A 281,860-nucleotide genomic window follows, 5' to 3' on the forward strand; every position below is an offset into this window, starting at 1 on the left:
AGAGTTGAGACCCCTTCCCCGCCCCCCCCTGCCCCCCCCCCATCCGCTACTCCCTAGGCCACGCTTATCCTTCCCCAACTGGGGCAGATCTTGTCAGCCTGGAGGGGAGCCAGGGAAAGTGTGGATTCTAGAAGAGAGAACTGGACTGTGGCCAGGGCAGAAGAGCTGGTACCTTACTTGCCAGACGCTGCGGGCATCATGAGGTCAGGCTGTTGGTTTCGCGTCTCCCTGGAAGGTCCTGCCATATGGGTGGATCTTCCCCAGTCCCCTGAGGGAGGCCAGTGCTCACAGATGTGCAAAATGCCCAGCTCTCTCACATCAGAGGCCACATTCAGCATCCGGGGAGAGGAAGAGTCATACAGATGGGCCAGGCCTAGAGGCAGAGGGACAGACAATGGCTCAGAGACAGGGAAAGTGGGGTGTGTGTATGTGTGTGTGTGTGTGTGTGTGTGTGCGTGTTTGCTAACACCAGGCTCCCGTGGTGACGTGTCCCTGCTTGCCAAGATAGGATCAAAGGGAGAAAGACTGCAAGGAAATGCGAATGACGATCTGATGTTTGGGCGGGGGGCCGAGCGGGATCGTCCAAAATGCGTGGACCCCGTCTGGCAGCAGGAGCCCCGGGAGAACGGAGGGCACGGCCCACAAGGCTGCAGGCCGAGACGCAGCCCGTAGGTGCTAGAGTCCCCCTCTTTAGTATTGGCTGTCCACCTACAGAGTAGCAATCTTTGGGAACATCTTCTGCCTTAAAGCACAGGTGATATGACACAGAAGGTTAGACCAGGGAAGTTGGAGCCGAGAAGACAGTCAACAGAGCTCTGGTGGCCTCCACACGCTCTCAGATCCTCAGTGCCTCCCAGAGTCGGCCAACCAGCCAAGCATTCCTTTACGGAGTGTTAGTTGAGCAGCTACTATGGGCAAGGCACTCTGCTTCGATTGGCTGTAGATGCATAAGACATAGCCCCCTGTCCTCAGAAAGCTCTCTCTGGAGAAAGTCAGATCTTGCCTTTGGGGCTTCCCTCCCACTCCACGCGAGACAACACCAGATTCCCAAGGCGTCTTCTTCCTCCCCGGGGCCATTTTTGGCCATGACTGCACTGGCCCCTGCCTCTGCTCCAACCGCCACACCTTCTCTGAGTTCGCCCAGGAGCAGCGTCCATCTTTGACAGCCACCCGTCGGAACCGTTCAGCCTTCAGCCACAGGAGTCATCCCTTGAGTTTGCCACGGTGACCAGGCCCCTCCAAGACGCACTGCTCTTTGGTGCCCCTACCCTCTTCCGGATCAAATGCGGCCTGGTAAGCCTCCCACCGCTTGCCTTCTCCTATCGGTGACCCGAAGAGCCCCCAGTGGGTTTCCCTGTTGTTCACCAGATACAACTGGAACTTTAGGGCTGTTTTCCGGGGGGCGCCCACGTGCTTCTAGCTCTTATCGTCACCCAACGGTGTCCCTTCCCGTCCCCCAGCACACCAGGGTTTGTAACGTTACTCTACATCCGAACCGGAGCGAGGAGCGCTTTAAGGGAATCGCCTCCAAGTTTACAGTTGAGTTTTTTTCCGCAAACATTTATCAAGCGGCGGCTGTGTGCCAGGCACGGTGACAGGTACTGGGGACGGCTCTGGCGGCGACTAGGACAGACGTGCCTCCTGCCCGGGGGGAGCCCATGAACTCGCAGGGAAGACGGACACCGATGACCACCCGGGTCCCGAGAGTCTGGGCTCTACTTCTACTGTGGCTTTCGTCGATCTCCTTGACTTCCTGCCCGGTTCCTTCACAGAGCAGAGTGTATCTTGCTAAGGAGGGGGGGGGCGGGGAATGTTCCAAAAGGATGTCCCCCACTCTTCACCCCCACCCCCCGAGGTGAGGTCCCTCCCTTCCCGAATTCAGTCTCCTAGGGAAGTGATGCAGGAAGCAGGGACAGAATCAAGAGCCTGAGAATTCCACATGCAAACAAACTCATTGAGCAGCGGCACTGAGAAGGCCCTTCAGGATTTCACCGCGCCAGGAACTGTCAGATCCCTCCAGAAAGCAGCCGCCCCACCGCGTGTGAGATCCACTCGCCTCTATTCTCTGCATTGCCCGTGACAGGTTGTGCTGTCGTGTCTTGTTGTGAAACTTGTCCGGGAATGACGGCTCTGACGCCTCACCGAGTTGTTGGATGTTGAGTCAGTGTTTAACCACTGTTACTGGTAGAAACGTCCTCCTACTGTCTAATCCAGATGAGACAGACGCTGTAAATGTCACCCTTCGTGCTCAGCGGCCGCCCTCTGTGGAATGGAGAAGGCAAGGAAGTTACGGAGTGTTCCCTCCTCCGAATGCTCCCGAGAAACTTCAGCAAAGCTGACATAAGTAAAGGGCCGTTGGATCTGATGACCCCCTTTCTCTCTAAGTGTGAATATCCCAGAAGGAATTGTTTTAGAGGGTATCGACGGCCCGAGAGGGGGTCGGTGCTTGCCAGGGGGCGCTCTCCCAGGCGCCATTCTCTCCCCAGTTGGCGCTTCTGTCACACGGGGTGACCATGCATGGTCAAGGAACCGAAATGGACCCCAAGAATGCGGGGGGGGGGGGGATGGGACTGTGAATGTGAATTGCAGTGGTAGAGAATTCTTTCTTAGGTGCGCCTGGTGGAAGTGAAAGTGTCCGGAGCTCTAAAACAAGAAAAGCGTTAGAGAAATACAATTTTCAAAGGCTGCTGCGCTAAGTCTGCGGGAGTTTCCTAAATGGAGGAACAACTCACTATACTGGAAAGAGTTTCCTTCCCTTCCCTTTCCTTCCTTCCCTTCCTTCCTTCTCTTGCTCCCTCCCTCCTTCCTTCCTTCCTTCTTTCCTTCCTTCCTTCCCTCCCTCCCTCCCTCCTTCCTTCCCTTCTTCTTTCCCTCCCTCCCTCCTTCCTTCCCTCCTTCCTTCCTTCCTTCCTTCCTTCCTTCCTTCCTTCCCTCCTTCCTTCCTTCCCCCTCCCTCCCTCCTTCCTTCCTTCTTTCCTTCCTTCCTTCCCTCCCTCCCTCCCTCCTTCCTTCCCTTCTTCTTTCCCTCCCTCCCTCCTTCCTTCCCTCCTTCCTTCCTTCCTTCCTTCCTTCCTTCCTTCCTTCCCTCCTTCCTTCCTTCCCCCTCCCTCCCTCCTTCCTTCCTTCCTTCTTTCCTTCCTTCCTTCCCTCCCTCCCTCCCTCCTTCCTTCCCTTCTTCTTTCCCTCCCTCCCTCCTTCCTTCCTCCCTCCTTTCCTTCCTTCCCTCCTTCCTTCCTTCCCTCCTTCTTTCCCTCCCTCCTTCCTTCCTTCCCTCCTTCCTTCCTTCCCTCCTTCCTCCCTTCCTTCCTTCCTTCCTTCCTTCCTCCCTCCCTCCCTCTTTCCTTCCTTACTCCTTCCCTCCCTCCCTCCTTCCTTCCTTCCCTCCCTTCCTCCTTCCTTGCTTCCTTCCTTCCTTCCTCCTCCCTCCCTCCTTCCCTCCCTCCCTCCTTCCCTCCTTCCTTCCTTCCTTCCCTCCCTCCCTCCTTCCTTCCTTCCCCCCTGCCTCCTTCCTTCCTTCCCTCCTTCCTCCCTCCCTCCCTTCTTCCTTCCTCCTTCCTCCCTCCCTCCCTTCCTTCCTTCCCTCCCTCCCTCCCTCCCTCCTTCCTTCCTTCCCTCCTTCCTCCCTTCCTTCCTTCCTTCCTTCCTTCCTTCCTTCTTCCTTCCCTCCTCCCTTCCTTTCCCCTCCCTTCCCTCCTTCCTTCCTCCCTTCCCTTCCTTCCTTCCCTCCTTCCTTCCTTCCCTTCCTCTTTCCCTCCCTCCTTCCTTCCTTCCCTCCTTCCTTCCTTCCCTCCTTCCTCCCTCCCTTCCTTCCTTCCTTCCTCCCTCCCTCCTCCCTCTTTCCTTCCTTCCTCCCTCCCTCCCTCCTTCCTTCCTTCCTCCCCTCCCTTCCTCCTTCCTTGCTTCCTTCCTTCCTTCCTTCCTCCCTCCCTCCTTCCCTCCTTCCTTCCTTCCTTCCCTCCCTCCCTCCTTCCTTCCTTCCCTTCCTGCCTCCTTCCTTCCTTCCTTCCTTCCTCCTCCTTCCTTCCTTCTCTTCCTCCTCCCTTCCTTCCTTCCTTCCTCCTTCCTTCCTCCTTCCTTCCTTCCCTCCTTCCTCCTTCCTTCCTTTCTCTTCCTTCCTTCCTTCCTTCCTTCCTCCTTCCTTCTTCCTCCTTCCTTCTTCCTCCTTCCTTCCTCCTTCCTTCCTTCCCTTCTTCTTTCCCTCCCTCCTTCCTTCCTTCCCTCCTTCCTTCCTTCCTCCTTCCTTCTCCTTCCTTCCTCCTTCCTTCCTTCCTTCCTCCCTCCTCTCCTCCTTCTCCTCCCTTCCTCCTTCCTTCCTTCCTCCCTCCCTCCCTCCTTCCCTCCCTCCCTTCCTCCCTCCTTCCTTCCCTCTCCTTCCTCCCTCCCTCCTTCCCTCCCTCCTCCTTCCTCCTTCCTTCCTTCCCTCCCTCCTCCTTCCTTCCTCCTCCTCCTTCCTTCCTTCCTTCCTTCCCCTCCCTCCCCTTCCTTCCCTCCCTCCCTCCTTCCTTCCTTCCCTCCTTCCTTCCTTCCTCCCTCCCTCCCTTCCTCCCTTCCTTCCTTCCCTCCCTCCCTTTCCTTCCTTCCTCCTCCTTCTCCTTCCTCCTCCTCCCTTCCCTCCCTCCCTCCCTTCTTCCCTCCTTCCTTCCTTCCCTCCCTCCCTCCCTTCCCTCCTCCCTCCCTTCCTTCCCTCCTTCCTTCCTCCCTCCCTTCTTCCCTCCCTCCTTCCTTCCTTCCTTCCCTTCTTCCCCCACTCCCCCTCTCTCCTCCAGAATCTAAACCAGTGAGTTCCTCTACAAGGGCGTCTTTATCCCTCTGCAGCCACATCCTGAACACCTTCCTCTCCTGTCTTCCGGCCTCAGCCCTACCATCCTTTCAGGTTCTCCAGAATCTAAACCAGTGAGTTCCTCTACAAGGGCGTCTTTATCCCTCTGCAGCCACATCCTGAACACCTTCCTCTCCTGTCTTCCGGCCTCAGCCCTACCATCCTTTCAGGTTGAGCCAAAGCCTGGCAGCCTTCCCGTCACCTTTCCCATCTAGTTAATCTCTGGTTGAATGCCTCTTTCTCTGAATTCTCACTTAATGCCATTGAACTATGCAGCTTGGTGTGATTACACAACGTCTCATGCTCCCCCACCGTTTCACGTCCACGACTCTTGTCTCTGTAACCAGGTTGTAAACTTCTAGAGGGCAGAGGCTGTTCCTTACATTTTGGGCTCCCTCCGAACACTGAGTACTGGGCACGTAATAAGCCTTTACTGAGAGCTCCAGTGGCCTTTCGCTTCTCATTAAACATCAGAGAATTCACACAGGGGACAAAATTCATATGTGCAATGAATGTGAATAAGCCTTTATTTGGGTGGGGTAACCATCTTCTACAACATCAGAAAATTCCTACTGGAAAGAAACTCTGTATCTGATGTGTCCATGGGAGAGCCCTCAGGTGAGTTTGGAGTCTCCAAAGGCACAGCTGACATCTGACTCAGTATTCTGGAACTCAGTTACATGAATGCAACGACTGTGGGGAAACCTTTGCTCAAGACGATACCTAGCATCGGTGTGCCTATTAGAAGACATGAATCCGAAGACTATGGGAAAGTCTCCCCCAAGATCTTCGGCAACTAACACCCAGGAATTCACTTAAGAGGAAAGAGCGCTGCTAGGCATGAGGGGATATAACGGGGTTCGAAGCCACCACAGCTCCTGTTTCTGTGTAGCTTGTCTCTAGACCCATTTCCCAGCTGAAGAAACCAAGACCTGAAGAATATTGTACACTGTAGGGAGGGGCGCCTGGGTGGCTCAGTCGGTTAAGCGCCCAATTTCAGCTCAGGTCGTGATCTCATGGTTTGTGAGTTCGAGCCCCGCGTCGGGCTCTGTGCTGACAGCTCGGAGCCTGGAGCCCGCTTTGGATTCTGTGTTTTCCTCTCTCCCTGCCCCTCCCCCACTCATGCTCGCACTCTCTCTCTCTCTCTCTCAAAACTCATGCTCGCACTCTCTCTCTCTCTCAAAACTGAATAAACGGTAAAAAAAAAAAAAAAAGAATATTGTACACTGTGGACATAACTGCACTGTTACAAAACTTTGATTTGTGCCTTTTTCTCCTTTTTTTAAAAAGCTTATTTTGAGAGAGAGAAAGCACGAGTGGGGGAGGGGCAGAGAGAGAGAATCCCAAGCAGGCTCCGTAGGATCAGTGTGGAGCCCCGTGCGGGGCTCGAACCCACAAGCCGTGAGATCAGGACCTGATCTGAAGTCAGCAGCTGGCTTGACCGACTGAGCCACCCAGGGCGCCCCCACCATTTTCTTCTTTGAACTTGAAACACTGCCTGATTTCCTTTGTCTTCGTCTCTCACTAGGGAAGGGAAGGGAAGGGAAGGGAAGGGAAGGGAAAAGATGATTCCTCCCTTCCCCGTGTTTGTTATCGAAGGGGAGGTGGGGCCAGAAGGGCTGTATCACATCCAGGGCACAAGTCAGGACAAGAGCTCTAGTCTCTGGAGACCTTTATTTCACGAGTCGAGTCAGGGACTATGCTGGGGGCACAGGGAGATCAAAGAGACGTCCCACGCCCTCAAGCAGCTTATAGTCCAGAGAGGGAACAGACAGGTCCTTTAACAGGAGCGCACATGAGATGCAGGAAAGGAACCCTAGGTCAGGCTTCACAGACCAAGTATTGTTTGAGCTGAGACGGAAAGGATGAGGACTTTGCCAGGCAAACAGGTGAGGAGACGGTGTTCCGGGGAGAAGAAAGAGCATGTGCAAATGCACGGGAGTAAGAGAGGGCACGGCCCATTGAGGATCCTGGAGAAGTTCAGTATGCAAAGCATGGCAGGCAGGGGGGGCCGCCGGGCAGATACCCCCAAGCCCTCGAATGCCCTGCAGAGCAGTTCAGTTTTCCCTTTAAGTAAAGGGGAGCTGAATTTGGGGTTTTTTTTTACTGCCTCCATAACAAGTTACCACCAGTTGAGTGGCTTAAAACCACCCGGATTTATTATCCTACAGTTCTGGAGGTCAGGGGTTTCGCTGGGCCAAAAATCAAAGGGTTGGCAGGTTACGTATGTTCCTTCTGGAGGCTCTCAGGGAGATCAGTTCTTTGCCTACTCATTTCTGGAGGCTGCCCACGCTCCTTGGTTCCCGTCTCTCTCCCATCTCCAGAGCTAGCGCTCACATCATTCTGGCCCTTGTTCCACATCGCATCTCCCTCTCTGACACTAAAGCCCCTGTGTCTCTCTTCTAAGGACCTTCGTGATAACACTGGTCCCACCAGATAATCCAGGATAAAATCTGCATCTCAGGATCCTTAACTTAATCCCATCTGCCGAGTTCCCTTTGCCAGGTAGGGCAATATAGTCACAGGCTCCAGGAATCAGGGTGTGGACATCTTGAGAATATGAACATCTCTGGGTGGGTGGGGGGGGGGGGGGGGGCATTGTGCTGCTTACCATAGAAACCATGGAAGAATTCTGAGTAGAAAGTTGGTGTGACCGAATTAAGGTGTTGGTTAAAGCAGCAGGCTTAGGAGTCTAGCTACCTGGGTTCAACCCTGAGTCCACCATTTTCTACTTCAAGTCTCTCTGCCTTGGTTTTCTCATCTGTACAATGGGACTAGCCACCCCAAAGGGTAGTTGGAAGGGCTTTATGGGATTGTAGAAGCGGAACACTCAGGACCGTGGAAAGCACTCAATACCTTGGGAACATCTTGGTGCTTAGTAACTGCTAAAAATAGCAACCTGGTCAAGAAAAGGCCAGTCACAGTTGATGCCATGAAGGACAAAACCTAGCTTCCCAGGAGACCCATTTCCCCCACGACCATCAGTATGATAGGGAAGGAGGTATCCAAGCACCAGGGGGTTCTCTGGCCCAGAGGAAACATGCATGTGCCTCTGAATGGCACGTTGCTCCGTAAGCATTTGCCTGCCTCCTCTCTGTTGGCATAAAGACATGACGGATTGGGGCACCTGGGTGGCTCAGTCAGTTAAGCGTCTGACTCTTGATTGTGGCTCAGGTCACGATCTCGTGGTTCATGAGTTCAAGCCCCGCATCAGGCTCCTCGCACTGACAGCGCAGAGCCTGCTTGGGATTCTCTTTCCTTCTCTCTCTGCCCCTCTCCCTCTCTCTGCCCCTCCCATGCACACACACTCTCTCAACATGAATAAACTTAAAAAAAAAAAAAAAGGAAATGAGGGATGGAGGTTAAGCTTGATTCTCTGAGATCCCTGAAATAGGCAGTTAGTTTGATGTGGGGCCAAAGGCTTGGTGACATTTTACCCATGTACCCAGTATGACGATGAGTGTGTTCCTCAGTATCCCCTATGATTCCTTAACACATCTTCGGCCATCTTCTCTGTCCCCATTTCCTTGTACCAATAAACCTGAAGTGATCTCAAAGTATCTCTCTCCTTGTTTTCTTCTCTAAGGAACTCCAGAAGAGTGCATATGAATCTCCTAGTAGTTTACCTACAAGTAGCGTTGCCAGGCAAAAGAGAAGACAAGCAGCTAATCTGAATTTCAGATAAACAGTGAAGAATTTTAGTATTCAGTACTATATATTTAGTACTACTCTGTTAACCAGATTACCTTATTAACCAGAACATTCTGTTCCCAAGGTCACCACAGAACACTTTACTGTATGTTCTTTGATACAATCTACAAGATGGATTGGTATTTAAGTCCTGAAAGTTCTAGTATCTTCTTACCGGTGACTTTTTCTGTAGTGACACAGGGAAGGGAAGGAAGGCTGTGGTTCTGGAGGGCTGGCAAGGGTCAGAATCGTGAGGTCTGGTGCCTCTCATTTCACTGTCATGAACTGTGACACAAATTCTTCTGCCGCTCGATGCTGAGATTCAGACAAGCTCAGCACCTGCTCGGGATCTCATGTGTCGCCTTTATTAATAATTAGTGGGGAGAATCATCCTACCACTCCATGACGGAAGGACCCCCAGGATACCTTGCTTAAATAACTTGAGATTTTTTGTGTTTAAAACGTGCTTCTGTGTCCTGCTCACACTCTGTCTCTCTCTCTCAAAAATAAACATTAAATTTTTTGTTTAAAAAGGTGGGGGCGCCTGGGTGGCTCAGTTGGTTAAGCGTCGGACTTCAGCTTAAGTCATGATCTCATGGTACGTGAGTTCGAGCCCCATGTTGGGTCTGTGCTGATGGCTCAGAGCCTGGAGCCTGCTTTGGATTCTGTGTCTCCCTCTCTCTCTCTGCCCCTCCCCTGCTCGCACTGTGTGTGTCTCTCCCTAAAAAATAAACATTAAAAAAAGTGTTTTGTTTTTTTTTTTTAATTTTTTTTTCAACGTTTTTTATTTATTTTTGGGACAGAGAGAGACAGAGCATGAACGGGGGAGGGGCAGAGAGAGAGGGAGACACAGAAACGGAAACAGGCTCCAGGCTCCGAGCCATCAGCCCAGAGCCTGACGCGGGGCTCGAACTCACGGACCGCGAGATCGTGACCTGGCTGAAGTCGGACGCTTAACCGACTGCGCCACCCAGGCGCCCCAAAAAAAAAAGTTTTTTTTAATGTGCCATACATTGCATGCTCTATATCCTTATCTTTGATCTTGACTAGGATAACCACGAGGACTCTCACCATTTATGGGATGCGATCGAAAGCTTGTCATTGCATTGGGTGCATAAAATCTGTGGTGCTCACTGTTATGGGAAACACACAAACAACGTGAAACAACAGTTGAAATCTACAAAGCTGGTCACGGATGGCACTCAGGTTTGCTCAAGGCTTTTGGCGCCCAGGCTCCATCCCACGTGATTTCCGCAACGTAGAATAATCCTCCTCCTCTTACTTGCCTTGAGTCTTCACTCTAAATTCCCCTCCTCGGTCTGAAGTCCTTCGATTTACCTCGTTTGCAGCAGACGCTCAGCCTTGCCACTAGCTAGGGCTTCACAGATGGTCGCTGTTCACTTCCAAGTCACTTCCGGGTCACCCCCAGGTCACTCTCCACTGTAGCACATTGTTCAACCTGGTGCTCTTTTGGTGGGGGGGGGGGGGGACTGGAGCTTCCGCATCAAAGTTGTTCAGGCATCTGTGGTGACCGATTTCTACATTCCCCTACTCATCCCGTTTAAACATCACTTGTAAAGAAATGCAACAGCGTAAAACAGTTTATGAAACCTTAAAGAACCTTGCGTGTTCTCCCTCCGTAAATGAACCAACCCTCCCAGCCACCAGCAGCGGGCCTAACTGCCCGAGGATCGTCTGCGTCCTCTTGCACCCGCGTTACTTCCAGAAAAAGGTGGCCCGAGGGGCCGGGGGAATTAATGACTTAATGCCTACAAAGCTCTAGGAACAACTTGCTGCAGATAAGGTCTCATTATCCGTTAATTGTTATTATTATTGTTATTATTGTTATTAGCTCGACTCCTATGAAAAGCTGCCCTGGCTTTGCTCACCACCTCAGGTCAGGGGTTTAATTAATACCTCCTCTGAATGCCAGAGGCCCCAGGCGCCCTGCTCCCGCCCCCACATCCGGGCTCCACCTCCTGTGAGCTCCACCCACAGGGTCCTCTCCACCCCCAATCTCCGTGGTCCTTACCTGAGCAGGTCTGTCTTGCTTGGTTCCTGCCAACAGTTCCCCCTCACATCCCCCCCCCCCCCAGCCCCAAGCATCCTCTTGCCCCTTGACTGCCGCGCCCCCAAATCTCACATACCTCCTTGGACCTTGCCTTCCCTTTCCTGCAATTTCCTAGCGCCCAACACACTTCTATGGTACCCAACAGTTCTCAAGAGCCAAGATTCTGGGGTGTTAGGAAAGTTAAGAGAGCGTCCCCTGACCACCCCCCCCTCCCAACTTCCCCGTTGCAGCCCTCCCTTTCTGCTTCTGCACTGAGTCCTGGGTCTCCCAACCCACCTCCGTGAGAACCTCAGGATTGTTCCTCAGGTGGTGAGGCCGGTTGGGTGGGTTGGCTGGTTTAGGGTTACGGAGTTTGGCACTAACTCACAGCCCAGGACAGCTGCCTTCTTTAATTAATTAATTCCAATTTAAACAAACAAACAAACAAAAAAAACCCCCATCACTTTCAGTTGGACCTCAGTGTGTGCCTCCAAGGCATATGTCACATCAATTACAGACAACAATTAAGCGTGCTGCCTAAAAGAATCTGTGAGCCTCTTTAAAGACTCTAACACAATTTGGACCTAACTGCCTTAGATCACTCTGCTGGAGATAGTCCTCCAGGCAGAACCCCCAGGGGAGGAAGCGGGCTGCTACTAACTGTTGGAGATAGGAGGACGTTCTCCTGCTGGATCCCTGCCCTGTCCCTGCTGGATCCCAAAGCTGTCCACGTTGTTCCCTAACGCTAGGGTCGCCTCTGCCTTTGCTCAGGATACACAGGAACTGAGCTGTTGTAGGTGGGGCCTGGCCTCGCTTCTCTGATACCAATGTCCCTCAAATTCCAAGCCCACTGCTGCACTGTCCTAACTGGCCGTCTTGCGTGGATAAGGATGAATCTCAGGCCCTGTGACAATAGGACGGCCACGGAGTTGATCTGTCCTTTTCCTCTCAGCAGAGATGGTGGAGGCGGGGTGCATCGAAGCTTGGACAGCAGTTAGCTTTAGGAAAATGGTTGAAGACGTTGCTCAAGGGCAGACGTGATTTCCTGATGGTTCTTGATTCCCACCTTGGGTGACACTTGGTAGATGTTCACAGAAAGTTGATACAATGTTGACGACAAAGAGGGGAAACAGTGTGGAAACACCCACAGTATTTTTCCATATACAAAGCAAGTAGGCAAAGAGGGGACTGGCTAAGACCTTAGCCTCATTAACAATGAATGTCCTCTTTACCTTCTCTACCAATAAATGGGGAGGGGGGGAACCAACAATATTTTTTTTTTAACGTTTATTTATTTTTGAGACAGGGAGAGACACAGCATGAACAGGGGTGGGTCAGAGAGAGGGAGACACAGAATCTGAAGCAGGCTCCAGGCTCCGAGCTGTCAGCACAGAGCCCAACGCGGGGCTCGAACTCACGGACCGCGCGATCATGACCTGAGCTGAAGTCGCCCGCTTAACCGACTGAGCCACCCAGGCGCCCCCCACCAATATTAATAGAGCAGGTAAACATGGCTTTCCTTATCGATTTAACTCATTTATTTATTGGCAGATGCGGGTTGACTGTAATCACTTTGTCCTTTTATGTTTGCCAGAATTGTCCACCTGAGTCCAAACTTCCAGAGAGCAGAGACCACATCTGTCCATTTTGCTTTGTAGGGTATCCAGCAAAGGGCTGCAGCGCAGTATCACAGAGAAGTCCCGGACTTGAATCCTGGAGACCCACATTGTAGCTCTGGCCGTGTGGCCCTTCAAATCCAGGCCTCGTTTGTATTTGCTGTTGGAAAAAAAAAAAAAATGAAAACTGCATTTTCTGCCCTTCCTACCTGCCAACGACGAGGGAAGGATGAAACGATGTGATGTAGACTACAGATTTGTAGAAATTGTCACATGAACATGAACATGAACATGAACACATGTCACATTTTTTAAAAAATTATAAAATGCATTTTCATGTACAGAGACCATGGCTTCGGGGGGTGGGGGGACTGTAAGCCAGATGATGACCCAAGGCCATGTTGCAGCCGGAAACCAAGCTTTGACCGAAGGGACACTGACCATCCCCATAGCTTCCCTCATCTCTGCCCCCAACGCAAAACAAATGTATTCGTGGGTCTGGCCTTTGAGGGTATCCTCTCTTCTTCTTCTAGGACACCCTGGCATTTAGCTTACCTTTTTTTTTTTTAATAATTTTTTTAAAATTTATTTTTGAAGGAGAGAGAGACAGAGCATGAACCGGGGAGGAGCAGAGAGAGAGAGGGAGACACAGAATTTGAACCAGGCTCCAGGCTCTAAGCTGTCAGCACAGAGCCCGATGCGGGGCTCGAACTCACGAACTGAGAGATCATGACCTGAGCCGAAGTCGGACACTTAACCGACTGAGCCCCCCAGGTGCCCCTAGCTTACCTTTTTAAAACAAGTAGGGGTGGGGGGAGGTGAGGGGGCACCAAGTGAAAGTGCCCTTGGCTCACATCCCTGTAAGATTGGACATAAACACAGACCTGTGCGCGACACCTCATACACACGCAAGCCTTATGGCAGAAACGCAAAAGCCCAGCTTTCTGACTTGTCTCTAAACACCGTCACTTGGAGATACGAGAAAAAGTGAGTAAAAAAAGGAGAGCCCGGGCCAGCTTTATCCATTCTGCAAAGGGGGCAGCTTCTTGTACCGAGGGCTTCGAGATAGGAATTGGATAGTGCTTCTTAGCAAAGGAAGGGCATTGTAAGATATTAACGAACAAAGTCAACTTTCTCGAATAGAATTCCGGGCATCACATCTGGAAGACTCGTAAGAACCGGGTAACGCCGGCTGTTACAAAGCCTATTTGTAGGCTTTTACAAAGTCTAATAGGTGAAAGGATTGAGCGAGGGTTGCGGCACCACGAGAATGAGAATCTAAGGGACTATGACCAGGCCCCCGGTTCCAAGTCTGGTAGAACCGTCAAAGTGTGCAGAACTTCATACTAAAACTTTTTATTGTTTATTTATCGTCGGAGTAGAGTCGACATGCAACGCCACGTTCCTTTCAATGCCACGACAGGGATTCAGCCTCTACCGTATGCTGGGCTCACCTCCAGCGTGGTCACCACCCGCCACCATATAATGCTATTACCGTATCATTAACTACACGATTCTCTATGCTGCGCCTTTCATTCCTGCGATATATTCATCCCGGGACAGGAAACCTGCATCTCCCACTCCCCTCCTTCCCTTTCGCCCAACCCCACACTTTTTTCCGCTCTGGCCACCACCACTGTGTTCTGTGCCTTCGTAGGTCTGATTCTGCTTTTGCTTGGTCAGTTCATTGTTTTGCTTTGTAGATTCCACTTCTAAGTGACAGCATATGGTATTTGTCTTTCTCTTAGTTCACTTAGCATAGTGCCCTCCAGATCCATCCCTGTTTATTCTAAGTGGCAAGATCTCATCTGCTTTCATGGCTAATATTCCTGTGTGTGTGTGTGTGTGTGTGTGTGTACTAAACTTTTTTTTGTTTTTGTTTTTTTAGTGGCTTGTACTGGGTTTTGTCCACTCTCCCACTCTCTCTTTTTTTTTTATTCCTAATTTATTTTATTATGGAAGTATAATTGGTATACAATGTTATGTTAGTTTCAGGTATACAGGATTGATTCGATACTTCTTTTGTTTAAGATGAAATTTATTGTCACGTTGGTTTCCATACAACACCCAGTGCTCATCTGCACAGGTGCCCTCCTCAAGGCCCATCACCCACTTTCCCCTCCCTCTCACCCCCCATCAGCCCTCAGTTTACTTTCAGTTTTTAAGAGTCTCTTACGGTTTGCCTTTGTCCACTCTCTTAATGAAGAAATTAGTGAAGGACTATCCAAGGCCAGGAAACCAGGGTGAAAGAAGCCTGATCTTCCAGTAAGGCCAGATGTAGGTGCTAAATGTTGTCTGTAATGCCTGCTGAGCTATAATGCCAGCAGCTGAAGAAGGGAGGCATGGAATGAGGGAGTCTGGCTGAGAGCAAATGCTCCTTCTTGTGACATGTTGAGCGAGGACACTGGCCGGTAGCCCTCTTCTGTGGGTCGATGCATGAAAGGGAAAAGTTAAGGGACAGCAGAGAAACCGGGATCTCCTTGCTAGCCCAAGACCCAACTCCTTCCAAAGTACCAGTCACCAAGGCCTCGAATACACGGGGACGAGTCCTAGGGTCCTGGATTGAAAAAAGGGGGGTGGGGGAAGGAAACGTGAAATAAAGGAGATGCAAATGTAGAAATGAATATTAAAATTATTCTCTCTCACTTGCCAAGGCTACCTGTTTTTACTCCACAGGAACATGTAGCAGTTTTTCGGAGTCAAACCCTCCATTGTTTTCTGGGGTGAGTGATTGACTGAGCCATTAAACATTCCTTGGCCCAAATTTCCTTCACTGGGAATAATTCCTGTCTTGCCTGCCTCACAGGATTGTTGGAAGATCTGATGAGATAATGGACGTAACCTCTCTGCAGAAACCATAAAGCACTCCTCAAATAGAAAGTAATAATATGACTATTCTAACTACTAGGAGCCCTTCAGAGGGTTGGCCTGTGAGTGGAGAGTCATAGAAGCTTGGAAGGTTACCTCTCTAGCCTTTGCTCTGCACTTCCCTCTTCCAAGCTGGATTGCCCTGATCGGCAGAGTAGGGCATTGATCAAATGTCCTAGAAGGCAAAACTAGACATCCTAGTCAGATATTCTGGGCTCACCACCCCCCATGGATGCCAAGTTCTTTTTTACATTAAATCTGAGTCTTCCCTTTTTTTTTTTTTTTTTAATGTTTAATGTTTATTTATTTCTGAGACAGTGCATGAGTGGGGGAGGGGCAGAGTGAGAGGGAGACACAGAATCAGAAGCAGGCTCCGGGCTCTGAGCTGTCAGCACAGAGCCCGACGTGGGGCTTGAACTCACAAACCGCGAGATCATGACCCGAGCTGAAGTCAGTTGCTCAACCGACTGAGCTACACAGGCGCCCCTTCCCTTTTTTTTTTTTTTAAGTTTTCTTTTTTTAAGTAATCTCCACACCCAGCACGGGGCTTGAACTGACAACCCGAGATCAAGAGTCGCACGCTCCACCAACTAAGCCAACCAGGTGCCCCTAAGTCTAACGCATGGTTATTTCCTCCTGCTCTGCCCTGAAGATTTTCTCTCTACCTGCTGAATTAGGACATCATTTTTTCGTGTTTATCCACTGAAGACACTCACTACTGAGGAACACGACCCAAAGGTGCCAAATTACACTCTCTGGAGTGTGGAGTCCAAGTGTAATAAAAAAAACCTGTTTTCAGAAGGGCCCAAGGACAGAGCTAGGCCTTGTGTATCAAGTTTCAATCTCTTCCCTAACCCTATGCCAGATTCGGGTCCTTTCACTTGCTGTAGGACTAGTTTTGAGGGGCGCGGGTGGCTATTTTGGCGCGAAGTAGCTGCACCATGTTGAAAATGTATAGAGAGGTAGGTCTTAATGCCAGGACATTTGTTAAGCGTGCTTTTAATAACGGAAGGAGGAGGAGGAGTTCCAATGGAGGTAAGATTTGGGAAACGTCAGGGGGGTTTGGTTTATGGTGGGGAAAGGTCAACCTCCCCCTCCAAGCTGCCCTCTTGGGTCCTCTCCTCCTTAGGCCTTCGCCTCACCTGCTTTACTCCCCCTCTCTGTACTCCAAGCACTTGTAATTATGATCACCCGCTCTTGGCTCTGAACTTGGATAAATGCTACCTTGTTAGCTAATAGTACCATTAATTATATTAATGATTAATAGCTAATTAGTCATAATGCTGTAATCCTTTCAATGGAGGGCTCCTTTCTTATAGCAGTTCTATGCCTCAAGCACACGTGCATCCCCTTCCCTATTCCTGGCCGCAGAACAAACGTGGCTCTAAGTTGGTGTTTCTGACCACTCCGGCAATCTCTAAATTTCTCCAGTGTTTACTAGCTGTCCCATCTATCTAGTGAACGACCACTACTGCTTATATTTTTACCTGCTTTATTTCTGTCCTCTGTCACTCACACTACCCTCCAGCAACAGAGGCCGCAGTCAAGATTTTTTTTTTTTTTTTTTTAATTTCATAAGCCAAGGGCTCTCTTACTTCCGAGTCTCCCTTGGGCCCGCTTTCCTACTTTGGTCCCCCTTCTTCACTTTACCTTCCCCTGAATCCTCGCCCGCCCCTACTTCAGGGAGGCTCCCACCCTCTGCCCCAAGCTCCCTCCCACTCTGCGACTTGGCTTCCTTTCAGCAACCACGCCCCCAGACCCCGGGAGGGCGGCGCGCACGCGCAGTCCACGCCTTTACCTGGGCGCTCGGCAGTGGGCGGAGTGGGGGAGGGCGGGGGTGGAGCGGGAGCCGGCGGTTATCTGGGCGGCGGGGCGCTCACATTGTGGCAGCGGGGAGAAAAGGTGCGCCGGGGCCGGCCCGAGGGGGCTGCGCATGCGCGCCGCCGCGCCCAGCGGCCGGGATGCCAGGGGGGCGGGCGGAGGGAGGTGTCGGCTCCCCTTTGGGCGGGGGGGCGGGCGAGGGACGGGGCCGCGGGCGCGCGCGCGCTCTCGCCGCCGCTCGCCCTCCCTCCCTGCCCCCGGCTCCGCACACACAACCACACACGCACACCCCCTCCCCTGCCTCCCTCCCCGCGCGCCGCCCGCCCCGCCGGCCCCGCTCGCCCTCGCGCGCTCGGAAGGGAGTCGCGAGACGTCGGAGCGGCGGCCACGTAGCGCTGCGGCGGCGGCGGCGGCGGCGGCGGCGGCGGCCGAGGCCGGGTCTGCGGAGCGGCCCTGAGGACAGACGTTGGGCGGGGGGGAGGGGCCGGCCCGGCCGGCGGTTGTTACTCGAGCGCCGCGGCTACAGGCCCCCCGCCGCAGGATGGACCGCCGAGGCGGCGGTCGGGGCGGCGGAGGCGGAGGCGGCCGGCCAGGGTGAGTAGGGGCCCCTGCCCCCCACGCACACGCCACAGTCGCGGCTGCGCCCCTTGCAGCAGCCCTTCCTCTCCGCCGCCCGCCGGGCCGGCCGTGGCTCGGGCGCCGGGTTAACCCTTCGCCGAGGCAGCTGCGTGCGCTAGGCCGGAGCAGCCCCCATCCGGCGGGGAGGCCCGGGGCGCTGCGCTCCTCCGGCCGCGAGCTCGGGCCGGGGGCGCCCGCTCCTGCTCCTTCGCCCCCTCGCTCCCGGACCCGGGCCGGGCTCCAGTTTTGCAGAGAGCCCGCTCGCCCCGAGGCCCGAGGGGAGGCTGGGGTTGCCTGGGTTAGCGGGCCGAGGGAGGTTTGCACCGGTCCTCCTGCGAGCCTTCCCCTGCCCTGCAGCTGGTGGCTTGCACCCACTGCCTCCCCGGCCCTGCGGCTGCGCCCAAACCTCCAACCCCCGGAGTATTGTGCCGCCTGAGATAAAATGCATCCAGTGTATACCCGCCCAGCACTCACCCCAGAGGGTAATGCAGACCTTTCTCCTCCCCCACCTCCTCCACCCCTCCAATCAGGCTCTACTTAAGATTCTTAGATGGGAGACAGTAAAGGTAGTGACACCCCCGTTACATCTGCGCCGAACATGTTCATTGTCGAGGGATGTCTCCTGTAGAAATGATAAATGCCCCTGCCTCACCCTCGAAGTCTGTCTTCACGATTTGAGATCCCATATGCTGTTCTTTGAAGAGGGCCAGTCTTTGATCACATCTAGTACATCCCTCCCCCACAACACACACACACACACACACACACACACGCACACACACACACTTCCTGATTGCCAGAGCAGCCCCTGTCATCGCGGATCCATTGTCAGGAATGGCTTGTGCCAATCAAAGGAATGTGCTCTTGCCTTTGGAAAAGGATTCTTTCCACAACCATGTCCTCAGGATGTTCCTGCGTGAGTCTGTCTCTGATTGTCCCCATGTTCAAGCGTCGTTATCAGAGTGTTTTGCTGATAGGCATCTCCTGTGTACCCTCAGTAATCACTGAGTGGTGCTTTTTTCCTCAGTTGATGAGATACATAGGGTGTGTGGGTATTTCGTTTATTTTGTGATGAGGTTTAACATCAGTCGTCAAGGTGCAGTAAATAAATAGGGTAATAATTTGGGGAAGAATGTGTATTTTTTTCCAGAGATGGCCAGGCCTGTATTGTTCTGGGAATGGCAACTAGCACATGCTTTGTTGACAACATGTGTATGCGTAAGGAATGAGGGGCTGGCGTGTGTGTGTGTGTGTGTGTGTGTGTGTGTGTGTGTTGAATGCAGGTGATGTTCCCGCCTCGGGCTGATTTGAGAGTGGTCAACTGAACCGTGATGGTCGGGACTGGCAGGGCATCTTGGTTGTCTGTATCAGGACTGTGCACATGTATTCAGATAGATACTACCTTTAGTATACTTTTGTTTAAAATGTGCACCTCTGAGTTGTAGGGATTCTGGAAATGTCTGCTTCAGCGGTTCTTAACCTTTCTGTGGGGTCACCGAAGCCTTTAGGGGCTGTCTTCTTAGTGAAAGAGACACACACAATTTTGTATGCAATTACAGTCCCCTTGAAGCTAGTCCTGGGACCTCAGGTTAAGATCTATATTATGCAAAAGTGAAAGGAACTTGAGTTCTGTGTTTTGTTTCCCAAGGTTTGGCATTACAGTACTTTGGTTCTGAGCAGCAAGCTCAGATAACAAAGTGGATTATATATGTATCCTTGTGTTTTGTTCCTTGATTACAGTGGGTCACATATTTGTAAGGCATCATTCCCTGTCTTCCTGTAAGAAGGAGATGTGCGAATTTCAGAAAAAGTTAAAACTGGACTCAAAACAATTTGTCCCAATTTGACCAATGGATGATGCATGCTCCTTGCACCGTATTCTAAATGCAGCACATTTCAGCATCGAAGTCGGTGGTCTGTTTCATGATGACTATCCGGAATGTTTATGTGTTGATTGAGGTTGATTTGGTTTCTTAAAAGAAGGCTTTATCATTCCCATAATAGAACACCTTCTCCGTGCAGAGTTTTTCCACCTTTATTAAATATGATTTCATGTCTTCATTCAGGGTGGCACTGCCATCAGAATCATCTTCTTTTAAAGTTTTGTTTTAATGGAAAGATTTGAACTGCAGTTAGGGAATTCGGTCTCCATGTTTAGAACTTAGAACTGGACAGTAACGTTGCACCATCCTGGGATAAATATCAGCTATTCTTGTTTAAATCACTCTGCATCCAGCTTTTGCCTTCTGATTATATTTCAACCAAGAGAGAGATTTATTCCAGCTTGTGATGGTGCTGTTATGGGCAGTGACATTAAAGAAACACAGGCCCTGGCTTTCTGGGAGCTTACATTTCCAACAATATTTTTTCCATAAAGAATCCTTTGAGACCTTCATATTTTTTGCGTTTTTTTGGGGGGTTCTGAGAGGCCGAGGAATTCATGGTATTAACAGCTTTTTGGAAGGCAAGGGAGCCTTGGAATCTTGCAAAGAACCTGTTCCACACACCTGAAGAATAGCATTTATTCTAATAATTATGCCGTGTACCCTATGAAGTTTGAAAGCATGCTGAGATTGCAAATATTGCACTTTTTATTATCTCATAAACATGCTTGAAGTGGCTTGTATTACAGGCTTGTTTTATATTTTTTTGTTCATGTCATGCCTGAAGTTTTACTGTCGGAAATTATTTGCCTATCCTAAGCCCAGACCATCTCAGAGTTGCAAATATGTTACTTTTCTTTGTCAGCCTAGTGTGGTGCCAGATCGTTAAAATCTCAGGGGGGCAGTGTGCTTCCTTGATTGAATATTGCTGCACCGCTTCTAACTAGTCGCTTACCTAGTTAAACACCCACACACCGCAGAGCAGCTGATCCTGTAACACCTATGGCTGTGAGACCAGAGTTCTGACTGCCAGATTCAGAGCTTGGAAGGGTGGAAAACAGTCGCCTAGCAGTGGAACACTTAAGGAGTAGTAGCGCCAGCAGGTCACTCATTAATACAAACAGCTTGCTTTAGCTTCTTTAACACCCTTCTTCAGACACCCTTCCCTTAGGACGTTTCAGATCAGCAGCTCCTACTCAAGGGAGACAGCACCTACTTTCCGCAACTGTGGCCTCAAGATCCGAGTCGCGACGCCCAGAGCTGTTTCCATTTCTGCTCTGAGTATGGGAAGTAATCTTGTAGTGTGGTAAGACGATACTTTTCAAGTCTGTAGAAAAAAGTTGATCAGCAGCGCTACTGATGGGATTTTCCTTTGAATTGTCTGGAGCCTATCGAAGAAGTAAACTGTGAAAGCGAACGGTTTAAAAAAAAAAAATCACCCTTCACTCCAGGGTTTTAGCAGTTACTGGCTGTATGGCAACGGGCGTATCACCTTGATCTCTCTGGCCTCAGTTACCTCACCAGGAGAATGGGATTTGTTATGAAGATTAGAGATGCTGTGTGCAAGCTTCTGGCAGTTCCTGGCACATGTACCTGTTAAGGAGGCAGTAAATGGCAGGAATGGCTGATGAGGGAAAATGCAGATCATTCTGGTTTGCAAGAGGTCTGGTGTTTCACTTGTGCAGATTTGGGAGGAAAAAATTGCAAATATTTGACTTGGAGCGCACCGAAGTCTTGCAGGTGCAGTGTGCTTATTGGAACTTTGATTTGTTGCTCTATGGCTGGCTGAATGTGGTGGAGACCGTAAGACTTAGCTCCAGTTTCTACAGCGCTTACCCGCAGGCTGTGCTTGTTTTAAGCGTGTTCAGAGCTTCTGTGGTGAAAGGGGTGTTTCGGGACGTTAACGTATCTCGGTGCGTTCTGTGTCCAGAGCTGAATCATGTGCAAAGCCTTGTGTAAATTGTCACGGCTAACGTAAGCCATAAAGTGCTCGGTAGAATCAGTGAAGACATCAGACGCTTATTTTAGTTAATCTGTTTGTTTATAGAGCAGTTAGGTTTGATTTTAAGAAACACTTAGGGACATTCTCGCCTAAAGAATTCCCACTGCTCATCTGAGGTTTTGATCATAAACTGTCATTAGGGTTATAAGTCTGACTGCCTTAGGCATTTTTGCTTCGGTGGGTGAAGGAAAGAACAGTCAAGTCGCCTTACCTGTCAGATTTTATCAACTCTCTACTTTTGGCCTGTACCTACAGATTATGTGTGTGTATCCCTAGCCTTGTTTTTAGCCCAAAGGTGGTTTTGTAAAAATATGACATTTTTTTTCCTCTTTAAAACATAGGGTAAGAGATTGATTACTTCGAAAAGTAGATTCGAGGGCATGTGTACGGTTCTATTCAGTGCATGGAGCTTTTAAAATAGAATTTCTTGGGTTCCATAGAATTAAAATATTCTGTCATTTTTGCCGGATATCGTTGTGATAAGCCAGCGAACCCGCAAGAGTTACGTAGAGACTTTTCAGATAAGGTAGACACATCAGTAATGCATTAGGATTTACCTCAAGGGAATCTGTTAATCCCTGTTTTCTTGTATTATTGAGCCACCTAGGGGCTTTCCCATCAATGGAAATCAGTCACTAGTATTGGATTGCTGATAAAGAGGGATTGGCAAATAATGGCCTTAGATTTGACTTAGGTTTTGCAGAACACTTGAAAAAATTTAATCTTGGCCAGATGTATCATAATAAGAGGACTTGAGCCAGGTGAGCCCAGACTGACTAAACAAATAAAATTGGGATGATTGAGCTACGTGTTTTTTTCTCAACCAGACTACATTTTGCTAAGTAAACTTTCTCTGGGGACGAGGGTGCTATTTTTCTTTTTTTCTTTTTAGTTGTTTTAAATGTTCTATTTGATTTTTTAAGAGACAGAGAGGGACAGTTCATGAGCAGGGGAGGGGCAGAGAGAGAGAGAGAGGGAGACACAGAATCGGAAGCAGGCTCCAGGCCCTGAGCTGTCAGCACAGAGCCCGACGCGGGGCTCGAACTCGTGAACTGGGAGATCGTGACCTGAGCTGAAGTCGGACGCTCGACCGACTGAGCCACCCCAGGCGTGCCTGTTTTTCTTTTAACTGTTATTTTTTCTGGTGTACTGGCGTCACGGGGCCTAGTGGAGAGCGAGGTGCTTCTGAACGTTTCTTGGTAAACCAGTCCGTGTGGTGAGAAGGGATTGTTGGAACAGAAATAGAAACGAGGCAGGGTGCGGCTCCATTGCCTGACTTCGGGGCCTTGCTCTGCATGTGGCATCCGAGGGTCAGTACTCTCGGCCGGATTTGTTTCATAAGGGTAAACCGTGTTGGGTGATTCCCTTTTGTCTTGGATGCTAGTCGTGGATATAGTCGTGAAGAGCTTTGGCATTTAGACTTTTTCAGCTTTGGAATTTTGATTCGGTTTTGGGGATTCAGTGGCATATAACTTCTTAATTACCCTGTGTGGCCTACGAAATGAGTATAAGTAGGCCCTCATGAATTGTTTTCGTCCTTTCAAATGTGCCATTTTAACGTGTCTCAAGTCACATCAGTGGCCTGTGGACATTGACACATATGATAAAGTGTTGGGTTTTTGGAGGGGGTGAGGAGTGTGTGTGTGTGTGTGTGAGTGTGAGATGTTTCAGTTGTACGGATAAATCTGTGTTTTTTTTTACCCAGTTCCTCCTAAGAGGAGGGGATTTGAAGTTCCCTTGCCTGAAAGATCCTTATTAGAGAGCCAGGCAGTTTTCTTTGTAGCCTCCAGAGCAGACAGAGTCCTCCAGATAAACTCAACAAAAGTTTGGAAAAAACCTAAATGTCCATCTGTATAGAAATTGGGTAAATAAACTAGGGTATGTTCACGCAGCAGGATAAATTTTATAGCCGTAAAAAAGAATGAGAAAGCCACGTATGGCTGTGGAAAATCTCTAAGCGGTGTATAAGTGGAGTATAGGATTGCTCATTTGATTTGTGTGTGGTGTCTTTCACTCAAAATTATGTTTATAACATTCACTCTTACTTTCGCGTGTAATAACTCATTTTGCCTCACGTAATATTCAGTTGCATATGCTGTAATAATTTATTTGTCCATTCTCCCATTGATGGGCATTTGGGTTATTTCTGGTCTTGGCTTTCGTGAGTAGTGGTGTTCTATCCGCTATACTTTCTTCTTAAAATGTTTGATCCATGTGGATGTATACCTAATAATAATTTTTTTTTTTTTAATTTAGAAAAGTGTCCCTCACCTCTCCGGAGGGAAATGATAATGCCCTATTTTAAATTACATTTTGAAATATTTAGTGGGAATGATTTCAAACCATTTTTTAAATGGTTTGAAATTTTCAAACCTAGCTTGGAGTTGTACCATATTAAGAGAATTCTGAAGTCAATCTACAAGCAAACCCTATGTATTTTCATCCCAAAAGAGGGGCTTAATGTGACAGAATAGGTCTTAAAAATAGTTACATCTCTTGAAAGGTTTGTCTTTGTAACTGCTAAATATTTCTTTTACTGCTTCATTTCAGAATATTCATATAATAATCCTTCTTGCATTGCTAGTTATTAAAAGTGTTTAGTTAATATTTTTATAACCGTGGTATAATTAAACTTTTTGGAAACTCGGGGTTTTAAACACATAGCAACAGGAGAAATTTACGGCAACACAGTCAACCTGGTGTTGAATATTTTGAAATTTGGTCGCCCTGCCGGGTTGGTCGGTGGAATGTAATTGTATGTGCCCACGAACCATAATAACTGCTGAGGCGTCGTCATTTCCATTGAAAACTGCATTTGATCACATTTTTTTTTTTTTGCTGTAATTGCAGTATTGTCATTTTCTCCCTCTTACTGCCCAAACGTGGAAATCGCGATTAAAATACAAATTTATAAAGCAGTAGTTCAACCAAGGGCGATTTTACCTCCGGGAGATAGTCGGCAAGGTCTGGAGATAGCTCTGATTTGACACAAGGAGGCCCTGGGCCAGGAGGGGCAGGGGGGTGTGGTGGGGCTACCGGCCAGAGATGTGGCTAAACATGCTACAGGGCCCAGGACGGCCCCTCATAACAAAGAATGATCTCTCTGCTCTAACACGTCAGCCGCGCTGAAGTTGAGAAACACTGCTATGAGGCACCTCACTGGGCTGATGCTACGAGGCAGGTAGCAATTGTAGCATTGACTTTGTTGGATTTAGCACACTGAAGTCACATTTAGTTTATTTAGTCTACAGAAGAAATAAGCTAGGTAGTTTTCTAAACTGTAATAAGGTTTTATTATTTATTTATTTATTTATTTATTTATTTATTTTTAGTTTATTATTTTGAGAGACCGTGCACGCGCACATGAGCAGGGGAGAGGCAGAGAGAAAATCCCAAGCAGGCTCCGAGCTGTCAGCCTGGAGTCCAGTGCAGGGCTTGAACTTAGGAGCCTTGAGATCATTGACCTGAGCCGAAATCCAAGAGTGCCACGCGTCACCAATTGAACCACCCAGGCGCCCCCAAGGCAGACACATTTTAACTTTTCTGATCCTAATGGGCATCTCCTTCTGCTCCAAAAGAAAGTATTTGCTTGTTTGACATAAGGTATTTAAAAAAAATTTTTTTTCAATGTTTATTTATTTTGGAGAGAGAGTGAGAGCGTGAGAGAGGGAGACCCAGAATCCACAGCAGGCTCCAGGCTCTGAGCTGTCAGCGCAGAGCCCGACGCGGGGCTTGAACTCACAGACCGCGAGATCACGACCTGAGCCGAAGTCGGACGCCTAACAGACTGGGCCACCCAGGCGCCCCTACATAAAATATATTTAAATCTTGTAAGTTAAACTTAATGTTGCTCAGTGACAACAATGTTCAAATTAAATTTGGAAAATACATGCATAGTATAAAAATTTTCTACTTCCATGTGGCTGGTTTCTTCCTGTCAGGTCGTGGTAAAGGACATATACACTCGTGCCCCTGTTCCACCTTGTCGGGTATTGTAACGATGTCCAAGAGGTAGTTTGTTCTGCCTCCCATTCTCTCTCTGACCTTTTCATCAGCTCCAGTGGAAAGTTAGATTTTTTTCTTTGAGGATGACTTCTAAGGTCAGGTGGTGAACAGGTTTTAGTGAACACTAAAAAGATTTGTCCACAAAGGCCAGATGTTGCAGAATGGGACCGTTCTCCGTCTAAAACTGTTTATTGAGTTCTCCATAGCGCTCTTTCTCAAACTTTCTGACCGTGACCCACAGTAAAAAGCAGCGCGTGTGTGGTCATGGGTGTTCTCTCACATCGAGTACCCCTACCCGCAGCTGAAGCAAGACTTCATGAAACAGTGCTCACCTTGCCCTTACCATTTGTGAAGCATTCTGTTGTGTTTTGTTTTTTTTTAATTCTATTTCATTTAAAAAAATTGGGTTGGGTCGGGCAGTTTGAAAATCACCTCCCTATATCGTCCTTAACAAAAAGCATTTTTTTTTTAATGTTTACTTATTATTGACAGACCGAGCATGAGCAGGGGAGGGGCAGAGAGAGGGGGAGACACAGAATCAGAGGAAGCAGGCTCCAGGCTCGAACTGTCTGCACAGAGCCCGACGCAGGGCTCGAATCCCCTAACTGCGAGATCGTGACCTGAGCCGAAGTCAGACACTTGACCCACTGAGCCCCTCCGGGCACCCCATATAGAAAGATATTTTTAGCTGTATAGTATAACTTTCTTTAACACACAGCCTGGTTTAGACAATCATTTGCTTATGTAGAATGGGTACAGAATAAACGTATAGCAAGGACTCAGTGGTGAATGTTTACTTCTGTGTGAAAATCAGACTCCAGGGTGGAACTGTGTTTCAGAGACCGCCCTATCAGAAAAGCACTTATCAGAACCTCGTTCTCCAGAAGGATAAAAACTTAAAAGTTACATGGTTGGCATTGTCTTTCATTTCTGTACCCAAAGTTATATATAGTGTCTGTATTTTTGCTACTTATCAACCTTTACAAAGCACTTGCCATTTAATCCTCATATAACCCTTTGAGGTAGTGTATTATTACCCCATTTTACCAGCAGGGAAATTGAGACAAAGTGAGGTTATGTAACTTGCCAAGTTAAATATGTTCTTTTCTTGGCAATGAGATTTTATAAGAAAGGACCCATTAAATCATTTTATTTTGCTAATTAAAAACTGAAGTTTAAAAAAACCGAATTTAAAAGCCCAGAAATATTTCTGACTTTCAGAACCCAGAGACTGCGTAAGGCATTCGTTTTAATTTTTAAGTTAATGTACAGTGAAATTGACACTTTGGTACGTGTGCAGTTCTGTGAACATCAGTACATGTTACGGACTCGTGTGACCGCCGCCACAGTCAGGAGACAGAACGGTTCCGTTGTCTGGAAACACTCCTGCCACAGTGCACTCCCCCACCCTCCGAACCTGGCAGCCGTTGATCCGTTGTTCATCATGAGTGTTTTCTCTTGTGGAGAATGTTACCTAAATGGGATCATACCGCGTGTAACCCTTTGAGACTGCTTTCAGCATAATACCTTTGAGATTCGTCCTAGTTTTTGTAGGTATCAACATTTTGCTCCTTTTTATTGCCAAGTAATATTCTGTCCTATTCTGTGGATGGATCGCACTGTTTTTCCATTCACCTGTTGAAGGACATTTGGATTGTTTCCAGTTTTTGGTGATTCTAAGCAAAGCCTCTGTAAACGCTCACGGACGGCTTTCAGAGCGACTGTAAGTTTTCATTTCTCTAGAGTGCATACCTAGGAACAGGGTTGCTGGGTCATGTAGTGTGTATGTCAGGTGTGTTTTCCAGGGTCAACGTGCTCCTTTGCATCCCCACCAGAAACCTGAGAGTTCCAGTTCTGCATCTCTGTCAGCACCTAATAATGGTCAACATTTTTTTGATTTTAGTCATCATTTGGAGCCTTATGACCAGAATCTGGGTGGTAGGCCCAGCTCTACCGTCAACCAGCTGTTGACCTTTAAAGGAGCCATTTAACTTTTCTGAGCCTCTGTTTCCTTGTCTCTCTTATAACCAAGAATATCGAATGTGTTGTAAGTTCTCCTGCAGTTCCCAAATCCATTGATTTGGAATGAGAAGTCCTTGACAAGAGGACAGATTTGTGTTTGCTTGTGCAGAAAAAGCCTACTGACCCGTCTTCTGAGCTAAAGTAAGAACACTGTAAGCAGTATACATATTTATAAATAGAATCCATATGAAATTACTTGATATTTATAACTATAGTTAGTCGTTTGGAGCTAAACGTGACATTGTGATGGTGTGTGTCACATCTATAAGCAACAGTCATGTAGCTAATGTTACAGTTAACGTTGGCAGCCTATAATCTTTTGGCTAATGTTGGATATTTTTATATTGTAATTATTCCTTAGCTCTCTAGGGTTACAGTTTGCGAAATTTAATAGCAAATACTTTGCCATTTTCTTTTTCTTTTCTTTTCTTTTTTTTTTTTTTTTTTGAGAGAGCATGTGAGTGTGAGCAGGGCTGGGGCAGAGGGAGAGGAAGAGAGGCAGGGAAGGAGAGAATCTTAAGCAGGCCCCATGCCCAGCGCAGAGCCCAACTCGGGGCTCGATCCCAGGAAGATGAGATCATGACTTGAGCTGAAATCAAGAGTCAGGCACTTAACCAGCTGAGCCACCCAGGTGCCCAGAGGATCACATTTTAAAAAAGATTACGTATTTAGCTACTTGTCCTTAATGACTTTTTTTGAGTAGCAGACAAGTTGCCTCAATATAGCATTAAAAAAATAGCTTTATTATTTTTCTAAAGAATTATACATGCTTATTTAAAACTAGGTAAGGATTTCCGAAAAATACAAAGAAAAGAAGTATCTCCTTCCCCATCCTTACTCTATCCTGAGACATCTCTCGGTATGACTGTACAAGACATACTTGTAAGGACATGGTTTTTACATTAATGAGATGACATGAGCTGGCTCTTTAGTCTTTTTTTTTTTTTTTTTTTTTCTGATGTGGACATACTTCAGTGTTAAATAATATAAATCCATATCACATCTGGATGGCTACGTAGTATGCTGGTGTCTGTGTGTACCATTATTTATGTTTCAAGTTTTTTGTTATAATAAATAATGCTACAGTGAATGCCCTTGTATACACATCTTTTTATGCTTGTGGCATTATCTTCTCCTGGTGAATTCCTTGATGGCTAGGTCCAAAAGAATGCACACGTCACACTTAGGAAAATAGCACTGAACCCCTCTAAGGAAGGTTACTCCCTACTTAGATAATCTGCTGTGCCAGGCAATGTCATACATCAGGCTATTTTGGCATTAGCCAGTTTGGGATTAAAGCCATAAAACATATGTACACATGTTTGTACATGGGTCCTGCTGAAAAAAACCAGCCCATTCGCTAATTGATAGTCTTTGCCAAGTAAACCCGAGAATGTGTAAAAACATCAAAGCCTTAAAAAACAAAGTTTAAAAATTACTTTGGAGAAAAGTTAACTGATAAAGCAACCTGCTTTTTTAATTCAAAGGGAATCTTTTAATTAAAGTGATTATAAATAACTCAATTTGTGTTATTCCAATAAGTTCTGTTAAACATTTTTTTTAAATAATTTTTAAATTTTGGAATAATTTTAGGCTTTCAGAAAAATTGTAGAAAGAGTATTTGTCTACTCCTCATCCAGTTCCCCTTACTGTTAAGTTCTTACATAACCTTGTTAAAGTCTTACATAAACTAAGGAAACAACATTGGTATATTACTATCAACTCCATATTTAACCCAGAGTTCACTAGTTCATCAACAACTATCCTTTCTCTATTTGGAAACATCCTAAATCAGGCTTTTAAACTCCGTGCTTAAATGAACTTGAATATCTGTTCATAGATTAATTTTAGTCATACATTGTATGTACCATACGTAATGTGTCTGGGTCTGTATTTAGACAAATATAACTCGTCTTTAGCACTAGTATCTCTGAAAGTTATCTTTTGACATTTACAGACAGTTTTGCCCAAGGCCATTTTAGGGTAAACTTGAAGATTTTTTTCTCTACCCGTCTGTGTTCCATATAGAAATACGGGGTGTCTGGGTGGCTCAGTTGGTTAAGCGTCTGACTCTTGATTTCGGCTCAGGTCATGATCATGCGGTTCGTGAGTTCGAGCCCCACTTCGGGCTTGCACTAACGGTGTGGATCCTGTTGGGGATTCTCTCTCTCCCTCTCTGCTCTTACCCCACTCATGCTCTCTCTGTCTCTCTGTCTCTCTGTCTCTCTCTCTCTCTCTCTCAAACTTTTAAAATAAAAGTAAGAAAAATACGATCTATAACATGGATGAGTGTAACTTGCACAGGGGTACCCTTTCCCATACAGTTACGAGTTGCTGTCTCCAGGAGCACGTGAAAAATAGCCATCTTTTGTTTACTGGGAAATTAACTTGTCTCTTAATCACAGGTAGTGGTCACCAGTCTACTCTGCCTATAACGTCTGTAATGACTGGCTCTGAGAGAATTTTAAGTATTAGGTGGTTCTTTAAAAGTTTTTTTTTTTAATGTTGATTTATTTTTTAGAGAGACAGAGACAGAATGTGAGTGGGGTAGGGGCAGAGAGAGAGGGAGACACGGACACAGAAGCAGGCTCCAGGCTCTGAGCTGTCAGTACAGAGCCCGACGCAGGGCTCGAACTCGAGGACTGTGAGATCATGACCTGAGCCAAAGTCGGACGCTCAACTGACTGAGGCACCCAGGCACTCCAAGTATTAGGTGGTTCTTGAGGGAGAAACAGGTGCTGGCCTTGAGAAATAACACCATTATACTTGGGTATCTTTGACTCTACGCTTTCTAATGCAGAGAATCCTTCCCGAGGTAAACCATGGCATCTAAACTCATATTAATTTGAATCACTCCTGGAAACTGTTTGGTTTATGGGAGAGGAGGAAGGAATTGGGAACATTAAAATAGATGTGGATTTATTTATTTTTTTAATATGTATTTATTTTTGAGAGAGAGAGACAGAGTGCGAGCAGGAGAGGGGCAGAGAGAGGGGGAGACAGAATCTGAAGTGAGCTCCAGGCTCTGAGCTGTCAGCGCAGAGCCCGACGTGGGGCTTGAACTCACAAACCACGAGATCATGACCTGAGCCGCAGTCGGTCGCTTAACCGACTGAGCCACCCAGGCACCCCAAAATAGATGTGGATTTTAAAAAAATCACTTTTCTTCCTGAATAAGTGGGACTCCTTGAGTGTTCCCTCCATCAACACGCCACATTTTTTTTTTTAATGAAAAAAAAATCCTCTTAAGCATTCTAGGAAACAAAAATGTGATCCAGAAAAGCTTCAAGAAGAAGGTGCATTTGAGCTAGGTCTTAAGAGATGGCTAGGATTTTATAATTGAATGATGGGGGAGCAGCCATGTTTTAGGTAGATGGAAAAAATGGCATAGTCAAAGATTTCGAGGTAGAAACAGTCAAGGTGTGTTTGAGAGAGGGCACAAGGATGTTAGACGGGAGAGGAGGCCCTTGGGAGCTAAAACTGAAAACGTCAGTTTGGCTCAAAACTTTTGGAATGCTCTGCTGAGGAGTGGTAGCTTATTCCAAGGCTTTAGAAACCAATAAAGATTTTGTAGCTGGGGAGTTACATGATCCACATTCTTTAGGAAACTGGGGTTTAGAAGATCTGTGTGTAATGTGGTTTGAAAGAGGGAGTCAGACAGACCGTTACAACCTGTGTACGAGGTGATTAGGGCCTGAACCGGGAGGTCGTGTTAGCAGTCGGAACAGAGAGGACAAGGCACTTGGTTAAACGAGTACTTGCCGGCTCATGAGAGAGAGGAGTGAGGCGGAGGGAAGAGCCAAAAAGGAACACGAGGTTTGGAGCCTCGGTCAGAGGCTGCAGCTGATTCACTGGGACCTTCGGCGGACTTGACCGTAAAATAAAAACCGAGAGGCAATAGCGTCCTGGAATCGGGGTCAGACACGTAGCGTTGTGCTTTTCGAAACAGAAAACAACATGCCGTGTAGACTTGAGGACACGTGGTATTTGCTGACCTAGGACGGAGGGAGCACACCAGGAATGGAAGGAGGTAGGTTTTTATGTAATGGCTGAGAGCCGCGGTTCGCTCCCGACCGGCTTTTGTGCAGTGAAATGCTTCAGACCGTTGTGCCCGCGGTAACCCCGCCACCGCCACGTTGACTGAACAAGAAGAGAATCCTGGTCCCCTCACAGGACAGCAAGTTTTACGCAACGGTCTTTCCGTTGGACCCGTGTATGCAAAGTGACAGACCCTGCTATGTCGTGTATCAGCCAGAGAATGCGCAGGAGACCGTTTGAACGCCAGTCCCTACGGAAACCTCGGCTGTGGCCTTGAGCAGTGTAGGTCTGAAACCTTACCTGCAGCCAGATGTACATAGTTCCACGTAAAGGCAAAAGAAGGTTGTGGTGTTACCGTTCTGTCCTTGAAAACTTAAAAAGCAAAACCCAGCAGCGGCTGCTGCCTAGAGGGTTGGATTCCAGTCTTGACCGAGCGGTGACCTTCCCAGGCAGTTGTTTTACTCCTATCACGTTTAATTTTTCCTTTATTTTTGATCATTGTGTGTGAACGTATTCGGGATTATAGTCTTATTAAGGCAGAAATACACCGTATTGCCCACATTATAGTTTTTAGAGATAACGAGTTTTGAGTTGGATAAAGAGAAAATGAAGTAGTGGTCCTAATGTGAAGGAATTTTCACACAATATTTTATTTTCTCTTTAATTCCATAGATCAGAATGTCAATTTAGATTTAATTGTAGTTGTTGTTATATTTTTTTCTACATTGTCAGATTATGGTTCTGTATGTTTCTAAGTTATGATCCTGGTTTTTGGTCTTTAAAAGGAGGTAAGGGGGCGCCTGGGTGGCTCAGTCGGTTGGGCGGCCGACTTCAGCTCAGGTCATTATCTCGCTGTCCGTGAGTTCGAGCCCCGCGTCGGGCTCTGTGCTGACAGCTCGGAGCCTGGAGCCTGTTTCGGATTCTGTGTCTCCCTCTCTCTCTGACCCTCCCCCGTTCAAGCTCTGTCTCTCTCTGTCTCAAAAATAAATAAACGTTAAAAAAAAAAATTAAAAAGAAATAAATAAAAGGAGGTAAGGCTGCTTTTGAATAAAGCTTTTTTATGGTCCAGAAATTCTCCAATATAGGGACACCTGAGTGGTTCAGTCGGTTGAGCGTCCGACTTCGGCTCAGGTCATGATCTCACAGTTCGTGGGTTTGAGCCCCACGTCGGGCTCTGTGCTGACAGCTCAGAGCCTGGAGTCTGCTTTGGATTCTGTGTCTCCCTCCCCTGCTCTCTCGCTCTCTCTCTCTCTGTCTCTCAAAAATAAATAAAAAATTTAAAAAAAAAAGAAACTCTCAAATATAAAAAAGAGAAAAGAGAGAAATGTGATAAATCTAATATGTCCATCTCCCAGCTTCAACAGTTATCTCTACATGGCCAATTTTGTTTCATGCATATATATATTTGCCCTCACTATACTCCCTTTTCCAGTTCCTTTGAAGCAACTCTAGGGGCATCTGGCTGACTCAGTTGGCAGAGCATCTAACTCTTGATCTCTAGTTTGTGAGTTCGAGCCCCATGTTGGGTACGGAGATTACTTTAAAAAAATTCTAGACATCATATCTTATTATTTATAAATCTAAGAATTCTTTCTGAAAAAGACAACTGCAATACCATTATTACATTTAAAAACTTCCTGAACATCATTAAGTATTCAATCGGCGTTTATATTTTTCAATGAACTCATAATTGTTTTTCCAATTTGTTTTTTCAACAGACATAGGCTAGAATGTTGAATTAGGGTCCAAAGAAGAGTGATTAGTTAATTATGTCTGTTAAGTCTCTTTAATCTATAGGTGTGATCCTTCCTTCCTTTCTTTTTTTTTTTTTTTTTTTTTTCTTTTTTTTCTTTTTCTTTTTTTTCTTTGCAGTTTTAGTTGAAGGATCTGGATCATTTGTTGTGTAGTTTCTCATAGTCTGGATTTTGCTGATTGCATCCATGTGGTGTCATTTAACATGTTCCTCAGTCCCTTTTACCTTTTATAAATTTGTTCTTAGATCTACAAGCTTTCTTTTTCCTTTTCTTTTTTTATTAAGACATTTTTTCATGTTTATTTACTTTTGAAGGAGAGAGAGAAGGAGTGTGAGCGGGGGAGGGGCAGAGAGAGAGGGAGACACAGAATCTGAAGCAGGCTCCAGGCTCTGAGCTGTCAGCACAGAGCCCAACATGGGGCTTGAACTCACGGACTGCGAGATCACGACCTTAGCTGAAGTCGGACACCCAACGGACTGAGCCACCCAGGCGCCCCTCACCTACCAGTTTTCAAAAGAATGAGTTGGTTCTCTTAGCAAGCTCTAAATGTGACTTTAAATGGATTTAAGCATATTTGATGTGTGTCAGTCCACTAATGTTGTCAATCCTCGTTGATACTGAATCGCCTCTGTCTTTGTCCATTAGGTGCTTATCAGGCTGGCTCCTGAGTCTTTTGACCCAGCCCTGGTAGCCTTTGATAGTTTCCTTGCTTTTCATTATGACAAGAAGTTCCAGATTTATGCATTTCCTGTCCTCTTTCCTTTTAGTAGGAAATACCTCAAAACCACAGTGGCTTCTTAGTACTGAGTTCAACACAGGTTAGAATGTTGAAGTAGTGTTTCGAGAAGAACTGCCTGCCCTCAAGGGGTTTATAGTCTTTAAAGTTGTTTTTTTTTTTCATTTTACTTACTTACATACATTTTTTGAGGTGATAAAATCAGATTTTGATTTCTTCTTACTTGATTAAAGCAAGTTGTGGATTTCATTGTATACCAAGTGAAATCATACAGCGAAGCGAGATGAATGTCTAAAACAAGTTACATTTTATCATTTAAGAAAAGCCGAACTAAAAAGGAATGAAATGAATTTAAAAAGAAAGCGAAAACCTTGAAATGATCTACATTTTACAGACCTGTTGCCCTGTAGGAAGAATCGTTTTGTTTTTGCATAAATAGGCAACCGTATAATTTATTGGCCAGCCTGGGAGATGTGTGAGAGGGGCATTATTAACAATTACTTTGAGAGAAACAAGTAAACCAGGGCTTTGCCCAGGGAAGTAGAATATAAACAAATTGACAGTATCCATAAGCCTCCTGAGATCAGGGAACATACCTGTTATGTTCACAGTTATGTCTGTGGCACCTGACACGTAGTTGGCGCTCAGTAAGTATTTGTTGACTGTTAGTAAAAGCCTGCTCATATTTGGAGGGTTGGTGTAGATTTTAAGTGTTTGTTAGGCTTAGTTAAATCATGATTGCGCCCTTTCCCCAACTTTCTCTCATTAACACTTGCATCTGAATGATCTGACACGTTGAATCTGAATGGGTGTGGTGAATTCATTCATTTATTTGTTAAAATTTTTTTTAAATGTTTGTTTATTTTTGAGAGAGAGCGAGAGCGGGGGAGACACAGAATCTGAAGCAGGCTCCAGGCTCCAAGCAGTCTGCACAGAGCCGGTCTTGGAGCTCGAACTCACAAATCGTGAGCTCATGACCTGAACCGAAGCCGGACGCTCAACAGACTGAGCCCCCCAGGAGCCCCAAATTCATTTATTTTTTTTAAGTTTGGAATTAGTTGTTTTGTTTATTATAGAATTAATCCATGTTCGTTATAAAAATATCAGAAAATCTAGATAATCTGCTTACCACCACCCCTCGCCTCTTAAAAAAAAAAAAAAAAAAAAGTCATCTGGCTTCTGGTTGGATTTTAAAGGGAGAAGAGAGCCTAGCAGTTATATATTCAACTAGTTCTTGCTCTTTCAGAATCCCTCGGACTCACCTTTTAGCCACTGGGCCTTAGTTTTTTCCATTTATGAGAGACGAGTAATTATCTGACAGGAACTTTGTCGAGGATTAGATAAATGTGGTTTTTAGTGGGGAGGAGCTGAGGAAGGAGGGAGTGATTACTTGAACAACGTTTCTGTGATCAGAACTATCTTGGGTCTCTCTAGCCACATGTCTTACAGATATTGCCAAAAGCAGTGCCAGAAAATTTGCATTGATGTGAACTTCTGTGAAAATTCTTTGATGGTGGTAAAGGAAGTCTATGTGCAGTCAAAGTCCACGTTACTAAGATCTTTTCCTTCCACATAAACAGATGAAGGGGAATTACATGCAGTCCTGTGTCCTCAGGCCTCTGACTGGGCACCCTGCTCGGTCCCGTTGGCTTGGTTATCTTGACCACTCAAGACAAAAGTTATTTAAAAAAACCAAAGAAGCAGGCAAATACAGATTTATTCAGTTTTTTATTAACATCTATTTATAGTACACGTGTTGTGAAGAGCTGCGGTTTTCTTTAGGTTAAGAAACATTGTATAAAAAAAAAATCACTTGAATGTTCCCTCCACCTACTCATTTGTCTGCAAAGCCAGGAGTCTGTTCACTTCCTCTTGAGCTCGGGGCCTTTGCTCATAGGCTCATGTTTTTAAGACATTCCAGTGCAGTTAAAATATAAATCTCGAAAGTGTGTATTGTTACTAATTAATTTATTTTATACCTTAAAAGTAACTTCTCTGGAGCTCCAGAGCAAATCGTGTCTTAAAATAGGCTGTTCATTCAGAAACTTGGACATTTGGGATTTTTGTCCTCCTGAAACATGTGTAGTCATTACCAGTTCAATGTGGAGAATCCTATTCTGGGAAAAGGTAATTAAGACTTCCATGTGGAAAAATAACTTTTGTATTTGAACATCTCCCATCTGCTTTCCCTGCTCAGGTTGTTACTGACCAGTTGTTGGGCCAGGGAGCAAAGAGCTGAGAGCAATTTTGTGTGTTGCTGAGGGCTCCCCCCCCCCCCCCCCAAGTAGATTGTTAAATTACTAGCTGTTCTATAGCTTAGCCTAGAGTTAAAATCTTAGTGTTATGTCACCAGTAACTAACAGAGGTTTGTCAATTGTGTGTGTGTGTGTGTGTGTGTGTGCGCGCGCATAACGATTGGGTCTTTCTTTCCTTAACCTGAAGAGTTGAGATGTGTTGAAGCCTGAAGATGTGTTGAAAAAATTCCCCCTACACTTTACCTTTTATCTGGCATTTAATGAAAAAATCTTGCTCGAAAGTTGCAGGTCCCTTGAGGGCAGCAAACGCTACACTCAAAATGAAACTAGGTTACTGTTTCTGTAACATGCAGTGGTTTGTATCAAAAGCTGTTTTGGTCTTAACTTTGAGATTATCCCTTCTTCTTTGAAGTGGTCCTATTTTAACTTGGAGTGGTTTTAAATTTTCGAAATCTCCTGAAGTGAACATAAAAATGTTTTAATATTTTCTTATGTGGTTGTTGTACACAAGCTTATAGAAAGCTTATCTCGAGACGACGTATTTCTTCAGTAAGACCAAAAGAAAAAAAAATACTTAGGATTTGAGAAAGGATGGCAGACGGACAGCGTTTTAGGTGGGTATTCCAAACGGGTTTTTGGTAGCTCTGTTACAGGTGTCCTTAGCTTTTAGCTGTCTGGACTTTCATGGTTTAGTATTTTGAGTTTGGGTTTCAGGGTGCGGACCGTCTTTATGGCGGGAACCAAGAGAACTGAGCACTTTTCATGTGCTGTTTACTCTTACTGCTTTTTATAAGGCGCCATCTTTTTTCTTTTGTTGACACGTTCTGAAGGGAGGCGGAGCTCAGCGCTCGAGGCTTTATCCTATTTTTCTCCTGTGTCTAATGTTTGAAAGCTTAAGGAACTAACCTCCCACTGTAATGAATTGCAAGATGGTTTCTTGTAATGGATCCTTTGCGGTGAGAGGTGTTCCTTCCCACTGGCGTTCGGACACAGTCAGGTCTCCCCCACCCTTAAAAACCCAACTCAGGCCTTCTCCCCGGGCCGACTCCCACCCCCAGCTTCCGTTCCTCAGCCCCCATGCCCCCCGCATCACACCTTAGCCAGCTGGTTGAGGAGGCCCCACGGCCAGGGGGTGAGAGCTCCAGAACCCAGCCCAAGCCTCAGCCCTGAGCCAGTATACTCATTAACTCAACACTGCTGTTTGTCCAGGGAGGAGGGGGGAGGCTCGCGGAAGGAGAGGGGGCCCTTCGGCTTAGGGAATGACTTCAGCCCCTAAATTCGGTGGTCAGTTTTCTCTCCTACTCCGTGCTTTAGCCGCACTTGATACAGCTAACCAGTCCTTTCTTGAGGAAAATGTGTTTATCTCGTGGCTTCGGTGCTCTGCACTTTTTAGTGTTTCCTTTCACCTCCGCGTGAGTTTTTCCTCTCCTCTTGGTTGGCTCTTTCTCCTCTGCCCTGAGGTACCGCGGTGTTTTCTTTTCTCTGTTTATCCCGTCTTCCCAGCCCCCAAATTTAAATTCTTTCTGTGTGCTGATGTCTCCCAAATATTCAACCCCAGGCCTGACACCACCCCGCCCCCCGCCGCCCATCCCCACACTCTTTTGGCCAGGTGGCCACTTGACTTGTGTCCTTAGTTGTCTCGTTTGCATCTTAAACATGACTGTGTCAGGTAGGGTGCTTTGGGTTTCAACTGATAGAAAATCTAATTCAAAGTGATTTTAAAATAGGGAAAATGCATCATTACAAGTAACAAGATGCCTCAGCCTCGGATCGGTTTAGGACTGTGGTTCAGAGACATCATCAAGGACCCACATTCTTTCCATCTTTCTGCTCTGCCATCTCGGAAATGTCTTTGTCCCTCATCCATCTCCCACCATGGGTGCAAGATGGGCACCTCCGCTCCAGGCATCATATCCAGACAAGAGAACATCGAGCAAGGGGTGGTTAATACTTTCGCTTTTTAAGAGCTTGGCAGTCTTTCTCAGAAGCCGCCCAGCTGGCCCTTCACTCACAGCTCACTAACCAAAACTTGGCCATGGGCCCGCCCCTAAACCAGCCACTGGCAATGGGAATGTGGACATATAAGCAATTTTTGGACAAAATAGAATGAATAAGTATGTTAGAAGTGGTAGTGGTAGAGTATAGATACAGGGGAAGTGATGGGGCTGGGGAATTTCAGGAAGAGTAAGTGGTGTCTGAACCGAATACTAACAAATTCGCAAGATTCGGTTGTTAGGGAGGGAGATAAGGCGCTCTTGGCTGAGGCGGCAGGATACACTGATGCCTGGCCTGGAGAAATTCTGCGATGCTCAGGGAACGTTGGACCCTGAAGCTGATGCATAGGTTTGTGGAGGGACGTGGAGGGAAGTGAGAGTCGCGCAGTAAGGTGAGGGGTCTGATCTGGAGGGAAGTTTGGACGTAATTTTTTGGCAGTGGTTGTCACCGTAAAAGAATTTTAGCGATATGCCACGAACGACTTCTCTAGTTACTGTGTGAGAGAGATGCCCTCTCTGAATTTGAGGCTGATGATCTTACTTACATTTTTTATTTTGCCTCTCCCACCTGTGTTTTCCTGTTAGCTGTAAAGGATGGACATTCACACTGTCTGAATCATCTTTGATCGTGTTCTTTCTTTATCCATCACGCCTGATCAGCATATTCTGTTGATTTCTCCCTTTTCAGCCCTCTCTGCTACCTTTGGTCATGCATGTATTTCCCAGCTCTGCAATCAGAACCCTCCGTGTTCTGTCCCTGCTCTGTATTTATTAACCCGATCGCCTCTTGGTTCCCAGCAAGACTCCTTTGGCTAGGTCTGTGTCTTCATCGCCTCTGGAATATACTGTTCTTATTCCCGATGGCAGCTTCACTTGCATAGCCCTCTCCTCCACCTGTCTTTTCATTTCCTCTCTGCCTTTTGACGCCCCTCCCATTTGTCAGGACCTGGCTCAGATCTCATGGTCTGCACAGGGCCCTCCATAGCCCGTGCATTCTACATCTTTCTTGCCCTTTTAAATAATTGTATGGCACCTCTAAAAGAAATACCATCGGGACACCTGGGTGGCTCAGTCAGTTAAGCATCCGACTCTTGATTTGGGTTCAGGGTATGATCTCACGGTTTGTGGGTTCGAGCTCCACCCTGGGTTCTGTGCTGACGGCTCGGAGCCTGCTTGGGATTCTCTTTGTCTCCCTCTCTCCCTACCCCCCCCCCCCCCATGCTCATGTTCTCTCTCTCTATCTCAAAGTAAATAAACTAAAAAAAAGAAAATACCATTTGTTTTCTTTGGCAATTGTGACTTATTTTTTGTGTATAGTTCTTGCTCTCAAACAAATTTTAAGCTTGTGATGGTTAGGGCCAACACAGTAATTATTTGAAGGAATGAGTAAAAAACATATCTTCACCTTATATTAGGCTCTTCGCGCTTTGCATGTAGATGATAGTCACAGCTTGTAAACAGAGTAGAGTGAGAATTGCACAGAAAATGCTTAGTGTGTAAACCCTTTTGAACTATAAACGTCACCTTTTTAATCAGAAAAAAAATCAAAAAGCTATTTCTCTCTTTGGAGGAAAAAAGGAGATCTGGGCACCTATAAATAAACCTGTGTTTGAGTAACAGTTGTAGTAAACAGAGTCCCATCTCTTCCAAGCCTGTGATATGCTGGGTACGCTGTCTTGTGAAGATTCAAAACCATAACTCAGTGTGGCGAGGGTAGAAACCCGAATCGAACCCTAGTCATCCACTTGTCTGTGTTCAGCCGTGCTTCCCCAGAGGGAGGGAAGATCTCTTGAGTCAGTGTGCCAGCCTCCAATGTAGAAACACCTCTACCAAGTCAAGTTGTACTGTCCTTTACCTCTGGAGTGGTTGGGCCCTTTTGCCTTTAATTTTGACATAGTCGTGGCATTGTTATCTGGTTTTGTTTCACTCAGCCTACAACTTACGTTGAAAAACAAACACCGGGGCGCCTGGGTGGCTCAGTCGGTTGAGGGTCCGACTTCAGCTCAGGTCACGATCTCACGGTTCGTGAGTTCGAGCCCCGCGTCAGACTCTGGGCTGACGGCTCAGAGCCTGGAGCCTGCTTCCGATTCTGTGTTTCCCTCTCTCCCTGCCCCTCCCCCATTCATGCTGTGTCTCTCTCTGTCTCAAAAATAAATAAACATTAAAGAAAAAAATTTAAAAAAAAGAAAAACAAATACCAACAAAAGGGACCATTAACATAAAGGAAAAAGGCTTCTGAATTTCTGAGGTATCTGAGGCTTCCTGGATTCCTTCCACAACCTGTTTGGCATACTGCCTTAAATGCTTTCTTACCAAGGCAGAGGACTGAATAGAATAATCCAAGGAAGGGTGTTAAGTGTGGTCGTGACTGTCTCCACACTGAGAAAGCGTGGTGGACCCAGTTTTGGAAAAACCTAACCTATACCACAGGCCAGCTTGTGGGCTTGATCTCATTTAGTATCATACTTATTTCAAGACCATAGATAATATATTCCCTTAACAGGTGTCCCCAACCTGAGATTCGTAAGCCAATTTTAACGTTCAAAACTCAAATGGAAATTACGGTAAAGCTGGACAGTCCGACCGAGAAATTATGATAGGCTCTTTTTTTATATTTGGTTGTTAAGACATTTTTTAAAAAGTACGATCTAAATGCAGATTCTGAGACACAGTATTTAAAAAGCAGTGCTCTGTGGGAACGTGGCTGGGGAACTGGGGGTGGAGAGAGGAGCGTACGACAGCCCTTCGTGTTCAAACGGTTGGGAGTGACGTGGCAGTGGGCGACCAGAGGAATTAGGCAAAAGAATGGAAACACGTGATCAACACAATGTGAGTGAATGTGAGTGTTGGAAGGGAATCCCTTATTTTCATGGTTGAGGAAACTGAGGGCTGGAAAGGCAGAGTAGCCTGCCCAGCGGTACGGAAGAGCCCGGCAGAGCCCTGCCTTAATTTCCCCAGTCTCACTGCACTCTGCTGTCCGAGCCCGGCTCTTAGCTGATGGCCCAGCCACTCATCCAGCAGTGTCATTTTTATGTAAGCTGTCATAATTTTCAGGTAATCTTATTTTCTCAGACCACCTTTGGACTATTCGTGTCCAGGTAGCCTGTTCCATTTTATTTATTTTTATGGAGATAATAATTCGTCCACCATGTATAACTCGCCGTTTAAACATGTACAGCCTCAGTGGTTTCCGGTATATTCACAAGGTTGTGCAGCCGTCACTAGTATCGGACTCCCGAACATTTGCATCACCCGAAAAGAAACCTGGAACCCGTGCGCAGTCCTCCCTGCTCCTCCCTACTCCCAAGCTCCTGTCAGTCACTCATTTACTTTCCGTCTCCCTGGATTTGCTTACTCTGACCACTTCATGTAAACGGAATCCTATGGTGATTCCCTTTTGTGTGAGGCGTCTTTCGCTTAGCGTAACCTTTTCAGGATTCGTCCATGTTCCACTGTGTCTCAGTATTCCATTCCTTGCTTTGATAATAGTCCACCGTGCGGATGTGCATTTTCTTCGTGCATTCATCAGTTCATATATCTGCGGATGGTTTGCGCTTTGGGGCTACTCGGAGTAATGCCGTGAACATTTATGTGCAAGTTTTTATATGAACATTCATTTTCAGTTCTCTCGAGCATATACCTAAGAGTGAAATTGCCGGGTCATACGGTAACTCTGGTGTTCAGCTTTCTGAGGAACCGTCCAACTGTTTTCCAAAGTGGCTGCTGCACTTTGTATTCCCGTCAACAGCACATGAGGGTTCTTTTCACTCCACACCCTCACCGACCCTTGTTGCTGCCGGTGGGTTTTGGTTTTGTTTTTTGTTTTTAGTTTTTTTGTTTGTTTGTTTTTGTTTGCTTTTTGCTTGTTTTTTAAGATTACAGATTTTATTCTAAATTTGCCACTTTGTAAATTTTTTGCATTTTCAAAATTATACAGTGCTACACATAAATATTATATTGTATTCTGTTATTATATTTAACACCAAAACATCATAGTTTTTGACTTTAGTCCTTTTGACAGGTGTGAGATGGGAGCTCATTGTAGTTTTGATTTGCCTTTTTCTGATGATGAGTATCTTTTCTTTCATGGGTCTGCTTAGCCCATTTCGTTTTTTGGTTTTTGTTGAGTTTATTTATTTATAACATTTTAGTCAGTTAACATACAGCGCAATATTGGTTTCAGGAGTAGAATTCAGTGGTTCATCACTTACATTCAAAACCCAGGGCTCATCACAACAGGTGCATCACCCATCTAGGCCATCCCCCGCCCACCTCCCTCCATCAACCCGTAGTTTGTTCTCTGTCATTAAGAGTCTCTTGTGGTTTGTTTCCCTTCTCTCCCCACCCCCTTCCATATGTTCATTTGTTTTGTTTCTTAAATTCCACGTATGAGTGAAATCCTATAGTATTTTTCTTTCTGATTGACTTATTTCACTTAGCATAATACATTCTAGCTCCATCCACATCATTGCAAATGGTAAGGTTTCATTTTTCTTGATAGCTAATATTCCATTGTGTGTGGGGGGGGGGTCTGTGTGTGTGTGTGTGTGTGTGTGTGTATAATATATATATGTTATATATATATACCACATTCTTTATCCATTCATCAGTCGGTGGACATTTGAACTCTATCCATAGTTTGGTTATTGTTGATAATTAGCCCATTTCGTTTTTGAACCTTACTTTCCCTTCCCTATCTTTTGCATTTTTTTTCATCTTCATTACCTCACGTTCACTATGGAAAAATGTGTGCAACAAACTCTAAAATTACATAAATCTCTACTCTGTCACCTATAGTTTATAACTTCTTTGAGAAAGAGTTTCTCAACTGAGAAGGAGAAAGGAGCCAGCACTGAAAGCCCCCCATGTACTGGGAACTTTGCCTGTGTTACCAGATTATGTAGGTGTGGGCGCTCTTATTCTAGTCTTACAGGGGGATGCAGTGAGATTGAGTGACATCAGTTGCCTCGTCCAAAGTCACATGCCTGGTTAAGTAGTATATCGGTGTTCATACAAGATCTTTTATTCTATACTTAATGATGTCACTCATCAGTGTTCTTTCGTTCAGCTGTTAATTCACTTCTGATCGTGGATACACTGTAGAGATGGAGAGAAAGGGTAGGAAGAGGAGAAAACATTAATTTATAAACCTCACTACATATATGTTACAAAATCAGGAAAAGTAAAATCTGCTTATGATACGAGGTCTCTGCTTGGGGGTTTTGGACCTCTGAGGGTTCTGTGGATGGGTTTCTGGAAATGGGCAAACTCCTTGAAATGGCATGTGAAATTTTGTGTGTTCATTTTTCTCGGGGAGAAGATTTTTAATTTTCCAAAGATTCTCAGAAGTGTAAAAATTGCTGTGCCAACTAGAGCAACATACAGACCTTATGGGAGGGAAAAAGCAGGCAGTGTGAGAGCAGTTGTCTCTTCCCATTGGCCATGTTTTGGGTATGTTAGGGTTGGGTTAAACCTTCCCATCTGTCATCAGATATCTTTGTGTGAGACTGTTTATACCTGTTGGTTTAAGACTATTTCAGTTCAACTTTTTTTCCAAGTGTTAACTTTTTGAAGTGTGAACAGTTAATGAGAAAACAGTAAGAGTCATTTGTCTTTTGGTAAATTCCAGCATTTCCTTATTTACACGTCTGGAATATCTGCGATTTTTATTTCTGTGAAATATAGGAATGTAATGAGGGCCTTTCTCCATTATTTTCACTTTCTGAGTGAGTTTTTCATTCAAGTTCACAATGGTCTAGTCAGTTGACATACGTATAGGCCTCTCATAATGGCTTACATTACAGGCAGCCACAGTGAGAACAAGAAAGATTTATAAGACCTTCTAAGTCTCTGAATTTTATATTGATCAGTGTACCGGGGCAACTGCGTGATTCAGTCAGTTAAGCGTCCAACTGTTGATTTTGGCTCAGGTAATCATCTCACAGTTCATGAGATTGAGCCCCGTGTAGGGCTCTCGGATGACAGCACAGAACCCGCTTAGGATTCTCTCCCCCTCTCTCTCTGCACCACCCCCTCAAAAATGAGAGAAATAAACTTTTAAAAAAATGATCAGGTCCTCACACAGATGGCCATTTTGAAAATGGACCAGTGCATTAAGTAGCTTCATTCCATAAAGCAATTTGGGTCAAGGCTAGCCTGAGACTTTCCAAGATTCTGTATCTCGTGGATACGTTCTGGTTGTTTTTAAGGGCACAGAATTTTACTTGAGTATTCCTGCAGCCGGGACTTGGTCGGGTTTTAACGGAAGAGATAGCAGGAATACAAAAACTCTTACTCTTCTTTTTGAAAGAGCTCCTTCGTGGGGCACCTGGGTGGCTCAGTCGGTTAAGTGTCCGACTTCAGCTCAGGTCATGATCTCGTGGTTTGTGGGTTTGAGTCCTGCGTCGGGCTCTGTGCTGACAGCTCGGAGCCTGGAGCCTGTTTCAGATTCTGTGTCTCCCTCTCTCTGCCCCTCCCCCGCCCCGACCCCCACTCACACTCTGTCTCTCTCTCCTTCAAAAATAAATAAACTTTAAAAATTTTTTTAAAAAGAGCTCCTTTGTTTAAATTATATTCTCCTGTCTGTAGATGATGTTTGGGAGTTGAATAATGGAAAGATGTTTTGAATATAACTGTGATCATCCAGGCCCTGCAGCGTAGCCTGCTTAGTATTTGATTTCTCCTTTGGCCCTCAGGGGTTATTGGTAAAAGTTAAGGTTGCCTAAGCCACCGTGATGAGTAATGCACATCAGTTTTTATTGTCTTGAATGGAAATGTGGAGACTGTGGACGTTTCGAAGGTAATTAGGGAGTCCCTTAGGAGGAGTACCTCCTCTTTGTCCTCTTTTTCCTAGCTTCTGCTGTGTGTTATTGAGGAAGCACAGTGGCAGTCTCATTTAAATGTAGGTGTAAAAAACTTCAGTGAAGTTTTATTTTTTGCAAAAGCTTTGTCTACAACTAAAGGTGACAAGCATTTCTCAATTCCGTTTCTTACGGACAACGGATTAGACGGACTGCTTAAAAAAGAATTGACATATGAAATCTTATTAGGTGAGATTACATTAAAATTAGTTGTAGGGACACCTGGGTGGCTCAGTTAAGCGTCCGACCCTTGGTTTCAGCTCAGGTCATAGTCTCACGGTTCGTGAGTTCAAACCTCCACCTCAGGCTCTGCTCTGACAGTGGGGAGCCTGCTTGGGATTCGCTGTCTCTCTCTCTCTCTCTCTCTCTCCATGCCTGTCTCTGCCCTTTCTCTGTTTGCTCTCATGTGTTCTCTCTCAAAATAAATAAACAGTAAAAAAATTTTAAATTAGTTGTATTTTTCACCTATATGAAATACAGGCATCTGAGAACACTTTATAATATTGATCTAAAATATGGCCCAGTAATCTATGTCATTTGAGGTTTTGCTTATTGTAAAGCTGATTTTTACATGTTGTGTCGGTAGCTTTTCTAGTGCGTCCCGGGTTTGTTCTGTGCCTACCCTTGGAAATGAAGGACATTTACAACGTGCTACTGATCTCGTGACTCAGAACGTTTTTTACTGTCAGTTTTGTATCTGTAACTCCCACTTTACACACCCAAGTTTAAAGTCTACAAATTTCTTAAGGTTTCATCTGCTGAAAACTTAACAGTATTGTTGCGAGAGAACGAACTGAACCACATTAAATTTTTACCTTGTCAGATTGGTCCCTGTGGAACACCCAGTGCAGGCGAGGCGTGCTGAGACCTGAGATGTGTCCCTGGGAAGTGACCCAACACTCGGGGCCTCGGGCAGGGAGGTGGGCATTCACTAGCGAAGGTTCACACTTGGACCCTTGAATAACATTTTATTTCTTTTACTTTGTCTCATTAGAGACATTTTTGTTGTTGTTCAAGGCCTAAATACATCATTTGGAATAATTGTCATAGCGCAACGAGAGGCCGTTGGTAAACGGGACTAGGAGTTAGAACACCAGAATTCCAGCCCTTGTTCCATCACGTATCCGGCAACCATAATGGGAAAGTTATCAAACTGAGCCTCAGCTGTGAAATAGGAACTTGCAGTCCAAGCCACTGCAGGGCAAGGCTGCTTAACTAAGACAAACAAAACCCTGTGTGGTTTCATTCCTGTCTTTTTCATGTGAGTTTCTTGCCTGTAACTTTGCCTACTTCCCTTCTCGATCTCTCTGACTTCTGCTTGTCCTTCAGAACCAGCTCCAGCTTTATCTCATCTCTGAAACTTCCCCTAACAGGTGACCCCCCCCCCCCCCCGCCTTTACACCAGTCAGTCACCTCCTTTTCCTGCACTGCCTCTGTACATTATAGGTATAGGTGAGTGTGTTTATTCAGGAAACACTTATAATAGTGCTTACTGTGGCTAAGTCCTCTCGTAAGCGTTTATATTTATTAACTCATTTAATCCCAGTAACATACCATGAGGTACACACAATAATTGTCTTCATTCTGCAGATGCAAAAACTGAGGCATAGAGAGGTTAAGTAATTTGACCAAAGCCACTTAGCTCTGGAATGTGTCAGGGCCAGATTTCTAATGCCTCGGAGTATGTGCTCTTAACCACTGGGCTGTGCTGTCTTTTGCAATTGTCCTTATCACGCTGTACTGCGATGACTGGTTTTCACGTCCGTCTCCCTGGTTAGACCTTTGCACACCTTGATGGCTCCAACGCCTGCAGCGCCTGACACATAGTAGGCACTTAATAAATGTGTAGCAAATGTATGATAAATATGCTATGTGCACATTGTAAAACATCGTATAAATGCAAATTATCACCACTCCCGTATGCGTTTTGTAAATCAGGGAGTAGACCTTACCGAGCTTTCCAGGTTTGCAGCTTGTTCTTGGTTCCCACTTTACAGGTCGACAGACTGAGGTACATAGACTGATCAAGTTTTAGACAGTATCAAAACTTGGGTTAAAAATGAACTGTAGTTATTGGTCCCATCATCAACCCTGTTGGGTCACGCATTCTTTGCCATAATAGTATAGCTTGTTTTGTATAAAAGAACAAGATCAGAGAGGTCTCAATGACTCTTACCGCACTTGTTAAAATTACTTGGCAATTTAGGATCTGAAGTAGTCAGACTTCCAGTGTCCACCACAGGTATCTTGAAAGTTGTCTTACTCTTAGAGATTATTTTTAAGAAAAAAACAAGGACAGGAGCACCTGGCTGGCTCAGTCAGTTAAGTGTCTGACTCTTGATTTCGGCTCAGGTCACGATGTCACGGTTTGTGAGATCGAGCCTCACGTCAGGCTCTGTGCTGACAGTGTGGAGGCAGCTTGGGATGGCCTCTCTCCCTCTCTGTCTCTGCCCACCCCACCCCCTTCTCTCTCTCAAAAAGTAAATAAACATTAAAAAGAAAGAAAAAGACAAGGACTTGGTGAGATTTCTTTCATTTCAGACGAGTAGAACCTACTGTATTAAAAAAAAATCAGCTTTTAGTGTGGACATGAATTTTAAACTCTACTTAATTACCAGGTAGAGAGATTAAATAATTATTTCATAAGGAACACATTCTTGTAAAACAGTATTTTGAATTGCAATTCAGATATTTAAATTTTTATTTTTGTCAATACTGATAATTAGTATAAGGCGGTTTTTGCTTTTATTTTATCCTAATTCCAGGTATTATCTTTCCTACTTTTATTTTTTTCTACTTCAACTTTTTAACTTTTTTAAAAACTTACTTTATCTTGCTTAACTGTGTGTTTGTTTTGTTATATGTAATATATAATAGAATATGCATATATATACCTGCCATTCAAACTTTTCCGAAACATATTATCCTTCACAGACTTTTTCAATTTCTCCAACTTGGAGAAATTTTTCTCTCTTCTAAACTTTCAGATTTCTGCTTTTTTTTTTTTAAACTCCAGTGTATATAGTAGTTGTTAAATAATTACTTGACTGTCCAGAGACTTTGAGATTAGTTGTTACTTGGCAAATGCATCACTAACATACTTTCCTAATAAGAAAGAAGTGAATGGCCTTCTGCAAAATCCACAGGGCTTTGAATAAACTATCAGACAGTTATTGTCACAGACCCAGTTGTCATCCTGTCCCTTCTTCCTGGTGGACATTTATTTATTTGTTTGTTTGTTTGTTTGTTTGGAAGGATTTTGCCAATACACATTTCTCTTTCCCTCCTTGTTCCTTTCCGTTTCTTGGTTGTTGTGGTCTTGGCCTTCTCCTCAATCGGTGTAGGTTCTGGAAACCTCCATCCAGCGGGACCACGGTTGGGCACCAGGTAGTTTGGCCTTGGAAACAGGCTGGAGGAAGCGGTTCCGCAAGAGGAGTCAGGACGGGTGGCAGAATGATACGCTTTACAAAGTTGCCCTTTCAACTTGCAGCGACTCGCCCCAAGTACACGAGGAGGATGTATAGTTGCGTATTTTAATAGGAAAAAAAAAAAAAACCTGTTGGGTTTGTCAAAAATTAACTATTAAAACTTTTCAGGGGACAAAGTGGTTTTTCTTTTAAAACTACATATAAATAAACACTCTCGAAGACTACGTAAGTGTGTTTTGTAATCCACTTGGGGGGAACATGGCATTGAGAAGCGTGCATTCTGGAAGTTGTACTTTGCTGTTTATAATAGGCTATCGCGTTCTCTAGTTTTTCTTTTAAAATTGTGTTTTCTTCCCAGTGGCTGGTCAAGCTCATAGAGTGCCAGGACTGCTTGCTTCTCAGTTTGTTTACCCCTTAGCGTACGTACCACATTTTTGCCCAAGTTGTGTACGTTAATTATGGCAGGACACGAAGGAATGACCTGCTTTAGTTTGGAATCTAAGAAGCAGTAGAAAACGATGTCTAAGAACTTGTGTTGTTGTAACACCAAAGAGAGATGAACTTAAACGGCTTTAAATATCAATGAGAGTTACTTCTTCGTTGCTGTTTCTGTCTACTTTCAGGTTCTTAGAGCTCCGTGTATTCACCTCGAGACCCTTCTAAAAAATGAAGCTAAGATGATTTGTAATAAGTGAGTTAGAACTGAGGATACACAGTAAGAGTTGGATAACGAAACATGGAATGTTCCGTTTCCCTCGTGTGCTTCTGGTCTTGCAAAGGTTACTCAGTTGTGCTCTCAGGAGATAGTTTAAGTCTTCTGGAAAGAGAATAAAGGAAGATTATTACCAAAATTGAGTGAAGGGTAAAGGTGCCAAAATCAAATGAAGCAAGTAAAATGCGGGCAGAGAGCCCGTGTGTGTTTCAAAGCGAACAGTTAGACTGCATCTTCCGTTGCGACCGTGTGGTTTGTTGATGTTTCTGTGAGTGTCCCTGATTTTACGTAATAGTGGTGAGATGCCCCTCTCAGGTTCACGTGGGAAGGCGTTTATGCGTGTGTCATTTAAAATAGAATAAAGCGCTCTAACTCTAATTTTTTTTTTTTTTAAGAAAGAATAGTCTCATTTTCTAACCTACTAAGTAAAGAATTCCCCTGTGTATTAAGCCCTTTGTCTTTCGGATTTAACTTTTCACTTAGTAATTCTACTGTCTGTGCTGTCTAGCTGAGGACTGAGATAGCTGATCCGTGTGATATGTATAAGCATACATATAAAGAACTACATTAGCTGGGTTATGCTGCCATAACAGATCACTGCCCACCCTTGGCTGAAATCAGTGAAGGGCTTCGCTCTCGCTGCGTGGCCATGGTAAATGAGCAGGGAAGCTCCGCTCACATCACTCAGGGATGCAGATTGATGGAGCAACCATCTTCTTGTGCATTACTGGTCACCATGCCTAAGAGGGAAAAGCGGTCTGGAGGGCCTCTTCTTGGCAATGAACTACAGTAGCTCAGAAGTGATGCACAGGTCTTATTTCACACGATGCCCACAACTAGTCAGGTAGTCCCCGCATGGCTATGGTAGGGGCAGGAATTCAGCCCTGCCAGGGAGCCAGCTGAAAATACTTCATAAACAGCACCATGCTTTTGCTCATCAGATACTGTCTGGTCTCTCTCATAGGCAAATACACTCACTTCCTCTGCAAGGTAGGGAACCCCAAGGTCTAGCCAGTCATGGTGATGTGGTTTTGAAGTGGTGGGGGGGAGGTCTGGGGCCAATGGCCAAGAAAGAATTCTTGTGCAAAAAAGGTGATTGACTTGTTAAAGTGCGGGGAGAGGACCCGCGGGCAGAAAAAGCTGCACTGGGTTGTGAGGAGTGGATTATATACTAGGGAGTTGGGGGGTGGGTGGGTAAGGAAGAATGGACATTTCCAAAAGGACTTTTATTGGCCAAAGAGGACTCATAAGATACTGGAGGCCTTGCTATTGTTGAGCTAAAGTTCTTTTTCCCTCCAGCAAAGCACTAACACTAAGACGGTAGGGGCTTCCTAGAGGACTATTATTCTCTGTATTTGCCTCAAGTATTTGTCAATGGGCTGCAGGTTATAAAGAATTTTAATTTTATCTACATTTTCTTCTTGCCGTTGTGCCCCGCATCACTGTGGAGGGGAGTGCCACACTCTAGGGCTCCAGGAAATTGAGTCTGTGCGTTTCTGGAGGCTAGGCTATTGATAAGATTGCCTTTTTCTTGCAATTTGCTGAGACATTTGTAAACTGATGGAGACTCACGTCCTGCATGACTGTGATCTCTATCAGTTAACCATTTGTTTTTCCCTTTCCTTTGTTCCGGGGCAGCCAGGAGTGCCTGAGGAATGTCACACGTATCCCATGGGGAGAAGGGGGGGGGAGCACTTGGGGAGGGAGGGCTGCAGGGTGTTAGCTTGTGCTTTGTCCTGAGCTTGCCTTTGGCCCCCTCGTCAAGGGCATCAAGCTTCAAGTCCAGGACCTCAGAGTGACTCAAGGGTATGATGATTGGTGGTCTCTTTGTGAGGAGATGACGCACAGTAGTCTCTACATTGGATCTAGATGTTGCCTTTCTTGATCTAGAGACTTGTGTGAAAGAAACTGACAGATGGTCACTGCCCCGACATACAAAGTGCAGCCATGACTATCTACTGGTCTCCCATTTGAAAGGGGGCAAGAATAGAACTGTAGCAGTCAGTGCACTATAGCAGATTCTAAAATCTCGGAGCAGTCATGGAGCGGGCCTCCTCCGGATGGGAGAATGTTCTTGAATAGACTCTGATTGGCTCCTTAGGAGTAACTCGAAGGTCTGTTTTCTCCTTGCTCCCTCGCTTCATCCTCTTTTTTTTTTTTTTTTAATTGTTAATTTTTATTTTTTTACATTTTGTTTATCTTTGAGAGAGAGGGAGAAGGAGACACAGAATCCAAAGCTGGCTCCAGGCTCTGAGCTGTTAGCACAGAGCCTGACGCAGGGCTCGAACCCACAAACCTGAGATCATGACCTGAGCTGAAGTCGGATGCTTAATCGACCGGGCCACCCAGGTGCCCCTTCTTTTCCTGTAGTCTTCTTTTTTTTTTTTTTTTTTTTTTTTTTTTTTTTTAATTTTTTTTTTTTCAACGTTTTTTATTTATTTTTGGGACAGAGAGAGACAGAGCATGAACGGGGGAGGGGCAGAGAGAGAGGGAGACACAGAAGCGGAAACAGGCTCCAGGCTCCGAGCCATCAGCCCAGAGCCTGACGCGGGGCTCGAACTCACGGACCGCGAGATCGTGACCTGGCTGAAGTCGGACGCTTAACCGACTGCGCCACCCAGGCGCCCCTCCTGTAGTCTTCTTAATTGTGTGTGGAGTGGACTCATGAAGAAGATGCCCCCTTAGGGGAATGATCAGCTTTCTTGGCCTGCCTCCTCCCATAGACGCCTGAGGACCCAGAGAGCATTTTAAGTCTTGAACAGTCATGGTCTCTTTTAATCCAGTCTGGAGGTTCTTTTGGCCGTATAACTCTTAAAAACTTAATTGGCTTTTTTAAAAAAGTTTATTTCTAGTCAGCCCTGTGGGCCTTAGCCACATCCACAGTTCTTTTCTAATCCTACTTAAATTTGCTACAGAGCTCTGTCTTATTGGTCCCATACTTCTTCCTGGACTTAATTTTGAGGATAGGTATTTCTGCTATAATGCCATATATGTCTTCCTGGATTTTGCAGAATCATACATTAAAATGAATGAGGCTTATGGGAGAAATCAGTTCGGGGCAGACCACTCAAAATCTGTGAAACACTGTAACCGGTGTACCAATAAAAACAATAATTAAATGTATTATAATAAATATATTAAAAGATATGTTCCAAATGTAACTATACTAAATCGCCATAGGCATGTGCATCCAGCATCAGTCAGTCGAACCTCTACAAGACTTAATCCCCTGGGTAGTGGTTTCTTCCCCGGAGACTGGGGTCTTGAAGACATTCGCTTACGGTAGAGACCAGTTTCATTACAATTAAAATTTTGGTGTATGAGATGGGGTAGGCTTTGGCGCTCCAAAAAAATTTTGTAACCCGGGAGGGGAACACATGCCTCAACTTGACGAGACATAAAGTGGAAAGTGTGGTGGTTCATGAAGCAGCTGAACCAGCCGCTCCTAGCATTCAAGGAAGGCACGGAAGTCGGATGCCCAGCTTTTTTCTTAAGGTCTTCGTAGGTTGCTAAGGCTCTGTCTTTAATTGTGAGAAAGCTTTCTCTTGATCACTTGAAACAGGAACTCGCAGGGGAACATCTCATAGAAACCAACAGAAGAACCTGGGTGTTACACTGACATCATTTCCCCCATTTACTAATAGCATTTCAACTGATTCGCATTAGAGAACTAGGCTTTGTAGCTACGTACCCTAAGAAACTGCTTTCCTCATTAGTCTCTTTTTTTTTTTTGCTGGGCCCCGCCTTAATCCAGTGGGAGGTTTTATCAGTAAGTAGTTCTTGATCCCGCCTCAGGACTGAATTCTTTTTTTTTTTTTTTTTTTTTTAATTTTTTTTTTCAACGTTTTTTATTTATTTTTGGGACAGAGAGAGACAGAGCATGAACGGGGGAGGGGCAGAGAGAGAGGGAGACACAGAATCGGAAACAGGCTCCAGGCTCCGAGCCATCAGCCCAGAGCCCGACGCGGGGCTCGAACTCACGGACCGCGAGATCGTGACCTGGCTGAAGTCGGACGCTTAACCGACTGCGCCACCCAGGCGCCCCAAGACTGAATTCTAATCAGCGTCTGTGGCTCGAAGACTTTCCCTGTTTTTATTAAGCATCTGCTTCTTCTAACCTATAAACCGCTGGCTTTCTGGACTCCTTTAATCCTGACTGCAAACCGATCAATGCTTTTCTGCGTTCATCCTTTTCATGTCATGATTTGTCACGGACAGCCGATAGTAAGCAGCACACTCTCTGGACAGTCCCATTCTCCTGGTGGAGCGGTGAGTGCTCTCTCTTCGGAGACAAATCGGTGATAAGCCTCACCAGTAATTTCACCACTGCGTAATAAGAGTTGCTGTCCTTGTCGCCTCCCATAACCTCCCGTGCCCCCTTTCACCCGCTCCTGAGCCTTTGCCCTACGTGTTCGTTTTTATGGATGAGGCAGTACCCCGCTTGCGGATTCCGTCTGTAGCAGCTAGGCCAGGCCAGATGATGCGTGCAATAGTACTAAACAACACAAGATCTCAGAGGTCTTAAAAAACCCACCCTGTGTAAAAGTAAATGAAAAATGAAAGTAAAATCCCCTGCGCCGCGCCTATCCTGTAGGTCATTCTAGTCACTTGGGGTCCCAGGTTGATACCAGTGATGGCAGTTGCCATCTTGAAGGTTGGTGGTCCCTGAGGCAGAGAGAAAAGGGGTGTGTGTGTGGGGGGGGGGGGATGTCTCATTGGTCAGAAAATGCCCCATCCTGCATGTCACCTGTGCTCACGATGTGCGGTCCAGAAGTAGTCACAGTACCGCACCCACCGACAGAGGAGGGGGGGGCGGTTAGAACACGTGGTCCTGCCACACGCCTCCAAGGTTGAGGACCCACAGGTCTTTGGGAAGAACACCTTAACGATGACCGCAGAGGATTTCCCTGCAATTATTGTTCTTTGTCTTCCCGGTTATTGTTCAATTCTTAGCGTTTGCTGGTTAACTGAATTTTACTGTCTCTCCTCCCTTGCTAAATTTGAGATAATTAGCATAAGTTTAACGTGATTTGTAGTAGCTTACATTATTTCCCTGGGTCAGAAGTTTTGGCACATGCAAAATAAAGCTAAGTAGAATTAAAAGCTACTGGGATCTTCCTGCTTACCTTATGAGGTATGAAATTTTGAAATGGGCAAAAGGTACGCGGTTTTATAGGGACAACTGAGTTGAAATTATTTTGGAGCGTCATTTGTCCATGAGCCGTGGGGTCAGGCAGGCCTGGGTCAAACACTGCTTCTCTAATGTAATGGGTATGTGATCTTAGATTACTTAGCCTCTCACAGGCATAACTTCCTCATTTATAACTATAAAAACGTACAAATATATCTGTTCAGATGTCAAGTAAAACATTAGTGGTGTTTATCGCCAGGCGTTTCTGAAATTCCACTGAAATGAAAGTAAAATCACTTTTTTTAAAAGAATACATCCATAAGGTCAAAGAAGACAGAAGATAGTCACAGAAGAATGACAGTAGTAGTTATGAGCCGCATATTATAGTCGTAATAACGTAAGAACAAATACTGATTTAACAAGCGGTGATCCAACTATTATTGGGAAGATGGAGGGAAGGTTGGGAGCAATAAGGTAAGAAAACTATAGTGAGAGACAAATAGTAATGTCTCAAACTGAAAAAAATCAAAGAAATAGAAATCCAGTCATATTTACAAATACGGAAGCACATCCTGGGGGGAGGGAGGGGCTAATAAAGTAGTTGAATGGTTTCGTCTGTGGGGGATGGGTTTCAGAGAGGACAGAGTAGGCAGAGGGCTGCTCTTTCCATCATAAACCTTGCCGTGCATTTGACTTGGGCAGCTGTGCGTGCTTTTCCTTTTTTAGTGATTTGATTTAAAAAAAAAAAAAAATTAAAAGCGAGTTTCAAAACCAGCCCCAAAGTCTTGTGGTGGCTTTCAAATAGAAATAATAACAAGCACCTTTACCTGCCGGCGCACAGAGGAGGCGTTCAGCAAAGGCTAGTTTCCTTCCTTGTGTCGACTGGACAGGGTATGTGTTTGCAGTAATATTCATGATTCAGAGATTAGGTGGTTGACTAAACAGCAATGTGAGGTATGTCACAAAGCAAATTCTGTGCCCTTCTAATTTTTTTTTTTTTTTTAATGGACGGTTTTATTTCTCTTGGAACCATATCAACCTGATGGTTACTGTCTCTTAGAATTTAGACCTCCGTGCAACTGACACATGAAAAATTACCCAGCTCTTGAGCGCATCTAGTCCGTTCACCTAGAGGAGACTTAAAAATACGTAGCGACTTGGAAATGGCTCCAGCAAACCTGAATCCAGTAACGTCTGTGCCTAGATTAGACCGTATTGAAGGCTGAGGACATTTTCTGTCTCTTCTGGAGTTATGTCACTTAGCTGTTCTATCCTCCTAGCTCACTGCCAGCTTTGTTCTTTGAGCCCTCGCCGTGGTGGATGGTGGTGACCGAGGTTGTAAAGAAAGCCAGCCAGCATAAAGCTCTTGTGTGTTTCGCGTATGACACGTATTCTATAACAAGACTAAACGCCCTGTGGACAGAGACCGTATGTTCTGCCGTACCGTTATGTGCCGTAGCACCTAGCATAATGAACGCCATGCAAGCGTAGACACCCAGTTCGTCGTCCAACGTATACCCAACACCTACTAAGCGCTGGGCCCTGTGCGAAGCTCTAAAAATATCTCCGTGTACCGGACAGATGATGCCTCCCGCTGTCGTGGACTTTCCACTCTGACAAAATACGTGTCGGATTTAGTAAACCAGTAGCCCAGTAAAATAATGGCGCACGCGGAACCACTTAAGCAGGGTAAAGAATTGTATATATAAAGAGTCTAATCCTTTTCAGCTGTGTTTGTGGTATGATGTAAGCTCATGCTGTAAGAAGGAAATAGTGGTATCTGACCTTTTTTCCTCTTTGCTTTTCTTTGTAGATAAGATGCGCCAAGTCACTTGCAGCTGTCTGCAGAAGAAAATCCCTAGTGCTCTGCTCTTGCCATAATACCAAACCTTTCGACTTCTGCTTTGGTGCTGCGACACTGGAAGAATTGCACACGGGTCCCAGGAATACCCTTTTTCCATTTGAGTGGTTCTTCGTGGATGGAAAATTATTTGAGGCTTAACAGTTACCCTGTTTGAGCGCTCTCTCTCTCTCTAGTCTGAACTGCGTAATAAATCGGGCCACGTACCCATGAGCCACACAGCCAGTTCTGGTCAGGAGCTGGCTGAAAACTGTGCTGCGCGTGTAGCAGGAATGGCACAAGAAGAGAGCCGTCGTGGTCAAGCGCCATCTACCTTCTATCACGGTGCCAACCAAGAACTTGACCTGTCCACCAAAGTGTACAAAAGGGAAACAGGAAGTCCTTATTCTGTGTTAGTGGACACCAAGATGAGCAAACCACATCTCCACGAAACAGAGGAACAGCCGTATTTCAGGGAGACAAGGGCAGTGTCTGACGTGCATGCTGTTAAAGAAGACCGGGAGAATTCTGATGACACAGACGAGGAGGAGGAGGAGGAGGAAGTCTCTTACAAAAGGGAGCAGATCATAGTGGAGGTAAACCTTAATAATCAAACATTAAATGTGTCTAAAGGGGAAAAGGGTGTCTCTTCCCAGTCCAAAGAGACTCCTGTTCTGAAGACAAGCAGTGAGGAGGAAGAGGAAGAGAGCGAGGAGGAGGCCACCGATGACAGCAATGACTACGGAGAGAACGGAAGGCAGAAGAAGAAGGAGAAGACGGTGGAGAAGGCCAGCGTCACACAAAGGAGAACCAGGAGGGCCGGCTCCGTGGCCGCAGCTACCGCTTCCCCGACCCCCAGGACTACCAGAGGGCGTAGGAAGAGTGGAGAGCCACCTAAGCGGAAGAAGCGGGCCGCGAGGGAGCCCAAAGCCCCAGTCCAGAAAGCTAAGTGCGAGGAGAAAGAGACTCTGACCTGTGAGAAGTGCCCCAGGGTGTTTAATACTCGCTGGTACCTGGAGAAGCACATGAACGTTACTCACAGGCGCATGCAGATCTGTGATAAGTGTGGCAAGAAGTTTGTCCTGGAAAGTGAGCTGTCCCTTCACCAGCAAACAGACTGTGAAAAAAATATTCAGGTAGGTTTCATCACCGAGAGGGCAAACCTTTCAGGATACAACCTGGCTGTTCAGACTCACCTGGTATCTGCCCAAGAGAATAAATACAGTAGAGGCTGAAGGGACAGTTGTCACCGATTTCTCTTTTTAAAAGCTCCTTCCTGCTTTGGTCTTTTCAAAACCCAGGCTTAACGTTTTCTTTCAAAAGCATTGCATTTAACTGACGCTGGACTAGTGGGAAGCCAGGTACGTGGAAGGGGGATCTGTTGTAGGTGATTGCCCAGGAGGTAGAGTCAACACCGACTTGGCACTGAGATTCGCTGTTGTAAGACATACGTAATGTGTCATTCGTTCTGGCATCTTCTCGGTCAAGGTGGGAGACACTGAGTCAAGGTCAGGAATAGAGAGAGGTCCCCTTCTGGGTTTGAAAGGATGCCAGATTCTAGTGCAGCTGATGGGGACAAAAACCGTAATGACTCAGACCGGTGAAAATGGAAGATCTCCAGGAGTGAGTTTGCTTTTACCAGTGGAGAGATGACAACATTAAATTTATCAAGAGGCTGAGCCCATGGGAATATGCAAACTTTAAACAGAGGCTGAGCTGGTTGAAAGTGTCGCCCGCCTGGCCGTAGGGTTACATAATGCTCCCGTACGGTGTCATTAAGGTAACAGAGTGTGGTATCCAAACCAGGCTGGTGTCCTGAAAGGACGGTATTGTGACAGGTTAAGAGGTATGCTGATTATATTATGTTGAGCCGTATATTGGTTTGTACATGTGAATGCATATCGATGAATATTCATAAAAGGTAAGTCTGTTAACGTCTCCGCAAGATATGTAAAATACACATAAGTGCTGTGCTGCATTCAAGCTAAACTTCTTTTGAAAAGTGAAATTGTTCTGTTTTGGTTTGTTTCTTGGAGCGTGCTTGATCTGGAGCCCTCCTTCGTCTTCACTTTCCCGCTTGCTTTTGATCAACAGTTGAGATCATTGCTTTACTCTCAACAGGTTTTTAAAATATAAGTTACATTTGCTAGACATTCACTGCTTTTGATTCGTCGGCTGTGATGTCACCTGTTTCGCGCTTGCGCTTGGTAATGAAAGAAGGCTGAGTGGTGGCGCCCCTGCCCTCCCGTAGCTACCGTTGCCGTTGCCCTTGCTGGGTTGTCAACTGGTTCAGACCAAAAGGGAGCGCGACGCGATGCTGCACCCTAGGGGTCGGACTTCGGCTCTGTGATGACCCTTGCTGAAAGGTGTATCTTGATGTTTATGCAGTTGTGGTTTTTTTGTTGCTACTCAAATTTTCTCTACGAAGTTACAGAAAGAACGCATTTAGTACATCCTCCTTCTGTGACTTTCCTCGCTGTTGCTGACCATAAGGCATTTAAACTTGTGTTCAGGTTTTCTGGAATCCGCCGGAAGAGTTCTATTCACATTCCTGAAGGACACTGCTTCGTTCATACGTGTAGATCCTAATAATCCTGGCGACCCAGGAAGAAGTAAAAATCGAAACCCTGCCCTGCATGATGGCTTGGGGGTGGGGGTGGGGTCTGCCCTTTTCTCAAGCAGGTCCAAGCACAGGCTTATTTTTTACACTCAGAGTCCTTGTTTCCCGAAGTGATCGTGATGCTCAAGATCTTCATTTACAGTGAATAACTACTTGTTCCCTTAAATATCCCAGAGTCTGGTGGTTACCTAGAACATTCTAGGATTGTTTTGCTTTAACCAGAAATATTTTATTTTGATACGCTTTATGCGTGGTATTCTAGACTATCCATGATTCGTAATACGAGGAACTGAGCACTGTCGGCGTGTGTGTTTCCTATAGATGCGTGTACGAGAGATCTGGAGCTGGCCCTAAGGGGGAAGGAGGTTTAGGAGTTACAGAAAATTCTGCCAGAGGGAAACGTTTAGTAGAGTAAATGAGATAATGGGAAGATACAATAAAATCTCAATAAATTGTGTGAAGGGAGGCTCCAAATGCATTCTTTAAGGTACAGAAACATTGTTACGCTTCCACAGATCTATAACCTTTAATGTGTGTTTTATCTTGCTTTTATCTGTGCTGCTTTAAAATTAGTTTGTAATCTCTGGGAAGCACCTGTTACCTGCATGCTGACTTACGTGTAGGAGACAGATGCTCTTCGTAATTCATTTATTTTTAAAAACTTGGTTCTTCTCGTTGGTACTGTACTAATTTGCTAAAAGCAGTCGAGTCTTCTGTATGAGTGGAACTTCCCATTTCTTTCCGTCTTCCTTTTTGCCATTGTTTTTGTACTCCCGACGTGTGTCTAAAAGATGCGTCTTGGAGAATAGGACATACAGAGGTTGGTGTTGGCATCCGGACTCCTCGGAGGACTGGCTTCGGTTTGGACTCGGGCCCTGTGCCCCGAGTCTAAGGCACGGCCGTTTCGCGGGCCGGTAGGCAGCTATGGCTTTCTGCAGGCCCCCGTAAATAAAGATTATTTCTATTTATCCTGCTCAGTGTGTTTCCTGTAACAAGTCCTTCAAGAAACTCTGGTCCCTTCATGAACACATCAAGATCGTCCATGGGTATGCAGAAAAGAAGTTTTCCTGTGAAATTTGCGAGAAGAAATTCTACACCATGGCTCACGTGCGGAAACACATGGTTGGTAAGTTCTTCCTGCTGCTTTTCTCGCCACCCCGGTCATTTTCCCTCGTTCTTTGGTGTGTTTGACGCGTCGGATTGGGCAGGATCTGAGGAACGGCCTTGCCGTAATCGAAATCGGTTCTGACTGGCTGAAACTAAACGCGCCGTGTCCCCCATGAGCCCCCGCGGCGCAGCGTGCGCGGGGTAGGTAGCCTTCCGCACCCGGGCTTCTTTCCAACGTCGTGGCCTCTTCCTCTCTTGAGAACGTTGCTGCGAAGGCCTCACTAATTAAAGCGTGGAAGGTTAAGATGGCACGATTACCTCGCAGTAGGAGCGGGGCCTGGGCCACTTTGAGCGGCTTGGCGAGCCCGTCGTGAGTCCGGCGCCTTCTGTGTTCCAGCACACACGAAAGACATGCCGTTTACATGCGAAACCTGTGGAAAGTCGTTCAAACGCAGCATGTCCCTCAAGGTGCACTCCTTGCAGCATTCTGGAGAGAAGCCCTTCAGATGCGAGGTAAGGGCTGTGCTGGGCCCCGGCCCTGGGGCGGGGCGGGGGCGGGGGGGAGGGGGGGGCGCGGTGAGGGAGGGGAGCGGGGGCCGCGGGCGCCAGGTGCCGCTTCTGACACCCCCGTAGCTCTCCCAGACTAGGGCAGCCCCGGGACTGACACAGAGCGAGTTGTTTCTCTTTCCTCAGTCATCCCGACAAGTCGGGTGTGCTTCGGGGATCATTCTGCAGAAGCCCTCCCTCTTGCTAATAACCGAGCTGCAGACATATAGCAGCGCCGCAGAGGGAGCCTCAGCGACCTCGTGGGCTGGGCCCCAGCGAGGCCAGCGAGCGCGGCTCTCACGCGTCTCCCCGTGTCCGCTGCAGAACTGTGACGAGAGGTTCCAGTACAAGTACCAGCTGCGCTCGCACATGAGCATCCACATCGGGCACAAGCAGTTCATGTGCCAGTGGTGCGGCAAGGACTTCAACATGAAGCAGTACTTTGACGAGCACATGAAAACACACACTGGTAAGAGTTCCCGGGGACCGGTTGGTCACCACCTGGGCGTCTGTGCACGTAAAACCCGAGAGCACACGTTCGCGTTCTGAGTGCAGATCCTCCTTGAGATAAGCCCGGCACGTGGAAACACAGACGTGTCGTCCTGGGAGACTGGGCTCTCGTTAACTCCGTTCGTTTAAAAAGGGAGTGTCTGCCAGTGCCTTTTACCCGTGGGTCCCTCCAAGGCATCGACGCTTAGGGCACAGGATTCCTGAAATTGTACGCCACTTATTTTGTGTACGTGCGTTTGTGCTTTTTTAAGGAAAGGGTTCCGGACCCTTAAAACACGAAGGCCGCCGACTGCTTTAGATCGAATACTCTCTCAGCTCGCTTAAAGTCTGATTGGATTGGATTTCCCGAAACTGACCGCTTTTCAGGAACCTCTCCTGTCAAATGAGCTTAAGTCTTACTTTAACCATTCCGTGTTTCTAGGGGTGTATGCTTCCTAGCACGGATGTGAATCTTATAAGCACTTGACCACCCAGCCCGCAGGGACGCATGGCATCAGTGTATCTCAGCCTTGACCGGGTATTCTGGGGTTAGCAGTCTTTGCACCGATTGAACAGTGTGAACCACTTTCCGGGTTTCTAAATAGAATCTAGTCACAGGTTTCTCTGTTCTGTTAGTACAAAGTGACAGAGCTAGAAGGAACCACGGGATTAACTTGCTTAGCGCCCTGCTCGTTTGGCTCGGCCAGTGGTGAGGAAACTGTCCTGGCCGGATCACTGTAGTGCGCATTTTTCTGTCAAAGTCCGGAGAAGAGGGGCGCCTGGGTGGCGCAGTCGGTTAAGTGTCCGACTTCAGCCAGGTCACGATCTCGCGGTCTGTGAGTTCGAGCCCCGCGTCAGGCTCTGGGCTGATGGCTCGGAGCCTGGAGCCTGTTTCCGATTCTGTGTCTCCCTCTCTCTCTGCCCCTCCCCAATTCATGCTCTGTCTCTCTCTGTCCCAAAAATAAATAAAAAACGTTGAAAAAAAAAAATTAAAAAAAAAAAAAAAAAAAAACCGGAGAAGAACGCCTGCCTGGCTTCTTTCCCATTCAGAGCGACGCACCCTGCGATTTTAAGGATTAGTCTAGATGAAGAGTCACGAGAGGATTTTCATGAAATAAGTTACATCCCAAAGAGTAACTTTGAAGCCCAAGCGAATGGGTGGCAGGATATATCAGAGTAGTTAACAAATTCTCCTCTTCTAATTTGGTGGCTCTCAGATAGGCTCCTAGTTGTAACTGAGTCAGTTTTAGGATTCAGTTTTTTGTTGGAAAGCAGGAAACTGTGGAACTACGTGGAAAATAAGCTCTTGGGAAGGCAGAAGCTGTGTCACATTCACACACGATGCCTGGGACATAGCGGGGGCCCCATAAATGTCCCACGATTGGAAGGAACCTGGAGCCACCAGTGCCCTCTGCCTCGCGCCCCTGCTCTTCTCTTCGTGTCTTCTGGGCCCCTCTGTCCCGGTTCCGGACTCACTCCTCCTTCTGCGGTTCTTCCTCTTTCTTCCTTCCCCTCCGTCCTTCCTCCTCTAGGCCCTTAAATGTCCGCAACACGAAACAGAGTGTGTATTTTGTGATTAACTTATTTGTTGAATAAAATTTTGTGTTGAATGTTCTTTGACCAAATAGGCAAGTTCAGCATTTCCTGTTTCTTCTAAAAAAAAAAAAAAAAAAAATACAGCCACCTAAATTCACTTAAATTTTTATCCCTCTCATTAAAAGAGTAGTACATACTTCTTAAAGTGTATTAGAAAATGTGAAAGTTGAAAACAAAACAAAAATGATCATCACTGAAAGACCATGACTGTTAACATTTTGGCATACATTTAAAAAAATTCTTTACTTTCTTAACACACGTATAGATAGATCCTGCGCATAAGTATTTATGTGTTCGTGTGTATAGTCATAAAACAAAAGTTGGGTCTTTATTGTAACCTACTTTGCCTTTTTACTGTGTTATGTCGTTACCAGTCATACCGTTTTAATGGTTGTGTAATATTCCTCCTGGTAAATTTGCTGTAATAATAGCCATCATTTGCTATGCACATATATGTCAGGCACCGTCTAAAGTGCTTTACATACGTTACCTCATACAATAAATACAACTTTTAACAATAGTCCCATAAAGTAAAAGATGTTGTTTTCTGTTTTTTTTAGCCAGTTCCCTATTGGACATTTAGATGATTTCTGTTTCCAACTTTTCTACTCTTCTAAATAATACGGTGATAAACAACTTTGTGGTTAACACATCCATGATTATTCACTTAGGGTAAATTCCCGGAAATGGGATTATCAGGGCAAAGAGACGTGCACGGTCTTAAGACGTGGTATGTGTTGGAAAATAGCCATCCACATACACTGTCACTGGCTGCGCCTGAAAACACCCATTTCCCCAACGCTTTCCAACGCTAAATAAAATCATCACTGATTTGATAGGTGGAAAATGGTTTCTTATTGTAATAATTTGCGTGTAATTAATTGCTAAGTAAGAGTGGACATTTTTTCATGCACTTGTTGAGAGTCAGTTTATTTTCTTTCCTGAATTGCTTGTGCCTCTTCTGTATTCACCTTTCCATTGCAGAGTTTGACTTTTTTTTTTAATTGTTTATAATAGCCCTTTATATATATTTACATATACTGGACCTCGTTTAACACTAATATTAAAATACTCTTCCCTGGTTTGTCATCTGCCTTTTAATGTTGTTCGTGATACCTGAGCTGGGAGAGTAGCTGGTTGGTGGGGTGGGACAAACCTGGCTGTGCCGTTCACTCCCGTGGGGCCTTCCATGAATTATGCAACCTCAGTGGGTCTCTGCTTCCTTGGTATTAAGTAAGGATGACAGGAGTACCTGGAAAATACAAGGAGAAGGGTTAGCGCTCAAGAAGAAAAGGGAGGGGCGCCTGGGTGGCGTAGTCGGTTAAGCGTCCGACTTCAGCCAGGTCACGATCTCGCGGTCCGTGAGTTCGAGCCCCGCGTCGGGCTCTGGGCTGATGGCTCGGAGCCTGGAGCCTGTTTCCGATTCTGTGTCTCCCTCTCTCTCTGCCCCTCCCCCGTTCATGCTCTGTCTCTCTCTGTCCCAAAAATAAATAAAAAACGTTGAAAAAAAAAAAAAAAAGAAGAAAAGGGATAGCTCTTTTAAGGCTGGGCAAAACCACATTTAGAGTGTGTTTTATCGGGGATTAAGGCCATTGCAGGCACGGACATTGCTTGGGCTGTTTCTTTGCAGTTAAAGAGACTTGAGGCAGATCTTATCTAGGGAAGCTGGCCAGCCCTCAGGCAGGGTTTCCTAGGGTGGTGTGGACATGGGGTGAGTTCAACATGGAATAATTGCTGATTCTCCTCGTACCAGGCGCAGCACTAAGTGCCTGACGACACAGGGATGAGTTGAGACCCGGTTTGTGCCCTCAAGGAACTGCCAGTCCAGGGACAGTGCTGATGATTGTGGTGTAGTAGTAATAGTCGTAATAACAATATAATAGTAATAATAACAGTCCTAATGTGGCACTAAAACGCGTGGAGCATCTGCTACGTGCTGGAGACTGTTCTAAGCTCTTTCCTTGTATTTCCAACTTATCTCAGTAACCTACTATTGTTACCTTCAGTTTTCAGATGAGGAAACTGAGGCTCGGAGATCACATAACTTGTCCAAGGCAGTCTGACTCCAGAGCCACATATTTAACGGTTCCGATATAATTTAACGTAGCAAGTAATCAAATGGGGGGGGTGTGCAGGGCCTCGTGAGGGCAGACAGCACCATCCCAGAGTCTGGTTCTCAGCTTCCAGAATGTGCCCGTGTACTCCAGCAGATCAGGATCAGAGGAACTGATAGGTGCTAAATAGTGTTAATGATCTATAAACAAAACCGCTGATTTATTAATTCACAGTGAAAAAGCTGAGCGGCAGGTGGCTCAGAGCTCTTATTTCTTTGGCCGTCATGTTCTTTGCCTAAATAAAAATCTATATCGGAAGCTAAATTATCAGAAGATTGGTAGGGATGGGGAATTATAGGAGAGGAAGGTAATTGAAAGATCTTAATAGTGAGTAGCATATGTCATTGAACCTGATTGCAGCCATCCCTCGTAAGACAGACTTCATTTGCACACTGCTAAGAAAATGTTGCCAAGTAAAAATGCCACACCGTTGATTGTCGGGTGTGTGTCCGTTTCTGAGATGCTGACATGCCAGGGCACGCATGTCTTAATGTCTTAAAGTAACACATAGTTGTTCATAAACATCAGTCAAGAACCAACCAGGGGCGCCTGGGGGGCTCAGTCGGTTAAGCGTCCGACTTCAGCTCAGGTCATGATCTCACGGTCTGTGAGTTCGAGCCCCACGTCGGGCTCTGTGCTGACAGCTCGGAGCCTGGAGCCTGCTTTGGATTCTGTATCTCATTCTCTCTCTGCCCCTCCCCCACTTGTGCTCTGCCTCTCTCTGTCTCTCAAAAATAAATAAATATACAAAAAATTAAAAAAAAGAACCAACCGAATTGTGGGGGGGCACCTGGGTGGCCCAGTCAGTTAAGTATCCAACTCTTGATCTCAGTTCAGGTCTTGATCTCAAGGTCCTGAGTTCAAGCCCCGCGTTGGGCTCTGTGCTGGGCATGAAGCCTACTTAAAAAGAAATAAATAAAAATTAAAAAAAAAAAAAAAGAACCTACCAAATTGGGCTCCTGTAGTGAACAGGACTGAAACATCCCTGGGTTCACAGGGCTTGCAGTGAGTCTAGGGGGCAGACACACGAGGCACCACACTGGTTCGCTGATGAGAGCACAGCAAGTACGCGGAACTAAATGAGGTTGGCTAGAGTTTGGGGGACAGGCACGGCCTGGTGTGGAGTGTGATGAGACGTGTTATTGGAGACCAGGTGCCAGGTCTCACTCACACACACACACACACACACACACACACACAAACACACACCCATAAGACGTGTAAAAACGTTTGGACTTTATTCTAACGACAGTGGGAAGTTCTTGAATGGCTTTGAGCAGATTGTGACACAGCTCTTGAAAGTTCTCTCTGGCCGCCTGTGGAGATTGGGCTGGAGGGCGGGGAGTGAGAAAAGGGATGGCGAAACCAGTCAGGTGGCTATTGCAGATAATCTAGGGGAATGAGGGTGAGGATACGGACTGTGGTAATGGCAGTAGGTGAAATGAAAGTGATGCACCAGGGAGGTGAACTTGGTGACTGATTGGATAAAGGTGGTGTGCGAGGGAAGAATCAAGGGGTAGTCCCAGGTTTGGGTCTTGAATGCCATTTGTCAAGATAGAGAACGGTGGATGGAGGGGCACGTTTGCTAGGCAAGATAATGAATTTAATTTTGCACTTGTTAGGTTGTTTTGTTTTTTTTTTTTTTTAGCCTTTATTTATTTTTGAGAGAGACAGAGCACATGAGCGAGGGAGGAACAGAGGGAGAAATAGAACTTGAAGCAGGCTCCAGGCTCTGAGCTGGCAGCACGGAGCCCAACATGGGGCTCGAACCCACGAGTCGTGAGATTATGACCCGAGCCGAAGTCAGACGCTTAACCGACTGAGCCACCTAGGCATCCCTTGCACCTGTTAGTTGTGAGACCTCCGTGGGACGTGCAAGTGGAAATACCCAGTAGGCAGTCTGTAAAAAAATGGGTTTAAAGCTGAAGAGAGAGATTTTAGGCCACACACATCGATCTGCGGGTTTCTGCTGCTGCTCAAGGGTATTCATACTAAGCAGACTGGAAACCAGATCGCTTATCCCTTTGAACAGTGCAAAAGGCAACCAGCTAGCCAGCCCAATTCTTGTTCTTTCCTATCTTCCATGTAGATTCTCTGCCTTCATTTCTAACGCCCTTCCTTCACACCCATTACAACACTGCTTCCTCCAGTCGGGCTTAGCTTTTTATGTAATAGGCCTTCTGTCTAGATGTATTTGTGTTGAGATACTTTTCTGTTTGCCGTGTTGGACTTCGCTTTAGCGTGTCTTACGGTCACCCATCTACCAGCTCTTCTGCAAAGTGGGACGTTGTGCAGGTGGCCGCGTGCACATAGTACATTTTGATTCTCCCTTATTTCAGTCTCATTTTCATCTTACCCCGAGGTCTTCAGGAGACCTTCCCATCACTCATTAGCACAGTTAGTTGGGGCCAGATGAGTAACGAGAGTTAGAGGCAAGGGGAATTGTAGACTCACGTCTGGAACAACAAATGTGGAAAATGTGGTAGGACTTCAAGAAATGAATAGAAGATTACTAAGCAATGAAAAGGACCCGTTGAAATGTGATCCCATAGATTTGTGGGAGGCGGGTCCTAAGAGTTGTGGGCCCTTTCTATGGCAAACCATTACAGCCTAGAGGACTACACGTGAGAGATGGCTAGAGAGGTCCAGGATTCGATCCGGAATGGAGCACACAACAGAAAGTAAGCTTACAGTGAGGATATGCTGTTTGTGGCGCAGGGTCTAATGTGCCTAAAATGTGGTCCATGAGTCAGGTGGACAGCGTTTGCTCAGAGTAGACTAATAATTCAAAGAGTAAGTCCTTTGGCTTTGTTTCCAACCAGCTTTTGGGAGCGAGGACTAGTTCTGGAGAGTCCAGGAGGGAGGGAGGGGCCCAGGGGGGTTGAAAGGTTATCAAACAGGTGTGCTTTTAAAACATTATATTATGGGGCGCCTGGGTGGCGCAGTCGGTTAAACGTCCGACTTCAGCCAGGTCACGATCTCGCGGCCCGTGAGTTCGAGCCCCGCGTCAGGCTCTGGGCTGATGGCTCGGAGCCTGGAGCCTGTTTCCGATTCTGTGTCTCCCTCTCTCTCTGCCCCTCCCCCATTCATGCTCTGTCTTTCTCTGTCCCAAAAATAAATAAAAAACGTTGAAAAAAAAATAAAACATTATATTATGTAAGTAAGTGGCGTTTATTTAAGAGAAACAGAATGTACACATAAGCATAAAAAACAAAACATCACTCATCAGCCCATCGCCTCCGGGTAATCACCGACATTTGTTGTGGTTCTTTCCATATTTTTTCTACAGATGTTTTTCACCAAAAGAGGGTAATACCGTGTGTGCATTCTCATTTAAGTTGATTGTTTTACTTAATAGAGTGTGGATTCTCACGTTAGGAATTTGAATTCTACAGCTTTATAGTATTTGTTAACGGTGCTGTCCACTCAGATGGGTGCGCCATATTGATGTAATGAACCCCATTTAACAGAGAATTTGAAGTCTTTAAGGTAGTCGGAGGAAATGGGTTAAAATGAAAGAAAACAAGTTGGGCTCCGAACTTACCCAGAAAGTTGAATGTGGATCACAGAGAAGAGCCTAGCAGTGGCAGCCATTGGATAACGAAAAGCTGAAAGATAAGAGGAGTATGACGTCAGAAACTAGTGCTGGTGATTAGAGACAAAACTGATCCCCCCTGACTGCACAGCCCGGTCTCTTGAGGAAGCAAGGAGAGTTCTGGCTTTCACAGAAGGAGGGTAATGGGAGAGGTCAGTTCTCAAAGGCAAAGATAAGAAATAAGGACTACAGGGGCGCCTGGGTGGCTCAGTCGGTTGAGTGTCCGACTTCGGCTCAGGTCGTGATCTCACGGTTGGTGAGTTCGAGCCCCACGTCGGGCTCTGTGCTGACAGCTCAGAGCCTGGAGCCTGCTTCGAGTTCTGTGTCTCCCTCTCTCTCTGCCCCAACCCCGCTCATGCTCTCTCTCAAAAATAAATAAATATTAAAAAAACACTTTTAAAAAAAAAAAAGAAATAAGGACTCCGATACGGGTACAGAGGTGTTCCCTCCTTGTGTACGGAGGGGTCCCCAAGCGGAAAATGGTAGGAAAATAACATTCCTCCGTGTGTGCAGGGATGCCCAAAGCTCCGTCACATGAAGGGCTGTGTTTTATGTGTCGAAAGCACACCCTGGAACCAGACTGCAGGGTTTTAAATCCTGGCTCTCCTCTAGCTGTAGAACCCCGGGCAGCTTTCTTAATTTCCTTATCAGTAAAACAGGGACGATAACATAGCTGCCTCCTACCCAGGTCTGTCCCTGGGAGGATCACCGAAGTTCACAGACGTGAAGTGATGGGAACGGTATCAGGCACACAGGAAGGGTCCGTACACCACAGCTATTGTTTATATTGAGTAGGGCGAGGACGCTGTTGGAAACGAAAGGGAGCCGACCTGAGCTGAGAACAGACTCTTGTAGCAGGAGTTACAGTAAAGGCACAAGCTCTGTACTCTGAGAATTGGTGAAGGAATTAGTAAATACAAGCATATGTCCGCTGAAGGGCACACACACAGGTACTCAGCACGGCGTCCGCATGAAGTGATTGATGGATGTATGCGTTCAAAAACTGTTCTGTTTCCCCCTATGGCTTGGGTAGAAGGGTAGGCTGGCAGCATGGAACTGTGTCGTCATCCAGAGGAAGTGAGGAACCCTAAAAATCAAGCCCTTATTTCTCCCCTAAGTGCCTTGACAGGGAATTTTGTTTCCTTTTTTAAAAATGTTTATTTATTTTTGAGAGAGAGACAGAGTGTGAGAGGTGGAGGGGCAGAGAGAGAAGGAGTCACAGAATCCGAAGCAGGCTCCACGCTCTGAGCTGTCAGCGCAGAGCCCGACGCGGGGCTCGAACCCACGGACTGTGAGATCATGACCCGAGCTGAAGTCAACCCGGTTGAAGCTCAACCGACTGAGCCACCCAGGTGCCCCAATTTTGTTTCCTTTTTGACTCATCGGCCCCATGCTTCTCATCCAGGGCCAGGACCCCCTCTCAGCACCCCCACACACCCACACACACACTCATGGACATTTGGAAATGATGTAGGGACAGTTTTCATAGAATCTCTTGGGAGCATTTAGTGGGCTGGCACCGGGAACGCCGTAGGCTCTTCGGGTGGGCCAGGCGGTCCCACATGATGAAGAAGTTGTCTGCGAAAATGCCAGGAGCTCTCCCCCGGGAGCCACGGCAGCGGGGGTTCCCCAGGGTGGGGCGAGCCACCCAGTATTTTCCAAGTCCAATACCAAAAAGTAAGCCATATGCTAAGGATCCCGCGCGAGTAGACACGAAGCGACTTCTGCGCTCCCCAGGATGTTGTCAGCAGCCTTTCTTCTGGTTGGAATTCAGAAATTGCTAACAGATTAACTTGCCTAAATGTAAGAGGCAGAGACGCGTCCGCGGCCTTAGCTGCTTTGAGCACAGGAAAACGATTTAAACGGTTCTTCACGTCGGATGTGAAGGATCACTACCGTAGATTTTTTTTTGGGGGGGGGGGGGGATTTGTTGTCGTTTTTGTTTTTTTTAACCAAGCCCAGATGGTAGGTTGCATGTAAGTTTTCCTCCTATCCGCTCTTACTTGTGAAGCCCCAACTTTGGGAGACCCTCTTAACGCCTCTTAGGCTATAATAACATGCCGTACGGGAGCGATGTGGTGGTGATCTCCTCGTTGAGTACGAGGACTAGCGTGAGCACGTAATTACCGCCTAGTATGTTAATCATTTTCTTGTGTCTGTGTTCATCTCAGGAGAGAAACCCTTTATCTGTGAAATCTGTGGCAAAAGCTTCACCAGCCGCCCCAACATGAAGAGGCACCGCAGAACGCACACAGGCGAGAAGCCCTATCCGTGTGATGTGTGTGGCCAGCGGTTCCGCTTCTCCAACATGCTTAAGGCCCACAAGGAGAAGTGCTTTCGGGTGACCAGCCCCGTGAACGTGCCGCCTGCTGTCCAGATCCCACTTACGACCTCCCCGGCCACCCCAGTTCCTTGTGTGGCGAACACCCCCACAACGCCCACACCCCCGATCAGTATGAGCCCCGCGAGCACTCTCCCCCCGCGGCCCATCCCGCACCCCTTCTCACACCTCCACATCCACCCGCACCCTCACCACCCGCACCACCTTCCTATCCCTCCGGTCCCGCACCTCCCGCCGCCCCCAGCTCTCTTTAAGAGCGAGCCTTTAAATCACCGAGGCCAGGGTGAGGACAACTTTCTGCGGCACCTGGCAGAAAAGAACAGTTCAGCACAGCATCACTAACATCCGTCTCCTTAAGTGTGTTCTCCACGAGCTGTGTGCCCGTGTGTGAGTTTGCAGAAAGGGAGCTGGTGGGCATTTCTGTAGCTGCCAGACTCTCCTCAGCCTCCACCAAGAGCTGTGTCATTGTCTTGGGGAATCGACACATCCAAGGGAATGAACGAGAAGACCGCCTTGCGCTCCCGGAGGGAACTGTCATCTAAACCAGGGGAACCACCGAACTAAAGCCCAATTCGCTTGCATTTTCTGGTGGACTTTTATAAATTTCGAATACCCAGACTTGTGGAATTTTATAATTTCATATCAGCTGATGAGGTATGCTTGCTTTTCTATCCCGGGCTTCTCCTCAAAGAGGGGACAGGCCCGGCTTCCTTTGTACTAATCGGGAAGGCTGTGAGATTAATCCAGAGCATTAATTGTATCACTGTGTATCGTAACCAATTCTTTTCAGCTTTTGGCGCTGGCCTCCGAATCGAGCCGGCCGCGTTTCACAGTATATCAAGCATTATAGAGAAAGACAGAAATTTTCTTCTTTGTGTAGCTCTCCTAACGCACTCTTTATTTTACTACAGAAATTATTTTAGAGTTTTTGTATAGACTTCTTTAGTAGTCTGTTTCTAAAATGAAATGTATTTCAATAAGCGGTGTAATTTTTTCAGTGTAGCTGGGCCTATGTTGTAAAATAGAAAAAAAATTTTTATAATCATCAAAATGTGATTCTTAAAGACGCATATAACTTCTATAGTTCAAAGTTATTCCTACATCCGTACAACTCAAAGGTGCTTCAGAGACTAGATGCATCCGGGAGGGTCTCCAGACACCAGGTCACTGCAGAATGAGGTCTTGCTTTCAGAACTTGGCGTAAGTCCTTGGCAGTTTTTAAGTCTCTGCTTCACCCTCAAGCATCCGTCTGTCGGGCTCGTTGACACGCTCCTGTCCTCCGTGTTTCGTTTCGTTTGGTTGCCGCGTGAAGTGGGATGATTTCATTTGGTCACTGCGCTAAGTGGGGTGATTTGCAGGGAGCTGGACCCTTTCCAGGGACGTCCCCTCACGCTTGCGTGTTCGAGAAATCGGAGTCCAGCTGTTCACCGTCAGGAGGAGGAAGTGATGGAGAATCATTCTCCCTCACGTCTGCGTCTCACTTTCCCCAGGGCTCGTTTGTGTCCAGCCGATGGCACAACCAAATGGAAGTCTCACGAGACACTGCTCGTTTCAAGGCTGCTGTATTTTTCTATAGAATTGTTAGGAAAATACGAAATAGTACACTAAAATCACAAGCATGAATGATGTTGCTGACAGTAGCTGAGAAGTTTGGATGAGGACAGATTTGACTATGAGTTTTTAAAATGTCTGTTCAGCTATGGATCCAGCCACAACTTTGAGCTGTCCTAACACAGTTTAAATCGTAGCGAGGGAAAGAAAACTGCCTATGTTTTGCTGCCCTGTTCTCTGCAGATAATTATGCGACAGACAGCGGTGTTCCCAGGTGGTGAGGGGAACATCTCTCACCACCTTTAAGATGGGTTACTTTTTCGAGTTTGGGAAGTTTCGAAAGAGCACGTTCATTCAGGAACTTATATAGGAAAGTCTGAATAGAAGGGCTAACATACTGCTCATACTTAACTGATCAAATTTCTTCAGACTCCGTACAGCTAAAACTTTTATATATATATATGTCTATATAGATATATATATATATCTATATAGACATATATATATATCTATCTATCTCAGAGAACTGAGTTCCAAAGCTGGGTCTGCTTTCTTTCTCTCTCTCCCTCTATTTTTTAATCTTGACATTTCTTCAGTTCCTCCCCCACCCCCCCCCCACTGCCTCGGGCTCTTAGATCATTGCCTAAATAAGAACCCTGGCTTTTATTTATTTTTTAACTTTTAATATTAAATGTGCAGATATACTTCAAGCACTTTTCTGGCTGATTAGCTCTGTGGTAGGAAAATTTGGAACTCTTGATGGAGGTCAAGTCCCTCTTTTTAAAATATCACATTCTCTGGTAGCTTTTTGGTTTAAAATTTCCTCATTTTTTTCCTTCTGATTATTGCCTTTTGCCTTCTGTAATGAGCATAGGAAGATTTTGGAACGGGGCAGAAAAGTATCTCAAGACCTACTTTTCTTCCTGTTTTTGGATGTAATTTCTAAAGAATGTTATTTTAAATATTTGCGTGCATTTTTCGGGCACCCAGGTACCCAGACCATTAAGGAAAATTAATTTCTTGTTTGTGATTGTCATTTCTCTCGTGGCTGTGTCCCCTTACTTACTCCACAGTCTCCTTTACCTCCCATGACAAGTTTCTGGGTGGATCTACACCTTTATGTGGACATACCGTTATTTAATGGCCAAGCCTATGATATTAAGATGGTTTTTTAAAAGATGTAAATCGCAGCTTAATTGGTTCTAGTACCTTATTTTATTCTAAACAAATTTACGGCATTCGGTAGCAATTCTGAATTCTAGACTTGAGACCATTAAATCAACCATTTTATGAAGTGTACTATAATGAGACACTGGAAAATTCAGGTCGTCACATTTGATTTTTCATTCAAGTGAATATAGCCATAAGAAAATACCTACTTACATAGGAAAACCAGTATGAAGCAAATAATCACCACCACCCTTAACAGAAGCAAAAAAGGATTTGTTTTTGTTTTGTCTTTTGAATCAGCACTGTCACACGACACCGTTCATAGTGAAATGTATTGTGGAACAATCTGGAAACTTCTGATTGTTTTTCCCCCTAGATGGGTATACCTTCCTTGACTCGGGATTTGTAGTCTTCAGGAAAACTGCTCAGCACATAACGATTCCTTATCAGTGTCATATTACACATAAACAATGAGATGCATTAAATAATATTCACGACGTTAACGCTTCTGAATATGAGAACTGCAGGATTAAGCCTTAAACATATATGTGCGTCAGGTTTAACATGCTTCAGACTCCAACTCAGGGTTGGAAATTTGATTGGGGTCCTTCACTAAGGTAAAAGTTGCATCCTGTGTGTTCCCTCCAGCCTACAGTACAGCACCCCGTGACTTCTTCAGAACTTCATGCCCGTTTGTTATCTGTTTACGAAGAAAAGAACCACGGAGGAGTTTGAGCCCTTAGCCCTCATCCCGTCCTTAGTCTGCTAAGACAACAAAGGCCACCTTTCAGCGTCCTAGCGATACCCAATTGAGGTTGTTTCCCATTACTTAATTTCACTGTCTTCAAAGGCTTGTTTCTTTCTTTGGTAGGGTTAAGGCTTACTTGAAGAAACTTCCCAAGGACTTTCTTGAGTTGACATTGCCTTCCCCCCCCCCCCCATTCTTATCTCATAGATTTATCATTCAGATATAAACTCTTCCTTAGCCTTAATGAAAGGCTGCTTGCTGCTTTCTCAAATGGAGTCAGGGAGACTCAGACTGAGTTAGACGTTTTAATTTGAAGAAAACAAGGGGAGCAGTTTAAAGGCACGTGGCTTCATTTCCACATCTATTTGTGATTTGATTCTTATTTGTAGCGAGCAGGGAGTCTCCATCTAAGACTTTACCGTAGTTCAAAGAAATCTTCGCAAATCAGCCACGTGTCTTTTCACGGTCTATCACTTACATTCATTGTTCTAAATTAATGACGGAGGACGGCATTACCATGGTTGTCTTTTTAAAAACTACATTTGCTGAGGGGCGCCTGGGTGGCTCAGTCGGTTGAGTGACCGACTTCAGCTCAGGTCATGATCTCACGGTTTGTGAGTTCGAGCCTTGCATCGGGCTCTGTGCTGACGGCTCGGAGCCTGGAGCCTGCTTCCGGTTCTGTGTCTCCCTCTCTCTCTGCCCCTTCCCCACTCATGCTCTGTCTCTCTCTGTCTCAGAAATAGACAAACATTTTAAAAAGATTTTTTTTTAAATAAAAATTTTAAAAAAACTACATCTGCTGGAAGCACCTTTTCATTGTGGCCAGAATGCTCCCTGTACCTCGACTGCCCCTAGTGTACTGACCGAAGGCGAAACACGCTAAAGAGATGCTTGTCAACTTCGAATTTTCTACTTCTCGACATTTTTTTCAGTCCTTAACGTTTGTTACGTGGATATGTGCGTTTCGTTTAATTTTTTATCTCCCTGGAAGTTTGAAATTTTGAGAAGATTGAGCAGAAATAACAATCTGTTGCCGATGATATTTATTTACCCTACCTTGTGGATTTCAGTCAGTGAAGCAGAATGGTGGGTCGGATTTTATTGTACCAAAAAAAAAAAAAAAAAGGATTAAAAAGTTAGAGAAACTTCTGTGTGAGCTACTGCCTAGAAGAGACAACTCGTACTACATCGCCGATCCACACGATGCACATTTCCATGCTGTTCTAGACTGTGGGAAGTACTTAGTGGAAAAGGGGATACGTTCCATTTAAGAAGTGTATCAGCTGTTGTACCACGACAAAACCCAGCTCGCTTGGAATTCCTCAGACTATACGATTGAACAAGTAAATACCGGGTTTTAATTGCCCGTTGCCTAAGTCCGGATAGGAAATTCCCCCCAAAAGATCATTTTTTTTCAGGAATGAAAGGTCATTAGCCACTGGAGTTAGTGGCATTCTTATGCAATAGGAACATTACCACCCTGCTTCGGTCATCTGTAGCATTTGTACTAAATGATGATGGCCTTCCAGCCCTGGACGCTACCTCGATAAAGCAAACCAGAGATCCTCTCTCCACTTTCTATGGAAGCCATAAAAGTTGCCATCAGTATGTCCACTTTCATAACACTGTACTTTTATACTCTCCCGACCTTTTATAGACTTTGTGACCGGACCTTTTTGTCCCAGAGGATCGGTTTTGCAAGATTCAAAGGAAAAGCAAACTCCTCGGTCGTCCCAGCTTTGAAGCCTTAGCTTCAGGGAACTCGTTTAAAGAACCAGATCGCGTACCACTTACCGAATTCTTGATCTCGGTCAAAACTGTTCGGCCGAGAGGCAGCTCCAGAAAACAGACTTCTCTCTCTGACTCCTTGTGTAGAAGCTATCTTGTTGTAAGAAACTACTTAACAAAGTGGATCTCTACTACCTTGTTACTCTGTGTGTGACTCGATGGAATACGTATTGTCACAGTGTTCCTGCGGTGGTTTTTATTTCCTTGTGACAGATCAGTGAGTGCACACCTCTCCCGGATCCCCCATTGTCTCTCTGAAGCTTCTTCACGCTCTCTCACTCACTCCGTTCCCGAGTGCCTTCAAAAAAGCCAGCATCCTGGAACATTCTTTTCCTGGTCTGAATCCTACCTCTGAATATCTCCTTCTGCTGAGTGTCGGAAGCCACCCTTGCCCTAGTTGGTTTGGCCCTGCAAACTAGCTGAAACCTTGGATGTGAACTTTGAACCTCTCCCTGTTCTGTTTCCCTAGGTCGCTTTTAGATCCCACTTCACGCTTTCGCTTCTGTCTTACGTCTTGACGCATTAACATCTCTAATGATGGAAGGTTTTACCCTTACCCCTCATTCGCTTTTCCTCTCACCGGAAACTAGATGTTCCTTTAGAAGTAAAGGTCACCGAGCACCTCTTTTGAACAGCTCCTTCTCATCATGGTCTTGCCAAATGGCACCCTCCCCCCCCCCCTTTCTGATTAAGGGACCCCGAGCGCTGCTGTTGCTGCGTCCTGCTCCTGTGTTGCCCTCTCTGTCTTCCAGGAACATTCCGGAAGATCGTACCCATCATTTTAGTGTAGTCCAATTACTTTAAACTTGCTCTCTGGGTTTATCAGCGGCCCTTCATGGATGCCTGTCTCATCCGCCTGTCCCTCAGAAACGTCCAGTTCCTTTCTTTTCCACTGGCTCTCATCTAATTAACTCCTAAAGTATGACTGATGCATAACATATGAAGGATGGAATAAAAAGCGGGTTGCAGTACGTTCTCCGTGTGATCCGAGCACCTTATCGATAAACCGTTGTTAACAACGGGCCGATCTTTCCCAGTCAAAGCTGACGTGCACGGTGTCGTGCGGGTCTCTCGTTCCCTGTTCAGTTCTCCTCCCACACCGAAAACAAATAGAACTCTTTACGACGAGGAAACTCGGTTGCATTTTCTTTTCTCTTTTTGTAAGGGAACGAAATCTGCTAAGTGGAGTTATTTTGGTCTTAGTCAAAACTTTTCCTCTCTGACCTAAGTTGCCATGGCCCTTTCCTGAAAGCTAATCATACTAATAACTCAGGTTTTCAAGACTAAGAGCCACACAAAGTGGGAGTCTGTGAAGGCAGCTGTTAATAAACTCCTCACCCTTTTTTGTCTGGCGACCGTATGTCGTTGGTGAGACGGTGCAAACTTGTGGGGATTGGTTGCGTTTGAAAATGAAGAAATTCAAGACCTCTGAAGGCCTCCCAGGCCGTTTGGAATTGGAAGGCCAGCTCACAGAATGCAAAAAGTAGATTTCTGTGGAATTAAGTATCAAGGGTTTTCTCGTTTCAAGGGCTTTTCGCTTAACGTTTTCCTCGATGGTCCCCACGATTGACCTAGAAGTTGGCCTCTTGTATTGTAACTGGCTCCCTAAAGTAACCACTTCGACATGCGTGGCTTCCCTTGGGAGTCACAGGCCACACATACCACAGGTTGGGGAGAGCCGCGGCGGGTTCCCACGCGGAGCAGCCACATCCCTGAGACGGACCGCCGGCTCGGTCATGTCTTCAGTGTTAGGAGACGTTTGGCGCAAGTTATCGAAGGGCCCTTGTCCCTGAGAAGCGTCCCCTCCACCTTCTGGTCGCAGGTTTTCCTTTCACGCTATTTGAGCTTCTCTGGTGAAATCAGGGATGTTACAAGTTACTTGAAAGCACCCTGGGGTACAAGTGGAAAGTGGGGACGTGGCAAGAAGGGGTAGGGGCGGTGAATTTCGCTTCACGTCGGAAGGAAATGGAGTACTTGCATTTGTTGGTTTTGACCAGCCAGGGAGCCTCTCTCTGACGGGGATGTGCCAAAGAATCAGGTGGTTTCTGAATATCCAGCTCCGCTGAACGAACGCAGCTTCCTCCCTGCCTGTCTTTTTCCAGGTGAAAAGGGACCGTGTGCTCAGAAAGGCAGAGACAGAGACGTCACATCACAGCCTGCGTAGGACTCGAGGCTGTGTGTAATTGCATTTGAAAGTCGGTGGGAAATAGCTGATCCTTTCAGAATCTCTTAACAGTCTTAGAAATAGCCTTTCTGTCCTTGGTTAGCCAACTCACTAGGTCTTTCCAAAAGTGGGAAAGAAAGAGACTGTGTAGCATAATTTTGGTGTTTCCTTCTAATGTTGTATCCCAAAGGATAGGTCTGCAGCCTCTGAAAATCCGACGGATTCTTCTCAATCTCCCATAAGTTCAAATATGCATTGTATTCATGCCTCGGCAAGGGCTGTGTGATTCTACCCCATGAGAGCAGTACCGGCTCTGTCCACAAGGGAGCAACAAAGTACTTCGGCGTCTTTATTCACCTTCGGAAGAAAGAGCGTGCTTTTAAGTCTCTTGCAGAATGTCCTCTCTTGGCTCAGTGCTTATTTATAGATCTTTGTTTTTAAGACATTTTCCCTTATTACAAAGTCCAGTAGTTACGCCTTCAGGATGCAAACCAAGATTGAAGAGTGGGGTCAGGCAGCTTAATTAGCCGCTTCAAACAATGGTGCCCGGAGATTGAAAGCTAGGACCATCCCATGGGGGCCCGGTTGTGCAGAGCAGGAAGGCAGCCCTCCTCACTTCTTCCTTACAAATGCCACCACCAGCACAGGGCCATCACATCTCTGAGAGGCACAAGAGCAGCGGGGTGGGGGTAGGGGGAGACTCCGGAGTACGAACGAGGAAATGCTTCTCTGCTGGGCTCCAGTGGATGTCTGTTACACCAGCGAGCAAGTCCTCGGCCTTGGACCCTGCATCCTGACCCCTGGGAGGTCCCTCTCCAGGTTAGGATTCAGTCCGTGTTCCCTCTGTCAGTGACTTGTCCCAGGGCTGCTGACCCCCTTCCGCTCTCTGACCAGGAGTTTCGTACTCATGGCGGCATCTGCCCCACCGTGGGCGCGTCAGTGACAGCCCAGGGCAAAGCCCCGCACGGCACTGTTTACCCCGTAGAGCTGGGGGCACCTGCGCCTAGAGCCGCCTTCCCTTCTGACCAGATCTCTGCCTGGATCCTGCCCCGAACCCCGGCCCAGGCTGACCCACTCCTACACTTGACAAAAGGCGAAACTGGAGCTGTGATTGATTGGTGTAGGTAACAGGTGGCCAGAAGTAACTTGTTGGGTTTTATTTTTGTTACCCCCCACCCCCGCCCCGCCCCGCCAGTACTGAAATCACTTGCACTTTTCCTCGTTTCTTAAAAGAAAATCCAGTTTGCTTGCCAGGAGTTGTTTAGCATTAGGTTTACAAAGTTGAATGTTGAACATTTGTCCAAAGGAGTTTGACAAAACAGAAGCTGCTTGGTCCCTGTTCCGCCCGCCAGCTCCCGAGGCTCAAGGCCACGCGGCTGGGGTACTTGTGTCAAGTTCAGAAGGGGGCAGTGGCCCTCTCCTACCTCTGCGAAGACGCAATTGAAGGTCAAGTTGGACTCACGTAGGGCAGGTACCTCTCTTGCTGCAAAGAAGTTTAGAGAAGTCTTTCAGTCGGGGTGGTGACAGGTCGGTGGGACAGGATCCCTTCAGATGGGAAAGAGCCTGCAGAGAGGAGGGCTCTTGGCCCCGGGGTGCTGCAGCGAGGCGGAACCCAACTCCCCGGGCCCTGAACCTCCAAGCTAGCCCAGCTTCCCTGAGTCGTCTCCTTTCCGGCATCCTGTCACATCCCTCAATGTACTGATCTCCCACACCCCCTCCCCCCGCCTTGTGTGAACTCTACCAATATTATTTTTTTAGCAATTGAAATGCACTTTTTAATTTCCACTCAATCATGATTTTAAGTATAAAAAATTTATAGACTGTTAAAACTACTTTTTGCGTGTGTATTTTTAACCACTCGATGTAGCATTGTCTATTTTATTCTTTGCGAGACTCTGGTATAAGGTGTGCCACTTCATGATATTTCCGACATGCTGGGCCTTTGGATGTGTACGGTAACAAACTTAATGCTAATGTTCAAAGTAAAAAAAAAAAAAAAAAAAAAAAAAAAGTAGCCACATCCGTTGTGTGTCTTTCATTCCTTCCTCCTCCTCAGTCAGCAACATCCTGAGGTCTCCTTGTCCAGTGAATTCTTTTTTTTTTTTTTTTTTTCTGTGAAATGAACAGCCCTGACCTGCTGTCATCAGTGGTCAGTCCCGCCCAGCTCACAAACTCTACAACTGCCGCCCCCCCCCCCCCCATGAGGGATGATGCGTTTTCAAGGCCCATGGCCAGAGTTAAAGTGATTCATTCTCATCCTCGTCTGCCAGCCCCTCCCCCACCGCCCCGACTCCTTGCTGATCGGTTTCAGTAACACTTACTCTGTCCAGCTGAACAATAATCTGATCGTATCCTCGAACGCAGTTATTTGAGGAAAGAATCGTGGCCAAGATCTGAACCAGTCTGGGGAAAACCAAGCCCGGATGGAAACAGCTTACGAAGTACCTTCAGGGAAAAGCAAGGATTTAAAATATGGCGCTCGGGATGAGGGCCCTCTTCAGGCCCCTCCCCTTCATTCATTCATTCATTCATTCACCCATTTGTTTATCCCGCAGATGTTTATTGAGTGCCTAGTCTGTGCTGGGCGCTAATCTAGCCACTGGGAATTCAAGCAGTGAGCAGGACCGGGTCCCTGCTCTCATGGACCCTGTCCCAAGTGGAGGACACTCAAGAGACCAGTAATTATCGAAGACCATGTCAGGCGGTGAGATGCTGGGTGAGGCTGGTCCTCAGAACTGTTTTCCACTGTCAGCTGGAAGATCACCTGTTTTCTGTCACATTCCTTTCCAGCTCAGGGTCCACCCGGTTTGGTTCCTTTCAAGGACTGCAGCGAGGGAGCTAAGGAGGTAGAAAAGAAATCCCCTTGTTCTGGGGCGCCTGGGTGGCTCAGTCGGTTAAGCGTCCGACTTCAGCTCAGGTCATGATCTCACAGTTCGTGAGTTCAAGCCCCGCGTCTGGCTCTGTGCTGACGGCTCGGAGGCTGGAGCCTGCTTCGGATTCTGTGTCTCCCTCTCTCTCTGCTCCTCCCCTGCTCACACGCGCTCTCTCTCTCTCAAAAATAAGACTAAAAAAAAAATTTTTTTTTTAAATCTCCTTGTTCAAGTCCCCTCTATTTAATACCTCTCAGAATGGAACAAAACTGTCCAAATCATAGAATTACCATACTTGCTTTCTAGCATGTAACTCTGACGAGAGACTGAGGTTAACACACATTTTTTTCATGGATATAGAGTAGCTACTCCCCTGCCTCAATATATACTAACTCAGCAGCTTTCACCCTTTGGGACCCTTAATAAAAAATGTATGTTCTCATTACCTAGCTAATCCAACAGAAGGAAATTAAAAATTCAAGAAAAATATCTTTGTATGTGCTGTACTTTGATGTTTTCTATTTTTTAAATGCCAGTCATAAACAGCTTAATTAACTTTAAGACCCATGAATGAGTCCTACCTGTAGTCCAAAGGATCTTGTTCTAAAGCAGCGTATATGTATATTCTTTTATTCCAACAGCCTGAATTCACTTTCATGTAGAATCAGGTTGTGGTCACTGGAAGTTCCAGCATTTTAAGTCTAACGTGTTTCTATTTCTGACTAGGTCCCAACTCTGATGCTCCCTACACAGATTACTCGTTCCAGTGCCCTGCGGTGGAGATAGTTCACATCACAGGCACATTGCGGTCCTTTCTCATGGGACCTGTAACCCACTGCAAGGACCAGGGCAACTAGAACCCTCAAACAGATGACCCTCAAACAACGTGGGGTTTATGGGTGCTGACCCCCCTGTGCAGTCGAAAATCCAGGTGTAACTCTGGACTCCCCCCAAACTTAGCTACTAACAGCCTTGTGTTTTACTGGAAGCCTTACCAATAACAGAAACAGCCGATTAACACGTATTTTGTATGTTCTGTGTATTTTTTACTGTATTCTTACAATGAAGTAAGCTAGAGGAAAAAATTGATTAGGAAAATCATAAGGAAGAGGAAAATACATGGACAGTCCTGTGCTGTTTCAAAAACACCCACATTATGAGTGGACACCCGCAGTTCAAACCCACGTTCGAGGGTCAACTGTACCTCCCCGCAATTTAAACATAAACTCCCTTTCAAGACCTCCGTTGTCACTGTGAATAATAACGACCCCGGATGCGTCTCACGCCCGTGCGTCCCCCGACCTTCCTCCCAGTAAGCTCCCAGTAAGTGGCGTGGCCATTCCCACCACTCTCCAGTCTGGGCTTGTCACTGCTTCGACCGGTAGAATGGCAAAAAAGGTGTGCGAGTCCCGGAGCCTATGCTTCGAGAAGTCTTGCGGCGTCTGCCTTTATTTTCTTGGAACCCGACCACCCCCATGAGGAAGCTTGGGTTGTACCACCCAGTGGTGGCTGTGTGGAGACAGAGGTCCCAGCCCGCCCTGCCAAGGCTCCAGACCCGCGGGCGGGGACATCGCAGACCCTTCAACTCAGCTGCCCTTCTAGTGAAAGTGAAATGCACGCTTAGGAGTAGGGTAACTGCCCAGCCAACCCAAAGCATCGCTAGAAGTGAATTACTGTTACAATCAGCCACTAAGATTTGGGGTGGTTGGTTACAGAGCAGTCGATAACTTGGAACAGCCCTCAGATTTAGGTCAAGCAGTTACTAAGAGCTTGTTGCTTTGCCTAGTCCCTTATGCAAGAAGCTTAACCTTTTTTGGCCATGGCTGAATAATGGTTTTAGCTCATTTGTTTTTCGATTCCTGCTGTCTCTATTTCCAGTCCATACTTAGCAGCTACGAACCGGGAAGGAAGGAGGGTTTCCTCATGTCCACAACTGATTTCACCAACATTTCAGAATTCCCCTCCGGCCGGTCTTCTGGCCTGCTGCTGGTCTGTGTTCCCAGCTTCATTCTTGAACTCCCCGAGTGAGGGAACGCTCGGCTTTAGAGCCCTGACTGGTACATCTCAGCCTCGGTCCCTGCAACAACTTGGATCCTTCTGGAGATGTTACTGAGGGAGACCTTGTAGTAAAAGGGCCACACAGGCTTGTTCACAGGAGACCCTGGGCTCAATCTTTTCTCGCCCACGCAGTGATCCGTGTGGCCGTGAGCAAGTTATTTAACCACTCTGAGCCCGGTTCCACGTCTGCGAATGAGGACATTCGTAACATCTCCCTTAAGGTGATGGTGAGATTCAATAAAGCGGTGCAGGTAGAAGGCTCAGCTCAGTGCTTGGCAGCTCCGAGGTGGCCCCAGTGACCCCCACCTCCAGGTATTCACGCCCAGTGTAGTCCTCTCCCCTTTGGTGGGGCTGGATTTGGTGACTTACTTCTACAGAGTAGAAGATGAGCACGGGGATATGAGGTCACTTCCAAGATTAGTTACAAAAAGACTGGGCGTGGCCTCTCTCCAACCACCAGCTGCTACGTCGTGAAAACACAGGCAGCCTATGGAGGACGTGGCCAGGAACGGGAAGCTTACTAGCAACCATGTGAATGAACTTGGAAGTGGTCTTCTGGGGCCTGCCAACAGCCACACGAGTGAGCTTAGAAGTGGGCTTGCCAGCCACAGCAATCTCCAGGTGACCGTAGCCCAAGCCAGCAGCCTGATGACCTCATGACAGCCCCTGAGCCAGAGATGCTCATCTAAGCCGAGCTCAGTTTCGTGACCCACAGAGACTACGGGCTGACAAATTGCTGCTTTACGTTACGAAGTTTGGGAGTCGTTTATTATGCAGCAATAGACAATACAAAGCACACATGTTAGCTATGAGGAGATACGGAAGGTAAGAACTGAAGTGGATGCTGTGGTCTGCCACCCAGATGCTCCCCCCTTTCAGGGTTGAGGCTCGAGAGTGTTTGTGCCAACAGTTCTCATCTGAAGGCCTCCCCAGGAACTGTTCTCAACTGAAGAGAGCCACCTCCCCAAAAGTCATTCGTCCTCCCCTTCCCCAAGCGCAGCCCACATCCAGGGACTGGTTGGTTCGGAGGTATGTTAAAGATCCGACCCGGGGCGCCTGGGTGGCTCAGTCGGTTAAGCATCTGACTCTTGATTTCATGGGTCATGACCTCACGATCTCGTGATCTCAGGTCATGGTCTCCTTGAGTTCGTGAGTTCAAGCCCCATGTCAGGCTCTGCACTGACAGTGCGGAGCCTGCTTGGGATTCTCCCTCTCTCTGCCCCTCCCCTGCTCGCCCTCTCTCTGTCTCTCTCGAAATAGTTAAACAACAAAAAATAAAATAAAACAGTGCCGCAATAAATATCTGTTCCTCATTTGTGCTTTTATAGGGGATGGTTTCAAGATCGGGGTGCCAGAGTCCAAGGGTAGGTCTCTAGAGTATAGCTACCACCAGTCCCCATGCAAGGCTCTCGGAATACCGTTCACGATGTTTCCTGGGCTGCACCCTGAAGCCTGGACTTGAAGACACTGCTGGTCAGGACTCAGAAGGAAGTGAGGGACACACGATTGGCACTGGAGGCAGGGCAGAAAAAAGTTCGGTATATGTCTCTGCAATGTTTTTGCTGAGACTTGAGAAAGATCCAGAGTCACAGGAGATCAAGGGTTGTACCAGCTGGCTAGGGTTTCCATCACAAAGTGTTGCAAACTGGATGGCTTATACGGTAAAAATGTACCATCTTGGCTACTAAACCGAGATCAAAGTGTCAGTGAGATTGAAGCCAAGCATCTGTTCCGAGCCTCTCTTCTGGCTTCGGGTGGGTTGCCGGCAGTCTTTGGCATTCCTTGGCTTGTAGAAGCATCACCCACCTCTGTGTCCACACGGTGCTCCCCTGTGTGGGTTTGGGTCCAGCTTTCCCGCTTTTGTGAGGACACCTGGCATGTTGGATTAGCAGTCCACCCTACGCCAGGTTGACCTCATCTTAACTAATCACTTCTGCAGCAACCCCGTTTCCAAATAAAGTCACATTCTGGGGGGCCGGGAGGCAGGATTTCAACATGTGAATTTCAGGGGTGGGAGGACACAATTCAGTCTATATCAGGGGTATTCTTCATAGCCGCAGTCAAACCAGGGGGGCTCTAGGAAGCTTAGGTTGTGTACTGTTCCTTACCCATCCCAGCAGAAGGCAGATATAGAGAAGGGACTGTCCCCGAAAGACCCGTGGGAGAGCCTTTTGGCTAATGGAGTGGATCCCCGTGCATGCCGTGCAAAGCCCACAAGTTCTTGAAAACTTTGTGTCTGGAGAAACCTCACGAGGATGGATTGAAAGAGACGGTAGAAAATGAAAGAAGCTTTTGGGTTCCCCAGGTGTTACTGACAGGAAGCAGGTTGATAGCACTTCTCAGCTGCAAACTTGTGCTATCTTTCACGAGAAAGGCAGAGTGACTCAGAGGGGACATCAGAGTGACTCAGAGAGCCCAGAGGCAGAGTCCAGAGCCTTGGAAGGGTTAATCCCATGGCCTTAAAACCTGTAAGAGTTTGCTCGACTTGATTTTAAAATTCCGTTGGACCGGCGACATTTCCCCGTTTCGAACCAGAACAGAACGGTCTTTTTTTTGCCTGTCTCGCCACGTATGCTGGGAGCGTTGGGGGCACGTAACCTAAATTCCTTAGGTTCACGGGTCCGTAGGCAGAGAGGAATGGCGCCCAGAAGCTGTCCTGAATGAGTTGTACTCGGAGAATCCATGTGTATTTCATTTCGATGATGCAGGTTTGGACTTTGGAGCCGATGATACTTACATGGCATTTTGGACTTTGAACTGATGCTACGATAGGACGAGACTCTTGGAAACCTGGAAGGGGGTGAATGTATTTTGCCTTTGGGAGAGCTGTGAATCTGCAGACCGTGGGTAGGCAGAATTCTAAAACAGCCCCCTGCCCCCGATTCTACACCCTGATCCCTGAAACCGTTAGTATGAGGAATTTCTGCTCCCATGATCATGTTATGTTCCCTGGCACAGTTGACCCTGAGAAGACCCCAGTCCAGCCCTGTCCAGACTCCTAACCTACGGAAGCGAGTGTTAATAAGTGGGTGGTGTTTTAAGCAGCTGCTTGTGGTGTCAGCAGTCGGGCACGAACTGCCTTGGCAACAACATAAGGACCAACTCTCATCTCCTGCAGCCTGAAAGCAGAAAACCTGAAGATCAGGCCCAAGACTTAAGTCTAAAAGTAGCAGAGCTCCAGGGCCACCTGGGTGGCTCAGTCGGTTAAGCGTCAGACTTTGGCTCGGGTCACGATCGCACAGTTTGTGAGTTCGAGCCCCGCGGTGGGCTCTGAGCTGACAGCTTGGGATTCTCTTTCTCCCTCTCTCTCTCTCTCTCTCTCTCTCTCTCTGCTCCTCCCCGCCTGTCTTAAAATAAATAATAAATAAACTTTAAGAAAAGGGCTCCAGATAAAGTTGAATTCTTATCCACTGAGACCATCCTCATCAGGGGCCTGGTTGGGAAGGGGTGGGACCCCTGAGGTTTGTAATGGAGACATCGGGGTCCTATAAGTTCCAGATCCCCTTTAACCCCCTGGGACTGCAGAAGTGCCCCCTGCCTCCCAGTAAGAGGCCAGTGCTCCCCTCTTGCTTAAAGAAGATGCGGAGGCCTCTGCCTCACCCCTCTCTGGGTCTACCCCACCCCTTCTCCTGGCCACCAGGCCGGTCACAGCCTAGCTAAGGAAGTGCCGGCCTTGCTAACGGAAGAAAAGGACGATGCCCGTTGTCACCTTGTGACCTCTTAGCGCCAAATCTGCAGTTCATTCCCCGCTCTGTAAAAATGGATCTGAACCCTTTACACAGCTCACCTTTGCTGGTTGGCGCAAGGTCAAGCTTTGTCACTAGAGGGCCGTGGAGAAACTTTGCAGGGGAAGAGGGGTTCTCCTTCCCAGTTCTACGGTGGAACTTCTGGCAGGTTCCTGCAGCTTCTCCAGCTCTGGCTTCTGGGGCGTGGGCAGCTGGTCCATTGTCTGGTCCTAGGACCCTGCCGTCAGCAGCCCCCGGAGGCCAGCAGCCTTCCCCAGCACTCCCCCCGAGGCACTTTTAGAGTGGACCACCTCCTGTGACATACCTCCTCGTGCACGGATTTCCCAGGCACCCGAGAGGGCAGATTTTGGCGAGTTCTGCCGGACAAATTTCCAGTGAGACCCATTGCCCAGCCCAACGACTTTCCTGCCATCCGATGAGCCATGACTGCGTCCTCTTAATGAGATCTAGGTCCCTGCCGCAGGGAAGCCTCTTGAGGGCCCTGTCTCGGCATTAGGGGTGGCGGCTGGTCCTTACATCTGCTAGTCCCATACACCTCTGAGTTCTCGTTGTGTTTTACCGGCCAACCCTTCGTTACTCCAGTTCCCTGTCATACGTCCTTATTTGCATATTAAACGTGCCCTGTTCAAATCACTGTGTGGCTTCCGTCTCCTGATTGGACCCCGCCTGGTGTGGGCTCTGTATCCTGAAGTTGCATAGACCCGGCCAACATGTACTGATAGGAGCCGGGACGGGGTGATGGGGCTTGGATTGAGGGATGTGGGGTCCCATGGGGTTGGAGGCAACTCCCGAACAGCGATGGGGATGACGGGATCCTTGCATAATAGAGGCCAGATGGTAGTAAACATCAGCAGCAAGTGAGTTCAGTTATCATAATGAGTGGCCGCGTCAGATTTGGGGCCGGAGGTGGGGGGTGGGGGGTGGGGGGTGGGATGGCAGAGCTGTGCAGGTGACTGATTAGCACAACATGCCAGGAGCGGTGATCTCCATTACAGCCCCGTTAAATTCCCCAGTCTGGCCCCTGCGAAAACCAGACAGAGCCTCGGAGACCCGACTGGACCACTACAAACTCAACAAGTCGTAGGTCCACTGAAAGTGCCATGCAGCTGTGGCATCTGGGCGAACGCTGAATGACACGGCCACCGATCTGGCGAATGCTTCCTTTTCCCTCCCTGCCAGGCGAATCAGGAAAAATCCACATCCGTTTAGAGGGGTACAAGTATATACGTCGTGCTCTAATTCCCCCCACCTCCTCCTGTGTCGCCTCCCCCCCCCCAAAGGGACCTTTGTGACATCCCGAAGAGTATCACCGTGTTCCACGACAATAGTGACATCCCGTTCGTCAGACGGCGTGGGCGACAAGTGGCAAGTATTTGGAGGCTTTGCTGAGACACATGTACTTAAGGGGGGGTGGTTGGAAATAACCGTTGAGAAGATTCAAGCACCTGCCACGACCCACCGTGAAACGCGTAGAGGTCCCGTGATCCCGGGCCTCCGAAATAAAGGACGCGTTGTTTCATCCTGCACTTCCCACCCCAAGGAGAGAAGTCCAGTGCCCGGCAGGCCTTTCTGGATTCCGAAGGCATCTTTCCTCGCTTTAGGAATGCTGCTCCGACTCACGTAACTGATGGCACCGAAGGCCGCCAACCTTGGGTGGGGTGCCGAACAGGAAAGCGTTCTTCAGCAGGTCTAGGCCATGGTACAGGCAGGTAAGGGCCAGACAACGATGACATTAGAAGTTTCGATGAAGAAACCGTGTGGAGGTCATGGCAGGCCGCATCGGGAGAATGATGCAGGCCGTGGCCCATGCTATCTGTGTAAGATCATCATAAACCACTTGCAAAACAGCTTCTGGAATGCTGGATCCTGGTAGGCACAGAACACCTGACCATGGCCATCAAGATTCACGCAGCCAGAACTTTCCCTCGTGAGCTCCGTGTGTCATGTCCCGTGGGCCTAAGCAGCACTCTGAGATGCAAAGAATACACCCAGGAGTGCACTTGAGCAAAAGAAAGGGGGCACAAGTAAGACATACGAGGAAGCTGCCCAAACATGTGGCCCGGCCCCCTCTCCGTGCGATTCACCACTCTTACCCTGGTGCCTCTCCTCTGGCTTGCGTGTATGGTGGCCACGAGGGAGCAGGGGTGGGGGGCGCTGGTGGAGGGTCCTTTACGATCATCTGAAGGCAGAGGGGAAAAACGCAGAGCTTGGTTCACAGATGGATCGTCTTGCTGGATGCCAGCTGGGAACAGACTTTGGCTGCACTACAGTCCTACTCTGGGGCAGGGGGGGTCCCGAAAAACAGCCGTGAGGGAAAACCCCCCCAGTGGGCAGAGTTCTGGCAGTGTCCCTGGACATTCGCTACGTGTGGAAAGAAAAGTGGCCCAAGGTAAGAATATACCAGAGACATGGACAGCAGTGAATGGCTTGACTCGTTGGCCAGGGGGTTGAGAAATAAAGTTTGGAAGGTCAGGGACAAGGAGGCATGGTGAAGAGACACGGGGACGGGCCTGTGGCAATGGGCATAAGATGTGAGATGAATTACACATTAATGCCCCCCAGAGGGCATCCGCCATGGAAGATGCCCTTAGGCAACGATGTAGACTGAAAAACGGGGCCGCTTGACATTAACCAGCCTCTGCCATTGGTCAGCCCAGTGCTCGCTCAATGGATGCGCGAGTGGAGATCCATGGGAGTAACTCACGAAAGCTATTAACTGGGTCAAATAGCACGAGCATCCACTCACCAAGATTCATGTAGCGGCTACCAACCAGTCTGCCAGTAAGAGACCGGTGCCATGCCCCTAATACGGCACCACCTCAAAAAGATCAAGGTGATTAGATTGGATCCCTTCCACTCTGGACGAAGCAACAGTTCATCCTGACTGGAATCAACACATATTCCGAGTTTGGGTTTGCCTTTCCTAGAGTTTCTCCTCCTGGTGAGTTTCTCTGGTAGAGCCCTGAATGATACAGGGCCTGTGCCAACATCACTCTCTGAGGGTTGTTTTTTTTTTTTAAGTCTTATTTTTACTTAATTTTTGAGACCGAGAGAGAGCAAACAGGGGAGGGACAGAGAGAGAGGGAGACAGAATCCCAAGCAGGTTCCGGGCCGTCAGCGCAGAAGCTGATGTGGGGCTCGAACTCACAAACCGTGAGATCATGACCTCAGCTGAAATCAAGTCGGAGGCTTAACCGACTGAGCCGCCCAGGCGCCCCACTCCCTGAGGGTTTATTTAAAAAAACAAACCAAAAAAAAGAAAAACGAAAAACAAACAAAAAGGAGTCATGGAGTGGGCAGTAAGCCTCGTCCCAAATCACCAGTTTCCGGGGAACCCAACTTAAGAGCACAGCTAACCTGTCCCAAGCACCTGTTGTGTGCCGTCCGTTAACATGAACTTGACGTCGCAGCTGAGACCAGGCAAGAAGGAAACTATTCAGGGCCACAACTCCGCAGCCTAGCATTCTGTGCTGATGCGCAGGGTTAATCACCACAAATGATGGTAAAGTCACATTTCGTAGTGTCGTCAGTGGATAACAGGAACGGTAACCACGGAGTGTGGCCGACCTGAGTGGGTGGGCACAGATCAAGCCAAAGAAGACTTTTGCTGGGCAGTTCCCCCAGCCCCTGGGGAAACGGGCAGGTGTTGACGCTGGGGGTGGGGGGGGGGGGGTCAGGGGTCCCCAGGGGATGACTGCAGGAGAACAGTCCCCAGCAGCCCCTCGTGTGTGAAGTGACCACACCAAGGGGGTCAGAAGCAGAGGAGTGATAGACTGACCAGTCAGAGTCCCCGGGGTCAGGAATATTGAACCGAGAAATGGAAACAGTGGGTATTCAGCATGTGGAAATCACTTTTCTTGCTCTCCGGTTGTGGCTTTGTGAAAATCAGTTTAGGAAGGCACTGAGCGGCTTTGACCTGTGCGCTGATTTCACGGCTGGGTTCGTGCTTGGTCACCCGCCGGGCCCCGGGTGGGAGGATATGCGTTGCTGGAGGCCAGCGCGGTGGTGGACGAAAGTCTAGTGACCTCATCGGGGAAAATGCCCGCCCGAGGCAGGCCCCGGGGCAGCAGAACTTTTATAAAGAACAGGCATGTAGGCCAGCTGAGGTGAATGATGGTGGCTTGAGTTAGCAAATAATATCCCAGACAATCTTAGACCACAAAATAATGCTCAGCCTGGAAATCTACAAAATTAGAACGTCAAACATTAGCTAGTTACAAATTAAGACTCCTTTATATACCTCCCTCGCCGTGGGGAGCCCCATCTTGCTGCCCAGATCCCTACCACAAGGAGAATGAATGCCATTATGTATTTGGGGATGATGTGACATGTTTGGGTTGGCTCTATCGGGACTCACACCCACTGTCTTGAATGAAAGAACAGGACCCTTTTCAAAGGATTTGGGTTTTTCCACTTCTTTCTGATCCAGGATTTTAGACCCTAGGGACAGGTCAGGGAGGGAGCTGGGGACTTGGGCTCAGGAGACAGTGGATGGAGAATCTGAAACCCCCACGGACCTGGGGGAACCCACTCTGGCGAATCCCAAGATCACGGCCTCGCTGCGGCTCCTTCCCTCAGGAAGTCAGTCCCAGGACCTCCGTCTGGCACCCCTTTCTCGTCCCTTTGCTCGCATAGTAGTGTTTCTCTTATTCCAGTCTTTAAAAATAATACAAAAATCCGAATTTCTGCATATTTTAAAGGAAGGGAAGCAATATACAGACGGACCCCAAAAAAGCAGTAAGTGCCCACCTCATTTTTGTCGGAAAGTTATTCCTCAGTTGCATGTTTAACACAGCAAGTTGCCTTGTATTAAGGCATTTGCCTCCTCCGAGCACCCCATGCCAGATGGCAGGGACCGGGGAGTCTGGGCACCAATTTCTCCACCAGTGGAGAAGCCACACACAGATAATCAAGACCCCAATGCTCGGGTTCGCCAGGCTATACTTCCGGTGCCTACGAGGGGAGAAAGAAATGGAAACTGCCTTTCCTAACTCAGCCTCTATCCCAACCCGCCTGCCTGGGCCAACCATTCATCCCTCAAAACCCAGCTCAAGTATCTCCCCCTCTGCGTATGGGGGTCTTCCCCAAGCTCGTCCCTCCTACGCTCTGCCCACGACTGTCACACTTCTCACATTATTTATAATTAGCGTCTGACCTGTTTGTCTCCTAGTCTGACTGCAAGGCTGAGTGAAGAGAACACTCTCTAGCTGTAACCCATGGCAGGTATTCGATATGCAAAGTAATTACGACGAAATTGCTTCAGGATGAGAAGGATGGGATCTTGAAGGTGGCTTCCCCATTTAAGAGTCTGCGACGACCACAGTCTTACTCCCAAGACTGGGCCCTAATGGCTGAGAGGCATTAGGTGAGAGACCCAGGATTCGTAAACCCTCAAGCTGGTCTCTGGGGCGCAGAACTAGATTTATACATTATACACACAGGTATGACAAGGATTTGGGGGTTCAGGCATGCCTCTCTTCCTTCCGCGAGTATAGATCGGTCATCTGAAAGCATTTTTGAGGTCAGTCATCACACTCTGAGACGAGATGGCGTTTCTCTAACAGGTGAGAAGACGGAGTGGTTCTCCGAGACCGTGGGGATGAAGGCAAAGAATGTCTTAGAAGGGTCGAGTGATTTCCTCAACCACATGCACGTTGAGGGTGATCTAGTTTTTTTTTTTTTTTTAAATGTTTATTTATTTTTGAGACAACGCGAGAGACAGAGTGCAAGCAGCGGAGGGGCAGAGGGAGACACAGAATCCGAAGCAGGCTCCAGGCTCCGAGCTGTCAGCCCAGAGCCCGACGCGGGGCTCGAACTCACCAACCGCAAGATCATGACCTGAGCCGAAGTCGGACGCTTAACCAAATGAGCCACTCAGGCGCCCCGAGGGTGATCTAGATTTTGAGCAGCATTCGCAGTTCCCCCTGTGGGGTTGACCCTTGATCGGGGTTGACCAAGGAAGTCTTGACACGGGCAGCTGTCCATTTCCTCACTGCACTGTCAGGGGGCAGGGCGGGGATCTGGGAGGCGCTAGTTTTGATGTGGGCCTTTTAAGTAGAGGGTCATCCTTGGTGTGGTTTGAAACTGTGCCTTCTGGCTGTGCTTGGACAATAGCTAAATTAGCCCTCTATGAAGACGGGGAAAGAAGGGAGGTCTAAATATAATCATGGGACACAGTTTGAGATTCGCCGTGGGTAGAATGCAAGAGCCCTAAGCTGAGGTATAAGATAGTAGGAGATTCAAATCCATTTCCTATCCCCACTTTCCCAGCCCTGGCCAGTTGTTTTTTTTTTTTAATTTTTTTTTTTTAATGTTTATTTATTTTTGAGACAGAGACAGAGCATGAACGGGGGAGGGGCAGAGAGAGGGAGACACAGAATCTGAAACAGGCTCCGGGCTCCGAGCTGTCAGCCCAGAGCCCGACGCGGGGCTCGAAATCACCAACCGAGAGATCATGACCTGAGCCGAAGTCGGCTGCTTAACCGACCGAGCCACCCAGGCGCCCCCCTGGCCAGTTTTTAAAGGTAGAGAAAAAAAACACGGGCAACACCGGGCAAACCAGGTCACTGCGCATTTCTGCCCTTTCCAGGTACCAGAGAAGAAAATGCCATTGTGTGTGTGTGGCGGGGGGGGGGGGGGGGGGGGGGGGGGGGGGGGGGGGGGGGCTCAAGAAAGGAGGGGGTGCGGTGTGCCTGTTGCTGCCAGGCTACAAATGTCAAACAAGGTTGTGCAGGTGATTTGTGGAACCAGAGGGTGAGCCCCTATAACACTCCTGCCCCGCCGGTGGAGACAGATTTTATTAGAAACCTTCCATTCTGTTTTCCTGGCATTTGACTAATTTAGCCAAACCACACTTTGGCAAAAAGTCTGGCTGTCCTTAGCCCAAGGGTGGATTTGATTTCATTTGAAGTAGGGTACGGGGTGTTGGAGAAAGGGCCCTGGGCTGGGCAACAAAAACGTGGGCTAGGCGCTGACTTACAGTGGGGGGCCTTGAACACGTCGGGGGGGCCCCACTCTGGGCCTGGGTTTTCGCATCCGTCAAACCACAGGGTTGACCCGTACGTAGGCTCGGTCCCCACCTTCCTCTGCCATAGGATGTCATCCTATAGCTCTAGGGCTGGCTCTGGTCCTAGATCAGGGGCAGGGGCAGCGGAACCGAGTGCAGGAGCGGAGGAGGGGACCCAGCTCAGGCGGTTGGCGCCCCCTTCTTCCCCGTTGGCTCTGCTTTCGGGCGCCCGAGTTGCCAGCTCTCCGATGACCAAGCGGCGGGGGCTGTAAAGGAGGCTCCGGGAGGCGCCCCCTCTCTCGCGGGGCGGGGCCGCTGCGGGCGCTGGGCTCCTCTCCCCCCACCCCTGCTCCCCGTCCGCCGTGGGACCGCACCCGCGCCGGGACGTGGCGCCCGCAGAGGCGTGCCCGGGGCTGGGCGGGGGCCGCTGCCCGCCGGACGCCGGGTCCCCGCCGCGGCCGGGCTCGTCCTTCCTGGACGTGACACGCTCCGGGCTCCTGGCCACAAATAGGAAGCGGGGGGGGGGGGGGGGGGGGGGGGGAGGACGCCCGGGGCCGACGCGGCGGCGGGTAGCGTGCATGCGGAGCCCCGGGAGGAGGGGCGTCTGCGGGTGTAGACCGCGGGGAGGGGGCGCGGTGACACGCGCGGTGACACGCGCCGGCCGTCTCCACTTCGCGCGTCTGGGCCGGGTCACCGCCCCCCGCCGCGGTCTCAGTAGCTGTTCTGTGTCGGCGGCGTCGGGGCTGCTGATTGTCTCGCGCCCAGACTGGCTGGCTCTGTGCAACTTCCAGACGCCTCTTTGGGGCAGGTCCGGGGGGAGCGGGGAGGAATGCTGATTGCCAGCAGCCAGGCACACAACCTTGCCTCCGTGCTCCCCTCTTTTGATCCCCTTAGGGCATCCTGGCCGCGCGCACGGTGGGGCAGGGTCGGTGACCCCATTTTACGGAGGGCAAAACTGAGGGGAGAAGCGACTCGGCCAAAGGCATATCTCAAGATACAAGTAACGGAAATGAGAGAACTCCCATCCCTCACTGCCGTCCCCCCCTCCCCCCGGGGTGAGGTCCTGGGCTCAGAAATCTCCCTCTTTGTCTGTCTGCGACCTCTGGTAAGGAACTGGCCATCAGCAAGGATTTCCAAGCCCCGAGGGAGGGAAGACTGAGGGCTCCCATCCTGTGTTGGGCTCCCGGCCTTCCTTTTGTGGGATGACACCACCCTCCCCCTCCTATCTGTCTTCCAGGCTCCACCTTTTACCAGCTTCAGTCCATCAGGACTGGAGGCTGAGAACCAACTCTCCAACTTTCTCATTCATAAATCCGATTAAAGACCACTCGAGTGTTCTAACCTGTGGAACTTAGGCAAGCCCCTAGCCCATTTTGGGCCTCAGTTTTCCCACCTATATAAGAGAGGCTATGTTACCCCCTAAGAAGCCTTCCAGCCCTCATATTCCAGGATACTTGGATACTTTCGCTGCAGGCACCAGCCCGCCGTGAGGAATGAAACTTCCTTCCTTTTCTCTGTATCTTAATTACAGTTGCCTTCCCAGTGCCTGTGCAGGTAAGGGTGTTCCGCAAAGGCGATTGAATAAGTATAAAGGTCTGCCTTTGCCTGTCCCTGTCTCCTAACAATGCCTGACGATGACCAAAGGCAACGAGAGAAAATAGCTGTGCTTAACTGCCCTTCCGAGGAATCTCCGCATCCCCTCGTGGGACAAGGAACAGACGCGGCCACCTCCCGAGGCTGATGGGTCAGCAGTAATACTTTGGTTCAGAAGCCGGTGTGAATTCGATCTTCTCCCCTCGCTTACTGCTTTGGGCCACATCGCCTCTTGGAGCCCCTGCATCCTGAGGTGTTCCCGGGCCCGCGGATAAGTCAGAAACCGTGGCTCCCGTTTTTACAGATGACCAAACCAAAGGAGTGAAGGGACTCAGCCCAGAACGCGCCACAAAACACGAGAGGGTGGGCACAAGACCGTTTCCTCTTTTTTTGGATGGAGATAATAGTAACGCCTGCCCTACAGGATTCTGGGAAACCCAGCTGGAACAGAAGAGGCTGTTAAGCTGTCAGCTGCCGGGTGGCAGGTCCTGTGGCAGCAACGGTGCCCTGATTTCCCGGTGTGGGGCGACGGGGAGCTTTCTCAGCCACGTGCATCCGGGCGTGGGCCCAGGACACACAGGATGAACGAGACGCGGTCTTTGCCTTGGAGGAATTGAGACTGGAGCTAGAGAACAGCCCAGGCCACCGATTCGCACGACACCTCAAGGCAGTTTTTATAAAGCAGACAGCCGTGCGGCACGAGCACCGCCTCCCCGCCGGGTGTACTGGGTTTATTTTGGTGTGTGTGTGTGTGTGTGTGTGTGTGTTTTAAGTGCATTTATTTTGAGAGAGAGAGAGAGGGAGAGAGTCCCAAGCAGGCTCTATGCCCAGCACTGAGCCCCACGCGGGGCTCGATCTCACAACCGTGAGATCGTGACCTGAGCCGAAATCAAGAGGCAGTCACGTCGGCTGGCTGAGCCACCAAGCGCCCCTGTTCTGTTGTTTCAACACCCCTGCCATCATTAGCAGCTCCCTCAAGGGAAACACGCACAGCTCAGGGCTTGCCACGCCTCGCTCACTTCGGGTGCCACACCCGAGGGAGAGCTTGGCTGGGTGACTCCCCCCGTCCCCCTTCTCTCAAGGTCTCTGGGTCACTCTGTCACCCCAAAGGCCTTGGGAACAAGTCTGCTGGCTTTCCCTGCGGTTTCAGCTTCAGTCCGCGGTGGGAACAAGGCAAGGGTTATATTTGGCGTGTTACTTTTTTATTTTTTACCTCGTGCTTGAGTGGTGCTTTAAACGTTTATAATGTCTTTTTCAAATAAACCGACGTTTATTTACGGGGGTATGCGGTTCGGCTACCTACGCGTGCGCTACGAAATTCACAAGGTACAACCGAGAATACAGTGGTGGGTACGTCTCCGTGCCTCCCCTGCCTTCAGGCCTCCCAGCTCTCCTCCCAGGAGGTAACCACCCTTACTAGCTTCTTACATGTCCTTCCTAGAAGGAAATCCCCTTTTGAAACGAAACCATCCCTGGAAACATACGTGTAAAATAAATAAAAGCAAAGCCCCTCCCCTGCTGCAGCATGGGAGGGGGGCAGAGGGAATTTACTGAACCCCCCCCCCCCCGCCTTTTGGCAGCCCCAGTGGCTGCCTCCTTGGAACCCAGGGGTTGAAAGACCACAGTCTCTGGGGCGCCTGGGTGGCTCAGTCGGTTGGGCGGCCGACTTTGGCTCAGGTCATGATCTCGCGGTCCGTGGGTTCGAGCCCCGCGTCAGGCTCTGTGCTGACGGCTCAGAGCCTGGAGCCTGTTTCAGATTCTGTGTCTCCCTCTCTCTGACCCTCCCCCGTTCATGCTTTGTCTCTCTGTCTCAAAAATAAATAAACGTTAATTAAAAAAAAAAAAAAAAAAAGACCACAGTCTCAACTCATCTTCGGGGGCGGGGGGGGGGGGGGGTGGAACATCCTAGTGGCGACAAGAATTTAGCATCCCGATGGTCAAGTTCAAGGTGGGAGAAGGCGTTCCAGCTCAACTCTCCCAGTGGGGGCCCCGGATACCCCCAGTGCTTGGTAAACTCCAGCCGCCCCCGCCCCCATCCCTCAAGTCCGTGGGAAGTCTGCTGTGCACAGAAGTCTGCTTGGAGCCCTTGTGTCCCCTTTGAACATCCGCGTCCTGATCAGTTCGAGCGTATTTATGGAGACCTCTGAGGTGCCCGACGCAAGAAGCTCCAAGCAGTTTAACACTAGTCCCGCCCACCCGTGCTCTCGGTATAGCTGGAGAGAAGAGACACAGAAGAAGCGGTAAGGACATAAGGCAGGCGTGTGCTGGGTGAGGGGTCAAGGCAGGTGGGCAGGCAGGTAGGCCATCCTTGGATGCCAGGGAGCGGGACAGGGCGGGGATGGAGAGACAGAAGGAAGAGCGGATCAGGGAAGGAATTCAGGAGGCACTGCCTTCCAAGGAAGCGCGGCCACGCTCCCTGGAGATTCGACAGGAGGTCAGAGTCTTAGGAGCAGCAAATCAGGCCCTGAACGCCTAAGCCAGCTTCATTAAACCCACTGGCTTGAGGGGCTTGAGTTAGAGTTTAGGAAAATCTTTACAGCACTAAACGTCCCTCCTTCAAACCTAGAGACCCCCCCCCCTCCCTCCCTCCCCAGAGGGAGAATACCTTCTCCCTAGGGAATACCTACCTCCATCCTTCCACCTGCCTCACTCACCTCCAAGCCCACACTGGCTTCCCGCTACTGGAAGGCTCTTCTCCAGATATCCGCACAGCTGAATCCCTCACTGGGCCCCACACCTCATCAGTAAGGCTTCCAACTGCCCTTGATTAAGTATCACCCCTCCCTCCCGCTCAGTACACTTCCCTGCTCTACGTTGCCCATAACACCTACCATCATCTGGCACTCAATATGTTTACTTGTCGGCTGCCTCTCCCATCAGATGTGAGCTACAACAGTCCCAGATACGCAGTAGGTAAGCAGCAAGCAAACGTTGAATGAATGAGTGCATGAACGGTCTGTCTTAGTGAATCTCCAGAGAATCCTCCCTAGGATAGAGCGGGTGCTCCTGTTGGCCAAGAGCTTGGGTTTCGCGGACGGCGGCGGGAGGCAGCTACATCCCGGTGGGATTTCACCGTGTCGTGAGCAGCGGTAACCAGCTCGGTCACACATCCCACCAGGAGGTACAGGTGCCACGTTGAACCAGCTCCTCACGTGGACGGTGAGGCTCCCTGGGGGGGAGGGGAAGACCGGCCCTGGAAAGGCTGGGGATGAGCGAGTGCAAGGCGTGGTTCCCTGCTCCCTGCTGCCTGCACGCTGCCTGGTCACCCCAGACACACACACACACACAGAGAGAGAGAGAGAGAGAGAGAGAGAGAGAGGAGGCAGTCAGGCAGGAGGAGAGTGATGGTGAGGCTGCCTGATGGGTGTCGCCTCCTTTCCCAGGACTCAATGCCCTTAACCTGCCCTTGGCTCCCCTGATGAGTCAGCAAGTTCCGGTCTCTGAGGTTCATTGCAGCACTTCCCCCCCCCCTCCCCGCCGGGGCGGGCCAGAGGATCTTGAACAACATTAAGTAACACACCTAGGAAGGCAGGAGGCTCAGATAGCCAGCGGCACAAGAGTCATCCTGTCCAAACCTATGTCTCTGTACCAAGGCCCCCCCCCCCCCAGCCCAGGAAACAGCTGGTGTTGGGGACGTGGGGATGGGGCAGGGGGTGGTCCTCAGTCTCAGCTGAAAATCAGCACCTTAGGTACAGCAGTTGAAGAAATACAGTTTCAAGGCAGCAAATCCTCACCAAAAAAAAAAAAAAAAAAAAAGAATGTAGATGTGTTTTGCTTTAACTTTACAGGAAAACTGAATATCTACCAAGTATGGTCAAAGGGATGCTTCCTCATTTTATTTTATTTTTTTAATTAAAAAAATTTTTTTTAACATTTATTTATTTTTGGAGAGACTGAGAGAGACAGAGCACGAGCAGGGGAGGGGCAGAGAAAGAGGGAGAGACAGAATCCAAAGCGGGCTCCAGGCTCCGAGCGGTCAGCCCAGAGCCCGACGCGGGGCTCGAACCCACGGACCGCGAGATCGTGACCTGAGCCGAAGTCGGACGCTCAACCGACCGAGCCGCCCAGGCGCCCCTGAAATGTGGCACTTTCTAATTTACAATCTGCCCTCAAAGATGTGAGTACTTTCACACATATATATTCCCATTAGAGTCTCAGAAGACCCTGTGGGTTACCTATGATGATCCCCATTTTCCAGAGGAGGAAACAGAGGCCTACAGTGGGCATGGCACAGACTCCAGCCAAGCCTCCCGCCTTGAAGCTCTTCCCAGCGCACCACACTGTCCCCATGTGATCCCTACAGCTCTGGGAGGCTGACCCGGAGCAAGAGGCCGTGATGCACGTCATAGGTGAGAAAACCGACTCCGGGAGGCGAAGGTTTCGAACGGATTCCCTGGCTCAGAAGCCTGGTCTTTGAAGTCAGACAAACCTGGGCTCACACACCTTCGTTTTTCACTCCCTAGCTCCACTTGGCACATACTGGGCCTCAGTGGGCCTCAGTGTCCTCATCTATAAAATGGGGCCAATGATACCTACGTCACAGGGAGCCGGGAGGGGGAACTGACGCGCATTATTGCTTAGAGCGGTTCCTGGCCCATAGCGGCTATGAGGATGCCCGCCGTTCTCGTTAATTTCGCCGTATCGCACACTTGGGTGAAATATCCACGGAGGGGTGTGACGGTGAGTCTCTTCCAGGGGCAGGCAAGCGGGCGCCTCCCCGCCTCCCCCCTCCCCTCACCACCCTCACTATTCCAGAAGGTCATCCCAGGCTGGTTCTCTCCCAACCCCCAGGAGCCTCCGCGCCACCGCCTGGCTCCACCTCGCGGCCACCGGGCCCGTGGCCACCCCACCTCTGCCTGCGGCAGGGCCCAGAGCCTGGACATGGCTGGCAGGACGCCAGCTCCCTTGGTAGGATGCCCCACCACTCCCTCTGGGCCCCTCTATTCTGGGAGCTGTAATTTAGACGGCCTTCCCCGCCCCAGTTGCTATATCTATGGCAGCAGTCACTGTGCCCGCGGGCCCTGCCCACCCCCTACGACGCTGCCTTTTCATAAACAGCTCCCAGGCTGCCCTGTTATCTTGGGTTCCTTGCCTCTGGGGAGGAGGCCCTGCCACCCTGAAGATACAAATAACCCCTCAATCCTGGGGGAAGCTGGCCTGATGTGGCCAGAGGCGGGATGGAAGCCTCACCCACGGGAGCCCAATATAGCAGATCTCAGAACCTGACCCTGAAGTCGGCCGGGGCGGGGTAGGGGGACAGGAAAGAGAAGAGCCTGCCATCATCCTCCCGACACTCTGAGAACTGGGCTGGCCTGGGCTGTGGTCTCCCCAAAGGCCACCCTGCTCAGCCACAGGGCCATGAAAAGAAGGAGGGGCAGCCAGTAACAGCAACACAAGTGATCTTCCTAAAACACAGATGTGATTGTGTCAGCCCCTCGCTCCAAACCTGCAGCGGTTCCCCATGGCCCTTAGGGAAGAAGCTCACAAGACCCTCTGTCTTCTGCCCTTTCTACCACCTCTCAGACCTCAGGACCTTTGCACGAGCTCTCCCTCTTTAAAGTTTTCCTCTTTATCCAACTCCTATGCATCCTGCAGGTCTTGGCTTAGAAAGCACTTCTCATGGAATCTTCCCCTGACATCACCACACGTATACACGCCTCTGGTCCTCCCCCTTGAACTGGGTTGGATGTCCCTCCCATGTTCACCAGAATCACTAGGCCCCTGCTGATGCGCCTTGTCTGTCTCCCTAGCAGACTGTAAGCACTCCCAGGGCAGGAACTCTGTCTTGCTTATATTGTTCCTCCAGAACCAAGGCCAGTCCTGGTTCATGAAAAATTTGTTGAAAGAATACATGAGTAAGTAAATAAACAATTCCTCTGTCCCCTGGGATGAGTGGGTCTCTTGGAGAAAGACTTGCTACTTTGTGCCCTTGATTGTCCCAGGAAACCCCGTCTTCAGGCTCTGTCCCTTCACCCTCTGTGTGTAACTTCAGGCTTCCTGCACTGATCTGTCCATCCTGATCTGGAAAATACGGTGGCTATGGCCATGGGCCTGCTTGTGGGGAGCCCTGAGGGATTCTGAGGACGCAGAAAGGACATGGCAGGCATCCCTGGGTTGAGGAGGAGGAGGGCACAGAAAGAGGGAGTCCTCAGGCCATGGGTCACTTACAAGCAACATCTGTCACTGAGAAGGAGGGCGAGTGTGCATATCAAATGGGCGGTTTGGGGCACTTTCTGCTATGACACGGAGACGCTTTGTATTTTGCTTGCTTCAAAAAAGGAAAATGGCAAAGAATAACCTACAACTATAGCAGTAGGATTGGAGTTAGATTTTTCTACCAGTCAGCCCCATAAATTAGTGGAGGGCCTCTGAAATTTGAGTATCTGTGTGTCCAAATCGCATTTCCTCCGTCATTTCTCTTGTCCTGCCGTCTCGCTTGGATTTGCCCCGGGTCACCCGCCCTGCCTGGAGGCTGGGAAGATCTGCCTGTGCGGCCACTTCCACGTCCTGAGAACCTGAGACCCACTCCCAGGACCACCGCCATGAAGCCAAGGTCAAGGGAGAGAAGAAGAGAGCAGTGGGGGCTCAGCAGGCCACCTCCCCACTCCTGGAGGCCGCAGGATGAGATGGCCCAAGACAGGCCTGGTGAGGACAATCAATCCAGTGGCAAAATATACGAAGTTGGTGCCCTGGGCGGGTCACGTGATCTAGACATGCTCCCACCCCAGGGCCTTTGCACGTGCTGTTCGTGCTGCCTGATTCTCTTTTCCCCTCAGATTTCTATAGCGCTCACTCTCTCGGGTCTTTGCTTAACTGACCCCTTCTCCGTCAGACTTTTCTTAGGCCCCCTACTTAAATCGAAGCTCCCCCCCCCCCCCCCCCGCCACCATTTCCCTGCTTTATTTTTTTCCATAGCACTTCCTGCTATCTGACATACTGGGTTCTTTCCCTCTCTCCCCCCGCCCTTCCTTCCTTCCTTCCACGGTCTGCCTCCTTTAATAGAATGTGAGAACCATAGCAATTGTGTTTACAGGTGTATTTCTGGTTCTCTATTGCTGAGTCACGGATCACCCCAAAAAGTCAGCAGCTGAAAACCAGCGTTTAGTTCTCCAAGTGCCCCGACGAGATGGCCGAGTCACCTCGAAGCCTGACTGGGGCTGGAAGGGCTACGCCCAAACTCACTCATGGGGTTGTCGCCGGGTCTGCCCTGGCTGCTGGCCCGAGGCTGAATTCAGTTCCTTGCCTTGGGAGCGTCCCCCGTAGGGAAGCCTGGCGGCCGAGCGACGATCCAGAAAGAGGGGAGAGCAAGAGAGTGAGAGAGAGCGCCTAAGATGAAGCATCGTCTGTCCTGACCCGCACCGGCTGAGCCGGGCCTTGGCTTCTGCCCAGCGCCACTGGTCACTCAGACCGACTCTGGTACAGCGTGGGAGGCGCGGGCATGACGGCGTGGACACCAGGGTGTGGGCTCAGCCCCGAAGGATCATGAACACCTGCTGCTCTCCTCGGCCCCCGCACCCCCACCCCCACCTCTCCCCTGACGTGTGACCTTGGGCAAGTTCCTAGACGCGGAGGCCTGCCGTGGGGATGTAAAAAGACGAGGCGCTAGGCATCACAGTGTTTGACACACACACGCCCTCAGTATATGTCACCATCGTGGGCAGCTGTTGCTCATACGGGAGGGAAAAACCAAAGTATCTTCCTGGAGTCAGGAGCCGTTTTAGAGCTGGGGGTGGCGCACGCGCGCATGTGTGTGTGTGTGTGTGTGTGTGTTTCTATACGGTTCTCTTCCCAGAGCGCTGGCTGAGAGCAGCTGTCCCAGGTCGGCAGCGCCTTGGGTGAGTCATGCGGGCCAGACAGCAGGTTTATCACTTGGACCAGACGTGGTCATGTGTTGGGGCCTTCGTCACCCAAACAGGCGGGACGGACTGACGAGCACAGGGGCTGCTGTCCTTTTATACCGAGTTAGCCGGTGATTCTTAAACGTTTTGCAGAGCGGGGAGGGAAGGACGGCTGGAGTCGTGGAAGCTTTTTGAAAGTTTACGTGAAAAATGGACAGTTATACGTAAACACACAAAAATTATCCATGATAAGCTCAGGCCAATCACAGATGGACCCCAGATTCCCAAGGCCAGCACTGGACTATGGCCTTCTCGAAGGCAGTGGTCGACTGGAGCACGTGTCTCCCGAACCGATGAATGAATGCACGCCTACGTGAACGAATAAAAAACCCCAGAAGGAGTCAAATAATGGCCCGAAGGCCAGAATCTTGGAATCTTTGCTGGCTGGCAACGCATCCTCTCCCCTTGTACACTTGGCCTCGGCAAAGCTGGCTGGGTTCAAAAGACCTGCATTCGGGTGTTGCCTTCGCCACCTTGGACTCACCTAACCTCTCCCGGACCCATTTCCGGCATCAGGAGAATAATGTGAATTGCAGAGAGTGTGTTGTAAGTTACACAGCTTGCTGGTAAAACAAGGGGCTCTCGTTTTGGCTGGACCTGATTCTGGACGGTGCCTCTTCTCCAGCACAGACCTGCCTTGAGGGTGGACAGATTCCTCCCTGGAGCCCTTAGCTGCTGGTCCTTCCTTTTGTGAGCACATCCCCCGCCCCTCCCAGTCAGACGACCCAGCCTTGGGTCATTCCAGGCCTGGATTGGGAATCCTGCAGTCATTCAGGCCACAAATATATTTTTTTGAGCAGCTACTCCAGATCAAGGCGTGCACGGGGTGCTCCCCAGCACCTAACCACCATGGGAGCAAACCCATTATGGTGCCTGTCCCCGTGGAGCTGACAGTCTAATGGAAGCAGATATTAACCAGCCAGGAGAGGCCAGGGTGCTGTGGAGGTGTGTGATCAGAGGTCCTTATCTCCGGAGGAGAGGGAGGGTGTCTGGGGAGGCCCAGTTTCCTTTTAGAAGTGACAGATGAGGGGCGCCTGGGTGGCTCAGTCGGTTAAGCATCCGACTTCAGCTCAGGTCACGATCTCGCCATCCGTGAGTTCGAGCCCCGCGTCGGGCTCTGGGCTGATGGCTCAGAGCCTGAAGCCTGCTTCCGATTCTGTGTCTCCCTCTCTCTCTGCCCCTCCCCCGTTCATGCTCTGTCTCTCTCTGTCTCAAAAATAAATAAACGTTAAAAAAAAAATTAAATAAAAAAAAAAAAAAGAAGTGACAGATGAGCTGAGCCCTGAACTCAGTGGGAGCCCATCAATGGGCTAGGAAGTCCTCTGGAAAGAGGCTACAGCAAGTGCAAAGGGCCTGCGGTAGCACATTTGTAAGTCCAAAAGAAGGTTATTACACAGAGGGAGGGGGACAAGGATGCAAGAAGCAACCAAGGACGTGAAGCAGGCAGAGGCGAAATCACCTTGTTCACTTTAATGTGACATTTGCAAAAATGAAGGAATTGGAGTGGCGTATTTCAAGTCTCCGATAGCCGTTACCCCGAGGGAAGGTGTCTTAGAGGCCAAATGAGAGGAAGTGCCCTAGCAGGTGGGATTTGAGTCAGACTGCAAGGACTTCCTGGCCCAGAGGGGACCCTGGGGGGTTACTCTCTCACTCCACCTGCTGTGTGTGTGTCCCAGGTAGCAGAATGGGTGTTTGCACTCTCACTGTCTCCTGATGCCCTATCCTCGCTGCTTACTGAGCGGGGACAGCGAACAGCCCTGTAGGGGTGAGTCTGTTGTGGGAGAGGGACTGCCTGGGGTGGGGAGAAGGTTGCCCTGGAGTGTCTCCAGGCTGCTTGGGGAGGGGGACGTGGGGAAAGACAGGAGGGGAAGCCAGCAGCCACAGCAAGGGCAGGAGTTGGGGTGGGACAGGGAAGGAGAGTGGTCAGAAGGGGGCACCCCTGGGGGAACTGAGCCCTGGATTATGAGTCTCCTCCTTCTCCCGGAGGCACCTCAGGTCCCAGCTGCTGAAGTCCGTGACAGAATCGCCCTGGTGGTCACAGGTAGAACAGATATGTTCTCCGCCACTCTTTCGGGAAGGCCTGTTGGCTGGTCTCCGTCTCCTCTCTCGACTGTAAGCTCCTTGAGGGCAGGGTCCACGTCTCCTCAGTGTCTGATCTCCCAGTGCCTGGTACAGTTAATACTCGCGGAATGAATGCAAGCACCCACGGGGAGCGCCTGGGTGGCTCAGTCGGTTGAGCATTGGACTCAATTTGTTTAGGTCGTGATCTCACTGTTCATGAGACGGAGCCCCGTTCTCACTCTCTCTCTCTCTGCCTTGCCCTCCCCTCTCTAAACAAACAAACAAATTAATTAATTAACTAACTTAAAAAAAAAAAAAAAGGAACCCTGCAGCTGACTGCCTGAGCTCAAATCCTGCTTTCGCCACTGCCTAGCTCTGTGACCTTCGACAAATTACATACCACTCTGTGCCTCATTTGTCTCCGTCTGTAAAATGGCCGGGCTAACAGGTCCTAGGTTGATGCGAGCAGGAAGAGACCTGAGGCTTCTAGAACACCGCTTGGCGCACAGCGAGCGCTCCATCAATGCTAGTGATTGCTGGCTAGGAAGAAGACAAGAGACCTGAAAGAGGATGTATTCGGCTCTGGTCCCTAAGCCCCCCCCCCCCCCCCCCCAGCACAACGCCTTAGACCCAAGGGACCCACAACAGAACTCGCAGAACTGCCTGAAGGGGGCGCTCCCGGGGGCCTCTTGCGCTAAGCCCACCTGCGTCCGGTGCCAGGTCACTGAAGGCCCTCCGCCTTCTACAGAGAAGTGCAGACCTGAACATCTGGGCTGACCGCCACTTGCCACACAGCGTCCTTGGGCAAGGCGCTTTCTTAATGTCCCCAAGCTTCTGCTTTTTCACTTGTATTACGGAGAATATTAAAAACCCATCTTGCCAGGGTTGTTGTGGGGATTGATTACGTGCCCAGCACAAAATCCTCCTTCCCGCAGGTGGAGTGTAGGATCGGCCCCTCCCTCTAGCCCTGGCCCCTCCCCCCACCAGGTCTATTGCAGAGCTGGAGTCCCTGGTCCTGGATTCCTGGCCTCTCTGGCTGTGACACCAAAACCTGAGGCGAGAGTCACGCCCTCTTCAGCTCCCTGGAAGAGACCTATTGCAAGTCAGACACGAGAGTTTGAAAGACACAAGAGTTTGAATTAAGAAAAAAAAAAAAAAAAAAAGAGTCACACCCTCTTTGTGAAGGCCACCTGGAAAGCCCCGTACCTGGACACCTGAATCAGGGTTCACCAGAGTCCCCTGTCCCCACAAGCTCTCTCTGCCAGATTGACTGACCGGAGAGTTCTAAGGTGAATCCCACGGGAGGAGGCTTGTCCAATCGCCCAACGGTGTTCATTGGCACAACGAGGGGGGAAAGTTTAAGAGAGGCAGGATTGTGTCCGAAAAAGTTCCGTGTAGGGGGAACTGGGAGTTTCTAGATTTATTCCACAAAGGCGCCTTGCACGTGGCTCCTGTGAGTTTTGGTGCTCCCGTGGCTGGCAGGCAGAGGTGGGCAGTAAGAACTCGCTTACTGTAAGCACCAGAAAAGTTACCCGCCCACCCCACCCCCAGCCCCAGCCCCAGCCCCAGCAGTGAATCTGGAAATAGCTGAGAGGGCTGTTAATTACATCAGGATCAGGGTTTGAATCGGTACCTCCTTGGGGCATGTGACCCTGGGCAAGCCATTTGACCTCTCTGAGTGTCAATTTCCCCGTTGTGAAATGGGGATGATACTGGAGGGACTTGGTAGCGAGGAGATTCAACAACGGAGCAGACACAAACGAGGCACTAGGTAGAACCAATAATACAAATGTGGTCTCCGCCTTCCTGTTGCTTACAGGCCAGAAGGTGTGGGGTAATGGTTGAGACAACCAGGCTGGAAGACCACCTCCAGCGTTCCCCGGCTGGGTCAGCTCCACTCTTCCTGCCTTGATCTCCCTACAGCGAAAGGAGCGGTTTCACAGAGTGGTGAGGATCACACGAACTGACACATGGAAACATACTGACGGCATTAACCACAAGTTCTGGAAGCACACAAGTCAGTTTCAGGAGGAGCTTCAGGGGGCGCCTGGGTGGCTCAGTCATTTGAGCGCCTGACATGGGTGCAGGTCGTGATCTTACAGTTCGTGAGTTCGAGCCCCGCATCAGGCTGTCTGCTGTCCGCACAGAGCCTGCTTCCCGTCATTCTCTGTCTCCCTCTCTCTCTCTGCCCACCCCCCCCCCCGCCACGCTTTCTCTCACTCTCAAAAATAAACAAACATTAAAAAAAAAAAAAAAGAAGGAGCTCCAGAAGGAGCTCCAGGAGAGGCTGGACTTGCCCAGCAAATGGGGCAGGAGCGTACTTGAGGACAGAGGTCCCCAGGAAAGATCAGGTGTGCCAGAGTGCTGGAAGAAAGGGTGGGCAGTGAGGACAGAGGCATGAGCAGCAAGCCAGGGACAGAGTTGGGACACTAGAAGTCACTGTCGAGGGTTTTAAGCAGCTGTAAAGCATTCGTTCTCCTTTGTGTATGTGGAAACATGGCACACATCTGTCCGCTTCTTTCATGTACCCCCAGCTCCCCCCCCCCCCCCCCCCCCCCGACACAGGGTAATTCCTTGCTGACCCGCATTCCCTCTCTGGTTTCCAGCGCCATCGGATGCCACATCACACAGGGCCTTTGCATCTGCTGGCTCTCTTGGAGGAGTGGAGCAGGGGCGGGGTGGGGGTGGGGGAGGGGGGGCGGTTAGACCCAGGCAGCGCCTAATCTCTGCATCCACACATTTCCTTTGTGACCCCATGAGCCAGGTGTGCCTGGGTCTGAACCGGGGCAAATAATTTCCCCTGTTGTGACTATTCAACCGTAAGTGCAGCGACCTAGTACAGCGTCTGGTTCAGAGCACGTTCTCAGTATATACAAGTTTCAGCTCTCTGCTCTCAAAACAGAATCTTCTCTTCAACCATCCGGCTGCAGGGCAGTCGGGGGTAGGGGAGCAGGGGAGCGTGGCTAGGCACGGACTCTCGAAAGCGGGTTTTTTTATTTACAACATCACTTGCAAAGGGCAAACAGTTGGGTCCTTAAATCAGGGTTTATGGGGTAGGGGGAGTGGAAGAGTCTCTCTCCCGGCCATCCCCCGTAACCTGTAACGGGGGAAGGGTCCCAAGAGGCGAGGTGCTGGGACTCCGCGCGCGGAGGACAGAGCGACGCGCACGTGGGAGAGGAACTGCTTTCCCCGGGCTGGGTCAAGCCGTACCTACCGCCAGGCTTCGGAGAGAAGAAGGGAACGAGGGCTGGGCGTGGGGGTGCATTTCTGCAAAGCTCAGGGCTCAGCGCCCTGGAGGCACAGCCCTGACACTTCTGGGTGTACGGGCGGGGCTGCACGTAGACCCCCGCAGCCGCTCCAGCGAGGGTGTCCCCCACCCACGCTCCTCGGGAGGGACGCGCTCCGTCCCGCCTCCCCTGCCCTCTCCCCTGCCCTCTCCCCGCCCTGCGCGCAATCCCACCTTCGCTCCGGCTCCGGGAGCCTCCCGGGCAGCCGGGAGGCGTGGCCCGCGGGCGGCCCGCCCCTTTGATGTGCGCCGGCACCTCTGTGATTGGACAGTCGCTTGTGACGTGAGGGGACTGCGGTGGGCCCGGGTGCTGCGGCAGCCGCAGCGCCAGCCGCGGCTCGGGCTCCGGCTCCCGGGCATTTAAAGGGGACGCGGCGGCAGCCCGTGGGGGGTGGGGGGGGGAGATGGGGGGCAGGTGGAGGGGACGGCCCAGACGCACATCATCCACGGCCCCTCGGGACTGGAGGGACTCGTGAGCCGGAGCCCAGAAATCCGGGGGTGGACAAGACACCGCGTCCCCTCCAATTCCCGTAAGCACCCCTTAGCCCATCCTGCGCCCAGATACCTCAGCTAGCCCCTCTCCCCCACTCTTTGCACTCCAAACTAAGCCGGGACAGACCTCTGCCGCCGCCGCTCCCCGCGTGAGTCCTGCGCTCCCGGAGGTATAGGGGAGGGCTGGGGTCCCAGTGCGGGGTGGGGGCTGTGTGGAGTTTGAGGGCGCTCCTTCACGCGTGTCAGTGGGGGGAGCCCCTGGAGCGGAGAAATGAGTCCTCCTTCTTCCTGCTACCCCGGGAACCTCGTGCCCGGGTAGCCCTCTGTCCCCTACTCGGGCAAAGCGAAGGAATCTGTGCCCCCCCCCTTGCTCCCCGCCACCCACGAGCCCCCCTGGGCTCCCCGAGCTGCGCACCCCCCCCCCGCCCCGCATTGGAGCGAAGCACCCGCCAGCTGGGGGTGTGCCAGAGTGCCTGCTTTCCAGCCACCTCTAAAAATATCTCTCCCCCCACTCCACCGGCAGCTGCCACCTCCCTGTCCACTGAGGATCCCCTTCCAGCTTGTCCACCCAAGCAGGGTGAGCCCAGAGGAGGCTCCTGGTCTCAGCTTCTGCACCGACACCGGGGCTACAGGTCATCACGCCAGCTAGTCAGAACAGTAAGCTCACAGCTCAAGGGGGTCTCCGGGGCGATAGGGGACGCTCTCTGGCTGCCGCTGTCCCAAGAGCCACCAGGGACTCCTAAGTTCTAATCCTGAATCTGACGCTGTGCGACCTCCAGGATGTTAGCTTGACCTCTCTGGGCCTCGGGTTTTTTCCTATTTGCTGCTGGTGGTAGCGAGAAGGAAGAGACCATGGTGACGTTGGGAATACTGCCCGGGAAAGGGAGAAAACCTCAGCTTAGTTGTGACATCCAATTCCTAGTGATTGATACCAGAAGGTTCGGTCTTGGGCAGGGGGCTTGTCACTATGATATCTCCAGGGTCCTCACTCCCCACCCCCATCCCTCTCCGGCACATTTCCTGGGGGAAACTGTCCCCAAAGCCTGTCCTGTGAGCTCCACCCATTCATTAAGAGGGGACTTTCAAACTTAGGGCCCATGCCAAAGAGGGGCCTGTTTCCCTGCCCCATCTGCCACCCCATTCCCACAAATGTCATCTATAAGCATTTGTTGTAAAAGGCAGGAGGGAGCAAGGAGGAATCCGGCGATCTGATACGGAATCGGGTAGGCAGGCACCGCTTTTCGAGGGGACTAGAATGTGGACCCCCTGCCACCCTTAACAAAACCCCCTCTCTCCTCTCTCTGCTCTAGCCATCTGGAGAAGCTCAGAGACCCCATCTCCCTTTTCTCTGAGGGACTCTTTTTGGTGACCACGAAAGAATTTGGTCACTTAGGACAAAGCTGCCAGAGGTGAGTTCGCTTTTTGAACGTCATGAGAATGAGATCCCAGGAGGGCCTGGGACCCTCTGCTTGCTGTGGGGGTAAGGGTTGGGGGTTGGGGGGTGGCTGCCTGGCCCTGCTCAGCTTCCGGGGGAAGAAACCCAGGATGCCTGGCTTTCTGCTCTGGGGAACGAAAAGAAACAGAGGCAGTTCACCAAACAGTAAATATTCAACTCATTTTCCCTGAATAGATGAAATGTATCGTTTGCTCTGATGCATAAGTTTTGTACACAACTGAAAATCGGTAGAATATTCTACCAAAAAAAATTTTTTTTTTTTGAAGAAAGAGAAACAAGGGGCAACCGACACAAGGAGACCCTTTTCTATGGGATGAAAGTTGCTCTCTGCTTGAGCGGCCTGTGTTCTTTTTGTATCTTTGTATTTCCCGCTCACTTGTCTCCCCGTGCCCAGCGCGGCACGTGTCTGTGTCTGACCCTGCTTGTTTCTACCACGGGAGGGGTATCCCTTGACCTTTCTCCACCAATGCACTAGGCCTGGGGACGGACACGGGATATCAGGCAGGCTTCTGGAAGGTTGGAACTCCCTCCAGATAGGGCCTGGGGACACCCCTCCCATCCTCCAAAACATGCCATTCCAACGTCCCCATGCCTCCCTCCCCTTCCCCCCCCCCATCTTCTTGATCCCTTCCCCCCAACTGCTTCCCTTTTTTGCCCCCTGCCCCATCCGGCTTCGGCTGCCTTTCCCAATTCCTAGATTAAAAGTTCTTAAGGGAAAGGCTGAGACCCACATCCATCCCTGTCATAAGGGCTCAGTGCACGTATGGTTCAGGAATGGGGGGGTGGGATTGGGGTGGCTCGAGGTGATACGGCCTGTCCCTCTGACCTGTGTCCTGTTGCTGGGATGTCCCAGTCTCTGTCTTGGGGGCAAGAGGTTCTCCCTGATGTTCTGGGATGATCTGGGGTGAGTGTCACCTTGACAAAGTCAGGGGTTTCCAGTGTCATCCGCTGTCACCACCAGAGGGCAGCAACCAGCCAGACACTTGTTCTTTTGCGCGGCTAGTCGTGGGTTCTCAATATTTTTCCAGATCTGGCCCAGCTTCTTCTAGTCGCTCATTCAACCCCAGGGGCAGAGCGGAGGGATGGGGCATGGGGAGGCAGTGGGAGCTGTAGGTGGCATCCTCTGTAGCCGAGTTGGTGAAACCCCCACAAAGCTAAACCGTGTCCCCAGAGCCACACAGCAAAGCCCCGCAGAAATTCCAAACTGACTCCCGGCCGATGGCCAAGCTCTGAAGGCACCAGGGAGGCCAGTCTCTGATCACCTGTGATGCCCAGGGGTCCTGTTGCCCCACCCCCGGCCACCTGTGGTACAATGAGCCTGGTCACCTGCCCCTCCCCCTTTAAGGGCAGAGAGCACGCAAGGCTGTGGCCAGCAGTTCGTGAACCAGGCTCCCCGTGGAAACAGCACAGCCTGGGGCACGTTCACCTCAGACGCCAAGTTCTCGTTTCGCGATCTGTCTTTGCCACTTACAGTGAGTGACCTTTATGTCGGTTAACCTCTCTCTGGGTCTCCGATAATGTCACCTTTAACCTCTCGAATGTTGCCGGGGGGGGGGGGGGGGGGGGTTGTGAAGACGATGTCTCGCAAGGGCTTGGCCGCCTGGGAGAACTGTGTCTATTTGAGGGGTTTTTACGGAGCCCCTGGGGGTGGTTCATCCTCAGCAGAGGAGACGGAAGCAGGCCATCATTCATGGTGGAAACAAAGCTAGCTGCGGGCACCCTCCAACAGACCTTGTGTGGTTGTCAGGAGCTCTGGACGACGGCTGGAGGCCCCACAGAGTCCCTGCAGGCGGTGCCCAGGGTGATGTACCAACGATGAGTGGGTGTTTTCCAGTTGCTGGCCTCCGATGCCTGTCTAGGGTAAGTGGGTCCCTCTGGGGATTTCTCAGGATGAGGCCTCAGCCCCCTTCCCCTGCTGCGGTGGAAGCAGCCCTATCCAGCCCCTTTCTGGCCTATCCTCGTCTCTCCTGGGCCTCCACTAATCCCTGGAAATTTCCATCCCAGGTGTGGGGGCCTGAGGCTTTATTTACATCGTCAACTCCAGGGATCCGGGGCCCCTGAGACTCCCAGATGGAAGTCAGTGAGACCAGAGGGTGACCCCAGGGACGAGTTCAAAGGGACAGTTCTATTAGGGAGGCAGAGAGCTAGGTTCACATCCCAGCTCCGAAACTGAGACCTTGGACTTCTGTTTCACAAGGCGGGCCGGGCCAGAAGCATCACAGGAATATCAGAGAGCGACTTAGGAAGAAACCAGAAGGAAGAGTGGGCCCGTCTGGACTAACTGGGGTGGGAGGCCAGGCGGGAGAAAGGCAGCGTGGGGGATATTCTGAAGCTGCACGCGATTTGCTCTCTGCCACCCGGTCATGTACCGCGGCGGGCAGGCAAGGTGGCGGGGACAGGCCTCTGAGGACTTCTGCGGTCTCCATCTGCTTGCCTTTCTTTGTGCCTCACACATGCCCTGTTGTCCCCTATCCTCTCCCATGTCCTCTGGAGGTGGGGGGCGCTGGCCCGAGGCCCCCACTTCCTGGAGCCCCCATCCCCACTCTGTCTCCCTGTCCGGTCCGCCTCTAGGCTCCCCTGGCACGACCTCCTCCTAGCCTTCTCCTTCCCTGCCAGGCGCCCGCCCCCTTCCCCTTCCCCTCTGCCTTTTCAGCCACGCTGCTCTCTTTCCTCTCCCTCACCTGTCTCCCAGGTATGTCTCAGCCTGGCTCGGGAAGCTCCTACCTCCCCAGGCCCCACTGCTTCTCTTGGTGCCCACTTCCTTCGGACTCTGGCAGAAACCCCACCCGCTGACGTGTTCCTCCCAGGGAATTGGCAAGTGATTAGTGACAATGAGCTGTCAGCACAGGGCCCTAGAAACTCCCTGGAGAAGCAGTGTCCCATCCTTGGACCCCCGCTAGCCACAGCGCCCAGAGAGCCGTCCTGGGTCACCTCGCCGGCCTGGTTATTCCAAGAGCTAAACTTCAGTTCTCTGGCAGCCCTTAGCTCCTATGGAGGCTCAAGGACCTGGCATTCGCAATCCACATGCCTTGGATGATACCAACAGTGTTCCCTGGCGCCTGGCTCCTTATTGTCCACAGTCCCATCGAGGGGACACGGCCCAAAAAGGGAAGGAGGAGGCTGCTTCAGTGGGATGAGCGCCCAGCCTCCCTTGCCTGTGTTTGTCAGGGAAGAAGGGTGCGGAGAGGACTCCACACCACCAACCGGGGTCCCTGGGAGCCTCCAGAACGGCCTCGTCCAGAAACCTCCCCAAAGGAGTGACCCGTTGGAAGCTGCTCTTCCCCTCTTTTAAGCTGACCCCGTTAAGTCTCAGTGGCCCCAGATGAGAGTAGCAGAGACAGGTGCCAAGGACGCCCTCCTGGGGTCCGGAGGAGGATGGTCTTCTGAGGCCAGACGCCCGGCACAGTTCGCAGAGAGGTGCCGACGGGGTGGGCAGGGAAGGCTGGGGAGAGGGCGGCGGCGTTGGGGACTCCGCCCAGCTTAACCAGCCTTGGGTCCTCCTCAGGTCTTGGATGTGCCAGCGCCTCTGGCCGTGGCCCGCTAACCAGCCTCTCCCCGGCCGGCTCGCGCCGCGCCCCCTCTCGCTTGCTCCCTCCTCCTCCTCCTCCTGCTCCTCTCCCCCCTGCTCCCAGGACGGCGGGATGGCGGCGCAGGGCGCGCCGCGCTTCCTCCTGACCTTCGACTTCGACGAGACGATCGTGGACGAAAACAGCGACGACTCGATCGTGCGCGCCGCGCCGGGCCAGCGGCTGCCCGAGAGCCTGCGGGCCACCTACCGCGAGGGTTTCTACAACGAATACATGCAGCGCGTCTTCCAGTACCTGGGCGAGCAGGGCGTGCGGCCGCGGGACCTGCGCGCCATCTACGAGGCCCTGCCCCTGTCGCCCGGCATGAGCGACCTGCTGCAATTTGTGGCCAAGCAGGGCTCCTGCTTCGAGGTCATTCTCATCTCGGATGCCAACACCTTCGGCGTGGAGAGCGCGCTGCGCGCCGCCGGCCACCACGGCCTGTTCCGCCGCATCCTCAGCAACCCGTCGGGGCCCGACGCGCGGGGGCTGCTGGCGCTGCGGCCCTTCCACACGCACAGCTGCGCGCGCTGCCCCGCCAACATGTGCAAGCACAAGGTGCTCAGCGACTACCTGCGCGAGCGGGCCCACGACGGCGTGCACTTCGAGCGCCTCTTCTACGTGGGCGACGGCGCCAACGACTTCTGCCCCATGGGGCTGCTGGCGGGCGGCGACGTGGCCTTCCCGCGCCGCGGCTACCCCATGCACCGCCTGATCCAAGAGGCGCAGAAGGCCGAGCCCAGCGCCTTCCGCGCCGGCGTGGTGCCCTGGGAGACGGCCACCGACGTGCGCCTCCACCTCCAACAGGTGCTGAAGACGTGCTGAGGACCGCGGCCTGCAGGGGGCGCCCGGGCGGAGAAGGGGGCGGGGTGGGGGCGGGGAGATCGGGAAGTACAAAACCTAGTTTTCCTACTCCCTTTTCCCTTTCGCCTTGGTATGTCCCTCCGGGAATTTCGGGAACTCCGGGCTCGTCCACCTGGGGGCCGGGGGAGAGAGTTCGGAGCCGTCCCTATCTATGCAGTTAACCCGGCTCGGCCGCCCCCCGCCCCGACCCAGTTCCACTGCAATGTTAAATTCTGGAGTCGGGCCCCCCACCGGGGTGGTGCGCATGCCTGGAAGGCAGCCGTGTTTTCCAAAAAGACCTCGCCCTCCGAACGGAGAGGCAGGGGTTCCCTGGCGGGGTGGGGGAAAGGAACATCTCCCACTGCTTTCACTGCTGCCTTGGGCCGCGAAACCTTCCCTCTCCCCCAGTCTTCTCTCAAGGGGACCCCGGTCCCGAAATCCTCCCGGCCGCGCCGCAGTCCCGGCGGGGAGAGAGGAAGCCCTCTGCCGAGGGCCTCAGGCCTAAATCTCGCTTCACCTATTGCGTCCCCACACTACACCCTTTTTCCTTTTTGCCCCCCTTCCCGCGCCCGCCCTGCCAGCCTCCCCAAAGGGGGAAGGAAAAAAAAAAAAAAAAAAAAAAAGCCGGAGGGAACAGTCGCCTCCTGGTGGTGGAACGAGGTAGCGCACAGTCCGGCTCGGGTCCTTCCAGCCAGGGACCTCGCCGCGCGCGACGGTGTCTCCTCCTCTCACCCCAGCCTCGTCTATGCAGCAAAAGACCAGGGACTTTACCAAAGTCGCCCCGCGGGCTGAGCCCTCTGCGCCCCCCTCCTCCCGTATGGAACAGAAAGCCATGATGTTTTCAAGCAGAGCCAGCGAAAGCCAAGCCCCTCCTCCCTCTTTGGTGTTCTACCGCTATAAAGGAGGTGAAGGGCAAAGAGCTGACTGAGGTCTCTCGCGCCGGTGTCCGGAGGGTGAGGGTGAGGCGACCCCTGCTCCCAGAGAGCCCCACGTCAGCGGGGGAATTGGTCCCCACTCTGGGAAGAGCGCCCGGCTCGGGCAGCCCAACCCGAACAGTAACACAGCGAGCAACGGGCCAAAAAAGGAGATTCAGTCAATGCAGAGGGGGCACCAGGGGGCTGGCGTAGGGGCCACCTCACGAGGACGGAAGAGACGGGGACAGACTGCTGCCAGCGGCAGCAGAGTGGGGGCTCAGTAATGAGCAGGAGCCTTTAACTCCCTCCTCTCTGGGCCCCCAGCCCTGCGGGGCAATCACCAGGAGGTCATCAGAGTTTTATTCAAAGTTGGCACTCAGTGCTGCATGGAGGGGTGGGTCTTCTGTGGACAAGATCACCAAAGTCCTTGGCTTCCGGTTCTTTCCTGTCTGCGGCAGGCCTTCGGATACATCCCTTCTCTCCCCAGGACCCCTTCCCACCACCGAAAGGAGGGGGAAGGGGCGGGCACAGCTCACAGGTGGGCAGGCCGGGTCCCGCCTTGACTCTGGAGCTGACTTTGCACTGGAGCTCAAGAGGCTCGCAGCGCAGTGCTCCGGGCGGGAGCTCAGAAAGCCCCAGGCTGTCAGCAGCTGGGCTCCACGTAGTTCCCTGGGAAGAATCCAGTCCCCTCCGAGCTGACGCCCTCACACCAGCCATCGGAGTAGCGGCGTGTGATGCAGATGACGGTGCCCTTAGAGAAGGAGAGTTCGTTGTCCTTCTGGCGGGTGTATGGGTACAGCGTCACCACTGCAGGGCGGGAGGAGAGGGTGCCGTGAGACGCGCCTCTTGCCTTACCATGGGGGGGTGCAGGGGCCCCTGGACGGGATTCCAGGCAACGTCTAGGGGAGGCGGCTGCAGGGAGTGGGATGGGGGCGGGGGGGGGGGAGTGTCTTCTCCAAAACTCTTGGGACCCCTCCCCAGCCGGATTACTATTCAGTGCCGGGCCAGCTGCCTGTCTGTCCAGCTTGGTTCACCACTCCTGGGTGAACGTTCGGTCAGCTCATCAGAAAATAGGGTGTGTGTGTGTGTGTGTGTGTGTGTGTGTGTGTGTGTAGCAGGCTCACACCCTTGAAGATTCTAGAGTATTAGGGGTGGGGGGATCCCTAGTCCCGGGAGTCAGGTACCTTTCTCCAGGTATGCGGCAGGGACCCAGCTAGGCTCCTCTGGCCCGAAGCCTGGTGGGGGCAGATGTGGCAGTCCCAGCTCATGGACGTCCAGGGGTGGAGGAGGGGGCAGGTCCAGGGGCAGCTCTGGTGCTGGGAGGGGAAAGCAGAAAGCCTGCAAATATGCACCGGGAACCCCCTCCACTGGCCCCAGAAAACTTCACTGTTCGGAAGCAAGGCTCCAGGATCTACCCATCGGAGGTCATCTTTCTGCAGCCTTCCACCACCACGGTCCCCCCCACCGGATCTCTAGAATGCAGTCGGCGCTCAGCAAACACAAAAATACTGAGCAGTGTAGCTCTGCCACTGAGCTGGGTGACCCTGGGGCAAGCGACTTAATTTAACCTGTCAGCCCCGACTGCACCTGTTAAGTCAGAGTGTGAACACCCTCGTAGGGCTGTTAAGGTCAAGCGAGAAAATGGAGGGGGAGCTTGAACACAGAGCCCGGTAGAAAGCAGGCGCTGAGTTGAGGCGAGCCAATTCCAGGCAGAGGGATAGGGGTGGGGTGGGGTGGGGTGTTAGGAGGTGAGAAGAGACCCCCCCCCACCCCGCCCCCGACAGTGGAGCCAGGAGAGAGCGGGGCTCCTTACCCAGCAGGGGCAGGGACACTTCCTCCAGCGGAGGGGGCGGCAGGAAGACTTCCGTGGTGGCCGGTGGAGGAGGCGGAGCCACGGGGCTGGGGAGAGGTGGGGGTGCTGCCTGCCCCTTGGTCGCGGACACCCCACCCACACCTTCGGCGCTGCTGAAGTCCAGAGAAAGCGGGGCTCGGCTAGGTTGGGGGACACCTCCCCTAACAGCATCCCCCAGCTGGCCCCGCCCCTCCAGTCGTTAGCCCCGGGGCCTGTGATGAGAGTCCTCTGGACCCTAGTAGTCCCCCTGACAACCGGTAGGGGGCCCCCTCAACCCCCTCACTGGGACTTGTGGGGCTCACCCTGCAGAGGCCAGGGAAGAGGCAGACGAGGCGGCGGAGAGCTTGCCGTCGGGCACCACAGGGAGCTGCACCGGCTCCGGGATCCGCGGTGGCCTCCTGGCGGCGGAGGGGAGGGGTGCCGTCAGGGGAGCCGGGAAGGCTTCCGGGGCGAGCGGGGGTCGGGTACCGGGAGGAGGAGGGGGGCAGCTGGCGGAGGAGGAAGTTTGAGGATGGCGAGGCCTCACCCCAGGGTGGCGGAGGCGGGCGTCGCAGGCGCCTTGATGCTCTTTCGAGAGAGGGTCCCCGTCCGTGACAGCTGCGTGCTCAGATCCTGCGGGGGGGTGGGGGGGGGAGGAGGGGAGGAGGAAGCAGGGGACAGGGCTGACGTCTATGGGAACCCCTCCCCAGTACCCTCCCTGGTCCCAGAAAGGAAATGAGGGAGAGGCACCGAGAACTGGGAGGGAGAGCGCATTCACAGCAAGTTCCCACTTCCACTTCCCAGCCCCCTCTCCCACCCCCCCCACCCCCGCCCCCCACGCCCGGCTCGCTGTTGCCTGGGCCCCAGGCCTCTAGTCCGGGGCCGCAGGCCCGACGGAAGCCTGAGCAGACGCGGTCTGACGGCCACTTCCTCCACCCAGCCTAGCATCCGCACCTCGCACCTCGCTCCCCAAAGCATCTCCGTGGCCAGCTTGGTGGTCTCTAATTCTGATAGATCCTAACCCGGCAGGCGCGCGCTCGGGGCTCAGGAGGTGGGGTGGGGGCGGAGGGGACCATCACACTTAGCAATGTCCCACCCGTCATTTGGTGGGCCTGCAGAGCTGGCTTTGGGCAGCTCAGGACAGAGAGGGGCAGGGCGTTTAAAGTGCACACAGGGCAAGGGCGAGCCCACACGTTACTGGTGGGGTGTCGCCAAGTCCGCGGACCTGGGGAACGCTGCCCTCTGCTGTACTCCGCGAGGCACGAGACAAAAAGGACCCGAGCTGAGGCGCAAAGAAAGAATCGGAGCTGGACAATGAGGAGAGCTCACTGGTGGGGAGGCCTGGTGGCTGGAGGAGGGAGTGCCCTCTCGAGACCCCTTTTGGGGGAGACGGGCCGTTAAGGGTGTTAAGAGGTCCTTTAGATCCAGGGGAGCCTTAAGCTGGCCTGGCATGTTGACGAAATGGACCGTGTGTGTTCTCCCCCCTCTCAGGAGATGAGCTAAGCAGAAAATGTCAGTGGCCGTGCTCCCCTGGCTTCGCAGGTCCCCTCTGAGTGGCCACATCCCTGCCCCTTCCCACCCCCACAGCAGCCCCCGGGGTGAGTGCTCTGCACGGTGACCTCAAACCTCCAGACAGAGGAAGTTGCTGTTCTCTGTGTGTGGCTGGGGAACGATTCTCATGCACGCCCCTGACATCCTCCCTTCCCCTCTTCCCCTTCACACCCACCCAGCCCCCACGGAAGGGGGTTGCTCGGACCCCACCCTCAGCAGACCATCTGGGGACAGGGTTAAAGGCGGCCATGGAGGGAGGGGCCGGGAAGGAGGGGGAGGGGGCTCGGAGAGTAGGGGTCCATCTAAGGTGATGGCTGCAGAGAGTGAGGGGAAAAAAAGGGCTGCGGGTTGGGACAAGAACATGGTCGTGGAAGAGAACTGGGGGCCCGGGGAGAAGGGAGACACGGAACAGGAGAGGGTGGGTTGTGGGGAAGAGGAGGGGCCCTCTCTCTACCTTGATCCCATGGCCAATGTCATCCAGGCAGCCAAAGTTGAGAGGTCTCCGGTAGTAAGGCGTGAGGGGAGGGAGGCTGTCGGGGGCGATGACTTTCTGGCCAGGGGGCAGCCGCTGGACAGTGGCTAAGGTGCCGATCTCCCTTCGGGCCACCTTCTCCATATGCATACTCACCATCTGCCACGACAGGGGTTGAGGGGACAGAGGGGGGAGGTGGCCTCCGCCCCAGTGCCCTTCCTCTGAAGGGAGGAGGAGGCTAGAGACTTGGGGTGGGGGTGGGGACCATGGGAGGCCGAGAGATCCAGAGAAAGAGTACATTTTCTCCCCCCCCAGGCCACGCAGCATTTGGGAAAAGAGTTGCCAGGGGAGGAAGGAGCCACTTTGGAGAGACTTCCTGCTGGAAGAGCATGAGGGTTATTATTAGCTGGAGCAGGATCCAGCGGAAAAGAGAAAACCCGGCATCCCTGCAGATGCTGGGAGGAGACCGGAGCCCCGGGTTGGCTCGGTAGCGGAGGTGGACGGTGTGGCCCACGTGGAGGGGGCGGAGAATCGAGGCTGTATCAGCTGACTCTCTTGGGGGGACGGATAAGTGAATTCGCTTCCTCTTGGAATGTTCTGTGGGGCAACTCACAGCATCCAGAGGGTGGGAACTCCGGTCCGCGGAGCGGGGGGGGGAGGGGGAGAGGAAAAGACACACCCCGCCGCGAACACGTGGGTGATGGGCAAGCCAGGCTGATGTGCCAGTGGATCTGAGCGTGTTGTTGATGGGGCAATTCCTCCGCCAGGGATCCAGGAAGGAAGGAGGAGGGTGAGTGTGCTAGATGGGCGGGGGGCCACTGTCTCGTGGTGGCATTGTCTTCAGGGCTGAAGACGGCCTTGCCCAGCAAACACTTCGGGTCTAGGACAACTTAGCCCGTTACCACCCCGGGGTCGAGATGCAAACAAGGCCCCTCTTCCTCTTTCTTGTCCTGTACGGCCAACCGGGGTTGGTCAGGCCTGCTGCCTACGGCGCCGGCGAGAATTCAGAGCAGGAAAAGGCTCTGCCTTCAAGGAGTTCCTAGTCTGGGAGGGCGGCAAGGCCCAGCACGGAGACATAACCAGAGAGGAGGAGGCTCAAAATGCTTGGGAAGCGCCAGGCTTCTGTGGTGGAGGAAGGCATTTGGAGGAAGGCGAGAAAAAGTATTCGCCAGAGGAAGTGGCCGAGCAGGGGGCGCTGAAGAATGGGGGGCCGGTGCAAGAGGCCCTCCGAAACGCCCCTTACCTGGCCCAGCGTGTTCACACGGGCTTCGACCTGCCGCAGGGAGGCCGCCTGTAGGTCCAGCATCCGCAGAGTGTGTCCGGCCAGGTTGCCTACTTGATAGGCCACACTGGCCAGAGCCTGGGTGGTGAAGGCCATGGTCTCCTCCAGCGCCCTCCGCTTGTCTGTGGCCTGAAACACACACGGCCCCGGTCTGAGGCCAGCCCAAGGATTCCGCTGGATCCTTGGCTGGGCGGGTAGGGTGGGAGAGGGTGGAGGGAATGTGGGGGCTGAACTGGGAGAAAGCGGGAACGCTGGAGGTTTGCCGTGGTTTCCGTAAGAATGATGGTGTAGGAAGAGGGGCTCGGGGACATTAGGGGAGCGAACGTGCAGCCCTGAGGAATGGGTGCAAGGGGAGGGAAAGATATCCCTCCTGGAAGAGACGGGCTGAAGATGGACCCCACCACCTCCTGAGGACCTTTGGGGATAAAGGGGGAAATGGAGAAAGGAAAGGGGAGGCTAGTACTGGCTGGAAGAGACGGTCTCAAACTTAAGAAGCAACCAACTGACATCAGGCCCCACCCCAGACCTTCCTTTCTTTCTTTTTGAAAGAGAGAGAGAGACAGAATGTGAGAGACAGGGAGGGGCAGAGAGAGAGGGAGACACAGAATCCGAAGCAGGCTCCAGGCTCCGAGCTGTCAGCCCAGAGCCCGACGCGGGGCTCGAACCCACAAACCGTGAGATCATGACCTGAGCTGAAGTGGGAAACTTAACCGACTGAGCCACCCGGGTGCCCCAATCCCAGCCGTTCTAACCAGAAGCCCTGGAAATGCGGTCAATGAGTCTGTGCCTTTAAAAGCTCCCCAGGTGACTCTCGGGTTTCTTGTTTTTCTCCAGTCCGCGGGGTGGTGTTTGGGAACCAGTGACCTAGTCCATTTTATAGACAAGGAAACTGAGGCCCAGAGACGAGTGACTTCATTCATTCATTCCCTCAGAGTATTGGGAACAATACACTGATAATCCGGTAAATCTAGACTTCCAACCATGGCCTATATAGGGCCCCACAGGGTGGGCTCTGCTTTTCTGTCCCCCCTCATCCCTTGCCACCCCCTCTCACGCACCGCCCCCCTCCATGCACATTGGCCATTAGGTTCCTGTTCCTGATCAAGCTAAGATTGTTTCTACCTCAGGGCCTTTGCACTTACTGTACTTATTTCCAGGACCCTTGTTGTTAAGTCTCAGCTCCTTAGAGACATATTTTGTTACCACCTTAAGATTCTCCTAGCCTATTTCTGTATTGGCTCTCTTCCCTGTTTCCCCTGTAGCCTTTTCCTCATAGCACCTAGCACTGTCAGAAATGATTGATCTATTTACTTTATTACCTGGCTCCCCCTCCCATCCGCCCTCCCATACACTAACACGTAAGCACGGTGAAGGCAGAGAGCCTGTCTGTTTTATTCTGTACCCTACCCCGGAATAGTGCCCAACGCACAGACGAGATTTAATAAATACGCGTTTGTGAGTTAAGTAATGAATTGTGACCCCAAACACTTTCTGGGCATCTCCTTAGTGCATGGCAGGCGCTGTGCCAGGTGCTGGCCGGAGTCATACTGCCAGTCAGCCGTGGAACGGTGGGCAGGGAATGGCCGAAGACAGAAGAGGGTTTTGCTTGTTTGTTTGTTTGTTTTGTCTTGCTTGTTTTGTTTTGTTTTCAGTGCCCAGTCAGACCACGGGCACTGGAGCAAAACTTCTCTGGTTACTTGGTTCCCCACGCAGCTTCCTCATCTCAGGTCAGATCATGACACTGCTGTGATTTAGCCTGTCCCCCTCTCTAGGGGGTAGGGGTGAGTCCAGGGCAAGTCTGGGCCAGGCCCGAGCACTGACGGACAAGGACGCACCATGCTGCCCCCTTGCTAAAGGCCCTTGCGTGCTCCTCAGGGCCCGACGGCGGAGAGAAGGCGTAGAACCCATTAGAGCAGGATGCCTCCAGGGTGGCCTGAGCCAGGCTGGAGTCAAAGGGCAGGCCCAGATCCTTGTGGGCGGCCCTTCCCTGCCTTTCTGTTCCAGCAGCTAGATACTCATTTGCCCAGAGTTTATACCTCATCAGCGTATGTAACCAAGAGCCTTGAAAAGGCGAAGAAATCAACCTGAAATCAACCTGGGGTGTTTAAACCAGAAAGGATAGCAGGTCTAGTTTCTAGTTCAAGACCTTTCTTTAACAGGTGAGGACACAAAGGCCCAGAATGGGGCAATGACGACTCCTCCTTGGTCCCCACCCAGATTCCTCCCCCCAGGTCCCCTGCTAGGACCGATGTGTGGAACGGTTAGCCCAGATAGCACAGTGTCTGCTTGGGCCCAGCTCTGGGAGGCTGGGGCCTGGATACCTGCTGACCCCTGGTTTGGGCTTGGCCCACAGTCGGGCCTGGAGGTACGCAGGTGTGAGATCCACCTTCATGGCCCGCTGCTTATTCATGATGCAAATTACCTTGTCTGTAAACTCAGTGGACTCTGACCGAGAACTCTGCAGTTGACCCCAGCCTGCCCTCCCCCATTCCCCACGGGTTTCCTGACACCTGGTTGGGGCCTTGGGGCTGAGGGAGGCCCAAGGGCATGGGAACCAGGCCTGGTTTAAGAGCACTTCTGAGGGGCGCCTGGGTGGCTCAGTCGGTTGAGCGTCCGACTCCAGCTCAGGTCACGATCTCACAGTCCGTGAGTTCGAGCCCCGCGTCGGGCTCTGGGCTGATGGCTCGGAGCCTGGAGCCTGCTTCCGATTCTGTGTCTCCCTCTCTCTCGGCCCCTCCCCCGTTCATGCTCTGTCTCTCTCTGTCTCAAAAATAAATAAATGTTAAAAAAAAAAAAAAAAGAGCAGTTCTGAGAAGTTGCCCAAGCCCCTCATAGGCATTTGCTCCCCAGACGGAGATGCTCAAAGAGGCCGGGTAAGGTAACCGAGGTCAACTAGTTAGTGAAGGAAGCAGGGGTCCGGGGTCTCTGACCTGGGTCAGGGCTCTCGATGCCCTCGGTATTTTTACAAGGGCCGCTTCACCTCGCTGGAATTGACTTTCATTATCTGCCTGTGCCTTTCATCGTTCCGATGAATGATGATGATGGCAGCAATGGTAATCGTTTCCATTTATCACCCCCCGCCCCCACTAAGGGCCAGGTGCCGGGCTACCTGCTTTGACCATGATCACAACTGAACCCGTGTGACCTTCCCGAAGAAAGGAGTGAGAATCAGAGGGTATCTTGCCACGGGTCCTGCCGCTGGTAGGCGGCGGAGTTAGAAACCGGACTCAGGTCGGGGCGCCTGGGTGGCTCAGGCGGTTGAGCGCCCAACTTCAGCTCAGGGCATGATCTCGAGGTTGGTGAGTTCGAGCCCCGCATCGGGCTCTGTGCTGACGGCTCAGAGCCTGGAGCCTGCTTCGGATTCTGTGTCTCCCTCGCTCTCTGCCCCTCCCCCCACTCATGCCCTGTGTCTCTCTGTCTCTCAAAAATGAATAAACACTAAAAAAAGAAAAGAAAAAAATTGGGACTCGGGTCTCGGTGACCCCTAAATCCCCTGTGCGTGTGGTGAATAGAAGCGAGAACCCATCTGAAAGGGCCTGGGGGTGCACAGAGGCTACAGACAGAACTCCTTCTGCCCTCGTCCAGAAGAGAATGCCCTCCAGCACCACGAGAACCCGGCTGCCTTCCGAGCCACACGGTCCGTGTCCTCCACAAACGGGTCACTCAACATCTCTGCAAACCGATTATTTCTCAGGGTCGCACATTCACCTAGAGGTTTGGGGATGGGCTCTGGAGTCAGAGTTCTGGGTTCGCATCCGGATTCGGCCACCGGCTTGGGGACCTCGGGAAAACGAGCTCGGCTTTCTGAGGCTCAGCCTCCTGGCTGTAAAGTGAGAGCCCCTCTCCCCTCTCAGGACGGGGGGGTGAGGACCCACAGAGGCCATGCGGGCCACATGCCTGTGCAAAGGAAGGGTGCAGAGCGTTTTAACTGCTATTATCATCGACCCTCTTTAATCTGCCATTTTCCCCTAAGCACTTGCTACTTTCATTATTTTTTTTTTTTTCCAACACTTCGACCCCGCCGGGAGGTCCCTGGGCCTTCCAGTGCGAATGAGCTGGCTTTGCCTCATAGGGCATGTCAGGGAAGGGGAAAGGGGGAAAGGAGAGAGCCCGGTTTCAGAAGTCGGGAGGCCGAGGCCGAGCTCTGTCACATCCGAGCTGTGTGACCCTGGACAAATCACCTTGCCTCCCTGAGCTGCTGGCTCTTCACCTACGAAAGAGGAATGACACTACTTGTCTCATAAGGTGCCTACGAGCATTAATGAAAACACAGAGGTGCTCAGTCATTGCCAAGTTTCCCTCGGCCCTCTTCCCTCGGTCCACGAATCTACGTTGAGGGTCTCGGAACAACTATACAATGTAGGGAACTGTTCTAAAACGCCACGATGGTCGTCTTTTGCCGGGAGACGGCTCCCAGCCATCACGTTGTCCTTCCCCTGCCTCTGCGTCAGACCCCGTCTCTTTAACCCAGCCTGGTCTTGAGGTCTGTCTCCTCTCACTCAGATACCAGGGAGAGGCTTCTCTCCCCGGTCTCTCTTAAGTTCACTGTTTGGAGAGTTCTGAGGTCTCACCTGGAGACAGCCTGCGAAAGGAAGGATGACGGCAGCATTTGCATGTGGACGCGGCTTTGGGCCTCTGGGTGCGAGCGGGACCCAGGAAGGAGACGAGTGGCCTGTCCCGGGGCGTCTCTGAGGCTCCCGGAGAGAGGAGGGACCTGGGGGGGGGGGGTGGGCACGGGCTGGGTAGCACAGCACCAGGGCTGAAGTTTCGGGGGCCTGGAAAGAAGCCGGGGCCTGGGGTGGAGTATTTCCCAGCCGGGGCCCAGGACGCGCCAGCACCTGTCAGAATGGCTCCCGTGGTCCTGCCTTGGAGTTGGGCTCCGGGCCCCTCGGGGCCTGTGCCCCGTCTGCCTACCTGCACGTAGTTGTCCACGCAGTAATCGGCGACACGCAGCAGGGCGCTGTGGTTGCCCCGCAGGGCCTCCCGGCCTGTGGGGATCTCAAGTTCCTGCAGTTGCTGTAGCTCGGCCATGGCCCCCCAGCCTCTGGCTGGCTCCCCTGGGAGCCGGCCGGTTTTGCGCCTCACCCTGTGCTTGATTGGTCGCTCTCCCTTCCCCCCCCCCCCCCACCGCTTTTGGTTTCCTCTGCGTGAGAGACCCAAACCTGCTTGCAAAGGGCAGGCGGGCTCATTCCGGGACAAGAGGAAGTGAGTCCCTGTTCCCTGGGCCTGAGACTCTCTGCCCCCTGCCCAGAGGAAGGGGGAAGCCAGGGGCCCCTCTGGGAGCCCAGCCCCCCAATCCCTCCCAGCAGAGGAAGCCAAGGTCGGGGCGCTGTGATTGCTCCCTGGGCCTGGAGAGGAAACTGCTAGGCGGGTGGGGGGTGGGGGTGGGGTGGGAGACGGAGGAGGAAGGGGGCTGGCCTGCTCTGGGGGGATTGGGGAGTGGAGGTGGATTTTCCACTCATGGAAGGGGAGGAAAGGGCAGAGGGTGGGGGTTTCCTTGGGAAGCTCAGGGATGAGTCACCAAGGGCCTGGGGAGTGGAGGGTGGTGAGGCTATGGAGACCAGTCGTGCTGGGGGCCGTAGGGTGTTGAGCAACAGTGGAACACAGCCAGCACAAGAGGAGTTGGCTCAGACACGGGGAAGACACAGCCAGAGGCCCCCTGAGCACCGTTCCCAAGCCTCTGAAGGCTTATGTGTGAAGGAGACCTGGGGCCCATGCCCTGTGCCTGATGGAGGTAAGACGAGATGACACGGGAGGGACTCCGATTAGACAACAGGAAGGAGTTGGCTTTGAGAAGCACCAGGTGTAAGATCCAGATTAGCCAGTGGATTTCAGGAAGCATCGGCGGACAGAGCAGCGAGCTGGTCTCAAGAGGTGCGTGCTTTCCATCCTGCGTGGACAGGGTGGTTGGACTGGAGGCCTGCAGGGCCCTGGCCTGCCCTTAAATTCTTAGCACTCGCAGCTGGGGGTGGGGCTCGGCGTCTGGAGCCGGTGGGGGGGGAGTCAGGGTGGACTCCAGCCTCCTCCCAGCCCCTTCCAGTGTCCCTTGTGTCAACCCAGAGGGAGGAGAAGAAGAGGATCCCTTACTGGCCATATTGGTGTCTCCGGCATCTGCTTCTCGACAGGGTCCCTTTGTCGTGGGACAGGTGTCGGCCTGAGCCGGAGCTCAGGATCTACGAAACAGCATAGCCCTTAGGTGGTTCAGGAAGGAGGCCGAGAGAAATATCAGGATGTGGGCCCCGTGCTCAGCGATTGGAGAGGGAGACCCGCACTCAGGGCTCAGAGGGACACGTGAAGGCCAAGAAGCACGGACCCGGACGTTAGAGGTGGCCGTGGCCCCAAGTGCTGGCAGGCACAGCCTCCTAAGTGAGGAGTCTGTTGTTTGCAGTAAGCAAATGAAGGACTGGACGAGCTGCAAGGAACTTGTGAGGTGTCATCGCAGGGCTCCAGGGGGAGACACCACCATTTCTTGGGTGAGGGACATTAGGAGCTGGTCTAGGACTTGCTTCACCGAGAGGAAAAGGCTCAGAGGAGGCTCAGAGGGAGGGGAGGGGAGGGCTTGGGAGAGAAGACACGGGGAGGGGAGTGTGTTGGGCCGGAGGGTGAGGACTGGCTGTAAGCCAGGAGGGTCACTAAGGGACCAGGGTCGGTGCACGGGGCAGGGTATCTGCTCCAGGGGCAGTGAGGGCTTGGAGGCTCAGGCCAGTGGATGGGCTTAGAACCCTGAGCCCCTGATCAGCTTAGGCATCAGAGGTTTTGGCTTCCAGACCATCTGCTTTATCTGAAGACTTCCAGCTGATAAGCGGGGGAAGCTCAAACACCGTCTTGTCTGAGTCAGGGACTTGAAGTGCACATTCTTTCCGGGCAGGTGAGAGGGGCTGAGGTTGCGCTGGGCTGGGCTTTAGTCTTAGAATTATTCAAGTGAGGCACGTGGCAGGCCTTCCCGATGACCCTGTCGTGATGGTGCTGATTGTAGCAACTATCGTCATCATAATAAATGCTTTTACGATTCATTATGCGCCAGCCAGAGTGTTAAAAATATTTGAGATGCGTTTATTTTCCTAGGACGCGCAAAAATCATACAAGGAGGGGGGGGTACCATCATTATACCCATTTTGCAGATGGGGAGGGGGTGGGAGGGAGTCTAGGGTGTGAATACACAGGGCCTGAGGTGAGGGGCAGGGCAGGGCAGGGAAGAGGGCTCACGGGGACTGCGATCCCAGCTGCGAAATCCTTTCCAGGACCCAGGTGTCCCGGGGGGCAGGATGGCCCAGGAGCTCAGCGAGAAGGACCTGTTGAAGATGAACGTTGAACAGCTCAAGAAGGAAGTGAAGAACACAAGAGTTCCGGTAAGCCTCGTCTTCCCTCCCCTGCCCCTCTTCTCTTCTCCACCACAGCCCGGTCCTTTCGGAGCCGGGACCCCAGGAAGAAGGGACAGACGGTGGGGTGGATGGTGCAGGAGAGGTAGGACACAGAGGGAGGCTGGGGGTCAGCCCCATGGGGGTGGCCAGGAGCGAGGCCCGCGGCCTGGCGGGCCTCCCCAGCTCCGGCCAGGGCCCCTCGGAGGCAAGAACTCACCCCCCCCAGCCCCTGCCTGTCCCTTTGGTCTTTTTCCTCTGCAGCCTCTGTCCCCACCCTTCCCAGGACCTGTTTTCTTGGACCGAGCGAATCATGGATCCCGACAGACAAACAAGGGCTCTAGGGCCACACTTTGTTTCCTCACAGATTTCCAAGACGGGAAAGGAAATCAAGGATTTTGTGGAGGCTGAAGCAGGAAATGACCCTCTTCTCAAAGGCGTCCCCGAGGACAAGAATCCCTTCAAGGAGAAAGGGGGTTGTGTGATAAGCTGACGGCCCTGGGGCCCCCTTGCCCTGAACGTCCGTCCCTCCTCAGCCCCACTCTCCACCAGGACGCGAGTGTCCCCGGACGCCCAGGGAGCCAGGCAGTTTTCACCGTCTCTGGGCCACAGCATGAGTAAAGACACCTGGCCGTGCACTTGGGGGTCCGTTCCCCAACCCCTTCGACTCTCTCCTCCTCCACCTGCTGGGTCACTGCTGAGGTCACCCTCTGAGGAGAGCCTCCTTGGCTCAGCAGCTGGCACCTTGTGCGGTGGGGGTCTGAAGAGCATGCGACACCCTGAGACCCGAGACGGGAATCCTTAGAGACATTTACTCCTCCACAGGGCCGTCCTGTCTTCCCCTCCACTGTCTTCCGCAAACCGGCATTCCTATTCAGAGTAGTTTGGGTTGAGGGCCGGAGTAGGGGGTGGGAGGGGGGGGGTCCTTCTTCTGCGTCGTGTGTCCGATCCCTTGGTCCTCCCCCTAGTCACTTTAGATCGCCCCAGAGGGGCCTGAGGACAAAAAGAGCTTGGCAACTCATGATGTCATGATTTCTTTCATATTCCTTTTTTTATGTTTACTTATTTATTTATTTTGGAGAGAGAGAGAACAAGCAAGGGAGGGGCAGAGAGACAGAGACAGAGACCCAGAATCCGAAGCAGGATCCAGGCCCCGAGCTGTCAGCCCAGAGCCTGATGCGGGGCTCGAACTCACGAACCTGTGAGATCACGGCCGGAGCGCAAAGTCGAACACTTAACCGACTTGAGCCACCCAGGCGCCCCTGTAGTTGAGATTCTTTTTTTTTTTTTTAATTTTTTTTTCAACGTTTTTTATTTATTTTTGGGACAGAGAGAGACATAGCATGAACGGGGGAGGGGCAGAGAGAGAGGGAGACACAGAATCAGAAACAGGCTCCAGGCTCTGAGCCATCAGCCCAGAGCCTGACGCGGGGCTCGAACTCATGGACCGTGAGATCGTGACCTGGCTGAAGTCGGACGCTTAACCGACTGCGCCACCCAGGCGCCCCTGTAGTTGAGATTCTTGAGTGTCTCTTCCGTGCTGGGCACGAGGGGGGAAGAATGACGACGCTCACGTGGCTCCTATTTTCACGGAGTTTAGCGGAGAAGGTGTGCAATTAGGTGCACCTGAGCGGGAGGGGACGTCAAGGGGTCAAGGGCGGTGTAGGGAGGAGCACAGCGCAGACACTCAGGCCTGTGGGCAAGGTCAGCGTGAACTGTTGCGGGCCGGTGGGCAGCGGGGTGGAACCGGGCAGACAGAGGCCCAAGAGGGAGAAGGGGGTCAAGCCTTCAAGAACCTTCTGCGAGCGCAGTCAAGAACTTTGTTCTTCACTCTCATTGCAGCAGAAGGCCTGCGAAGGCATTAAGCAGCCAAGGGACAGAAACTGACTCGCAGAAGGGAGGCTGGACCCCACGAAGGAGGATGCTGATTCCTGGGCCTTGTTAGCAAGGAGATTACGGTCTTAGGGAGCCACAGGCGGACTCACGTGATACAGGGCGCTCAGTGCAACGTGTGGGGGCAGCGGGGGGGGGATGGATGAGGGGACCCAGAGGAGGACAGCCTAATCCAGCTGAATGAGTGAGTTGCATCCTGGGAGGGAAAACAAGGAAAGGCCTCTAGAAGGAGGTGATAGCCTCATGATGTCATGGTTTATTTCATATTCTTTTTTTTTTTATGTCTATTTATTTATTTTGGAGAGAGAGAACAAGCAAGAGAGGGGCAGAGAGAGAGAGAGAGAGAGACAGAGACAGAGACAGAGACACAGAATCCGAAGCAGGGTCCAGGGGGGAACAAGAGAGGGGCCTAGAGCTTTGGAGTTCACAGCTAGAGATGTGGGCTTGGAGGTGAGCAGAGGGGTCTTGGTGTAACCCACCTTCGTCTGCCGGGAGCGGGTTGGCGGGTGTTTGCAGTTAGAAGAAAACGTGTTTGGCAAGATTGAAGGCGGGAAAGCACGGAGACAGAGAGACAATGAAGGAGATGATCACTGGATCTGGGGCGTTGGCCGTCGTAGGTCTAGAGCGGGCAGATGGGGGTGAGGAGTTCTTTGGGTAAAATAAGGTTTTCAGGTCCTGACACCTCGCTGAGTGGTGGCCGAGGGAGAGGGAGCTGTCGAGGAGGACGAGTTCCTGGCTTGGGAGACGACCAGATATGACCGAACGGTCACCCACGGGAAAACAAACCCAGCGTGACACAGTGATCCCGCTGGGGCTGCCCGCTCTCTTAGCACCCAGGGCCTGCTGGTGAGGTCATGGCCGCTGGTCAGAATCCGGGACCTCCTGGGAAGGGTCCACTGCTTTCCCCAGGCCATCCTGAAAATTCCCTCCCGACCCCACCTCGCCATTCTGCGATTCAGCCTCGAATAAATTGAGCCACTCGCAACATACCCGGCCTGGGAGAAGGAAAAGAGGGACGAGAAAGGGCAAAGACGTAAATACGAGAATTCTTGGTGGTTTTTTTTTTAATTTTTTAAAAATGTTTACTTGTTTTGAGAGGGAGAGAGAAAGCTCGAGCATGAGGCGGGGGGAGGGGCCGGGGAGGGGGGTGGGTAGAGAATCCCAAACAGACTCTGCACCGTCAGCGCGGCGCCTGATGTGGGGCCTGAACCCACACCTTGAACCCAAACAACCGTGAGAGCACGACTTGAGTCGAAACAAGAGTCAGATGCTTAACCGGCTGAGCCACCCAGGAGCCCCAAGAACTCTTCTTTTTTTAAGGCGGGGGGGAGGGTGAACACTCCAGAAGGTTCTAGCGGTAGGAAAGGAAAAGCAGGTGGGGGCTACGGCAATAGGGCCACAGGCCCCGTGGCTGTGGCTTCCTTCTTCCACCCGCCTGGTCCTTGCTCTGCTACCGCCAGGCGGAATCTCACTGATTGGCGTCTTCGGTCGAGGGAGTGACTCTAACCGTTATTCCTGGGGCGTCTGAACCCCAGACGGGGCTCTGCACAAAGTAGCAGCTTCTCCTGCGCACCTGCTCTCAGGGCACACTGCCCAGGTGCCCCGGGGGTACTCTTGGCTCCTCCCACGCCCGTCCCGTCCACCCCGAGGTGTGGGGGCAACCAGAAGATCCCTAAGCCATCCGCTCCGAGCCCCCCTTCTGTCTGTTTTCCCGGTGCCAGAAGGGGCCTCAAAGGGCCGAGGAGTTATCAGCCTCAAAGGAATTATTAGTTGGTGCCCTGGTGGCCACATTCCTTCCCCGCATGCCCAAACCTTCACGAGGTCAGCGATGAGCATGATGATGAGCTGGGGGGGGGGAGGCCTGGGTGTCATCTAAGCCCCCCCGTCCCCGCCTCAGTCCCGTAGATCCGGGGGGTTCACACCCATGAGAGAAAAGCCCCGTGCGTCGTGACTGGTTCACTTCAGAGCGCAAGAAGCCGTCTTGTGACGGCCCCTCGTCTTTGCCAAGTGTCTCCCAGCTGGCACCAAGCCCGGGCTTCGCCGGGCCCCTCCTTCGCTTTATAAAGCCGGCAGGGTCCAGAGGACGGACAGACGGACACACGGTGAGATCAGCAAATCCTGAGAGCATTCGCCCCTTGCCTGAGATTTACAGAACACTTGCACAGGTGGTACAGAAGGTTCCCGTGTCCCCCTCCCCCAGCTTCGCCTGATGTTAGCATCTTCCAGAGCCACGGCACGTGCAACACAGCCTCTATTCCTGCCTCTCTGGCTGCTTTGTTTCATGAGCCCCCGTCGGCCCAGGGGTCCCCCCGTCTGTGGGGTTATAAAGAGCCTCTTCTGCAGGGGCGGCCTTCTGGTAAATCTCATGCCACTTGAACTCAGTCTAAGTGGACCAACTACACGGCCCTCCCCAGATACCGTTGTCTTCAGTCCCTCCATTGGGCTCTAAGACCTTGATCATCGGACCAGAACCTTGATTGCTCCCCAGGAATCAGAGAGGAAGGAGTTTCCTTTCCCTGCTGATTTTTGGGCCACTCTGAGAAGGGCGGTTCCCAGAGAAAGGGGAACCACGGGGATCCAGGTACGCAGACCTGCTCAGGACCTGAATTGGGGGATCGGAGTAAGAACGGAGAGGAGGTGATGAATTGGAATGACACTCGGGAGGTAACGTTTTCAGGGCTTGGAGGTCGCTCGACTCCCAGCAGGACGGCAAGGTAACTTTCACGGCTGACGTCAAGTTTCTTTCTGGGATGACTGAGCGAGCGAATGGTGGGGTCACCAGTGGGAACGCCCTTCTCACCAAATGATTCTAGGTGATTCCCCTCGGCTTCTCCTCCCTCCCCTCGTACCCTGTTGAGAACCACTGGGAGGTGGCGGCTGATTCTATGGAAAGAGGAGGTGAGTCCGTGCAGGATGGCTGCGTGGGGCAGGATGGGAAGAGGCCAACGATGGAGCTTGGAGAACATCAGCGACTCAGGAGGAGGAAGGGCCATGAAAAGGACCAAGAAGGGAAGGCCAAGGTGCGAGGAGGCCAAGCACAGAGCGGGCCACTGAAGTTCTGATGACCCTGAGCAGTAAAATGACACCAAGTCAAGAAAAGGGAGGCAGAGAGGGACTCGGACTCCTGATTTCCTGCTCATCGAATGTCAAGCTGAAGAATTCTTAAATTCTCTGTCTTCTTCCTTCCATAGTCCACGTTCACCAGAGACTCCCAGGGTGGGATCCCCAGGCCTTAGAAGCAGGGGGGGTGGGGTGGGGAGCAGAGTTTAACATAGGGTTCAAAATAGCACCCTCACCGTCCTCCTCCCTGCCCTCCTCCTCCTCCACCATCTCTGAGGTTAGAAGCTGGGGGAGGGGAGGCGACTCTGAAGTCGTTTCTCAATATCCCCTGGGCCCCTCTGGCTTTCCTATTCCCTGGTTGGATTTCACTGACCTTTGTGTCCACATTTACTCCCCGGCCTGTTCCTTTTCATGTCACACTCTCGTCCTCAGTGTCTCCTCTCAGCTTTCAAGCACCCTGAGGGCAGAAGTCAAGTCTTTGCCTTTTGTATTCCCGGCACCCTGAACATCGCAGGCACACAACAATGGGTGTTAAATGACCGTGTGTGTCCCGGCATTTATAGACTTTCTAGGGGCCAGGCATTGTGAGAAGCGTTGGAGACACATCATGCCACGTGTAAACCAATAGCCAAAGACAGTAATAAACCGATCGCCCTGGGAATCTAGCACAAGGGGGAGGCCAGGCTAGGCACAGGCCTGGCTTCCCTGGTGGCCCTGGTCTCTGCCCGCTCCTGGTCCCTCTGGTCAAGGACAACATACTACAGTCACTACCTTCTGAAAAACGCTGCCTCTGGGGGCCCTTCGTGGGAATAAAATCCTTGCAAAGGGCTCCTCAGACTGTCGGAGCTCTCGAGAGAGAGGCTCCGAGAAGGAAATGGGGAGAGGCTCTCAGAAAATCTGGAAGGACAGAGGGGGCTGGGGCGGGGCTGGGGAGCTAATGTTTTACTAAGCGTAGGTTAAGAGCCATTAGTGAGTTGTGAAATCAAGACCCACTTTTAGAAACCTTCCCACACCTCCAGGTGACAAAGACCTTCGAACGCGCCCGGGAGACTACCACGCATGAGAAGCTCAGAATTTCTCAAGCCTGTTCCGTGGATGAACAGCTCAAATTGTTAGAAACTTCTTCCTCTTGTCCCTCTAACTTCCACCCACACGTTCTCGTTCTCCGCCTCTATTGCTACCCTCCAAGTTTTGTTTTCCTCCCCATACAAGCCTGTGTTCTTTGCTCAAGGATCTGAGCTTCCGGAATCCTCACTATTCTGATAGTCTTTCTAGCAGTTACTATTATAGAGCCTGTCTTGGCTCAGAAGCAGAGAAAAGGGCTTTTGCTTACTATTTTACTAGTTCTTGCCACACTGCTATGCAAAAGGCACCGTCGTCCCTTTTCCTTTACAAGTGAGGCTCCGAATTTTTTTCCCAGATAATTGACACGTAATCGACATCTATGATTGTGTCCGTTTAAGGTGTACAACATCATGATTTGTTATCATTATGGATTGTGAGATGGCTACCTCAGTAAGCTTCATTAACACATCCATCACCTCACAGAGTTACAACTTCAGAGGATTTGAAATGCTTACGCAAATGCACTCAGCCAGTTAGTGGCAGGGGGAAATTCATCAATGTCTTCATGCAATGCCTAGAATTGAACCTGATCCTCTGAATGCCCTTGGGCTGGCTCAGTGGGAAGGATCGCTCTCGTGACTCCCCAAGCTCCCAGTCTGTGGACAGACTTTGGTATTTTTATTTATTTTCAATTTTTTTAACGTTTATTTATTATTGAGAGACAGAGAGACAGAGCATGAGCATGGGGTGGGGGGTGGGGGCAGAGAGAGGAGGAGACGGAATCGGAAGCAGGCTCCAGGCTCTGAGCTGTCAGCCGGCCCAGAGCCCGATGCGGGGCTCGAATCCACAAACCGAGAGATCATGACCCAAGCCGAAGTCTGACGCTTAACGGACTGAGCCACCCAGGCGCCCCTGTGGGCAAACTCTTGATCTCAGATTCCTCATCCGTGACCAGGGCAGAAACACGTCTCTAGATAAGTACTTTTTTGACTTTTTTTTTTTTTAAGTTTGTTTATTTAGTGTGTGTGAGAGTGAAAGTTAGCAGGGGAGGAGCAGAGAGAGAGGGAGAGAATCCCAAGCAGGTGCCATGCTGTGAGCCCAGATCCCTACGCGGGGTTTGAGCTCGCGAACCATGAACTCATAACCTGAGCCGAAATCAAGAGTCAGACACTTTAACCTACTGAGCCACCCAGGTACCCCCTTTTTTTTTTTTTTTACTTTTTAAATGTCAAAATACAATACACATTCAGAATGATGAATAACTTATTGTGCATTTTAACAGATTTTTGTAGCGAACAGGCTGTGTAACCTCCGCCCAGGACAAGAAATAGAATAATACCAGTACCAGGGCACCTGGCTGACTCAGCTGGTAGAGCATGTGACTCTTAATCTTGGGATCATAAGTTCAAGCCCCACACCGGGCATAGAGATTACTTAAAATAATAAAATAATAATAATAATACCAATAGCCCCAGAAGACTGTTGCTGGCCCCTTTTCAATCATGGCCCTCTCTCTTCCCCAGGGGTATCCTCACTTACGGGGGAATTTTTGCTTTGCTTAATCGTTTTCCCATCTAAGTTTGCAACTCTAAACGATATATGGTAGTTGTGTTTTACCTGTTTAGCACCTTTTTTTAATGGAGTCCTACATGACTTATTCTTTTAGATCGGCCTTCTTTCGCTCCATACTTTTTTTTTTTTTTTAAGACTCATCCGTTTTGTTGCTGGATAATATTCCATTGTACGGCCTGTCAATTACTTACCCATTCTACTGCCGGACATTTGCGTTCTTTCCAATTTTTGGCTATCATGTTGCCCAAATGCTCTTATACACGTTTCCAAGTATACAAATGCGCCCATTTCGGTGGAGGTATGTCCCAGACTGAAATTGCTTGATCACAGGATATTGGAGTATCTTCAGTGTCAGTAGCTAATGCCAAGTTAGTTTCTACCAGTTTACATTTCTCTGAGGGTTCACATTCCCTATCCTTACTAATATTCAGCATTGTCATTCGGGTGAGTGCGTAATGGTATCTCGTGGAGCTTTTAATCTGCATTTTCCTGATGATTAATGATGCTTTGCAGCTTTTCATATATATATATTAGTATTTTGTTATTTTTTCATATATTTTTCATATATATATTAGTGAAATTTTTTTGGAAATTTTATATGAAAATTTTTTCATATATATATTAGTGAAATTTTTTTCATATATTTTTCATATATATATGTGTATATATATATATATATATATATATATATTAGTATGTTGTTGCTTTTTTTAAGATTTTATTTTTAAGTAATCTCTACACCCAACTTGGGGCTCCAGCTCACAACCCCAAGGTCAAGAGTTACATGCTTTACCGACTGAGCCAGCCAGGAGGCCCTATAACAGTTATTTTGGCTTTCCTTTTTTTTTTTGTTTTTATTTATTTTTGAAGGAGAGAGAGAGAGAGACAGAGAGACAGGGCATGAGCGGGGGAGGAGCAGAGAGAGAGGGAGACACAGAATCTGAAGCAGGCTCCAGGCTCTGAGCTGTCAGCACAGAGCCCGACGCGGGGCTCGAACCCACGAACCGTGAGACCACGATCTGAGCCGAAGTCGGACACTTTACCAACTGAGCCACCCAGGTGCCCCTGGCTTTCCTTTTTTTGTGATGTGCCAGTTCAAGTATTTTGCTGTTTTTCTATTAGGTTGTTTGTGTTTCTTCTTACCGATTTTTTTAAATTTTAATTTTATGGCCTTATTATGACAAGTTCTTTAAATAATTTAGATACAATTTCCTTGCCAGTTATGCATCACAAAGAGTCATACATGAGGGGGTCCTACAAGATCTCTTCTTATCCTGTGCTTTACCTTTTCAATTTCTTATTGGGGTCTTTTGATAGGGAGAACATAGAGCATCATATTAATATGGTGACATATATTAAGCTTTTAGAAATATTTGTGTCTTAAGAGGACTTTCCCTACCCTAAGGTTATGAAGATAGTCTTTGTTCTCTTCCAAAAGCTTTACTGCTTTTCCTCTCCCGTTAAGGTCTATGAGTCACCTGGAATGTATTGATGTGTCTAGTGTAAGTTGGGAGGAATTTGATTTCATTATTTTTCCATGTGGACGCCCAATTCCCCCGGAATCATTTATTGAAACGTAGATTCTTTTCCCTGCTGCTCTGTTGTCCTACCTTTGTCTTGAATCACTTGTCCAAGTACGTGTGGGGCTGTATCTGGGCCCTTTATTCTGTTCCACTGGGATGCTTGTCTCTCCTGCACCTGTACCACGCTATCTGAATTCCTAGTTTATAGTTGATGATAGTAAGTTTTAATATCTGGTAGAGTAAGCCCTCCCACCTCTCATACCTAGATATTTTTGAGGCCGGGATCGCTCATACACACAAATCCATTCAAACGTTTATGCAGTGTGCGGGAGGGGTGGGGAGGAGAGGTGCTCAGGGCCGCGAGCAGGGCAAGGATCCTCTGTTTCCATGGCACCCTCCCAAGGGGCGGCCGCGGACAGCCACAGTGCCAATCACCCTGTAGGGAGATCACAAATGCGTCATTGGGCTCCGTCGTCTCTCATCCCAGAGGGCCACGCAGCTCTCAAAACCCAGATACAATTCGAAGCAGACAACACTCCAGGCGCGTCTCTTCCCTTCCATCCCGGAGGCACACCCTTTGCTGCAAATCCCGCGCGTCTGGCCGGCGCCCAAAATACCGATCCCGGACAGATTCGCCAATAGACGTGCTCAGTCCTGTTGGTTGAGGTTCTAACCGTCTGAGGGCGAAACACCCCATCCATATGGGGAGAAACCGCCGGCGGAGATCCTCTGACCCGCTGGCACGGCCTGATGAGCAAACACGGACAACTTCACTGCCTGAGTAACAGACAACCAATCAGACCCGCTTCACTCTGTGACCGACTCCCAGGCGGACTGGCCCCAAACACACACCCTACTTCCCAGCCCGTTACTGCTTCCCGCGTCCCTCGCCACCGCCCGGCATTTCATTCCAGGTTTACAAAGCAGTAATTGAGCGCACACTGCACATTAGCCGATAGGAAGAAGGATTCCCAGCAGCTTTGGCTGGGGGGGTGGGGGTGGGGTGTCCCTCTAGACCCACAGGTTGCCGCCCGAAGCAGGCTCCCAGGGTCCCTCGGGTTTCCCCGCCGTCCCCTCCAGGGTAAAGGCACATTCGGTCAACCACCACCACTTTTCCGCCCAGACTCTGACGCATGCGCACTGCGACCCTCAGGCCGGCAGTGAAACGAGAGGGGGAGGGACCCTAAACCGCGATCCCCTAGGTCACGGGGGTAGCGACCCCGCCCGAGGTGGCCGCCGCCGCCAGCAGTCCTCAAAACACAAATTGCAAAACCAAAAGGTTTGGTGAGGTCCCACCGAGATTTGAACTCGGATCGCTGGATTCAAAGTCCAGAGTGCTAACCATTACACCATGGGACCTGCTGGCTGCTTTAGGCGGCCGGGAGGCTTCTCAAGCCACGTGGCGCGCGGAGCTGCCTGCCGGGAGGGACGGCGGACGCCCGCTTCTCCCGGCCTGGGCGCTGGGCTCCGGGCCCGAGACCGCTCGGGCGGGCGGAAGCGGACCAGCAAGGGCTTCCGCGGCCCCCGACGTTGCGAGTCCCGCGGTGTCATCTCTTGCCGCCGCTCTTCCTGCTCCTCGGCTCTCCTCCGGGGGTCCTGACGTGCGCCCCCGGGAAGCCGGAAGAACGGCGGGCTGGGGGGCGGAGAAGGCGGAGCGGGGCGGCTTCGGCCCCTGCCCCGAGCGGAAAGCCTGGCGCACGCTGCCTGGGCTGCGGGCTTGTTTATTTATTTATTTCCACGGGGCGCCCTCTGCCCGGGCCACGGTGGCCAAGCGGGGAGGGAAGCGGCCCGGCACGGGGCGGGACGGCGGTTCAAAGCCCGGGCGCGCACGCGAGCCCGGGGTTCCTACCGGAACTCGGGGGCGACGGCGGAACCCGGGATCAGGCGCTTCCGCGTCCTGCTCGGCGGGACCCCCGTGGGGGCGGCGGTGGTTCCTTTCCCCCTGTGGATCTGGGGTCCGCGGGAGGCAGACTGGCTCCTGGGCTTTTTCGCGTCAACTTTTGAATAGCCTTTTAGAACCTTTGGCTCAGCGGTTTCACTTCTGTTAACTTTATCCTTAAAGGACTACTTTAAGACCGGTGCGGCGGAGTGTTCGGGGGTGTTCTCGGCGGTGATGTTCATCATGGGAAAGAGCAGAAGAGAAATGTCCGTCAGTTGAAAATCGGTTTAGTAGATATTGACAGCTTCTGTACGATGAATGCTGTGCAGGTATTGGGGGGATGCGTTTTTATTGCATTGACATCGTTTTGGTTTGTTGCATTATTTTGATTTGTTGTATTGACATGAAAAGAGCGACAGGCCTCAACAAACCCAACCCAAACAAAAATCTATTTACTAATTCGTGTGTAGAATGCCCACTTACATAGAAGCAGAAAAGCTGTGTCCGTGTGTGTGTGTGACAGACATTTGCCACTGATTGATTTGCCCTGTGTCATCTGACTGCCTGTCTTGAGGGATCCAGCCTTGTGTGGGTCTGGCTGATAGCACGGCTGTGCTCCAAGACAGATACACTTGCTCTCCAGAGTGACAGTGAGTGTGTACTTAGCTTGCTCTGCTGGACTTAGAATCCAAAGGGACGGATGCCCAGAAACGGGGACGTTTTAGAACTTGGCCTGCAGCTGGCAGTTGCTGTGACACCCAGTGCCTCGGGGTCAGTGGTAGCAGCCATGCCCACTGGCCCCAGAAGTGGCGCCCGAGACAGACAGCCCAGGGTCCTGACCTTGGGGCCGTTCCTGGTTGCCTAGTTCCCCTTGGTTCTTGTCCATTTTCCTGAGTTTGCTTCTCTGATGCTAAGAGCTATCTGACTTCCTTCCAGCAAAGTACCTTTCCTGTGTAAGTTACCCAGAATCCTTTTCTGTTGCATTGGGTCAAAAATCTGCTGAGCCCAGATCCAAAAAGGTCTGCTGTTGACAGAGAGCCCTGGGGAATAAATTGATGAGGCTCTTTTCTCCTAGTTTACGATTTTCTGTATTCCTTGAACAAATATAACTCTTGTATATTGTCAGAAGAAACATTAAAGATCTTCCATTTTGAGGAACGAACCAAACTCCCGTTGAGTTTCTATGGTGAGATAAGGGTGTCTCTTTATTAGGCTGGAGCGACAATATCGAATTGACTAAATATCAAAGGACTTTGGCATCTCTGGTTTCCCATCTATTTCCTTCTGTACCGGTGAACGTGTACTGGAATTAATTTTTCAAAAGCTACTATAGAAACCCTAAAGAGTTGCGATTATACCCTTTGGAAGTGGACAGGAGATGGTTCCTTCTGTCCGGCGGGAGGACTTCACCCTCCTCCTATTCCCTACTTCTTTTCCGCTTCCCTCCACCTCCTCAGCTTGAAAACTTTTACCAGCCAGACACCCTCGCTGAAATCCCCACTCGTGAATTCGTCAAGTGGCAGAAAAGCATCATCTCCCTTACAGCTTGTGTCATTACTTGCTGGGATGATAGGTACTTGTGTTCTTTGGCTCAGTCTCTCCCATGTTCCCTCCCCCCCCACCCCCTTCCCCTGGGTTGGACTGTGAACTCTTTGGGGGGCAGGGTCCAGGACTTGCTGGTTTTTAAATGTGGCTAGTGCCATACCAAACACGTTCACAGAACCCCCTCGGGAGGGCCCAGGAGAACTGGGGAGGAAGAAGCTACATTTCCTTTAACATCACATTTGTTCTTTTTGAGACACCAGAGAAAACAGAGACGATATGTAATCTCCCTGCCCCAGCATAACTAGTTTCTTTTAACGTAAATGCATCATGCGTGACCCCCCAAACACGGCATCTCGTGAAGGCTTGGAGAATAGACTCTCTGTGTCCTTGCGCCCAGGATAGGTGACATCTGCCACGAATCCCCTACTTTGCCTTGGGAGCCCCAGCTATGTCAGACAAGCCGTTTAAGTGCCACCTCGTGCAAGGTGACCCGTGATGCCCTGAGTCTCTGAGCCTCCTGCCCAGCCCCCTGCTCTGGGCCTCGCGTTCCTGAGGCTCTGATGGGGCAATCTGGCTGCTTACTTTCTGTGAACAAAGCAGCATCCACATTTTATCCTTTTCTCGAATGTTTTCACTTTCTCTTTTTAAAATAATTACCTTATCATTTCAGATGTTAAAGGTAAAGCATTTCTATGGGGCGCCTGGGTGGCTCCGTCACTTAATCGTCTGACTCTTGGTTTTGGCTCAGGTCATGATCTCATGCTTTCGTGAGTTCGACCCCCATGTTGGACTCTGGGCTGACAGCGCGGAGCCTGCTTGGGATTTTCCCTCTCTCCTTCTCTCTCTGCCCCTCCCCCACTCACGCAGTCTCTGTCTCTGTCAAAATAAAGAAAGAAACTTAAAAAAAGAAAAGGTAGGGGCGCCTGGGTGGCTCAGTCAGTTAAGTGTCCGACTTTGGCTCAGGTCATCGTCGCATGGCTTGTGGGTTCGAGTCCCGCGTCGGGCTCTGTGCCGACATCTTGGAGCCTGGAGCCTGCTTCGGATCTGTGTCTCCCTCTCTCAACGTTCTCTCTCTCTCTCTCTCTCTCTCTCTCAAAAATAAACATTTAAAAACAATTCTTTTAATTTTAAAAAAGGTAAAGCATTTCTAATGGAAACTGTAGAAAAGGCAGTTAAAGTGGAAAGATTTTTAAATGTTTATGTATTTATTTTGAGAGAGAGAAGGCACACGGATGCGAGCGGGGTAGGGGCAGAGAGGGAGAGCGAGAATCCCAAGCAAGATCCGTGCTGTCAGCGCAGAGCCCAACGCGGGGCTGGATCGCAAGAACTGTGAAATCCTGACCTGAGGCGGAATCAAAAGTTTGATGCTTGGGGCGCCTGGGTGGCTCGGTGGGTTGAGCGGCCGACTTCAGCTCAGGTCATGATCTCGCGGTCCATGAGTTCGAGCCCCGCGTCGGGCTCTGTGCTGTCAGCTGTCAGCACAGAGCCCGGAGCCTGTTTCAGATTCTGTGTCTCCCTCTCTATGACCCTCCCCCGTTCATGCTCTGTCTCAAAAATAAATAAACGTTAAAAAAAAAAAATTTAAAAAAAGTTCGATGCTTAACCACCTGAGCCACCCAGGCGCCCCAAGTAGAAAGATATTTATTTATTTATTTATTTATTTATTTATTTATTTATTTATTTAAATTTAAATCCAAGTTAGTTAACATACAGAGTAATAACGATTTCAGCACCCTCTAGTTCCATCCACATTGTTGCAAATGGCAAGATTTCATTCTTTTTATGGCCGAATAATATTCCATTGTATATATACACCACATTTTCTTTTTTTTTTTCTTTTTTTTTTTTTTACATCTTCTTTATCCATTCATCCATCAGTGAACATCTGGGCTCTTTCCATACTTTGGCCATTGTCGATAGCGCTGCTATAAACATGGGGGTGCATGTGTCCCTTCGAATCAGCACTCCTGTATCCTTCGGATAAATACCTCGCAGTGCGATTGCTGAGTCATAGGGTAGTTCTATTGTTGACTTTTTGAGGAGGCTCCATACTGTTTTCCAGAGCGGCTGCCCCAGCTTGCACTCCCACCAACAATGCAAAAGAGATCCTCTTTCTCCGCATCCTCGCCAACATCTGTCGTTGCCTGAGTTGTTAACGTGAGCCATTCTGACAGGTGCGAGGTGGTATCTCATTGTGGTTTTGATTTGTATTTTCCCTGATGATGAGTGATGTTGAGCATCTTTTCATGTGTCTGTTAGTCATCTGGATGTCTTCTTTGGGAAAGTGTCTATTCATGTCTTTTGCCCATCTCTCCACTGGATTATTTGCTTTTTGAGTGTTGAGTTTGATAAATTCTTTATAGATCTTGGATACTAACCCTTGATCTGATATGTCAATTGCCAATATCTTCTCCCATTCTGCCGGTTGCCTTTTCGTTTTGCTGATTGTTTCCTTCGCCGTGCAGAAGCTTTTTATCTTGATGAGGTCCCAATAGTACATTTTTGCTTTTATTTTCCTTGCCTCTGGAGACATGCCAAGTAAGAAGTTGCTGCGGCCACGGTCAAAGAGGTTGTGGCCCGTTTTCTCCTCAAGGATTTTGATGGCTTCCTGCCTCCCCTGTAGGTCTTTCAACCATTTTGAGTTTATTTTTGTGTGTGTTACAAGAAAGTGGTCCGGCTTCGTTCTTCTGCATGTCGCCGTCCAGTTTCCCCAACACCATCTGTTGAAGAGACTGTCTTTTTTCCAGTGGATACTCTTTCCCGCTTTGTCAAAGATTAGTTGACCATACATTTGTGAGTCCATTTCTGGGTTCTCTATTCTTGTTCCATTGATCTGAGTATCTGTTTTTGTGTCAGTACCATACTGTCTTAATGATTACAGCTTTGTAATACAGCTTGAAGTCCGGAATTGTGATGCCTCCGGCTTTGGTTTTCTTTTTTATGATTGCTTTGGCTATTCGGGGTCTTTTCTGGTTCCATACACATTTTAGGATTGTTTGTTCTAGACTCTGTGAAGATTGCGGTTGTTATTTTGATAAGGACGGCGAAAGATTTGAAAATAATTACAATTCCAACAAGCCCTTTTATTTATTTGTTTGTTTGTTTTTTATTTATTTTCTTTAGTAATCTCTCCATCCAATGTGGGGCTCAAACCCATAACCCCGAGATCAAGAGCCCCCACACTCTTCCAGCTGAGCCGACAAGCACCTTTGACATTGGATTTTTTTTCATTTCCTTTTTTAAAATGCATTTCTACATAATCTTCACTGTACAATTTCATGTTCCGCTTTTGCACTTAACATAATAATGACAGGTTACCTAAAAACCTTGTTTCTTCTTTCCTTCAAAAGCTTAAAATATTTACATGGGTAATACACAAGCACAATATAAAATTCAAAAGTAAATGCACAGATAAAACTTCTTCACTATAATTTTCTGCTCTCAGAGGCAACTTCTGATATTCTTCTGGAGACATTTTATTTATTTATTTATTTTCACTTTTATTTATTTTTGGGAGACAGAGCACAAGTGGGGAGGGGCATTGAGAGAGGGAGACACAGAATCCGCAGCGGGCTCCAGGCTCCAAGCGGTCAGCGCAGAGCCCGACGTGGGGCTTGAACTCACAAACCATGAGATCATGACCTGAGCCAAAGTCTGACGCTTAACCGACTGAGCCACCCAGGTGCCCCTAGAGATATTTTATTCTTATACAAATATACGTGAATATGCATACTTCTTTCCTTTTTTTTAAGTAAGTTCTGTGTCCAACGTGGGGCATGAACTCATGTCTCTGAGATCAAGTCATAAACTCTACTGACTGAGCCAGCCAGACACCCCATACTCCTTTTCTTTTCTTTTTTTAAAATTTTTAATGTTTATTTTTGAGAGAGAGAGACAGAATGTGAGCAGGAGAGGGGCAGAGAGAGACAGAAAGACACAGAATCTGAAGAGGCTCCAGGCTCTGAGCCATCAGCACAGAGCCTGACGCGGGGCTCGAACTCACAAGCTGTGAGATCATGACCTGAGCCGAAGTCGGATGCTCAACCGACTGAGCCACCCAGGCGCCCCTCCTTTTCTTTTGAGAAGTGGAAATGCTGTTCTGTACTCTGTTTTACTCATTTAGCACCACATCTTGAGGATTGTTCCATAATAGTATATATGTCTAATTTTTTTAATGATATTTTATTGAGATATTATTTACATAAAGTAAAAGGCACAAACCTTAACTGAAGAGCGGAAGAGAAGGGGTAGAGACGGTGACCTCTGGAAGACTGGTGTGCCTGAAACTTGCTGGTGTCCTCAGCACAGACTATGTGCTTATCAAGAGTGTTGAGAATGGGAACTGGCAGGAAAAATCAGGATGTCAGTATCCGTTAGTGACTTCATGCGGTAGCTTTTAGGATGGCCCTGTAAAGGAAGACAAGTTTCAGGCTGAAGGCGCCCTGTTTTCAAGCAGGTGTAACATGTTTCTTTTAAGGGTGGCATACCATCCAAGCTTACTGGCAATCCTATAATTTGGAGCCTTGCAGGGCGGGGGAAAGCTAAATTCTCGACCCCGAGAGAAAGCACCAACAGAGACCAGAGACTTCGCAGGAGACCCGTTTGAGCAAAAGACCAGCCTAGTACATTGTGATGTTTGAAATATTTTCTGCTCACATGGGGCGCCTGGGTGGCTCAGTCGGTTAAGCATCCGACTTCGGCTCAGGTCATGATCTCGTGGTCCGTGAGTTCACGCCCCGTGTCAGGCTCTGTGCTGACAGCTCAGAGCCTGGAGCCTGTTTCAGATTCTGTGTCTCCCTCTCTCTCTGACCCTCCCCTGTTCATGCTGTCTCTCCCTGTCTCAAAAATAAAATAAACATTAAAAAAATTTTTTTAAATAAAAAAATTTTAAAAAATAAATATTTTCTGCTCACAAAGAGGAAACAGCTGGGGGCAAAGAGCAGATTATAGTCTCTCTGTACCTTAGACAGAAGATTTTGAATAGCCTCAAGGCAGAAGCCATTTAACTGAGTGCCAGAGGATAAACGAAGCATAGAGACCTGTGGTTACCAGAACGAGTTTCCCCGTCTCAAAGACTACATCTAGACAAGATGTCTGGAATCCACTAGAAATGACAGAAAACCTCTTATGTTTTACGGAGTAGCTAACAAGGTTTCACTGGCAATTTCCGTTTCCTTAAAAATCTGACTGATAACTGCTAATGAGTTTTACCTCCTGGGGCCAGTCCCAGGCAGGCGCACACCTGCCTAACAGGGAGTGGGCAGTTAAAGCTTTGACAGGCCACAGAAGGGTCACCCTGCCCAAGGACCTCAGACGGGGATATGGAAGATAATGGAAAAGGGGACTCCTACGAGAGGGAAGAACTTGGAGTTGCCAGATGGTCTGAACAGCCAGGGTTCAGACTCCCTGATCTCCCTCCCGATCATAGGACACCTGTGGTCTGCCCCATCTCTAGGCTTCAAGCTGTATATGAGACCGTTCAAGACAAGTTTCAACTTGGGTCAAGTTTCTGGTGCTTGTCGGTAAAAGCATTCTAATAGATAATCCGGTTTTTTTGTTGTTGTTGTTGTTTTTAAGTAGGATCCACTCCTAGCATGGGGCCCAACGAGAGGCCTGAATGGGGCCCAACACGGGGCTTGAACTCTCAACCCTGAGAACAAGACGTGAGCTGATATCAAGAGTCAGATGCCTGACCAACTGAGCCACCCAGGTGGCCCTCTTAGAGAACCTTTTCGTAGTGGCTTATATATGGTTTTGGTCTATTAAAAATCAAAATCAGTTGGGGAGGGACCTTCCTAAGGGTGGAGGAGAGAGCTCCCAGCCCCATGTCGTTTACCCACGTGAAATGGACACACCCTCACAAACAAGCAAGTACCACGGTTGCCAACAAATTCCTCTTTTCTGAAAGTCATTACTGTAGCAATTTTCCTGAGCAAGGCGCTGGGAATCAGTGGATAGAGGGGAGACGGAGAGAGCAGGCTCGAGCTCCCCCTACAGGCCGACACGATTATTTGCACCGGCTTGCCCTGCCATTTGGTGTCTCGCAGAAGTATCCGGAAGGATTCCTTCACTACCTTTGCCCTCCTTCACCATCACTTCATTGTAAAGGACACTTCACTTTCTTTCACTGCCCTGGAAGGAGACTTGTGTCATTGCTTTGGTCCGGGTTGCTTGCTCGTGTCTGAAATTCAAGGCTCGAGGGAGGCCTGTGTGCCCGTTAGTGTCTGTGACCCGATTTCTGCTTCCAAACCACCCAAGGAGAAGACTTTTCGTTTATGCTTTTCTGGTTTGAGAACAGGATGGTTGTATGATTCAGGACACTGTGGTTATAAGTAACAGGAGCCAACTCAAATTAGGTTAAGCAAAAAGGAAGAATTACAAAATCCCAGGGCAGGACTGTAGCCAGACCTCAGGAAAGAACCAGAAGGCTGGCAGGCGTCTCTCATTTCAGCTTCTCCTTGAGCACACGTTGCATTTTTTTTTTTTTTTTTTTTTTTTCTAGCTGCAGGCCGGCCTTCTCAGCCCCTCAGTCCACGCGGCGGAAGGGGCACGTCCGCAGCTCCTGCGTGCGTGACATCTGACGTCCGGCCACCCGGAGGGCCTTGCTTTGCGGGACCGATTCAAATTCCGAGAGACGCAGCCTGACCGGCCGTGGGTGCAGGAGCCTGACGGTCTTGGTCTGATACGCTTTGACCAGGCTGTGGAGTCCCACACTCTCCGGGTAGTTGATCCGCCTGGAAAGTTGGCTTGCAGTTTAGGCAAATACCCTACAAGAGCTCCGTTTGAACTACTCTTCCCTGCTGGAGTGAACGGTTCCAGATCTTGGGACGGGGGCGGAAAAAATGTGCCCGGCTGGAACATACCCACGACAAGGACAGCATGTCAGAATAGTCCCCGCTGAAGGACGTTGCAGAACGCTCTCATTTCCGTGAAAGCACACAACTGTGTTTTCCTATAGCCTGAATGCAATATTTACTTAGGAAGGCAGACATTTTTCTGGAAGCAGGCCTGGGACAAATTAAATAGCTGTCTCAATATTTAAATATTGTAGGGGCTCCCCGGGTGGCTCAGTCGGTTAAGCATCCGACCCTTAGTTTCGGCTCAGGTCATGCGCTCACGGTTGGTGGGGCTGAGCCCCACGTCGGGCTCTGTGCTGACAGCTCGGAGCCTGGAGCCTGCCTCCGATTCTGTGTCTCCCTCTCTCTCTGGCCATCCCCTGCTCATGCTCTGTCTCACTCTCTCTCTCTCAAAAATAAATAAACATACTCAAAAAATAAATAAGCATTAAAAAAAGAAAAAGTAGGGGCGCCTGGGTGGCGCAGTCGGTTAAGCGTCCGACTTCAGCCAGGTCATGATCTCGCGGTCCGTGAGTTCGAGCCCCGCGTCAGGCTCTGGGCTGATGGCTCAGAGCCTGGAGCCTGTTTCCGATTCTGTGTCTCCCTCTCTCTCTGCCCCTCCCCCGTTCATGCTCTGTCTCTCTCTGTCCCAAAAATAAATAATAAAACGTTGAAAAAAAAAAAAAAATTAAAAAAAAAAAAAAAGAAAAAGTAGATAGATAGTGAATATAATTCATAATTTATCATATATATTTATGCCACATAATGTAACTTTCTTGCTTTTGTTTCCACAAATTATTGGAATTTGTGGAAATTCACTAATTATGTTTTTATAATCGACATTTTTCACGTAATTTGTAGCCAATGGCACTTTGGGCTTTTTGTTTGTTTGTTTTAATTTTTTTAATGTTTATGTTCGAGAGAGACAGAGACAGAGCACGAGCAGGGGAGGGGCAGAGAGAGAGGGAGACACAGAATCGGAAGCAGGCTCCAGGCTCTGAGCCGTCAGCACAGAGTCCGATGCGGGTCTTGAACTCACGAACTGCGAGATCATGACCTGAGCCAAAGCTGGACACGTAACTGACCGAGCCACGCAGGCACCTCGGTTTTTTGTCTTGGTTTGTTTTTTTGCCAATGACAGTGCTAAACTGTCAACAAACTATATCCAATGGACAGAAGACAGCCTATATGGTTTAGTTTTGGCCCCACAGGCTCAGAATTGTTTTTATATTTTAAAGGGTTATGGAAAAAAAAAAAAAGAATATGTGATAGAGACCTTAAGTGGCTCACAAAATCTAAAATAATTATCATCTTGTCCTTTGCAAAAATTTTGTCAACCCTTAATCCAAAGTATGCCCTGAGGTCTGGTCTGCGAGCTCTTTGCTACCTCTCTGCCTTGAGATAAGGAGGTTGCATCAGAATTAAAACCATCTAGATCCTTCGGCCCGTTGCTTTAGATGAGCTGATGCTTTCCGTGGCAAGACTTTCTCAACAAAGGACGCGGTGTGTTGACTACATTTTGACACATGCTCTTTAGGAATCTACAGACGTGCACACTGAGTCGCAATAATCCAAGGAATTGAAAAAATAAAAGATGATTGTGTTCAAACTGCAAGAAATTTACCCTAAGGGTAAACTGAAGCCAATGTTAACAATTTTTAAATTAAAATTATTTTTCATGTTTTGAAAATGAGTTTTCTTCTGAAATACTCAAAATTGGAGCATCTGGCTTGCTCAGTTGCTGGAGCATGTTGACTCGATCCCAGGGTTGTGGGTTTGGGCCCTGGGTGTGGAGATTGCTTTTAAAAAAAAAGAGATCTTAAAAAAAAATTGTAAATGCTCAAAATGATCTATTAAGATTAAAAGGCAAAATCAAAATGATGATGGGCAAAAGCTCATTTAAAAACCCAATTTAGGGGCGCCTGGGTGGCTCAGTCGGTTAAGCGGCCGACTTCAGCTCAGGTCATGATCTCGCGGTCCGTGAGTTCGAGCCCCGCGTCGGGCTCTGTGTTGACAGCTCAGAGCCTGGAGCCTGTTTCAGATTCTGTGTCTCCCTCTCTCTGACCCTCCCCCGTTCATGCTCTGTCTCTCTCTGTCTCACAAATAAATAAACGTTAAAAAAAAAATAAAAGAATTAAAGAGAGGGTGCCTGGGTAGCTCAGTCGGTTAAGCGTCTGACTTCGGCTCAGGTCATGATCTCGCAGTCCGAGGTTCAAGCCCCGCATCAGGCTCCGTGCTGACAGCTCAGAGCCTGGAGTCTGCTTCGGATTCTGTGTCTCCCTCTCTCTCTGCTCCTCCCCTGCTCGCGCGCTCTCTCTCTCTCTCTCTCTCTCTCAAAATAAATAAACATTTAAAAAAAATTTTTTTTAAAAACTAAAGAGTACAAATGGTTTACTCTTTTTAAATGTCCCAGAAGACACTATGTGCAGTTGTGAAAACTACGCTGATTTTTTTAGCGTTTTTAGAACCACGACTCTCCTGCTCTGTGTGGGATCTGAGAGGAAGAATTTAACAAATTAAACCATTCGTCTTTTTCTTTTACCTAAGCATTTTGCAGCTCAAGTCTTACCTGCATCCAAAGAACGGCCTCAGGCTTTCACTGGGCCCCGGATGCAGCCGTCTTTTGAAGACATAAGGTGTGGAGAAGCATTTCCCCGGGGCCTGAATGCTGTTAGTCCCAGGAGTGAATATCGAGAGTAACAGAGCACTTGGTCCCAGTGACAGAGATGCCCAGATGTTCGTCAGCAAACACATGTGATATACAGGATTCTCTAAAGGTTCCAGATAGTGGCTTTTCTTGCCTGGTTTTTTTTTTTTTAATTTTTTTTTCAACGGTTTTTTTTTTTTTTTTTTTTTTTTTTTTTGGGACAGAGAGAGACAGACAGAGCATGAACGGGGGAGGGGCAGAGAGAGGGAGACACAGAATCGGAAACAGGCTCCAGGCTCTGGGCCATCAGCCCAGAGCCCGACGCGGGGCTCGAACTCACGGACCGCGAGATCGTGACCTGGCTGAAGTCGGACGCTTAACCGACTGAGCCACCCAGGCGCCCCTTTTCTTGCCTGGTTTTAAAGGCAGGGCTGGATGGGACAATCCAACATGGTCTTCCTATATAGCTATGTTATTGGAGGTCAAGTGCATGGACCAGCACCGAATGACTGTCCCTGTTAGTTAAAGCTGTCACAGCTTTTGCAGTAGAATCTTTATGACCTACACAACGGGACGAGGTATGCGTTCAATTCTGGGTTTGGGAGAATTAAAAAAAAAAAAAAAAAGATTGCCAGCGTATATCCATACCCAGGCAAGCCCGAATTAAACAAAATTAACCTGCCTTTCTTTATTGCAGGACTTCTCAGAGCCTACGCTAACGTGAATTAGCGAACTGACACGCTAATTCACGTGTGCTAATGTGGATCGCAACTTTCCAAGAGGGAGCTACGTCTTGCAGTATTTTTCAAAATCATCGGACCACCAAAACCTTTTTCATGACGTTTTATTCCCAGCCCACAGCCCCGTTTTCAGAAATCCTGAACCACCCTAGACGATCTTCCGCAGGAAAGAGTGGAAACCCTAACGGCAGGGCACTTGGGGAATCTGCTGACTCCTGAGATAACAGAAAAAGCCTTCCTCAACAACATGTGATGGCTCCTCTCTGCAGACGACGAGGGACTTGAGTGGTCAGCAGTTGGTGTCCAGTGCCCGGAAATGCCATCACACTTACTCTGTTTACCACGGCACCTTGCTTAGCACGGGGTGGGAGTTCAATCCCTGGCGTTCTGGAAATGTGTCCTTGCGGTGGTGAGTCTGATGCCAGGGAAACCTTTGTTCTGGCGGACGGTGGACTCCAGCGCTGTCCCCCGCCCCCCCCCCCCCCCCCCCCGCTGCCTGAATCCCCTCGGCTTCCAGCCTCCCGACAAGCTCACTTCACAGAACCTTCCTCAGCTGCCCGGGCACTGGTCACCCTTCCTCCTCCGCTTCTCCAAACCTGGCTGCACGATTCCGCTTAGCGGACTCGACTGGACCAGGCTGCAGCCTCCTGAAGGCAAGGACCCTGCGTCATTCACATTATCGGAGCCCCCAGGGTGACAACAAATAAACATTTGTGGATGCCGGAAGTGGTGCCATTGACCATGATATAACTTCTACCGAATAACCCTCAAAACCCCAGCAGTCACCCTTTCAACCAAGGATACAACCCACAATGGACTCTTTTGCGTGAGGTCAAATGAGACGATGCGAGATGCTGTGTGTCCCTAACTGGTAACGCGTCCTACAAACAAATAATGACTGTTGTTGATGTGCCTCTATTGCCCTTGTCGGGGGTTGGTCCCTTTCTAACGACCCTTAGGCTCTGACGGGCATTTCTCGTCCCTGAGCCTGACCCATCTGCCTCACCCGCTGGCTTATTCTTTCCAACATCTGTCTTCTCAGGAGTCTATACTTGGGTATCCCCAGCACCAGTCCCGCTGTTCTGGGTCCCACGACGGGTACGTCTAGAGCATTCCTGATGCCCGGGCACCTTTATGTGGAGCACTGGAGATGGTTCTTGAAGTAATGGAGAGCCAGCTTGAACCGGATCTGGTTGTGGGTGTTGGTCCGGAACGTGCTGTACATCTTCAGGTCCGCCGCTGGAGAACGGGCCTGGTGACCTATGATCACTTCTGGGCACGACCCCACAAGCAAGCTCCCGAGCCCATCAATAAAGAACTCTGTGAAGAGAGGGAGAACATCAGCTAGAGAGACCCCAGGGCCATATCCCAGGGTCCGGGCAGGGGGGCGGGGCACAGTTTATACCCCTCAGGAGGTGGAGCCCATGCAAAGCCACCTGCCAGGCTGAAGAGTGCGAAGGAATTCATAAGCACGTTTCTCAGGGATGTGGCCAGAGACACAGAGAGACATAGAGAGACACAGATCAGCTTTCTGGCTGGACAGAACTATGAACGTCCGAACTGAGGGAGCAAGAGGGGAACGAGGGAGGGGACCGGCCTATAGGGGGAGGGCGTCTCACATGGGAGCAGCCGTTGGGGGATAAGAGGCAAAACGAGGGGGGAGAAGGGAGGCAAGAGAGACCTTGTCTGGGGGAAAAGGGAGAGAGGCCCAGCGTGGCAGGCAAGGACCACGATCGGTGGTGCATGTCCCTTGGAAAGAACAGACTCCTGAGGTCAAGTCCAGAGGCCAGAACCTTCCTCACCCTTCCAGCTCTTCCCCACCTGAGTGAGCCACTCGCCGCAGGCGGGGGTCGAAGCCAACTCTCTGCAGTCGCTCTGTGTGGGCCAGGAAGAAGTTGACCACGCCGCTGGTCACCACACAGCGGGGGAAGCCATCCAGGGGTCCAAAAGAGCCTGGCCTCCGGTGAAGACAGTCCCCATTCTGACTCCGCTCCAGCAACAGCTTAAACTGGAACACGTTCCCGAGCACACTGCCACCTACCTGACCCGTGGGCAGAGAGACGCGCGTCAGAGAACACAGACTTGATATTCAGGTTGCCTCTGCCAGGAAGCCTTCCTGGACTGAACCTCAGTCACTGATGAGGGAGCAAAAGGCAGGCTGAGGGCAAAGCAGAAGCTGACACCCTCCACCCCACCCCCCACCCCCACAGCCACGGTGGGATGTGCGCGAGGTTCCTCAGGCACTCCTGCCCAAGAACAAAGGAGAGGCGAAAACAAATGGCTAACCGATAGAGATCACGGTCCTGCGGGACCTGAGTCCCCCTCAGTTTGCAACTCTGTTGATTTACAAGAAAAAAGTAATCTCAGAAACATATAGAGTCGATTTCCTGGGACCCTCCATGTCACCCTCCTCTCCAGAGGACAGAAACTCTCATATAACCAGTCGCTTCTCACACACTTATAACGCCTAAGGGTCCCCTCCTTGTGCTATAATAAAAACACATTTTTGCACCGAAGGTGTCTCAAGAATTCTTTCTTGGCCCATCGGCTCCAAACCCCAACACTCCAAACCACATCAGTTACCAGAATCACGCCTGGGGCGCCTGGCTTAAGCATCTGACTTCCGCTCAGGTCATGATCTCACCGTTACCGCGTTTGAGCCCCGCGTCGGGCTCTGGGCTGACAGCTCCGAGCCTGGAGCCTGTTTCAGATCCTGTGTCTCCCCGTCTCTCTGCCCCTCCCCTGCTTGCGCTCTCTCTCTCTCTCTCTCTCTCTCTCTCTCTCAAAAATAAATAAACATTTTTAGAAATGTAAAAAGATAAAAATAGAAACAAGGATCACACCTGTTCCGTATCTACCCTTCATACTATCCCTTGGATTCACTCTTTTTGCTGTCGCAACATGCCTTTCCACACACCAGCAAGGTCCGTTGATCTTTTCATTCCTTCCTTCTTAAAAAATGTTTATTTCAGGGAGAGAGAGAGAGAGTGAGCAGGGGAGGAGAGAGAGAGAGAGAGAGGGAGACACAGGATCCGAAGCAGGCTCCAGGCTGACAGCAGATGAGCCTGATGTGGGGCTCGAACTCACAAAGCAGGAGATCACGACCTGAGCTGAAGTCGGACGCTTAGCCAAGCGAGCCACCCAGGCGCCCCTGACCTTTTCACCCCTGCTCACCCCAGGAAATCTCGCTGGTGGGAGCAGAAAGCACCATGTCCAAAGGGCAGACAAGTCTGCTCCGCTTACCCTACAGCAAGCTCGCTCTTTCCAGAAGGTAAGTCATTCCCTCCCGCGAGGCGGAGCAGCGCTTGGGTGCAGGCCCGCAGCAGCCTGCGTGCACAAGGGCCCCTTTGTGGAGTCACCACTGCCGGCCCTCTTGCAAGGGGCCTTGGGTCTCGAGCTGCCTCCCTTCCCCTGCTCTGCTCCTGGCCCCCCCACCCACCCACCCCCACCCTGAAAGGAGAGAAGAATCACCACCTCTTTCCTTCTTCCTTCAGCAAATAGACCCTCTGAGCTTTAAGTGGACTAAATTACAATACAGCCAGAGAGAGCAGGGGAGAGGGGCAGAGGGAAAGAGAGAATCCCAAGCAGACTCCACGCTCAGAGCAGCGCCTGACGCACGGCTCGATCTCACAACCCTGGGATCGTGACCTAAGCCAAATCGAGAGTCGGATGCTTAACTGACTAAGCCACCCAGGCGTCCCTTCTTTCTCCTTCTTCTTCCTCTTTTTTTTAACCTCAATAAGGCTACGTACGCTTTTAAAAACGTTGTACCCTTCACATTTTTTTTTTAATCATGTGTGACAGAAGGGCACCTGGGGGGGCTCAGTCGGTGAAGCGGCCGACTTCGGCTCAGGTCGTGATCTCACGACCGTGAGATCCGTGAGATCCGTGAGATCACGGATCTCAGGTCCGTGAGTTCGAGCCCCGTGTCGGGCTCTGTGCGGACAGCTCGGAGCCTGGAGCCTGCTTCCGATTCTGTGTCTCCCCCCTCTCTTTGCCCCTCCTCCGCTCAAGCTCGGACCCTCTCAAAAATAAACAAACAATAAAAGTGTTTACAAATAATAATAATAATAATACAATAAAACAAATCAATGGCGTGTGACAGCAACAGAGAGCACTGCTCTGTTTCCCCTCACACCGGTCCGGGGAGGAAGTTAGAAGTGATCCCATAAACACACCGTTTTAAAGATAGAACAAGGGTTAGGAGCGGAGCAGGGGTGGGGCGGGGGGGTCATGTACTCAAAGAAAAGTAAATATGGAGGCAGAGACGGAGGCCGCACACCTCCTGATCCCCGGTGTGGCGCTCTCAACCCGAGCTGTGCTGGCTTACCCATCTCCTGCATGAGCCCCTCGCCCTCCCGGGAGCCCTCCCTCCCCTGCCCCTACCTCTCTTCCCTCCCCTTCCCCTTCCCTCTCTTGGCTGTCTCTACAGATTGCAGTGGGGGGGGGGGGGCGGGTAAAAAGCGGCATCTCAGCCTTACCACGTCCAGTTCCGTTTTCTCTAGGACATCCACCAGCACCTCAATCTTGGTCTTGTCATTGAAGAGAAAATCATCATCCACCCAGAGAACGTATTTGGTGGTGACCTGAGAGATGGCCAGGTTCCTACCGGCGAACCAGCCCTGCGGGTGGAATGAGGGGAGAGCAGAGGTTGCCGGCCCCGGGCGCGTGTTAGAATCCCCCGGGAGCTTGCTAAATTCCCAACAGCCAGGCTGCACCCCAAACGGGAGGAAGGACAGGGACTCCCTGAATCAGAGGTTGTTATGAAGAAAAGGCCAGGAGGGGCGCCTGGGCGGCTCAGTCGGTGGAGCGTCCGACTTCGGCTCAGGGCGTGACCTCGCGGTCCGCGGGTTCGAGCCCCGCGTCGGGCTCTGGGCTGGCAGCTCGGAGCCTGGAGCCTGCTTCCGATTCTGTGTCTCCCTCTCTCTCTCTGACCCTCCCCCGTTCATGCTCTGTCTCTCTCTGTCTCAAAAAATAAATAAACGTTAAAAAAAAAAGAAAGAAAGAAAAGGCCAGGAAGCCCTTCGTTGGTCCCAGGGCCAATGTGGGGTGACCGGAGTCCTTTCTCGCCTGACTCTGTGACTCTCTTTCCACTTCCCCTCCTGGTGCCTGGAAAGTGTTGGAGGGTAGGACGCTATGGCATATATCATCCCCTTTTCTTTCTGTGTGTCCTTGCAGGAAAGGGTATGTGAAGGAGAGAGAAAGGGAGAGAGGGAGAGTGCCTCTAGCTTGGGTGGAATCATAGGGATCACGAGGTTCTCTGCTCTTGAATCTGCAGGTCAGGAATCCTTAGGATGTCCGACACCTCAAGTCACTTAGAAAGACTAATGTCCACACCAAGCGTGAGGAAAGACGGACTGATCACCTCGTTAGTGCAGAAAAGTAAGAGTGACCCGATTTCTCTGTGAAGGTGGAGTCAACAACGGGGCTCAGAGAAGAGCCCCACCCCCTCCCCCCCAGAATCGGGCTTCCTTGGGAAGGCCACTCAGGCAGCCCCCTCCAGGGAAGAACTGACTCTGGGTCCCAGGACCCAGATGCCTCCCCATCTGCCGGGGACACACCTTCCCAAAGGGCATGGTGTAATACTCCACATGGTCGTCCTTAATCTTCAGGGGCTCCTTGCTGTCATCGGCCACGATCACGGTCAAGTCTGGGTAGAACTCCCGAATGCTCCGGAGCATGGTCATGAGCTTGTGGGGACGGAGGAAAGTTTTGGTGGCGATGGTCACCAGGTCTCTGAGCTTCCTCTCTGGCCAAGAAAGGGTGGATGTCATGAACAGACACTTCTCCACAGAAGACATCCAGATGGCCAACCGACACATGAAAAAATGCTCAACTTCACTCATCCTCAGGGAAATACAAATCGAAACCACCATGAGATACCACCTGACACCTGTCAGAATGGCTCACATGAACGACTCAGGCAACAACAGTTGTTGGTGAGGATGCGGAGAGAGGGAATCTCTTTCGCACCGCTGGTGGGAATGCAAACTGGTGCGGCCACTCTGGAAAACAGTATGGAGGCTCCTCAAGAAGTTAAAAATAGAACCGCCCTACGACCCAGCAATTGCACTACTAGGCATTTATCCAAGGGATACAGGTGCTGTTTCGAAGGGACACGTGCCCCCCCATGTTTATAGCAGCACTATCGACAATAGCCAAAGTATGGAAAGAGCCCAAATGTCCATCGATGGATGGATGGATAAAGAAGATGTGGTATATATATATATATATACAATGGAGTATTACTGGGCAATCAAAAGAATGAAATCTTGCCATTTGCAGCCACGTGGATGGAACCGGAGGGTATCACGCTAAGCGAAATTAGTCAGAGAAAGACAAACATCATATGACTTCACTCATTTGAGGAACTTAAGATTAAAAAAAAAAAAAAAACCCAGATGAACATAAGGGAAGGGAAGCAAAAATATTATAAAAACATGCTGAAAGCCATCACCCCGCCCATGGCTTGTGGGCGACAGCTCCAGATCCCTACTGCAGTGCTCCTTCTCGGAATGACAGACGTCATCATTCCAGAAACCCCTTTTGTAAACACCTGTTGCACCATTACGTCAGCTCCCCTCGGGTCTGAGGGAGTGAGAGAAAAGTGATCGGTGGAAAGGGTCAAGTAAATCGTGTTCAAGGGCCTGTCAAATGAATCATTTCCTCCCTTTCCTTGGCCCACAAGACACCTCTGGTTCTTTTGTTCTATGGGAAAGAGAGAACCCGGGGCACGAATTACTGTAGGATGTGGTCAAGGTAGGGGACTCCTGGCTAAGTTGGTGGCGTAGCTTTCTGTTCGAGATTCCTTAGTTTTCCCGATATAGAGCCATCATAAAGATACAAAGATATAGCCATGCTCCAAAGCACACGTTAGTTCCCAAGGAACAGAAATAAAAAGCAGTTGAGCAGGGCTGGAGCTGGGGCCTGCTGCATTCTGGAACCAGAAGCAGCGGCGGAGGCTGATTCTGAGGGATGACCGAATTAAGGTGTCTCATGGGACGTGTGGGTCCAGAGCCGGGCTTTTTTTTTTTTTTTTTTAGTGTTTATTTATTTATTTTGTGCGTGTTGGGGGGAGGGGCACAGAGAGATGGGGAGGGAAAGAGTCATAAGTAGGCTCCGCGATGTCAGCACAGAGCCCAGTGGTGCACTCCATCCCACAAACGCTGAGATCACGACCTCAAATCGAGAGTCAGACGCTTGAGCGACTGAGCCACCCAGACGCCCCCAGGGCCGGGCTTGTTGCTAGAAGCCACAGAATGGAGCTAAGTTGCACACCCTCCATCCCTCGCCACCTACTCCCTGCCAGGCAAGGAACCCCAGGACGGCTATCAGCCCTGCACACACGTCTGGGCCCAAACAGAAATGACGCCACCCCCCCCCAGCCATGACCTGTGCCACGCCACCGTCGGGCCCAGAAACTGGCTCTTCCATAACCCCGATATCACCATGAGGCAGAGTCCGGAGAGGGAAGGGAGACAGAAAACAAAACAAGCAAGCAAAATCTCCTACTCAGGATGAGCTCACCCACAAAAGTTACAAAACACCCAAAGAAAAATTAGGATGAACAACAGCCAATGAGTCCACCACGGATCGACCACATAGAGACGAACCCATTCCGGACAGACTGGCAATAACAGAGGAATCCAAAAACGATTTAAAATGAGAATGCTTAAAATTTTGAAGCAATATGGGGCACCTGGGTAGCTCAGTCAGTTAAGCGTCCAGCTTTGGCTCGGTCATGATCTCGCGGTTCATGGGTTCGAGCCCCAAATCGGGCCCTGTGCTGACAGCTCAGAGCCTGGAGTCTGTTTCATAGTCTGTGTCTCCGTCTCGATCTGCCCCTCCCCCATTCATGCTCGCTCTCTCTCTCTCTCTCTTTCTCTCTCTCCCAAAAATGAACGTTAAAATTTTTTTTAATCTTTAATATTTTGTTCTTTTTTTTAATGTTTATTTATTTTTGAGACAGGGAGACACAGAGCATGAGTGGGGGAGGGGCAGAGAGAGAGGGAGACACAGAATCTGAAGCAGGCTCCAGGCTCCGAGCTATCAGCACAGAGTCCGATGCGGGGCTTGAACTCATGGACTGTGAGATCATGACCTGAGCCGAAGTCGGACGCTTCACCGACTGAGCCACCCAGGTGCCCCATTTTTTTTTTTTTAATCTTTGAAGCAAGAAATAACAGACTCACACGTATGAAAAAGAAAATATGAAATAAATCAGGCATAAGTGAAATAAAAATATTTGGATATGAAAACAACTCAAAATTATAGAAAATAAATGGTAAGAACCAAAAGAGGGACGTGACTTCACATGTATTAGAATATTTTTAAAAGCAAAAGAGAATGCTATGAACAACTTTTATGACCCCAAATTGGTGATTTTATATCAAATGGATAATCCTATAGAAACACTTAAAAACGGACTCAATGTACATACAGATCAATAAGCACTAAAGACACAGGGTGTTGATATTTTAAAATTTCTCCTTTTTCTCTCGCTTCTTCCCACTCACATTCCTTCCCTTAACCCCCAAACACCTCCCCCGCAAACTTAGACCAAAGACAAAAAGAAAAAAAGAAAGAAAGAAAAAGAAAGAAAGAAAAGAAAAAAGACACAAGGACCAGACAAGCTAAAAGAAAAAAACTTCAAGGGACCTGTAATTCCTGTATTGTTACAATTCATTTCAGAAAATTAGTTTAAAAAAAAAAAAAAAGGAGAGCTACTCAACTCATTTTATGAGACTGTATAATATAGATAACAAAACCGGGCAAGGACATTACCAGAAAAGATAGTCTCAGTTTTGAACACAGGCGCAAGAATCCTAAACAAAATAGTAGCAAATTTAATTCAGCATTTGGTCAAATGACACACTGCCATCCAAATGGGTTTGTTGCCGTGGATGGAACTGGAGGGTATTCGGCTGAGTGAAGTCAGAGAAAGACAGATGTCACATGTTTGCACCCATATGTGGAATTTGGGAAACTTAACGGAAGACCGTGGGGGAAGGGAAAGGGAAAAAGTCGTTTCAAACAGAGAGGGAGGGAGGCAAGCCATAAGAGACTCTTAAATACAGAGAACAAACTGAGGGTTGATGGGGGTGGGGGAGAGGGGAAAACGGGTGATGGGCACTGAGGAGGGCACTTGTTGGGATGAGCACTGGCTGTTGTATGGAAGCGATAAATCATGAGAATCTACTCCCAAAGCCAAGAGCACAGTGTATGTTAGCTAACTTGAAAATAAATTATATTTAAAAAAAAAAAAGTGGGTTTGTTGCAGAGGCGCCTGGCTGGCTCAATCTGTAGAGCATGTGATTCTTGGCCCAAGATCAAGAGTCCCACATTGGGCATCAAGATTACTTGAAATAAATAAATAGAATAAAGCAGTTTAAAAAAAAATGGGTTTGTTCCAGAAACGTGAGGATATTCCGCTGCAGGAAATTAATCAGGGACTCCTGGGTCGCTCAGTCAGTTACGGGTCCAACTCTTGATTTCAGCTCAGGTCATGATCTCACAACCGTGAGATCGAGCCCCACGTTGGACTCCATGCTGGGTGTGGAGCCTGCTTAATATTCTCTCTCTCCCTCTCCAGCTCCCCCTCTCCCCCACTCACGTGCTCTCTCTCCCTCAGAGAAAGAAAGAAAGAAAGAAAGAAAGAAAAAAAGAAAGAAAGAAAGAGAAAGAAAGAAAAAAAAAAGAAAGAAAGAAAGAAAGAAAGAGAAAGAAAGAAAGAAAGAAAGAGAAAGAAAGAAAGAAAGAAAAAGAAAAAAAGAAAATCACCCAATGTAAATCACTACATGAACCCAATTAAAGGAGAAAAATTATTTCAACGGATGCAGATAAATTATCTGATTAAAATCCAACACTCATCCATAATAAAAACTCTTAGTAAGAAAACAGAAAATAGAAGGTAGAAACAGGAAAAGCCTTGGCAATAGAAATAGAAGGAAATAACTTTCTTAGCCTGATACATTTACCACTCCCACACAGCAAACATTAATAGTGTAGCACTAGATTGCTCAGGAACAAGTCAAATCACCCTCTAGGACTCACTGCCACTATTCAACCCTATACCGGAAGTTTTTGCCAAATGGAGTAAGACAAGAAAAAAAAAAAGTATAAGAATTAAAAGCAAAGGAAGGGACAAAAAAAAATCAGTACTTATCTAAGAGACTCTGTGTTTAAACACATCATCAATAAGAGGGCAGCAAAGATGCTTTTTATGAGTCCAACGTTCGAAAGTCACTGATGTCCTGGGGCTCAGTCAGTTAAACGTCCAACTCTTGATTTTGGCTCAGGTCGTGATCTCACGGTCACGGGATCGAGCCCCATGTCACAGTTTCTGCTGAGCATGGGGCCTGCTTAAGGTTCTCTCTCTCCCTCCCTCTGCCCATCTTCCCCGCTTGCGTGCTCTCTCTCTCTGTCTCTCAAAAAAAAAAAAAAAAAAAAAAAAAAACACTGCTGTCCTGTATACTAGCAACAACGAATCAAGAGGTAGAAGAAAAAGATCCAGGGACAGCCCAGGTGGCTCAGTGGGTTAAGCGTCCAACTTAGGCTCAGGTCATGATCTCGCGGTTCGTGGGTTCAAGCCCGGCGTCGGGCTCTGTGCTGACAGCTCGGAGCCTGGAGCCTGCTTCAGATTCTGTGTCTCCCTCTCTCTCTGCCCCTCCCTCACTCATACTCTCTCTCTCTCTCTCTCTCAAAAATAAATAAACATTAAAAAAAATTTTTTAAAGAAGAAAAAGATTCAATTCACAGTAACAATAAAAAACATAGAGCACCTAAGACTAAATCCAACAAAATGTGTGCAATTTCTTTACGAATAAAATTACAAAATAAATTAATTATTGAAGAGCTTATGAAGAGACTATCGCAGAAACCATAAGATGGAAAGGTACACCAGATTCATGACTGAGAATATTCAACTTTACCAAGTTGCCAACTCATCTCTAAATCATCTATAAATTCTATGATATGCTAATCAAAATCTCAAGGGATTTTGGAGGAGCTTGATGAGAGGATCCTGAAATTCTAATGGAAAAGTCAAACACCAAGAAGAGTTAAGAAAATGGTGCAAACGAAGTACAGTCATCCTGAAGTATAGATTTAAAAAAAATTTTTTTTAATGTTTATTTATTTTTGAGACAGAGAGAGACAGAGAGGGGGCGGGTCAGAGAGAGAGGGAGACACAGAATCGGAAACAGGCTCCAGGCTCTGAGCTGTCACTACAGAGCCGGACGCGGGGCTCGAACTCACAAACTGCGAGATCACTGGCCTGAGCCAAAGTCGGATGCTTAACTGACTAAGCCACCCAGGCGCCCCCTGAAGTATAGATTTTATCCCCACTAGATGTAAAACTTATTATACAGCTTACTGAAGTCTTATGGGATTGGCCCAAGGAGAAACAGACCAATGCAACCCAACAAAGCCAAGATTCAGACCCCTGCATATATGAAACTTGGTATGTGACAGACTGGTCACACAAGCCATGGAGGAGGAGGATAGATAGGCTCATTAATATATGGTGTGGGGACGATATGCTATTCATATACAAAAAAATCAGATCCCCAGCACATGTCACACATAAAAATAATTTGCGCGGGGATTAAATATCTACATGTGAAAAGCCAAACCTACAACTTTGAAAAAAAAAAAATACAGGAGAATATCGTTATGGCTTCAAGGTAGGGAAGAGTTTCTTGAGCAAAGCACAAAAAGCAAAAGCTAGAAAAAAAAATCACTTCTACTACATTAAAGGATACAACTTTCACATAACAAACGACGCCAGAAACAAAATCAAAAGACAAGCCGCAGGTTGACAAAAGGTCAGAATCTAGAACTTCATACCATAAGGTACGATAACTTTTATGAACAGCTCAAAACCACGCTCAATGCTCTATGCGTGTGCGCGCGCACACACATGCGGGTGGGAATAGAAATTTACATATGAAATGTACAAAAACCAGGAAAAGAAAGATGTATGTGATCATTTGTTAACAGAAGGGAGGGGGATAAGATTGTGGAAGTTTCTACCTAAAAATAACACCTTGTCTTTAAAGCAAACCTGAAGCCAAAAAAGAAAACAAATTATGTGACTTTCTTGTACTTAATTCTCTTATTTTTGAGATAGTTGTGTTAGGCAAATATTTTAAATCCTTCTCCCTGGATATTTCATGCTATTACCCGTAAATAGTAATTCAGTTTGTATTTTGAATAGACTCTATTTGGATAGAGTAGACTTTGAATACATACATAATATATTCAAAAAATGCCAAGCGGTTCAAAATTCTGAATATATCGAACGTTATACCATGAAACAATTTCTTCCCATCTCTGTCCCCCAATGAGGAAACCAGGAGGCAACCAATGTTACCAACGTCTTGTTCGTTTTTCCTTAATCCAGCAATGAATGTAGATGCATTTTTTTTCCTCTCTTCCTTTTTACAGACATGGTAGCTTACCCTTCCCTCTCTTCTGTACCCGCCTATAACTCGGAAATCATTTTGTACCAGCATTAAAAAAAAAAAAAATCTCCTCCTGTTTTCCCCCTTCCCTCCTTCAGAATGCCACTGCGTGGAATTTCATTATATGGATGGACCCCACTTGATCTAACCAATGCATCCCACTACTCAGGTTTTTGCTGCAATAAAGAACCTCAAACAAACGTCATTTCACACAGATATAAGTATAGCATGATAACTTCTAGAAGTGTCATTGCTGGCCCGAAGGGAGTACACATCCCAAATGTTGATAGATATTGCCAAACTACCTCCAGAAAGGCTATGCCAATTTACACGTCCCACGGGGGTTCATAAGAATGCCTGCTCCCTGGGGCACCTGGATGGCGCAGTCCTTTAAGTGTCTGACTTCGGCTCAGGTCATGATCTCGCAGTTCGTGAGTTCGAGCCCCGCATCGGGCTCTGTGCTGACACCTCAGAGACTGGAGCCTGCTTCGGATTCTGTGTCTCCCTCTCTCTCTGCCCCTCCCCCGCTCATACTCTGTTTCTCTCTCTCTCTCTCTCAAAAATAAATAAAGATTAAAAAATTTTTTCAAAGAGTGCCTTCCCCCCACTCCTCCTCCAATCCTTTCTGATATGAATGTATTTCACATTTGTGCTTTTTTTTTAAGCGTGGGACTGAGTACATATTTTAATGGCTGAAAGTATTGTTGGATTTAATCTGTAGCAAGCTGTGTATTTTTCCATCGGCTTAGTAGGCATTTTTTTCTTATTTTTTCAACTTTTTTTTCTTTTTTATTTTATTTTATTTTTTTAATTTTTTTTTCAACGTTTTTTATTTATTTTTGGGACATAGCGAGACAGAGCATGAACGGGGGAGGGGCAGAGAGAGAGGGAGACACAGAATCGGAAACAGGCTCCAGGCTCCGAGCCATCAGCCCAGAGCCTGACGCGGGGCTCGAACTCACGGACCGCGAGATCGTGACCTGGCTGAAGTCGGACGCTTAACCGACTGCGCCACCCAGGCGCCCCAATTTTTTTTTTTTCTTTTTTAAAATTTACATCGAAATTTATATCCAAATAGCATATAGTGCAACAATAATATCAGGAGTAGATTCCTTAGTGCCCCTTACCCATTTAGCCCATCCCCCCTCCCACACCCCCTCCAGGAACCCTCAGTTTGTTCTCCATATTTATGAGTCTCTTCTGTTTTGTCCCCCTCCCTGTTTTTATATGATTTTTGTTTCCCTTCCCTTATGTTCCTCTGTTTTGTCTCTTAAAGTCCTCATATGAGTGAAGTCATATGATTTTTGTCTTTCTCTGACTAATTTCACTTAGCATAATACCCTCCGGTTCCATCCACGTAGTTGCACATGGCAAGATTTCATTCTTTATGGTTGACAAGTAATACTCCATTGCATATATATACCACATCTTCTTTATCCATTCATCCATCGATGGACATTTGGGCTCTCTCCATACTTTGGCTATTGTGGATGGTGCTGCTATAAACATGGGGGGTCATGTGTCCCTTCGAAACAGCACCTGTATCCCTTGAATAAATGCCTAGTAGTGCAATTGCTGGGTCTTCGGGTAATTCTCTTTTTAGCTTTTTTGAGGAACCTCCATACTGTTTTCCAGAGTGGCTGCACCAGCTTGCATTCCCAAGTAGGTGTTTTTTTCAAACATTTATTTATTTAAGTAATCTCTGCACCCAGCCTGGGGCTCGAACTCCCAACCCCCAGAGTAAGAGACACACCCTCCACCGACTGAGCCAGCCGGGTGCCCTGGCTTATTAGGCGTTTTTATTGATTCACAGGCGCTTGCAAATAAAAGCACACCTTTGACTTTAATGCGTGCTGAAGATATATTTTTTTTCCCAATTTGTTCTTTGTCATTTGCCTTTGCCTTTGGTGGGTTTCTGCCATAAAAACATTGAACAATTTTGGGTATTTTACGTGGGTAGTCTTTCCTTTCTGGCCTTTGTGTTTTGTGACGTATAGAAAGGTCTTATACTCTAGGATTGCTTTTTTTTCACTCCATGGATTTTTTTTTTTTTTTTTTTTTTTTGCTCTGGCACTTAAAAATATGCGATATTTGATCACTTTGGAATCTCTCTTGGTATGAGCTGTAAGACAGATTCAACTTTCTATCTTCCACGTAGCTCCACAGCTGTCCCATGGGATTTCTTGGCTAATCCATCTTTTTTTGCCCTTTAATTTGAAAAGCTGCCTTCGTTACATGGTAGAATTCTAACATGGTCGTTTCTGGATTTCCAGTTGGACTCCATTGACACATCTAGCCACGTTCTAGTACCATTCTGTTCTTGTTACTATTACTTATTAAGACGTTGTCATTCATTTTGTTTTTTTCAAAATAAGCCCAACCATATAATAAGTTAAATATGATTAAGCGATATTAGGAGCGTGTGTCCTCGAATCCGCCCCCCACCCCACCCCCACCCCCACCAAGCAAAGCTTGTTTGTCAGGAATCCAATCAGAGCTGTTATTTTCATTGAATCTCCTCCTCCACCTCTCAGGGGATGGTGGGGGGGGGGGATCCCTTCCGAATGTCACCAAAAGCTCCACAGGATCCCACCCTGAACCCCCGGGGGCAAGGGCCTCACCTGGTCCAGGGTCATACAACCTGGGGATGACAGAATGGCGGATGGTCACTGGAAATCTGGCGACTGAGGACTTGGACTCCAGACTCACTGGAGGGAGACAGAAGGGCAAGGTGGGCAGCACCGCGTCTGGGTCACTTTCCACGCTGCCCCAAGGAAGCCGATTTGAAGCCAGGTGAAGGCCCGGTAGAGAATGTCCCGCCTGGGATGAGACTGAGGACCCCATAACGTTGACAGCATTCTGGCACCTGACTTGCTCTGCGTCCCTGGGGCAACCTGCTGACTGCCCCCCCTTTTTTTTTTCAATTAAGTTCTATGCCTCACACGGGGCTCGAACTCACGACCCACGAGGCCGAGAACAAGAGTGGCATGCTTTATCGACTGAGCCACCCAGGCGCCCCCAAAGGGAAAACAGCGACTTGAATTCATCCGGAAAGAACCTGGGGCTGCCATCAGGGGGGCAAGGATTGTTCTCCCAGGGAATCCCTGGGGTGGGGGGTGGGGGGTGGGAGACAAAACCACTGCCCTTGGGACTGGGAGTTCCCCCACATCCCTCTTTCCTGTCAGTGCCCAGGACGAGATACCGATGCGCAGACTGCTTCCCTCCCCTCCCGCAGCTGAGAGCTACAGATAACGGGCAACAGGGCCCGATGGCTTCCAGGTACACAGCACAAATGATCCGTCCTCACAGAGAGGTACGTGTTCTTTCCTTCCAGTCATGCTGTGGGGTCAGTGGCAACATGGGGATAATATGGAATACAGTACTTGGGAAGGTGAGACATCCAGGGTTAGAAACAGGAGCAAGGCAAGCGTGCTAAATGCAGGCGGGCTTCCTGGAGGAGGAGGACTTTGAGAGGGTCCCGTGGCTGCTTTCCCGCTCCCTTCGCATTTTGCCCTCCAAGCACAGGCTCTCACCCACATCCACCCTGGGGTGCTGGTACACTGTGCTGGTGTATGTCAGGCGCTGGAGAACGAAATTCAAAAGCTTCCGGTTACTGGTCGAAACGGTCAGCTGCTTCTGGCCTCTGCCCTGCACCACACTGTCCGGGGTGTCAGCAAGGGTGTTCAGTGTCCCCAGAGACGCTGTCAGGGTGACCTAGGGTGGGTGAGGTAGAAGGACGCTGAATGCGAGGAAAGGCATGGGGATGGCCACCCGGGATGGCCAGCAGGGGCAGGGCACAGGCAGGAAAGAGGAGGCGCTCCGGGGTGCTCCTGAAAGCTGGGGTCTGGCACCGCAGGCAGTTGTAACTTTACTCTCAGCAAAGTAGAATCAAGTCCTGGGGCCTGGAGTGTTCCAGGGCCACTGCTCTCTCATCCCTTGGCTATACCATTCTTCTAGATTTCTGCCTACTGCCGCGGGCTGCTTCTTTTGACTTTGGCTGCCTCTTCCTCCGTCTGACCTCCAAATGGAGTTTTTCAGGGTTCGGTTCTGTCCCCTTTTCTCTTCCTACTCAACACCTTCTAGAGGAGGCGGCTTTATGTATATATGTTTGAAAGTTTATTTATTTTGAGAGGGAGAGAGAGAGCATGTGCCTGAGCGAGGGAGGGGCAGAGAAAGAGGGAGAGAGAGAATCCCAAGCAGGCTCCACACCGGTCAGCCACGGGGCTTGATCCCACAGACCCCGAGATCATGACCTGAACCAAAACCGAGAGTCATACGCTGAACCAGCTGAGCCACCCAGGCGCCCCTAGAGGTGGCATCTTTAAATACCATTCATAGGCTGATGGCTTAAAAATGTATGTCTCCAGGGGCTCCTGGGTGGCTCAGTCAGTTGAGGGTCTGACTTCGGCCTAGGTCATGATCTCACAGTCTGTGGGTTCGAGCCCCGCGTCAGGCTCTGTGCTGACAGCTCAGAGCCTGGAGCCTGCTTTGGATTCTGTGTCTCCCTCTCTCTCTGCCCCTCCCCTGCTCATGCTCTGTCTCTCTCTGTCACAAAAATAAATTTAAAAAAATTAAAAAAAAAAAAATTTTTTTTAATGGATGCCTCCAGCTCCCATCTCTCTGAGCCCTAACTGCCCGGCTGTTTGCTCTGCTAGGAAATTCCCCAGGCGACTAACTCAAAGTTAAGTCTTCGCGACCAAACTATTGATGTTTCTCTATCAACCTGTTTTCCACTCTCTCCCTGCTTCTCCCAGCCTCGTGAATGGTGCCTTCATCCATTCAACCGGTGACGTCCCTGATGGAGGTCACTGCTATTCTGAGTGAGTCCTGCCGGGTCTACCTTCAACACGTAGCTAGGACGGGTCCCCTTCTTTCCATCCCATTGCTAATCCCTAAAGCCCCTCTCCTCTCCTGCCTCCTCGTCCTCTGTGCATCCAGACGTCTTTTGTGAAAGGTACACTGGGTTATGTCACGTCTGCTGAGAACGCTTTGGTCAGCAGGCAGGTGTTTTCTGAGATCCCAACTAGAGGCACTGAGAGAAGAGCAGTGAATAAAACCAACTCCGCACCTTCCAGAAGCTTCTATTCTGGTGGGGGAGGTCGGCCACCAGTCTATCACGATGCATATAAAATAACTCAGGTACAGAAAGGCACCCTGAAGAAGATATGAGAGTACTGGGAAAGTGGCGGGGCATGGGGGTGGGGGGGAGCACTTTGCTGGGAGGGGGGCAGGCCATCGGGCACTGAGTAGTTTTGCAGATTTGCTCACTCATCACCCATTCCAACCTCTGGCATGCAGGGTGGGAAAACTCAAACTACATTTCCCAGACTCCTTTTCAAATTAGGGCTCTGGATGTCTTTTGCCTCCAACCCATCAGCTCTACGGGCAGGAGAGCTGGATTTGGAGCCGTGTTAAGCAGGCCACGGAAGGCTAAGGGCACGGAGCATCGGTCTTGCCAGAACTCACCCTGACAGAGGCAACATGCACAGAAGCCATGGCCGTGGCCGTGGCCGTGGCCGCGGCTGTGGTCGCCACTTCCTCTTGAGGTGGAAGCAGCAGCATCTGTGATGGCCCAGGTCTTTAGAAGTCCTCCTCGGAGCTCCGGCCGCTGGAGTTCATGAAAATCATGCCTTCTGGAGGCACCCTTTCTCCTCTCCCCACCTGGGACTCATGTCAGATATTCAATCTGGATAAAGACTCTGTCAAAATCTGAGACCAGCCACCACTGGGGAAGCAGGGTGTGGACAGGAGGCCAAGTGCAAAACGGGGCTGGGAAGGGGACTTGCCTTATAGAAGGGGGCATCTGGTCCTTCAAACTGAAGGCCTGGAAGACACAGATGAAAGGAGGACAAAAAAAAACACCAGTTGAGAGGGTGTCAAATGTTCCCTGACGCTCCTACCCTCCCGGTGGATCCTATACATCCTTCCAGAACCCCTTCAGTGTCCCCTCCTATCCAGGGCATCTGCCGAACACTCCTCTCTCCCTGGGGGTTGTGTTAGGGGGTGTCCCCCGTCCTCAAATTCCAGTGGTTCTAAAACCTCTGATGCCCACCCTCAGCACTGGACGGGGACTGTGAATTAATCCAGCACTTTCCAGGCATCTCTGTTACTGAAGGGAAGGCCGCAACGGATCATACTATATGTGAGGTTTCTAGAACAGTCAAATTCGCAGAGACAAGACATTCTACTGAATGGTGGCTGCCACGGGCAGTGGGGGGAAGGGACTTAAAATTAAATTGGGTACAGAGTTTCAGTGGGGGAAGATTAACAAGTTCCGGAGACGGATGACGGTGCCGGTTGCCGAACGATGAGAATGTAATGCCACAACCCCGCGTGCTTCAAAATGATGAATACGGTAAATTTTAGGATATGCACATTTTACAATAAAAAAAAAGGAATCATCCGTGAAATTGGCAAAGTAACATCTACCTCACAGGGATGTGGTCCTGAACTAGAGACGTGTCTAGAAATCCCTCGTTGGAGGGGCGTTTTAACCAACATAAATATTCTTTTCAATATGCTGTCCCAGGAGGTGGGCTCATCTTGGCCTGTTCCCATGATTGACGGGACGCCAAAAAGCCAACGATGTCCTAAGAGCCCTTGAGGCACACAGATTTCTGTCCTCTTCTGTGTCATCTCGGGTCCCCTGGGAGGTCACCACCACTGAGGGTGATTCCCAGGGGCGGAAGCAGTGAGACCGACATTCAGCGAAATCACGCCAAGCTTCCTGCGTTGTGCTGAGCACACAGCAGGCACTCAATACACGACTGTCCCCTTCCACTCCCCAATTTTGCTTCAGAAGGGTTAAGAAAGTTGCCTGGCTCCTCTCCAGACGGAGACGTACCTACCTGGGAGGGGAACCGTGTGCAGGGGCATCACCTCTACCCCATGGACCGGGTACCCAAAGGGGAGGTTGGGCTGAGCCAGCAGCGGCGGTGAACAGGGCAACCCTTCTCTGCAGGGGACAGAACCGGAACCGTTAGCAGCCGCTCTGACGTGTCTCCCCGGTCGGTTCTTTTTTTTTTTTTTTTTTTTAACGTTTATTTATTTTTGAGACAAAGAGAGATGGAGCACGAACAGGGGAGGGTCAGAGAGAGAGGGAGACACAGAATCCGAAACAGGCTCCAGGCTCTGAGCGATCAGCACAGAGCCTGACGCGGGGCTTGAACTCACGGACCGCGAGATCATGACCTGAGCCGAAATCAGACGCTTAACCGACTGCGCCACCCAGGCGCCCGCCTACCCCACCCTGGTCAGTTCTTAAAGTGGTACCTGTGTCCAGAGCTTTGTGCTGCCAGGGGGAGAAAGCGGATTGCCCTGTGCACCCCTCCGTCCCCTCCCTCCTTTATTCCTGCCCTTCCCTCCAGCCTTGAATCCCACAAAGGAATCGAGGCAGTTTACAACAAGGCACATGCGAAATCCAAATCATAACCAGCGAAAAAGAAGAAACAAAATAATCAGAGCATATGGGCCAACCCAGCTGCGGTAGCCCAATGCCAGGGTCACTTCCTGGTAGCCAGGGTACAAACGGGTGGCCAGTCAGGACTCTGGTCTTATTATCAAAAAGACAAAAGCAAACAACTCCCGAGGTGAATACACTTCTTCCTGGCACTGAACTCACAAAGAAGATATATCGTAAGAAACGTGATTCGTTGCCTTGATATTTTCAGAGCAAACACAGTGACAGTTTTCATATGGTTTTGTTGTTGCAACAACCTCAGTCAAGGGCAAGCGCGGAAGAATCCAGTGAGATTGAGTCTTTGAGGCACTAAGGGAATCTGGTTGAAACGCAGCCTTTTAGGGATCCAGTGTGGCCAAGCGTATCACTTAGATCACCTGGAAGAAAGATCAGACGACTGTAGCGAGTATTTATGACGATACAAAAGAGAGAAAATTTTAAAATGGAAAATGATATAAATAGGCAACTAGCAGAAGAGACACTACAAATGGCGAATACATATATGAAACGTGCTCTGCTTCAAAATTAATCGGGGAAATGCAGCTTCTAAAACAATGACATAGGGGCCCCTGGCCGGCTCACTCAGCAGAGTATGCAGCTCTTGATCTCAGGGTTGTGAGTTCGAGCCCCGCGGTGGGAGTACCGATTACTTAAAACAAAAAAAACCAGGGGTGCTGGGACGCCTGGGTGGCTCAGTCGGTTGAGCGTCCAGCTTCCGCTCAGGTCATGAATTCAGGGCTCATGGGTTCGGGCCCCACAATGGGGGCTGTCAGCGCAGAGCCTGATGCAGGGCTCAAACTCGCAAACCACGAGCTCGTGACCCGGGCCAAAATCAAGAGTCCAACACTTAACCCCCTGAGCCACCCAAGTGCCCCCCCATGCACCATTTTCTAATTGAAGTATAACACGGCGCTAACCAGACTCAAATGAACCCGAGATCTTAGCCAATATTAAGCTCCACCAATAATTTCAAGGATACAGGGACGCCTGGGTGGCTCAGTCGGTTAAGTGACAGACTCTGGATTTCAGCTCATGTCATGATCTCACGGTTGGTGAGATCAAGCCCCCGGGCAGGGCTCCCGGCTGACAGCACAGAGCCTACTTGGGGATTCTCCCTCTCCCTCTCTCTCTGCCCCTCCCCTGCTCTCATGCGCCCTCTCTCTCAAAATAAATAAAATCATGATAATAGTTTCAAGGATACAGACAATTACGCGGCACAGACAGAGCACACAGAGATCTTGGGAATCCCGGGGGGGGATCCCCTGTCATGCCTTCCCACGTCAGACGTGCTCTCTGGCCGAGGATAATGTGATCTCCAAATGGGGGTTGGCTGAATTCCCTCACATGGCAGAAAGCATGTAAGGTATGAATCGTCTCCATTCTATGACCCCCAGAGAGTTGCACAGCTTAGGTGACATTCACCAGGGGCCGAAGATTCTGGGTTATTTATTCTATGTGATCGCGTTGCCCCCCTGTGTTACAGGGGAGGCAAGGAGACGAGAAGGTCCCACTCCTGGAGGACCAAGGCACCCATAACCGGAATCCTAGGTCACCTGTTCAGTCACAGAAATGAGGCCAGCTCTGAAGGCCGCCTTCTGGAACCATCCCTTTTGGAATTCCCAGAATGGGAAGCCGTTCTCCCTCCTCAGGCATCGCCCCCCTCCCCGGCCCTCCCTCTGACTGGTCCTGTAAACACTGAGCTTGGGACTGAACTTCTGAGCTCCGCGCGGGTCGCTGACCACCTTCCGTGGGCCACAGCCCGCCCACAGTCACCCCGCACCGGGCTGGGGCTCGGTGGTCCTTACAGCAGCGGCAGGGACGGCGAGGTGGACGCGGACTGTGTCCTCTCTGTTCCTCTGGGAGCGTCCCGGGAGCGGCATTCAGATCAGTCCTGTCTCGGTACCTAACTCGGCGCCTCGCCCAGAGCGGGCATCTCGCCGAGGCCACCTCAAGTCCCCGACTACAGAGACCTCACAGGCAGTGGCAAAGGGAGACCAGGAGAGCCAGTGGGAACCACAATACTGGCAGGAGGCAAGCAGAGGCTGCCACGGGGCGCAGAGCCAGGCACAGGTCCCGCTTGGCGTGACAGCTTTATCACATCAAGTTATGGTTGTTTATACGCTTTTCTGACCTCTGCTGTCCTGTCAGTTCATTGAGGCTACAACCTCGGCACCGTTTTGAGCCCTTTCGTGGATCAGTTCATTACAGGTCCCAACAACCCCGGGTACTGTTATTGTCCCCGTTATACAGAAGAGGGTAAGCAGCTCGCCCAAGGTCATCCGGCTGGGACACGGAAGACGCACTGTTAACCGCGGAGCCCGAATGCTCCTCACGCAGCTAGGTGGGGCCAGGCTTCAAAGCCATGCCAGAATCATCTGTTGGGTTCCCCTGGCTCTTCGACTTGCAACGCTGCCTCCTGCCGCTGCCCCATCTCTTTTTCTGGAGTCTTCTATTTGTATGTAGTTTGAGGGGGGGGCGGGTAGTGGTTGATTCCCACAAGCAAACCCGGAGGGGCCCTGCTCACCCTTCCCCTTCCTTGACTCATGACTCAGGCTCAGTCAACTGAGCACCCGGGGACCGTTCATCCCAGAGACACCGCTGTCCCAGGAGTAGAAGGAACATGTACCTTCCAGCTGCCTCCTCAACAGGTCGCCCCGCCTTCCCTACTATGTACTCTGCACCGAAAAGCCAGAGCCCCGTTTTACAAAAGCATCTCAGGTAAGAACGGGCCACTTTTAAAAACCGTTCGGTTCTGGCGCGCGTGGGTGGCTCAGCCGGTTAAACGTCTGACTCTCCATCTGGGCTCAGGTCGTGATCTCATGGTTCGTGAGATCGAGCCCCGCGTGGGGCTCTGTGCTGACAGCTTGGAGCCTGCTTGGGATGCTCCCTCTCTTTCTCCCTCTCCTCTCTCTCTCTCTTTCTCTCAAAATAAATAAATGAACATTAAAAAAAAAAAACAAAAACCCTGTCTAATTCCTTGCATTACTCAGAAAGCAAAATGCGCACCCTTCCTCCTGGCCTCCTGGCCTCCTGGCCTCTCTGAGTTCATGCACCATCAGCCCTCCCTTGACTTACTAGGTTCCAACAGCCGTCGCCTGCTTTCTTGTCATTCAGCCATCACAAAATCCACCCCCCGCCTCCACCACCTGCCCGGGCTTTGGGCCCTGCCTTAACTCTTCCTTCTGAGATGCTCCCTTACAGGAGACGCTGGGGACTCCTGCTTCATATACCAATCAGAGTCCAAGGTCACTTTGCTTCACCATCCCATTAAATCTTAGGCGTTTAGTAGCATTCTGCCACACAAATTTAACTGGCACCTCCATAGGTGCCATCTAATATTTAGGTGACTTATGTATCTCTTAATGAATCATGTATCTCCTGTAAGAACCATAAGAAGAGTAATATGAATAGTAAACCACAATAATAGTAGTAGGTGATATTTTTGCAATGCTTCGGTCCGTCAGACCCTTTACGGGATACTAGCTGTGTTAACACAATGTTCATTACGAGCCTTCACAAACCTCCGAAAGAAGTATCTCTATCGCCATTTTTCATATAAAGATACTTAAGTACTGGGGGGGGTCAGGTAACTTGGCATCCAGCTTGTTCCAGAGTTCAAGTCCCTAAGCGTCGTTCTGTTCTTTTTATTTTTTATTATAGCATGCCTTCCACTATGATTCATAAATGATTGCTGGAAAAAAGGAAAGGACGGGAGGAAGGAAAGAAGGGACGCCTCAGACTATCTTCACTCCTCTGCTCGACTCTTACGAGGAAATGCCCTAGACATGCAAAGTTTGATACGTCTTCATGGACGGACCATTTTCTATCTTCCTCGGTTCTCACTCCTTGCTTTGTTCCTAACGGTTCCCCCACACCCCCAGGGGCCCCTGCAAGAGAGGAGATCCTCCCTGTTTTCTTGGGACCCACACCCTCAGGACACAGGAGAGACCCAGGAGCCCCCCGCCCCCCACCCCCCACCCCCCGCCCCGGTCTGCATTACCTCCTCTGGAAGTGTTCAAATTCAGCCCGCCTCCTCGCTTTCACCGCAGGGAGTTCACTCTGGCCATAGGCATCCTGGAAGTTATAGCCTCCCTGCCCTTTGGGGGCTTCACATTTGCACTGGTTTTTCGGGAACATCCTAAAACCAGAAAAGGGCTGTGCACAGGGGGTGGGAGGGGGGAGAACCCGCCATCTAAAACCCGGTGTGCGGTTCACCGTCCACCCTGGGCATCTCCTTCCCACACCCGCCCAGGTCTTACTTGGGATCCCAGCAGCAACACCTCCCAGAGACGCAGGGAGGGGAGGGGACGGAGAAGGGGGAGAAGGTCCCCTCTCTGGAATTATCCCCCGCACCCACTTTCTTTAAACTCGAGTCACATGGAAGCCAGGGGCATCTTGGCCCCACCAGAGGAGGAGGCCAGCGGGTGGAAAAGGCTGCCCCTTTCTCACACTGTTGGCCGGACAGGCCCTCCGTAGTTGTAAGGGACTTTGGTAGGTGCTGTGCACCTTGCAGCCCGAACCCCTTCCTGGTCCCCCGGTTTGGTTCACTTTGGCGACGGGCGCAGGCTCGGGAAGGCGGGGAAGGGGCTGTACAAGGGGCACCAGGAGGCACAGTAAACCGTAGGGGGAGCAAGGTAGACATCAGAACAACGTGGACTAACTTGAACCTCACCAGATTCCATCGTAGGTAAAGAGGTTCCGGAGACGTTCCTCAGGTAGAAGCTTCGGCGGCTGGTCAGCCACAGCAGAAGGAGGGAGCTCTGGTGTGAGCCTACTGAGCCCCACTCTTACGCACAGAAACCCAATGGTGCCAAGGCCTAAGAGAAACACTGAAATCTTGAGGAGCCGTAGAAATTCACACCTGTAGGCACACGAAAGAACAAGTTGTGTTAGAATCTCTTTTCTTGAGGGGCGCCTGGGTGGCTCAGTCGGTTGAGCGTCCGACTTCGGCTCAGGTCATGATCTCCCGGTTCATAGGTTCGAGCCCCACGTCGGGGTCTGTGCTGACGGCTCAGAGCCTGGAACCTGCTTCCGATTCCGTGCCTCCCCCTCTCTCTGCCCTTCCGCTGTTCATGCTCTGTCAATCTCTCTCCCTCCCTCTCTCAAAAATAAAATAAACGTTAAAAAAAATGGTTTTGTTTATTTATTTTGAGACAGAGACAGAAGGTGCATGGGGGGAGGGGCAGAGAGAGGGTGAGAGAGAGAATCCCAAACAGACTCCACGCTGTCGGCACAGACCCCAACGTGGGACTCGATCTCAAGAACCACGAGATCGTGACCTGAGCTGAAATCAAGAGCGGGACGCTTAACTGACTGAGCCACCCAGGCGCCCCTGGCTTAGACTCTTGAAAAAGACAGTATTACCAAAAGGAAAAACAGTGGAGGGAGGGGGAAAGCTTTCGATACTGAAGAAATCAAAGAAATCTGGCAACCAGACAGAACGTGTGGACTTTGTTGGGATCGTTGTTCCAAAAAACAATTTTAAATGACGTTTTCAGGACAATCGTGAATATTTGAACATGGGCTGAAGGTTAGATTATCTTAGGGAATTGTTCATTTTTTTTTAGGTGAGCTGGTACTCTTGTGATTATATAGAGGAATGGGGTCATTCTGAGAAGTCTGATGAAATCTTTAGAGGTGACGTGTCCACGTGTCTCGAACGTCCTTTCAGATGGCTCAGCCATTTGAAAGACAAAAAGAGACATCAGGCAAATGTGATAAAATAATAGTAATTGTTATCTCCAGGTGGAAGGTGTATTCGTGGTATTCATGGTGACACTGTTCTAAGTTTTCTTCAGTTTGACAGTTTTAAAAAATAAAACTTTGAAGGGAGCCTGGGTGGCTCAGTCTTCAGGTTAAGCTCAGGTCTGACTTTGGCTTAGGTCATGATCTCCCGGTTCGTGGGTCCGAGCCCCGCATCGGGCTCTGGGCTGACAGCTCGGAGCCTGGAGCCTGCTTCAGATTCTCTCTCTGCCCCTCCCCCACTTGCGCTCCCTCTCAAAAATAAATAAACATTAATTTTTTTTTTTTTTAAGGGGCGCCTGGGTGGCTCAGTCGGTTAAGCGTCCGACATCGGCTCAGGTCACGATCTCACGGTTCGTGGTTCAAGCCCCGCGTCGGGCTCTGTGCTGACAGCTCGGAGCTTGGAGCCTGCTTCAGATTCTGTGTCTCCTCCTTTCTCTACCCCTCTCCTGCTCACGCTCTGTGTCTCTCTCAGTAGTAAATAAAGGTTTAAAAAAAATTTTTTTTAAATCTATTCCCATCCCAGCAGCACCCGGGTGGCTCAGTCAGTTAAGCGTCTGGCTGTTGACTTCGGCGCAGGTCTCGATCTCACGGTCTGTGGGTTCGAGCCCCACATTGGGCTCCGTGCCGACAGCACGGAGCCTGTTTGGGATCCTCTCTCCCCCCTTTTCCTCTGCTCCTCCCCTGCTTGAGCTCACTTGCACGCTGTCTCTCAAAAATAAATAAATAAACTTTTTTAAAAAAAATCTGTTCTCATCCCAAGATCTTATCAACAGCCAAGAAAATTTAGAGATGCGAAGTACCAAAATACCCAGCCCAATATGTGTATATTTTCAGTATCACATGGATGAAAGTCCCAGGCGCCATGAACACTCTCATTGGATGTGGTATATGCCTTCAGGAATTTCAAACATTGCCAGTGGAAGCTCGTATGGCGATTCGCCTGCTTACTCTATGTTCACTTCTGCCGAATTTGTACCAAAGTACATCGGGTTTCTACAATCGCTGATTTCTGCTGGATGTCAACCAAGTTCTTACCGTGATGATTTGTCTTTCTGTAAGTCTCATGTTGTGCTGTAATAGAAAACCTCCACTTGGAAACTCTACATTGGACAGCAGCACGCCCTGTAAAGTCTTCAGGCAAAAGCCTTACGGTTCATGGAATGTTTGCACCTGGTGTGCAACTTAACAGGGAAAGCCTGAAAATTAGTGAGAAAATTAGAGCCTGGGTGGCTCAGTCGGTTAAGCGTCCAACTCCCGATGTCAGCTCAGGACATGATCTCACGGTTCAGGAACTTGAGTCCCTGTGACTTCATGCTGTCAGCACAGAGCCTGCTCGGGATTCTCTCTCTCCTTCTCGGCCCTTCACTTGCACTCTCTCTCTCTCTCAAAAAAATAAATGAAAAATAAACTTCAAAAAAAGAAGAATGAGAAGACTTCCTATTTTATTAATTTTTTAAAGTTTATTTATTTGAGAGAGAGAGAGAGAGGCAGAGAGAGAATCCCAAGCAGGTTCCCCACCATCAGCACGGAGCCCGATGCAGGGCTCGAACTCACGAACTGTGAGATCAAATCTGAAATCTGAGCTGAAATCAAGAGTCGAGATGCTTAATTGAGCCATCCAGGCGCCCCAGGCGTTATTCCTACTTTTAATAAAAGGTTGCCTTTTGTCTTGTGCAAAACATGTAGAATATATCCTTTAACTTAGTAACTATTTCTGAAAGGCCAGTGAGGCTTTGTTAGTGAAACTAAAACGAAGTTTAATCATAAAATTTCTGAACATCTCCTTTTACAGACCTATCAGAAGTTGTTTACCACTACTATTTTTGTTTGAAGTGTGAATTTTTTCCCCTCTTCCCAGCCTCTCCTTTAACAAGAAAAAAAAAAAAAAGGAAGTGAATTTCTGGCAATGAACTGAGCCGCTATCTAACGTATTACAGGTTCCTCCCACCCTCTGAAAGGAAAACAATCCTACGAGACCGTTGAATTAGCATGAATTTCTATGGAAAATTCTTTAGTGTTCCCAGACCCCCAAACTAACTACATGTAGGCTTTTCTGATACCTTAGGAACATCTTGCTAACGGATGCACAAAATGAACGGAGGTAAAGCAATTTGCTCGCAGACACAGGGTTGCTTGATGTTGAGATGCTGAGTTCCCCGGGCAAGGTGCTTGGGGGCGCCCCTGGGGCTGCTCAGGGTGCGAGCCGCCTCTGTACCCCGGGCTTGCAAAACAAACCCAGCAGCGCTATTTTTCCCTTCCGCCTTTTTCCGTAAAAGCAAAAATCCGGGGCACCTGGGTGGCTCAGTCGGTTAAGCGTCCAACTTCAGCTCAGGTCACGATCTCACTGTCCGTGAGTTCGAGCCCCGTGTCGGGCTCTGTGCTGACAGCTCAGAGCCTGGAGCCTGTTTCGGATTCTGTGTCTCCCTCTCTCTGACCCTCCCCCGTTCATGCTCTGTCTCTCTCTGTCTCAAAAATAAATAAACGTTAAAAAAAAATTTAAAAAAAGCAAAAATCCTCTTTGTGTTTCCTTTGGTTAACAAAAGTTTAAGTACCAATATAGCTTCGTAAAAACCGAGTGGTGTAATAGGAACTTTCAAAAGGGAGAGAATGTATGTGTATGTCTTTTGAGCTGTGTGACCTAATTTTTGGATACTTGATCATTGGTTTTATTACGATAATTTTTTAGTACTTGATAATCCGTTTATAAATAATGATATACATTAATACTAGTTCCATTATATATTTATACTGTCTGGGAATGTGCATTACGGTTCTTCGGGAGAAATAATTTGTCAAATGTCCAACAGCTTGTAAAGCCCTAGTGTGAGACTTTAAACAGCTGAATAAATACTGAAATGCCATTTATTTTGAAAAGCAAATCCCTGAGGGGCGGCTGGGTGGCTCGGTGGGTTCAGCGTCCGACTTCAGCTCAGGTCATGATCTCACAGTTCACGAGTTCGAGTCCCGCGTCGGGCTCTGGGCTGACAGCTCAGGGCCTGGGGCCTGCTTCCGGTTCGGTGTCTCCCTCTCTCTGCCCCTCCCTTGCTCGCAGTCTGCCTCTCTCTCTCTCTCAAAAATAAATAAACATTAAAAAAACTTTTTTAAAAAGCAGACGACTGAATAGACATAGTATAAATCCTTTAAAACACTAAGACCTTATTGGACTGAATACAACACTACATGCATATTTAAAGCATAGAGTCACAGAAAAAATATCTGAAGTGACAAGTTATTAATTATAGTCAATGCTAAGAATCAGATTACAGTGAGGAATTTTTCAGTCAACATATTCCTTTTTAAAATTTTTTAAAATATTATATCATTTTTGAGAGAGAGAGAGAGAGAGAGAGAGAGACAGAGCACAAGCAGGAGAGGGGCAGAGAGAGAGGGAGACACAGAATCCGAAGCAGGCTCCAGGCTCCGAGCTGTCAGCCCAGAGCCCGACGCGGGGCTCGAACTCACGGACCACGAGATCGTGACCTGAGCCGAAGTCGGATGCTTAACCGACGGAGCCACCCAGGCGCCCCAGTTTCTTATTTTTAACTAGAATAACTCCACAGTTCAGAGATGTAACTTCACTCTGTATCAACCTGTAAGTTCAGCATAATGACACGTCAACGAATCCACAACAGGATTTGTTTGTCAAAATGACTCTAACGGGAAGTAACACACGAGAATAGCAGCGAAAATATAAATAAGAGGGATGGCTGTACTACTAAAGCATAAAACTATTAGAAAGCTACAGTTATTAAAAGCATAATACTGATTCCAGAATAAGCAAATAGGTGAATGGAATAAACCAAAGCCCAGAAATACTTGAGTATATATGTAAAAGGTTCACGTGGAATTTTCACTCTGTTGTTACAGATTTCTGTAACACCTGCATCTTCTAAAAATGACATTCAGGGGCACCTGGCTGGTTCAGTCAGCTAAGTGTCTGACTTGGGCTCAGGTCATGATCTCGCGGTTCGCGAGTTCGAGCCCCGCGTCAGGCTCTGTGCTGACGGCTCGGAGCCTGGAAGCCTGCTTCGGGTTCTGTGTCTCCCTCTCTCTCTGCCCCTCCTTCGCTCACGCTCTCTCTCTCTCTCTCCAAAATAATTTTAAAAATAACAATAAAATGACATTCAGACAAAGACAGACATGTTTAAACTAATCACATTCTAGAAACACCGGCAGAAAATACACCTTTACTTAACCCTTACTCAAGTTCGACCATGTGATCACCCCCGTCTCAGCTTTGGAGTTCTGATTTTACCAAACCTTGGTTCCAGCTAAGGACAGCATTTGCGATTCAGTCATGAAGCAGAACTGGTTGGTGAGAGATTACCAATCAAATATTAAGCAGCCAAATTTTTATCAGATAACTACAAATGTCCTACGATGTTAAAATTGCACTCTTCACGTTCTTACGTGGGGACCGGTTCAAATTGTAATTGTATGAGGCTGCTATTCTGGTGGGACCATATTTGAGGAACAATGAGTCGGTCACCCGTGTCGGCTGATGGCAACCTGTCCCTTCAAGTCCCATAAAGCTATTTACCCCTGCCGAGCAGTTCTCATATTCCAGGTACAGAACTTTGGGACCAGGAAGAAACTGGAGGAACCTCCTGGGTCCCGAGTCAGAAGATGGTGGCACCAGAAGATGGTGCCCTCAGGGGCTCTTGTACCCTAGCAGGGCTGGTCCAGATGGCCCCACGTCTCAGCAGACAATGGAAGCCGGTTAGTCAGGATTTGCCTACCGAGTGAGAAAGTAATCTCATAATTTCTGTTTGCTTTATCACACGAATCCCTCCCCTTGTCTCTGCCTCTCCTCTGCTTGTTCTCTCTCTCAAAATAAATAAATAAAAACTTTAAATATATATATTTGTTTCATTGGAGAGGTAAAAAAAAAATTGAAATTAATATAATAACTTTGGGGGTGCGTGGGTGACTGAGTCACTTGAGTGTCCCAACTCTTGATCTCGGCTCAGGTCATGAGCCCAGCGTCGTGAGCTTGAACCCCAAATGGGACTCCATGCTGAGCATTGAGCCTGCTTGAGATCCTCTCTCTCTCTCTCTCTCTCTCTCCCCATGCACCCCCACTCCCCTCCCCTGCTCGCCCTCACTCTTGCCTGCTCTCTCTCTCTCCCCAACCAAAAAAGGAACACATTGCCTAACACGCATACATATAAAGTATGTGTCAAACCGTTTATGCTATCGGTAAGACTTCCAGTCAACAGTAAACTGTTAAGTTGTGGGGGGGGGGGGGGGAGTCAAAAGTGATACATGGATTTTCGACTACACAGGAGGTGAAAGGGGGAGGTCAGTGCCCGTAACCCCCATTTTTCTCCGAGGATCACCTGCCGTTATATAATAATAACTATGAATCGCTTCACAATATTGAGCACCAGTAATACCTCCTTTATTTTCTTTTTTTATTTTTTAAAAAAAATTTTTTAATGTTTATTTATTTTTGAGACAGAGAGAGACAGAACATGAACGGGGGAGGGGCAGAGAGAGAGGGAGACATGGAACCGGAAGCAGGCTCCAGGCTCTGAGCCATCAGCCCAGAGCCCGACGCGGGGCTCGAACTCACGGACCGGGAGATCGTGACCTGAGCTGAAGTCGGACGCTCAACCGACTGAGCCACCCTATTTTCTTGAGCTCAATTAAAGTTAGCCACACCCCACTCTTAGCGTCGGCACCGGCACCCGATGCCTGCGGATTCCACCTGCTCTCCTGGTTCAGCCCACCGATGAGAACTAGAAAAACGGAAGGAAAATGAACACATCTGCGTGAAGGACTCGGGGTGGCTACCAAGATAGTGAGTTGCTCTCTCCGTGTCTCTCAAAAATGAATAAACGTTAAAAAAATTTTTTTCAGGGGCGCCTGGGTGGCTCCGTCGGTTAAGCGGCCGACTTCGGCTCAGGTCATGATCTTGCGGTCCGTGAGTTCGAGCCCCGCGTCGGGCTCTGTGCTGACAGCTCAGAGCCTGGAGCCTGGTCCCAATTCTGTGTCTCCCTCTCTCTGCCCCTCCCCTGCTCATGCTCTGTCTCTCAAAAATAAATAAATGTTAAGAAATATATATCTTCTATACCAGAAAAAAACATTCAAGGATAAAGGCGCGACAAAGACATTTTCAGATGAACAAGGTTTGAGGGAATCTGTCACTAGCATACTCCCACTAAAGGAGCTCCCGCAGGCACATTATCCCAGATGGAAGGGAAGGTCGTAAGGAAAGAATGAAGAGAAATCAAAATGGCAGATAAGTGGGTAAATCTAGGTCACTACTGACTGCATAAAGCAATAATACTGTTTTGTATATCATAGGGAAAAAAAAGGAAAGGAAAGGAACTCAGGAAAGGCAGTAAGTAGACTAGAAGTGTGATAAGGTCTTTGCATTGCCCAAGAGGATTAAAAATACCGAGTAATTCTAGACTTTCATAGGTCAAAAGTATGTTATGATCTACAGCATAAATACTATGGAAATAGTATAAATAGTGAGTAAGTTTCAAGGTCAGAGTCAGGCAAAGGGGATAATAAAAAAAGAATCGATATCAAAAAGGGGCAAGAAAGGAAAGAACAGAGATCAGGTAAAACAAATAGAAAGCTCTCCGTGAGATGCTGGATTTAAACCAACCACCCCAGTAATTACATAAATGCAAATCAATTAAATGCTCCAGTTAAAATGCAAGGAATAGTCAGGCCACATGGAAAAAAGAAGCCCAGTCACATGCGGTTTTGCAAGAGAAACGTCAAAAACACACACGGATATGGAAATGCTGAGAATAATAAGGAAGATAAATATACCAAGTAACCAAGATAAAGTTGATCTCGCTAGATTAACATCAGAGGAAGCAGATTTTAAAGACAAAAAGCCAAACACTGATACCTCAAAGTTGTAAAATATTCAGTTCACAAGAAGAGGTAACAACTCCTTTTTCTCATAACGCCTCAAAATACGAAACGCAAAAGAGTGAAAGCATGACAAGGAGAAACAGACAAATCTGGAACCATGGTGAGGGATTTTTAACTCACTTCCCTCCCTAACCAAGGAGCAAGCAAATAAAAAAATTAGCAAGCGTTCAGATTACTTGAACCAGGCAATCAGCAAACTTGATATAAAGAACATACAGCATAGTACATGTAACAACGGCAGAATACACATTCCTTGAAACGTACACAGAACATTACATGGGGCGCTTGGGTGGCTCAGTCGGCGAAGCGTCCGACTTGGGCTCAGGTCATGATCTTGCGGGTCGTGGGTTCCAGGCCCGCGTCGGGCTCTGTGCTGATGGCTCAGAGCCTGGAGCCTGCTTCGGATTCTGCGTCTCCCTCTCTCTCTGCCCCTCCCCTGCTCACATTCTGTCTGTCTCTCTCAAAAATAAATAAACATTAAAAAAAAAAATAAACACACACAGAACATTACAAATGCTGGGTCAGAAAACAAGCGTCCAAAATTTCAAAGAACATACATAGCGCATATTTTCTGGTCCCCACGCCGTGCAGCTAGCGGCGAACGACAAAAACATAACTAGAAAAATCCCTGACTTGGGAAATTCACAAATACGCTTCTAAGTAACCGCGGGCCCAAGAAGAAACCACAATGGAAACTGGACAATGGCGTGACCTAAAGGAAGACGAAAATAGCACCTGGCAGAGGCCCTGGGAGGCGGCTGGAGAGCAGTACTTAGAAGCGTACTATTACGCATTTTCCATAAAGTCCCCAATGACCTGCCGGCCGTAACCCTCTGTCTCGCCAACCATTTCCTTAAAAACATATTGAGCCTTCATAAAACGGGCATTTCAGCGCGACGTGATAACCCTCCCTAAGCCCCTTTTTCGAAGTCCGGCCCCCACCACCTGCCATTGTGGGTCAGCACCGCCCCCCAAGGCTAAGGTGAATGTCAGGAGGCCAGGCATGTGAGTAACAGAGATCATCTCTGAAGGCAGAGCGTGAGCTGAAGGCCAACACATTTACTAAAAGCTTCCGCCTCCAATCTCTTCCTGCAGAGGATGAACTTGCCCGCAGGCCACAGCAGGTGCCGACCAGCCCGGGCGCCCCCGCTGGAGGCAGCAGGGGGAAAACGGAAACAAACCAACTCTTGTCTCTTTCCTCCAGGAATCCATCACTTGATGGGGGCGGAGACTAGTCGTATAAACACAAGGGTTCTAGGTGAGAAAGAAGGGGAACAGAAGGAGGGGGAGAAGGGGAGAGGGAGAGACCGGAGGGAAATCCTTTCCCAAATGTAAAAATGTCCAAATACAAAGGTCATCCTTCCTGATCACGGGTCAGGACGTTTCATCTCCGGACGGAGGAGCCTAGGATCGTGGGTACGCCTTGCTCGCGGCATATCACACCGGTCACCCACGCCGTTTGGGGCAAAACAGCACAAGTCGTGGGCCCGGATTCTGGTCAGCGTTCTTCCAGCTTCCAGCTGAGCGCGCTTGTGACATCATCTCTCTGAGCACATTATCTCATCCGTCAAAAACCGAGGTGAGGGTGTTGAGAGGCACCGGGAGGGTGCCTTCTCCTCCAGGATGAATGAGAAGAGTACAGTAAGGGATGACCGCGTTCCTCACTGCAGGACGTCGCACGGGCACCTGTTCCTACCGCCACAGTCTTCATCAGGTTCTCAAGGGGGGTCCGTGGCTGCAAAAGAGGCTAAAAAGCGCTGGTGTGGACAGAGGGGGTTGGATGGTGCAGAGGGGGCCTGATTCGCTTTTGTTTCCCGATGCCTGTGTCACAGCGCCCTGCACATTACAAGAGGCTCTTAAACTTGTTACGTGGAAAAGTGGCAGGGGCGCCTGGGTGGCTCCGTGGGTTACACGTCTGACTCTTGGTTTTGGCTCGTGTCACGATCTCACAGTCATGGGGCGCTGACAGCATGGAGCCTTGCTTGGGATTCTCTCTCTCCCTCCCTTTCGCTCTGCCCCTCCCCAGCTCGTACACATGCACTCTCTCTCTCTCCCTCAAAATAAATACACTTTTGGGGTGCCTGGGTGGCTCAGTCAGTGAAGCGTCCAACTTCGGCTCAGGTCATCAACTCGCGGTTCGGGAGTTCGAGCCGCGCGTCCGGCTCTGCGCTGACAGCTCGGAGCCTGGAGCCTGCTTCGGATCCTGTGTCTCCCTCTCTCTCTCTCTGCCCCTCCCCTGCTCGCGCTCTGTCTCTCTCTGTCTCAAAAATAAACATTAAAAAAAATTTTTTTTAATAAATAAACTTTAAAAAAATTAAAAAATATATCATATATGATGATGGTGAACGTGACCATTCAAAGTAAGTCTGGCTTCATCCTAGGGATGAAGCATTGAAGCCTGACGAAGAGGTCGCAGAGGAAGAGGTTCCACATTGAGAGGGCCTGGCTACCGCACAGTTTTAAACAATTGTTTTTAGAAGCTATTCATTTCTTTGCCTGTGTTTTCAACCAACCTGGGGGAGCGCCTCCTCTCTTCTTTGTCGAACTCGCAAATGGTTCAGTTTGTTTGATGGCGTAAGGGTGGAAGGCTGTTCAGTCATGCAGGCCTCTGCACCCATGACAAAAGGCTCCGGCGAGGGGCCCCTGGGTGGCTCAGTCAGTGAAGCGTCCGACTTCAGCTCAGGTCATGAGCTCACAGTTCACGGGTTCGAGCCCCACGTCAGGCTCTGTGCCGACAACCCTCCCCTGCTTGTGCTCTCTCTGTCTCTCTCTCTCTGTCTCAAAAGAAATAAACTTGAAAAAATAATAAAAATAAAATATGTCTTAAAGAAAAACAAAGTAGGTTCCAGAATAGCATATATGGTAGGATCCTATTTGTGTAAAAATAAAAGCAAATATATCATCAGATTGTTAGCACTGGACATCACTGGGGAGTGGGAAGGAAAAAAAGGAGACATTTATGGGGCTTGAACACCTACATTAGGAAAGATGAAAATCTGAGTTGGGAAACCAAACATCTATCTCAGAGTTTAGAAAAAAGAGTTAGCAGATTAGGATCAAATAAAATAGAAAGGAGGAAGTATTAAATGTGAGGGCATAAATTAATGAGATAGGAATATACACTACAAAGGATCATCAAAGCCAAAGTTGTTTTATTTTTAAAAGCCAATAAAATTAATAAACCCATTGGCGGGATCAAGAAAAAAACAAGAGTAGGCACAAATCGCCAATGGCAGGAACATTGAGGGCATCGCTAGAATCTTACAGCCATTAAAGAAGCAGTAAGAGAATATAAATTAACAATTTGTACCAATAAATTTGAAAGCACGGAGGAACGAGAAAAAATACAACTTAGAAAAGCGGACACGGGCAAAAAGAGAAAATTCTGAATAATCCAAATGGTATAATTATAATTTTAATGCCACATTTTCATTTTTATTTCATTTTCTGTAAGCATAGAAAATTCTATTCTTTGGAAGACCAGAGAATAGGAAGAGAGGGAATACTCCCCAACTTATTTTGTGAAACAACATAACCGTTTTATGAAAACCTGAGAAAGACACGATCAGAAAGAAAAATCAGTCACTTCTGAGATTAGATAGTAAACACCACTGTGGTCTTCGCCTTGGTGACGCGTTTCCTCTCAAGTAATTAGCTCTAGGGAAGCTCGCTGTCGTGTTGTGAGTTGCCCATGAAGTGCCATGTAGAGACACAGCAAAGCCTCCGGCCAATAATCCCATGAGTCACCTAGGAAGGGTGTCAGTCCCGGTCAAGCCTTCAAATGATTAATTTTTCATTAAAATGCATTATGTTGGGGCGCCTGAGTGGCTCAGTCGGTTAAGCGGCCGACTTCGGCTCAGGTCACGATCTCACAGTCCGTGAGTTCGAGCCCCACGTCGGGCTCTGTGCTGACGGCTCAGAGCCTGGAGCCTGTTTCAGATTCTGTGTCTCCCTCTCTCTCTGACCCTCCCCTGTTCATGCTCTGTCTCTCTCTGTCTCAAAAACAAATAAACATTAAAAAAAAAAATTTTTTTAAGAAAAAAAAATAAAATGCATTATGTTAACATCTGGTAGGTTGATGATTGGTTTTTTGTTTTTTTTTTAATTCTTTCATGTTTATTTTCTTTTTGAGAGAGAGAGAGAGAGAGAGACAGAACATGAGTGGAGGAGGGGCAGAGAGAGAGGGAAACAGGATCCGAAGCAGGTTCCAGGCTCCGAGGTGTCAGCACAGAGCCCGACGCGGGGCTCGAACTCACAACCCATGAGATCATGACCTGAGCCAAAGTTGGATACTTTACCCACTGGGCCCCCCAGGCGTCCCATGTTTTTAATAACTTCACAAATACATCTTTTAAACTTCCTCAGCTTTAATGTCTCATGTGGTAATGGGAATGATACAACTCGCATAAACAAAAGCTCCCTGGGGGGGGGAGGGAGGGGTCCTCCGTAATTTCTAAGAACGTAAAGGATCCTGAGACCAAAAAGATTGAGAACCGTTGGTCTAAGTTCCAAGCAACCGTTGCACTTACCTTGATGTTTTAATAATCCATTCGAGCTTCAAATTAGCGCCATTTATTGTCTACCCTTTATAAAAATTATATTCTTCGTGGAATTTGACGTGAACAACTCAGTTACACAGCCAGCTCCCAACACACACCTCGCTCAGCTACATAGATTCCTTTCCCTTTTTTTTTTTTTAATGTTTATTTTTGAAAAAGAAAGTAGGGGACGGGCAGAGAGAGGATCCAAAGGGGGCTCTGTGCTGAGAGCAGTGAGCCTGATGCGGGGCCCGAACTCCTGAACAGCGAGATCATGGCACAGACACAACCGACTGAGCTGTTCGGGGACCCCCCTAGGTTCCTTTCAAAGGTAAGCCTGGAACCAGAGTAAATGGAGAGCGCTGGGAATTGTTCCGGCTGGCTCAGGGAGTGGCTTGGCTCTAACCCAGGTGGTATTACCTACTCCTCCTCCATTTAAGCAGTGGATGTGATATAAACACAAATAGCACACTTTTTTTTTTTTTTTTTTTTAATCCCCAAGAGGGTGCACCGTTCCCGGAAGTACTACAATACCGGGTCGACGCTTGGAGTGACCCGAGCAAGCTCCTATCTCCCCATCACCTATTTTAAAGATGAATAAACCAAACTTCAGTCACTTTAATTGTCTTTCCGTGTGACTGCGGACCTTTTCATTAGTGCTTAATTTTTTTTTCTTTCTTTCTTTGCTTTCTTTCTTTCTTTCTTTGCTTTCTTTCTTTCCTTTTCTTTCTTTCCTTTCCTCCCTTCCTTTCTTTCTTTCCTTTCCTCCCTTCCTTCCTTTCTTTTTTCTTTCTTTTCTTTCTTTGCTTTATTTTTTTCTTTCCTTTCCTCCCTTCCTTCCTTCTTCTTTCTTTCTTTCTTTTCTTTCCTTCCTTCCTTTCTTTCTTTCTTTTCTTTCTTTCCTTTCCTTTCCTCCCTTCTTTCCTTCCTTTTTCTTTTTCTTTCTTTCTTTTCTTTTCTTTTCTTTCTTTCCTTTCCTCCCTTCCTTCTTTTTTCTTTCTTTTTCTTTGCTTTCTTTCTTTCTTTCCTTTCCTCCCTTCCTTTCTCTTTCTTTCTTTCCTTTCCTCCCTTCCTTCCTTCCTTTCTTTCTTTCTTTTCTTTTCTTTCTTTCTTTGCTTTCTTTTCTTTCTTTCCTTTCTCCCTTTCCTTCCTTCCTTTTTCTCTTTCTTTCTTTCTTTCTTTTAAGTAGGCTTCACGCTCAGCACAGAGCCCAGCTTGGGACTTGAACCCAAAAGACTGTGAGATCAAGAGGGGAGGACGTTTAACCAGGAGCCCCATTAGTGCTTAAAATTTAAAACAGCAACACAGCACAAACTGCCAGGAGTGGTATTTTGTTTGGTGGGTGCGAATTTTAATTCATACGTAACATATTCTACCCAATTTTGGTATCTTTAGAAATGACAGTCTTCTTAATGATCTTAAAATGAAAAGCAAGAGAATAATCATTATTATTACACGCTTTTTGCTGAAAATGATTCTGTCCTGTAGAGGATGGGGGTGTTAAAAAAAATAAGTAGCTGAGGGGCGCCTGGGTGGCTCAGTTGGTTAAGCGTCGGACTTTGACTCAGGCCATGATCTCACGTTTCCAAGTTCGAGCCCCACATGGGGCTCTGTGCTGACAGCTCGGAGCCCGGAGCCTGCTTCGGATTCTGGGTCTCCCTCTCTCTCTGCCCCTCCCCCACTCGTGGTCTGTGTCTCTCTCAAAAATAAATACACATTTTTTAAAGATTTAAAAATGAGTAGCTGAGAACGACAAATACGCTAGGGTCACCGCTTCTCCGAGAGGTGAGGACAGTTGTGTGCCCAGGACCTACCACGATGCCTAGCACATAATAGGTTATCAAACACTTGTCGAGTGAAATATTATGACCAAAATGCCCCACGCAATCAAAAAGCATCAGCTGTAGCCTCACATGGCGCTGAATCCCAACCTGCCTCTTCCAGTGTATTCCTTGGGCAACTTCTTTCCTCAGTCTCCACAACTGTAGAGTGGGCACAAGAGGAGGGTGCCGCTGTGAGCAGTACTGGGTCAATCTCGAACAGGGTCCACACATAAATAAGCCTCGTGTATGAAATGACATGAACTCACCAGTTTACGGAGCTTAGCGGCTGACACTATAATGATTATTTCCCGTGTTGGGGCGAACTACCCTGTCTTGGACAAAATCAGAAATACTCCTGTCAAAATCAGACATTTTTTTTTTAATTGAAAAAAGGAAACTAGGGGTGCCTGGCTGGCTCAGTCAGGGGAGCATGTGACTTGATCTCTGGGTGGTGAGTTCCAGCCCCCAGTTGGGTGTAGAGATTACTTAATAAAAAAGACAAGAAAATTTCCAAAAGAAAGAAAGGGAAAGAAGGATGGAAAGAAGGAAGGAAGGAAGGAAGGAAGGAAGGAAGGAAGGAAAAGAAAAAAAAGAAAAGAAAGAAGGAAGAAAAGAAAAGAAAAAAGAAAAAGGAGGAGACAAGAGGAGAGGAAAGGAAAGGAAAGGAAAGGAAAGGAAGAAACTAAAAAGCAAATAAAAGATTAAAAGGATTAGTTTCTTGGGGCGCCTGGGTGGCTCAAGTCAGTTACGTGTCTGACTTCAGCTCAGGTCATGATCTCACGGCTCATGAGTTCCAGCCCCACGTCCGGCTCTGTGCTGACAGCTGGGAGCCTGGAGCCTGCTTCGATTCTGTGTCTCCCTCTCTCTCTGCCCCTAACCCACTCGCATTCTGTCTCTGTCTCTCTCAAAAATAAATAAACACTAAAAAAAATTTTTTTTTAAAGAATTAGTTTCTTGAGCCCCTGGGTGATTCAGCGGGTTAAGCATCTAACTTCAGCTCAGGTCATAATCTCAAGGTTTCTGAGTCCCTCGCATTGGGCGAGCTGGTGCCACCTCACTGGGTAAAAACAAACAAAAAACACAAGCCCTGCTTAAGGTGAGCCCCTCTTCTCTCTCTCTCTCTCTCTCTCTCTCTCAAAAAAAAAAAGTTTCTTCTGAAAAAGAAACATTAATTCCATCATGGTCACAAAGGCCAGCAGCCTTAAGGTCCCAGGGTTATAAAGAGAGGAAACACCAGGGGCGCCTGGGTGGCTCAGTCGGCTAGGCGTCCGACTTCGGCTCAAGTCACAATCTCATGGTCCGTGAGTTCGAGCCCCGCGTCGGGCTCTGTGCTGACAGCCTGGAGCCCGTTTCGGATTCTGTGTCTCCCTCTCTCTGACCCTCCCCCGCTCATGCTCTGTCTCTCTGTCTCAAAAATAAATAAACATTAAAAAAAAAAATTTAAAAAAAAAAAAAAAAAAAAAAAAAGAGAGGAAACACCACCATCCATTAAAACCCAAGACCTTTTCTGCATTCCAGCTGTCTTTGTGTGAAGGGAAAGTCACATTTGCCGAGGCCTTGCCAGCTATAATTCGTTGGCACCTAGCCTGATGCCAGGACTTCTGGGTCACACACTAAAGAATGGGGTGGGGGGGGGGGGCCGCGGAAGGAGCCCGAACGCCTGGAACGAAAGCCAAGCCGGAGCCAGAACATTCCCCTCCCTCCGTCACATCTTCTGGATACCCCGTGCTTCGCGTTCATGCTTAGAAAACATCAATCATCTCACGGACGCGCTTTTGCAAGATTTTCGCAAGATGCCTTCCTTGTCAGTGTTAAGGATTGTTCTAGTATTGAAAAATTCGGAGAAAATAAACGTTGAGGGTAAAAGGGCACAGAATGTGTTTTGATTTTGATCCTTGGGGGCCGGGGGGGGGGGGGGGCGGGCTACAAAAATGAAATTAGACTTCCCAGCCCACTTCTCCGCATTGATTGCACCAGTTCTCAGGCTCCACTGCGCCCTGGCGACAGAACAGACGCTCCGAAAACCCGACTTTCTAAAATCCCCCCCCGCCCCCCCCGACAGCGCCGGTTGGCTTCTGAGCCGCGGAGGGGACGCGCGCGGCCTCGGCTTCCCGTCCGTGCAGAGCCCGCGGTCCCCCGGGGCAAAATCCCACGCTCGGGACATCCACGGGACACCTTCCCCGGGACCAAGACGCAACGTCCACGTCCCATTTTCCAGCTGGGGAAACCAGGGTTCCCCGGGGAGGGGGGCGCAGCGTTCCAGAAAGAGCAGGGGCTGGCCACAGCGTCGCGTCCCCGTTCCAGCTGCCCTCCTCACCTAGGCGGGGACGGGTCGGGCCCCCGGGTCGGGCCCCACCCGGAGACCGCGGCCCCCTCCCTGGCGTCCTCGGCCGCACCCGCACCTGCCGGCTCCCCGACGGCGCGCCCCACCGCCCGCAACACTCGCCTGCACCAAGTCATCTCGAATCCCGCCGCCTCGCAGGGACCCGGCGGCCGTCGAGCAGGACGGGGGCTCCCCTTCCCCCCTCGCCGCGCCGACTGCCAGAGGCAAATTTCTGGGATCCGGGCAGGTGCACGGGGCTGGAGAGCTCTGGGCAGTCCCCGCCCACCTGCGGCTCTCCGGGTCCGCCCAAGCATCTGTGCCGTCGTTTGGGGACCACTGACCCTCGCACCAACAGACCCGCCGCGGGCCCACGCCCTGGAGAACTCGAGAAGGTGGTGATAAAGTCCGCAGCCCCTGCTCGCGATACCTCCTAGGGACCGGCCGGGCGCTAAACGTTTTCTTTGCGCTTTGCCCCACTTTTTTAGGGCGGGGACACTGAGGCACCACGGGGCGATCGGCTAGTAGGTGGAGGAGCTGGGTGGGAACGGAGTCTGAGGGACTGGGAAGCCCCTCCGGCGAGTGGCGCATTTGGCGTCCCCAGCGCGCCAGTCACCACCGCGTCGGCGGTCCGAGGTGGCAGAGGGGCCCTCCGTGCCCGGGAGCGCGTGGCTTCAGCGCGTGACGCAGACCTTCGAATGGCCAGGGGCTGCGAGAGGCTGGACGGGAGCGCGGGTGGTCACGGTGTCACCTGCGCTTGTCTCCTCCCCGGGCTGCCGGAGCCGGTCCTCGCTGCGCGCTCGGAACCCCGAGCGCACCCTGCCGGGAGCTGCGGTCTGGCTCCACCCCACCCCACCCCACCCCACCCCCGCGCTTCTCTCGCCCGTCTCCCAGCCTCTGTCTGGGACCTCTTTTCCTTGTCCTCGGATGGTAATAGGACATCTATGATCCCCTTAAAGAACAACAAAATCCGTGCGGTCACCTCTAGCCTCCCTGTCACCGCGGCCCCTCCATTTTCCTCCCCGTGAAAAACTGGGCGCACGCGAGCCTGAGCCAAACCGCCAGCCTACAGCTCACATACCCGCAAGGGCAGGTTCTGCCTTGGCCCCGCCTCCACCCACCGCCTCACCCACTCGGTTCTGGCAAAAGACGCGGGGAGGGAAGCTGGAGTGGGTTGAATCCCTCTCTCTAAGAGACCTGTGGGCCCACCTCTGTGCCTGGAAGAATCTAGTGCATTTCAGATGAAAATATCGCAGGACCCTTTTCATAGGCCAGGCGCAGTGCTGGGCAGCCTTCTGTGGTTCAGCCCCAGTGTGACTGTCCTGTATTTTACCAGCACCTAGCTTACATTGCAAAGGTAACATTTTTTTTTTAATTTTTTTTAACGTTTATTTATTTTTGAGACGGAGAGAGACAGAGCATGAGCAGGGGAGGGGCAGAGAGAGAGGGAAACACAGAATCTGAAGCAGGCTCCAGGCTCTGAGCAGTCAGCACAGAGCCCCATGTGGGGCTCGAACTTGGAACCGTGAAATCATGACCTGAGTCAAAGTCCGACCCTTGCTCAACCGAGTGAGCCACCCAGGCGCCCCTATAATATTTTTTTTTTTAAGTAAACAAAACAACAGCATGCAGAACGCTTGCCAAATGACCAAGGTTTCTATTTTGATGCGGTATGTATGTAATTATATCCTGCTGGGTCCCCAAGAGGACTTAAGACAGAAATGCATACCAGGCCGTGTGACTAAAAGAAAAATGCTATAGTCCGATCACTCAAACCAGGTAAGTCCAAAAAGGGTAGAAAGAAATGCCTGGAGGATTTACGATTACAGATGACGGCTTTCTGAAAACGGCTAGAAAAGGGATCCTCTGCTTTCCCGGACAAATCACATCGGTAAAGCATTGTGCTTACCATGTGCCTGCAGTAAAAAGTCACTGCTTACACAAGGCTGTCACATCCATCACCCTTCTCAATTTAACCCCTGTGACCATGCTGGAAGGGAAGCGTTGGCCGGAAGGGAAGTGTTGGCGAAGCGACGAAGTGTTTGCTGTTTTTCAGCTTGATCAGCCAGAGAAGCTCTAACACGAGCTCTGCCTGGCATTGCCAGGCTGTGGTCCCCGGATGTCTAGACCCAGAGCCAAGCAGGATGTTCGTTGCTGCCCTGAGGGGCAGACAAGAAATGACCCTGGAGAGCTGATGGGTGGCCGGGCCTGTGCCCATCTCTCACTCCGGGTGCTGTCTGGGGTCCCCCTGAAGGTAGGTCTCTTCTCCCCCAGTGGGTGGCTGTTTCATCATGACAATTTTTGCCACCGGGACGTGCCCTCCACTTCTCCTTGGCTGTGGGCCCGTTGGCAGGTTCTCAGGTAATCGAATCACCTCTCTGCTTGGTGACTCCAGCCACTCCCCGCACCTCCATTGTCACCTTGGCCAGCAGGCAACTTGTCCCCCGTGGGAGGAGCTCCGAGTGGCCCACAGGGGACGCAAGTGCTTCTGGCGGATCCTGTTGTCATAGGTGAGCCTTCTGAGAGATGTTCTTTGGAAGACCGATCAAGCCAGCTTTGCATCCTGGTCCGATGACAACAGTGCCTTTGGCCAAGAGGCGGGGGGCTCTGCGAAGAAGGGAGTCAGAGGATTTCTGACACCCTACCTGAGTGCTGGTGCCTAGCAGCCACTATTAGCTCCCGAGGAAGGCGACTGCATGCTGGTCATTTTGCTACTCCTCGAGTTTCGCACAGGGCCGCTCAGAGTGGGTACGATTCATTGACCGGCTGAGTGAATGGTCGCCTGGAGTGGCGGGACGGTTTTGTCGCCCGCGGGCACTAACCGAGGGGTCGGCTCACAATTGATACTCAAAACCCGTCTGATGGAGAAAGGAATGAATGAGTTTCATTATGCCCTTCAAAGCTCAGAACAATGGCGGGCCTTCAGTGTTGGTCGGTCTCATTTTTACATGAGACAGGTGAACTTCAGGGCCGTGTGACAGACCCAGAGGGACTGGAGCCAGATTTGCTGGCTGCGTAGCCCTTCCTCTGTCCCGCTGCCCGGTGTCAGGGAGAGCCCAGGTTAGTGAGAATGAAAGAGACACAGAAGAGGCAGAAAGGAAGTCAGGAAGGACCAGACAGTGGAACAAGGACAGAAGTCAAGGATGGGGTCCCGTTGGCTTCAGCTTGACCGTGGTGCCGAGAACGTGCTTCCCTGGCGTGGACCAGAGCAAAAGGCCCACAGACTCGAGAGGCCGTGGATTTCTTCTCAGTTGTTCTCTGAACCGTCTGGACACCTTCAAGAGACAGCACAGCGTACTGGTTAAAAGATGAACTCCAGAGCCTGGCTCTGACTCCTGCTGTGTGACCTTGGACATGCTGCTTAACCTCTCTGTGCCTCAGTACCCTCACTTGTAAAACTGTAGATGACAGGGACGTCTGGGTGACTCAGTCCTTGGTTGAGCGTCTGACTTGATTTCGGCTCAGGTCACCATCCCAGGGTTGGGGGATCGAGTCCCGCATCGTGCTATATGCTGAGCATGGAACCTGCTTAACGTTCTCTCTCTGTGTTTTCTCCATCTGCTCCTGTCCTCTCCCCTTCTCCCTCTCTAAAAATTGTAGATGATGATGGCACCCGTCTCGTGAGGCTGATTTCAGAATTAAGTGAGTTGGCACATGTGAAATCCTTCAAACAGTGCCCCAAGAACGTCATACTTCCAGAGTAAGTGTTAGGAATTATTATCGGAAGGGAAGCTTTTGTACTTTGAGAAGTCTTTCTGTGATTACTAGGTTTTACATTAATATTCAGTTTAGCCAAGTCACAAGGGCAAGCTCTATACTCGACGGACAGATCTTTGTATTTGCCATGGAATGATGACTGGGTCCAAGACTTCACTTCCCTGGAATGAAGTTCTACGTCACTTAGGCTCAGCCACAACATTTGCTTTAGTCAAATGGTTGTTAGCAAAGGCTGAGATGTGTTTGTGCGGATCGGCTTTATCTCCTGAGTTCCAGGGATCTGCGGTTAGAAGGACGTGAGTTATTGTCCCTTCAGCCTTGGCTCTGGAAGAAAACCCAGGAAGCAGAACCTGACGGAACCCGTGGCCTGGAGCCAACCCAGCTGGCCGGCAGTCGAGAGCAGAGTCCCCCAGCTGAGCCCAGCCTAGATTGCTGAACCACAGTTAATCTTTGAACCTCTGAGCCTGAGACTAAATGCTTGTGTAAGCTTTGTTGGGGTGGTCTGTTATACAACACTATTGTAGCAAAAGTCAACTAAGACATATTTCTATCAAGAAATCTAGTAAGGGGGCGCCTGGGTGGCTCAGTCGGTGAAGCGTCCGACTTCGGCTCAGGTCATGATCTCACAGTCCGTGAGTTCGAGCCCCGCGTCGGGCTCTGTGCTGACAGCTCAGAGCCTGGAGCCTGCTTCGGATTCTGTGTCTCCCTCTCTCTCTGCCCCTCCCCTGCTCATGCTCTGGCTCTCTCTGTCTCAAAAATTAATAAAAACATGAAAAAAAATTAAAAGAAGGAAATTCAGTAAGTTTTAGCCCTGAGTTTCAAGGGAAACATTGATTAATATTTAAACTTCTTCTCACAAAGAAAGACAGATACCATATGTTTTCACTCTTATGTGGATCCTGAGAAACTTAACAGAAGACCATGGGGGAGAGGAAGGGGTGGGGGGTGGGGGGAGAGGGAGGGAGCCAAACCATAAGAGACTCTTAAAAACTGAGAATAAACTGAGGGATGATGGGGGGCGGGAGGGAGGGGAACGTGGGTGATGGGCACTGAGGAGGGCACCTGTTGGGATGAGCACTGGGTGTTGTATGGAAACCAATTTGACAATAAATTTCATATTTTAAAAAGATAAAATTAAAATAAATTAAATTAAATTAAATTAAATTAAATTAAATTAAATTAAAAAATAAAGAAAGAAAGGAATGTCCAAAGAAACTCAATCATTTAACTGGACTCCCGGTCATAGAGTGTACTGCAAATATACAAAACTAGCTAACTTAAAAAAAAATAATAATAATAAATAAATAAAAATAAACTTCCTTAAACAAGGGGTACCTGGGCGATTCAGTCGGTTAAGCATCCAACATCGTTTCAGGTTGTGATCTCATGGTTCGTGGGATCGAGCCCTACGTCGGGCTCTGTGCTGGCAGTGTGGAGCCTGCTTGGGATATTCTCTCTCTCTCTCTGTCTCTCTCTCTCTCCCCCTCTCTCTGCCCCTCCCCTGCTCATGCTCCCATGCGCTTTCTCTCAGAGTAAATAAAGAAACTTTAAAAAGTGCTCAGAACACTTACGTTAGCCTACAGTTGGGGAAAATCATCTAACACAAAGCCTATTTTATAACAAAGTGTGGAATATCTCCTGTAATTTATTGAATACCACGCTGAAGGTGAAGGACAGAATGGCTGTAGGGGGACAGAATGGTTATGGGTTACTGGCTGTGTTTACCCTCAAGATCAGATGGCCGACTGGGATCCCCCGCTGCTGGGCATCGCAAGAGAGCGTTGTGCTGCAGATTTGCTGGCCTGGGCGAAGATCAAAACTCAAAATCTGAAGTACGATTTCTACTGAATGCATATCGCTTTTGCACCACTGTAAAGGCAAACAACCGTAAGTCGAACCATCTAAGTCAGGGACCGTCTGTAGTTGCATTCTTTTTTTAAAAAAAAAAATTTTTTTAATTTTTTTTTTAACGTTTATTTTATTTTTGAGACAGAGAGAGACAGAGCATGAATGGGGGAGGGTCAGAGAGAGGGAGACACAGAATCTGAAACAGGCTCCAGGCTCTGAGCTGTCAGCACAGAGCCCGACGCGGGGCTTGAACTCACTGACGGCGAGATCATGACCTGAGCCGACGTCGGCCGCTTCACCGACTGAGCCACCCAGGCGCCCCTAAAAAAAATTTTTTTTAATGTTTATTTATTCTTGAGAAAGAGAGACAGAGTGTGAGAGGGGGAGGGACAGAGAGAGAGGGAGACACAGAATCTGAAACAGGCTCCGGGCTCCGAGCTGTCAGCGCAGAGCCCGACGCGGGGCTCGAACCCACCAACCGCGAGATCATGACCTGAGCTGAGGTCGGACCTGAGTTTAACCGACTGAGCCACCCAGGTGCCCCTGTAGTTGCATTTTTAAAGGCACCATATTTATATTCATTTTTTTTTTCTCTTTTCATTACTTCATCTGTCTGCTCAGACAAGCCAAACTTCTCCAAGTAATTTAACTCCCCAGGAAAACCTCATCAATTAAACCGATAAAATAGAGTAGATCTCAAGTTCTCTTAAAACATCCCAACACTTTATAAATGCAGTTCAGTCTCATACGTTTCTCTTAAGCATCACGAGTCTGGAATCAAAGATCTGATTGTTTACTAACACACAAATCATTCCTGAACATGAGCCCCAAAATACGGTACGGATACAATAGGTTTGATGTATTTTATTCTCCCTGTATTTAGCTCAACTAGCCAGGCGTTAAAATAAACTTCGTTACTAAGAAAACTAGTTCAGTCTACTCAGAAATAACTAGGGTGACCATGGCTCCGCGGGCTAAGTTGTTTATCAGCCGGAAATTCTTTACCGGAATACAAGACTTGCCCGCTCCCTGATTTAAATAAACACTCAGCCAGCCGGGATTTGTAAATCCGTATCCTATAATTAGGGAATTCTCATAGGACCTATCCCTTTAGGTCCACGCTACACCATTATCTACTCCTTGCATGAAACTTGCCGATACTGGGGCGCCTGGGTGGCTCAGTCGGTTGAGTGTCCAACTTCAGCTCAGGTCACGATCTCACGGTCCGTGAGTTCGAGCCCCGCTTCGGGGTCTGGGCTGATGGCTCGGAGCCTGGAGCCTGCTTCCGATTCTGTGTCTCCCTCTCTCTCTGCTCCTCCCCCGTTCATGCTCTGTCTCTTTCTGTCTCAAAAATAAATAAACGTTAAAAAAAAATTTTTTTTTAAATTTGCCGATACTGAAAAAAATTTAAAAATAAGCAAAAAAAGAAAATAAGAAAAAAAAAAACTGAGTATGCTGAAGTCTTCACTCTCACCAAGACTGCATCTAATTCTTTTCTTTTGTTTTTACTGAGGCGTAGCTGATACACAATGTTGCATCAGTTTCGGGTGCTGCACCTGTCACCCCGCAACACTGTTACAATATCTCTGAGTCTATCACCCGCTTTGTAGCTTTCACCCCCAAAGATTTCATCTAATTTCCTCCCTGCTTGGATGGAAGTTGCATGTTTCATTGTATTAAGGAGCAGCAAATTAAGGTAGTCAGGGGATAAGCTTCCCGTGCAGCTTTCTGAGAACATTCTCCCTCTCTCCAGGCGTAAATGTGCCTGAATGTACCTCCAGGGCGGTGTGCGGCATCACAGGACACACAGAAAAAAGCATGGCCTTGGGCGGAGATGAGACCCGTGGCTGAAGCAAGAGAGCACAAGAGCTCAGCGGCCCTGATCTCAAGAACATCATTCTAGACTTCCCTCTGATACTCCCTTCTAGAGTACACAAGGAATGAGATCTTCCTCGGAAACAAAGAAAGACCCAGGTGGGGGGGCACGGATTCCACAATTCCCTCAACATCATTTTTTTCCTTGAGAGCAAGCACCCGGTTCTAACCCGGGCTCAGAATGCCCAGAATTGTTTGGAATCTGCACCAACTTACTTTTACGTCTCAACGCGAGGAGGTGTTCAGACACAGACATTTGTGTCTGGGTGGGTAGGAGATCAACAGTTGAACCTGTAGGCTGAAGAGAGCAGATGTTGGCCTGTTGAGGGCTGACAGGGAATTCTCTCTCTTTGTCAGCAAGCTGGGCCATCAATCCTCTCCTGCCTTCAGACTCGGACTCAGACAGGAACTCCCGCCATCTTCTACCCTGGTTCTCAGGCCTTCAGACTTGGACTGGAACTATCCCCTCAGCTCTCCTGGGTCTCCAGCTTGCCGGCTGCACAGATCTTACACTTCTCAGCATCATTGTTCACATGAAAGGGGCGTGTGGATGGCTCAGTCGGTTAAGCGTCCGACTAGTCTTTGCAGTCCGTGGGTTCGAGCCCCACGTCGGGCTCCGTGCTGACAGCTCAGAGCCTGGAGCCTGCTTCAGATTCTGGGTCTCCCTCTGTCTGCTCCTCCCCTGCTCGTGCTGTCTCTGGCTGTCTCTCAAAAATAAGTAAACATTAAAAAAAATAATCACATGAGACAACTCCTTATAATAAGTCTATCTGCAGAGAGGGCACTTGGATGGCTCAGTCGGTTAAGCATCCAACTTCAGCTCAGGTCATGATCTCACTGTTCGTAGGTTCGAGCCCCACATCGGGCTCTCTGCTGTCAGCACAGAACCCGGCTTCGGATCCTCTGTGCCCCCATCTCCCTGCTCCTCCCTCTCTCTCTCAAAAATAAACATTAAAAAAAATAAGTCTATCTACAGATATATATATATATATATTTTAGGGGGGTTTTTCGTTTTGTTTTTTGTTTGTTTATTTCCGCTTTTCTGGTGAGCCCTTGACTATTACAGAGTCCTGGCTTGGAACATCCACGCTTAGGAAGCGGATTTAAAACATGGGTACTCCTCTCTCCGCACCAGACTCTGCTCCACAGCTTGGCCTGGGGCTGGGAAGGAGCTTGGAGGAAGTGACACCGGTAAATGACACAGGGAGGCAAGTGACACAGGTAGCACCTGCCCCTCTCTCCCCATTAGAGGAGCCACACTGCCTTAGTCTTTCTGCCGTGAAGAGAGCCGGTAGCAAGGACAGTGAAGGAGGAAAACAGCGTGAGTTCGGATCCTCAGTGACACTGGTGAGCCACTGAAACCTCCAAGGAGCAGGTGCCCCGGCTTCTGGTAAAGCGGTAACCTTTCCTCAAGCCTCGCTGCTTAAATTCTTTGAGCCGGGCGTTACTTGTGGCTGAAGAAACCCTTATATCTTCATCTTGCTACGACCCTGGAGTTTGCCCAACGCTTGGCTTCACGCTTCGAGGTGACACCCTAGACCTGGAGTAAAGGACAAAGAGGCACTTAGGAAAGTCCACAGTTGCCGGCTGGAGGTATTGGCATCGGCAGAGCGGGGAGGGCAGGCCCCTAAGCCAAGAAGCAAGGGACCCGCTCCTGAGTGAGGCCCCCGCTGTGTCCTTCTGTGTGTGTCCTTGAGAAGGTCACTTCGCCCCTTGGGTCTCAGCTTCTACTCCCTCCTCTTGCCTCATAACTTCCCGACAGCATGTTGAGACCCTGAGAGTCTCCACTGTCTCCTCCCACCAACGCCAGGGTTAGGATAAAGAATGAATTTTCGTTCACATACATATGAACTTTTTGCAGGTGACTCAAAGGTAAAAAGTGGACTCAATACCCGAGGTGTCAGAAAGAAGACCAGAGGAAACCTGGCTCTATCTAGTAACGACTGAGCCCGTTCTGATGAGATCGGCAGGGGGAAGTGTCCAGAGGGTAAATGCGCTCAGATCCAAACCACTGATGCTCCGTTCAGGGGCTCAGAGCTTAACCACACCGGCTGTGAACAAGATGGGGCAGTTGGTATCATCTCTCCAGCAGGAGTCAAGGGTGAGACGTGGTGGGGTCCTTCCTCCTACCTTTGGGGAAAGTCTCCACTTGTTCCCTGGGTCCTTCCCTGCCCCCCTTCTCAGGACCTTGCCCTACCAATCCTCCTCCTCTACCCCTGTACCTTGACCTTCTCCCTCTCTACTGGACGCTTACAGGTAATATTTAAACACGTCCATGCTTCTCTCTTTAGGTATTTATCCAAGGGATACAGGTGTGCTGTTTCGAAGGGACACATGCCCCCCGCCATGTTGATAGCCGCGCTATTGACAATAGCCAAAGTATGGAAAGATCCCAAATGTCCATCGATGGATGAATGGATAAAGAAGATGTATATATATATATACACACACACACAATGGAGTATTACTCGGCAATCAAGAAGAACGAAATCTTGCCATTTGCAACTACGTGGATGGAACCGGAGGGTATTATGCTAAGTGAAATTCGTCAGAGAAAGACAAAAATCATAGGACTTCACTCATATGAGGACTTTAAGAGACAAAACAGAGGAACATAAGGGAAGGGAAACAAAAATCATATAAAAACAGGGAGGGGGACACAACAGAAGAGACTCATAAATATGGAGAACAAACTGAGGGTTGCTGGAGAGGTTGTGGGAGGGGGGATGGGCTAAATGGATAAGGGGCACTAAGGAATCTACTCCTGAAATCATTGTTGCACCAGATGCTAACTAACTTGGAGGTAAATTAAAATATGAAATTAAAAAAAAAACAAACAGGAAAACGAAATTCTCCCCAGTTTTTTCTTAAAAAATAAAAACAGGGGTGCTTGGGTGGCTCAGTCGGTTAAGCGTCCGACTTCAGCTCAGGTCACGATCTCGCGGTCCGTGAGTTCGAGCCCCACGTCGGGCTCTGGGCTGATGGCCCAGAGCCTGGGGCCTGCTTCCGGTTCTGTGTCTCCCTCTCTCTCTGCCCCTCCCTCGTTCATGCTCTGTCTCTCTTTCTCTGTGTCTCAAAAATAAATAAAAACATTAAAAAATTAAAATAAATAAAAATAAATTAAAAAAAACCCTTCTCCTTCTTCCCTTTGCAGTCAGATTTCCCTAAAGAGATGTCTGCACTCATTCCCCTGCCCCCAATCCCTCCACCTGCCACCCCTGCCTCAGTATCTCCAGTGTGGATTCTACCCCATAGTGTCACAAGTGTCACAGAAATTGCTTCTGCTAAGATCCCCAGTGACCTTCATGTTGCTACACTTTAAGTCTTTGTCCTTCTCATGCTCTCAGCAGTGTCCTCGGTCTAGAAAGTGGGACTAGATATACCTCTATAAGCCTAACTGGTGATGAACAGACCACACATAGTAGATCGCGGGATTCTTCTCAATTATTCACCCTTCCTTGTCTCGGTGCCCTTAGTGATGTGACTATAGCTCCTCTCACAAAGGTGGAGTATCTTCCCCACTCTGCTGTGTTGGGATTGGCCAGCGGGGTAGGGGCAAAAGTTTCGCTGTGCATGAATGATCCCGGGACTTCAGACCCATTGTATGTTCCTACGCAGATTGTTGGGCTGCTACCATTGTCATGAGAAAAAGATGCCCTTGTTCCAGAAATATGAGAGCTATGTGAGCAGAGCTCCTCCAGCTGACCCGCTGACCTGTGAGCATGAGTGTGAAAATTAATGCTCACCGTGTTATGCCATTGAGTTTGGGCCTGTTTGTTACACAGCACTGTTGTAGCAATAGCAGCCTGATACACTGTGTCCTCTCCACAAAACAGTCATAAGCCTCAAAATTTGTCAGTGTCGGGGCACTTGGGTGGCTCAGTCTGGTTAAGCTTCCGACTTCAGCTCGGGTCATATCTCACGGTTTGGGGGTTCGAGCCCCACATTGGGCTCTGTGCTGACAGCTTGGAACTTGGAGCCTATAGATTTTGACCTAAGCCATTTTTCTCCAAACAACCAATCTCGGGGCGCCTGGGTGGCTCAGTCAGTTAAGCGTCCGTCTTCGGCTCAGGTCATGATCTTGCGGTCCGTGAGTTCAGGCCCCGCATCAGGCTCCGTACTGACTGCTCAGAGCCTGGAGCCTGTTTCAGATTCTGTGTCTCCCTCTCTTTGACCCTCCGCCGTTCATGCTCTGTCTCTCTCTGTTTCAAAAATAAATAAACGTTAAAAAAAAAAATTGTTTAAAAAAAGAACCAATCTCATTTAGGACAAAATTACTTTCTTTACTTTCAATAAAAATGCATTCCCACTCCTTATATCTTCCTTATATATCTCCTGCTTTTCTACATACAGTTATTTTCCTTATTTCCATCAGTCTTAATTACATTTAGCAACATTTTAGTGTATTAGGAGAAACGGCGAGAGAGTTTAGAGTCCCCTTCGTCAGGGATGGCCTGTGTTTTCTCCAGCAACCTAGGTTAGGTGTTGGAACACTTCTATACATATTGATCGGGGCTGATACATATTGATCGGGGCTGTCTGAAAATTTGTTCGGGTCCTTTTTTATTTGTTTAAGATCTTTCAAGGAAAACGAAACCTTTATGGGGCCAAATGTACCATGAGGCATTTTAGTCAATGAATACGTTGAATGTGACTTCCTTTTAGGGGAAAGGTTTTTTTTTTTAATCCCTGGCAATCTTGGATATGGAGGGCAGGAGGGTCTAACAGGTGGCTTTTCCTGACAAGAGGCTTCAGGGGGCAGGTCTGTAAGCGCTTGCCTTTTTTGGCCACTTTGAGGGGCCAGGAGGTTGGCACATAACTTACAACTCTTACATAAGTCTGCCTGGTCCTGTAAAGCAAGGAACACCTGCCTATAAGGAACTTCTGACCATTTACTTTCTCCTTTACAGCACAGATCTAACTGTGAGAGACTACTGTCATGGCACCCAGCTCAGGCAGGTCTGGAACATGTGTATTTCATCCTCCTTTTGCCCCAAACTCGCTGCCTCTTTCTCAGCCTCCCGCTTGCAGCCACAGTCTGCCTCCCTGAAGGTCCCCTCTCTCTCCCTGCCTAATGGTAAGCCTTCCCCCATTTATTTCTCCCTCTGGAACACGGCCCCCAACTGCCTTTAGGGAACAGGGCCGATGACCGATCTGGCTTCTTCAAGCTGATAAAGGGACGGGGCTGGGGGTACGGCAGTCAGAGTCCACCCAAGGGTCGGTGGAGTGGTTTAAGGTATAATTTTATGGGAAGGCTGGCAGGCAGGAGGCGGCATAAACATTAGTGGACATAAAGAGAAACACGCACACTAAAGGTGATATTGACCAACAAGATGACATCTCTAAGATAATGTCCCCAGGTTCCAAACCAGTTCAGCAATCCAGGAGAGACACTAACTTTCTCCAAGGGTGCCCGAATGTCATCTATTCGTTGTGAGACTCTGCGAGAATTATTAGTCGTATTGAAACAACGTTATGTGAGGGAATTTCTCATAACCCAGGGGATGGAGGAGCACAGAAGACGTGAGGTGCCCTCAAGAAGGCTGGTGATGGGGGCGCCTGGGTGGCTCAGTCGGTTAAGCGTCCGACTTCAGCTCAGGTCACGATCTCATGGTCCGTGAGTTCGAGCCCCACGTCGGGCTCTGGGCTGATGGCTCAGAGCCTGGAGCCTGCTTCCCATTCTGTGTCTCCCTCTCTCTCTGCCCCTCCCCCGTTCATGCTCTGTCTCTCTCTGTCTCAAAAATAAATAAACGTTAAAATTAAAAAAAAAAAATGCTTTAAAAAAAGAAGGCTGGTGATGGATAAAAGCCCAGAGGATAGAGAAAGGGGTCTCCCGGTCCTAAAGCCTGTTGGCTCGGATAGACGAGCACAGAATTTTTTTCTTTTTTCTTCTCTTTTCTTTTTTTTTTTTTTTCCAGTCCCGGCAACGATTTTAATCAGGTTTTTCTGGTTAAACGTGAATAGCAATATGGCATGCGTTCCGGGTGTGTAAATGAGCGATCTTTATTGGGCCAAGAGCATTTTTTTTTTTAAGCAGCGCCCTGCGCCCTCCCAAATCAGCCATTTCAAGGGACCCCTCAGCGGGCATTGCTGATAAATTCTGCAAAGCAGTTGGGTTCAATCTGTGTCTGGGACCTTACAACCCGACGAGTGCAAAAGCACATGGAGTTGTTCCTTGCGTACATTCTGTTTGGATGGTGAAACTCCCGTGACAGGCGAACAGGAAAACAAAAGTGAAAGAAACAAGAAGACGAGGGGTTCTGCACGCCTGACTGGAACAGGAAAGACTGGGGGTATTTTTCTCGTCTCGTCGTGGGCAGGACCGTCCTTTTCCCGTTTCTAGGCTTCAGAGCCGAGGTTCGCAGCCGGTAGCCAGTCGATTCTGCAGGGTCCCTGTTCCGGCACCGCTTGCAGCCGAAGGAAAAGTTCTCCGACGCTTGGACGGAGCGGACGTGCAGGGCTGTCTCGGCCAGCGAATCAGCCGCAGCAGCCAACGGCACCGGGTCTTTCTTTCGTGTTCGCCGGGTGTAAACATCAAAGAGTGCGAAAGCATGGGAGGGAAACACTAAGAGCCTCCGGACGTAGACCAAGCACACATCTGATGTTTACGGGGAAAGCATGCAGGGAAGATGTGAGGTTCCAAGGACTGCTGGGCTATCACGGTGGGGCTGGTCCCTAACTGGCTCCGGGAGGCTCTCGGGGCTCTGGCCCTCCTAGGGCTATCGCGTTCGACGGCCCCGAGACCAGAACATCGCTGACGTTTCAGCAATTACCCCGTTCACCTTCCCAGGCCTTATTACCATGCACTCTCTAGAAATAACTCCACGCAGAGCAAATACCGGGAGTGTGGTATTGAGTGAACCAGCCACAATTACCATCAAAGCGGCATAGGAGGGTCTTGTCTGTGTTTAGAACCCTTCACCCAGTACCCAGGGGACCCCCCCTTCTCCCCCGCACCCCGCCACCACCGGCTCCCAACTTCTGCTCTGCCAAGGCCCAGAATGACCTCCCCCTCCAAAGGACACCCTAATGGCCTTGTCCGCCTGTAATCTGACTCCGCGGAGAATACTACCCAGTTGTGTTAGTCCAGTAGCTAATTCGAAGGCTCCGTGCAGACCCAGGTGGGCAGGTAATCCGCGTCTAGAACTTGTTTGCAGTTCACTGTGAGCGTACTTTTGACCTTTATACTTTATAAAGGGGTTTCATTCAACCGGGTGACACTGTGTAAACCTCAGGGTACCTGATACAGTAGGGCTGAGTCGGGTGCTTGGTGGCACTGTTATAAGTCCCAGGTCTGGACGCAGCAGGACTAAGTAGAGGTGGTGAGCCTCAGTGGAGTTCACCCTTGGCCTTCAGATTGAAGCACAGGTAAAGTTCTGGGAGCTTCTGACCACGCTCCTTCATCTAGCATAGATTCAGTAAACAAGGGTCTGAGCTGCCCCGTTATTCAGTGTTGTAGAGACACTTAGCTTATATACACGATCTCAGGAGCCCAAGTTCCTTCCAGCATTCGGGCACTTACAAGGAAGCTGCTGGAACCCCAGCCAATCTGTCCACCTACCGGATGACAGGGAGGAGATACACTGAGTATCTGTGAGGAATTGAAATCCTCCCCAAGAGGGGCGCCTGGGTGGCTCAGTCGGTTGAGCGTCCGACTTCGTCTCAGGTCATGACCTCACGGTTTGCGGGTTCAAGCCCTGCCCTGGGCTCCGTGCTGACAGCTCAGAGCCTGGAGCCTGCTTCCGATTCTGCGTCTCTTTCTCTCTTTCTCTGCCCCTCTCCCACTCTCCATCTCTCTCTCGCAAAAAGAAATAAGCACTCAAAATATATTTTAAAAAATAAACATTAAAAACAGTTTTAATAAAAATAAAGTCAAAAAAAAAATCTTCTCCAAGAAATAGAGACTCTCAAAAGTGTGGCGGGAACAGCTTAGAAATCGTATTTAGCTTGTATAACAAGAAACCCAGAGGAAGGTCATCCAGAGCTGGGCTGGTGGCTTTACACCAGGGACCCAGGCTCGTCGATACCTCATTGGCCAGAATCAAGTCACATGACCGCCCCTACCTTAAGGTAGGCTGGGAAATGTGGTCCTCTGGCTGAACTCACTGACACCCTGAATATATCAAGAGCCTATGATGAAAAAAGAAAAGGAGAACGACTATTGGAAGACACCCAGCAGTCCCTGCCATACCCAGAAATGACTTTGTCCCTTGGACTTGGGGTGCACAAAACACGGAAGAGGTAGGAACCTACACTAATTTCCTCAATGGGAAATGCCTACTTGTTGCCCAAGGCAGGGCTTGAATTTTGACCTCACCCTTTTCCTATAAGGCCAAGTATATAAATTTCCTTGATTAATAGACTAAGTTTGCAACGCATACCTGTCACAGCTCCTCACTGACAAACTAATATACAAACGGGTTCAAAACAGGTAGTTCCTGAATAACTGCAAAAGAGGCAACTGTAAGAAGACACCCTAGGGGCGCCTGGCTGGCTCAATCAGAAGAGTATACAACTCTTGATCTCCGGGTTGTGATTCAAGCCCCACACTGAGTGTAGACATTGCTAAAAATAAATAAATAAACTTAAAAAAAATTTTTTTATTTTAGTCTTTATTTATTTGACAGAGAGAGAGGAGGGAGGGAGACACAGAATCCGAAGCAGGCTCCAGGCTCTGAGCTGTCAGCACAGAGCCTGACACGGGGCTCGAACCCGCGAACCGTGAGATCATGACCTGAGCTGAAGTCAGACGCTTAACCGACTCAGCCACCCAGGTGCCCCCAAATACTATAAAGCATAAAAGGAAACCCAGCACCATGAGGGACAGCAGATGCAACCAGTTGTGAACTAGAAAGAGGAAGACAATTTTTTAATTAAAAAAAAAAATTTTTTTTTTAAAGTAGGTTCCACACCCAATGTGGAGCTCGAACTCAACAACCCTAAGATCAAGAGTCACATGCTCTACTGACTGAGCAAACCAGGCAGCGCTAGAAATAGGAAGACAATTTAGAACAGACTTTAAAATAAGTATATTTGCATTTTTCAAAGAAGATAAAGAAGACATTGAATCCTTACGATAAAGCCAGAACATCATGGAAAAAACAACAGGCAGATTTGGAAACGATTCCAATAGAAAGCATAAGTGGGAAAAGGCATCAAAATGAAAGCCAGTGGAGAGAGAAAAACAATTTGGACTCAGCTGGAAAGAGATTCCATGAACTGGAGACTGAAGACAGACCTGAAGAAATTCCCGAAAATGCTGCATAGAGAGTTAAAGAACTTGAAAGAAACTGCAAAGTAGGTTCAGCGGCATGAGGGTTAAGGAAGAAAATCCAGAAGGCATCAGATGGGAATTCTATTAGAAAAGAATAGCAAAGGGGCGCCTGGGTGGCTCAGTCTGTTAAGCATCTAACTTCGGCTCAGGTCACGATATTACAGTCCGTGAGTTCAAGCCCCGCGTCCGGCTCTGTGCTGACAGCTCGGAGCCTGGAGCCTGTTTCGGATTCTGTGTCTCCCTCTCTCTCTCTGCCCCTCCCCCACTTGTGCCTTGTCTCTCTCCCTCAAAAATAAGTAAACGTTTAAAAAAAATTTTTTTTTAAAGAGAAAGAAGACAGATCAGCCTTGGTAATGGGAGCCCTTGCATAGCTGCATCCCTGCCATTATGTCTATTCTGCTCATGGGCCCACTGGTGAGCACTACAGTGGGGAGGGGGAGGATGGAAGGACAGAGGCTGCCTGACATCCACTGAATGACTTAGTGTATCCACCCGGCTGTTGAGCGCCTCTGGGGCGGATGCTCTCTGATGGTTATTGATGGAAAACACAAACCTAAGCACACTAATGCCTGCCCCCATGGATCCATGCACACGTGACTTCTCCAGACCTCCTCTCTCCAGCCTTTCAACTCCGCTCCTTCCGAGCCCAAGACCATTCAGCTGAGAGAGCCAGTCTTCATTATTCAGAAGCTCACGTGTATCTTAACCTCTGACCACTTTTCCATCCATACTAATTTAATGACTATGTGAGGACTCAGGAAAAAACTAGGATGCTGCCATGAAGATACAGCCTGTATCAGTTAGCTGTTGCTGCATAACAAACAGCTCCAAATTGTAATGGCTTCAAACAGTAAGCATTTCTATTTCTCATGATATTGTGGGTTGATAGGGCAGCTCTTCTGGTCTGGACTGGGGCTGGATGATCTAAGAGAGCTAAGAGAGCTTCACCTGCATGCCTGATCACTGGCAGGCTGAGTGGTCTAAGGAATCCTTGGCTGCAACTGCTCTTCTCTGCTCCATCTGGTCTGTCAGTTTCCAGCAGTTTTCTTCCCGTATGGCAGAGGGTTCCTAAGTTCAGCGAAAGCCGGCCAACCCTTCTCAAGTCTCTCCTTTCATCACTTTTGCTGATGTACCATTGCATAGAGAAAGGCACCTGGCTAAGAGCAGATGAGAAGGGAGAGAAATAGACTCTATCTCTTGAAGGGAGGGTAGTCACAATGCAAAGGGGCGTGCCTACAGCCACTGATGGAATTTGTGGTCATTACTGCAATCGACCACAAGGCTTTAGCACAAAGACTAAACCCAGGGGATGGCTGTCACACCCTTTTTTCGGCTGCTGAAAGGATTAAGCTGGTGCCTGTAGATCCATTCAGCTAGACAAAAGAGTTCCTAGAATGATTAACCGTAAACCCACAGAAGCCTGATAGCCGCTCTTAAGTATCTGAAATTAAGTCTAGAGAGAAATGCAGGAAAGAATTGTGGGTGGGGCGCCTGGGTGGCTCAGGCAGGTTAAGCATTGGACTCAGGGTTTTGGCTGAGGTCCTGATCCACTCTTGTTTTGGTTTCGGCTCAGATCACACACGATCTTGTGGTTTTGGTTTGTGGGTTTGAGCCCAGCGTCCGGCTCTGCCTGCTGGCGGCACAGAGCCTGCTTGGGATTCTCTCTCTCTCTCCCTCCCCCTGCCCCTCCCCGATTCACGTTGTCTGGATCTCTCAAAATAAATAAACTTAAAAAAAAAAAAAGAAGAAGAATTGTGGGCATTGCTTTTGATCCATGAAGTTGTCTGAAATGAAAGACCTAGAAACTATCCAGTTTTGAGAGAACTACGTTGGCAGACTGTCCCCCACTCGGACTGAAAGGTTCTGGAGATACAAAAGGACCTCTGTGCCCCCAATTTTCTACAGACAGAAAGGCGGCTTAAGAAAGCTTCTCCACCAACACAGAGGGCATATTTTCAACGCCCTCTTGCAATGTGACCAAGGAGGAAGGCGAGAAAGGAAGGACCTGGTGAGTACTGAGGGGGATCTAACAGGAAGGATGCTCAGGTAGTAAACGCTCCACTGAGGTTCTTTGCTACACTCCTTGTATTTGTCTTCTTAGGACCTTTTAACACCGTTGACCGTTCCGTCTTTCCAGGAATCTAGTCCTCTTTGGGCTTCTACTGAGCCACATCCTTCAGATTTCCCTCCTACATCCCTGCCAGGTGCTTTCTAGTCTCCTTTCCTGGCTCTTCTTCTGCTCAAAGCACCTTCAAGGTCATTCCTGAGCCTCCCCTCTCCAGCTATACAGGACCCGACACCATGGCATTGAAGACGATCTCTGGGCCGGCGACCATCAAATAAATCTCTATCTCGGCCATTTCCCTACACTCCAGACTCCCCAGTGTTCTGCAATCCGGTTCTGACGCTAATCACCCGGAGTTAGTACACACATTCCACAGGTTTAAAAGCACAGTCGCCAAAACCTTCGCTTCACAAGCCAAATTCAGGGGTACCCAGACCACCCACACTCTGACCAACTGGGTACACATTCAGGGGTTACCATTGCCCCCCTCTTTCAGATTTGATAATTTGCTAGAATGACTCACAAAATTCAGGAAACTCTATATACTTATCACAGTTTTGTTACAGAGGATGCAAATCAGAACCAGTCAAATGGAAAGACATACAGTGAGGGGCTTGGAAAGGTCTTAAGTGCGGAATTTCTTCGACCTCTCCCCACGGAATCAGGACACTACCCTCTCAGCATGTTAATGTGTTGACCAACCAGAAAGTTCAATGAGCCCTGGGTACGCAGAATTTTCACTGAGGTCTTATTACATAGGTAGGATGGATTGATACATTAATCATGTGGTTGCATTCATGATTTGGCCTCCCCTGCCTGGAGGTGAGGCTCAAAATTCCAACCGTCTAATCCCATTTGCTCTTTCTAGCCAGTCCCCATCTGAGTCATCTTGATGTGAAATATTGGGGTCCAGGAGTGAACAGTTAAGGAAAAATTCTTTTGGGGCGCCTGGGTGGCTCAGTCGGTTAAGCATCTGACTTCGGCTCAGGTCATGATCTCACTGTTTGTGAGTTCGAGCCCCGCGTCGGGCTCTGTGCTGACAGCTCAGAGCCTGGAGCTTGCTTCGGATGCTGTGTCTCCCTCTCTCTCCGCCCCTCCCCCGCTAGTGCTCTGTCTCTGTCTCTCTCTCAAAAATAAACAAAAAAAAAAAAAAGAATTTTTTATTAAAAAAAAATTTTTTTTTTTTTACATTTTATGCGCTGTCAGCACAGAGCCCGACGCGGGGCTCGAACTCACAAACCGCGAGATCATGACCTGAGCCAAGTCGACGCTTAACGGACTGAGCCAGCCAGGCGCCCCTTCAAAGGGATTTTCATTTTTTTTTTTAATTTTTTTAATGTCTGTTTACTTTTGAAGGAGAGAGACACACAGTGTGGGGGTGGTGGGGCAGAGAGAGAGGGAGACACAGAATCTGAAGCAGAATCTGAAGCAGGCTCCAGGCTCCAAGCTGTCAGCACAGAGCCCGACGCGGGGCTCGAACCCACAAGCCGCAAGATCATGACCTGAGCCAAAGTCAGACGCTCAACCCACAGAGCCACCCAGGCGCCCCAAGGGATTTTCATACGTTAAAGAAGACTTACAGGGTCCTGGAGGTGAGGCGAATGTCAGGTTGAGGTCGCCTTTTGCCTGGAGCAAAGCATTAACACCCAGGCAGCTGAGTTCCTGGGGGAAGGTCACCCTGCCTGTCTCCAGTACTTGTCAAGGGCTGCAAGTTTCATTTTTTTTTCTGCATTTCTTATGCCTTCGTTTTCCACGTCAGTCTCACACTAACTCAGAAATGGCCCAGGACTCACAAAGAAAATCCCGTCACTTGGGAAATCCCAAGGACTTAGGGGATACCTCCCCGGAACCACAGCCAAAGACCAGCCAAATTCTTTATTCTACACCACTTGCACATACAGTTATCAACTTGACACAGCTAATTGCCTACCCGACATTCGAGAGTCTAGAAGGCATCGCAAGCTTCACATACTGAAAACAAATCGGAATTTTCCCCACACTGGATCGTCCCCCCCGGTCTTCCTGGATTCAGGAAATGACATGCTCTTTCAACAAGGTTCTCGAGACAAAAATCTGGGGATCGTCCTTTATTCTTTCCTCCCCCTACTCCCTGGTATCTGACCTAGCAGCAAGTCCCAAGCCACATGACAGACCTGTTCACATCGCCTCATTGTCACAGGTGCTACTCTGGCCCACAACACCATCGCTTGTTTCCGGTCTGGTTTACGCAAGTGTCCCAGCCGGTCTCTTTGCGTCTTCTCCTGCTTTCCAGGCCATTCTTCACATCGCAGGGTGAATCGGGTGATGAGACTCCCCTGCTTAAAAACCGTCCAGTGTCTCTCACTGACTCGGAATAAGGCTTCCTACCATGGCCTGGGTGATCTGATCTCTGGCTGTTTCTCAGACTTCAGCTTCTATTTTCCCACCACCCTTACTCCACTCCAGGCCCACAGGCCTTATCTCATTTTTTCAAGCACATCGAGTTCCTTTCCCCCTGCAGCCTTTATACCAGCTGTTCCCCGGCCTGGAATATTCTTCTTCCAGGTCACACGGCTGCCCCTTTCTGGTCACTCAGGCCTCAATTTAATGTCACCTCCCAGGACGTGCGGGTACTCTTGATATTAATGTGTTTCCCTAATCATACCCTGTTTATTTTTGGATAGCACTTATCACTACCAGATAGTTATTTCTTCTTCTTCTTCTTTTTAATGTTTTTATATATTTTTGAGAAGAGAGAGACAAAGCATGAGCAGGGGAGGGGAAAGAGAAAGAGGGAGACACAGAATCACAATCCGAAGCAGGCTCCAGGCTCTGAGCTGTCAACACAGAGCCCGATGCGGGGCTCAAACTCACAGACTGTGAGATCATGACCTGAGCTGAAGTCAGACACTCAACCCACAGAGCCACCCAGGTGCCCCCCAGATATTTACGTCTTAATCACTTTCTTTGTTTATTACTTCCTCACCTCCTGCAGAATGGAAGCATCAGGAGAGTGGAGATCTCATTTATTTTGCACTATCCTATGTCCTCAGTACCAGTGCAAAGGCTGGAACATAATAAGCATTCGATAAATGAGTGAAATTAGGTGAGTTATTCTCGCCCAACTTGAGGCGGGGCTAGTTTGCCCGGAATAAGGGACGTTTTTGTTCTGGAACAACATATATTAATGGATTAATCGGCTAAGGCCATTATAACAAAATGCCATCAACCGGGTGTCCTAAAGAAAGTTCTTTTCTCACAGTTCTGGAGCCTGGAAGTGTGAGATCAGGGTACGGGGATAGTCAGGTTCCTGTGAGAGCTTTCGGCCTGGCTAGCAGACAGCTACTCTCTCACTGCGTGATCACATCACGTCTCATTAGGGCACTTATCCCATCTTAAGGTCCCCTGTCTCATGCCATCATCTAAACCTAACTACTTCCCCCCAAAGCCCCGGCTCCAAACACCATCACATTGGAGGTTAGGGCTTCCTTTTAGAGAGGACACAATTCAGTCCATAACTTTGCTTTTTTCTGTCCTCTTGTTTTCCTGCAAGACCTATGTATCTCACCGATATCTTGGTGGTTTGTGATCCCCCCCAAAAAAGAATGTTTTGGGCAACTGAGAAAGGACCTGGGTGTCTTGAACTTCTTTGATATTTACTTGGGCTTTCGATCTCCGGCTGTATTGTATCGTTTGTCATTATTCCATCCTATGTGAGTATACTTTGCTGAGTCCTTCCGATCTGACCTTGGGAATTGCTGCTTCTCCTTCCTGCCGAGCCACCTGTTTGGCCTCTTCCGCTTCTGTGAACTCCTTCCCGAAGGTCAGATGCGTCTAAGGGGACAGAGGGAGCGCGAGATGAGGCGGTGGGATTGTTCAGGCAGCGCTGCCGCGGGGCCCCCGTGGTCACTGGAAGGAAGGGGCCAGGAATGGCTCTAGCAGCTGGAGGCCTCTGTGAGGCCAGAACGTCCTTCCACCTCCACATCCGGGTCCAAACCGAGGGCACACCCCCGGAAGCCTCGGCTGCCTCGACGGCTCCCGCACGTCCTTCTGTCGCCCTCGGCGAGATCTGAAGCAGACAACCACCCGTGGGCACCAGAAGGCACCTACTCAAGTGACCACCTCCCAAGGGGAGGAGGCTGCGGGTTCTAGGACCCCCGTCCTCCGACCAGGACCCATCCTTTGATGGCCTGTTGGAAGCCCCCAGAGAGGCCAGATGGAAAACTGAGCCCCTGAGAGCGAAGGAGGCAGCCGGTTCTCAGGCATTCAAGGGCGTGATGCTCTCCGCTTATGGATTAACCATCCCCGTCTTTCGCACGGAAGCCCCACCACCAAACAGGAAGAAAATGAGAGAGAAACTTTCCAAATCATGATTTTGCAAATCATAGTATTCCCTATGTGTGAGTGGTTCTTAGTGAAGAATTTAAAAGAAAGAGAAGGTAGGCAAATCTATTGCTTAGGGTGAGCATTTAAATTTCTGATTATCCAAGGCCTCCCCTAACAACATGCATAATTGAGACTTGGCTAAAATAAACATCCCTGATGATAGTGCAAACAGTCATAGATGGGTAGATGATTCTTAATGCCTAGCTTATAGCAACTTACGGGCCAATCGAATTTTTTTTATTTTTTTTAATGTTTATTTACTTGTGAGAGAGAGACAGAGACACACAGCGTGTGAGCGGGGAAGGGGCAGAGAGAGACGGAGCCAGAGAACGTGAAGCAGGCTCCAGGCTCTGAGCTGTCAGCACAGAGTCCGACGCGGGGCTCGAACTCACAAACGGTGAGATCATGACCCGAACCAAAGTCAGACTTAACCGACTGAGCCACCCAGGCGCCCCTGACCGATCTAATTTTTTATTAAAGGGGGAGATAGCATTTGTTTTTCTATCAAATTCCATTTGCTTCATTTCTTCCTTCCATTCTCCTAACTTCTGCTTTTTTTTTTTTTTTTTTTTATTAACAAATTTTATTTATTTTTGGGACAGAGAGAGACAGAGCATGAACGGGGGAGGGGCAGAGAGAGAGGGAGACACAGAATCGGAAACAGGCTCCAGGCTCCGAGCCATCAGCCCAGAGCCTGACGCGGGGCTCGAACTCACGGACCGCGAGATCGTGACCTGGCTGAAGTCGGACGCTTAACCGACTGCGCCACCCAGGCGCCCCACTTCTGCTTTTTTTAATTTAATCTCTTCACAACTTCCACCAAAGACTAAATCTTGGCCCCTCTTCTAGAATCTTTGACACCTTTAACCCCCCAAACTACACCTGTTCTGTTCTATCTGCCCAGTTTCTAGACTTTTGTTCAAAGTCTGCGGAAGAAAATCCCATCCTGAGAAATGAAAAGCGAGGCATATTTAAAAAAAAATCGGGGCGCCTGGGTGGCTCAGTCGGTTAAGCGTCCGACTTCAGCTCAGGTCACGATCTCGCGGTCCGTGAGTTCGAGCCCCGCGTCGGGCTCTGGGCTGATGGCTCAGAGCCTGGAGCCTGCTTCCGATTCTGTGTCTCCCGCTCTCTCTGCCCCTCCCCGATTCATGCTCTGTCTCTCTCTCTCTCTCAAAAATAAAAATAAACATTAAAAAAAAAAATTTAATAATAAAAAAAAATTCTCTCTAGAAGGGCCAGCGGAGGGCAGCAAATTTCCCATAAAATCTGAAGTGTTTTTATATTTTATCTTATTTTATTTTCATACATATGGATTTTTGTGGTCAGCCTGGATTGTGCCCTGTACAGAAGGAAGAGAGCGTGGCAAATAGTCTGAACTCTTCTAGCAGTAATGCTACATACACTCTAGGGATAAAACTGAAAACTGAAATAGACCCATTGTAACAAAGCCTGAAACCATGCCTCAGCAAGACAGGGTTATCTATCAGTAACTTAACTTCCTGCCAGAACAAAATGTAATATTCTTTTTTTTTTTTTAATTTTTTTGTTAACGTTTTATTTATTTTTGAGACAGAGTGAGACAGAGCATGAACAGGGGAGGGTCAGAGAGAGGGAGACACAGAATCTGAAACAGGCTCCAGGCTCTGAGCTGTCAGCACAGAGCCCGACGCGGGGCTCGAACTCACGGACCGCAAGATCATGACCTGAGCTGAAGTCGGACGCTTAACCGACCGAGCCACCCAGGCACCCCGCTTTTTTTTTTTTTTTTTAACGTTTTATTTATTTTTGAGACAGGGAGAGACAGAGCATGAACAGGGGAGGGTCAGAGAGAGGGAGAAAAATGTAATATTCTTTATGGGTAGATAAAGTAATTCAGAACCTCTACAACATAGTACCACAATGTCCAACATACAATAAAAAATTACTGGACATGAAAAGAAGGAAAATGCAACCAATAATCTGCAGACAAAAGAACTAATAGAAGAAATTTCTTCCTTTTGTTTGTAGCTACTTCAGACAATTTCTAACTCCATGATAACCTAGAGCTCTCTTTTTACACTCTGAGCGAACTCCTTAACAACTTTATACCTGGTTCACACGGTATTTTTAAACTATTATTGAGGTATATTTGATAGACAACATTATATTTGTTTCAGGTATACAATAGAATGATATCTATCTATCTTTATAGTATATAGTGAAATAATCACCACGCTAAGTCTAGTTAACATCTCTCACCATATATAGTTACACAGTTTTCTTTATCTTTTCTTTTTTTTTTTTTCAATATATGAAGTTTATTGTCAAATTGGTTTCCATTTTTTCTTTATCTTTTCAACCACTGGTGGACACTTAGGTCATTTCCACCTTTGGCTGTTGTAAATAATGCTGCCTGGGTAGCTCAGTCGGTTAAGAGTCTGACTTCAGCTCGGGTCATGATCTCACAGTTCATGGTTTGGGACCCGCATCATGCTCTGCACTGGTGGTGTGGAGCCTACTTGGGATTCTCTCTCTTATTCTCTCTCTCTCTCTATATATATATATATGTGTGTGTATACACACACACACACATATATATATATATATATATATATATATATATATATATATATATCTGCCCTTTCCCCACTGTGCTCTCGAAATAAGTAAATAAATAAATAGGGGTGCCTGGGTAGCTCAGTCGGTTAAGCGTCCGGCTTCAGCTCAGGTGATGATCTCACAGTTCATGGTTTGGGACCCGCATCATGCTCTGCACTGGTGGTGTGGAGCCTACTTGGGATTCTCTCTCTCATTCTCTCTCTCTCTCTCTCTCTATATATATATGTGTATACACACACACACACACACACACACACACACACACATATATATATATATCTGCCCTTCCCCACTGTGCTCTCGAAATAAATAAATAAATAAATAAATAGGGGCGCCTGGGTGGCTCAGTTGGTTAAGCGTCCGGCTTCAGCTCAGGTCATGATCTCACAGTTTGTGAGTTCGAGCCCCACATCAGGCTCTGTGCTGACAACTCAGAGCCTGGAACTTGCTTTGGGTCTATGTCTCCTTCTCTCTCTCTGCCCTCCCCTGTTTGCACTCTGTCTCTCTCTCTCTCTCTCTTTCTCAAAAATAAATAAACATGAAAAATTTTTACAAAAAGAAGCAAAATAAATAAGCTTAGAAAATATTAAAAAAAAATTTTTTTTAATGTTTATTTATTTTTGAGAGAGACAGAGACAGAATGCGAGTGGGTTAGGGGCAGAGAGAGAGGGAGACACAGCATCCGAAGCAGACTCCAGGCTCCCAGCTGTCAGCACAGAGCCCGACGCGGGGCTGGAACCCACAGAAGGTGAGATCATGACCTGAGCCGAAGTCGGACACTCAACCGACTGAGCCACCCAGGCACCCCAAGCTTAGAAAAATTTTTAAGAGACAGACTGATGCTTGCCAGAAGTGGGGGGTGGGCAAAACGGGTGAAGGGGATCAAAACATACATTTTAAATTTTAAATAATTTCCAATTATAAAATTAATAAGTCATGAGAATGTAATGTACAGCATGGTGATTACAGTTAACAATAGTGTGTTGCATATTTTGAAGTTGCTAAGAAAGTAAATCTTAAAGTTCTCATTACAAGAAAAAAATTTTCTAATAGGAAACAATGACATGATGCTTAACATCATCAGCCATCAAAGAAATGCAAATCAAAATCACAGTGAGCTATGACACCCACTAGCATGGCTATTATCAAAAAGACAGACAATAGGGGCGCCTGGGTGGCTGAGTCCGTTAAGCGACCGACTTCGGCTCAGGTCATGATCTCGCGGTCCGTGAGTTCGAGCCCCATGTTGGGCTCTGTGCTGATGGCTCCGAGCCCGGAGCCTGTTTCAGATTCTGTGTCTCCCTCTCTCTCTGCCCCTCCCTTGCTCACACTCTGGCTCTGTCTCAAAAATAAATAAACATTAAGAAAAAACATTTTTTTTAAATTTATGAATGCATAAACAAAATGCACTGTATGGCATATTCATACAGTGAAATATTGTTTGGGAATAAAAACAATGATGTATTCAAAAGATACAGAAATATCGAATCATTATGCTGTAAACTCGAAACTAACATAACGTTATATGTCAATTACATCTCAAAAAAAAAAAAAAAAAGCACAGGCATACCTCGGAGATATTGTGGCTTTGTGTGCAATAGCATTACGTCTAAAAAAAAAAAAAAAGGACACATCTTAATTTTAAAGTGCTTTATTGCAAAAAAAAATGCTAACTATCATTAAGCTTTCAGCGGGGTTGTGATCTTTTGCTGGTGGAGGGTTTTGCTTTGAGCCGGACAGCTGGTGACGGATGAGGGTGGCAGCTGCTCAGGGCTGGGGTGGCTGTGGCAATTTCTTAAAATAAGACAGCAAGGAAGCGGGCTGTGTCAACCGACGCTTCCTTTCACGGGTGACTTCTCTGCAGCGTGCCGTGCTGTGTGAGAGCACCATCCCCAACAGAACTTTCGAAATTGTGGAGTCGTGGCTTTCAAGCCCTGTTTTATCAATGAAGTTCGTGTGATATTCCAGATCTGGTGTTTGCCGTTTTGACAGTCTTCCCGCCATCTTCGCCGGGAGTCGGGTCCATCTCAGAAGCACCCCCCCTCATCTGTTCAACTTAGTCACGAGATCGCAGCAATGTACTCCCATCTTCTGGCTCCCCTCCTGCTTCTAGTTCTCTTGCTTTTCCACCACGTCTGCAGGGACTTCTTCCACTGAAGTCCTGAGCCCCTCAAAGCCATCCACAAGGGTTGGAATCAAGTTCCTCCAACTCCTGTGAATGCTGATATTTTGACCTCTTCCCGCAAACCACAAATGTTCCTCGTGGCATCTAAACGGTGAATCCTGGGACACCCGGGTGGCTCAGTCGGTTGAGCGTCCGAGTCTTGATTTTTGGCTCAGGTCATGATCTCAAGGTTGTGGGATCAAGCCCTATGTCAGGCTTTTTGCTGAGCATGGTGTCTGCTTAACATTCTGTCTCTCTCTCTCTCTCTCTCTGCCTCTGTTCCTCTCCCCAACTCGTGCTCTCTCTCTCTAAAAAAAAAAAAATTAAATGGTGAAACCTTTCCAGAAGGTTTGCAATTTACTTTGCTCAGATCCATCAAAGGAATCACCATCTAGGAGAGCTGAAACCTCACAAAACGTATTTCTTAAACAACAAGACTTGAAAGTCAAAATGACTCTTTTATCCAAGGGCTGCACAATGGATGTGGTGTTAGCAGACATGAAAAATCATTAATCTCATTGTACATCTCCACCGGAGCTCTTGGGTGACCAGGGTGCATTGTCAAGGGGCAGTAATCTTTTGGAAAGGAACCTTTTTCCTTTCCAACGCAGCAGTTCTTTAAGTGGGCTTAAAATATCCGGGAAACCATGTTGTAAACAGATGTGCTGTCATCCAGGCTTCGTTCCATTTCTACAGCACAGGCTGAGTGAATCTAACATCATTCTGGTTTTTTCTGTTTTGTTTTGTTTTAGAGAGAGAGCACACAGGAGCAGAGGAAGAGAGAGAGAGAGAGAATCCCGTGCGAGTCGATGGTCAGCACAGAGCCTGACTCGGGGCTCGATCCCACTACCCTGAGATCATGACCTGAGCCGAAATCAAGAGTTGGAGGCTCAACTGACTGAGTCGCCCAGGCGTCCCTTAACATAACTCCTCAGGGCCCGAGGGTTTTCAGAATGATAGGGGAGCATTGGCTTCAACTGAAAGTCACCAGCTGCGTTAGTCCCTCACAAGAGAGTCACCCTATCCTCTGAAGCTTTGAAGCCTGTTATTGACTTCTCCTCTCTAGCTATGAAAGTCCTCTTCCTCCAAAGAAGGCTGGTTTGTCTCCCATGAACATCTGGTATTGAAAATCTGGTATCAATAATTATCCTAGCTAGATCTCCAGAATCACGCGCTACAGCTTGTACATCAACACGTGCTGCTTCACCTTGGACTTTAATGGTATGGAGAGGACTTCTTTCCCACGAGCCAACCTCTGCTCACCTCGTATTTTCCTTCCGCAGCTCCCTCACCTCTCTCACCCTGCACAGAACTGAAGAACCTTGGGGCCCTTGCCCTGCATGAGGTTGTGGCTTACGGGAATGTTGTGGCCGGTTTGATCTTCTCTCCAGACCGCTAACACTTTCTCCATTATCGGCAATAAGGCTGTTCCACTTCCTAACTCCCGTGTTGACCGCAGCTGCCACTGTTCATTTCCTTCCAGAGCTTTTCCTCGGCATCCACGACTTGGCTAACTGTTTGGCACGAGAGGCCTGGCTTTCAGCCTATCTCGGCTCTCGGCATGCCTTTCTCGCTGTGCTTAATCATTTCCAGCTTTTGACTTAAAGGGAGGGATGTGAAACTCTCCCTTTCCCGTGAACCCTTAGAGGCCACTGTCGGGTTTTTAACGGGCCTGACTTCCCTATTGCCGGGTCTCAGGGAATAGGGATGCCTGCGGATTAAGTTCACTGTCTTACATGGGTGCTGTTGGTGGTGCCCTTAAAACAGGCACAGTAAGTGACATCAAAGATCACTGGGCAGACGTCATCATAACAAACATATATAACCGAAAAAAGTCTGACGCGTGGCAAGAATTACAAAAAGGTGACACGGAAACACAAAGCGAGCGAGCGCCGTTGGAAAAAATGGCGCCATCGGCTTGCTCACTCCAGGGTTGCCACAAGCTTTCACTGCAAAAAACGTGGCAGCGGGGCCCCTCGGTGGCTCAGTCGGTGAAGCGGCCGACTTCGGCTCAGGTCACGATCTCGCGGTCCGCGAGTTCGAGCCCCGCGTCGGGCTCTGGGCTGACAGCTGGGAGCCTGGAGCCTGTTTCAGATTCTGTGTCTCCCTCTCTCTCTCTCTGCCCCTCCCCCGTTCATGCTCTGTCTGTCTCTGTCTCAAAAATAAATAAACGTAAAAAAAAAACAAAAAAAAACAAAAAACGTGGCATCTACAAAGTGCAATAAAACGAGGTATGCTTGTATTGGTTTCGTCTACAACCTGAACAAACCTTGAAAACATTGGTGAAAGAAGGTGAAAGAAAAGATAGGTGAAAGAAGCCAGTCACCAAAGGCCATAGCTTGTTCGGTTCTATGTCTATGAAATGTCCACACAGGCAAATCTAGGGAGACAGATTGGTTGCCGGGGGCTGGAGGAAGGGGGCAATGGGGAACGACCATTAACGGGGTTTCTTTGTGGGGGAGGGATGAAAATGCCCTAAAACGGGGCTGCGGTAATAGATGCTGAACTCTGACTGTGCAAAACCCAAGGGATTACACACTTCAAGTGGGTGAATTTTATGGTTCGGGATGATATGGCTGAGTGGAATTGTATTTCTTTTAAAAAAAAATTTTTTTTTTAACGTTTATTTATTTTTGAGACAGAGAGAGACAGAGCATGAACGGGGGAGGGGCAGAGAGAGAGGGAGACACAGAATCGGAAGCAGGCTCCAGGCTCTGAGCCATCAGCCCGGAGCCCGACGCGGGGCTCGAACTCGCGGACCGCGAGATCGTGACCTGAGCCGAAGTCGGACGCTTAACCGACTGAGCCACCCAGGCGCCCCTGTAGTTCAATAGCGTTACTGGAAAAACCAAAAAACCTCAAAAAGAAGCAACGATGGCCTGATAATATACGAAATAATGCTGCGCCTCACAATCGATGTCATCTTATTCGCAATCGATGTCATTGATTCAGTAGGGCGTTTGTTTTCTTAATTATCAAAGCGATCCTTTGATAACATCCACATCGTAGAGGCCGTTATTTGCGCTAACGAGGGTAGTATTAATATCCTTACCTTGTAGATTAGTGAACAGTCATTTTCCCGGATTTGAGGTCAGGTCTGTACGGCTCCCACGCTCTGCCTGCGGTGAGTGGGGAGTGATTGCAAACCCCGGGTTGGTGCCTGGCAGGGAGAAGGTTGTGATCAGAGGAGCTGAGGTCAAGGCTGAGCCGACCAGGAAAGTAGAGCTGATTTTGACCCCAGGAGTCCAGGTGGAGAATTAGGCAGGTGTTGGTTTTTCCTAAAACATGGTTCTTGGCTACAGGGAGGAAAAGCAGAACGAGAGGGCTACTTATGTGGTTTGGGTCTCCTACATTCTGGCCCTCTTCCCCAAACTCACAATGGAATGACTTATTTGTTTTGTTTTCATGTTTATTGGTTTTCGAGGAGGGGGGCGGGGAGCGCGAGTGGGGGGAGCAGCAGAGAGAGAGAGGGAAACACAGAATCCAAAGCCGGTTCCAGGCTGGCAGCACAGAGCCCGTCCAGGGGCTCGAACTCACGGACCGCGGGACCATGACCCGAGCCGAAGTCGGACGCTTCACCGACTGAGCCACCCAGGCGCCCCCTTGAATAACTGACTTCAGTGGGAGGTACCTTCCAGGGAATTGCCACATGCAGAGACCGAACCCGTCTGAAATCTGTTCTGCGGGGAGGTGACCCTCATCTGGCCGGTTAGTTATCATTTCTGGGTTTTCCCTTTTCGGGAGTCCATCCGTCTTTCAGGGCCACCTGCTGCCTGGGGATGATGCCAGCTTGAAAGGTCCAGCGAATGTCCCAGGTGCTGCCCACTGCTGGGTACTTTTTGCTACCAAGGGTTGTGCTCAGGAAGCCCCAGAACGTGACGCAGCCCATCTAAGAGTCCCTGAGTGATATGACACCCATTTCCCATGCAACTGACCTACAGCCTGGACCTTCGATTTGTTTTCTCCCCTGCAGCCCGAAGGGGGATTTACCTCAACCCGTGTCTGGGCCGCCATTTGGGGGGAGTTAGTTGCCCAGGGGCTGAAGTTTTCTGGATTTAATTGTCCCTGACAGTTGGTGCCAACTGTCAGTCCGACCCCCGAGTGGCTACCTCATCATCTGGGTGCTTACGTTTTCCATTATAAATCCAGGCTGAGGTCACGGTGACTCGGAGGGAAGTTACAGCTTTCCCTTCCTGTCGCCCACGCGGACCTCTCAGAAAGCTTCTCTCGGGCAGGCCAGTGCTTCCTTGTTGAGGTAAAGACCCACTGAGATTGGTGCCCTTGTAGGAGACCCAAGAGAGCTCCGTCGTCCCCCTACCATGGGAGGACAGCTGGAAGACGGCTGTCTAAACCAGGAAGCTGCTTCTCGCCAGACACCCAAGCTGCCTATGACTTGACCTTGGACTTCCCAGGCTCCCGGGGAACCAGGACTGTGCACAATAAATTTCCGTGGTTTATAAGCCACACCGTCTGTGGTATTCTGTTACACCAGCCCAGGGTGACCAAGACATTCAGCTTTTGGGGCGCCTGGGTGGTTCAGTCGGTGGAGCGTCCGACTCTTGAGTTCGGCTTGGGTCATGATCCCAGGGTCGTGGGATCAAGCCGCGCCTCAGGCTCTGTGCTGAGCGTGGAACCTGCTTAAGATTCTTTCTCTCTCTCCCTCTGCCCGCCCCCCCCCACCCTGCTTTCATGCTCTCTCTCGCTCTCTCCCTCAAAAAAAAAAAAGAGAGAGAATCAAGCTTTTGCCCCAAACCATCCCCAATGTTCCTCCCTTCCCACTCATTCTAAGAGCAGACCCTAGTACAGCTCTGCATAAATGACTGCCCTTGACCACCAGGGAGTATTTGACCTACAGTCACAGCCACAGGTTGGAGGGAAGGAGTTCTTCTCTCCTGTGCAAGAGGAGGAACAATTATGAAGCCCCTCCCCTTCATCTGTAACTCTAGCCAACCCAAAACATTGGGGTCTTGGGGCCACAGTAAAGTACCACCTGTCCCCCTTGTTACCAAATGCTTCAGCAACCAGAGTCACCACCATCCAAACATCCTAACCCATAGCTGGTGAATTGGGCTGCAGGGTCTCACCTATGTCTTTCCAAAAGGACACTGCGATCTCCTCAACTTCCAGAAGAAGAGGTGTTAAAAATCCAATATAACCAACTTGTCAGGGGCAGGTGGGCCAAGCCCCATGAAGTATGGCCTCTGTATGGGTTCAATGGCATCCTCCTAAATGATATGGCCACCGTGAACCTTAGAATGTGACCTTGTCTGGGGGCACCTGGCTCAGTTGGTTAAGCGTCCGACTTCGACTTAGGTCATGATCTCGCATTTGTGGGTTCGAGCCCCGTGTCGGGCTCTGTGCTGACAGCTCAGAGCCTGGAGCCTGCTTTGGATTCTGTGTCTCCCTCTCTCTCTGCCTCTCCCCTGCTTATGCTCCCTCTCTCTCAAAAATAAACATAAAAAATTTTTTTAAAAGGGGAGCCTGGGTGGCTCAGTCAGTTAGGTGCCCGAGTTCAGCTCAGGTCATGATCTCACTGCTTGTGAGTTGGAGCCCCGCACCGGGCTCTATGCTGACAGCTCAGAGCCTGGACCTTGCTTCGGATTCTGTGTCTCCGTCTCTCTCTTCCTCTCCCCCACTCATTCTCTCTCTCTCTCTCTCTCTCTCTCTCTCTCTCTCTCTCTCTCAAAAACAAACATTAAAAGAAAGTTAAAACAACAACAACAAAAGAATGTGACCTTATCTGAAATAAGGGTTTTTGCAGATGTCTGTAAGTATCTCAAGATTACATCATCCTGGATGAGAGTGGGCCGTTAAGTCCAATAACGACTGTCTTCATAGGAGACAGAGAGACAGAGACAGAGCCACAGAGAAGACCATGTGAAGACGAAGGCTGAGACTGGAGTGATTTGTCTACAGGCCAAGGAGGGTCAAGGACCGCTGTCAAGCACCGGAAGCTGGAAGAGAGGCGTAGGTCTAAGGGTCTCCAGAACTGACCTACTGACACCTTGATTTCAGACCTCCGGCCTCTGGAACCGTTTTAAGCCACCAGCTTCGAGGGAATTGTAACAGCCTCCCTAGGAAACTAATAGAGCCTCATTTTTTTTTTTAAATTTTTTTTTTTTTAACACTTATTTATTTTTGAGACAGAGAGAGACAGAGCATGAACGGGGGAGGGTCAGAGAGAGAGGGAGACACAGAATCTGAAACAGGCTCCAGGCTCCCAGCTGTCCTCACAGAGCCCGACGCGGGGCTCGAACTCGCGGACCGCGAGATCGTGACCTGAGCCAAAGTCGGCCGCTTAACCGACTGCGCCACCCAGGCGCCCCTAATAGAGCCTCTTTACAGCAAGACACATAGGCCAACTTTGACCAACTTCTGCTGAGAGTTACAAATGTTGAATTAGGAACATGGAATTTTTTACTTTGTAAAAAAACAGCCACTTTCCCTGGACTGTCAGGGAAACTCACTGTTTCAAGACACTCTCCCTGGCCGGCAGGCCTCGAGAGTTGCTGGGATTACTGGTTGTGGTCGCTCCCCCTGGCAGGCAGCCAAAGCCATGAAGACTGGGATCCCTAACTCGCCAAACAACAAGGCATCATTATAAAGACAAGAAATAACAAGAGTTGATGAGGATGTGGGGGAAAAGGGAGCCCTCGGATGCTGCTGGTGGGAATGTACATTGGTGCAGCCACTAAGGAAAACAATACGGAGGGTCCTCGAAAAATTAAAAGTACATCGATCATACGATCCAGCAATTCTAAGTCTGCTTCTGGGTACTTACCCAAAGAAAGGGAAGATGCTAACTCGAAAAGATGCACGTATCCTTACGTTCATTGCAACGTGATTTCCAACAGCCGAGATATGGAAGCAACCTGAGTGTCCATTGGTGGATGAATGGATGAGGATGTGATCTGTATCGGCAACGGAATACCACTCGGCCACAGAAAAGAATGTTGTCGCCATTGGTGACAACATGGATGCACCATGAGGACATTAAGCCAAGTGAAATACGTCAAAGATAAATCACATATGATTTCACTTCTACGTGGAATCTAAAAAGCGATCTGAACAAACAAAACTCAGAGACGCAGAGGATACAGTGGTGTTTATCAGAGGGAAAGGAGGGAGGGGGTGGGTGAAAAGGGTTTGGGGGGGGGGGTCAACCGTATGGTAAGGAATGGCAACTAGTCTTACTGTGGCGATCACTCTGCAGGGAGTATACACATGTCACTCTGCTGTGCCATACGCCTGAAACTAACATAACGTTATATACCAATTTGACCTCAATACAAAATAAAGGGGCACCTGGGTGGCTCAGTTCAGTGAAGCGTCCAACTCTTGATTTCGGCTCGGGTCACGATCTCACAATTCGTGGGTTCGAGCCCCGGGTCTGGCCATGCACTGACAGCGCTGAGCGTGCTTGGGATTCTCTCTCTCCCTCGCTCTCTACCCCTCCCCCACCATGGGCAAGCAAGAGCGTACTCTCTCTCCCTCTCTCAAGAATGAATGAATTAGGGGCGCCTGGGTGGCTCAGTCGGTTGAGCGTTCGACTTCGGCTCAGGTCACGATCTCTCGGGTTCGTGAGTTCGAGCCCTGCGCCGGGCTCTGTGCCGACAGCTGGGAGCCTGGAGCCTGCTTCCGATTCTGTGTCTCCCTCGCTCTCTGCCCCTCCCCTGCTCATGCTCTGTCTCTCTATCTCAAAAATAAACATAAAAAAGAATGAATAAATAAGTAAATAAATATTATATAACTATACATGTTTATTATAGACAAATAGAGCAATATAATGTACAATGGAAAAAATAAAAACCTTCCTATGCAGAGATTAAAAAAAAAAAGATATCATCATAGACTGAAAATTTTGGACACCCGAAGAATTTTCTAGCACTTTGTGTACATTCACAGTACAGCCTGTGACACATTTCAGTCCCAGTTATGACAGTTCATACTGTAAATGGTCTGGACCCTTCACTTGCAAAGTTACTTTATCTTTACCTCGGGCACCACCCCTCCTACTTCCCACCGCTTTCCTGCAAGTTTTTGGCCCAAATCCATTAGGTGTTTAAAAAAACAAAACAAAACAAAACAGAAACACAAACCAGGGAGTTTTAACACAGACACTGTGGGAATTACGCAGCAACTTGCACAACTTTGCGCTTCCTTTTGGGTTTTGTTAATGTTTGTTTACATTTGAGAGAGAGAGAGCACGCATGAGCACTGGAGCGGGGGTGGGGGTAGGGGAAGGGAGAGACAGAGACAGAGTTTGAAGCAGGCTCCAGGCCCCGGGCCATCAGTGCAGAATCCGACTCAGGGCTTGAACTCATGAGCTGTGAGATCATGACCTGATCTGAAGTCGGATGCTTGATCGACTGAGCCACCCAGGCGCCCCGCACTTCCTTTCGGTTTTAAGTGGCCATCAACTCAGCCTCAAACTCACCTTTAACACCTGAAAGCACCGATCCTCCCTCTCGCCGCTTGACCTCCAAACGTCTATCCACAGGTGGTATTAACCATGAGGTTCCAGAAAGTCCTATACGCCAACCTGACCCACGCAGTTCCCGAATAGGTAGGACACCTGCCCTCTCGCCCACGACTTAGGTGAGGGCTAAGCTACCAGACCCTGGGGCACGTGTAGCACCCCCTACCCTGCCATGCAGCCTCCAGTCTTTTAAGGGCACCGTACCTTCATGGGCCCCACACCGGGCACCAAAGTTGTCAGGCTCGTGCACACATGGGAAGGCAAGGCCAAAGCCAGTTCTGACCGATTCGACCAGGAACGATACAAAAAGCCGCTTTTGTGAATTTACCACTGATTACTTACACAGATGGTGAAAAGAAGGGTGTTCTCGCAAACCGTCAGCAGAAGTAGCTTCTGTGTTTCGCCTACACCAGCGAAGGTTCCTCTTGTAGAGATGGGTGGTTAGCTGTACTGGCAAAGGTCTGGGTTCTAGAATCAAACGCTTTGTGGCTTGAGTAACATAACCTGTCTGATTTTCGGTTCTGTGTATAAAAGGGGAGTGACATTCATTTCAGGATTGTTGGGAGAGTTAAACACGCCGTCACGTAAGGCCCCGAGTGCCTTAAATGGGTGTAAGCACACTGTTGATTCCAACAAACGTTGGCCATTATCAGCAAAGTGTCCACAGGCCTTCATCCCCGTGTTTCAGCCACCTTAAATGATTTCGGAAACAGGGCAGGGAACAAATAAATATTCACCTCCTGCGTGAAGTTTCCAGCAAGACTGGAAAATCATGTCCCGACATTGACCTCCTTATGTGGGAGGGCACAAATAACCGCCAACACTAAACCCAGCCTAATGACTTTTAACTTATCCAGATCCACCTTAATTAAACCTTTTGCAAACATGATTGGATTTGGGGAGCCAGGGTGGCTCAGTCGGTCGCGCATCCCACTCTTGGTTTCGGCTCAGGTCATGACCTTACGGGGTTCGTGAGTTCGAGCTCCGCGCTGACAGCATGGAGCCTGCTTGCGTTCCCCCCTCCCCCCACTCTTGCTCTCTGCCCCTCCCCCACTCACTCGCACTCTCACTCTCTCAAAATAAACTAAAAAAAAAAAAAAAGATTGGGTTACGTAGGGAAAAAAAGAAGAGATGTGGAGAGAGAGGATTAGGAGAAACGACAGGTATAACCATTCTTAGCAAATGTTCCCCACCGTCCCGGAGTGGGGGGGGGGGGGAAGTGAAATCTTCACAGATCTGCCCAATACCCAGGGCAGACATAAGGAGGAGGGACAGATCATTCCATTCTTAGCGTGTCCCCTTGACATCAGACTTCACAACACCATTAACTGGCGCTAGACCCATCTATTCAGGGTCCAAACAGCCCTAGGTCTGAACAGATGGCCTAGAACGTTTCTTTAAGCATGGTATCGCCCTGTACCATCAGGTCATCTTTGAAAGATGTCAGGGCAGAAAGGGCTGGACCAAGAATCCGGGGAGCCACGCTTGGGAGTCTAGGTTGTGTCCCTCCACCTTGCTGACATTCAGAAAGAAAACTAGGCGAGGGCAGGGTCACGGTAGCTGGTGACGGAAACCCGGAAGGAAGAAGCCATTTGCGTAATTTTTCTTGGGGCAGGGGTCAGGAAGGGCAATACCTCTTCCTGACCTCCAGAGCCACCGAGACTGCTCTGCACTGATTCTCCAACATGCACGGATTCTGCGATACGGCGGAGGCCGTATTCCAACATGCAAAAGGCGTTAACAGCAAGGCACCGTCTAAAGGCCACTCCTTGTTGGCTGTCGGTGAATTTAAGCAAAAGGCCTCGTCTGCATTTGAGTGACTCTCGTCCCCGGAACCAGGACTCTCAACACTGAAGTCGGCTGTTGGAGGTCTGAGCATCTCCGCTACCAGACCCCAAAGACCACCACCACCAGCACCCCCCCCACCCCGGCCGAGATGACACAGACACACGCGCGCGCAGCTTTCGATAGAAGTTTCCTTTTTATTTTTGAAATTGAAACAGCAGAATGAAGTGGTCTGTAGCTTAAACAACCTTCATGGGAAAAGCTGGAGCGCCCATCCAGCAAAAGAACAAATTCGCAAAGTCTGAGTCAGCTGCCCCACCTCCCCCGACAAAGCAAAGTACAGATTAAAGGGTGGGAGGAAGGGTACAATCAAAATACCGTGGCGATGGCTGGCAGACTTCCAGCCAGGTACAATTTTCAAAGTGGCCGCGAATTACAAAATGGGATAGCACAGTCACATGCAGAAGCCCCTTCCGGCCGCCACCAGGATCCGCATTCCAGAAAAACACACTTTCCACTCTCCTGAGTTAAGAGGGGTCTCAGGACTGGATGCGAATTCACTTTGCGCTGGGGAGGGGGCTCCCTTGACTTATTCTGGTTTCCGGGACCAGGAGGAAGATGCTGGAGCAAAAGGGGAGCATCCAAGTGGCGACAGAGGAGGTTTATTCATTATGCTAACTCATCATCTGCTGAAATTCATTTTGAACACCTTTACATTGCAGTGGGTTACATAAAATGTACACGGAAGTGTTACAAGTGGCCTCCCAACCCCCACAGGGGGAAAAGGGTGAGTCAAGACTTAAGCACCCCAACACACACACACACACACACACACACACACACACACACAGTCTTTATTCTTGCTGGGGGGACGGAAGTCACCTGGCAGGGAGGGTGTCAGGGGGAGGAGCGCAGGTAAGACTCACTGGTGGGAACAGGGTGTAGGGGTGGGACAAGCCAGGGGGGCAGACCGTGATCGCCGTCCCAGTTAGGACAGCACATTATCTTAAACAAGTGGAGAAACTCGCCAAAGAGTGAAACTTATTTACGGGGGAAAAAAAGAGAAAAGTCTGGGGAATTAAAACAATCCAGTGGTCACTGGAAAATGTCTCCCTCTTTCTTTCTTTTTTTTTTTTTTTTTTTGGTTTTTTTTTTTAATTTTTTGGAAAGTATTTTTAAGGTAATATTTTTTTTTTTTTCCTTTGGAAAAAGAAATCTTTTTCCCCCCCTAACCTAAGCAAGTGGAGTTGCCACTACCTAATTTATCTCTATTGTCTTGCTAAGAGGTAGATAAAACAAAAGTGAAATGGGGCTTCTATGAGGAGGTCCATTAGAGGGTGGGGAGGGGCTGGGATCGCCCAGTGGACTCCCCGACTACAAAGACGCCTGAGCGACCAGAGGACCGGGGGCCTTGGACTCTCTCAGGGCAAAGGATCCCGCACCACCTCTTCTAGAGCCAACTGTCCTCCCCCCTCCCCCCCCCCCCCGCCCCCCCTGCGAAGACTGAGGACACAGCAGAGGCGGAGCATCTCAAAGAAACCCTGTTGAAGAGGTCTTAGCTCTGGCTTCCCCAGGCTTCCTGACGCTAGGGCTGAGTGATGGGTTCCAGGCCAAAGCCCCGGATTTCACCTCCAGCCAGCCTCTCTGGTCCAACGAGATAGGCTAGAGCAAGTGAGCGGAGGTCAAGCCGGAGGGAAAGGGGTGACACGCTGGACCCCCGGGCAAGGAAGGCGGAAGGGGAGGGGGGGACCTAATTGCCAGACCGCCCAGCCCCCTGGACAGGGGTGGGGGGAAGTCCTGGCAGGCCTGCCTGTTCCTCAAGAACAAACCTTTTTTGTGGCACAAGCCTCAACTCACTTCTCCTGGCTAGGATTCATACCCTTATGCACGAGTCCCTGCCCTCGGTTCCAATCTTATTGTAAGGATTGAGGTAGTTAATCCATTTCTACTCGTAGCATCCATCACCTGTGGTAATTCGAAAACACACGCTCCCGAGGAGCTTCCTGCTGTTTAAGAGAACGAAAACTTCTTCCAATGTCTCGTCAGTCCGGATTCAACCACGCTAAGACACCACGCTAACGGTGCCCACATCAGGCTGTGCCCCAAGGAGGTGCACGGGCCCAAGGGTCAAGGTTGGGATCTGGCCCTCGCCCTCTACCTTCACCTTCGGTCACGAGGCCTCCTCCCTGCCCTGTACCCCGACAGAGAAGCCTTATGTATCCAAAGAAACCGAAGCTTCCAGCTGGCGTTACTCGAAGTCTGGGTACCAGAGAGACGTTTCTGCGTCTACGGCATCGAGCGTTTGGAAGGGAAATGGCTTTATGTCCCCTGGCATGGAGGTCTCCCATCTTCCTGCAATTACCGTGGTCAGGCTGTGCTGTCTTCCTTCCACCAGTTTGCAACAAACAGGCAAAAAACAGTGGCGCGGTTTGAATGTCAAAGCCACTAACTAGGGTCTCCCCGGAAAACACTTCAGGAGAATGAAAGCAGATCGCCTCCCCGCCCCCCCCTCCCCGGGTGGGAGGTGGGAGGAAAGGGGTGACTAGAGGTGCCGGCTTTGGCTTCGGAGTGAACTGGAAGCCTGGGCGGTCCCTCTGGGGCTCTGTGAGGTAGTTACATAGCACTGCTCGTTCCCAGTTTGGCAGAGGGTTATGTCTGGGGTGGGAGGAGGGGAAGGCACCCTTGAGAGCTAACTGAGGCCCCTCCTCGCTGCCAGTCTGCCAGGCCTGAAGGGAACTCGCCATGCTATCTCTGCGGTGGGGGCAGGGGACAGAGAGCAGTCCCACGTGGAGGAGCCCCAAACTTCCCCTCCTTCCCCAAAGTGCAACCAGGAGCCAATGGACCCCTTTCTCAGCTCCCTACCCCCTTGGCAAGTTAAGCACCGCCCCCACGTCCCCCAGGAGCCTCAGAAGGGAAGGGACGGGTCTTTAGCTCGCACTGTTTCCAGGAGCCCCTCTCAGAAGGCCCAAGTATACGTTGAAAGATGGCTACTGCTTGGCTTCAGAAACGGCCTCTCTCAGCCCCCGTCTGTCTGTCTGTCTTTGGCACAGAGGAAAACGGACACAGAGCCACCTGGAGTGTTCCCCGCAGTGCTCTCTGGGTTTTACATGGGGTCTTTCCTGCCAATAGTGAGGCATACCTAAGAATAGCTCCCAACCACCCCCCCCCCCCCCGGAGGTGGAGAGCTCACGGGAAAGGAATAAGGACTTGACAAGGACCCAGGGGAGGGCAGGAAAGGGCAGCAGGAGATAAAACTCTGTCCCTACGTATGGCTCTCTCCTACCCAGACCCTTCTGAGGAGCCGAGTCCACAACCCAAACTGCAAAAGGCAACCAGACCCTAGAGGGGATTAAAGCCATCCGGGTGTAACTGTCAGATGCAGCTTTGAAGTTAAGTGAATCAAACCATTTTGGTTTTTTGTGTGTTCCACAGAATAAAAAATATATCCTAAAGAGATGGTCCTTTCTTAAAAATATATATGTAGCGCACACACACACACACATATATATATCTCTCTCTCTCTCTCTTCAGTATAGAAGTGGTTTTCTAAAAGTCACTTTTCTCTGATCATCCAAATCTCCCAAGTGCTTTCCGCGTTGACTTATCTCGCCAAGGACGGGGAAATGGAGGTGATGTGCAGGAGGGCAAGGCGCTGCCCCAAGACCTAGCCTAAGGGTCAAAGGCGGGCCCACCAAGACAGGTCCCTTTATCCCGCTAAACTTTAACCACCAAACCATATTCCTTCTGCTTCTGATAGGGTAACTTTCACAACTTTCCTGCTGGGCAAATGTCAGCGATGAGTGGAAGCTGTGCCTAATTCAACTAACGTCTGACAGTCCCTCGCCACACTTCCTGGTCTCTTCCGGGAGCTGAACCAGCCAAAGGAAAAGGACGTGGGCTTAAGGTGTGACGGGAGCAGGATCCCAAGGAAACTGAACACTGCAACAATCACATTTCAGGTACTGTGGGTGGTTTTTTTGTTTGTTGGTTTTTGTTTTTTGTTTTTCTGCTGGTAGTTTGAACCGGATATTAAAGCATGCTTGCTGCTGGAAATTCGCCTTAAATCACCAAATGGCCGATGTCTGAACGTTATCTGCTTCATTTTGGGCTAAAGCATATAGAGCCAGAGATGGAAGTTGGGAGACCCTTTTTTTGTGGTTAGGGCAGGTGGGAAGCTCAATTACAGAGGCCTGATATCACCCCTAAATGCTCTCCTGCTTCTTCCTCTCTTCGGGGTAGGCAGTTCTGGAGGTTGTAAAGCAATGTCATGGGGACGCAAGGATAAGACACGAGCGAGGCAGGAACCTGCCCCCCAGTCACATTCCCATACCCCCCGACTGCTTCTTGCACGCACCACCCTAAATCAAGAATTCCTTTAGATTTGGGTCCGCTGTTAGAACCAATCAGATCAATCTAAAGATGACAGGAGACGAAGGGGCAATCATCTGAGTGTCTGTCTGCTCCTTGGTCTGTTGACGCAGACCCAAAGGAACAGCAAGATGGGACTGAAATGAAAACAACACCAAAAAAAGAAAAGACTGCAATGACAAACCAGGTGGACCTCTCTGAGGGTAAGAGAGCAGCTGTGTCTCTTCCACCAACGGAATCTTGGCTCCCATACTTCTAGAAAGAGAAATAGAGGGTTTTTTGTTTTTGTTTTTTTAAGTGGGTATACTTTTTAGATATTATTTCACTCCTCGATAAAACGGAGGCAATTATTTAAAAATATCTCAACAGCACCACTGGTGGGGAGAACTGGCTGGGATGCCCTTTAACCAAAAAGGGAGAGAGGAGACGCCATGAGCAGGTGGCTGGGGACTGCTGTTCGGCCACCGGAGGCCCACGGCTCTGCTAGGTCTCTGAATCCCCAGCAGGCGGGATTTCCCAGGAGAGGCCAGTGGCTTAGGAATCTGGGAGTCAGAGATCAGGGCCTCACCCCGGGCTCTCTCCACCTTGGGCCGCTGAGCCCCAGCCTCCTCCCAAAGAGCCAGCCCCTGCTGCCCTTCCCATAGGGCCTGTTCTCCATAGAGAGATCCTAAAGGCTTACACTGGCTCATGTTGTAAGAAATTATGAAACATAACTTTCTCGTTTTTTTTTTCTTTTCATTAAAAAAATAAAATATTCAAGACTATCAGCTTCTCTTTTGCTTTGCTTTTCTTTTTTATATAAAATATCAGCAAGCCGCAAAGAAAAAAAAAAAGGTTAAAAAAAGGTGGGGGGAACAAAAAGGAAAGTAATTGCTGAGGTAACTTCATACCTTGAGGTAGTTTACTTCGCGCACAGCATTACCTGACTGACTCCGCCCACGTGTCATGGTTGTCTCGTTGTTACTACTGTTGTTGTTGCAGTGTCGGAAGGAGGGGACTCCACGCATGGGCTTTTCCACATGCAGAGAGGCCTTCCTCCCTTCCCAGCACACTTGATAGCATTGTCCAAGGTAGCTAACTAAAGTGCACCACCTGGCTGATATGCGTTGACAATCAGTATATTAGGAGGGGAGGCCCAACCTCATTCAACTGATGGCTGCTGTCTTCCACAAGGGCTGAACTTCCAACGGGATCTTACTGAGCCTGGGAAATTAATAAATTAAGCTTATTTACCCCTTTGTGCATAAGGTTGCTGGTATTTTGAACTTTGTTTTTAGGCACAACTTTTGTCATGCCGGTGATTCACGGAGGCAGAAGCCATCGGTTAAATCATGCCTCTGGGATAACAACAGAAGCAAATACTCTCCCATTTACTGGATATTCATAACGTACGCCAGACGGTGGACTTCAGCTTCACCGGGAGCTCGGGGTTGGGTTCCACATCCCACCTCCACCAAGGGAACAGTGCCGTGGCGGGGGAGTGCCCCACAACCCCTGCCTCTGGGAACCAGCCCTTATAGGAGCACATGGGCTGGAGTGAGGGCACAGTGGCAGCCTTTGGGGCCACTCAAGTCCTCCGTGGAACTGAGACTTTATCAAGGGGAGTTACGTCCCCTTCCCAGTGCTCATATCCAATCATTAAAATAGACTTTAAAAAAATATAAAATCTGCCTGAGAATGGTGGGAATCAGGGACAGTACAGTGGTCAGCCCCTACCCTGCCGAGCATTCACTACCGCCCACGTGCACCTAGATGGGGAGAAGGACGTGAATGGGGCAGGGAATCTCAGTGGGGAAGTCCCGACAGAGTGGAGAACATTTTCATCGCGCCAATTTTTCAAGATGGCGATCTGGACTAGATCAGCCATAAGGGCACTCCTTTTAAACGTGGATTACTATACAGTTTAATCACATTTCTCCCCCGTTCTTTATTCCTTGCTGTTCCTACTGGTTAGTTAGGGAAGGAGTGGACTTAAACTATAGATGCTGGTGTGTCTTCTCCTCTGAGTCAATAACGTAAGCAAAACAATGCACTGGTTCCCACCTTTTCTGGTAGCAGTACAAATAAAACAATTAGCGTTGACTTCAGGAAGAGGCTATATAGGAAGAGGTTATGTCAGGGCACGAGAGTAGAGGTATTTTAATCAACGAACCAAGTAGGAGAAGGCTGGAAGGATTTTCGGGTTGAGAAGCAAACCATCCTTTGAGGCTGATTAAAACACCCCTCTGCATGATTTAAAAACCTGAAGGAAATTTTATTTCTCTTCCCACTGGGGCCTGACCCACTCTCTTGGTGGGACCTGGAGAACTTACTTCAACAATCCACGTTTAAAAGCACCCTGAGCTAGAATTTCCATGGTGACACCCTGAGGGGCGGGCAGTGTCGGGCCAATTGGTTGGGCGTGTGGGGCCGAGGGATCAGGGTTCCTCACTGGAACGTCTTTCCTCAAGCCAAGCGGGCAAACCTGGTCTACATCCCGGCCCAAGGGTCCCTGATTCCCACTCATTCTCAGGCCTGCTGGGGAGAACGCGCTCTCGACTTCAGCCCGTTGTCCTTGAGTCGCCGCGAAGGGAAGGGGCTGGTCACTTCCTCCGTGCCTGGGCCTGGTTACTCTGTCCCTTTTGGTGCAGCTGTTTCACTTGGGCCAGGATGTCTCGTATCTTCCGCTGGGCCATCTGTAGGAAAAAACAGACGAGCGGCAAGAGTGAGGGCCTCCGGTTAACAAAGTTGCCACGCGTACTGCGGAACCCCGAATCAACCTCCTGGAGTCGCCAGGAGCGTGTGCTCCCTCGGAGGGTCATAAACTTCGGAGACCTCCTCCCCACTGACCACAGCCCCACCACACACGTCGACGTTCCCAGGAGAGAGAACGAAACGTCCAGAGACGGATTTAGAAACCAGCAGTGACACCGAAGCCCCACCGTACAAAATGGATCGGTGTCTCTCCCCTCCCCTTCTCAAAGGCGCCTTCCCCAAGAACACGGTTCCACGACGGAAATCAACAGCACAATGCGACGCCCGGAACCGGTCGCCAGAATCGCGTCCTCCCACCCACGGCGTGCTTGGTTTCTTGGTTAAACAGAAAGGTGGTCTAGGTTGAGGCAAGACGGTGGACTCCCTTTTTTTAGATCACTTCCTACTCGGTCAGCCCCGAGCGGACGGCTTACGTAGCTTTTCTCTCTACTCCTCATCCCAACAGATGAAAACCATCCCCGCTTCGGTACTGAAAACCTCCTGGCCCTGTGCATCCTTGCGTACGTCCTTTACCCTCTTAAGCTCACACCCCCATCCGTAAAATGAGGCTATTGTGGGGCTTACGCGAGTTAATATATGTCAACCACACAGAATGGTGCTTGGTGCAGCAGACTCGGCCACAGACGCTACCGTTCATACTTCTCAAAAGACGGTCCCAGAAAAGTCAGCCAAAGCCATACGGCGCAGAAGACCACACAAGGGGGGTTCGAGTTCCAAGGCCTCTGCCTCCAGAACCCACGTTCCTGCTGCTGCACAGCCACACCACACTGGGAACCAAGAGCCCGGATTCCCGGCTCCCGTACTGCCTTAGACAGTGTCGGTCGGGCCACAAGCCTGCTGTGAAACGTCTGTCCTCTAAGAGGAAGGGGTTACGTCCAAAGGCCTCCGTACCCCTTCCGGTTCCGACACTGGAGGATGTTAGGAAAACCTCACTCCCTTCCGGTCATCCTTTGCCTGACTTTTCAAAGTACGGAGCATTTGACCCCGACATCCACTCTCCTTGGCAGGCTCTGGGGTCAGTCCCAATGCTGGGCAGTGCCGACCGGCTCCCTGGAGGTGGGGGTGGGGAGTTCTGCAATGGGACGGTGGAAGGACTGGAAGCAGGGATGGAAAAGTCACTGTGAGAAAGGCTAAGGGACTGTACTGGGGAAGGGCCGTCCAGAATGTTGTTATCGGCATTATTATTTCACAAACAAGACTTGGCGGGGGAAGGGGGTGATACCAATTTCCTTTCTCATCCTGTGCACAAGGTATTAGCGAAGCACTAACGTTAGACAACAGGAAAGACTCTTAGTTGATGACCAAGAATATAGAATACATACTGGCTATTATACAGGATATATATCATACATGTAATCCTCAGACCGCTCTCCCTACAGCCTCAAGAGGAAATAAGACATCTACACGTCACACTCCTACACTTAGAGAAGAATGACCCAGGGGCGCCTGGGTGGCTCGGTGGGTTAAGTGTCCGACTCTTGATTTCGGCTCAGGTCACGGTCTCACAGTCTGTGAGTTCGAGCCCCACCTCAGGCTTACGCGACAGCACAGAGATGGCTTGGGATTCTCTCTCCCCTCTCTCTGCCCCTCTTCTTTCTCTCTCAAAACAAATTAAAAGGAAACTGAGCCAGCCCGGAGGCAGGCAGAGTCCACCGGATTCATCCAGGCCATGGAGGTCAACATCTGGAGTCTTCCCTCTCTGATCCCCAGGCTCCTGCCGCCCTCCCGCAAAAGGGCGGCGGGGGGGGGGGGGGGGGGGGGGGGGGGCGGGCCACGTGTACCTGGCTGGCATAGAAATGCCCGATGATCTTGACGATGACCTGGTCGTTCTCATCTGGGGTCTGGTCTCTGGGCACCACCACCTCGGCTGCTGTCAAATTCTGCAACTCGTTCACCTGCGTGGCCAGGGGTGAAGAGAAGCTCAGGGCGCCATCAAGAAAGGGTGGGGTTGGAGGGAAGGACAAGAGGCAAATTGCTAGCAGGTAACTAGAGGACTCCAGAGCTGGGCTGTGGAGGAGAATTAGGTCAAGGAGCACGTCGGGAGTCCTCAGGTTGTGCGGGGTAGGGGAGAGGGAAGCCAGAGCAGAGCTGTCGGGTTTGAGGACAAAGATCCAGAACTTTCAGCCTGGCCCTGAAGGCTCACCGTTTTGCCACCTTTGCCAATAACCCTGCCGGCAGCTGACGCTGGCACCCGGATATGGGTCTCCAGCTTTACTTCCTCCTTGGGACCAAAGAAGTTCTCCTCCTTGAGTTTTCCATAAATTCTTCCCTGAGCCTGAGAGGAGGAGATCCTTGTTAATCAGCAGGCCATACACGCGACAAAAAGGGAAGCGAGGTAAACAGAGACGTCCGGTCCCCAAGCTCCAGCCCCTCCCCTGCTGCCCCCCCAGGCCCCACCCAGGAGTAGATCAACCATCTACCCAGGCGACCGAAAATGCCACTGTCGTGGCATTGACCTGTTCCTTCTGATTGCTTGTAACACTGGAGAGCCGGGGCAGAGTAACTGAACCCATACCTCCCAGAACAATTCATAAGCTACAAATCCCTATAGGGTCTGGGATGACCCCATTGACTCGAATGAGGCCGCAGAGAACAGGCCGTGGGCCGCTGCACACAGCCTAAAGAGCCTGTCCCCATTCTCCATCCCTGCCTCGGTCAGGATGTGCTCACTGTCGGCTCTTGGGCTATGTGACCAGAATTGCAGGCACTTAGCGATGGATACAAAGGAGAGAAGGAAATTTGGCATCAAAGGTCTACCTTTGATGTAACTAAGGCAAAGCCCAAGGAAGAAGCCAAGCCCTAGGGTTTCCTTCTGTCCCGAATTCCTGTTCACCTTCAGACGTAAAGAAGGAAACAGAAGTCAACAGAAATTAAGCGTGATGCCCAACTGGAAGCTGCACTGCAATGTTTTATCCTGCAGGGGCGCCTGGCTGCCTCAGTCGGTAGAGCGGGAGACGCTTGATCTCGGGGTCGTGAGTTCGAGCCCCGCGCCGGGTATAAAGATTACGTAAAAGAAATCGGGGCGCCTGGGTGGCTCAGTCGGTTAAGCGTTCGACTTCATCTCACCGTTATCGAGTTCGAGCCCCACGTCAGGCTTGGAGCCTGGAGCCTGCTTCAGATTCTGTGTCTCCCTCTCTCTCTCCTCCCCTCCCCCCTCACGCTGTCTCTCTCTTTCCCCTAAATAAATAAAAACGTTTTGAAAAATAATGTTTAAAAAAAGATTACTCCAAGAAATGGATAAAAACCGTTTTTAAAAAGCGTGCGGATCTGCACTCCCACCCGGCCTCAGCTCCCGGGTCTAGCTTGGAAAAACAAAGATGAGAACCTTGAATTGGGCCTCCGGGGGTCCAGTGATGATGACCATACGAACTTTGGAGTCAGGAGTTTCGGGAGGAGCAATCTACAAAGCAAACAGAGGTGGTCAAAGAGGCGCCCCCTACCGCCCACACTTCACCAGAGAAGGATCACTGCGTCTGACCAGCTCCTCTAAGACCACAGATGGATTCAGGCTTGTGAAACTTAACCGTTTAGTTTCACTAGGAGAGATTCTCCCTGCTCTCTGCCCTGGACCCTGGCCGACCAAGGTGTAGAGCCAGCCTGACGCTTACCAAAGCAAGCACTGTGTGCCAGGCGCCCTGAGCCCGGGGCCTCGGCTTCCGCAGTCGTGAGCAAACCAGAGGCCGAGGTCCTTGGCTTAGGGGCGGGCGGGGGCTTGAACCCACGTCAGTCCGTGCCAGAACCCAAGTTCGCTTTCTACGCTGCAACACCCGCCCCCTCCCTCGTCTGAGAGCCCGGAAGCAAGGAAGACCCTGGCAAGGGGAAAAGCAAAGGGGGGGCTGCGATCCCTCAGGGGAAGAGGCCCTGCCCCAGGGCTGGCCACCCGGGGCCTCGGGAGCGAGCGAGCGAGCGAGAGCTCCCCTCCTCGCGGGACCCGGAGGCAGGCAGAGCAGGTCACCTTGATGGAGGCGCTGGCGAAGCGGGAGAGCTGTTTGATGTGCTGTCCCTTCTTCCCGATGATGGCACCCACGGCCTGTGCGGGAATGAACACCTGCACCATTTCCTGCTCCGGAGCCTGCTGCCAAGACAGGGGGTGCCGTTAGCACGGGCGAGGGGTGCAGCCCTCCCGCACCCCGGGCACGCGTCCTCGAGGCAGAAGGGCGCAGGCAGCGGGCGGCCAACAGGGGCTACGCCCTCCCTGGCTCTCCCTCTGCCCAGTAAGGACCGAGAAGGCGCCATCCATGCAGCGGGGCACCAGCGGCCGGGAGTGCGCACGAGGGGGGCATCCCAGACCTCCCTTCCCTCTCCCTGCAAATGCATCCCCAAGCATCGGGCCCCCACGGGGGGTTGGGCCCGAAGGGAGGCCACAGAAGGGCCCGGGGACCCCTGGGGTGAGATCTTGCACCTACCATAAAGGAGCTGTACGGAGCCGCTCCAGTGACGCTGCTAGGCGGTGGCGGGACCGCGCTGGACGAGGCTGGAAAAAGACCCACAGCCGCCAAGTTCAGGCCGGGGATGAGGTGCGACTGCAGCTGGGGAAGGAAGGTGAGGAGGAAGAGGTCAGCTCACCCTGCAGGGGCCTGGCTGAGCCCAGAGGCGGGCGGGGTGGGGGGGCCAACACAGGAGCGCTGGGTGCTGTACCTGCACAAAACCGGCCTGTCCTTGTGGTTTTCACACACGCTCACGTACACATAGAGCGTGGATTTGTGAGCCGTGGCACATTATCCCTGGACTAAGAACCGGCCACCACCCCCCACCCCCAGAAGGGTCCAACAGAGCCTCAGATGTCGTCACCCCCATCTCTGGTGGTTTACCCCACTGAACCCTGCACTGGAACATTCCTATGAGAAGGCACAGCGAGGACAGATGTCCATTAACTTCCAGGACTCACCTTTCTTCCCGTACCCACCATCCTCCCTCCCCTTTAAAAATCAGATGACGGGGGGGGGGGGGGGGGGGGGGTGGGGGGGGGTGGGATGCCTGGGTGGCTCAGTCCGTTAAGTGTCCGACTTCGGCTCAGGTCAAGATCTCACAGTTTGTGGGTTCAAGCCCAGAGCCTGGAGCCTACTTCAGATGCTGTGTCTCCCTCTCTCTGTGCCCCTCCCCCACTGGTGCTCTGTCCCTCTCTGTCTCTCAAAGATACATAAACGTTAAAACAAAATTTACAGCCTGTTCATCATAAATAAAATAAAATTTAAAAATACGATAAAAATCAGACGATGGGCTCTGCACTAACAGCATGGAGCCTACTTGGGATTCTCTGTCTCCCTCTCTATCCCTCTCCCACTCACACGGTCTCGGTCTCTCTCAAAATAAATAAACTTAAAACAAAAATTTAGGGGCACCTGGGTGGCTCAGTCGGTTGAGCATCCGACTTCGGCTCAGGTCATGATCTTGTAGTCCGTGGGTTCGAACCCCACACTGGGCTATGCCGACAGCTCGGAGCCTGGAGCCTGCTTCGGATTCTGTGACTCCCTCTCTCTCGCTGCCCCTCCTCCCCCTCTCGCGCTCTGTTTCCCTCTCTCTCTCAAAAATAAATACCAAAAAAATTTTTTTTGATCAGATTAAAATAACGGACCCTTCTCCTCACCGAACTACACGCCGACACCAATTGTACAGGAAGATCACGGACCTTGAAGCCCAAGAGGGGACCCGCCCCAGGAATCCGATAAAGAATCTCAATTAATTACACTTAAAACACTCTGAGGAATGGAGGTCCAAAAGCACATGGCCTCACCACCCCACATGGAGACCCCCTTCTGCCGTGGCTCAGGCTCGGAGAGCGGTCAGCAGGGGCACGAGGCACTCACGCTCATGGCAGCCACGTCGTTCTCGTAGGCCTCCCGAACTTTCTTCATGATCTCCTGCTCGGCCCTGCAGCAGTTCTCAATGGCCCCCTTCACGGTGATGGTCCTCTCGGGGTTGTAGAGGGTGAGGTCCTGCAGCCTGGTGGGAGAGCAGAGCTGAGTCACCCTTCCACACTGACCAGCCGGGGCCAGGAGTGGGCCCCGGCTCGTAACTAGCCACAGAAACCGTGTCTGCAGGCTGTTTCACTTTTGGCAAGCAGCTCCTGGTCTCTGGCGTTCGGTCTGGAACCCAGGCCGGGGGCACGGTGCCAGGGAGAGGAAAACACCCCTCCGTTTACAAGGAGTCCACTCAGACAGGTTTTCACCACCGGTAAAACCAGGAAAGGAAGATGCTCAGGACCGGAACGTTCCCCCGTGGTCCAAGGCAACCCACTTCCTGTGCTTCTGGAGCAGAGCAAGTCCACAAGGCACAGCGCTCACCAAAGACCCACCTAATCGAGCTGCTTGGCCTTGTTTCTTGCCGGAGAGGCAAGGCCGCTGCACAGGGAGAGCACGCGCTCCGTCCCCGTTCAGAATAGGACCTAGGTCGGGCCCCTTCTCAGCCTGGCAGGTAGGCCTGAAACCCCGAGGCCCTGGTTCCTGGCCGCAGGCTCTCTGAGACGCAGGCCGGAGGGCTGAAGGGAGGCACTCCCACACCACCAGCCCTCACGGAGAGAAATGCTCTCTGCCACTTCGCTGACTACCCTTCAGTAGGCAGAAACCGCATCCAACTTGAGGGGCCAAGTACTGAGGCTCAATAATGAAATACTGCTGACCCGGAGCCCCTGGGGCATCCCACTCATAAAGAGGCGCCTGGGAGGCTCGGTCAGTTGATCGTCCGACTCTGTGACTGGGGCTCAGCCCCACATCAGGCCACATAAGATTCTCCCTCAGGGCGCCTGCGTAGCTCAGTTGGTTTAAGTGTCCGACTCTTGATCTCGGCTCAGGCCATGATCTCACGGTTCGTGAGTTCGAGCCCTCTGTGCTGACAGCACAGAGCCCGCTTGGGATTCTCTCTCTCTCTCTCTCTCTCTCTCTCTCTCTCTGCCCCTCACCTGCTCGGTCTCTCTTTCAAAAATAGATAAACATTACAAAAAATACTCTCGGGGCGCCTGAGTGACTCAGTCAGGTAAGCGTCAGGCTTCGCCTCAGGTCACGAACTCGCGGTTCGTGGATTTGAGCCCCGCGTCGGGCTCTGTGCTGATGCCTCGGAGCCCGGAGCCTGCTTCAGATTCTGTGTGTGTGTGTGTGTGTGTGTGTGTGTGTCTCTCTCTCTCTGCCCCTCCCCCGCCCATGCTCTGTCTTTCTCAAAAAAAAAAATTTTCAAACAAAAATCTCTGCCCCTCTCCCCTGCTCGTGCTCTAAAAGTCCTTTGATAAATAAAGAGGGAAATGAGAGCCTTACGAAGAGATGGTGATTTTCGTCTCGGTGTCCTGCTCCACTTTCTTCAGGTTGCGCCCTTCCTTGCCAATAAGCCGCCCCACAAAGTTATTATGGGCCAGGATCTTCAGGGGAACCTCGTCGGCCCTTGGGAAGAAGTGAGGGGTAAGAGATCCTTAAATGGCAGGCCACGCTCAGACTCGATCATCCTGCCCCCACAAGACGTGGGGTTTCCAGGACAAAGCACGCGACAGAGTTACATTTTAAAAGATGACGAGAACCAGCACAGCGGTGGCTGCTGAGGGCTACGGAAATGTGGGAGTGGGGCTGGGCTGCCAAGGGGAAGAAGGACAACCAGAGCGATGGCTACGCTCGTTACAGAAGTGGGGCGATGGCTTCGCAGGTGTATGCCTGTTAAACTCATCCAACCGTATACTCGTGTCATCGCGGACTACCGAATTCCAGGCAATTAAAAAAGAAATAAAAAGAATGAGGTGGGTCTAGGATTACTGATCCACATTAAGTGCAACAGCCAACTGTAGAACATGTTCATCAGGACCCTATTTGTGCTACAACGTACGTGTGCACACATACACCTGTGCACAGCACGTCGATGTACAAACACCCGTGAGTTCACGGGATCGCTAAGAGGATACGTACAGGGTGTTCCTTGTGGGAAAGAGAACCTCGTTTCCCAGTTTATGTCTTATTTATCGCCATTCTTGCTAACAGTTCGTAGTTGGGGGCGGGGAAGTGGCAATCCTCTCGTTACAAGACACGCCGGGCAAAAGCCTTACGTTTTGGTGTCCTTTGCTTCCTTATGCATAATCTCCAAGATCATCTTACACGCAGAGGAGCAGCCCTCGGGGGTTGAGTGGACACTGATGGCCTTCTCCGCAGCGCCTGCATTCTCCTTCCTGTGCACGTCGATCCTGAGGACCACAAGGTCAAAGACGGTTAGGCGTCCCTGGTGAAACCCGGGGTCGTCTTCGCACTCCTGGCCACCTTTCCTCAACCGAAGGTACAGAAGGGGCCCTTGGAACACGTCCAAGTGAAGAATGGGAGGGGCAGAGAAAGGGCCAGGGAAACCCGGCCAGCCTGCTGCTCCGGATTGTGTCTCAACCAGGAGGTGGGGAGGGACAACGGTGGCGTCTGGGGTGGGAACACGGGGTTGGCGGACGTCAGCCCACGGCTCTAAAGCTGCACTTCTCCCTTAAATTCTGGATCTCCCCCCCCCTCCACCGCCCCGCGTACAACTATAAAAGGAAGGCGCACTGTCCCAAATTAAAAGTAAATAATAAAGGATGCCTTCGCGTTAAGGACACGACGTGACCCATTCTTTTCCAGAGTATGCTGATCAGCCATAAAGATTAGAGAAGAGGGTCAACTATACGCGACTGGAAAAAAAATTTTTAAAAAGGGATTAGAGGAGCAGCTGTGGTGGATGGGTGATGGTGCAGGATCATGACCTGTTACTGAGGGCCGACTTTGGCCAGGCTGCCCAGCCCTCCGGCCACCAACAGGCAGTACTGAAACCACAGAACACCAAGGAGGGGCTGACTCACAAAGACTAGGTTTGCTTGATGAGACTTTCCTACAAGAAATTACAGAACCCCTCTAAGGTCTGTGCGGCCCAGCCGCTGCCACCAAATGGCCCGCCCCAGGCCTTTTCAACCCCCTCCTCCACCCCTACCGGCCCCTGCCTTCCTAGGAGGCCGTGACTGGAAGCAGCGACCCCCGAACGAACACAGAGAAAAGGGAACGCGTTCCAGGCGACATTTCCTAAGAGGTCAATACTGACGCTCCTCGGTGTGCTTCCCGGAGGCACCCGACCTCCATCTCCCAGCAGCCAAGACTCACTTGGACTGGGTCTGTTTCGTGATGTTTCGGATGGTGGCCCCCTCCTTGCCAATGATGGCACCCACATACTGGGTGGGCACCAGGAGCCGCAGGGGTATGTCCACTTGCTGCTGCTTGGCCGGGGCCCCCGCCGCCACAGGGGAGCCCTGGCGGGGCTGACCCCGAGAGCCAAAGCCTCCTCGGCGCCCGTTCTCAGGACCCTGTGCTATCTGCTCGTCGGGAATGTAGGAGACCTTTAAGGCGTGGTTCTCCAGCTGGTGGCCATTCAGCTTCATGATGGCTCTGGGGACAGAGGGAGAATCTACCGGTCACACCAATCCATGCCAGTCACAGCAAATGCCCTCCAGCGTGTAAAGCACGCTGGGTTCCAAACTGGAACCTGCTAAAAGCCAGGGAGATGACCACGTGCCCCCCCTCCCCCTTCCAACCTCCACCTCAGAGAACTTTCCAGGCGAAATGGCTGATGACATCGAAGGGAAACCTACGTAGGCGGTTCCCATCGGGCTTATGAATTTCAGCCACATAATAATTTCAATCATAAGACTCATGTGAGAATCGCAGGTCGTGATGGTGAATAAATGTTAACAGATAGAAACAGGATGGCCCAAGAGGCTTGTTTTTGCACCTGCTGAGTCTGGCACCTCCCATGTTTGAGGAAACCGTACGAAAAAAAAAAAAAGAGAGAGAGAGAGCCACAGTGCCCTGCTTACCACTTGGAAGCAGGAGTTTAAGTGTATCTGGAAATGTCTGCAAACCTGGGGTGTTCTTCACCCCTGTGCAGGAAGACGTGCTCCATCCAGTCCCACACTGGCTGATGCAGGTTAGAAATCTCAACAAGGCAACAACAGCCAGAGGAGAGTGTTGCCGTGACGTTCAAAGCCAGGCTAAGGACCATACACTGGCCACAAGGGGCAGTAGGGACTTCCAGAAAATTCTGAGCCGTCTGAGCCGATGAGCCAGCCAAAAGGAAAATGGGGGCAGGACGCCTGGCTGGCTCAGTCGCCACCAGAGTATGCTAACTCTTGATCTCGAGGTCATGAGTTCAAGCCCCTCGCTGGGAGGAGAGATTACTTTGAAAAATATTTAGGAGCGCCTGGCTGGCTCAGCTGGAAAAGCATGCGACTCTTGATCTCAGGGTCGTGAATGCAAGCCCCACGTTGGGTGTAGAGATTACGTAAAAATAAATACACTTTTATAAAAAATAAATAAAGAAGAAAAGACAGTGGTTATTTGAGCAAGTAGTGGCATTTTACGACGTTAACACTAGGTTGGAGGGCACCGAAAAGATAAAGGTGGCCTGCCGCAGGAAGAAGAAAACCACCAAAAGCAAAATGTGGCAGAAGGCCCGTAACGGGTCGGATATAAATGAGTACACGCACAAAATGTACAAACTCTGTCAGCACCCGTGGGTGAGAAGTGTAATTGCTCAGCCCAAGGGCTTAAGGAGCTAGAAATCGTGGGTGTGACGGGACAAAAAGGATCCTGCAAAAGGCATAAACTGGGCTCATGGCATCACCGCAATAAAATGTCTGCCCCCGCCACATCAGAAGATGAACAAATCCCTTTTGTGGAGCTCGCAGTTCCTCCCGACTACCACTAGATGGAGCCATCAACACAGCAAAGGCCCTCTGCAGTTCCTGGGTATACCTTTCCTGGGAGGTCTTTGGGTTCATTCCCTTCCATGTGTTTGCTATCGATCCCTGAATTTCTGTACCTCTGAGATCCCTGAACCAACAGACAAGAGTCTGGGATTGGCTATCACCATAACGGAACCGAAGGAGTAACTCCCGCCTGCCAGGACCCCAACCCTGTGGAAGCAGGGGTACCTGGCTCCCAATACCCCACAAAAGACCCTCCCTGCCCCACTTTCCGGCCCACTCACTGCCTGGTCTGTTCCCGGTTGGAATAGGTGACATTCACCACTGCCGTCTCACTCTCGGTGTTCACTGGGGGAGCAAAACAGAGGCCAAGGTTAGAGCCGTGAGATCTGGAGATGCCACCGATGAACCCCAAGTGTTAAAAGCTCATCTTTCCAGGTTATGAGAAGTTACATGTGTCATGAGAAGGAAAGAGCTGAATGACAAGGCAAAATACTTCCCCTAATTTAGGCCCCTCTCACCAGAACTGGAAAACTGAAATTAACCTTTTTTTGCATTTTCCTTTCTGTGTCTTCCTTTGATTGTCCCTACCCAGCCCCTCAGAATCTGGGCAATAAAAGGGCGTGATCAACACATCAGCAGTTAGGCGGCAGGAAAACACAGACACACAGACACACACACACACACACACACACACACGCGCGCACACACACACATGCGCGCACACACACGCACACACACACGCACACACACACACACCTGGCTTGGGATACAAATTTATTCGCGGGAAGTTAAACTAGTTAAAACTCCACACACACAGAGACTGGCAAGCCAATGTCCTGACGGGGCATTCCAAAGATCTTGACAGGGGAAACGCACATGCAATCTATCATGACTTCATGGCACATGCCATTAATCCCATCAACGTCCTAGGCTCTCATCATGAAACCCCTTGGTCTTCATTTGATCACCATATACTCTTTCCTATGGGAGACTGGGCTGGACGTTAGAATTCCAGGCGATCCGGGGACATACTTCTCATTTTAAATTAATAAAATTAACCTGTCTCGTGCACCACTGTCTTTTGATTTGGGGTCTCCTGGGCCCGCTCAGCCCTGGGGTGGAGGACACTTGACAAAAACCACACCTCTCTCCCAACCATGCTGAGGATGAGTCAGTGGGCCACAAATCCTTAGGGCAGACCACTCTTTAACCCCTCTGGCCTTCCTCCACAGAGCTCTCCCACCACAGTGGTGAGGGAGATTCTCCAAGAATCATCTTTCCAGTTAAACTGACACACAGTCATGAACGAAACCAACGAAAGTTCTGCCTTCCCAGAGCTTACGTTCCAGCTGGAACAGACATCAGTAAGCACAATAAGCAAATTCTACGGGAGCATCACAGATTGATCAAGGCCATGGAGAAATGTAAATCAGGGTAAAGGAAGCGGTAGTGAGGGGTAACGATCTTAAATGCGGTGGACAGAAAGGAAAATTGACACTCGAAGACTCTGCTGTCCAGCAAAACCAAACATTCCCACTCTCTTCTCTCCTCCAGGTAGCAGGCGTCCCCTCCTGATACAGTTCCTCGGGTCATCGCTCCCTGGTGAGCCCCACACAGATTTAAACTCATGTGGGCTCCTGCCGGGCTGCCCGGTGAGGCTCACGATGTGCTCCCAAGCCAGGGCTCCGTCTTGCTGTTTGTCCAGGAATAACTCCGTCATTAGTCTAACGCATGAGCAGTACCGGACAATGGTTATCAGTGTGCCCGGTCGTGTCCTGGCAAATATTTATGATAAAAGGGCAAGCTACAGGATCAGAGCAGGAGATCCTGTTTGATGGGCCTTGACCTTGGTACAGGCACATATTTCCATCTAGAGTGATTTCTAGCTTGCACCTTTCCACAGAGACTTGAGAGGAAATTTTAAATCTTCACGAGCTGATGATGCACATATCTTGAAGAACTACAAACTCAAATAGTATAAGCTTTTCTATTGGCCAAGCTCTACCATTATATGTCCAACCAAAATCACTCCACATTTTAGCTCATTTCGTCTGAAACTTATTTATAATCTTAAACAATGGAGAATCCTCAGAAATCGTAGCCAAATGTGCTCTGACCTAGACTGCTTTCTTATTATTTCTGCTGTGGGCCCACTCTTGAAAGACTATGCCTCCCCATCACTATGTGCCAAGTAATAAATCCTCGGCTTTTTTGTTGTTTTTTTTTTAATTATTATTATTGACCCAAGACATGCACCTGACAATCAGAGCTTCTAAAAAGAGACCACCAGTTGACGGACGAGTCCAGCCGAACACAAAGAATCACGAAGCTTTTAAAGTAAAAGGGCTGCAGACATACTCAGGCCGAGCACGCAATTTCCATTCTTAAACTACGGCTTTTAAAACAGCGGGACCTCATTTTACTGTGCTTGATCCCTATGGGGCCTAGGGACACCATGCTGGAAATGAGCCACCTTGCTCACTCACAGGAGAAACCCGTCCCAGAGATAAATGGCCCAGTCCAAGCTAGGAGAACATGCCCACAGCCCCTGTGTGGTCTATCTCCCTCCATGCCATATTCTGCCTATCTTCTTTCGGTACACCAGGCAGATGTGGTCACGGAAAAGGAAGCAAAGAAGATCCCCCCCAACTCCCACCCTCCTTCCCCGCCACCCACCCCCTCTGCACTCTTACCTTGCTCGCAATTCTCCACTGTACCATATTGGGCCAGCAGGCTATCCAGCACCTAGGAGCACAGAAAAGGGAGGAAGGCTACTCTGGGCATCCCAGGAACTGAGACAAAGCCAGCCCTGAACACCCCTCACCCCAAAGCACAGTGGCACAGGCCGAGCCTTAGATGGGGACTGAATACTACCCGTTCGGCTTACCCTTTCTGGGGTATCGACACTAGCAGTGACCTTTCGGGGTATCTTTACAGAAATGTGCTTGAGCACAAAAAAGCATTTAAGGGCCGTTCTGGAAGTGGACTTGGGCCGCCAGGGTCCCTGAGTCAATTTCTGCCATCATTAAGTTTGGGGCCCGAGGAACATCCTACCCACCTCCATAATGCCTCTCACCACAGGGCCAAGCCCAAAGGGCTAACACTGGTAGTCCTAGGCTGAGGATGAGATCCAAGCAACCTTCCTCAGCACTAGCAGCCCTGGCCTACCCCCAGGCTGCCAGGGAACCTCCCCAGTCGTCTCTACCAACTCAGACTGACCAGGACTTCCCTTCCAGTCTCCGCTAGCCCACCCACTGAGTCTCCCCCAATCACTTACTTCCCAACGAAGCTGGGGTGGGATATTTCGAATCTGGATTTTCCGACTCCTGAAATTAGAAGGAACAGGATTAGCGACGGCTCCGGATGCTTCAGGAGCCTCTGACCTCGCAGTGTTTAATCCCTGCCTCAGTCTTTAGCTCCCTCCCTTCTGTTCAACACCAAAGTCTGAGAATCCAAGAATGATAACCTTTGGGGATACAGAATTGGTGCAGGGGTGCCTCACTCCAGAGAGTAAATTATCAGTGTTACCACAGATGGGAAACCTGAAACCAGATGCCCTAAGCACCAGGGCCGCGGAATTCCCTAAAACTCACATCTGCTGTGTCTATCCCTCTACTGAGGTGTTACTGATTCTTTTCTCCAGTAAGCGTCTATTACCTCCCACTCCGTCTCAGGCACTTGGAAGGCAAAGCTGCTACAGAAAACATCAGTCACTGATCTGCTACCTATTTAATTGCTGCCTACTTTGCGCTGGACTTTGCTCGAGATGCTGGGGAGCCGGCGATAAACAAAACAAAGTCCCTGGCCTCAAGGTGCTCACCATTTATTAGGGGAGACATACGTGCAGCCAAATTACAGCAGGATAATAGTGCGGTCGTCAAGTGGTTTTTATACAGGTATGGATTTAAATCTGTATTCCACTTTTAACAGCACTGTTCTTAAAATTTGACCTCCTTGAGGCTCACTTTCCTTTCTTTGTATAAGGGGAATAATCCCTATTCACAGGGTTTAAGGTGCTGTTAGGTAATATTAGAGCTTAGCAAAGAGCTTCAAGTACTCAGAAGTGTTGTAACAGAGGCATCTTGGAATGCTCCGGCCAGAACGGTTAACACACAACACATCATCACGACCACTCCTCCTCCCAAATGACTACACCCTCTCCTTCCCAGCTTTCAAATACCTCTTAAAAATGTAGTATCCCCACCACCCCTGCCCCCCCCCCCCCCCCCGCCCCCGGCACCTGCAGGAAGGCTTTTAGGTTCAAAGTTGACTCCCAGGGCAATTAACTGCTCACCACCCAAATCAATGCCCTAATCCCTGGGCTTACAACATTTCAATTGACTTGATCTTCATCGGTCAACTGTCATTTGGTCTTTGCATATATCCTGGATCACAAACTTAGTTCAGGGACAAGGTCCAAGGAAATTCTAACGGCATGAGGGAAAACTGGCCTGGGAAGCAAGAAAATCCAGTTCTAGCCCTTAAATTACCCTGACTGGGTCTTCAACTGACTAAGCCAAGTAAGTTTCAGGCCTCAGTGTTCCTAACAAGGCCCATGTCCGCTCTTGCCAGGCTGGGGGGGCGGGCAGGAGTGTAAACACATGGGAACAAGAGAAAGGATGCTAAGCTCTAACTGAAATGGTTCCCTCTTGGCTCTGTCCTGAGCCAGCTCACTCACGATTCCATCCCTGTGACCTCAAAGTGTCTTCAGCTGCAAAATGGAAACCAAAGGGTCTCTAAGATCCCTTCTAGCTATGCAGCTCTGAGCACATAAAGTCTTTGTTGATGAAATACACTAAGGAAACCTCTCCCGGGGACGAAATAACTTCAGGCCAAAGGAGGACAGGTGTTGAGAATCAATGTATGGCTTTCTCGGTTGATTGGTTCGTGAACCTGACCTAAAGTCAGACAACTATGCAGGACAAAAGAGTAACCGTAAGAAGTAAGTCCAGTTCTGTGGGTCCTCAGATCGCACACCGGACCGCCTTCTTTGATTTCATTCATAGGCAAAAGAGGGAGCCCCACGGTCTCTGCCCCCGCGAGGGATGTCCCATACAGCACTCATTTTGTGCCCAAATGGGCAGAGAAAACTCAAGAACCCTCACAGTGCAAGTCCAACTCTTGGAGGGTTGAGGTTACACCATTCAAAGACTGAGGACACTGATCTAGCCCGATGCCAATGACAGGAGTCACTCAAGCTGAGGGAGGAGGCCCTAACAAACTCTTCTGGATGGAAGAGGTGGGGGCTGCCTGCCTGGGAGTTCAAACCTGCAAGGGCTTAAAGCAACCCCTGTACAGGAGCTCAGTTTGAAGATGGCTCTTTCGAGAGGGTCCCTTAGTGTAATCTCAGGTCAAAAGTCAAAAGTACCCTCCCCCCTCCTCCTTCAAACTCCCAGTTTTAGGGGCTTTCTTTTCAGGGTAGGGAAGAGTTGGGGAGGGGATGAGGTGAGGAAATCAAATCTCGGTTTGGGATTTTAATCCATATCCTGAAAGCAATGGCAGTCTGGAATGTCTGGAATGTTCCAGGAGAAGGAGGGGGAGGAGGGCAGGGCCACACGACCAATGAAAGAAAAGACCTCCTGGCAGCCCCCTCCCACCCCCAACAGGCAGGGACTCACCCACCCCTCCAGGACACACACACCCAATCCTGGGAAACCATGCCAGGCTCCTTCAGGCCTCCAAACCTCCTTTCAGCAAAGCCCCCAACCCTGATAAAAGCACAACAGAAGCCACGAAGGCCCTTTGTCTTTTAAGCCCTTGGCCTGGTTTCTATTACTTACGGTGCTACCTAACTTCTTTCAGGCCCAGAGCACATGGGGCAATGTTGGGAACTATACCCAGTACCCCCTTCCCGGGACCCCTGCTTAACTCCCAAACTATGTAGGCCTGATGCAAGCTGGGCCGGGGCAGTGCGCTGAGGGCTTGGGAGTCCATGGAAGAAGCTAAGAGCATTTGATAGGGTACTTCTTTGCTCTGTACCTTGGTTTCTTCCTGTGGAAACTGATAAAAGCTTTTGTGAGGGCTTAAAAGAGACAAGGCATGTGAATTGGGGCACCTGACTCGGAGGGAGTGCTCAATCCCTATCCAGGTCCTCAGGAGCCTACAGGGGTCCAGACAAGGATGGGAGGAGACCGGCGGGTAGGGCCGACAATGAGCACTCAACGTGATGGTAACCGTTTTAAGTCTTCAGGTTGCCGTGCTGAGGAAATCGTGGGAAATACCATGGCCTATAGTCCCACTCCCCCGCCTCCCTTGACAACTAAAGGGTTCTAGTTCGGCCGAGGGACCCACTCACATTCTAGAGCATCAGCTCCCACTACGGTTGCGCGGTACCTTTACTCTACAGGCAGCAGGGCTCTAGAGTCTGAGCGGAGCCTGGAGGGCCTAAACCCCAACATGGCTTGTTCAGAAAAGGCCAGAGAATGCCTAGAGGTACAAGAACCACCACCCGTCCGTCCACGAAGGAGCTGAGAAACCTGTTGAGTGATAGCTCTTGGCAACGAAGGCAATGGTTTCCACCAACCTCATTACTTCCCTGGGTGCCAACACCCTGTGGCTTCTGACCTCTTTGCCTGCCCGGATCTGAAGGCATTGCTTGCCCTGACCATGCCCTGGGGCAGCTCCTAGTACAGAGCAACCACAGGGGATTGATTTCTCTAATGGGGGTGGGGGAGAGGGGAAGGCCACAGAGCCAAGCGACCATTTCTTTCTAGCCCTGGGAAGATTCCAGGAGAGAACGGAGGGAGAGAGCACCCATTCAACAGTAGGAGTAGGAGTTAAGCAGCAAACCAAGAATTTCAGGAAGTACAGGAGCTGGGTATCAGGAAAGGGATGTGGTTGGGACTTCTCCCTGGGAAGGAAGCTCTCGTCCTTTTCACCTTTTCAGAGAAGTATACACGGGGAAGGAAAACAGGTCAATTAGGGAAGGGCCTAACACTTGAGGAATACTTGAAAGATTCCAAGCTGAGATTCTGCACTTGCTAGAAGACTCCCATGACCCATGATCCTGGGGGTCCATGGCTCCCTTTTAGAGACCAGGGCCCCAAGAATGGGAGATTGATTGAGTATCTTGGCCAAGTCACACAGAGTCAGGCTTTGAACTCAAAACCTGTCTGATTCCCGGCTCGGTGCACTGTCCCCTGAGCTGCTGTCTTGAAGGAAGAAAAGGAACAAAAAGCCTTTGCCAAAATACAGTCAAAGTTAGGCCGCGGGACAAATTAAAAATATTCGGAATTCATACAACACGGTGAACAATGGGCCTGGCTGAAATGGGTACTGTTCTCCAATATATCAGAACATTCCGCCCGTAATTTCTTGAGCTTAGTAACTTTCCCTAGCTGCGTATTTCCGTAAGTGGGTGACGTGATTCTATGGCATAATTGAACACTGACTAGATACTTGATTACACTATTAAGAACTAATGATTCTTCAAGTTCTCATATCTAAAAAAAAGACCGTTACAGATAAAACAAGGTGTCCAGAATTTGCTCCAAAATAATCAGGGGATGAAGAAAACACTGATTAGATAGGAGTTGGTAATTTTTTGTTTGTTTATTTATTTACTTAGAGACAGGAAGAGAGAGAATCAGAAGCAGGCTCTCTGTTGCAAGCGCATGGCCTGATGCGGGGCTCAATCTCACGAACCAGGAGATCATGACCTGAGCTGAAATTGAAGAGGCGGACGCTTAACCAACTGAGCCCCCCAGGCGCCCCACGGGTTGGTAATTTTTTTTTTTTTAATGTTTTATTTATTTTTGAGACAGAGAGAGACAGAGCATGAGCAGGGGAGGGTCAGAGAGAGAGGGACACACAGAATCCGAAACAGGCTCCAGGCTCTGAGCTGTCAGCACAGAGCCCAACGTCGGGCTTGAACTCACGGAACTCTGAGATCACGACCTGAGCTGAAGTCGGACGCTTAACCGACTGAGCCACCCAGGCACCCCTTGGGTTGGTAATTTTTAAAGCAAGGTGATGGGTACACGGGAGATTTATTACGTTATCCTTTCTACTTTTTTGTATTTGTTTCCCATCATTAAAATTGTTTTTTAAATTACTCTAGCTCACCCGGCTTTGTTTTTTAATGTTTATTTATTTTTGAGACAGAGAGAGAGCACAAACGGGGCAGGAGTAGAGAGAGGGGGAGACACAGAATCTGAAGCAGGCTCCAGGCTCCAAGCTGTCAGCACAGAGCCCGACGCGGGACTCAAACTCATGAGCCGAGGAGATCATGACCTGAGCCAAAGTCGGATACTTAACCGACTGAGCCACCCAGGCGCCCCATAGCTCACCCAGTTTTAAAATCACAGCAGGTTCTAAATGAATGCATCTAACAAATGAGGTTTTCCAGTTGGAGTTGTATTAGCAAGAATGCGAGCCTTGGCGGTGAGACTGCGGAGGACAGAGGACGGAATGGGGGCTCCCTGCAGGGCAGAATGCACCCTAGGTATAAGGAAGAACTCCAAGTCTCCTGGAGAAAAGCTGAAAACTGCCCCAGGGAGTGTTGGATTCTTCTTTCCGCCCCCAGAGCCACAGGGGAAGGTGCCGTCTTCAGTCAAGCAGATGACCTCACCCCTCTCTAGGAGGGGTTCCTTTAAACCAGGGTGGGGTCAACCAGCGGAAGGTGGGGGGAGGGAAGCAGCAACAGGTTTTGGAAATCGTGTCGAGCTCTGGGCCCCTTATCAAAAGTCAAACCTGGACTTTCATCTCTGCAGAGAACCAGGATTAAACTGGGATTTCCAGATTAGATCCTGCACCTCTACGCCTCCCCCTGGCTGTGATTTTCTGACTAACAGGCTATGTGGCCTTGGGCAAGTCAAACCTTCAACTCTCTGGACCTCAGTTTCTCACATCTGGGAAACAAGGATTCGGATTAGCCTTTTACCGAGTCTTGTGTTCCCCAGACGGGGATCAAGTCGGTCCACCTGTAGGAAAAGGCTTTCTTAATCAGAGGAATTTTCTGGGCCCTGATGGTCTTAGGGTAAGTGGTTCTTAAGATGCCCCCCTGCCTTTTTTGAGACTTGGTTTCCATCAGGAATGTGAGAAAAGGGAAGAACGCTCTACACCAGAAAAACGCCAACAGTTTGCACACCATTTCAAGATTTCAGGAGCTAATGAGAACTTCGGAATCCATCCGTATGTCCCAAATTAAGACATCCTCCCACACATCTACGCATTTAACTCTTCCCAATGACGTCTGAGTCTTCATTCGAGCCTACAGGTATCTTCTCAAAAAGCTGGGAAGAAACTAACCCAAGGCAATTAGAAAATAAGCTTGGCTGGGGATGGGGCTCGAGTTATCACGTGCACGTTGGAAAAGAGCAAAGATGTTACACACCGGCAGACGCATCATGCTTGCTCAATCCTAATAAGTAGTCAAGAAACTCGCTACCGTGACTTGCCCCAAGGTTTCTGTAGTCCAGCTGCTGTAGTCATTTATTCCATAGATTTTCCTGGCACCTACTAAGCACTGGGCCCGTGCTGTCTACACCACAGTAGCCGCTAGTCACATGTGGCTTTTGAGCAACTGAACTGTGGCTACCGCAACCGGGATCATCATTCTCTTGTCTTCTGTGTTCATACAACTTTAACTTTTCCTCCGTAAAGTTTGGGAAGTCTAAATACAGATCAAACGTTTCCGATGAAAACTTACTAGCAACTGAATCAGGACAGGCTCTAAGCGTAAAAAAACATGCACCAGATTCTTTACCACTTTGTACCCCACCCCCCAAGATAAAGACCTCATTATTACATTGATGGCATGTTGCACGAATAATACTTTGAATTTTCCAGGGGCACCTGGGCGGTTCAGTCGGTTAAGCGTCCCAACGCTTTGATTTCAGCTCAGGTCATGATCTCATGGTTCGTAAGATCAAGGCCCGAGTCGGGCTCTGTGCTGGCAGTGCAGAGCCAGCTTGGGATTCCCTCTCTCAAAAAATAAATAAACGTTAACGATAATACTACTTCGAACTTTTCACTTAATATTAGGATTAATCCTTTTCATTATTTTCACTCTTTTCTGACATGGGTCTTAGAAAATTCCAAAAATCAAAAACAATCTAAGCGAAAAGGAAAGAAAGAGAAAGAAAGGAAAAAAAAGAAAATTTACTTACGTTTGTGGCTCTCACTGCATTTCTACTGCAGGAGGCTGAGAAGTGCTACAGTGCAGACCTAACATGATGGAAGACAGGCATGCCTTCTGCTCTCATGGAGAAGACAGTCCAGGAGGAGACCCCATTTTGTTGGGGATGGGAGGAGGGAACAGACAGGGTTAACTGGAGAGGAGAGGGCGGCTGTCCACTGGATCCCTTCAGAAGTGGGTGATGCTGTGGACTTCTCTTAACAAGAGAGTCCCCTGTGACTAGTGCTGGAGTAGAAGCACCCTCCCAAAGCTGGCTCTCCTCCCAGTTTCTGCCAGCTGGAAGTCACACATAAAAGATGTCCCAAAGTGCCAACCTCTGCCTTTTCCATAAGATCACCACTGACCCCATCCTTCCTCTCCACCCTGCCCCCGCACCCCTGTAGGGTGGAGAGGTGAAGAAAATAATGGTCCAGGAAAGCCTCTGAAGGAGGCGGACCTGGCACGCTCCAGGCATGGCAGTAGCTGAGAAAGGGGGCGGGGTTGGGGGGGAGGAGGAGCTGGCACCGTGCCCAGGGCTCCATGCCAGGCTGATCCAGAGGCAGGGCAGCCAGACAGGCAGGCTGTCGGGTGGGCTGATGGGCAGGGTAGGGGCTGGAAAGGAAAATATTAACCTACTGAAAGGTACAAGACCGGGCAGCGCAGATGCACCACCCAGGTGAATGCCAGGGTGTAGGAGGGGGTACGGGAAGGCAGGGACACCACTGGGTGTATCTGTGGTCCTGTGAACATGGTCTTTTTTTTTTTCTCTTTTAATGTTTGTTTATTTATTTATTTAGAGAGAGAGACAGCGAGCAGGGCAGGGGCAGAGCAAGAGAGGGAGACAGAATCCCAAGCAAGCTCTGCATGGTCAGCGCGGAGCCTGATGCGGGGCTCGAACTCACAAACCCGGCGATCGTGACCTGAGCCGAAACCCAGAGACGGACGCCTAACCGACTGAGCCACCCAGGCGCCCCAGTGTGAAATGTTGTTTTAAATGGATGTAGCACACATGTACTGTCCCACATGTGCTGATTCCTGTGCTAATAATGCCGGAAACAAGCAGAAGGGAAAAGCAAATCTCCAGAAGAGACTCTGAAATGAACCACACAGCCTTCTCCTTCGTAAGGCTCTGTACAGTGTTTAACGTGCTCCTGGCCTACCTGGAGGCCAGAGAAGAAGGGTGGGGTGAGGGATCGCTAGGCTTCTTATGGCACCAAGGACACACACATGCATGCATGCATGCATGTGCACGCACACACACACACACACACACACACACACACAGCCCGTAAGCCAGCACTGGGAAGTTCCCGTTAAAGGAGATCAGATTCATAGACTGAGCAGGAGAGGAGTAAGCCCCTCGAGGCTGAGAGGGTCCTCAACCAGTCACCTTCATTTGACAGTTGGAGAAACGGGGGCTCAGAAAAAAGGAAAAGCGCCTTGGCAGCTCTAAGGTAGAACTAGAACTCAGCTCTCCTTCCAGGCTGGCGTATGCTCATCTCACCAAACCTTGCTGCTTTCTCTCTGACAAGAAGTGTTAACACAGCAGAAGCCTGTATAGCCCCCATGTCAGCAGCAGGAAAAATGCCCATATTCTGTATGGCTAAGTGCGTGCCAACTGGCTTTTACTGCATGCGGCTCTAATTTGGGCACAGGGTTTAACTCACAGAAAAGCTAACTATACTATAATACGGCTGGATGACTGTCAGAGAAACGTTAGCAGCGTAAGAGGGTAGTCACCAAAAAACCTTGCGAATTTTCGTGTACTTCTAGGGACAGGCGAGGAAGCAAAGGTGAGACACGGAGCAGGGGACGCGTTCGCTGTGTTAGCAAGCAAACCTCAAAGACGAATACTTTGCTCAATTCACTCATCTTGGAAATACATGGTTTGACAAGACAGCCCACGTTTTTTTCTTGCCCATCTGGGCAGCACCAGAGGAAGCCAAAACAGAAGCTCTGAGACAGTGGAGCTCTTTCCAGACAAATTTCAAGTCCGCCCGGGGCCAACTGCCTCTCCCTCCCTCCACCTTGCTCTCTGCCTAGAACTGTCGTCTTTCACCTGAGTGGTTCCTAGAGCAGAGGGGGGGGGGGGGGCCCGCGTGAGCTCTAGCTACGCTAGTTAGTGTGAGGAAGGGGAATCTGGGGATGGGGAGGTGGGCAGAAGCAGCCTTCGGAATAAATCTACTGTGCAGGGACAAATGATAACGAGGTGACCCCCGGTGAGCAGCGCAGCCTTCCTAGTGGAGGTAGCGATGGTGTGGGATGACAAATGAACTGTCGCGGGGGCGCCTGGGTGGCTCAGTCGGTGGAGCGACCGACTTCGGCTCAGGTCACGGTCTCATGGTTTGTGGGTTCGAGCCCCGCGTCGGGCTCTGTGCTGACAGCTCAGAGCCTGGAACCTGCTTCGGATTCTGTGTCTCCCTCTCTTTCTCTCTCTCTCTCTCTCTCTCTCTCTGCCCCTCCCCAACTCGCGCTTTGTCTCTCGATCTCTCAAAAATGAATAGATGTTAAAAAAAAATTTTTTTTTTAAGAAAAGAAACGAACTGTTGCGGACATTGTTCACCACCTTCTTCAGGCTAGCAGTGAGACCTTTCCAGCATCTTCCAGCATATTACCAGTGGGGTAGGCTAATATACTCTTGGAGGGCTAGAAAGACTATTTCCTGCCCCGACCGCACGAGGGGTGCAGGTTGAACTCTCACCCTCCGGTGGGGAATCTCAGCATTTCTCCAGAAAGCTTAAGAGCCAGAAGATCTGGCACTCTGGGACCCAGAGACCTGGCTGAGGACGGAGCTGGGGCTCGGTGGAAAGCATCATGGGGCATGCCTTGGGAATGGAGAGAGGCTGAGCCTCTCCTCAGCAGGGAATGGCAAACCTGGAGAGCCCAGTTCAAGACAAGATTTTGCGGGGGGGGGGGGGGGGGGGGGGGGGGCTCTCAGAAGCAAGGAAGAGGAAACTAGACCAGCCTCAAGAGAAATCACTCTGCAGCAACTCCATTCCACCCGGAAGGGAAGAAAAGACCCTATGGGACTTAGCATTAATTCTTGGAATCGCGAGTGCTCCCTATGAAAGGATGTAAATGCCTCCCAGTACACATTTTTAAAAATGAACATTGATCATCCTGTTAGTGGCAAGGGGCGCTGGCTGTCCCTCCTGCAGGAGGGTAACCACCTCAAGGGATTCACTCCTGTCTCCCCTCCGGCTGCCGGCCAAGACCTGCTGTTGGTAGTCGCAAACTTCAGGAAGCTGGTGTTTGTTTCTTCCTCTGGGGTGAGCAGTTCATCGGAACAACTCTCCTCGGACCCGGACACCCATCCTGCCTCTCTACCCTTCCCCAGCCCAGGGCAGAAGGACCGCGGCCGGGGTGGGGTGGGGTTGCACCGGCGCGTCCCAAGATGGTGCAGCAGGCAAGGTCGCAGGCCTGCCAGGAGCCCCAGGGTGGCGAGCGGGGCCTTCCGGCGAGGAGGGCCGAGGAGGGCCGCGGAAAGCGGGGGCAGGCAGGGCAAAGGAGGAGAAAGAGGTGCCTGGGAAGGGCGGCAGCAGCTGAGGGTGGGGGAGGGCTGGCAGCAGCTGGGGGGGAGGAGGGGAGCCCTCATGAACGGGCAATTGAGAAGGCCTGAGCAGCTGAGCGGCCGCGCTGGCGTCGCCGGGCCTGCGCCCCACGCGGGCGGCCCCTTCCCCCAGCCCCTCACCTCGCCCAGGGAAAGCTGAGCGCGCGGCCTCCCACCCCAGCCGCTGGGTGGGCCCTGTCGGCAGAGCTCAAGGAGGGGGCAGGCGATGCCCCCGGTCCCCCCCTTCCCAACCCTCCCCCTCCGCCCCCGTCGCAGGCTCGGCGGTCTAGAATGTTCTGCCGCCAGAACCCCCTCGGTACCCCGACTCGCTGGGAGCGGGTCCCGCCCGGCCCAGGGTAGGGGGTGGGGTGGGGGCCTCGCCTCCCCGGCGGGGCCCAGAGGGGGAGGGGACAAGCGCCCCCGGGCTGCCGGGTGGGGGTGGGGACGGGACTTTGCCCTTTGTCTCTCTCTCCAGAGCCACCGGCCGAAACCCGACCCCATGAGCGAGCCAGGCAGCCAGCGAGGGGCAGGCTCCCCCTCCGGGGTCCTTTAGTAAATCCAGACCCGACCTCCCTGTGGTCAGGGCTGTGACTGAGGTGGTCCTGTGGGGGAGGGGGCTTCCCGCCTGCAAACAGGCCTGCAAGCATTTAAGTGGGAACCGGTTGGGGGTAGGGGGCCGGGAGAGGGCTGGAAGTGGGGCCGCAGAAGCTGGAGGGGAGAAAATGGCCCGGGAGGCGGCATTCCTTAGAGACCTCGGCCGGGCTGCGGGAGGAGGCAGGACCAGGCCAGGGAGGCCTCCCACCGAGAAGGCAGGAACTGAGGCCCGGGAGTGGGCTGGGCTGGGCTGGGCTGGGCTGGGGGCACGGAACGAAGGGGCCTTCCGGGCCTGGAGAATAAAAGACCCTCTTCCCGGGGCGTCCCAGGAGCCTCCTCTGAAAAGTTACAATCGAAGAGTCATACCCCCCATGCAGCGTAGGGCATTCGTCTGGGGGTGAGAAGGACCTTCTTTGTCTGCCCTCTTGGGGTGTCATCAATTCATGATGATCTTATTAATAACTCACATTTGCACGGTACTTGAGAGTTTACAAAGTCCTTTACACTCGCATCTCCTAGGAACCCAGAACAGCGACAAGAGGTTGACTTGAGCCTCTGAACCACCACAGAAGACTGTTTTATTTCCATTCTGCAGCTCAAAAACACGGGCCCAGAGAGGTTAGGTGACTAACTCCAGGTGACGCTAGCCAGCGAGGGTCGCTGTACGTGAAGCCTAACTCCTGCTTGTCAGCCAAGGGCAGGTACCTGGGCTCTTGCCTCAAAACATAGGTAAGCTATGAATTATGGTTCTGTAGGTTCGTCGCAAAGGTCAACTCTTTGTCCCTTCCTGCTAGGAGGAGGGGGGTGGGTGAGAGGGGAAGCGTCTCAATCCCTGCCCTTCCCCCCAGCCTCCCATTTTCTCCCAGTTGAACCCAAACAAAGGTGGGGGAGAGATAGGCCACCGGCTCCTGGGCTGGTGCCTACCAGCACGCCACACGATGGAGGCCCTTGTAACTCAAAATTGTAACTCAAAATACCGACAGTTTATTTCATGGGGTTTCACGGAGGCATTAACGTTGGGCATGTTTTCATTTGCTAACCTTATGCTCTTCCCCCCCAAAAAAGCTCAAAGTAAGATTCAATTTCTTTTAATATTTATTTATTTATTTATTTAATTTATTTATTTATTGGGGGGAGGAGCAGAAAAAGGAGGAGGGGCAGAAAGAGAGGGAGAGAGAGAATCCCAAGCAGGCTCGCACGCTGTCTGGGCTCTATACAGCACAGAGCCTGACACAGGGCTTGATCCCACAACCCCAGGATCATGACCTGAGCCTAAATCAAGGGTCGGACACCACCGACCAAGCCACCCAGGCGCCCCAAGATTCAATTTCTTTGAAGCGCTAGGGTGCCTGGGTGGCTCAGTCGGTTCAGCATCCAACCTCGGCTCAGGTCATGATCTCACGGATCCGTGGGCTTGGGCCTGAGTCGGGCTCTGTGCTGACAGCCCAGAGCCTGGAGCCTGGAGCCTGCTTCAGATTGTGTCTCCCTCTCTTTCTGCCTCTCCCCCACCCAGGCTCGCTCTCTCTCTCTCTCTCTCTCTCTCTCAAAAAGAAACATTAAAAAAAAAATCTATTAATAAATAAATTCCTTTGAACTGTTAAAAGATCACCTGTTCCCACCTTCTTAGAAAGCTCAGCCTTAGAGCTAAAAAGGCTTGGGTGTGAATCCCAGTGCTACTCCCCATTCAAGGTACTGACGAGGTATTGACCGGCTAAGTTACTTGAACCACTCAGAGCTTCAGCTTCCTTCTGGAGAATGAAGATACCTGCACAGGGTTCTTACGAGAATTCAGCAAAGTGACGTCGGTTAAATGTGAACAGATACTCCATAGAACAGATACTCCATAAATGCTCCCTGTAATTGTCGAAGGAATTCGTCTTTTGACCCGAGTCACCTCGAACAGAACTCTGGAGCAAAGAAGATGCTCAGCGAAGGAAAGCAACAGGGATATGTGCCCTACCCTGCCTGAGGCCTCCTCACTACAATGCTACCTACCCCTCTCTCCCAGATGAACTGTCTTCCCATCAACATCTATCTCCCTGTCAATCCATAATGCTCTCCTTAATCCGCTATTTTGTCTGCCTATCCTCCAAAACACAGCTTAGCTCACTCAAAGCCTCCCTCCTCTATTTTAGTCCCTGAGGTTGTGTGCCTCCCATTTTAATACGTAGTCTCTTGGCCTCTGCTGTCCCACAGCTTTTCCTGGATCTGAAGTGAAAATGCCGGAGGGCAGAGACTTCATCTTGTACCTCTTTTGTGCAGCACCCTCTCGACCCTTGTTTTTCTCCCCCACCCTGAAAAAGACCCAATAGTGCTAAATAAAAACCCAATAATTAGTATTTAATGCAGCGCGGGGGGGGGGGGGGGGAGCAGGGCAAAGACTCCCATTTTCTTTTTTTTTTCTTTTTTTTATTCATTTTTGAGACAGAGAGAGACAGAGCATGAATGGGGGAGGGGCAGAGAGAGAGGGAGACACAGAATCGGAAGCAGGCTCCAGGCTCTGAGCCATCAGCCCAGAGCCCGACGCGGGGCTCGAACTCACGGACTGTGAGATCGTGACCTGAGCCGAAGTCGGACGCTTAACCGACTGAGCCACCCAGGCACCCCAAGACTCCCATTTTATATAGGATGAAGAGGTGACCACCATGTAGGAAAATGCAAAACTGGCAACAGTTGAAATCCCCCAGAGAGGGGCGGGGAGGTGGTTTCTGTTCACTGGGTACAGTTTCAGTCCTGCAAGATGAAAAGAGTTGTGGAGACGATGGCTGCACAACACCGCGAATGTTCTTAATGGCACTGAACTGCACACTTAAAAATGGTTACGTTGCTCGAGTGCCTTGGTGGCTCAGTTGGTTAAGCATCTGACTTCAGCTCAAGTCACCATCTCGTTGTTCATGGGTTCGAGTCCCACAGTGGGCTCTGTGCCGACAGCTCACAGCCTGGAGCCTGCTTCAGAATCTGTGTCTCCCTCTTTCTCTGCCCCTTCCCTGCTCATGCTCTCTCAAAACGAAATAAACGTTAAAAAAATTTTTTTTTAAATAACGCTTACGATGCTAAATTTCATGTTACGTATGCTTCACCACATAAAATTATTCTTTAAAAATATTTAATTGACTTAAATTATTTTTTTTTAATTTTTTTTAACGTTTATTTATTCTTGAGACAGAGAGAGACAGAGCATGAACAGGGGAGGGGCAGAGAGAGAGGGACACACAGAATCTGAAACAGGCTGCAGGTTCTGAGCGGTCAGCCCGGAGCCCCGACGCGGGGCTCGAACTCACGGACCGTGAGATCATGACCTGAGCCGAAGTCGGACACTTAACCGACCAAGCCACCCAGGCGCCCCTGACTTAAATTATTTTAAAATAATTATTTAAGAGGCGCCTGGCTGGCTCAGTCAGTGGACCATGGGACTCTTGATCTTCAGGTCATGAGTTCAAGCCCCACTGTGGGCCTAGAGCCCACTTAGAATTAAGTAAATAAAAGGTTAAAAATAAAAAGCCAAATTAAAATATCTAAAATTCTTTTTTAACGTAAAAAACTGAAATTTTAAATTACAAATATTTCAGAGGTACCAAATTTCACCGCAAAATGCAAGCAAGCTATCCCACCAGCCGCACCATCTTGTTAAAGATTTTCTTATGCTGCATTTGGTTGTAACCACGTATCTTTAAAGTCTCTCCATCCCCCTGCAGAAAATGGCTAATGCCAGAATGCCAGAGCATCCCCCCACACACACACACGCCCAGGCTAAAGTTGCTGACCATGGGATGTTCTGAAGAGACCAAAGGAGCCTGGGCCTAGACAGGCATGGCTCTTCCTCCAGTTAGAAGTTTAAATTTAGTGTGTCGCCTGGGCGGCTTAGTCAATTAAGCGTCTGACTTCGGCTCAGGTCGTGATCTCACAGTTCGTGGGTTCGAGCCCCGCGTCGGGCTCTGTGCCGACAGCTGAGCCTGGAGCCTGTTTCGGATTCTGTGTCTCCCTCTCTCTCTCTCTGCCCCTCCCCTGTTCATGCTCTGTCTCTGTCTCAAGAATTAATAAACATTAAAAAAAAATTTTTTTTTTTTTTAAAGTTTAAATTCAGCCAACTACTCATTCAAGATAGCCCAGCGAGGAGCAAGGGTAGGAAAGTGAAAGATTATCTCATGAAGACCTAGGATGTTTGGGAAGATCATTTTATTCCACTGCCTGCCTGCCCCCAGCTTACTCTGGACAGGTCTCACTCTACCCTGTTCTAAAAAGCCAGCAGCGGGGCACCTGGGTGGCTGAGTCGGTTGAGCTCAGGTCATGATCTCACAGTCCGTGAGTTCGAGCCCCGCATGGGGCTCTGTGCTGACAGCTCAGAGCCTGGAGCCTGCTTCGGATTCTGTGTCTCCCTCTCTCTCTCTCTCTCTCTGCCCCTCCCCTGCTCATGCTCTGTCTCTGTCTCAGAAATAAGTAAAAACATTTAAAAAATAAATAAATAAATAAATAAAAAAGCCAGCAGCAGCGGCAGCCGCTTTGGTTCAAAATGGTAATGACCACATTCAGGAAAACCCTCTCGGTAAAAAAGCTAGTCAGCTATCTAGATTTTTTCCCTTCTTTTACGTTCGGTAAAAAGTTGCTGGTGTGGGGGACCCTCCACCAAAGAACTCAAAGAAAATACTCTTCTGAACCCTGCTGCCTTCCTTCCCAAGCCAACATCCTCTGTCTAGTCCTTGCTCAGAACATACTGGCTGCAGCCACCAACAGCCTGGTCTGCAGAGGATCATCTTTACTCTTTAATTTAGGGTTCTGTCTCCAAATCCTGCCAAAGCAAATGCTCTGTTACAGACGGACTTCTCCCAAGCAACTTAGAGACCTGGAGGAGGAAGTAGAATAAATATTTCTAGCTCCGAACACACATCCTCAACAAGTTCACTCCACCCGACAGCCCCCAGCCCAGTTCCTGTCTCCCCTCGTTTTCTCCTCTTCATCTTCAGAGCACCTCATGGGAAGCTGAGGAGCCCCAAGCAATCCCAGACGCCACTCCAGGAAAGAGGCAACACATATCATTCCACGTCAACTAATTGTAAAAACCCTTTATGGTAACTGATTAAAGTCACAAGCCTGTTAAATGGCCAAAACCCACATCCGGATTGGAAGCCCTTCCTCTCCCCAGCCCGCTAAGAGAAGGTTCAATCCTCAGTCCCTACACTGCGATTTCGAAAGGGGCAATAGGTCCGCGCGAGCGCGTGTTTGTGCACCCTTTGAACAGGGAGCACCAGAGAGAGGAAGTGGATGTTGGGGGGCGGGGGGTGGGGAGTGCTCCCTTTCCAGTCCAGGGGGCCAGGGAAAGCGAGGCCATTGGAGCTTTGCCGTCTACAAGGGCCCAGGACGGGGAACAGTGTATGCAGTCACTTCCCGGGCATCCAGGGATCCCCAACTCCTGAAAGGCTGTTTTGTGAGCTTACAGAGACAGAGAGAGAGAGAGAGAGAGAGGAGCGTTGAGGCAAAACGCGCCCATCTCCCACCAGGTGGGGGAAGCTGCTCTCATTTCTTCCTTCCTCAGACGCTCAAGGACTCCCACTGTCCCCTTCCCATCCTGAATTCTTGTAACACTTACCTCATCGGCAGCACGAAGGTGGCTCCTCACTCACCAGTATCCCTACACCACATGCCCCTTTGATGGTAGCCCTCAAGTGTGAAATTTCACCTGGCCCGGGCTCATGGCATCAACAACAATAGAATCTGCGGCCCCCTCCCCTAAGGAATAACCAGCAGCAGCATTCTCCACCATGCTAGCACCTTCTCTTCGAGCCTTTTGTCTGACAGGAGGGGTAAGAGACTTGGCAGCAGGGTCCACATCCCAGGGGGTCTGGGGGGACTGCCCTGGTAAGCCTCAGCTCCCTCTCCCAAAAGGGGGCTTTTCCTTTCAACATGCAGGTTATCAGAGGTCCCTACACACAAACCCCCTTCCATATGCCTGCCCCTCGTTGTCCCATGTAAACTACAGGCCACGTTCACAGAAGCACGCTTCAACACCCGACCTACTGCCTTAGAGTATATGCCCCAAGCTGCCAGTCCAGAGACAGAAGGCAGAGGGGTCCCTATCTAAAACAAGTAACAACAGCAATAGTAATAGTTAATGTGTAGTAACACCGGTTTACGGTTCCAGAAACTGAGGCTTAAGAAGATTAACTTCTGCGGTTTCATAGTCATTGCCTGACTCCAAAGCTCTTGTTTTTTAAACACCGGGCTCTCCTGGGAGACCTTTCCTCCACAGTCCAATAGAGGGTGGAGGGAGGGACCCAGGGTAGGTCACGAGACCCTGACCTAATAGAGCTTCCTCTCTCCTTGAGCCTCAGGAGCTCACAGTGATTCCTGTCCACCAGGTTCCTGTTGCCAAAGAACTCAGACCCCACAAACAACCTTTACACAAAACAGTTTTTTCCTGAATTCTGATTTCTCCTCTGAAAGAGTCTAACTACATCCAATCAACGGAACTATCCAATCAAATTTCACGCAGACTTAACATTTTCCATTGCGAGTGGCCAAAACATCTGGATGAAGGACTAGTTTTTCAACTGAAACTAACGCTATATGAATAAAAAAACTGAAGTTTTCCTTAACCCTCTTCTACAGAAATACTGAGAGGGCGGACGAGAATCCAGGAAACAGACATGGTGTGGGAAACAGGTCCCCTCCTGTCTCCTCTCAAAGGGACACTTCTCCATTCCCTTCCCCTACGCTAGGAGCGAAATTCACACCCATCCATCCTGACAGGTCCCTTAGGTGCCTCGAGCCACCTAAATGCCACTTGTCTAATAATCAGACTTGTCCTTAGGGGCTTTGAAAATATCTGGACATACCAGTCAAAAATTCTTCTCATCATCTAGCTGTTTGCTCTTTCACTCAAAAGCAGTTTACTGATGGGTCGCCATGCTCTATGCTCTCTGCCATACAACTGGAAGACTGGACTTCTGCGACAGGACTCCAGACCCTGGAGGACTGGACTTCTGCGATGCGACTCCATTTCTGGCCCTGTCTGTTCCGTACGGTTACATTTCAGTGTCTTGCAATCAGGTTTTCTCTGACTGTATCACAATGATGAGGTGCAGACCTACTTTTCTCCTGCGATTTACCTGTAATCAACATACATTTGATTTCGGTGACCTGTCTTTAGGATGAAAACTTGTTTGAACCTGCTGTGCCTTTCATTCCTTGACTCTTTATTGCAAACCTACTGGCTGCGAACATAAGGCCTTACAAAGCTGGCTCTGCTTGTTCAGTATCAGGATGACCCCTCCCACTCACTAAAAAAGCACGTAGGCCCCTTTGAACAAAATCTGAGGGGACATCCAAGTTTTTCTACCGGAATGGAATTAGCCAACTGGAGACTGAATATCTTCCCGCTGGCCGTGCCTTCCTTCCAAGGGTATGTTAGCACAGACGCTCCCCCGAAAGATCTCTTCCTAGCCAAATCAAACTTTTTATCAGTTAACCAAAAAAGGCTGCACTCTCTCCAGTGCATGTTTTCTGAGACCTTTCCTTGCTTTTGTTTTGACAGGCGTTTTAAAAGGTGTGGGCGAGGAGGGGAAATGTGCTTCGCACAGGTGGAAATGGCGTGCAAATTTTACGTTCACATGAAGTCAAACCCCGGGCTGAGACCCTGAGAAAACTCTTCAAGGGCCAGTCAGTGGCCCACTGGAGGACCTGTCGTCCACCTTTTACCCCCGGGGGGAACAAAACCCGTCCTAGAAGCCCGGGTGACTACCATTACTCCCTTTTGTGGTTGTTTCCTAAAGCCTTTGGAACGGGGAGCCAGTCCATTTTCTAAAGATTCCTGGACCCTGTTGACTCTTCCAGTCATACGCCCCATTGCCAAGGGGCCTCAGCTACTGGGAGAGGACCACAACAACCACATGCACCTCCATTTTCTCTCCACCTCTCTCGCCCTTTTCTCCTTCCCCACCCTCCCTCCCCAGCCCTCTTCGATCCTCCTTGGCCTTCTGCTTCTGCCTTGGAGTGGAAAGGTCTAGGGACAGCCCGGGCGCTGGAAAGGGCTGCGCCCAGAGCCACGGACCGCTCCACGTGGGCGAGGCTGGGGATCCGGGGGCTCTCAGGTCCAAGGCGAGGCTGTCTGGCCGCGGGCCGCGGCCGGGGGTCTCGGGCAGGGAAGCCCTCCTGGGAGCCCCCCCCCCCCACCATCCCCGGGCCTGCGGGCGCGCCGGCGGCCCCCCTCCCCCCCCAGGAACGGAGCAGGCGGAGATTGCGGGCGGGGAAGGCGTGGGGCAGCGGGGCCGGCGCGGGCCCTCCAGGAAGCGCAGCCGGCGCCGCCGCGACTTTCTCGGCTTTTTTGCAAAAAGGGGAAGGGCAGGCGGGCAACCCCGCCGGCAGAAAGCGCCTTGCCCTTCGCCCCGATCTCCCACCCGTCTTCGAAAGCGCCCGCCTGCGACCCCCTCTGTCCCGTGGGGCGCTGTGCGCCTCCGGCCGCCTCTCTTTAAAAAGGGAAGCGGGGACTCCACCCCAACCCCCATCTCTCTTTCTCTTTTTTTCCCCCGTCTGGAATTTCCAACCCGGGACTAACTCGTCTGATTTCTCCAGTCTCCCCTGCTGCTGCTTTTTTTTTTTTTTTTTCCCCCCTTCCCCTCCTCTCCCCTCTCCCTCAACACTCCCATCCCAAATTCTAAACTGCACTTTCTGGAAGGCATCGGCCACGTTTTAGGAATCTTTATAGAGGGCGGACAGAGAACGAGACTGGATTCAAATCCTAACAGCTGGCAAAATGTCTGTTCTTCAAACGCCTCTGGTTCACACTTTCATTCTAATGACAACATTGCCACCCAAGAGATAGAACCCGTATATGTCTTTCAGCAACTCCCCCCCCCCCCACCCAAATCTCACACAGCATTTGCTGGTCTCCCCACCCCCCCCCCTTTTTACTCAACCAAACCAGATCTGAAATTGTTAAGAATATTTTATAATTGTATCCTCCCTAGCCTATCTCAGTGGTAATCTTTGTCAGCTGGCTGCTACACATTAAAGTATAGAATAAACTCTTAAAAAATAAGCCTTAAAAGTACCCAAACACATGACATAGATTCAAATGATGTATATTAAGGTAATTTGAAAAGATTAGAAGCTCAGAACCTTTGAATCAAGATTTTTCCAACTGCTAATGTCATGTATTTCATCTCTGAAACATAATTACAAGAATGTTTTGCTCTTTTTCCACCAAAAGCTATGCCATTAAAATTGTACATTTGGAAGAGTTGACTATACTTGGAATAAATTAGCGATGGGAATTACAACTCTTCCCCCTCCTTTCCTCCAAAGTTCTCCATCGGGGAAAGCACTGAGGTAAAATTTCATCTTTTGACTTTGGGTCAGAAAAGAAAAGATTCTAGAAACCCACAACTCTTCCAATGGACAGTCAAACACCACTGTCCTTGGGAAAGGATCTTGAAATGCTGTGCACTAAATGGCAACAAGTGAAGGGTTTCTCTGGGCAGCGAAGAAAACATAACTCACGAATGTGTAAGGTTTACATGCTAGGTGGAAATTAAGTGAGAGTGAATTGATTTCCACCTTCCCTCTCCAAAGAGTGCAGACAAATTTAAGAATCAACCATTTTTAAATTTATATCAAGGCAAAAAAAAAAAAAAAAAAAAAAAAAAAAAAAAAAAAGCCCTAACCACATACTCACAAGAAAACCTTTTACTAAAAGTGTGAAACTTACTGGCTTAATACAGGTCAGATGTATCTTTCAACTGCGACCACTAAAGTAAAAGTGCCTGAAAATCCTCCCACCCTGTACTTTTTACTCCTTTGTTGTTTTTTTAAAGACATTCCCTTGCTTCTTAAACCCCTTATAATTCATTTTCAGCCCCTGAGAACACTGTTTATTAAAGACAAATCCATTTCTGAAGGCGAAATCTTTTTGCTTGTTTTGAAAACACTTAGTGATCCAATGACTTCAGAGCAAATCACTTAAAATTAAAAATAATATTTTTGCCACTTACAGGACATCCCCTTCGCACAGATTTCCAAAGCTGCTAACTTTGGGAAGTTCAACTGTAAAATCAGAATAAAGCTGAAGCCCTTTTGGAGGGTTCCCACGCTTCCGTGGCTCTGACACCCAATTTCTGTTTGGGCATTTTTATAGTAAGAGTTGGAAAATTAAAGGGAAAGTGGTTAGCCCGCCTCATGTTAAGTCAGCTTAGAGAAAAGAACCACCATTAACCTGCCTAGGAAAATCAATCTTTTAAGTTGAACACATTTCATGCAGAAAGGCGGTGCACCTCTTCCATTTTTCTCTTAACAGCCAACACCTTTCATTTTGATGACAGCAGTTGACAGTAGGTATGCTGTCTTTACGTCACATTCCTCCAGAAAAAGGCACACACAGTGGCAAATGAAATAAAAGTTTAATTCCCTTAAAAAAGCAAGTCATTTCCCAAGGTAAACACGTCTAAAATGGGACCCCCCCCCTTACCTTAAAGGACTCTTATGTCTCTCAAAATAAAACACATATATGAACCCTTTCCACAACTGTTTTAAAAATGCTCTTGGCTTTTCTCCGTTGTCCTAACATTTGACAGTGAAAATACACAAAGTCTCAGCAAAAAGCCAAAACTGTTAGCCAGAATTCCAACACTGTCTAAGAAGGGGTTTGGAAAGGTGGAAGAAATCGAATGTCACCCGATTAAAAATTAAAATTAAACATGTTTTCAGTGTAAATACATAGGGCTCGGTCTCTTGGGTTCTTAAAAAGGTACAAATTATATTCAAATAGATACAAACTTAGAACAAAATAGATGCATACTTCAGAGTCAGGGATGCTAAGGTAACTGCTGTAACCTTCTATCATTTGTTTGATCCCCGCCCCCCCCCAAAAAAACCAAGCAAACAAACAAAAAACAGGAACACATAGGGTTTAGACTTTCTTGAATCTCTCAGAAATGTGTCAAGTCATATCTCATTTGGAACTGAGCGCACCAAAAATAGTTACTTCTATTTCTTTAAACAGTGAAAAGAAGTACATATACACAAAATACACATGCACAGTTGTTCATCTTGCTTCAAATATCAGTTATAGTTAATTCACTAGATCCTGTTTTATACATCCGTGAGATTTGAAAAGGCCAGTCCCAGACCAACTGAAGAACTGGTTTTCAGACAGACTAACTAAAAACACATACCACAAAATGCTTCCTTCAAAGAACTCAAAATGATAGAGCAAACGGACTTCATGCAAACAAACTCTTTTTTTAAATCCTAAAACTTCAAAAATTGATTCATTTTAGAAAAATGAAGTGCCTTCTCACCACCCCGCAAACACACACACACACACATACACACACACACACACACACACACACACACAACTGACTCAGTGTTTGTGCTCAAAAAATTATTTCAGGGAAGGGAAGAACACACAAAAGATGGAATTTAATATGGATGGGGAAAGGAAGATTTTGTACCCACTCTTCTCACAAACCCCACCCCTTCCCAACTCAAAAGGGCCCTAAGTAATGCATTTTGGAGGGAACAAGAAGGAGCCTAAAAATGGCTTGAAAGCAAACAGATGGCTTAGGGGGTAAGATCCATAAATACAGAGCACCATGGAAATTAAAGTATAAATGTTTTGGGTCCCATTTCATCACGTTTTGCTATTTCTCTTGCCTTCGATGCATTCTCTTTACAATTTAAACCATCCTGAAGCGCCAAAGGGAAAAAAAAAATCCTACATATTTCAGAATTCCAGTTATTCTGGATCTCTCTCATCAACATGTTTCAAACACTCAGCTTTCAGTTCAATTAGCCACAATCTTCTCAATAAATCTACTGGTGTCAGTATGCTGCTCTCATTCCCATCTCCAGGAAATGTTTCAAAATAATAAATAAGCCTTTTTTTTTTTGCCCCCCGTCCTTCCGATTTTATTGCCTCTTTACTCCTAACTCTAATTGCCTTTCCAATAGGAGTATTGGAAGCACTGTGAGGTTAAATCACAGACTCTATAAACATAGTTACAAGCCATATTGATCATCTATAGATACAATAGCTCCAAGTTACTTAAAATATCTCAAAGCAAAAAACCACGGAACAGATTTTTATCTGACTTAAACTTCACAGGCTCAAAAACAAAACAAAACAAAACAAAACAAAAAAACAAAAAACCAAAGCCACCCACCTACACCTTCCCACCCAGGAAAAAAGGCCAGGGATTATTCTCAATGCAGCAAGTTTCCAGTGAAATGAGGGGGAGAACACACCTAGGGAGGGGAGAGGGTAACACCGGGCTCAAAAATTTCCTGGGAGCTGCCACAGGAGGGAAAACTGCACTGTCAACATGTTTAAAGTCAGATTTGAGAGAGCCGACTCTGTTCTTATAATTTCCCAACCAGAGTTCAATGAAAAGATCTGGAACCCCCCCCTCCATGAATCACATTTGGGGGGGAACATCATAGAGGTACCCCACTTTTTGCTTCAGTGAGAACAGAAAGGTACTGGGACACAGACACACACACACTCTCTTTCTCTCTCTCTCCACTATTCATCCAGGGAGTTCTAGACCCTCCAAAGAGCCCCAGCTCACAGCCTGAACACAAAGCTCTCACCCCAGATGGTCCCCTTGTAACAATGGACTGAAGGGGGGGGGGGGGGGGCTCAGAAAGGATAGCACACAGCCAAAGCATATTCTTTGCAAAATCCAGTTGGGAGGGGAGGATGTGTGATGTGAGGGACTAAGAGTAGGGGTCTGAGAAAAAAAAGGTCCTTGCCTGTTGCAGAAATACATATAAAGCACAAGCAATTCTTTTGGGGACAGGAACTCCAAATCCACTTCCCCTAGGGAACTGGAAGGGACCCCCCCCCCCAATCCACTTAAGAATTATGCTAAGGGATGGGTGGAGAAAAAAGAGAAAATGAGGCCTGCTTGAAGTTGCAGCAATGTCCAGGAGTTCCAACTCTTCAACGATTTTTAGCTTCCCCACAAAAATGGCCCCATACACCTTGAATAAACTCCACAAGGCTTCTCCCCTCTTGATTTTTTTCCCTTTTATTTCTCCAAATACCATCTCTCCCAGCCCACCCCAAACCCGGCTTATTTTTTACAAGCTGTAAACCACCCATTACAAGATCTTAGCCAATCTTCCCTCCCTGCCCCCAACATCCGGAGTTGGGGGTGGGAAGGCCAGTAATGGGTTTCTTCCACTGGAGACACTATGGACCCCTTAACACAGCCTCTAAGCGCCCCCAGGTTGCCTCCCTTCTCAAAGGGCCCTTTCCTACCTTTGTTTTTTGGGGACCGAGTGTTCAATCTCTAGGCGTTTTCCTTGCAATTCGACTTTCCCTAAAGAAAAAAAAAAAAAAAAAAAAAAAAAAGACAATGTAAGAGCTGGAACAGGAGCGTGGGGTGGGAAAGGGACGGAGAAAAAGGGGCACTCAGGAGTTCCTGGGATTTGAGATCTGCCCAGGAATCCAGGCAGTGGGTTGCGCGGCCGGGACGCGAAACGGCCGCTCTGGGAACGGTGGGACCTATAAATTCGTTATTGTGTTTTGTTAATTTTCGTTTCGTTCTGTTCTCCCACCGAGGCTGGCTGGGCAGTGGCTCGCTCTGGGAGCCGGATCCGGGAAAGGGGCGACGAGGGCGTTCGTGTGGGCGGGCTGCCTGCTCGACTCCCAGATGTGGGGAGCAGGGGCCGGGAGAGAAAGGGCCCCCCGATGCTCCCAAAGTGTGTGGCGGGGGAGGGGTGCAGAATGAAACTTTAGTTTCCCGTCCTGCCGCGGAGAGGGGCTCCGGGCGGCGGGGCGCTCACCTGTCGGGGCCGGTGGTGGGCAGAGGCCCTGGGGGAGCGGTGCGGGGCCCCGCGGGGAGGGTCCCCGGCGGCCGCGACGCGCGCCTCTCGGCCCAGCCTGGGCGTCTCGGGAAGCAGCATGGCGACCCGGCGCCGCCGCCGCCGCGCCACCCCGCTCACGCCCCACTTTCAAATCAAAATGGCTCAAGCCCAGGCCCTGGGCGGGAGGCGGGACCCCCTCGTCTCAGGTCCTGCCCGAAGGCTGCAGTCCCCACCCGGCTCCCGGGAGATCGGAGACGGAGCGGGGACCCCTTTCCCCGCCTGGAAAGGCCTAGGGCGGAGGAACGGGAGCAGGGGGTGTTCGCACAGGGGGCCGAGGGGGGTGGGGTGGGGTGGGGGGCGGCCAGCCTCGGATAGGGAGGGGCGGACGTGAAAATAATGCCCGGACCGGGGCCGCCAGAGGGGGGACCCCCCCCCAACACACACACACAGCCAATGGGGCCCCCCGCCCCGTCGGTGGGGGGCAGGGGCGGCCTTGCTAAAGCCTCCAGCTTCTGCTCTGGGGCTGGGAGGAAGGGGTGAGGAGGTCCGGGATATTTCCGCGCGAGGGGCGAGTCGGGGGGATGCAGGGGGCGTCGAAGGAGGTGGGCGGACGGTGGGTGCCCAGGCCAAGCCCCGCAGGCCGGAGGGACAGAGGAGTTGGCGGGCCAGGAGAGAAGAGGGGCAGGTCTCCGTTGTTCGGGGATTTCGTTGTGGTTTTTCCGGGGAGGTGGGCGCACTCTTACCGGAGAAAGTTTCGATGGCCTTCATCGCCCAGTGCTCGTCGGGGCAGTCCACGAAGGCATAGCCGGACTTGACCAAGAACTGGCCGCTGTAGGAGATCTTGTGCTCCGCAAACACTTTCTCCAAGTCCGCGGGGGTCACGCTCTCGTTGAGGTTGCCGATGTACAGCTTGTTCATGGTGGCGGTCTCGGGGCGGGACGCGGTCCCTGGCAAGGCCGAGCGGGCGGGCGCGGGCGGCGAGCCTCCTAGGCCGAGAGGCGGGAGGCCGGCGGCAGCAGCCGCAAACTTTCTTCGCACCCCACCCCTGAAGTTGTCCGGAGCCCGCGGCGGCGAGGGCGGCCTGAGGGCGCGCAGAGGTCGCGGGAGAGTTCGGCGAGGCCCGGGAGAAGTGCCCGCGGCGCGCTGGGAGGCGGACGACTCGGCGCTGCTCCTTCCCTTCTGTCCGAAACCCCTCCGAGCGGGCTGGTGTGTCACGTTTCTCCGCGGCCGCCCTGGCGCCGCCTCTAAATAAAATCGACTTGAAAAAAAATGGAGCGGAAAAAAAAAAAAAAAAAAAAGGCGAAGCCACGTGGTGAAAGCCCCCACCCACCCTGCTAGGGAAGACCCCCGACGCCTCTGGGCCCATCGGCCCTTCAGCCCGGCCCTGCCCACCAATCCCTAGCCTGGGGTGCGGGGGGAGGGGGCACTCAACTCACCCCCGGGGGGAAAACAGGGCGGCGGGGGCCGCGTTCCCGAGGCTCGGCTTGCCCCCTCCCCCTTGGCAAGAATCTGGCCCCTAGGGAGGCGCCCCGCCCCCACCCATCCCCCTACCCCGGCCCCGGCTGGGGGAGGGTGGTCGGGCCCTGAATCTCCCACCTCTTTATGGGTAAAATGTACGGTTATTTTTTTATTCGTGTGCAGGCTGGGGGGAGAGTTTGCCCACCCTACCCCGGTTAACTGCTAGCGACTGACAGGCGGGGAACGGCCGAGATAGACAAAGAGAAGCCGAGGACTCTGGGGTCTTCAGGCGGGGGTCGCGCGAGCCGGCGATTTTAAAAAGAAAGGCGCTTTTCCCCTAGATTTTTACGTGAGGGGTCTCGGCCTTCCCGGCCCCAGCCCTGGGAGACTCCCCCGCCTGCGGGGATCCGGGACCGAGGGACCCTGCGAGCGCGGGACCGGGAAGCCGAGACCGCGGGGGGACCGCGGCTGGGAACGAGGGAGCCGCAAGAAATCATGTTTCGGGATTCCCACGGGGGAAGGGTGGCTCGCACCCGGGGTTCGGCTGCTGAACGAGGCCGTCTCAAGGTCCTGGGGGAACGCGCGGCTCCGGCCCAAGCTGACCCCAGGAGAGGGAGGGGTGGAGAGGAGGAAGAGGAGTGGTAGCGTGAGCAGACCCGAGCGAACCGAAGGGGGAGGTCTCAGGGAGGGAGTGACCGGGTGGAGATCCGAACGCTCCCCTTTCCCTCCCTGTCGCGGGGGCAGACAGGTGGAGTCCCCTCCGCCCGCCCCACCCAGGCCGGCGACCGCAGCTTTCCCAGCGCTGGGTTAGGGGCTCGGAACTTTGTTTGGGGTGCAGCGGTGGGATCCGGGCGGGAAGGCGGGAGAGGGGCCGGGGGCGGGGGGCCGAGCGCGAAGCCCCGCCCACGTCCCCAGGTCAGACCCGCGGGGGGAGGGGGTAATTTCCGCTCGGCGCTCGGGGAAGCGAGGGGCGGGAGCTTGGAGGAGGGGGCGGTGGCCCCTCCCCCGCCCGTTCCTGGGGAGGGGGAAGCGGATCCGCCCTGGTCCCTTTCCTCGCCTTTGACCAACTCGCTCCGGATCCTCCGGCCCCGGGAGCCCGAGGGACGGACCCGACTGGGCTAGGGGCGACACGTGGGCGGTCGCACCCCGTCTCGGCGGTGGGGGAGGGGGCAGTTCGCCGCGCGTTTCGGAGTCCCGGATAGGCGGCGGAGAGCGGGACGCGCGGTCCACGCGCAACCGGGATCCCGGGCCGAGTGGCGGGCGAGGGCAACGAGTTTCCAGCGGAGGGGGCTGGGACGGCGCCGGGCGGGGGGGGGGGCGGGTGGCGGAGAGCGCGGCCCGGGGACCTCGGAGCCCCCCAGGCCCGAGGGTCGGGAAAAGAAGGGGGGAGGGACTGGACCCCCGGTAATGCCAGACTCTCCCTGCACTGGGCGGAAGCTCGGGTTTTGCTCCGGGTTCTGCGGGAGGGAGAAACAATTCTGTCGGGGGCACGCGTGCTGCGAGGGCAGGTGAGGAAGGGGGTCACTCTCCCTTTCCCCGTCCCCGACCCCATTGTCTCAGTCGCCTGCGGCCCGGGCCGGCTCCGCAACACGTGTTGGCTGCACTGATATGAATGCCTTGGATTTTTTTTTTTTTCCTTGTTATTATTTTTTGTTTGCAGAGTCAGTGAGCTGACTCCCCGACTTGGGCACACCGCTCTTCTGTCAGACGATTTGATACCGTTCAAAAAGTCGGGAGTTAAAAGACCACACGCCGCACCTTTGTCCCCCTCCCGGTTTTCCCCGCGCGCTGCAAAGAAATGGGGCTTGGGCGTGGGGGGAGGGCTTCCAACTCGGTTTTCTCCATCACCACCTTCAAAACCCACTCTCCAAATCCGCGTTTTGTTCTAGGCAGCCACGTGTTTGTCGGATTTGGGGGGTTGTGACGGGTTGTTGGTTTTTGTTGTTTTTTTTTTTCCTCTGCTTGGGGCAACAGAAATTAAAATACTATGAGCTGTTAGTTGCTGAGTAGAAAAAGAATGTTGTTTTCTACGCAGGAAGGTGGGCGACATCTGTATCCTACCCCCCCCCCACCTCTTCCGACCCTCGCCCCCCACCCCCCCGCCCTTCCCCGCAGATTCTGACTCTTAATATTCAGTCAGCTCTTGACCATAATTTTCACACAAACCCACGAGCTGGAAGCGGTGTCTGCCACGTAGTAGGCATTCAATAAACATTTAAAAAATGAAAGACCAGCTAATGCAAACTGCAGAGCAAAGAGAATAAAGAGGAAAATTGAGAGTCCAGGGGGGAAAAAAAAAAAATCTTGCCAGAATGTGTGTCTGTTGCCCGGGGACTTTTCTTGGTGATGTGTGTGGACTTTTGAAAGGGCTAAAAGATGGTCTCAGAAAGGCTGTTGTGTTCTTGGCCTCTTCCTAAATAGGAGCCCCAATCTGCTGAAATCTTTGCTGTTACATTGGGGAATAAGGAAGAGGGTCCTAGACAGGGCATTGCAGTTCCCAGAAACTTTAAGTACTGTTTCCTCCATTTAATTTAAATTTCTAAGAATTAATAGAAGCGCCTCTCAGGGTTTCTCCCTGGGGAACATAACCCACTACTCTATCTCTTTAGTCCCAAAACAAAAGCAAGTTACACCCCACAAAAATTTCCATCCAGACCTCTAAACTCCTGTAAAATGCAGCTCACCTTGTCCTACCCTGGATTCAAAGGAAAACAAAAATTATGAACGTAATCATGGAATTCAGTTCACTTGTAGGGTTTTTTTTTCCCCCATTTAAAAAATACAATGGAAGTCTAAATGTGGGTTGAAATTAGTTTCTTTTCAACGTTTTAAAATGACAGTAGAGGAGAAGGTACAAATTTGTGAAAATAAACATTGACCAACTATTGCTAAATTGAAACTGATTAGTTCTTTTAAAAATCAGACGTCTGGGTGAATTCTAATCCTCCCCCCGCCCCTGCCCCCACCAAGGGATTCTGTGTATAGTCAGAGGCTGCAAGAACACAAGAGAGAGGAGACAGCCCGGGTGAGATGCAGACCTTTTTAGCCCCCAAATCAGTTTTGCCTCAGTGATCTGGCTATTTTAGGCTGGGGTTGGGGGTACTGAATGATGCTGATTGGTGCTTCGTCTCCCCTCTGAGTGAGCCCAGCACTAAAATTAACCTGAGAGAAGGGTTATTTCTTGTCAAGACTCACATTCCTAGGATAGGAACAGGAATGGGCCAACTTGCAATGCCATAATTTATCATTCTCCTTTTCTTTCCTTCTTGCTTTCTTTTGTTCTTAGAGACAACTAATAAACATTGTATTTGTCTTTCATATTTTTTCCTACACAGCTTTTTGGGGAAGGCTTAATCTTCAGTGGAGAATTAAATTTAGTTTGTGAGAGTTAAAAATACAGCTGCGGGGGGGGGGGGGGGGAATATATATATATATATATATGTGGCTGCAGGATAAATTATTTCTTTAATAACACTATTCTGATTATTTTATTCCACTTATTTATTATTGTTGTTACACTTTTTTTTGTTGTTGCTCTTGTTCTCTCCCTCTTTTCCTCTTCATTTTTCCTGAAGAAGTATGTGGTCTACTTGTAAGATTCAAGTCTCTGAATCCAGAAACACTGAAACTTGACTCCATTTTAAAGATGGGATTCTGATCCATTTTCCTTCAGTGTGAACATACAAATTCAGAGAGAGAAAAACATTGAGGACAATAAAATAACTTTTTTTAAAAAATGGATTTCCTTTTTTTTTTTTTTTGAAGTAAGAAAATCAACAATTCCATGGTCATACAATATGAATTTTATTTTTAAATGTATCTTCCCCATATTTGTCCATTGTTAATAGGTTTAGATTTTCTCATCTTATGTGTATATCTTCATTTTTCATTTGCTATTTTACCAGAAGTATTTCCCCAAGCTGCCTCAAAGTTTTCATAACTATCATTTTTTTGCCAACATGTAACATTCAGTCCACTAGATGTAAGTTAATCATTAATCATTATTTTTAGGTTTATAAGTTACATCAATTTTTTTTTTTTTTTTTTTTTTTTTTTTTTTTTTACTTTTGTAAGAAGTAGTGAATAGATATTTGGGGGCATA

The 281,860-nt window shown here is 49.9% G+C and overlaps 6 protein-coding genes, 2 long non-coding RNA genes and 1 other non-coding gene across 23 annotated transcripts; 3 read left to right on the forward strand and 6 right to left on the reverse strand.

Moving 5' to 3' along the window:
* The first annotated feature begins 17,126 nt into the window (after window positions 1-17,126).
* On the forward strand, window positions 17,127-78,516 carry ZNF652 (zinc finger protein 652). 2 transcript variants are annotated; one of them, XM_078437277.2, is made up of 6 exons: window positions 17,127-17,458; window positions 56,116-57,278; window positions 59,741-59,888; window positions 60,267-60,382; window positions 60,740-60,884; window positions 70,381-78,516. In XM_078437277.2, exons 2-6 carry the CDS (start codon window positions 56,373-56,375, stop codon window positions 70,890-70,892), a joined length of 1,827 nt encoding a protein of 608 aa, XP_078293403.1. In that variant the 5' UTR covers window positions 17,127-17,458; window positions 56,116-56,372; the 3' UTR covers window positions 70,893-78,516. The 2 variants fall into 2 exon arrangements, with proteins under 2 accessions (XP_078293403.1, XP_078293404.1); XM_078437278.2 differs by lacking the exon at window positions 17,127-17,458 and adding an exon at window positions 17,568-17,964.
* A 9,064-nt stretch (window positions 78,517-87,580) lies between these two features.
* On the reverse strand, window positions 87,581-92,894 carry LOC144614236 (uncharacterized). The gene is made up of 3 exons (XR_013551857.2): window positions 90,003-92,894; window positions 88,739-88,824; window positions 87,581-88,644 (listed from the first exon to the last, which is right to left on the reverse strand). It is a non-coding gene; the product is annotated as an uncharacterized LOC144614236 (long non-coding RNA).
* An 11,274-nt stretch (window positions 92,895-104,168) lies between these two features.
* On the reverse strand, window positions 104,169-108,683 carry LOC132687798 (uncharacterized). Its single transcript, XR_009614263.3, has 2 exons — window positions 105,600-108,683; window positions 104,169-105,472 (listed from the first exon to the last, which is right to left on the reverse strand). It is a non-coding gene; the product is annotated as an uncharacterized LOC132687798 (long non-coding RNA).
* A 182-nt stretch (window positions 108,684-108,865) lies between these two features.
* Window positions 108,866-115,957, forward strand: PHOSPHO1 (phosphoethanolamine/phosphocholine phosphatase 1). 11 transcript variants are annotated; one of them, XM_060646318.3, is made up of 7 exons: window positions 108,866-109,019; window positions 109,505-109,638; window positions 110,292-110,390; window positions 111,783-111,909; window positions 112,167-112,297; window positions 113,130-113,251; window positions 113,943-115,957. In XM_060646318.3, exons 5-7 carry the CDS (start codon window positions 112,253-112,255, stop codon window positions 114,826-114,828), a joined length of 1,053 nt encoding a protein of 350 aa, XP_060502301.3. In that variant the 5' UTR covers window positions 108,866-109,019; window positions 109,505-109,638; window positions 110,292-110,390; window positions 111,783-111,909; window positions 112,167-112,252; the 3' UTR covers window positions 114,829-115,957. The 11 variants fall into 11 exon arrangements, with proteins under 11 accessions (XP_060502301.3, XP_078293401.2, XP_060502303.3 ...); XM_060646317.3 differs by having other exon boundaries at window positions 108,867-109,019; window positions 112,185-112,297; XM_078437275.2 differs by lacking the exon at window positions 113,130-113,251.
* Window positions 115,958-116,056: 99 nt separating this feature from the next.
* Window positions 116,057-126,033, reverse strand: ABI3 (ABI family member 3). Of its 2 annotated transcripts, none has more exons than XM_078437269.2 (8): window positions 125,811-126,033; window positions 120,858-121,025; window positions 119,597-119,773; window positions 118,139-118,224; window positions 117,915-118,010; window positions 117,574-117,722; window positions 116,945-117,076; window positions 116,057-116,567 (listed from the first exon to the last, which is right to left on the reverse strand). In XM_078437269.2, exons 1-8 carry the CDS (start codon window positions 125,925-125,927, stop codon window positions 116,404-116,406), a joined length of 1,089 nt encoding a protein of 362 aa, XP_078293395.1. In that variant the 5' UTR covers window positions 125,928-126,033; the 3' UTR covers window positions 116,057-116,403. The 2 variants fall into 2 exon arrangements, with proteins under 2 accessions (XP_078293395.1, XP_078293394.1); XM_078437268.2 differs by having other exon boundaries at window positions 117,574-117,725.
* A 59-nt stretch (window positions 126,034-126,092) lies between these two features.
* On the forward strand, window positions 126,093-129,303 carry GNGT2 (G protein subunit gamma transducin 2). Of its 2 annotated transcripts, XM_060646329.3 has the most exons (5): window positions 126,093-126,216; window positions 126,479-126,770; window positions 127,664-127,764; window positions 128,145-128,245; window positions 128,622-129,303. In XM_060646329.3, the coding sequence occupies exons 4-5, from the start codon at window positions 128,162-128,164 to the stop codon at window positions 128,745-128,747; spliced, it is 210 nt and encodes a 69-aa protein (XP_060502312.1). In that variant the 5' UTR covers window positions 126,093-126,216; window positions 126,479-126,770; window positions 127,664-127,764; window positions 128,145-128,161; the 3' UTR covers window positions 128,748-129,303. The 2 variants fall into 2 exon arrangements, with proteins under 2 accessions (XP_060502312.1, XP_060502314.1); XM_060646331.3 differs by lacking the exon at window positions 126,093-126,216 and having other exon boundaries at window positions 126,325-126,770.
* A 9,351-nt stretch (window positions 129,304-138,654) lies between these two features.
* On the reverse strand, window positions 138,655-138,726 carry TRNAQ-UUG (transfer RNA glutamine (anticodon UUG)). The gene has a single exon. It is a non-coding gene; the product is annotated as a tRNA-Gln (tRNA).
* Window positions 138,727-152,146: 13,420 nt separating this feature from the next.
* B4GALNT2 (beta-1,4-N-acetyl-galactosaminyltransferase 2 (SID blood group)) lies at window positions 152,147-192,400 on the reverse strand. Its single transcript, XM_078437584.2, has 11 exons — window positions 192,258-192,400; window positions 175,610-175,798; window positions 174,938-175,075; window positions 170,327-170,433; window positions 169,265-169,302; window positions 167,012-167,192; window positions 166,100-166,186; window positions 156,576-156,763; window positions 155,496-155,636; window positions 152,836-153,055; window positions 152,147-152,334 (listed from the first exon to the last, which is right to left on the reverse strand). Exons 1-11 carry the CDS (start codon window positions 192,398-192,400, stop codon window positions 152,147-152,149), a joined length of 1,620 nt encoding a protein of 539 aa, XP_078293710.2.
* Window positions 192,401-231,941: 39,541 nt separating this feature from the next.
* IGF2BP1 (insulin like growth factor 2 mRNA binding protein 1) lies at window positions 231,942-277,499 on the reverse strand. Of its 2 annotated transcripts, none has more exons than XM_078437267.2 (15): window positions 277,044-277,499; window positions 275,753-275,813; window positions 251,514-251,562; window positions 250,930-250,981; window positions 248,518-248,581; window positions 246,636-246,917; window positions 245,573-245,707; window positions 244,800-244,922; window positions 243,360-243,495; window positions 241,959-242,081; window positions 241,508-241,624; window positions 240,878-240,952; window positions 239,696-239,827; window positions 239,334-239,447; window positions 231,942-237,473 (listed from the first exon to the last, which is right to left on the reverse strand). In XM_078437267.2, the coding sequence occupies exons 1-15, from the start codon at window positions 277,216-277,218 to the stop codon at window positions 237,381-237,383; spliced, it is 1,731 nt and encodes a 576-aa protein (XP_078293393.1). In that variant the 5' UTR covers window positions 277,219-277,499; the 3' UTR covers window positions 231,942-237,380. The 2 variants fall into 2 exon arrangements, with proteins under 2 accessions (XP_078293393.1, XP_078293392.1); XM_078437266.2 differs by having other exon boundaries at window positions 241,508-241,627.
* Between the last annotated feature and the right edge of the window lie 4,361 nt (window positions 277,500-281,860).

This window comes from Panthera onca, chromosome E1 (genome assembly GCF_046562875.1).
Source record: "Panthera onca isolate mPanOnc1 chromosome E1, mPanOnc1 haplotype 2, whole genome shotgun sequence".
Taxonomy (NCBI): domain Eukaryota; kingdom Metazoa; phylum Chordata; class Mammalia; order Carnivora; family Felidae; genus Panthera; species Panthera onca.

Bases quoted from the DNA above. Each gene is read 5' to 3' on its own strand.
- ZNF652 (XM_078437277.2), top strand. From the start codon at position 56,373: ATGAGCCACACAGCCAGTTCTGGTCAGGAGCTGGCTGAAAACTGTGCT. The intron at 57,279-59,740 runs GTAGGTTTCATC...TATCCTGCTCAG, and splicing joins ACTGTGAAAAAAATATTCAG to TGTGTTTCCTGTAACAAGTC. The intron at 60,383-60,739 runs GTAAGGGCTGTG...TGTCCGCTGCAG, and splicing joins AGAAGCCCTTCAGATGCGAG to AACTGTGACGAGAGGTTCCA.
- PHOSPHO1 (XM_060646318.3), top strand. From the start codon at position 112,253: ATGAGTGGGTGTTTTCCAGTTGCTGGCCTCCGATGCCTGTCTAGG. The intron at 112,298-113,129 runs GTAAGTGGGTCC...CCTGTCTCCCAG, and splicing joins GCCTCCGATGCCTGTCTAGG to GTATGTCTCAGCCTGGCTCG. The intron at 113,252-113,942 runs GCAAGTGATTAG...GGTCCTCCTCAG, and splicing joins GTGTTCCTCCCAGGGAATTG to GTCTTGGATGTGCCAGCGCC.
- ABI3 (XM_078437268.2), bottom strand. From the start codon at position 125,927: ATGGCCGAGCTACAGCAACTGCAGGAACTTGAGATCCCCACAGGCCGG. The intron at 121,026-125,810 runs GTAGGCAGACGG...TGTGTGTTTCAG, and splicing joins GCGTGGACAACTACGTGCAG to GCCACAGACAAGCGGAGGGC. The intron at 117,077-117,573 runs GTAAGGAGCCCC...TTCCCCTCCCAG, and splicing joins AGTGTCCCTGCCCCTGCTGG to CACCAGAGCTGCCCCTGGAC.
- GNGT2 (XM_060646329.3), top strand. From the start codon at position 128,162: ATGGCCCAGGAGCTCAGCGAGAAGGACCTGTTGAAGATGAACGTTGAA. The intron at 128,246-128,621 runs GTAAGCCTCGTC...GTTTCCTCACAG, and splicing joins TGAAGAACACAAGAGTTCCG to ATTTCCAAGACGGGAAAGGA.
- B4GALNT2 (XM_078437584.2), bottom strand. From the start codon at position 192,400: ATGACTTGGTGCAGGCGAGTGTTGCGGGCGGTGGGGCGCGCCGTCGGG. The intron at 175,076-175,609 runs GTGAGGTTCAAG...TTCTGGTTTTAG, and splicing joins TTTACCTACGATGGAATCTG to GATGTTCCCGAAAAACCAGT. The intron at 167,193-169,264 runs GCAAGTCCCCTT...CACCCACCCTAG, and splicing joins CAGATGCCCCCTTCTATAAG to GTCACCCTGACAGCGTCTCT.
- IGF2BP1 (XM_078437266.2), bottom strand. From the start codon at position 277,218: ATGAACAAGCTGTACATCGGCAACCTCAACGAGAGCGTGACCCCCGCG. The intron at 275,814-277,043 runs GTAAGAGTGCGC...TTTTTTCTTTAG, and splicing joins GGCCATCGAAACTTTCTCCG to GGAAAGTCGAATTGCAAGGA. The intron at 244,923-245,572 runs GTAAGGCTTTTG...CTTCTTCCCAAG, and splicing joins GAAGCAAAGGACACCAAAAC to GGCCGACGAGGTTCCCCTGA.